General features: G+C 38.0%; 2 protein-coding genes across 19 annotated transcripts; both read right to left on the bottom strand.

The window, feature by feature from the left end:
• Window positions 1-53,646: 53,646 nt before the first annotated feature.
• Window positions 53,647-63,629, bottom strand: AAR2 (AAR2 splicing factor). 4 transcript variants are annotated; one of them, XM_087929113.1, is made up of 5 exons: window positions 63,537-63,620; window positions 63,318-63,500; window positions 61,178-61,974; window positions 58,682-58,911; window positions 53,647-54,635 (listed from the first exon to the last, which is right to left on the bottom strand). In XM_087929113.1, the coding sequence occupies exons 3-5, from the start codon at window positions 61,932-61,934 to the stop codon at window positions 54,468-54,470; spliced, it is 1,155 nt and encodes a 384-aa protein (XP_087785239.1). In that variant the 5' UTR covers window positions 61,935-61,974; window positions 63,318-63,500; window positions 63,537-63,620; the 3' UTR covers window positions 53,647-54,467. The 4 variants fall into 4 exon arrangements, with proteins under 4 accessions (XP_087785239.1, XP_087785237.1, XP_026553401.1 ...); XM_087929111.1 differs by having other exon boundaries at window positions 63,373-63,500; XM_026697616.2 differs by having other exon boundaries at window positions 63,373-63,629.
• Window positions 63,630-68,572: 4,943 nt separating this feature from the next.
• On the bottom strand, window positions 68,573-265,625 carry EPB41L1 (erythrocyte membrane protein band 4.1 like 1). 15 transcript variants are annotated; one of them, XM_087929097.1, is made up of 27 exons: window positions 265,446-265,625; window positions 264,901-265,003; window positions 246,337-246,392; window positions 137,981-138,183; window positions 122,039-122,203; window positions 111,671-111,775; window positions 111,531-111,573; window positions 109,855-109,930; window positions 108,558-108,776; window positions 108,287-108,374; window positions 105,771-105,923; window positions 104,066-104,163; window positions 99,955-100,130; window positions 97,189-97,325; window positions 95,849-95,884; window positions 93,679-93,870; window positions 89,899-89,997; window positions 80,377-83,124; window positions 79,666-79,773; window positions 78,119-78,505; window positions 77,044-77,130; window positions 76,384-76,464; window positions 75,575-75,628; window positions 74,369-74,464; window positions 73,415-73,495; window positions 72,074-72,190; window positions 68,573-71,444 (listed from the first exon to the last, which is right to left on the bottom strand). In XM_087929097.1, the coding sequence occupies exons 4-27, from the start codon at window positions 138,167-138,169 to the stop codon at window positions 71,436-71,438; spliced, it is 5,544 nt and encodes a 1,847-aa protein (XP_087785223.1). In that variant the 5' UTR covers window positions 138,170-138,183; window positions 246,337-246,392; window positions 264,901-265,003; window positions 265,446-265,625; the 3' UTR covers window positions 68,573-71,435. The 15 variants fall into 15 exon arrangements, with proteins under 15 accessions (XP_087785223.1, XP_087785227.1, XP_087785228.1 ...); XM_087929101.1 differs by lacking the exon at window positions 265,446-265,625 and adding an exon at window positions 225,105-225,192 and having other exon boundaries at window positions 264,901-265,415; XM_087929102.1 differs by lacking the exons at window positions 264,901-265,003; window positions 265,446-265,625 and adding exons at window positions 225,105-225,192; window positions 262,617-262,851.
• Window positions 265,626-288,358: the final 22,733 nt, after the last annotated feature.

Raw genomic sequence — 288,358 nt, 5'->3', positions numbered from 1 at the left:
TCCCATAGAATATGACATAAATTGGGATTTAGGTTCTTCAAATGGCATATGCACCAAATTTGCACATGTTGAATACTGCTTATTTAAATGAACATAATTTTTTGTGTAAAATCTTTGTTACTATAATTTGCATGGATGCAACATGGAAAGTTTTTTTAGAGATCAGATTTCAGTCAAATCACCTTATATAGTAATTTCCTTAGTTGCTAAACAATAATAGAAAGGAAATAAAGAGAATAGGTTAAATTTTTTCTCCATAATACTTACAGAATAACAGAGCTTTTTTAACTTTTGGAGGCAAGTCATTCCACTGATTCATTGTTCTGTGAGAAAGTTTCTCCTTAGTTCTAAGTTGGTTCTCTCCTTGATTAATTTCCGTCTGTTGCTTCTTGTCCTGCCTTCAGCTGCTTTGGAGAATAGATTTAACCCTTCTCTTCTCTGTGGCAACCCTTTAGATATTGGAACACTGCTATCATGTTATCATATCACTTTGTTCAAGGAGGTCAAACCTATAAAGTACTTGAGATTTTAAAAAATGTGTATGCAATGTGCTACGGAGAAGAAAAGATGCATGTCATAACCCAGAAGGATGTTAATTATTTTTATTTTTTGTTTCACTATTGGTGGAATTTTCTACAAAAAGAGACATCTGGCTTGTTGTCTCTTAGAATTTCCCACAGAAGTATCTTCTAGCTGTAGAATGCTGATTCAGTATTCACACAGGTCCTCTTACATTTCATTGCTCATCTTGGGAACAATCTCCTTGCTGGTTCTGGGAGCCAATCCAGTTCCAAACATTGGTGTTCCACTAGAAAACTGGTTTAATTGAATAATACTTTATTTATTGCTTCTGCTTTGCAGTTCATTTGGTCCTTAGAAACTGAGTTTGCCTCTGCTCAGGGGCTACCATCCATTAGATCTCACTCAAAATGCATTCATATTTGTTTTGCTGGTTTTAGTGAAGTATGTAGGTCCACATCTCTTAGCTATGCTTATTCCTTTTGAATGACTATAGCAAGGGTCTTCAAACTTGGCAAGTTTAAGACTTGTTGACTTCAACTCCCAGAATTCCTGAGTTCACATGACTGGAGAAGGAGTTCTGAGAGTTGAAGTCCACAATTCTTAAAGCTGTCAAGTTTGAAGACTCCTTAGTCTTAATTTTGGGTGATCCTACCTTTTGTTCTACATGCCTTCACTGTAACCTGCTAATAAAAGAAACTAATTATCCAGGCTGCAATCAGCTAGTGCTTTTACCTTGCAGGTCTGTAATTAGTATGCTTTATTGACAGGAGCATATTTCCATTTCTCTTTCCCTTCCCTTTTAAGAATGTATCCCTCTCTTAAGTAAATTATTTACAGCTGGTTTAGATTTTCCATCCAGTAAGTGTGGAGAAATGTGGGTCACTATCTGGCACCTGTTATATTCACTGTGGGATTTTCAAAGTAAGGATCTAAGGAATGTTTTGCAAAGGAGAGGGGGCTTTAGCCAGATTCTCCTCTGTAAGATCAATTTGTTGGGTAGAAATCATGTAAACCTCATAAATGCATAGATGCTATAATGTAACATTTGAATTCTTTCAGTCCAAGAAAAATAAGCTGGAGTGTAGTTTCCTTTCTAAATATCAGTAGATTCCTTCCTGAAACATTGCTAAACATTGGGGCCTGGGTAATTTCATATGTCTCCTGAATTCAATTCTAGGTGAAGGATTTGAACTCCATAAAGAGATCTGTGATGCTTAATCTGAAGACTATCAAACAGGATGAAACCAAAGACATACCACCTCCTGATGGCGTTATGAGTAAAAACTAAACACCACACAGGACATACACCATTTGAAAATGAAATCCTCTCCTTAAGTGGTGGAGGAGTGGAAGTAGTGTAAACCTTCATACATGAGAGCATACAATAATGTAGCACCTGTATCTCCCTGGTCTGAAAGCTTAAGAAAGCAAAGTTGCATTGACTATATTACCTTCTCTAAGGTCAAAATTTGTCTCCAATGTCAGGTAACAAAACCAAAAAATCCTATTTGCACTGGGATGTTGTCTAGAAGATCAAAGAATTATATTCCAGATGTTCTTAAACTTTTCAAAGAAAAAGTTGCGACAGTAGTTTAGTTTAAAAGATGTTGCATTCAATTACTTTTTTTCATTGGGCAGAAAAATACACATTTAATTGACAAAAAGGGTATATTGCATCCATTCTTTTTTAAAAATACCAATCATCCAAACATTATATTTGTTTAGAGAATACAGAAAAGTTTACTTGTGCTGCATATCTGACCAGACTAGGGAAGGCTCTGCCAAAGTGACTTTTATCAAGATAATCTTGCCAAAGTATAATTTCTTACATTTCAATGCCCTTTACACATTCCAATTCATCCTAAAATAGATACTGGGATATCTGACAACCCTGAAACAATATAGATTCTAAAAGTTGAATAATTATTATTCTCATAGCAATGAAATTTGGCAGCAGATGTCAAAGGTGACACTTTGCAAGTCCTTAAAATAACTTCATCTAATCAGATTGTTTCCTTCCCCCACCCCAAGAAAAAAATTATTTTCATACTGACATTTTTATGTAACATTCTAATGAGCTCAAAATAGTTGCAGTACTCATGTGCCAAAGTAACTGGATCAATTAATAGAGTGTGGGTTTTTTTAACCTTATCATTAAATGAAGGATATAATTCATATTGGCAGCAACACGGGCAAATGCTCACAATTCAGCTCACAATTCAGCATGTATGAATGAATATCTTTGGCCTATTAATTGATTCAGTGGCAGGGTACAACTGCAGTTGATGTCTTCTTTGGGTTCTTTTTATATCATCTTGGCACCTACTTTTAATTCAAAAAGGATGACTAAGAGCTTTGCATTAGCCTCACTCCCCCAAATTGGCATTTTATCATGATATATAATTGCCATGCTGGCATTATAGCAACTATATCATGGAGCATGAATATAAATCTATGGTATATTATACGTTACATTTGCAAGATGTAACTATGAGACGAGCAAGAGTTAATTAGACGGAAAGGTAAGAATTGTCTTGTTCACCACAAATGTATATTTTAATCATATGTGGTTTGTAACCCAAACAATGCAAAGTGTTTAGATGGAGTACAAACCATATGACTTCCTTGGTTAGAACAGAACATAGAACATTCTTAGAGTTGGAAGGGACCTTGGAGGTCTTCAAGTCCAACCCTCTGCCAGAACAAGATCGCCTATAATATTTCAGACAAAAAAGAAGAAGAAAGAAAGTGAAGCAGGAAAAGCTTATTTGTGTGATCAAGAATAAAGAGGATGACTTATGACAGCAACCAACAAGTTTCACACCAGAAAAACCAATGAACTGATTAAGGACATTCAGCAGATCACTTAAGGGACATTCCTGTCAAGCTTGGCATTTCACAGGAATATGTGGATCATGTTATTGGAGTTCTTCAATATCAGAAGGTTGTGCAAGATGGATCCCTCACATGCTGTCAGCTCCACCAGGTAGATCAGAGCAAGAAATCAACTTACAATTGATTTGATCAGTTCTGCTACTTGTATTGAGATTGGAAGAGTCACAGTATCTTGCAAGTCTGATTGTGCAATACACACTGTGGGCACTTTCTTGTAGTTCAGTGAATTAGAGAGGCATCTGTCTAAGCTGCTTCTGAATGAAAACCACTGTTCTGGGTTTTTAAAAATGTTTCAGCCACTTTTACCTAGGCAATGGATCCCACATATTTCCATCAAGTTAGCCTCTCAGTCTCTAAGCCTGCTTATGGCAGAAGGAAAGATTTGAAATTGGTTGGCAAGTGTTGCCCTGCTTGCGACAATGAAGGTGAGGTATTTATTTACCACATTGTGAGAGCTCCTCCTTTTGATCCAGCATCTGAGCATCAGTCAATGGAATATCATCATGAAGCTTACCTAAACCTAGTGTTAGTTTTGGGAGATAGTAGTTTTATGGAAATCCTCCAGATGGACACCATTATGAGAGAACTACATTGCAATACACAAACTTCATAAATAGAATTAAATAGAGTCTGGAGGGACAAGAAGAAAATTTTATTGCAACATAGCTATATTAAGCTTCATACCTCACAAGCCACTGAGGAGGCAATTACAAAGTTGGATAAGTCTTGCCCCATCTCCCAGACTGGGCATCATACAATTTCTGCTTTTTTCTAAGAATAAAGCTTTTCATGCCCATGTTTAACTCAACTGAAGCTGTGGAAAAGCTGTGGAAAATCATATTAGGATATGACTGAAGAAAGAGTTATTTTATGACAGCTTTAAGAAACTTGTCCGATATTGGCAGTCACAAGTAGAGGTTGTTTCAATAATTATTTTCCTGTTTCATTTTTTATTACATATCTATTTAAATTTAAACTATGGATGCAGAGGCATTACGTTTCTCTCCAAGTCATCAATTAAATCTTTAAAGTCAGCATCCAGAAATTTTCCCCCTAGCTGTTTTAGAAAGACATTCAGTGAAAAAGCACAATGGTGATTCCAAAGTGTCTATGTTTGAATATGACTATAGAAACAAAAGACATTATTGTATGCTATTCCAGTATTGGTCTAAGCTCTGTCATTTGTTTGTTATGGATTAGTATGCTATTTGATACATATGAAGCAATTTATTAACTATGATTTATGTTTTAAAGAATGTATGAACTCTATAACAATGTTTGTTCCTAAGCCTCTGGGAAGACTGTCCTGTTGGTCTGTGGCTAATTTTTTAAATAACAAGATAGCTCACCAGAATATCACTGAAAAGTTTGTCAAGGCTAACCAGCATTCAGTAACTTTGTTTGGAGAATAATATCACTTATCTTATACATTTTTTTTCTAAAACTCTAAGCTGCATACAGCATTTTTTTGTAACATTTTCCCTCATTAGTCAGGCTTCTCATATGGTACACTTGTGAAGTGTTTCAACAACACAATTATTATGCAGAGTGGCATAATCATGGCACTAAAATTACTCAAGGGAAAGAAAAATTATGACCTTGTCCTACACCTAAAAACCACTATTCCCTTAAAAAAAGTTAATGAGCTTAATAGGAGCAAAAAAGAAAAAAGAAACGAAGTAGAAACAAAATTAATAATGAGTCTTTTTATTAGAACAATGGTTAACTTTTTACTTCTTTAACAAGCCACTGAAGCAAAATAAATGAAATCAAAGCAAAATAATAAGGATAACCTCAAATGCAGCCTTCTCAACTCAGCCTTTGGAATGATGGCTGGGGGTTCTTGGATTTCAAGTCTTTTGGAAGACATCCATTAGGAAGGATTGCCCCACAACAGTAAATGTGTTGCAGAGGTGCTAAACCAGGGGTCCCCAGCTATGCTGGCTGGAGAATTCTGGGAGTTGAAGTCCACAAGTTTTAAAGTTGCCAAGTTTGGAGACCTCTGTAATAGACCATAGGACAGATGTCATTAGAAAGATTTCATCTATTTCTAGATTCAGAGCAGGGGTGAAATTCAACCACTTTGGGAGAGGTGGTAGGGATGATTTGAATCAGTTAACAAATCGCCCCTGCTTGCTATTACTATTATACCAAACCATGCCCATAGCCACGCCTACAGAGCCAGTAGGGGAACATTTTTAATTTCACCCCTGATTCAGAGATAATGTTAGTTTTGAATCATAGACACCTAATAGAACAAGAAGCGTTTTTGGAGGTCAGATTCAAAAAATCAAACCCAAACATATCAGAAACAGATACAAAATGACTATTGTAAAGGAAAAGATAGCTTCCTGTCCAGGAAGACCCAATGACAAAGCTAGTGGACAGAATCATTAATTAGTTAATTCTGTATGCTGTCATAACACTTAGACACACAGTAGCTTACAACAATATCAATGCCCTATAAAACATCCATGATAAAATAAAAAAATATCCAATAACATAACAATACAATTTGATGAATAGAACCAAATTATTTCATCCTATAGTCATCTTTGATACAACAGTTCTGCTCTGGGATCAATGTCTTGCTGTCCATTCAGGCATGGTCTCATGCATTATTCATGCTTGCAAATAAATTGATAATTGTAGAATGGCTTTTTATTAAGTTGATCATTAGCCATGTATTTATTTGATTGAATGATTTATTGGTTCAATTTTGCCATTAATTTTGTCTCCCTATAGTCCAGATATTGTTCCAACACTACCTGACCCCAGGTGCCTCTTAAGAACTTGAGATGTAGACCTACAATTCCACCGATAATATTTCAACAGCAAACCTACATTTTCTATTGCTCCCGTGTGATGAAGATGAAACAAAAATTGTAAAAAAAAGTGAGTTAAAATGATACCAATTTTATTTTGTGTTTGGACTAACAAAAGTCTTTTCTGAAGCTGGATGGAGATAATTATTTTGCACAGGATTAGGCTGGGTTAACCATTAATATTGATGATCAATAAATTATGAAGTCTGCCTTCCCTGGGAAAGCTCACAGCAGCACTCTGCATTGTTACTCTCATCAGTCTTCTTCTTTTCTCACACAATCAATGGCCATATGTCTAAATGTTCCATCTTGTTAAGAAAACAAACCCAAAGCCAAAATACAAACAACATCTTGTGGGTGGGAGACTGAGTCCCTCTTGTGAATCTGAATGAAGCAGGAAATGAGGGAATGGGAAATGAATTCAGGATTTAGATGCTGTGTTTCAGCTCTAACCAACAGTTTTGGAGGCAGCAGCCAAAGCAGTGATGGGTCAGCCTGTATGGCAAGATCTACTCTGCAACAAGAGGAAGGGGAAAAAACATACAAGTGAGCTGGCTTTGTATGCAGTTTTCTTTGTAAAAATAATACTCCAAAGGGTAGTATATTGCTTTAGAAAAGCAGTACCCAGAAAAATACAGCTTAACAAGATCATAGTTCCCTGGCACCAATGCTATTTAAAGGACTAGACAGGATTCCCAAAATAAGAGGGAATCCAAGCACCAGTTGCTAAGGAAGATAGGCAGAAGGGTGACTGCCTAGGACAACCACGGCTAGATGAGAACAAAGTGTTCAGATTTTTATAACTCTTTGGAGTCATCCAATGGTTGTCTAGATATTTGCAGCCTATTTTTATTATAATGAGATTATTGCCTTCCTATCCAGTTTGTGGGTTCCAATCTGGATCTGCTTTGCTGCATTGGAAACAGAATCTGGGCTAGATTAGTCTTGTATGGTCCAGTAGAATCACCATGTTTTCTTGAACTCCTTGTCAGCTGGAGCTCCTGAAGTCAGACAAGTTCATAGCCTGGATATTCCATTCTTATGGGGTGGGGTGTGTGTGTAGCCTAACAAGACATGAACTGTAGCTTTTAAAATATTTTTGATGGTCTCCTGGGTGTTTCTTGTCCTCTTGGATGGTGATATTTCCTAACATAAGGGGACGAAATGAAAATATCTTCAACATTGTAAGGTGGTTTTTGTTTTGTTTTTTGGAAAGGCTAAGATTGAAATTAAGCAGCAATGGTGTCTCACTCTTTCTGTGTTCTCTCTGTTTTTCTCTCACACATAAACACATACGTCCACTGTTGTGTTGTTGTTATTTACTTATTCACCTCACTTCTGATTCTCCTGATCTGAGGAATGTCATTTCCTCAGGATTCAGTCAGCCACTGCCTCTTTGATTTTTTTAATGGTCCTGTTTCTGTCATCAGAAGTGGTATCTACCCATCTTGTCTTCTGTTAAAATTTTCAATTTAGCCAGGCTGAATGCTTTTCCTTGGCAGCCACATACCCAGATCAGAAGAGACTTGTCCTCTATAGTGAGAGTAATAAAGCTAGCCACCCACGGAGTGCCAAGTTCTAGAAATTCTCTTGCATTCTTAGACTTTGCTTGATGTAAAATGTTTCCCATTTCCTGTTTAAAATTATGGCTAAACTGGTCTCTGTGATGTGAAATTAAAGCATTTTCATCACTTATATATAGCAGCTTGGCATTCTGACGTATTAGTCATCAACAGAAATATAGAAATATGCTTAGTTTACAAATTATTGAAAAAAGGCAAAAAAGGTCAAAGGAAGGAGCAAATATCGTACAGTTATTTACCAATACCCGGATATGCAACAACCAGCACCCAATATGTAGAAATGATTGAAAGGAAACAATAGCCAGACAACATCAGATTGCTGTCATACCCCTGTCAGAGCCTGAATCTGTGGAGGAGGATGAGGCAGAGCTGGGGCAATGGAGATCGAGGGGGTGGCTTCATTGGCTATGGAGAAATGTGGAGAGGAGCAGGCCAAGGCAACCCAGGAACCCTCAGGATTGGGATGGCGAGTTAGCAAGCAATGGGGGCAGGATGACCTAGAGAGGGCAAGCAGTGGATATGAGGAGTGAAGGAACTCAGGTGATGAGCAAGGACTGTCCCCTCCTGATCCCTGAGCATGGAGAGTGGAGAGAAGGTAGGAACAGCACAGGCTGACCTGATGACTTGGGAGGCAAGTGTCTTGCACCTCTTCACAAGCCACACCTGAGGACTGAGAATTAGGGAGACTCTATGGGAAGGGGCATTTGTCAGGAACAAACACTGAACTGGTAGAGTTGGGGGTGCTGGTACAGATATTTGGAGTTTGCAGGACTGCTTGCTTTTTCCTTACTTCATGGACTCAGTGCCTTGTCTCTTACTTTGTGGACTCATTGTTTGTTCCTTGGTTTGTGGACTCATTGTTTGTTCCTTTTTTTGTGGACTCCTTTCCCTGTTCCTTTGCTTTGCTGGACTGGGAGCAGCCAGAGGCTGCCATGTGTGTGTGTGCATGCTTTGCTCTGGGACTTGCCAAGAACATGGGAGTGTTTGCAGGGGAATTTGGAGCATTAATGAGGAGTTTGAACTCTCAGTCGGCTGTGTGACCTTTGTGTCTTGTCCTGGATAATCACACTGCTGGACCAAAATACTACATAAAAGCACCCAGTAACCTACATTTCCTCCATGCACTAATGATGTCATTTGTGATATTCACCACTATTATAGAAAAAACTCTGAAGTCTGCAAAAGGTAGTTCCAACAATCTCATGTAGTTCTGAGCCTCTCCATTTATTAAAATAGTGAGTACTGTTAAACCCCACATTTCTTTTTCTTTCTTTCTTTTGATCCTTTAATCCAGTGGTTCCCAAACTTTTTCAATCCACCACCCCCTTGGTGCTACAAACTCATCTTCCTTGCCCCCCACCCGGGGGTGGGGTCACGTGACTGGGTAGGCGTGGCTTGCTGGTCATGTGACTGGGTGGGCATGGCTTGCTGGTCATGTGACTGGCTGGCATGGCTTGCTGGCTAGGCATGGCTTGCTGGTCACATGACCGGGTAGGTGTGGTTTGGTGGCCATGTGACTGGTAAAAAAGTGGTCCTCACTTAATAGCCGGTTGTTTTGCAAGTATTCTAATTTATGACTGGCCTCCCAAAGATACTTGACCTGTTTTTGGAGTTTTGACAGCCATGCACACACATGCACACATACTCCCTTCTAACCCTGCTGGAGCAGGTCATTGGACTAGAATCGGCAAAGCATCTCTGATTAGATTCTAGTAGTGAATAAAATCTAATCAGAGATGCTTTGCCGATTCTTGTTGATTTGTTTTCTTTGTACCTCTTTATTTTATGTTGCTGATTGCATTGACATGTGTGTCCCTTCTTGTGCACAACCCAGAAGTTTTTGTGATTCTTTGCAGCAAAAATTACTGACTTCTGGCTTTGCTCTACTTTTCAAACATGCCGCCACTGCAGCGTTCTCGGTGCCAGCCCTGCAGGTTCACCACATTGAGCCCACTGCACTGGAGGGACCTGCCCAAGCAAGTCAAGTCAATGGTGTGAGCCTGAGAGAGGGAAAGAGAGAGAGAGAGAGAAGAGAGAGAGGGAGAGAGGGAGAAGGAAGAAAAGAGAGAGAGAAGGGAAAGAAAGAAAAAGGGACAAAGAAAGAGTGGGGGAAGGAAGGAAGGGACAGAAAGAAAAAGAAATAAAGAAGGAGGGAGGAGAAAGATAATGAGATATCTATTCTAGTCCAATCACCTGCTCCAACAGGGTTAGAAGGGAGTGTGTGTGTGTGTGTGTGTGTGTGTGTGTGTGTTCTTCTTGTAATTTACAGTACATTTTGGTTTTGCCTTCTTCAGAATTGGCACTGTTAATACATTGGGGAAAAGTAATTTTTAGGGTGGAAATCTCTCTCTCTTTCTCCCCCTCCCTCCCTCCCTCCCAGACTGGCTTTGCTCTACTTTCCCACTTTGAACATGGAGGAGAGAGAGAGAGGGAGAGGGAGAGGGAGGGAGGGAAGGAGAGAGAGAGAGAGAGAGAGGCAGGCAGGCAGACAGACAGATAGACAGATAGATAGATCTATATTGGTAGATAGGTAAGTAGGTAGGTAGGTAGACAGAAAGGCATAAAAATTGCCTTCTTCAGAATTGGCACTGTTAATACATTGGGGTAAAATAGTTTTTAGGGTGGAAATCTCTTTCTCTCTCTCTCCCCCACCCTCCCTCCCTCCCAGACTGGCTTTGCTCTACTTTCCTGTTTCGGACATGGATGGATGGAGAGAGAAAGAGAGAGAGAGAGAGATGATAGATAGATAGATAGATAGATAGATAGATAGATAGATAGATAGTGTTGTAGAGCGGCGGAGGAACGAGGCTGAGCCAGAGTGAACGTTAAAGGCTTTATTGCAAGAATAAAGGGTTGCCACGTCTGCCTTCTAACTTGGCAGGTTAGCTGGTGGCAACGGGGCTGACACTGCTCGACAGCCGCCTTTTATGGCCGGCTGTCAAATGGTGTCAGCCAATGGGAGCGGCTGGTGCTCCTGCTCAAACAGCGGACCTGGTTGGGAACTCCAACCGGTCCCAAAGACATAACACTCCTTACCCCCAGCCGGGAGCATGCATAGTCCTTCAGGTAGGTTGGTTGTCTGCGCTGGCGGCAGGAACGACATAGTCCGGGCAAGCTGCTGGCTGGAGTCAAGTCCTCGCCCTCAGGAAGCGTCTCGGTGGTTGTTGAGGAGCGGGCTCGGTCGGGTGGGGCGCTCTGCGAATTAGGTAAACCCCCCTGTTCGGGCTGACCTTGGTGAGTCGCTTGGTCCGGACGGCAGACAGGTTCGCTTGGTTGTTGGCTCGGGGTCCCTTGTTGGTAGACTGGGTCCTCCAGCGAACTCTCTTGGTCAATGGGGTAGATCGGGTCCTGCAGGGAGCTTCCATCTGGGTAGACCGGTTCTGGCAGGGAGCCCTCGGTGCTAGGAGATTGGGCTGGGTTGGCATCAGCTGTGCTTCTCCATCGCCTTCTGAGCTGGTCCACGTGTCTACGCCACAGGCGTCCATCTTCCAGGAGGACTCTGTAGGATCTAGGACCTGTGACTGACACCACTTGACCAGGTACCCACAGAGGGTCCCCTGCATAATTTCTGGCGTACACCAGGTCATGCAGGGCAAAGTCCCTGACCAAACTGTCAGATCCTATAGGAGTGTCAGGGCAGTAGTGGGGGTGCAACCTGTCCAGGGTGGTCCTAAGGCATCTCCCCATCAAGAGCTCTGCTGGGGATTTATTTGTAGTGGTGCAAGGCGTTGTATGCTGGCTCAGGAGGTAACGGGACAGTTTGGAGTGCCAGTTTTCCTGGCCAAACCTGGCAAGTGCCTCTTTTGGTGAAAAGGGGCTGTAAGGATGTGTCTGATGCCCAAGTTGGCAACGTACATACTAAACTCACAAGACGTAAACTGGGGGCCATTGTCAGACACCAGCGTATCAGGGAGCCCATGGGTGACGAAGAAACGGGTCAGAGCCTTAACAATTGCTTGAGTGGATGTTGAAGGTAATAGGGCCAAGTCTATCCATTTGGAATAAGAGTCTACTACAACCAAGAAGGTCCTTCCATGTACTGGTCCAGCCAGGTCGATGTGCAGGCGAGACCAAGGACCCCTAGCACTTTCCCACTTGGTAGGCGTGGCTGCTGGTGGGGCAGCCCTGGTTTCTTGTCAAGGTTGGCATGAGCTTACCCAGTTGGAGATTTGGGCATCCATGCCGGGCCACCACATGTAGCTGCGGGCCAGAGCCTTCATCCTTATGATGCCCGGGTGGCCCTCGTGAAGTACCTTTAGGATGGGTACCCGAAGGGTGGCTGGGATGACTACTCTTGTTCCCCACAACAGACATCCTTGTAGCTTCGACAATTCCTGCTTACGGGTTTTGAAAGGAGCAAAGTCAGAAGTGTATTGTGTTTCAGGCCACCCCCTTCCCACCCAGTCCATGACTTGGGCAATTATTCTGTCTTTTTTTGAGTGCGCAGCAATGTCCTCGGCTGTAACCAGCAATTTCAGTTCATTAACTTCAAAGATGGCATGAACGGGTGCTGGGTCTTCGACTGGGACTGGTAGGGGGCAGCGACTAAGGGCATCAGCGTGACTCAAGTTTTTTCCAGGGCGATGCACCAACTTGAATGAGTAAGCGGCCAGGAACAAAGTCCACCTGGTCATTCTAGGTGATAGTACCTGTGGGGTTTGCTTATCCCCTGATAAAAGCCCCAGGAGTGGTTTATGGTCAGTTATAAGTTCAAAATGGTGCCCAAACAAAAATTCATGAAACTTTTTTACTGCAGCTACTGCAGCCAAGGCCTCCTTATCTATTTGGCTGTAGTTCCTTTCTGCAGTAGAGAAGGTTCTAGAGAAGAAGGCAATTGGTGCCTCAGAACCGTTGGGAAGCCTGTGGCTCAGAACAGCCCCAATCCCAAAGGGGGATGCATCAGCAGCTAGGACCAGGGGGAGTCGTTGATTATATTGGATTAAAACTGCATCAGATGTGAGTAAGGATTTGACTGACTTGAAAGCATGGGCTTCTTTGGGTCCCCAATGCCAGGGGGATTCTTTGTCTAACAGTCTGTGTAAGGGTTCAGCAATAGATGCTTTGTGCGGAAGAAATGAAGCGTAAAAGTTTAGTAGCCCTAGAAAGGCTTGGAGCTCCGTCTTGTTAGTTGGAGTGGGTGCCTCATGGATAGCCTTTACTTTGGATTCGACTGGGTGAATGCCAGAGGCATCTATCCTATACCCCAGAAAGTCCACTTGCCTAGTGGCAATGGCGCACTTCTCCCTTTTAAGTTTGAGGCCATGCTGCCTAAACTTCTCTAGGACTGCTCTGACCCTTTGTATGAGCTGAGGTCTGTCAACTGCTGAGACTAAAATGTCATCGAAATAAGGGACAACCCCCGGGAGACCTTGGAGAATCCTTTCCATGAGGGATTGGAATATACCCGGGGCCACGCCGAATTGGAGGCGTTTACACTTGAACGCCCCTCTATGTGTGACTATGGTTTGTAATTCAGCTGTCTGATCATCAACAGGGAACTGTTGGTATGCCTGGGACATATCTAATTTGGCAAAGATGGTGCCGGGCTCAAAGGTGTGTAACAGGTGTTGAATAACAGGGACAGGGTCGGCGCTGACCTGCAGATAACGGTTGAGGGTGGTTTTATAGTCTGCGCAGATTCTTATGCTGCCATCTTTCTTGAGTGGGGTGACTATGGGGGTCTCCCATTTGGCAAAGTCAGTTGGCTCTAACACCCCTTGCTTCAGTAACTTATCTAATTCTAAATCTAACTTAGGACGGATGGCAAAGGGCACTCTGCGTGGCTTAAGGCGAAGGGGAATTGCCTGGGGGTCCACAGTTAAGGAGATGGGGGTGCCAGAATAGCAGCCCAGCTCGCTGCTAAAAACATCAGAGTAGTCTGAGAATAGGGCGTCTACGTCAGAGGTTGAGACAGCATGGATCCCCGTTACACTAAGGCCGAGAGAAGGGAACCAATCTAGTCCCAACAGACTGGGGAGGGCACCATTAACAACCACCAAGGGCAAATGGCCTTTAAAACCTTGGAACTGAACTAAAAACTTGCCTTTCCCGAGGACAGGGATGTTCTTGCCTTGGTAGTCCTGCAGTGTCAGGTGGCATTTCTGCAGCTTCTTCTTTGAGAATCTGGGATGAATCTTCTTTAGGGTTTCCCAGGAGATGATCGAAAGTGCAGATCCTGTGTCTACCTCCATTCTGCAAGGCTTACCTTCTAAAGAAACAAAAATACTGATTTTATTAGGAGTCTTGGAAGTATAGTTCGCGTGGTAGCAAGTATAGCAGTCCTCCACTTGCCTTTGGAAATTAGCAGGTGGTGGAGGTCTCTGAGGGAGGTTTCGCCTTGCTTGGCAGACTCTGGCTAGGTGGCCTTTCTTCTGACAATTTAGACAGGTGGCATTCCTAAACCTGCAGGATGCCCTAGAGTGGGAACCCCCGCAAGCTAGGCAAATGGGAGGTTGCTTGTGGGTGAAACTGTTTCTCTGCCCCGCTCCTTCCTGTGAGGGCTTTTGTTGCCTAAGGCGGTTAATGTCTGTTGAGTCTATTCGAGGGAAACTTCCTCTGAATGAATAGTGGAGCTGCTGGGTTTTAAAGGAGTTCCTTGAATCTCAGCTGCTGATTGGGCAGAGAGTTCAGCAGCTTGGGCTTCTTCTACGGCTAAAGCTAGGGTTAAATCCTTTTTGGCTAGCAAGCGCCTTTGAAGCCTAAGGTCTCTAACCCCACAGACAATCTGGTCTAATAACATGTCCTCTAGGTAGTCTCTAAAACCACACTGTAAGGCAGCTGTCCTCAGAGCTGCCATATACTCATTAATTGATTCCCCCTCAGCCTGCCTTCTAGTTCTGAAGGCATATCTCCTGGCTATCTGGGATGGTTTAGGTGAGTAGTGGTTGGAGAGGATCTCTTGGAGTTCATCCCAAGGTATGCTCCTGATAGCGCGAGGGGCAACTAGTGCTGTAGCGGTGTCAAAACCGCAGCCCCACAGTAGCTGAGGAAGAAGGATTTTTTTGTGTGTTCAGCAGCATCAGTTAGACCAATAGCGTCGAGGAAGTAGCTGAAATGATTTTTATATGAATCCCACGTTTCCTCGGTAGGCTTGAAGGGTGGAAATGTCGGATTGGCATTCATTTTTTTGAGGCGGCAGTGCCTGTCACCGTAGTCGTTGTGATTCAAAAATTCGCGCTCTTAGAAGAACGTTTGCGGCTGCGCCTATCAGGCGGTGTCTGTCTCCTGGCTGAGGGGCTTTTTTCGAGTTTCGCGCTCTCTTGTCAGCGCCGGCGGCTGCAGCTTCAGCGCCCGTGGCTTCGCTCTTAGTGGCTACAGCTCTTCTGAATCGCACGTCTGGCAGCCTCCGATCGCATCCCGCCCTCGTCGCCAGTGTTGTAGAGCGGCGGAGGAACGAGGCTGAGCCAGAGTGAATGTTAAAGGCTTTATTGCAAGAATAAAGGGTTGCCGCGTCTGCCTTCTAACTTGGCAGGTTAGCTGGTGGCAACGGGGCTGACACTGCTCGACAGCTGCCTTTTATGGCCGGCTGTCAAACGGTGTCAGTCAATGGGAGCGGCTGGTGCTCCCGCTCAAACAGCGGACCTGGTTGGGAACTCCAACCGGTCCCAAAGACATAATAGATAGATAGATAGATAGATAGATAGATAGATAGATAGATAGATAGATAGATAGATAGATAGGCAGGCAGGCAGGCAGGCAGGCAGGCAGACCTTTTTGGATGAATGTATGGATAGGTAGGTCGAACGATCGATCTATATTGGTAGATCAGTAGGTAGAGAGGTAAGTAGACAGAAAGAGAGGCAGGCAGGTAGGTTGGTAGGCAGGAAGGCAGGCAGACGGACAAACAGACCTTTTGGATGGTTGGATGGATGGATGGATGGATGGATGGATGGGCGGGCAGGCAGGCAGGCAGACAAACAGAATGTGACAGCAGCAACACTTTGGGAAAGTAGAACAAAGTCAGAGTGGGAATTGAAGTCCGCACAAGAGGCTAAGGTTGAGAAACACAGGCTGATATATCAACCCAGCCATTTTGGTTAGAGTTTAGCATGCTGTTTGATTCCAGCTTAGTCAATAAACAATGGCTAAGATTTTCCTGCTCCTTAATGCAGCTGCCCCTCTGCCCCTTCTCCAGTCCCCTGCCCCAGTTCTTTCTTTGGCATCCAATTTTGCAATGCTCCACCCGGGAGGAGGAAGGAGTGCAGAAGCATCCCAGACCGGCAGAGGCGGAGGGAATGATCACTTGGAAAGTAAGCAAGCAAGCAAACAAGCAAGCAAGCGCAGGGCTCAGTTGGAAGAACCGGGCTGCAGAGGGAGGCTAGATTCTAGGTCTGCGCTGGCCACGTAGAGCCGAACTGAACCAAGCCACATGACTTGGAGAGCTGCAGCTGCACCTACCTGCATCCTGGGTGCAAGCCTGGCTGGCTGGAGAGACAGAGACCAGGCACTCCCTTGTTCTCCTTTGGAGAAGGGTGCACTAATGCTGGACCATCCACCCCTTCCACTGTGCGCCTTGGGAAGGTTTTGCTTTTGGGCCTTCTGGTGAGCCTCCGCTGCTTCCACCAGAGAGGGCAGCCTGCAAGCTAAGGTGCCCCCTTTCCATCACTTCCCACCTCTCCCACCCCCAGGCTTGGCAAGGTTCACCGCATGTGGGTTCTGCATTCGAGGCACCGGCTACGGAGCGATGAAACAGTCAATGGGCTGGGTGGCCAGCAGTCAGAGAGCCTATGGGGCCGGCACCTCAAATGCCCCCCCTGCTGCCTCTTAACACCCCCCTGCCAGCCCCCTTGCCTCTTAGCACCCCCCTAAAGCAACCCGCCCAGGGGGTGGTATCACCCACTTTGGGAACCACTGCTTTAATCCCTTGCTTCAGGGTGGAGTCAGGGTGGTTGAGTGGAGCTGAGCATTTACTGGTCGGATGCCTTTCCTGAGACCTATGTAGAGTTCGCAACAGGTATTTTGTTTTTGCGCCTTGATAGAGAAATGCCTGCCACTGCCTAGGATTCAACTCTCAGCCTTCCAAGTGGGAGGCAAGCATCCTCACCTCTAGGTCATGATGCTGTGCTTTTCTTATTGCACAATTATACCCTATATATATGGATAAAGTGGTCTCGTGTTGAAAGGATGAAATAAACAGAATTTAGTTTTTTATTTTCCCAAATAGATATCTAACCTAATTTATACAAAAGGAGAACTAATGAAAACCAGACTGCACCTTTACAATCCCATCAAGAAATTAAGAATTTAAGTAGGTAGATTTAACTCAATTATGATTTGCTGTTGAGACTCAGTACTTCATTGATGGAGCATCGTTCTTGACTGGAACAATGTCAGTCTCCCCAAAGAGTCTAGCTTTCCCTTATTCCCCATTTTCTATTAAACCAACTGTGAAAAATAGAAGGCAAACTTGTTTATCAATTTACAGATAATTTTTTTACAGATAATCAGAGTTGGAAGGGACCTTGTAGGACATCTAGTCCAACCCCCTGCCCAAGCAGGAGACCCTACACCATTTCTGACAAATGGCAATCCAATCTCTTCTTGAAAGTCTCAAATGATGGTGCTCCCACAACTTCCGAGGGCAAGCTGTTCCATTGGTTGATTGCTCTCACTGTCAGAAAGTTTCTCCTCATTTCCAGGTTAAATCACTCCTTGTTCAGTTTCCATCCATTATTCCTTGTCTGACCTTCGGGTGCTTTAGAAAATAGTAGCTTGACCCCTTCCTCTCTGTGGCAGCTCGTCAAATATTGGAACACTGCTGTCATGTCTCCCCTAGTCCTTCTCTTCAGTAGACTAGCCATATAATGAGGTCCAATCATCTTCTCTGTGTTGAAGATGTACAGAAACCTAATTCAAGGATGTAATAAGTAAATAAGTTAGCTGGGTTACTGTTGGGTATAACAATGATACACCAACTAAGTTTGGGTGAATAAATATATAAACCAAGGTTTGGGTGTTTGTAACTTGTAGCTTTAAGCACCAAACTGCTTGTAATTAACTAATTAAGGGTGCGGTTACAAACGGCAATAAAAGGCAGTAAGAGAAACGTAATCTCTCTGCTTGATCTCTGCTTGATCTCTGCTTGATTTCTGCTTGCTACTGTTTGTTTGCTACTATTTGCTATAACTGTTTGAATACCTGAACGAAAGGACTACTTCATTGATGTGCTGATATCCTGTGAATACTCAGCATTGTCTTCAAAAGGAAAGGTATCAGAGGAGAAGATATCTTTACAAGCAGATAAGGATATAGAACTGACTAGTACATGGACTAAGTTACTGAATGGATATATTTGTGAATGACATATGGACTGATTGACAATGTTTAAACTCGAATTGGATTAAACAACTATTTAAACTACAAACAGTGTTTGTTATCAGTGTGTGTAAACCCTAGGGCCCTTCCTCTCTCATTTGGCTGCCTGGCTTGACTGCTGCTGCACATTCTGTTTTTTGGGGGTTTGTCCCCAAACACTAACAGTTACCTATATTGGTTTTATTTGGATGACTTTGTGAATATTGCCTTGTTTTTCCCTGTACTTTTCTTTTTCCAATAAATTTCTGTTTAAATCTATATATTGGGTTGTATTGATTTTAGAAGGAACATGTTTAGCATGTTTCTTGTTAAAACATTCCCCATATGCAAACTGGCTCAGTTTCATAGCTATCCACTGTATTTCAGTTACATTTCATGTTTCTGGGCTTTGGGACAGAAGGCCCAAGCATCCACTTTCTTTATTCCTAGAATTGGTCAAAAGGTAGAAAGGCTTTGAAAGCTCAAACTGGATCAGACTGAAAATGTCAAGAGATTCAGCCTAGTGTTAATTATCATTTTCTGAGACACCCTTGGAAAAAAAAAATCTGCCAAGAGATTTTATATTATCGCCCAATTTATAATGCTTTGTAAAACAGGGAATTAAAATATTCAATGCTTCCTCCTGAAAAAAAATAAGGCAATCCAGCTGATTTAAAATAAGCATTATTAGGAAGAAAATCAAACTCTTCCTTTTATTTACTTTCTTTATCCATAAAGATTTTTTTTCCTTGTGAGAACTTTCACTCCATTTCTCAGGTGAAAATGTTACTTAAAAGCAGAAGAGTAGGTTTCAGAGAGAATACAAAACTTCTTAAATTACTGGGGCACTTTGTGTCTGTCTTGTTATCAAGAAACTTTTTTAAAAAAAATTATCTACAGCATTTGTACAATAAATGCAACCCAGGAATAGTGACACCACATCTTCTTCACTGCACAAGGCCAACAGTCCTATAGCTTATTTTTCACTCATGTCCATTGCAAGCTCAGGTCAAGTTCTGTGTTGTAAACTGAAGTTGGGAATACCTAATTTCCCCTTGCAGAAAAGAAAGTATGGAAGATGTATCAAAGTGGTTTCTTGTATCACAAATGAAGCCAAGGAATGTCCTTCATCCTTTTCTGCTTCAACCCTGTCAGTCAATTATTTCCCCAGCCAAGCCCTCAGATGCACTCTGTAGGCTCCTCTAAGAGGTTGGTAATGGAAAATTTACAATGCTAGTTAAAAACCTGAAAATTATCATTCTTAAAGCTGTTAGAGAGATGCTTTTAGGTGAGTCATTTCTCCCATTTCATTTCCTATTTGCATGGTTGTCAAACCCGAAGGCCAGTTGATGCAGCCAGCTCTATTCCCCACCCAGATAGCCTACTCATTTGCAGGAGATGGAAGCATTTGCATCAGATTGTATGTGTTTGCCAGCTTAAAGATGCAGCTACTATGTCCTGGGAGTAATTTTTATGACAGGGTCATCTGAGGCATATCATCTGCTACGATATGTGCATATTAATCTCAAATCCTTAATTCTGTAAGGTATAATATAAAGGAGTTAAGATTAGGGTCAGAGCCAGTTCATGCAGTAATTCAAGTGTTGGTTTTGACTGGCATGTCTCAGGATCAAATAGGTCTGCCATATCTGGAGGAGACTGTTATGCATAAGCTAAGGGTTTGCCAACTATTATCCTACTTGGCTTTATTATTCGTATGTGTGTTAATTTTAATTTTGGGGTAAATAATAGAATATAAAAATGTGAATGTAATTTAAAGTTATATACTGAAATGCTGGTGTTTATCTATATATGAAGAACAATGGACTTACAAAGCAGAGGCCCTAACAAAGAAAATTACCTTTCTGCAATAGAAAGAGAATGCTTCCCAAATTTACAATTTTGGGCATGCATTTATTCCTGCTTCTTATGACCTGCTTCTTTATCCCCTTAATGGAAAGATCTGTCATTGTTATTATCTGTAAGCAAGATGTAATAGTTTCCTTAAAACTGCTTTTTAAAATGATTTTTTTTCTTTTTTATTCTGCTGCTTGTTTTTCGTGTTTCTTTTTTTCCTTGCTTTCTATATATCAAAATAACATTTTTAAAAAAATGTAAAAAAACCCCTCACATATTCATAACTGATAACTGGATAACTATTAGATGGCTGTTGTCTAGCGGTCACCTATATTTATATAACAACCCTAAGTCCTAATTCAAGAGACCAGTTTGGTATAGAGTATCAGGCAAGAAATCAAAAGGGTGTGAGTTCTAGTTTTGCCTTAGGCAGAAAGCCAGCTGGGTTATATTGGTCTCCTCATTTTCTTTCAGCCCTAGGAAAGGAGCCATGGAAAACTATGGTACATCTGAAAAACCTTACCAAGAAAACTGCAGGGATTTGTGCAAGCAGTCTGCAAGAATTGGACATGATTGAACAGAAGAAAAAAGTCCTTAATCACAGATGTCACTAAGTGACACAGAGCCAGTCACTTCAGAGAAAAGACAAGATATACACAATATAAATTCACTCACAGTACACAAAAAGAAACTAAACAAACCAGCCACTAACTGAGCAGCACAGCTGAGTTCACAGAACATGACAGTGTATCTACATATAGTTATCAAGAGCAACTTACACTTTATTAAACGATGCCTATAGCTGACGTCAAAATGTCAACGTCTGAAAAATATTCTGAACATCAAAAAAAATCTTCAGCCTATTGAAATACAAGCTTTAGCTTTCAGTTAGAAAAGTCTGATAAAGAAATGTTAGCACTGAAACTGCTGGTATGAAACAAAAAAAATCAATAAGGACCAAGAAGCTAGGCTCTGCTTGATTATTTTTTAAAACAGCTTCCAAGTTAAACTGTTACAGAAATTTGGACATCCTAATCATCTCACTGAGAAAGGTACATTAGGAAAGTATTTCAGGACTTTCTGTTCCGAAAAAGAAGAAATAAAGAATACAATTTGAAGTTTCTGTGCTCTGTGAGACTACAACATCGGTTAGGCTTAATTACAAGGGTTGTAGGAACCTGAGACTACCACCCAAGGCTAAAAACAACTTTTCAAAAGAGTTATGGGGAGAAAAGGAAAGAAAATCCCATGTGGTGTGGTGAGACAGGAAACAATTGCTGATCTTTTGGCCTTAGACACCTTGCTATGGGAGCCCAATCAATGTCTTTCAGTGTGCCCAATTTCAAGTCTAGAAGTGTTGTCTCATCAGACTTCAAAGAAGAAGAAGAGGGAAACTTTAGCTCTCCTTTACATTGTCACCGTGAACTGTCTTCTATTCTATTACTCTACATAAACTTTTCATTGCAGCTAGTTGATGGATTCCCTTTTATTCTCTTCCTATATTTCTGTTTGAGTCCTTTTTCTTCATGTGTCATGTCTTCCAGACAGAAAGAACTGTTTCTAGTTGATACTTCTAAATCTTTTCATGGACTTTTTTTTTTGGCTGAAAAGCAAGGTAAACAACATTTTAAATGAGTAAGTCAAATAATATTTCTGGATTTCCAGCTTTATCAACATCACTTGTGCCTTTTCCACAGCAATGAAAAACGGAGATGCTATTTTAAAACTGTCAATAGGCTAAAACCTGCTTCTGCTGGAGTTGTGAATTTGTGTCTAAGAAAAGAATTCAGACTGATGCGTGACATCAGGTTTAATTACATATTAAATAATGATGGCTAATTTGCCAATGATGGGATTGACATGCCAAGAACTGCAGATATCTGAAGAGAAATGATGCTCTAGTAAGGGCATGGTACTGAGAAAAATGCTGAGGTAGTGATGCTAATCTCCTGGTATGCTGTATTTAAAGTAATCAGAAGGTCAAAGTAGGGCTGTGGGAACGCAATGCAGTTGAGAACTGCTGTCATACAATAAAGGACCTTTTGAACAGCTCTGAGTCGGAAAATGCTTTTCACATTAAACTTTTCATCTTGCCATCTGTACAGATGGTCCTTTTACATGGCTGCTGGAAGGAAAACAGAATGTGTATGCTAGGAAGAAAGCTATTTATGTAAGAAGTGTAGGTGGGACAATATTATTTTTTTCTCTTGCAGGAGATTCTGTTCTTTACAGACGCATTTTTAAAAGTGTTGGAATTAATGTCCCTGTAATCCTTCTCTACCTCACCCTACCTCCCATTTTGTCAAAGCTGAATAGATTAACACTGTGCTGAAATCTGCCTTGTGATCTCTGAAAAGATTTCTTCCTCTGCAAAAGAGGTTTCTTTTTCTTTTTTAGCTGAGATTTTATCTTGGTGTTGTTTTCAAGTGTACTCTATTGTTGGTAGTGGCAGAAGGTGCAGTTGACGGTGATGGTGTTTTCAATAGTAACTCTTTTCTTTGCTCTGAAATGTCTCTGAATATTTGTACTTCCCACTGAGAACATTTCCCTCAAATTTCTTCCCTGGGGATTTCATTGAGTTTGCATTAATTTAATTGAAGTGTGGGGAGCCAGAGAGGCTGCAGATTGTTAGCAAGATGATTGTCCCATGGTAGATAAGAAGTTCAGACCCACTCTCTTCCGGCCATTTTGAAACTAATTGCAAGAATACAATAGAATTTTCTCCATAATTTGCTTCTCTGAAACAATTTTGAGAACAATTTCCAAGAATAATAATTTTTATGCAACCCTAGAAAAGATGAAGTTGTCTTATCAGAGTCCTCATCCAAGAATAAATAATTTGAGGTCCCAGAATAGTGATCTTTTTCTGCAGCCCATGGAAGTTCCTCCAATAACAGCATCACATTCTAAATACAATTATTCTAAATGATCTATGGTATGGCTTCCTATCGTCCAGCAACACAAAAAGTTGCCATGTAAACCCCAACATAGGTTTTAAAAGGAAACCTCCTTTGAGACTAGCTTAGCTCCTAGTTGTCTTGGCAACCATATAGAAATGTTTTGTCACTGTCTTTTTAGGATATTTTTTAAAATTTCCCTGTCTAGTCTATTGCCTTGACATTTCCTGGTGGCCTCTTATCTGAAATAATTAGGTAACTCAACTAGGTCTTCTCATGCACCAGGGCAAAATGGGCTTATTGTTGCTTAAAAAACAATACATCACCACCCCATCCCACCATTAAAAAATCCAGAAAAAAAGAGAGAAAAGTTAAGCCTCTCCTTCTGCACGTCATCCTTCTGTTCACTGTCAACATCACCCTATTCATTGTGGTTCATTAAAGTTTTATTTCAAAAACTGTAAATATAAGCTTTGGCCACAAAAATGTTGCCCTAAGTAAATGTAGAGAAGCAATTTGATCAGCTGCCAACCAACTTTCCAAAAATATATTGAGATTTAAAATCATAGGATAATATTAATAAACCCCCAAAATTGAAAACTTAATGCTGAAATTAAGCAACAATTCCAATATTAGTACAAGTGATTCATTTTTACAGTTAATTTAATTGCCAAGGAAACACCAAACACAATTCCTAGGGAAATGAATGAAATAGCTTGAGAGTGGTGTACAGTGCATTTCCTTATGTCAGGTAGATGGGCCTGTGATAGTGGGAATTTCTTCAGAAGTTTTATTGATCTTTGAATATAGGTATCACATACTCTGCATTCTAGCTTGCAACTTCTGCACCCTTTAAGGATGTTAAGTATAGGAAGTTGCAGTAGTCAAAATGGGGTGTGTCCGAGACATCTTGCAGCATATTCTGACCAGCTCAGGAAGCTTTTGGCTCACACATTTGTCATAATTGAGAAAGTCCTCCATATCACAAATACTACCTATGAGTCCAGTGTCAACTGACCATCTAGAAATGCTCTTAGATGACAGATCTGCTCTTTCGGGTAACTGTAGTTCTGTCCAAATCAGGCAGAACCTCAGTGACTAGGTGTTAGTGGCTGGGGACAAACCCCCAAACAGAATGTGCAGCAGCAGTCAAGCCAGGCAGCCAAATGAGAGAGGAAGGGCCCTAGAGTTTACACACACTGATGACAAAAACACTGTTTGTAGTTTAAATAGTTGTTTAATCCAATTAGAGTTTAAACATTGTCAATCAGTCCATATGTCATTCACAAATATATCCATTCAGTAACTTAGTCCATTTACAAGTCAGTTCTAAATCCTTATCTTCTTGTAAAGATATCTTCTCCTCTGATACCTTTCCTTTTGAAGACAACGCTGAGTATTCACAGGATATCAGCACATCGATGAAATAGTCCTTTCGTTCAGGTATTCAAACAGTTGTAGCAAACAGTAGCAAACTAAACAGTAGCAAGCTGATAACAAGCAGAGAGAGAGATTACGTTTCTCTTACTGCCTTTTATTGCCGTTTGTAACCGCACCCTTAATTAGTTAATTACAAGCAGTTTTGTGCTTAAAGCTACAAGTTACAAACTCCCAAACCTTGGTTTATATATTTATTCACCCAAACTTAGTTGGTGTATCAATGTTATACCCAACATTCTCCCCTTTTGGGTGATATAAATATATAATACCCTTACAATCTAAAACCATACTTTATACAACTCTCTTGGTGCTTTATGGCACCTTGGGCTTTAGTAAAGTTATCAGCTATATTGTCCTCCGACATGCAGTACTCCAGCTGTATCATTTTACTCTTTACAGATTGTCTAACGTTTAAATATCTTAAATCTGTATGCTTGCTCCTGGTTTTTACTGCAATATTTGTGGCCATTTGAATTGCTGCCTGATTATCTTTATGTACAATTATAGGATAATTTACAGTTAACCCCATGTCATTCATCATCTGCTTATACATGATTAATTCAGTACATAATAACGACAAACAGGAGAATTCTGCTTCCATAGTAGACAAACTTATATGCTGTTGTCTTATTGACTTCCAACCTATTAATGTTTTACCCAGCATTATGGCTGTTCCCGAAGTCGACTTTCTTGTGTCTCTTTCTGATGCAAAACTAGCATCTGCATAAGCACTTAGTATTAGATCACCTTTTGGTTCTAGATACAGTGCATGGTGTAATGTTCCTTTAAGATATCTCAAAATTCTCTTTAATGCTTTCCAATGACATTGTAGTGGATCATTATTATGTTGCGCCAGTTGATTAACACCATAAGCTATATCTGGCCTTGACCAATTGCTAATGTATGATAAGCTACCAATCAAAGATTGATATATTACCTTATCAAACTTGGGACTTTGAGCATCCATTTTGCAAATATCCTGACTCATTGGAGTCTTTGCAGTCTTACAAAGTTCCATCTTATAATCTATTAGCAATTTAGATATCTTATCCTCCTGAGATATCTTAAAACCTTTCTGTGTTTTCAGTATATTCAAACCTAGATATTTCTTTATCTCCCTAATTGCTTGATTTTTATTTTCTTAGCTAATGATGCTATTATTTTATTGGCTTCATCATTAGTTTCTGTAATCAAAGCAATATCATCTGTAAATAATAGTAATAATGATATTTTCCCATTTGTCTCCCTTTTAAATAGACATGGATCGGCTAAACCAGCTTTAAACCCTATATTGTTTAGTTCCTTTACAATATACTGGTTCCATTCATAGCCTGATTGTTTAAGACCATAGAGGCTCTTTTTTAACAACCAATAATCATTATTATTTTCACCTTTAAATCCAATAGGTTTTTTCATGTATACAGTATGTCTTAGTGGAGCGTGCAAGTAAGCAGTTTCTACATCTAGATGGTTGACTATATATTTCTTGCTTGCTGCCCACACTAAAGCTGCCCTTAATGTTGCTGCTTTAAGGCTAGGTGCAAATACCTCATCATAGTCATTGGCATTTTGCCTAAAACCTTGGGCTACTAATCGTGCCTTATGGATTATATTACCATCTTTTTCAGTCTTTATCTTAAAAATCCATTTGCAGCCAATGGGTTTTATATCAAGAGGTAATCTCGCATTTTCATATACTTTCATATCCTTTAAGGATTTCAATTCCCTATTCATTGCTGCATACCAACTTTCCTTATCTTTAGTAGGATACATTTTATTTCATCTACAGTATATGGAACTTTATTAATCTGGCACACTGTGTTAGCCCTGGTATCTATCAGGCGGTCTAGATATTCGCAGTAGTTCTTCTGGGAATTACAGGGCTTGTAAGGAGGACTTTTTGAATTACTACCTGTTCATGTTCCTCAGCTTGCTCAGCTATTGGTACTATTTCTTCCTTTATGGCTCTATCTCTGCCTGTATTTCTCTCTTTACTTTATTCTTAAAGTTACAGGGATAATTAATGGGATTTCTATAGATTCAATAATTACTTTATTGTTATCCTGTTCTAACTTATCCCATCCTACGTGTTCTAGAAATTGAGCATTGGCACTGCATAACACCTTAGATGTGCCTTTCTCCCAAAATCTATATGCCCTATGGTTTGCTTGGTAACCAACGAAGAATAATTGTTTAGCTCTGTGTTGCCCTTTACGCCTGAGTTGTGCAGGGATATGCACCCATGCTGGTGCACCAAATGTGTGCAGGTAACTCAGATCAGGCTTCCTGCCATGCCACATGGTGAATGGTATTTCACCAGTAGTTGTGTTACAACGTTGTTCAATATGTTATTAGCACACATTGTGGCCTCCCCCACAAAGAATCAGGTAATCCAGAATCAGTTAACATTGTTCTAACCATTGCCTGTAGTGTTTGGCCTCTTCTCTCAATAAATGCGTTGTGTTGTGGTCTGTATAGTGCAGATTTCTTGTGCTCTATTCCAGCTACCTTTATCTATTCTGGAATTTGCTGTTAACAAATTCTCGCACTATTATCTGTCACTAGGGTTATCAATTGCCATTTAGTCTTTCTTTCTGCAAATTTTAACCAGTCGAAGAAATGTTGATATGTTTCAGTTTTGCTTTTCATTAGGTAGCAAAACCCATATCTAGAATAATGGTCCATAATGCTCAGTATATATCGAGCACCCCCATACTGGGTTTCTTTTGGACCTATAATGTCTGCAAATACTACTTCTAAAGGTTCTTTAGTTTTGAAACCATTTAGCCTATTTGCAGGCAATATTTTACTCTTATCTTCACAGCAGACATTACAACGCAAAATATTTATCACACGGTTTTAACCTTATTCCATCAGATAACTCTACTGTACGCTTTAGCATTTTAAAATTTACATGCCCTAAAACGCCTATGCAATAAATGGATACATTCATTATGAGGCTTTATATTGTTAAATACAGTCTGTGCCTCCTTTCTTACTATCATGTAATACATACAATGTTCCATTTAAAGCTGCAGTTACCCTATTGTTATCTTTTTCAATTATGCAATTATTATCCTTAAATGTAATTACATAACCTAGTTTGTCTAATACCCTTACAGAAAGCAAGTTCACCTTTAACTGTGGTACATACAACATTTTTATATCCTGGTTTAAGCATGGACAGTATGCAATACCTTCTCCTTGGCCTTGAGGTTCCAGCCATTAGCAAGTGATATATGTTGAGAGCTTGTAGACATTTTTATAAAAAAATTTCTTATCTCTCGTGATGCAGTGGGATGCACCGCTGTCCACCACCCATAAATCATTCTTCACATCACAGTTGCTAAACGTGGCTAGTTCAAAGGATTTCTTTGGCTTTTTTACATTCTGGCATTTTTCTTTTCTGCAGAATCTTGCCAAATGTCCTTCTGCCTCCACAATTAAAACACCTTTTAATTGTGTATGCCGTCGAAGATAAATTCTCTTCTTCCGGGTGCTGTAATTTACTTAGTTGGTTTCTTTCAAGCTTTGAAGATAATTTCTCTTCTTTATTAGATTTATCTTCTCTCAGCTGGTCACGTTCACACCTTCTTCTGGCTTCTTCTAATAGCCTGCCGGTAATCTCGGTTAATGATAAACTATCTTTTGGCAATACTTCTAAAGCAGTCACATAATCATCATAACTTGGATCTAATGAAGACAGTATGATGTATACTTGTTGCAACTCATTAAATATAAGCTCTTTTCTTGTAATTCCTGAAAAATGCTCTTCATACAATTTAAATGAGTTAACATGTCTCCATTCTTCTGAAGATGTGTTCGAAATAGTTTGCATGTAAGATATATATGAGCTCCTACACTGTCCCGAATGTATATCTTCCTGAGGTTCTCCCAGCAGTTCGCAGCGTTTTCCTTTCCACGGATATGGATAAGTTGCTGGTCAGAGAGAGACAGTCCTATGATGCATAAAGCCTGCTCATTCTTTCGTTTATAGTCTTGTATCTTTTTGTCATCCTCTTCAACATTAGGATCTAAGTTAGTCACATCTGGTGGATTTGTTATTATGTCCCACAAACCTTCTCTTCGTAGAAGTAAACTACATTTCATTGACCATGAAACATAGTTTGTTCCATCTAGTCTGGATATCATGGACAGATTTGGCAAATTTACTTGTGTCATTGCTCTTCAGGTAAACAACTATTTAAAAATCAATGAAAAAACAGTTTGTTTTTACAGTAATGTGCAACTCACACCAACTCTCACTGCTATATCATGGTTAGTTAGACTGTGCTCACTGGGCCCATAACCAATGTTAGTGGTTGGGGACAAACCCCCAAACAGAATGTGCAGCAGCAGTCAAGCCAGGCAGCCAAATGAGAGAGGAAGGGCCCTAGAGTTTACACACACTGATGACAAAAACACTGTTTGTAGTTTAAATAGTTGTTTAATCCAATTAGAGTTTAAACATTGTCAATCAGTCCATATGTCATTCACAAATATATCCATTCAGTAACTTAGTCCATTTACAAGTCAGTTCTAAATCCTTATCTTCTTGTAAAGATATCTTCTCCTCTGATACCTTTCCTTTTGAAGACAACGCTGAGTATTCACAGGATATCAGCACATCGATGAAATAGTCCTTTCGTTCAGGTATTCAAACAGTTGTAGCAAACAGTAGCAAACTAAACAGTAGCAAGCTGATAACAAGCAGAGAGAGAGATTACGTTTCTCTTACTGCCTTTTATTGCCGTTTGTAACCGCACCCTTAATTAGTTAATTACAAGCAGTTTTGTGCTTAAAGCTACAAGTTACAAACTCCCAAACCTTGGTTTATATATTTATTCACCCAAACTTAGTTGGTGTATCAATGTTATACCCAACACTAGGTACACTTTTCTATTTGTCTACATCACTTGTATTGTTTATTAATTTCAGTTCAGCTTCTTATCTCCCATCTAGCTCCTTATCAACCTTAAACAACATTCAAAGGTATCAAATGTTTCCTTAGACAGTTATGAGAAAGAGAGTATCAATAATATTGCTGAGCACCACATTCCAATGCTCCAAAATAGGAACAAACATTTTGTCCAGGAACTATTCAGGGATGGACCAGCTGATTCAGGGTAGTCCATTCTTGAATCAAAATAATCCATTTGTGCTGTTTGGCTCAATACATGGAAAAGAAACACAGCTGCTTTGCTCCATGCATAGTCAGAAACATCTGGGGGGATGGGGAGCAGAGAAACTATCAAATTCATTGATAACTGAAGGGAGGAGAGGGGAGAAGGAGGGAGGGGCTGGGAAAATTAGGATTGGTGGACTGGTACTGTGTTGTTCCAGGACATTAGCAATTATGACAGAAGAGAGAGTTGAAAGGAACTAGAAAGACTGCAATGACTGATGGAATATACCATGCTGGGGACTGTCAAAAAAACTTCAATGATCTGGGGTATACAACCAAGCATTTTTCCCATTTCACACATGGCCCTCTTCCTTAGAAAATCATTCCTGGCAACTTTCTTAGGTCAGGACTGTAATTTGTCCCCTGCTATAGGTGACATCACAGGTTGAAATAGCCCTCTCCTCCTCACCTCCTCCATTTTTCAATAATTACTTTTTTTTTTTTCCTGAGGCTCCTTTACTTTCATTACTAGATTATTCCAGTGCATTTGTAATTTCAGTTGTATTTAGTAATGTCATGAACATAGCACAGGTTCATTCAATTTTAAATTGAACTTTAAAATTGATCCACTTCCAATGCAGCTTCCCTTAATATATATTCTGTATATAGATTGAATAAATTAGGAGAGAGTATAGCTTTTTCATACTCTTTTGTTAACCTGAAGTCAATTTATTTCACCATGTTCTGCCCATACTGTGATTTCCTAACCTGTGTACAGATTTCACATGAAGATAATGAGATATTCTGGAAGTCCCCTTTTCCTAAGGACATTCTACAGGTTAACATGATTATGGAAAAGACCTTTCTATAATCAAATTAACATATATAAAATTAGTTTTAATATTCTTTGATCTATTTCTATTTCTTTAATCTATTTCTGCCTTGTAAGGCTGACACATTCTCTAGATTTTCTGGCATAGTTTTTACCCAAATTTCAGCACTGCATTTTCAGATCCTTTAAGAGAACCATTGAAATGAAGTATTCTACGTGACTGAACTTCAGTATCTCCTCTGGTTGCAGGCAGGACATAGTATCCGACAAGTTGCCTTAAGGTGGTTAAAAGGTCTTCAAACAGCTCAGTAGCTTTTATTTATTTCTTTGATTTATAGATTGATTGATTGATTGGACAGTTCTGTCATCTAACTTAGGCAAGTAACTCTACCAAAGTACTAAAGATTTTCCTGTCCAGTTGTGTTCAACTCTAGGGCAAGGTGCTCATGTTCATTTCTTGGCCAAAGGAACCAGCGTTGTCCAAAGACATTTTCTGTGGTCATGTGGCCAGCATAGCTATGGCACATGAAACACTGTTACTTTCCCATCAAAGTGGTACCTATTAATCTACTTATATGTGCAAGTTTTTGAACTGCTAGGTGCCAAAGCTGCAAGCTAAACATAAAATTAGTGTTTGTGTCTACTGGTTTTAACTGATATGTATCTACATGGTTTGGCCTCAAAATTCTCATAGAACCCATTCTCCATTCTATCCAATACACTCATCCTAAGAAAAACTTGTGACACTTATCCCTTTGGTGAGTGAAAAGCTGAGCTTAATCAGGTGACAATGGTTTCTGCTATGGACTCAGTGCTGTGGCATTCTCTTCCTCTAGAAATTAGACTTGATCCTTCAGTGACTGCTTCCTACAAGTTGTTAAAAGACAAGCTCACCCAAGGAACTTTGCTGGTTAATCAGATGACCAACAGCTCCTGTAGTGATAGTCTGGGTATTTTAGAAATGGTAAATTTTAATTGTTTTCCAATTGTTATCATACTGGATTTTAAACCTAATTTAAATTTATTTAATTAACTTTAATTGATTATCATTGGAGTTTTATGTTTTTTGTTTACTAGAATATGCTGGGAATCTTTGGGAAATATGACAGTATTCATAAATAAATAAACATATGAACTAGTTCAAAAAATAACTTTGTTGAGGTGATGCAACCTGACATGGAAACTCCAGCTGTGTTTTATATTATCACAACTTCTCCATGTGCAATTAAGTAATCAGATGCATGGGTGAAGGTGAATAATGTAAAGGCCCCAAGTCTCCTGTATTAGTGCTTATCTTTATAAATAGTTTTCCATGCTTCAAAATGAGATACAGAAAAGATCATGACATTCTTATTCATTTTAAAATCCATAAATTAAAAATAAATTTCCTCCTTCTGAAGGCTAACCTTGCTTAGGAAGTCAACATGTCTACACAATTCCTTTTTTTTTTTTTTTTTTGCAGCATAATCTTCTTAAATTAATTTGCTATGCACATTTTAAGAATAAGTAACAGTGGGCGGCTTAGAAGCATTTACTAGCAGGGAAAAAAGCGTCAGAGCAATAAAGGAAACTATTTTTGAGACAGAAATCCTCCTCCAACACTTACTACATCAGCAGAGGTGTAAGAATCAGGACTAAATAAAGTGCAGGAGTCAACTCCTACAATAATAAGTCAAATCTTGTTTGCAAATGATGTTTGTTTTCAAATCATATAAGTACAATAGGTTTGAAGCTCAATTGATGAAGTCTTTCACTAAATAATTTGAAACATTTCTCCATTTTGTCAGCCAATTATGACTGGCTCACTGCAGGACTCCAACAGTACTGATCAATCATGTTTCAAGTCATTTCTCTCCTTGGACAATAAACACATCAGCTCTTTGCTCCTTTTCCTAAGGTTCAGTAGACCACTCCTAAAATCAGATACCAGACCTTTTCACACCCAGTCACTGTCTACCTAAACAAGATTCATGGAAATGCCAAGTCAATCATCCTACTCTCCCATCACCATAAGACTGTAATATGTGAAGGCATCTACAAGAAAGAAAGGCTTATTTATAACTGTAATCTCCAATCACAGGTACTTTTTAATCATATCTAACTGTCTCAAAGGTGCTTTTTCAAAAGGCAACTGGAATTTGTTGCCAAAGTCAGTTGCCTTTTGAAAAACCACTTTTGGGACAACCATAACCTCGATGACTGAGAATCTCCATAGAGATCATAGTCAGATGATGAATGAGAACCTTTAAAAAGTGTGCCTTTCTGAATTTTGCTTTTTAATTTGGCATCATTGTTTCCTTATCTGGAAATATGTCTCACTGAGTAAAAAAACAATTCCTTTAATGTTTCTGCCTCTTCCATTCTTTGACCCTGACTGAAGACTTAGAATGCCCTGAATTGAGTACTGCCTACTTATCTCGGGAGGTGTTGTAGGCTGGCAAGAGCAAAAGGGATCATGGAAGGAGAAGAAACACCAGCAAAGTCTAAAATTAAATTCTATGTCTATCAGATTTGGTCTATCAAATCATTTACATAATAGCTTGTGGCAATCTTCAAAGAAAGATACCAAACACAGACAAAAATGATATTTCTTTTCCCCCTAGAAATATAGACAGTAATAGAAAAAATACAAAACATGTAGCTGGAGAATATTTTTATTAGACCAACCAAATGCTACTGTGAGTAGGCAAGGTTTGAGGTTCTGCAGAATTCTTTATCAGAATAAGAAACAAAGAAAAAACAGCAAATGGAAGAAACAAAAAAATTCCCCATCTTACAGTATTTATAACGTAGTGTTTGGATATAGTTGGATATTTAAAAGCTTACATTTCTGAGTACCCTTTTCTTTCTATCCAAACAGCATAGGGCAAAGAAGAATGGGGTGGATAAGTTTTGCTGGCTGAGGGCCACATTTAAGTTTTGAGTGGCATTTCAAGGGCCACTTTAGTGATATCTTCAAAAGCATAGGGAAAGCAAGAACAAATTTTAATTTACTAGCTGGTTATTTTCCAGGTATGTACGGATAATTTTGTTCTCCAATCATGAAAAGCTGCAATTCCACTTTTGGGGTCTCCAGGGATCACATCCAAGGCTTTTCAGAGAGAGGTTAGTAGTTTCTGTTATGTATTAGCATACTTACCTGTGATTGGTCAGTCCACGACGGCAGAAAATTCGAAGAGCCATCACTGGCCACAGCCGCGAGCAGCCCAACTGTAAAAGGTCTGCCGTGGTTTCTTCGGCAAGCAGTCCTAGATAGAAATAAAGATGACTGGTTACTACGCTGGCTTCCTGAGTCTCATTCCCACAATCTAACACTGGCAACAAAGGTGGGATATTGAGACAAAGGGAACCAGTGAGCATGTGGGGACTGAGGAACACCAGTGACTCATCGAGACAAGATGGCCGAAAACAACAGGCCACATGCACCGTTTGATCCAACAACCGAAGACTGGGTACATTGGCCGATTTCTCATGTTCCTCGAAGGGAGTGACCTCAATAACATCTCAGAACACAGAACGAGAGCCATCTTCCTTACAAATTGTGGTCCTGCTGTATTCAAAATGGCCAAAGTGTTAGCGGCACCCACCAACATGAAAACGATGGCATGGCTGGACCTGGAGAGAACACTGAGGGCTCACTACACACCAACCATATCCTGTCTCATCAAACGACACGAATTTTATCAATGCAATCAAAACGAAGGCGAGAGCATCGGCGATTTCATTGCAACCCTGAGGGACGTGCGAATTCCTAAATATGGATGAGGCCATGAGAGATCAAGTGGTCTTGGGACTGAGAGATCTTACATTACAAGGCTGATTATTAACAAAACCCAAAATAACACTCAAAGAAGCAATAGAAGAGGCCACCACAGCAGAAGCAACACAGAAATCGGCGGCCGCCATGCAGAAAATGAATAAAGTGCCACTGGAAACCCCCCAAAACACCACCACAACCCCCAATGAGTACATCGAGTCCACATCAGAAGATGAAGGGGTAAATCAACTCCATTCAGAACATAGCAGAAGGGGCCAAAACAGAAAAAGGAAAGAATTTCATTGTGCCAGTTGTGAGGGGAACCATCCACATTCCAAGTGCCATTTTTTATTGCTAGGGCCTGCCGAGCAAGGAAAAGCTACATCCCTAGACAAAGGTGGAACAACCCTCTCCCCCGAAAGAGAGAAAAACAAACAGGGAGCTGCCAACGGAAGAGATGAAACACACCAGATTTTGACCATCGGACATGTAAACACGACAAACGCCCAGAAAGTACATGTCCGGGTCACCATAGAAGGCCAGCCTTCTGGAAGTGACTCAGGCTCATACTTATCAATGGTATCATGGGACACCATAAAAAGACTGATACCAGACATAAGCCAGGAAGGACTCAAAAGACAAACACTAACGCTGAAAGACTACCAGGGGAACAAAATCCCCATAGTAGGCACTAGACAATTCAAAGTAACATTCAAAAAATACACCAGAATCCTCCCACTAACCATAGTCAACCGAAATCAACCTAGCCTATTGGGACTCAAATGGTTTGCACCATTGGGAATCGAAGTCACAGGAATAAATAGCATCACTGAGACAGATTGGGAAGACAACCTGATAGAAGAATTCCGAGACATGTTCAACAGAGAGCTGGGCAAGTACTGGGGGTCCCAAATTTCCTTTAACCTAAACCCAACCATAACCCCTATAAGATTAAATGTGAAGTGGGTTCCATTCGCACTTAAACCAAAGATCAACGAGCAATTGGATAAATTCATTGCACAAGGGGTCCTAGAGCCAATTGACCACGCAAAGTGGGAAACCCCAATTGTCATGCCAATTAAACCAGATGGGTCTGTGCGCATCTGTGGTGACTATAAAGTAACCCTTAACCATGTGCTCCAACAAAGCGCATACCCTGTCCCAGTGGTACAGCATCTATTACATTCCCTTGGTGGGGGGGAATCTTTGTGAAACTAGACCTCACATAGGCCTACCAACAATTACCAGTTGACCCCAAAACAGCAGAAGCACAGATGATCATAACACACAAGGGGGCATTCAAATGTAACAGACTACAATTTGGCATCAGCGTTGCCCCAGGGGTGTTCCGGAGCTTAATGGAATGCCTATTGCAAGGGATAAAAGGGGTGGTGCCTTATTTTTATGATGTCCTCGTATCAGCCAAGGACAAAGAACAATTGCGTGGTCGCCTAAGGGAAGTCCTAAGTAAATTCAAGGAGGCGGGACTAAAAGTGAAAAAGGAGAAGTGCCAATTAGCCACCAGCAAGGTTTAATTCCTAGGATATCTTATAGACAGTGAAGGAATTCACCCCACAGAGAAAAAAGTCAGATCAATCAAGGAAGCCCTCAGACCTGTGAATAAAACTGATCTGCAAGCCTTCTTAGGACTCATTAACTTTTATAATATATTCCTACCACAGAAAGCAACTATTGTGGAACCACTACACAGGTTGCTTGACAAGAAAGCAACCTGGGCATGGGGGCAACAGGAAGAAACGGCATTCCAGGAAATAAAAACCTTGATCACATCAAACCGCGTACTAATACAATACAGTAGATCACTCCCAGTAATCCTAACCTGCGATGCATCACCTTTCAGCATCGGCGCTATCCTCAGCAACGTATTACCCTATGGGAAAGAAGCACCCATAGCATTCTACTCAAAAACTCTGTCAAAGCCAGAATGGAACTACAGCCAACTAAACAAAGAGGCATTGGCTGCTGTCACCGGGATCAAGCGGTTCCACGAGTATATCTATAGGAGGAACTTCACCCTAGTCACAGATCACAAGCCACTCCTGGGCATCATCGCAGGAAACAAAGTTACACCAAACATACTGTCACCCTGGATGACGAGATGGTCGGAATTCTTGGCTGCCTACAACTAAAAATTAACATACAGACCTGGAAAGGACATAAATCATGCAGATGCACTTAGCCGTTGCCCCCTACCTGACATAGAAGAAGACCCAGCACCAATCTCATTGACCCTCCAAATAGAGACAGTAGAAAACCTACCAATAACAGCAGCCAACATCGCTAGGGAGACAACTAGAGACAAAACCCTGGCACAATTTTTAAATTGGGTAGGAAAAGGATGGCCAGAAACTGAGATAGATGAGAACATCAAGCCATTCTGGAACAGACAAACAGAACTCTCACTGCTAAAAGGGAGTGTATTATGGGGGGATTGGGTGGTAATACTGGACGTTTTAAGGGAAAGCATACTAGAAATGTTAAATGAAGGACACCCGGGTATTGTAAAAATGAAATCCCTGGCAAGGAGTTATGTGTGGTAGCCAGGAATGGATAAAGAAATAGGGGACTGGGTAGTAATGTGTAAATGCTGCCAGGAATCTAGGCCAACACCCCTCACAGCACCAAAACACAAATGGGAAACACCAAGGGGACCATGGTCAAGATTACACATTGATTTCACCGACCCAACCAAAGGACACACATTTCTAATAGTCGTAGATGCTTACTCCAAATGGCTAAAAGTAAGCATCATGCACTCCACCACAAAAGAAGCCGTCATTAGACAGCTCAGGAAACTTTTTGCAACACACAGGTTGCCAGATTTAATTGAATCCGACAATGGGCCACAATTCACGGCAACACCATTCAAGGGATTTTTAGCACAACATGGGATAAGGCATGCACTAACAGCACCGGGACACCCGTTGATGAACAGATGAGTGGAACTCATGGTACGTTACACTAAGGAAACATTACAAAGGCTAGGGCCCGGGGACACACAAGCAAAGTTAGATAAACTACTAAGCATACAGCACATAACACCCAGTGCCACAACGAATAAAAGCCCAGCCAAATTACTAATGGGGAGGAAACTGAGATCACACTTGGACAGACTACACCCCACATACAACCCCGAAAAACCAGTAGACTCCTCAAGTAGATGCCGCACATTTCAAACAGGGGACCCAGTATACGCAAAAAAAAACTTATGGGGGAACTATTGTGGATACCGGTGAAAGTGACTCAAATAACCAGACCCAGTTCCTACAAGGTAGACACCACGGATGGTAGGAGCTGGAAGAGACATACAGACCAGCTCAGATCTAGAGTTACGAGGGGTGACACAGACCGACACACGGAAAAGGGGTGAGACTCCTCACACAAACATAACACAACCAGGGAAGATGGGGGAGACTCCTCAAACAGACAAAACACAGAGAGGGAAGGGGAGACCTTCCACGAGCAAGTAAAACAACAGAACAAACGCTGACTAATAAAAATACACAACCTCCACTAATAACAATAGCCCCGGTTGGAAAAGGCGGGTACGTACCTGAGACCAGAGAAGAAGGCAGCATGGGGAGACAAGAGGAGGTCCAGGACGATAGCGTGAAAGCAGCCCCTGGCGGGAGCAGCCTGATTGATTCAACCAGCCAGGAGATTCCTGGCAGGAGCGGCATGGCCGATGCAACCTTCCAGAAGGTTCCAAGAAGGAGGACGGGAGGAACAACAGATCCGTCCAAACAGTCCAGAGACGAACCTGTGACTGAGCTGCGCAAGTCCAGTCGCAACCATAAAAGCCCCACCTACCTACGTGATTACATACGGTAGGCAAGGCTGGGATTGGTTAGACTGAACCAGGTGGGGAGGGGTGTTATGTATTAGCATACTTACCTGTGATTGGTCAGTCCGTGATGGCAGGAAATTCGAAGAGCCGACACTGGCCACAGCCACGAGCAGCCCGACTGTAAAAGGGCTGCCGCGGTTTCTTTGGCGAGCAGTCCTAGATAGAAATAAAGATGACTGGTTACTATGCTGGCTTCCTGAGTCTCATTCCCACGATCTAACAGTTTCCTTTTCAAGTGAGCCATTTCCTGATTATGTATTATTAGTTAGCCATTCCTCCATTTTCCTGAAAAACATGCAGTGTTAAGGTGATATTTAAAATAATCAATGATCTCCCTAAAATGTTCTGCTGCCTGTATATGATTGATTATTGTGCCTGATGCATCTGGCCTAATTAGAACTAGCTCATCAGTTATTTCTCCTTGCAACCTATCTCTGTCCCCTTTCTTTCAGGATATCACTTGGGAAAACACTGAAAAAAGTAAGTTGGGGGTTTAGAGAGAAGAATAATATTCTATTTCCAAGCTGTCTTCTTCATGCTTTGTCTCATATTTCAAGGTCAAACTAATCTTCTGATATCTTAGCAAGCTAGTAAGAGATCTTATTCTTTTTTTCTATTTTGTACTTGCTGCTCAACTTCAGTATTTCATGTGCTTCTTGACTATTTAAGTCTTACTCTGTTTTCTCCTCCAAAAAAGACAGATAATTATATTGCAGGACTGACACTCTGCAAACCTGTCAAGTGTCACAGACATGACCTCCACCTGAAGGCCACCTTCTCTCGAAAGATCATCCATCATTTTCAGAACTATGTGCAAAATCTATCCACTAACATTCCAGGGTGGGCTGTGACTGTTCAAGACAGCTGGATTTAAGTCTTGCTCTGACAATCTGCAGACTGAAAGCAACACGGGGGCACAGGGGTGACAGACAGTTCTCTATTTCTCTTTCAGTAGGTACATTTACTTTAGTAAGTACATTTACTCAGCCTATTTCTGCTTTCGAAAAACCACTCTCCAGTTTCAAATGAATACATACAAAATATTTTTAAAGAGGTAAAAAAAAACAAGATTAGTAAGAGAACATGCAAAATCTTAAATGCACATTGATTTACCTGATTTCCCTATATATTCTGGATAGCTTCCAAAACCTAAAATAATAGCAATAAAATTATAACATTTTAATGAATTAATCACAGGACTTTGCACATGTAGAACCAAAAGAGATGCACTTTATTTTCCAACATTAATAAGACAAGCACAAGGAAGATAAAAAAAATTGTAGTAATGAATTCAGCCAATACAAAGTCATCAAAGGAAAGAAAGTCAGAAACTTTAATATAAAGATTAAAGAACAGTCACACAGAGCACTTAAGCTTGATAGTCTAAAAAAGGATTGCTGAATTTCCTTGAACAGAATTGTAAATAGTGGCTCATAAACTAGAAATCTTAATAAAAGATTTATCAGTGTACAAGGACAAAACAAGTTCAGGCAGTCATAATTTAATGGTATGGGATGGTTTGTTGCAGTTAAACTGGGACAAAGTTTAGCTATTTTCACATAGTGCTTCACTTCCTGTGTTCTGCAGAAACCAAGCATTCTATATTTTTCCATAGTTAAAAAAAGATTGTTTAGCCTTTTTGGAAAATAACAGAGAAATAGCCATGGTCTGCTAGGATATTTTTTATTCTACTTTTTCATAATATTTGTCTTATATTCATCAGTATTTGGCACCTAGCAGTTCATGTTACCCTTGGATATTAGTACCCATCAGTGGTGGGATTCAAAATTTTTTACTACCAGTTCTGTGGGCGTGGCTTGGTGGGCATGGCAGGGGAAGGATACTGTAAAATCTCCAGTCAGAGGTGGGATTTATGCTGGTTCTCCGAACTACTCAAAATTTCCGCTACCAGTTCTTCAGAACTGGTCAGAACCTGCTGAATACCACCTCTGGAAGCCATGGATCTGACTTTTAAACACTCTATCACACAAATATTTTCTGAATATTTATATGAATTCTGAATATATTAAATCCTTGGATATGCACGAAGTTTTTTTCACATTTTGGCATATGTTTAGCCTTTCAGTACAGAAAGAGAAATGGTATTACTCAGTCATTTTCAATGTTTCATTTTTTTTATATTTATTTCTTGTTATGAGTAACAAGTTCTTTCCTTCCTAAGTGAATTTATAACCTTTTCAGCAGGTTGCAGCAGGACCCAGCTGGGACATGCAGTATCAAAATGGAAGTTGACAGGAGCAAAATTACTTCCAGCAAAACCTATCTCGCATTTGTGTCTCACTTCTGAATTTTTGATAAACAGTTATTCTTCCACTCTCTCAGCCCTGAAAAGGTGCTTTAGCAAGGGCTTCCTATTAATTACATTAAATAAAGAAGGGTGTTGCATTGGGGGAAGGCAAGATTTAGTGCTATTGGTGTGATAACAACACAGGATGATGAATTTTCAGGAAGGCATCTGTGAACCAACCAGATAGACTTCTAAGAGGGCATTAAAGAAGCCAAGCAGCTTAAACAGAAGGATGTGCTGCCACCTGCCAAAACTTCTTTGTCACTGCACTCAGGGAGATAATCCCTGAATCACAGTCCTTTCCTCAGAAGTTACAAAATAGGCATCAAAACTTCATAGGAAGTACTTATTGATAAGATTGATCAGGAGAGGAGCTGCTGCATTACTGCAACTTTCCAATGCGTTTGTCCATTACTTTCAGCTGCTTTCGATTTGGTATTCTCCTGTGATTACAATTTGTGAAATTCTCCCAGTTAGACTGCACTAATGTTTTTGTTTCTTTATTTTCTATTACATATTATATATAACAAAAGAAAGAAGTCAGAATGAGAGAAAAAACTGATAGAACCATCCATATTTAAGAACCACATAAAAACGGTCTTATACTATACCTATATATTCATACTATGCAATTATTAATTTCCATAATTAAAAACCTTTTTTTTTTTTAAAAAAAAGATGGCAACAGTGGCTGCATGTATTTGTAGATGGTACTCCGAAGTGTTGTGCAGAGAGGGTTTTGAAGAATTTAGATTGTAGAAATTGGTATGTGGAAGTGGAAGAGTGTGTAGAGGGCAAGGCAAGAAAGGGACAAACTTGATAAACTAACTGTGAGGCTGGAATTTGTTGAAGAAATTGAGAGGTGAAGAAACTGATAGGCCAAGAGCTAGTAGAATGAAATGGTCAGAAAGTGACAGTTGGAAGACAATGGCCACAGCAAATGGAGCTGAGCTGGGCGTCCAGGAGCGAGGAGTGTCAGAGGAGTAATACCTCCTTAAAAAACCTTGGTCCAGCTGGTCCAGCTGGTAGCATCTTGTAAGGGCCCCTTTCCAGGATTACAGGAGAAGATGGTTAACAGTTTTGAAGGCAGAAGAGAGCTTTATGCCCCAATGGCAGATAAAATGGTAGAACTATCTTTTAGGAGAAGGGAAACTCTGATTTCAAACCTCCACTGCCTTGTGGCTATATCTATTATTGGAAAAGGTTTCAGGAGTCAACCTCGAAGCAAAATCTGGAGCTAGAGTCCTGGAAGCAGTTCGTGACTGTGTATTTACATTCTGGTACCTCCTGCGACACAGCTGGAACAAATCATATCGCTCTGCCATTCCACTAGAGTATAGGGTGGGCACTTACTTTTTACAATGCATAAATATTGTATGTACTATTATGGCCTTTTGAGCATGGCATTTCAAAGCTTTAGCTAAATCCTCCAATTTCATTTTTAAGGTACCTGAATGAAATTAAGACAGTCTAGGAGTAACTATCCCAATGTACAACAGGAAGCTGAATTTTCCAAGAAATTACTGTGATGTGCTTTGGCGCTCAGGTTTACTTTATTTCTTTTGCTCTTTATCAACTACCTAAAAGAGATACTCACAAAAGATAAGCTTAGTTTTTATCCCTATATATGACTGGTAGCAACTCCATTTTTTCCTCTTTTCCACTGATGCCCAAACACTGAACACTCAATGTGTGGTATCAGTAGCAGATGCAATATCATCTAATAAGCAGATTTTTTTTTTTCAATTTTGACAAGAGCAATGCCTGGGACTGGGACTATATAATTTGTTCTGGATGGATGTCCTGTTCCCTTTGAAATACACATTCAGAGAATATTGCTTGGTTCTTTGGTGTCCCAGCAAACCTAGGTGGCAGCTAAGCATTTAGAAATTGCACCTTCTGAAAATATGAGTGCATGACACAGATCTTCTTATAGTAGTCTTATGATAATTGCACTGTCTACCTCTCTCTGTATCAGGTATCATGGTAGATAAGAGCCTCTGGCTGGTCTTGTCTGATCTCAAACTAAGCAGAATCAGGGTAATTGGTGCCTGATAATAAGTTTACCAGGAAATTCTATAGCCTCAGAGGCATGCATAAACAAACATTTCAGTGATAAACCATTACCTCATAGTTTCAAGTTAACTATATAGATGTGACAAACTAAATTCAAGGCATTATTTACCTTTTGTAGTACTTTCATTGGCTAATATCTGAAGAATTATGTGAAGTTGCTTATAATCAATGTTGTTCATATGAGATTCTCCTTTATCTCACATCACTAAAAAGGGATAGTGAAAATATGAGACTTCTCTGCCCCCATTATGGAACTTCTGAAGATAGTGCTTGGTGTTCAGTGGATGGTAAAACCTTCTCTGATTTGTCCACTATTTAATAATTGTCAAGAAGGGGCTCATTCCAATTTTAATATATTGTTGGTCTGAACTTCTCATTAAGTTTTCATTGCTTGACTATGCAACAGCAGTCTTGATTGCAAGGTTTTTTTTGTGTTTTTTTTTTGGAATCACCAAGAAAGTTGGGTGGTATACTGAAAATCTGATTTTTTTAAAAAGGGGAAAACTAATTAGAATAAAATGCACTCCTGTTGTAACAATAGTTGGTCATGCTGCTACTAACAAGAAACACTCTGGACTTTCCTGAATTAAATTTCAGTTTCATTCCAGTTTCATTTAGTGTAGATTAGCCACTGGTTTTCACTTGTTGGGTGAGAGACACATTTTTCATTGAGTCAAGTCATAGCTTTCATTTCAAAGAATTTGATTGGGAGAAATTTTGTAGATAACCCTGTGTTATGTCCTGAGGACTCAAGAAGTTCTCACTCAGGTCCACTCACTTATGTGGGCGTTCTTTCCCCCATTCCCATTGGTTGGCTCTCCCCAGCAGCCAGCTATAAAAGCAGGCTGCGGGGTCCAACCTCTTGCTGATTGCTGCGAGCCAGTTCTAGGCATGGCAAGCACGGTCAGCCCTTTATTGTAAAATAAAGTATTGTTGCACTCATGCTCTGGTCCAGCCTCTCATTGCTCAAACTTAACACTGGCGACGAGGGTGGGATGGCTACCAGAAGCACCGTGCAACCGCTGAGTCACTAGCCTCCGATCAGCAACCCAGAGAGTGATCGGCTGGCGATAAGGAAACGCTGATCCGTAGCCTCCGATCAGCAACCCAGAGAGAGTGATCGCTGGCGAGAAGAAAACGCTGACCCGCGCCCAGAAAGAGCGGTCAGCCCTCAAAACGAGCGATCAAGGAGAGCAAGCGCTAATCCGCAGCCAGAGAAAGCGGTCTGATTCAAAAGTTAGAAGCGTCTGTAGCCGCTTGTTAGCCCTGCTACGGGAAAAGTGAAGCACTGCGAGCCGCAGCCGCTCTGCATTGGCGCGAAATTCAAACGGGTGTCATTTGAATTTCAGACCAGTTAGCAACACAGCACAGCGCTGTAGGAAGTCACTACGCCTACTTTTTTGCGCGAATCAAGACACCTCCAACGGTTAGCAGTAAACGTGATAACCCAGAGAGAGAGAAGGAGAGGTTAGCAGAAAACCCTCCAGAGCTGATATCACTAATACCCACGAGCGCTCGTAGTCCCAGAGAGATTTTTTCTACAGGTAGCCCAGCTGTCTAGCACCATGAGTTCCAACCCAGCATTCCCGCATTTAAACCAGACGAAGAGAAGTGGGAGTCGATAAGAACTGCTTCAATCATTACATAGATGCGGCTCGGCCTGGCAGACGCTGGAGAACACCGGAAAAATCCTATTTCCTCATCTACTGCGGAGCCACCGCTTATGATACCGCCGCGCCCTCGTAGCGCCTAGAGAATTGAAAAAACGCCCCGTGGTCCGGAGTTGCTGGAGATCCTCACTAACCACTACGCCCCAGACCTTCACAAATCGCCAGGAGGTTCACGTTCCGTATGAGGAAGCAGTCCAGTAAGGAGACAATCAACCAGTATATGGCCGCCCTCCGAACAGCAGCCCTGCACTGCGGGTTTGGAACATACCTGGAGGACATGCTCCTCGACCAATTAGTTTGTGGGGTCAAGGATCTCAACCTGCAGAGGCGCCTACTAGCAAAAAGGACCTCAACCTAGCGCAAGCAGTCGAGGAGGCCCTAGCAGCCGAGCTAGCAACAAACTCAGCCACCAAATTCAGGGCCCAAGTGCCAAACCAGCATCGTTCCCGCTCATTCCGAAGAGGTGGAAGCGGAGGGAAACCCAAAACGATGAAGACAACGTCCACCGCCTCACCAACGACAGACGGTCGCAGGTAGGGGCCAGACAGGAACACACCGGTCCACCCAAGCACATCACGTTGTGCCTAGCCTGTGGGGATCACATCAGAGGGCCACCTGCAGGTTTAAAGGAGCCATTTGCAACAACTGTCATAAGAAGGGGCACATCGCGAGAGTTTGCCAAGCCCCCAAAGCGCTGCACGCAGACCCCGTCCTCGAACTCGGGACCACAGAGGCAAGTATTAAACTGTCGCACAGACCACCTTGCCAGGCGTACTTGCCACTCTGTTAGTAAATTTCTCTCTCTCTTCCCTAGAAGGTAAACCGTGCCACATGGAGGTTGACACAGGGTCAGCGCTCTCAATAATCTCGTGGAACACCCTCAAGAGACTCCACCCCAGCCTATCTACTACCCGCTTCAGAGATGCCAGTACCGTCTGAAGGACTACCAGGGGAAGGCCATTCCTGTGATCGGCAGAGGCAAGTTTTTTGTCAGTTTTAGAACTTTTAAAGGCCACCTACCTCTAGTGGTAGTTAACGGCAATCTACCAACCTTATTGGGGCTCGATTGGTTTCCCCACCTCGGCCTAGGGTTAACAGGAGTCCATGCTGTCTCAACCTCAGACACTGACTCCTTGTTCGCTGACTACGCAGATGTGTTCAGCGAAGAGCTGGGGTGTTATAATGGAACCCCCATCTCATTCACTGTTGACCCCAGGCGGTCCCAATCAGATTAAAACCACGCAGGGTTCCATTTGCCATTAGACCAAAACTAGACGCCGAATTGGATAAACTACTAAAACAAGGGGTCATTGAGCCAACAGATTTCGCCAAGTGGGAGACGCCCATTGTCACACCCCTTAAAAAGACGGTAGCCTGAGAATTTGCTCGGACTACAAGACAACAATTAATAAATATCTACAAGTCAGCGCCTACCCTGTGCCCGTCATTCAGCACTTATTGCACACATTCGAGCCGGGCAGCATTTTTGCTAAATTGGACATGTCTCAAGCGTATCAGCAGTTCCTGTTGATAAACAAACAGCAGAACTCCAGACCATCGTTACTCACAGGGGTGCATTCCGATGTAAGCGTCTCCAATTTGGCGTAAGTGTTGCCCCGGGTATTTTTCAATCCTCATGGAGCGGATTTTACAGGGCCTCCCTGGTGTAGTACCCTACTTGACGACATCTTGGTCTCGGCCAGGGACAGACCCCAACTCTTCCAGAGAGTACGAGCAGTGTTAGAGAGGTTCAGACAGCATGGCCTCAAGTTAAAAAAAGAAAAAATGCGCCATTGCCACTAGACAGGTGGACTTTCTGGGTTATAAAATTGACGCCTCTGGCATTCATCCCCTGAGTCCAAAGTCAGGGCAATCCACGAAGCTCCCACGCCCACTTCCAAACGGAGCTACAAGCCTTCCTAGGGCTGCTGAACTTTTATGCATCCTTCTTACCCCATAAAGCCTCAGTAGCGAACCCTCCACAGATTACTAGACAAAAAGTCACCGTGGCACTGGGGGCACAAAGAGGACCAGGCGTTTAACGGCGCTCAAATCACTACTTACGTCAGAGGCGGTGCTCATCCAATTCGACCCCAACCTTCCGCTAGTACTGGCAGCAGATGCATCACCATTTGGAATTGGGGCGGTCCTTAGTCATAGACTTCCCAATGGCTCCGAGGCCCCCATCGCCTTTTTCTCCAGGACACTCTCGCCACGGAGCGAAATTACAGTCAAATAGACAAAGAAGCCCTAGCAGCTGTTGCAGCCGTGAAAAGTTTCACGAATTCCTTTTGGACACTTTTTCGAACTGGTCACCGACCATAAGCCCCTCCTGGGCCTACTGGCCGGCGACAAACAGACACCCCAAGTCCTCTCCCCTAGAATGACTAGGTGGACACTTTTTCTAGCGGCCTACTCATACAAACTTACCCACCGCCCGGGCAAAACTCTTTCCCACGCCGATGCTCTCAGTCGCTGCCCCCTACCCGCGCCGGCTGAAGACCCAGCTCCGGTCAACGCCATTTTCGAAATCACCCAGTTGGACCTGCCCATCAACGCCCTTGACATCGCCACTAAAACCAAAGCAGACCAAACGCTTGCCCAGGTGCTCGACTGGGTAAGGAGGGGGTGGCCGGGTGGCAACGTTGATAACAAATTTGCACCCTTTAAGACGCGCATGCAGGAGCTGTCCAGTTTGCAGGGTTGTCTACTGTGGGGCACTCGAGTGGTCATTCCGACCTCGCTGCGTACCCGAGTCCTGGAGGCGTTGCACGAGGGACACCCTGGCATTGTGAGAATGAAGGCATTAGCACGCAGCTACGTGTGGTGGCCAGGCCTAGACGAGGACATTGTCAATTGGGTAAGTTCCTGCAGCATTTGCCAGGAATCCCATCCTGCTCCCCCCATCGCCACCCCTACCAGATGGGAGAACGCCAGCGCCCCTTGGTCTAGAATACATATCGATCTGGCCGGCCCCGTGCATGGGAAAATGTTCCTAGTGGTCGTGGACGCTTATTCCAAGTGGATAGACGTGGCACAGCTATCCACGACCACCACACTAGCAATCACCAACGCGTTAACACGCCTGTTTGTTACGCATGGACTACCCGACTCCTTGGTCTCAGATAATGGCCCTCAGTTCGCATCCGTAGAATTCAGCCGTTTTGCAGCCAACCTAGGCATTCGCCACATTTTCACAGCCCCATTTCACCCGGCGAGTAATGGGTTGGCTGAACGGGCCGTCCGGACCACCAAAGAGGCCCTCGCCAGGTTTGGCAAAGATGACTGTCACCACAAACTCTCACGGTTCCTGATGAGCCAGCACTCAACCCCTGTGCAGTCACCAATAAGTCCCCAGCGGAACTTCTGATGGGCCGACGCCTGAGGACTGTATTGGATAGACTGCACCCACAATACTGCCTGACTCTCCCTCGCTTCTACTGGGGGTTAGACATTTTGTGTTACAGGAGCCAGTCTTCGCAAGAAATTTTGCTGGGGACCCACTTTGGATCCCAGGCGAGATCGCCTCTGTCACCGGGCCGAGATCGTATAGGGTCAGACTGGAGGATGGTCGCGTCTGGAGGAGACACATAGACCAGCTTAGAAGGCGCCTCAGCACCCTTGCCAACAAGAATCCTGAGTCGCCAGCCGAGAGGGGCCGCCTCACCGCCTCCCAGCATCATCACCCCACGCCCAGTGCACCAGCAGTCGCTCCGTCACCCTGAGCAACAGCCCAAGAATGGACCAGCCAACCAGCCCACGGGGCTCGACCCCAGAGCCACCCGGTGCCTCCGAGGATGCCCAACCAGAGGACACCAGCCAGATCACCGCCACAGATTGAACCAACGGCGCATGCCCGAGCGCCCCCGGACGCCACACAGCCCCGCACCTCAAAGACAGCAGCCACGGGGAAGGGGGTCCTGAGGACTCAGTTCACCGGCCCCCTTATGGGCTTTTCCCCATTCCCATTGGTTGGCCCCCACGCCACTAAAACAGGCTCGGGTCCAACCTCTTTGATGCTCAGCCCTACGGCCCGGCAGCCCTTGTAAAAAGTATTGTGCACCATGCCTCAATCACCCTGCATAACATATACTTTCTCATCTCCGTCTGCTAATTGGTGGAATGTATATATTGCCTTTAAGAAAAATGTAGGTCATCTATATTTTAATGAGATGCACAGACAGCACTGATATCATTAAAATGGCAGAATGAATAACTTTATCCTTGAAGGAAGGAAAAGTATCATGATAGTCACTTATAAAAATAAGTGAATTTGCCATTTCACTAACACTTCCTTCCTTCTTATATTTTCAGTTCCCATTAGAAATGCTTTCCTTTCCTTCGATTTCTATTGCAATTGTTCAGTTTCTCCATAACCACCATCTTGCCCATAGAGAATACATTATAAAGAGAAAAAAGTAACTGACACACTTTCTTGGACAATTGCAAAAACTCAGGAGACACCTCATTATGAAAATTCATCTTCCTTGTTGAATAAAGTAAACGAAAAGCTCTTAGGGAATTTTATGCCATAAAGGAGCTAGACTTGAGAAAAATGAACCAGATAAACAAATGAATCTTTTTAATCAGAACTCTTTCTGTCAGCGTAATTCATGTTGAGCACCCTAAGGGACGCCTAGGAAGGAAATAAACCCATTCAAATTCAGATGTTAGAATCTACCATCAAGGAGTATTAAAAGGTTCCCCACACTGGATTGAAAAAAAAAAATGTTGTAAATCTCACTAACAATGTTTGAAAAACCATTTTCTATATTCTAAATGCCAATTTAATTTGAATCTAAGCATGAGGTGGAAAGTGGGGGGGCGGGAGGGTTTAAGGTCTTTCTATTAAGAAAAAAACACTTTCTGAACCAGCAGAGAAACCATAATATGAGACTAGGTCATTAGCTGTGTTCACATACCACATTAAACATGTTTTGTTTTACTCCTTAGGAAGCCACAGTGGGTTCATTCTAAGTGCTAACTCATCAACCAAGATTTGCAAATTGCAATGGCTGGTTTCATCGATCATGTTAATCCAGGCCCAAACACAGCACATAATAGCTTAATGTGATGTGTGCATGCAGAAACCAGTGATATCTTGAGATAAATCACTTGTTAGACTATGTCTGAATTTTCTACATGATTGCCTGCCTCCATTATTTCAGAGAAGAATGTTTCCATGTTAGTCATGCCAAAGAGACTGGAAGGGGACTGGAAGGGACTGGAAGGGCAGGACCTTTTTTTGCAAGTCTTCCATATCTTTGGCAAAACTGCACCATAGTATTTCTAATGAGATTAGAGATTAAGAATCCATATAGTAATGTTCCTCTTCTGCAAAAGAATATTTTCTCTAGTGGAAGAAAATATAAAGCTTAGGGTTGAACTGTGGAGTCCATGAGCCAGATTGCTTGCAAACAATTCCTTACCTAACTAGGTAGCATCACTGTAAGCAAGTGTGGAGTTTGCTGTACTATATAACCTATACAGTAGTTTATCCTCCTGGTTTTGATGATGCAGTTTTCTCCTTGGTAGTCCCTTGATTATTGTTTTCTGCCAGTTTTTCTGGTGTTTATCCCTGCTTATCTAGGTGTTGATTACTGGAAAGATATGTTTGGATCTTTTTATCCTTAGCATTTTTCTTGCCTGTTTTTAATGATATGTAAATATGATTTAGCTGTCTGTTGCTGGCTGATTTGTGAGAATTCCTAGCATTTGAGGATTTGGCTTGGTCTAAGATACTCAGTTTCCCAATTGAAACAATGGTTGAGTCTGTCCATCTGTTGTGAGATTAAGGAATTTTCACATCTTCTGTTAGTTGGTGCTCATAGATGCGTTCTGCTAGTCTTCTGCCTCTTTGTCCTACATAACGGCTGTTACAGTTCTTACACTCTATGTTGTAGACAGCTTCTGTATTCTGTTATTGGGTTGCTAGTTATGGTTTGTTTAAGATGCTTTGAAGAATATAGTGAGCCAATTAAAATAGGAGCACAGAGATCCATAATAATTGCTCAGTCCAGAGAATGTACACACTGGATCCTGTTACAAAATCATATTTTGCTATCAGGCTTGAGATTGTGGCAATTTTGAATAACAAAATACAATTGTTTGTATTTATAGAACACCCACCTCTACTAATCTGAAAACTGGAACACTTTTTAAGCATTGCTTGAAAATGGTGTTTCCTTATTTGGAAAAAAAACACCAAATACCCACCACTCTATTGCCAGTCCTTCGGTGCTTAAAATAGTTGCAGGAATATATTTTTTAAAAATATGTGTGTTTAAATTGGCCTATTGAAAAAGCTGTCACATTCAGATAAAAGTTGGAGGGCACTCATAAATTACCTCTCCATCTGAGGCATCTTTGCTTTTTCCTTTGCTTAACTAAAGAAATTTCAGAGATGTCAGCCACCAAGTCAGCTTGCCGGGAGATGTCAGTGACACATTCAAGCACAGGCTCTTTGTTTCCAGCCCTCAGGGGACCACAAAGCCCTTCAAGGTGAAGTTGATGAACGCCACTGGAAGCTGGAGATAAGCTCCACTGGGAAGCCAGCCTTCTCAGCCCCAGTACCTGAATAGTAATACCTTGTGAAGCGACCTATTTTTGCAATCTCCAGAACCATGTTGCTGGTCTTTGCAGCTCATCTTTATGCAAAAATCACCTCAGTAAGTGGTTAATCATATTGTCCCTAGTGGGGCCATGAAGAGAAATAAGTAACAGAAGACATCCATTTGGGAATTTAAATGTATTCACTTACCAGGATGACCAAAAAATATTCCTGTTTAAAATATTCCCCCCCAAAATGATTTGATATGACTTATTTAGCAAGTTATTAATGAGGATTCAGTGCTTATATTCTCTTATACAATGTTGTATGTTCACACATGACTAATAAAGTTAGGTAAAAAAACCTAGCAGATAAGATTTGTATAATACATTAAACTGGGTTTGCTGTTTTGCAGTTTGATATATCATGCAAATCCATCTCATGTATTTATGGCTCAGTGAAGTTTATAACCTTCCAAACAGATGTATTTTCGTTGTCAAATTTACTGCAGTGAATGAACATTTATTTGTGTCATATTATTTTGGCTTAGTTTATCCTAAAACATGTTTTGTAAATGAAAAATACACAGGAAAGAATAAAACTAATTTTATTGCCTAAGTGGCTGAAGAAAAGAAATGTTAATTTACAAATACTACAATAAAACAGGATTAACCAGAACTATGTGAGATATTTACACTTCTGGTATCATGAGAACTGTGACCAAACACATCTAGAAATACCAAGTTTAAAATAATTTTCTTCACTCTCTTGGTATTTATATCAGATTATACATAGTACTTCTATGAAACAAACAGAACAATAAACGATCTTGAGTTCTTCTTAATTAAAACTCCAGTTTAATCTAGTATAATATGAATCTATCATTTATGATTTCTGTAATCAAAATGAAAGTATAAATCATGTGAGGGCCTCATAGTGGCTAAGTGATATTGTAAAACCCAAATTGTATTTGACAGAAAGACCCAACTGATTGGAAAATGAATAAGATAAATATTTTAAAAATATTTTATTTTCCCCTTCTCAGTTATTTAGACATCACCTAATTTTGAAAAAAGCAGCTTTGTGTTAAAAAAAGAATTTACCACCTGAAATTTATTAAATGAAAAATAAATGTCTTTTTTAAGAAAGGAGGTGAGAATAATATGAAAAAGATTTGGCCAATTTTAAAAATAACATTTTATTCTGAGAGAATATATGGAAAATAAGACAGGAAAAATTATAAAATTATTCTATATTAAAAATACTTTTCATTTATGCTTCATTTCCTTTCATGACCCACCATCTAAACAGCAGAGAGATAAATCAATTATTAAAAGTAGCTATATTTTAAAAATTGCATGAGAAGAGGAATCATGGGGAATATTTCCACTGCTCAGGCACTTTATCTGAAGGGAGGGAGGGAGGGAGGAAGGAACCAGTCAACTAAGGTTCTTTTAGAAGTTTAGTATAGACTATATTTGCCTTAAATTGGGGTAGGATTCTTATCATAATGTGTATTGGTGTATACTTAGAAATTAGTGCATCATTGCCTTGCACTCCAAGAGCTTCTCTGGTGAACAGGATATTATTAATAAGAACTTAGTACTGCCAGCATTTCATTTTTTTTCTCTGTTGCCAATTTCTATCCCAAGATATACATCTGGAAGGTTGTGAAGAATGAGATCAGGGGAGAACACTCTCCTAAGGGCCACTTGGAAAACACATGACTTGCTCAAAAGGGAAGACGGATAAAACAAAGTTGCAAAACTGCTACAAGAGTTAAACGCAACAAGGCCACTGGCTTTCTGGAAGTGCTCAATAAACTCTAGGCTAAGCTATAGTGCTCAAATGCTAGTTGTAGGGAAGAATAGAATAGAAAATAGAATAGAATAGAACAGAACAGAACAGAATAGAACAGAACACTTTATTGGCCAAGTGTGAATGGACACACAAGGAAAATGTCTTGGTGTAAATATTATCAGTATACATAAAGAAAAGGTACATTAAGAATCAAGAATCATAACGTACAACACTTAATGATAGTCATAGGGTACAATCAACAATCAAATCATACTAGGAAACAGTCAAGTGGGAGGGGATGGGTGATAAGGAGTGGTGAGAAGATTAACAGTAATAGTAGTGTACACTTTGTAAATAGTTGAACAGTGTTGAGGGAATTATTTGTTTAGCAGAGTGATGGCTTTCGGGGAAAAACTGTTCTTGTGTCTAGTTGTTCTGGTGTGCAGTGCTCTATAGTGTCATTTTGAGGGAAAGAGTTGAAACAGATTGTGTCTGGGATGTGAGGGGTCTGTAAATATTTTCACAGCCCTCTTTTTGACTCGTGCAGTATACAGGTCCTCAATTGAAGGAAGGTGGATAGTAATTGTTTTTTCTGCAGTTCTAATTATCCTCTGAAGTCTGTGTCTGTCCTGTTGGGTTGGCGAACCAAACCAGACAGTTATAGAGGTGCAGATGATAGGCTCAATAATTCCTCTGTAGAACTGGATCACCAGCTCCTTGGGCAGTTTGAGCTTTCTGAGTTGGCGCAGAAAGAATATTCTTTGTTGTGCTTTTCTGATGATGTTTTTGATATTAGGTGTCCATTTTAGGTCATGTGATATCGAACCTAGAAATTTGAAGGTCTCTACTGTTGATACTGTGTTGTCTAGTATGGTAAGAGGTGGTAGTATAGGAGGGTTCCTTCTAAAGTCTACCACCATTTCTACGGTTTTGAGTGTGTTCAGTTCCAGATTGTTCCGGTTACACCACGAGGCAAGTTGTAGAACTGTCTGTATGCAGATTCATCGTTGTCTCGAATGAGACCAATCACTGTTGTTTCATCAGCAAACTTCAGTATTTTAACAGATGGATTGTTTGAGATGCAGTCATTGGTATATAGGGAGAAGAGGAGATAGCACACAGCGGGGGGCTGTGCTGATTGTACAGGTATTTAAAGAGACTTTAAAGACTTTAAAGGTTGTAATAATGGTAAATGGTATTTTATCCCAATCATAGCACTATCAGTAATGACTAAACCTCACAGTCGCTTCAATAGTGAAATGAGTAAAATATAAATTTAATAAAATAAATAACCAAAGCATAAGCCCACACCTTTGGAAAGTTCATATAAAGAAGACATTGGGGAGAATTCATAGACAAACTGATATAGGCAGTTTTATTGTGTTGAACAGTAATGCAAGTTATTTTGTTACATAGGCATACCAACCCTTGAAGGAGCCTTATAGCCTGAAAAGAAATGAGTGAGCTAAATCTTCACATAGTAAGGAACATTTGAAAAATTTAACAGCATCCTGCACTCCAGAGAAAACATTACAAGATAACAGGCCCTATGCTTGCTTCAGGCTATTTTATAACATTTGTGAAGTAACAGCAGAAAGCAGCCTGTCCTGAGAGGACATTCTAAAAAGAAGGGAGAACATTCAGTGTAGCTTTCTAGAAACAGCTTAGACAGAATATTGTCAAAGCTAAAACACAATTTTTTTTCTTTCAATTCATGGTAACTCACTTTGCATTTTTATAATTTTAAAAGGGTAAGAAAAACTAGGAGTAGATGAAATAAAACTGATGGAATGGGAAGAACTCTAATGCAGCCTAAAGTTCCACCACAAAATAAAATCAATGAAAACAATTATTACTGCACTAACTCAAACAGTAGCACTTGATGTTTCCTTCTTCAATATTGCTCAAAACACGTTACAGTATTCATTTTTGCAGTGAAATAAGCAACTTTGTTCAATACCCAAGACTCAAGAACAATGTGGGAATAAATTCATTTGGTGGACAGACTAGGCACAGTCTTGTCTACTTTTTCTACAAGGAAAAGAATTCTTGCTGCACCATCTTGCTGTTCTGTATGTACAAAAAGAAGCAAAATATCATGAATATGTTTCCTAGCTGAAACGTATGGTACAACTGGAAAATTATAGTAATAAAAAAAGAGAGTCATGTTCAGTCCACAAATGTTCCTTCTGGTAGTTCAACAACTATGGGGGCACAGTCCTCTGGTTCAGCCTCAAAGTCCCACTTGAATTTCTTGGTTAGGTGGGCTTTAAATCTTTCTGCTTTCTTCCTCAGAGTTCTGTCAACAGCTGGATTACAAGTGTAAGAGAAGAACACCTAAAAATATATTACACATCAATTAATACAACATTTTAGAATAGACTAGACAGCCCTATAACCCCCCATTGGGTCATCCTTTAAGAGAAAGATAATTCAGGCTAATGTGACCAGACTGAACATTACATTTTAGGCTGATCATATTTTTTTAGTCCAATGCTGAATGATCCTGCAACCATCTAAAAAGAATATATATTATTAATAGAAAAATAACTGTAACAGCAAACCATAACTGTGAGCAGGTTGCCAAGTGTCTGAATCGCACTCACACAACTGTGGGGACTTTGTGATGGCCTCAACTTCAAAGATTGGTTGTAAGACCCCCTTATTAAGTGAGGTCAAAACTTTGAACGGTGCCGAAATGTAATCTAAGAATTATTTGAAAGAGAATGCTGTAAAAGTGGGAATAACTGAAAGATGCAATATAATGTGGATATGAAAAACAGAGAGTGGCAAACAATATAGAGAGAGACAAAGGAAAAGGTATGATTAAGAGGCTATTCAGAGCAGATCTGATGTAAAGAACAATACAGGCAATGTATGCAACACATGGCTTCTAGAATTATTTCCAACGCTTTAACAGAAGCCTTTCTCTGGGTCATGGGTTCAGAATGAAGCAGTTCTGCAGCATGCTACACCACGGCTCAATTGCTTCTCCCAAAGCACTTGCACTGGAAGAAAACAAAAATCTGGATTATTTTTTTTTGTTCTGCAGCTCCCAGCCAGATCTGACCCATTTTCTGTTTTTCCTTCATTAAAGAACATGAGAAGGATTCATATTATTCATATTATTCAAATTATATTAAGCCTATATGTTTAAAAGCTACTGTCTTTGTAAGGGAATGTAGATGTATTTTTTACACAAATCCATTAACTTTTTATTTATATTTATATTTGACCCATCATTAAAGTTTAAAAATTCAATCTCCTAATTTCTTTGCTATTGTTCTAAATTTGTTAAATATAATGATTTCCAAGGCAACAGATTGATAGCTACGGTAAAATCAAACAGTTCTATTGTAGGCTCAAGTAAGGTTGAAAGAATCTAAACAAAGATTCCCAAACTTTTGGCATCGTGTCCCATTTTATTTTTCACACATTCACGTCTCCTCTTCTGAATGTCTGTTAAGACCACCTGCCATTTGTACACGCATAAAAGTACACATTGGGCCTTGGCCCTGCACTCTAAAGATCTGCTATCAATCCTCACTGCCCACCTGCCAATCTTCAGAACATCTTCCTTGGTATCAGCCCATCCACACAAAAGTTCCCATTGCCAATCTGCAAATACAGGTGGTCCTTGGCTTACGACCACAATTGTGTCCAAAATTTATGTTGCTAAGCAAGACATTTGTTAAGTGAGTTTTGCCCTATTTTATGACCTTCCTTGCCACAGTTGTTAAGTGAATGATAGCAATTCAATTAGTTACACAGTTGTTAAAGTGAATCTGGCTTCCCTTCTGACTTTGCTTGTCAGAAGGCTGCAAAAGGTGGTCAAATAGCCCGAGGACACTGCAACCGTTATGATTATGAGTCAGTTGCCAACTGTTTGAATTCTGATCATGTGACCATGGGGATTCTGGAATGCTTCTAAGTGTGAAAAATGATCATAATTCACTTTTTTCAATGATGTAACTTTGAACAGTCACCAAATGAACTGTTTTAAGTTGAGGACTACTTACATATGAAGTGCTCCACTTTTTCCTTCCCATTAACCTGCCCGCCTCAACCAGTTTTTCAATCCATTAGATCTTCATTTGACATATTTTACTTTTATAATTTTTCTACAGAATTCAGATCCTTGAGCTTTCTGTTAGATTTTTTTTTTTTCATGCCTCTCTAGTGGGGAACAAATAACCTTTATTGAAATAGATGGGAAAACGTATCTAAAAGGATTAGCCAATAGTTGAAAAATAAGAAAACAAATTCCCCTCTATCCCCTAAACAAATAAGTTTATTCAGGTCAATAAGCAGTTTGCAGGCCGCTGAGTTTCCAAAAGTTCTTCATTAAACATGATACATACAAAGGAAATAGGTGAATGGAACAGATATACATGGCTTAATGGCTTTCTTGAAATCTGTTAATTGCCATTTGCTGACAAAAACTCTTTCTTATAACAGCCATAAAAGAGCTAAGAAATACCTTTTTCATCTATCTAGTTAAAAAAAAAAATTCTGGCTTCAATGTTGTAATGAAACAACCTGCATTTATGCAGCTTCATTGAATTTCAATTTGTTAAGAAGACTGTTGTGTGTGCAGAAAATACAAAAAACTATCCATGGTTAGGATATTGGCTTCTTTGCATACAAGGTGACTTTCTGTTCCTTTTTTGTCTACTTTCTACCCTCAAAAAGGATTAGGTCTAAATGACTAGAAATTCTCTACATTTTGGAACTTGACAAAATTAACTATGTTTATGCTTCAGGTTTACTGGAAAACTGTGTGCCATATAACTTTATTCCACGTTAATTTCTAAGATAAAGTTTCTCATATAGAAGCTTAGTTCATCTTGTAACTTTTTAATGGCTTTGAGAAGCTATCCTAAAATATGAAAAAAAAAACCTATAAGCAAAGGAATAATTAATTTCCTTTCTAAAAACATCTGAGCAAAAATTAGGCAGATTTTAGAAAAAAATGTCTCATAGAAGAAATGTTAGCGTGATTGAGGTTGCTGGCAATCTCACAATTTCACAAGCAATTGTATCAACAGAAAACGTAGCAAATTTTAAAATGATAAAAGATATCCATGTACAGAGTATTTTCATATCATTCTGACAATATGTCCTATATTGTCAGAATATGAAAATACTAATACTAATGCCTATAAATTCTTGTCTGTTTCATGTCCACATACTAATATAAAGACTAATGGTATAGTTTCTAAACAGTTTTATAATAGCCTTCCCCAATCTGAGTGCCCCCCAGATGTATAGACCAAATTTCAAAATGTTTAATGAAGTAATTATTGATGAATTCTGTGAACTGAAGTTCAGTCTCCAAATTGGGGAGGAATGTACAGATTAATCAGAGATATGGGAGCATATCTAAACTTTTCAGCAAAAGATGAAAATGCTAAGTAAGACTCAGACTTAAATCCTCCCACGGTGCTTCTGATTAAATTGCTGTTTTAACAGAGTCTATTATTAAGGTCAAAACTAGATACAACAGCAATCAGTCACTTATTGTCAGATGTGACAAAAACATCCGTTATTTCAAATAATAAGAGATGAATGATTCTATTAATAATAATAAGTGGAGAATGAATTTGTTGCAGGATCATCTATATTGAGAATAACCCAAGAACAATGTTACATCTAATTCTATTTCAAGATTAAATTTTTAACTTTATTTTGCTTGGGATATGTTAAGTTTGATTTTGCTTTAAAGAAACACTTTAAAACACTTTTCCTAAAGCTAAATATTCATATATTATTAGAGTTATCATGTAGTCCTATAGTATATTTTAGTGTAGTTACTTAAAACAAAATATTTTTCTTCCAATGGTTCTCTTTTAAAAGAGTAAGATTTCCTTACTATGCCCATCACCACCACTTACTTATAACATATGTACAGGTAGTCCTCAACTTACGATCATTATTGAGCCCCAAATTTTTGTTGTTAAGTGAGATATGCTAAGTGAGTTTTGCCCCATTTTAGGACTTCTCTTGCTACAGTTGTTAAGTGAATCACTGCAGGCTGACAAGTTAGTAACCTGATAGTTAAGTAAATCTGGCTTCCCCATTGACTTTGCTTGTCAAAAGGTCACAAAAGGGGATCACAAGACCCAGGGACACGGCAAAGGTCATCAATACAAAAACCAATTGCCAAGCATCTGAATTTTGATCACATGAACATGGGGATGCTGCAAAGATTGTAACTATGAAAAGCGGTCATCAGTCACATGTTTCAGTGCCGTTGTAACTTTGAACTGTCACTAAATGAACTGTTGTAAATTGAGGACTACCTGTACGTGGTACATTATCCCATGATTGGGCAAATTTCCCATGGCTGCTGCTGCAAACTGTTCAAGATGAAATTCTCTTACCTGCAAAGTGTTTGTTAAAAAGTTGTCTTGGGAGACTATGTCTACAAAGAAATCAGCTGGGATTTCACTGAGCTGATGGTACAGGATAGAAATGAGATTGCTGAACACGGCTTGATGTTTCACTATGGCCTCCTCTGACCTGCACAGGAGATTCAGGAGTTTTTTCCAGTGCTCAAATGCATCATACACATTCCCAATTAGGAAGCAGATGAAGGCGAACTGTAGCTCCCCTAGAAAAGTCCCACCAAGAAAATGTAAAAAATACAGAATAACTTTAGCTTTAATCCTGTTGCATGGTTGCTTTATTTATTTAACATATTATTAAGTATATGATAGTATCTCCTAACCATCCTCACTTAGAATCAGTTGGTGTTGTGATTAAAACCCAGATTAGAAAAAGGTAGACCATCTTAGGCACAAAACCACCTGGATGACTTTGGGAGCAATTATTTTCTTTCGGCACCAGGAGGAAAGCAAATAATTTGTTCAGGCAGTGGCTTGAAAGCACTTGAAGGCACCAAAACAAAATCAAAAGAAAACCCCATCACTCTGGCCTGAGATCTCGAACTAGATTGGGAAGTAGCAAAATTGTATGGCCTAGGCCAGGGGTGTTAAATTCACAGCATCATGTGACGTTTCAGGACATTTTTCTTCTTCACTAAACCGGGTATGGATGTGGCCAGTGCATGACCCATCCAGCTCGCAGGTCACAAGTTTGACAGCCCTGGCCTAGGTATATACTAGTATAAAACAGAGCCCCACTTAGTAATCAGGTGTTCTGAAGTAACAGCATTTTCCAAACAGCACACAGTATTTGTCTAACCTCAAATTATCACAAGTACATTATACTTGGATAGCTAGAAGTTTGAGCTGATATATCAGTGTAACCTTAAAGACACAGGGACAAACATGGGTGTATGGGTACCGATGATTTTTTTTCAGTAGTGTAACTTCATCCAGCAATGAATGAACATAACCCACAGGATCTCTTAGATTCAAATTCCCATCCACATGGTCTCCCACTCAGTTTATCCATTCTTCTGAAATGTGTAGATTTTTACTTACATATAGATACCGTTCAATTAAGTGACCTATCCTCAACTTATGTTCATTCTTCTGGAGAATCAAGTGGCATTAAAAATAGAAATAATTAAAAAAAAAAGGGTATATAGATAGTCCTCAGCTTATGATCACAATTGAGCCCAAAATGTTGGTTGCTAAATGAGACAGTTAAGTGAGCTTTGGCAATTTTACCATTTTTTAAACCACAGTTAAGTGAATCACGCCAGCTGTTCATTTAGTAACACAGTTAAGGGAATTCGCCGTCTCCATTGACTTTGTCAAAAGATCGCTGAACGTGATGACATGACCATGGGGATGCTGCAGTGGTCATAAGTGTGAAAAATGGTCATAAATCACTTTTTTCAATGCTACCGAGTGAACACTCTAAATGAATGGTTGTAAGTCAATGACTACCTCTAGTATAGATTCATTTAGAGAAAATGTTTTTGCAGCATACCTAAACAATACTGTGATGACTTGCAGCTTTCTTTACACCATAAGGTGTCTTTGAATACTATTCTATTCTAGGTAAGTATAATGATCCATGGATGCCATTTCATCCAGTGCTAAATAATGCAAATAACAAGCCTGGAAGAGCAGAATCAAAGACAGAGGGACAGGAATTTCTTCAATTCTGCAGTTTCATCAGAAGATAAGAACAGGAGAGACATCTACTGTTTGGTATCTTTGACTGCTCACAGAATGGGTACAGCTGACTAACCTTCTCGACAAAGGGAAAATTATACTTGATCATGAAGTGATTTTTGGAGACAAACATATAATTGTAAAATCAAATTAAATGATTTTTTACTGCACAAGTGTTTTACTTTAGTAAAAATTAGTAAGAAGTGCCAAGTCACTTAAACCAAATAATCTTGACTGGGTCAAAATTTATTTGCTTTTGTTGTTGGTTCACTTATAGGGTATTTATACAAGCCAACATTCTTAGAATACATATTTGACCATATGCATACTTTTTTTAATTAGAGTGAAAATTTGCTACAAAAGTATGTTGAAAAGCTGTACTGCTATGAAAGAATGCCAGAGAATTGCCATTAAATACTGAGTGTTGTGTTGTTTTAACACAAGGGGTCACTAATACTGCACATGAGAATTTATTAACTGTTTTAATTCATTTATCTCAATTGCTCAGTCATTTAATAGTAATAGTTAATTTGCAAAGCTGGGAGAAAATGTATCATTACAGCTATATGATCTTATGGGCTGGCTTCATAATTCATATCCTAAAATACAAAAATGGCAATAAAGTTTCTATATTCACTAACAGGATTGTTTTTGCAAAATTCATTTGTAAAAGTTTGCTTATCAAAGTTACAAGACAATCCTGAGTGTATCTAAAGTATAATACATCTACTGATGTAAAAAAAAAATGCAGACAATAAAAAACAGATCTGAGAAGGCATATTTACCTACCAAGCACATCCTGGGAATTGCTGGCATAGTGTTGATTAATCACTGTTTCCAGAGCATAGCTGAGATCCATACTGTGCTTGGTAACTTCCTCGGGTGTCGCACCTTCAGGATACAGTTGCTTAGGTATTTTTGTGAATCTGATCTCAGTGCCAGGCTTCAGTTGCATTTTAGGAAGCCGGGCCAGTCCTTCTGCATAACTTTTGCATTCTGTGTCATACTGGGGTAGATTCTGTTCAATTCGATCTTGAGTATATTTTCCAGGCAGAACAGGCAGCACTTCAGAAAAGGCGCAAATCTGTCCATTTTCAGGCTGCAACTTTTGCATCACAAATTCATTAATAAAATTAGTGAGGGAAACCCATTTTTTAAGGGTGTTATATGGGTATGGACCCAGAAATTTGTCCATCTCTTTGAGATTGATTCTCATGGCTTCAGACTCATTTTCAGAAGCTGGGGTGAGGTCTACTTCTTCTCTTTGTTTGTCCCAGTGTAATATCTTTAAATCACGTTGTTGCAAGTTTAAGAAGAAACCAGTACGAGGGCCACTTTCTTTTCTATTGTTTTTGTCAACACTGCTGTAATGAAAAAAATGAATGCCTGGTGGTATCATCTTGACTCCACAGAACTTGGGACCAACTTGCCAACTGTTGTAGTCAATGCCAAACTCAGTTCCTTCTGGCATTTTCAAAATTATAACTGTAGCACCTTCAAAAAAAAGTTGTTTGGCCAGAGCTTGGTCCATCTGCATTTCTGCCATATCAGCTGTTCCTTTGGTTATACAACTTCTTACTCAAAGCCTAGTAGAGGCAAACAAATATTTGAATACATTTTGATACTACATGAGCCAGTGTTACTATAGCAAGAACACTATTTTTAGACATTGGGCTGCAATGCTTTCCTCACAATTTATCCAAGTAACTTCTACATTTTTTGCTCACTTTTTTTGAAATAGCAAACATCACTACTGCCATCTGGTGAATATGATGAGTCAGGTCTCAACTTTCTCATATTTGAAGCAAACATTCCCTTATGACTGTATGACAATACTAGCTACCTTCTACTATCTCCAATACCATCTCACTAGATGGAAAAGATTTGGTTAATATATTGCCAAGACAGTAAGAACAATTTGGCACTGCATGGCCAAACTACCAAACCTTCATTCTAAGCTCTGAAACAAGACAAAGAAATACAAAGTTCTGCAGGCCTCCACTCTTCCTGTCTCAAAATAGTCAAGCGACAGTCATATTGGAAAAGGGAGAGAGGTGGGAGATGCTTCCTTTAATTTTGCTTAATTACAGACAATAAATTAGATGGGAATGTCACTCAAAATCCTGGGTTTCCAAATCAAAGCCAGCCATTAATGGCAGACATAATATCCAAAATTTTAGAAAATTTGCCATTATAAAATCCTACATAGTTTTGTGATGGCAGAAATGATAGTGTCTGAAGACTTAAAACAGATAATGTTCTTCCAGACAACATCAAGCAAATGATTAAAAATAAGATTCAAAGTTCTCATTTAATAACCATTATTCTTTTTTGTTTCTATTATTGATAAATAAAATAAAGAGCAATGCCAGAACACACAGTAACAGGGGGACCAAAATGAAAATAATATATTCTAAAACAGAAAGGAAGAAAGGTACCTCTTTGTAAAGTCCTAATTGGGAGTGTGTGCTAAAGGTTACCTATAGACTGAAATGGCTAATTAAATCTTCAGTATAGGCATATCTAATAAATAATTTTAAAATCAAAACGATCGGGTTATGTTCCGGAATGTAAAAGGCCTTCTGAGAGTCCTATTCTCCTTTCCATATTAACAAGGCACATAAAAACTTTTAGGACTTACTTATCCCAGAAGAATCCCTCTACACACACACACCCATCATCTAACCAAAAATCAGTACACGAAAGCCCGTAGTCGGGGGAGAAATGTACATTTTACACTAGTTAATGTCAGATACAAATATTAGCTAGACATGGATCCTTAGTGACATTAAACATAGCAGGCTAGCTATGGAGAGAGTTTAGGACAATCTGCATCATGCCTTCTGAAAATAGCTTTGCGCCAATTAACAACGGCACCCTAAGCAGATATTCGGTACATCTCCGAATCTCCGTGCCAAGAGAAAGGCACCTGCTTCTTCTTATGGTTTTCACACAAATATCAACTGAGAAAGGTGAAGCCCCACCTGGGAAGGGCGATCCCGCGGAGACGAGAAAGCAATAAAGAGCCCCCGCCGGCTGAACGCAAAAGGCGGGCGGGATCAAAAACCAGAAGAAGCGAAGTAGGAGCTATCAGAAGAGGCCCGCTTCCCACCTACAACAAAATCGGCATAGTGCCGGCTGATCTAACGCCATGCCCAACCAACCGGTCCCGGCAAAACATTCCCGGCGCCAGAATTTAGGATTTAGAGACAACTTCCGTCGAGACGCTGATGACGAGCCTGACAATTGGAGTACTTCCGGTTTGCTAAAAAAAGCTTTCCGTGTCGTCCCTGTGGCTGCACTTTAAAGCGTTCCGCTCCTCGAGTTGGTGATAATGTTTGAGGGTGGTTTTTTCCCCATGTGCATTTTGATAATTGTGATAGTAGTACTTCTAGTGGTCACTAGTGGAAGAAGTTTTAGGCGGAAGGGCTGTTTGAATGGGTGGGCTTCACATTTTTAACACCCTCTTGCTCACGTTAGGGCCAATACACAATTCTGCAGAAAAGGTGGGTGATGGTCAATGCCCATTCAGATTTATTCAATTGATTTTTAAAAAACGTTAGCTACATAAATACGCTAATTTTAACTCAGTAATGTAAAAGTGATAGCATGTATTTGAATTGGTTTCAGTGCCATAGGTTTATTTTCTTTTTATTCCATATTTGCATCAGATATTTTATCCCAGCTTTATTATTTTGAAACAGGATTTTTAAACAATGGGATGAGGGAACCGAACAGAGCACACCACAAGAATATAATACATAGGTGAATCTGGTACAAAGAGTCTACCTTTACTCTTAGTAACTGAAGTGGAGACATGATAGCAGTGTTCCAATATCTCAGGGCTGCCAAAGAAGAGGGAGTCAAGCTATTCTCCAAAGCACCTGAGGGTACGACAAGAAGCAGAAACTAATCAAGGAGAGAAGCAACTGAGAACTAAGGAGAAATTTCCTGACAATTAGAACAATTAATCAGTGGAACAACTTGCCTCCAGAAGTTGTGAATGCTCCAACACTGGAAGTTTTTTTTAAAAAGATGTTGGATAACAATTTGTCTGAAGTGGTGTAGGGTTTCCTGCCTAGGCAGGGGGTTGGACTAGAAGACCTCCAAGGTCCCTTCCAACTCTGTTATTCTAAGTGCAAAAATAGAGGGAGTTTGAGAGTGGCCTCTGGATAGCCACCCTACTTGCTTCCTACATTTTATGCATGGTTGTAAGTGCCCTAGCTGTTTTAGATGTTGACTTGGGGGGTGAATATTGTTTGGTCCTCCAAGTATCTTATTTCCTATCCTTATATAAAGCATTGCAATCACACAGCATTCCTGATGACAGGATTGGAATGATATATTCATATCAAAACACATAACAGGACAGGCAAATGGGAATCATGGTGCAGAGTTGAGCATAAGCAACAGAAGACAAAGCCAAGATAAGAAGAGGAGAACATGAAAGTAGGAGCTGAAAGGTTACAGGTTTATTGGAATAGTACAAACCTATAGAGAAGGAAGAGAGAGTGTAGTGAATTAAAACACTGGAAGTTTGTCTAGTGTAAATTGTATTTACATTTACATTTTCTGTAATTTCCAACATTCATCAAGTCGGAGTTCATAATCATTATGTACTTTGTGGATTAAAAAAAGATGGTGCAGAGTATAGTAGCTATTGTCCCTAAAGTATAATATTGAAAGGAAGGAAGCTGTTGTGGAATATAAACAAGTGGAGGAACTGAGTTTAGATTTAGGAGTTGTTTAGGTTTTTTGACAGTAGTCTTTGAAGTTGTTGGAATAGGATGTTGGAGTAGAGGAAACAAGCCAATGTTAGGAAAATTGGTATCCAAGCTGGATATTAGGAAAGAGAGAGAAAAGAAAATAGACTGTGGGAAGCTGATTTACCATGGCTTAGAGAAATGGAGAAGGCGTTTAATCCAAAGTCTGCAGAATCTGACTCCCTGAAGAATGATTTAGTGAGATAGCAGTTGACTGAGTAGTATCCATGGCCATTGGAAATCTTCGTTGGAGGAGGCTAGGTTATTTTGGGAGATGCTTGTTCCCAATTGTTTCTACCCATTCCAGCCAATCCAGCAGAAGAGGCATGTTGTGAACCCCATCAATTAAGGAATGTCCTCTGGCAGGACTTAGAAAGCAAGCCTTTTCTGTTTTGGCACTTTCTCTTTGGAATTTCAATGTCTTGGAGATTAGGTTGGCCCTTTTGCAAGGCTCAGAAGACATAGTTGTTTTTCTGAGCATAAGGTTGGATTGACAGAGCCCTGCTGTTTGGTTTTACTTGTCATTAGCCAAAGTTAATCATGATGGTGAGATGGGCAGTCATATAAATTGAAAAATATAAATAAATCTGGTCCCCTAAACAACATGACAACCACCATTAGTAAGACCATGGCTAAGAGGGACAGAAACAGAATACTTAGTAGCATTAAGCAGCGCTGTCTGGAGGTCTGAATCTTTGGGTAAGATATTCAGGTTTCTTAGTGATACTTATAACTGAATGGGAAAGTAAGGCTGAATATGAGCTTCTTTGGTATTGCTGCTGGGAAATAGAACCAGTATCTGACTAGGTCCATTGATAACATTGTGGACCCAAAGTTTAAAGGCTTGAAATGATGCCAGATCATGGCAACCTGCCAGCATGAAAACTCATTGGGAACTTTAGCCAATGACTGGTTCCTGGGCTATTGTACTCCTAGTAGAACTGATAGCAGGTCAGAAATGGGAGAGTTGACTTGCACTGGAAGCTGAAGTTTGCCTTCATTTATAGGGACAGAATGTGTGTGTGTGTGTGTGTGTGTGTAGTGCATTACTTATCAGCAAAACTTCTTTTGTCTAAGTAGGGTTTGAGTGGTGATTGATTTTTGATGTTGAAGCCAGAATGAGCGACTTTGCTGTTTCTCTAATTCTGGGATGGTTACGTTGTTGTAGTACTTGCCAGTATAATTTAGTCTGTGTAAGTTTTGACTGAAGGGGAGGAATATAGTTATGGTCCAGTAATAAGGGTTGAGGGAGATATAGCTGTAAATTATTTTAAGGAAGGGGGAAACCAGTAAGTTGTTAATATTAACAGTGATGATAAGATCTGTAATCTGTTGATAATAATTGACAAGTCTGTATCTCATACATACAGATACTAATCATCTCTATGATTTGATGGTAGAAGAGCACCAGAAAATGGTGAATATTATTGAGTGAATATTATTGGGTGATGGTGACGGTCATTATCTGCCATCTGCCCTCCCAGGTTTCAAGTGCTTCAGGAGTCTCTACATCCTGATCAGAGGAAGGGTAATTAAAGCACCCACTTCTATTCCCTGTGACTCTGCTCCAAGATAATGGAATGTGAATGGAAATACTGCATATTAAGTTGGACAGTAGGGACAAGCTGGATATTCTATTGTAATGGTTATCCTGATGCCCATGAGAATCACTCCCTAAACTGTTGATTTGGTCTAGATGCTGATATTAGAGTTCTTTCATAATTTGGCTCTGGGTGATTTCAATTTCCAGGCTGTCAGGAGTGATTTGAACAAAGCTTGGAGTTCTCTGTAGTAATAATGAGCTTGCCCCAAATAACGTAAGACCTTTGGGGCAGTTTTGTTGAATTCCTGATCACCTGTCAACTGAAGATAATCAGTGTGTTTGCTTCCAGGCTGCCTCTCCTAATCAGCCAATCTTGGTTGGTTCCTTGGTTTATCAAGAACATCTAGGAGATGAAGTAGCAGAAGGTATGCCTGGCATGCACTAAAAAAAAATAAAAAGTGAATTTCACCCAAGACAGGTGTGAACTCAAGCTTAAAACCTACATTTTGGTGATAAGGGAATGAAATCTTACTTATATTCCCTAACTACACTGGCAGATTGCTATAGAGCAAGGGTCTTCAAACTTGGCAAGTTTAAGACTTGTGGACTTCAACTCCCAGAATTCCTGAGCTAACGTGACTGGTGAAGGAATTCTAGGAGTTGAAGTCCACAAGTCTTAAAGCTGTCAAGGATGAAGACTCCTGCTATAGAGCAACCCTGTTTAGAGTAGTCAGCTTTCTTTAGGGAGAAGATATAGAACTTTTGACTTATTGTAGTGACACAGAAGTCATTATTTTTATACTTATATTCATGTTTCTAGATCAGGGATCTCCAACCTTGGCAACTTTAAGACTTGTGGACTTCAACTCCCAGAATTCCGCAGCCAGCAAAGCAAGGAAGGCTGAGGAATTCTGGGAGTTGAAGTCCACAAGTCTTAAAGTTGCTAAGGTTGGAGACCCCTGTTCTAGATCATCCATCTCCCTCAAGAAGGGGCTCTGCAAACAAACTTGGGATTCTTTCTAGTTGATGGACTTTGATAAAGTGCACTAGGATTTGTTGTCTGCCCCTCCTGACCTCATTGGAAAGACAGAAGGAGTTAGAGAGATTGGATCTGGTAACCGACATCTCACTTTGAAAGGGGAAGTAACCAGCAACTTTGAAAGAGACTATGATGTCCCACATCTTATCTTTCCCTACAATGGCAATGCATCATATAAGAAACAGATTATTTATTCGGGACACTTATCTGAACATGGAATGGAGATGGCATTGGTTGCTGTTGTAGATTATTGTAACTTGGTATAGGGTAGTGTCCATCCTAGTCATTTTGGGCCACTCAGGGGTCGTGGTGCTCATCAGCCAATAGGTTGTTCAGTTGAGGGCTGTTATAGGATTCCTCTAATTCCAGGCCATTTCCGCTGTTTAATATTGATATGAAACTGTTGGAGGAGGTAATTTGTTGGTTCAGTGTATTGTATTAACACTCTTTCATCCTTTATCTGGAGGTTGTATTTGGATGAGATGAAAGGGACTGAACACAAACAAAACAGCTGTTTATTACTTAAGGTTCCTTTGCATCTCTGGTGTCATCTATCAATGGAGTGACATTGGCCCTAAGAGAGGAATCCCATGACTGAGAATTTCTCCTGTTCTCACAGTACCGGAAAAGCTAATAAAAGTCAATAGGTTGTGGGGAGGGCTATCTTCACTTGTACACCTGTTGTGACCCAGCCTCACAATAATTCAACATTTCATCATCTTCATGTAGTACTTGACTTACAACCAATTGCTCAAAGACCATTTGAAATTCTGACAGGCCCAGCATAAAGGGTCTGATTTCTCTCTTTCCTAAGAGAAAAGCCACCATGAGCCACAAAATGAGTGAGCATCAGATACATTTATTTCACTTTTATTGAATACAAGAACAGTGAGCACACACGCATACATCACCAAGCACTGAAAGAGGATATGATCGAAAAGGATGGGACAAAAATTGAAATGGGTGGAGGGGTCAGAAGGACAGAAGAATTAATGAATGAATGACAGCATTTCAGTTGGTTAAGGTGCTTCTCAAATTAAAAAATAATTATGAATCTTTTTAATTCATGCAGTTGCAGGCCAGTTTTAGAATCAAGTTGCGGGATTTGTTGCAAACAAGCAGTTCTGTTGACCATCTCTTTCAATGGAAAGACCCCTTCACCCAAAGAAAGAAAAGAGTGACCAACTTTATCAGATGGCAGCAGAAGGTGTAAGAAACCATGATCTTAAAAGTGTGCATGGCTTCAACTTTACCACAAATTTTATATATATATATCTCAATATAGATATCTATATATAAGCCACATCTTGCTAGGTAAACAAAAAGCTAGTTTTTGTTAATGGCTACCCATCAGTCATGCTGTGGGAGAAATCCAAATCTACTGTAGCTTTCCTTTACGGTACTTGACAAGAGTTAAATTCTGGTCTTTTATAAATGGGTTTTGAAGCAATTTGTTTCCACAGGTTTTAGTGGCAGACTCATGTATACCAATTCATATAGAAGAAGCAATAGGATGTACTTTATATATACCTAATTTCTGAGCTTTGTTTTAAAATTAAAAATGAAATTTTTGTGGGGAAAATTCCTTTTTTTGTAACGTTGAGTACATGATAATGTCATCAAGATTTTTGTTCTGTTTTTGAAATCAGCAGAACAAGATTTTTGTTTTCTACATATTTTATGAGTTTCTAAATTTTTTGGTGTTTTGGTTTTAGGGCATCACATATTCCAAAAGAATAAAAGGAAACAAAAAATCCTCAAAAAATCTAAAGGAGAAAATCGCTTGGATACATGAAAATTAGAAATGACTCTTACAGCATAAAGTTTACATCTATGCTTTCAGTGTTTAATTAGGACATTCCTACATGCCAGAAACATCCAATTTTAAGGAGCCATACTAACAGCCAATGGCCCAGTGTCTCCCACAATGGCAAACAATTTATGATATAAGATACATCCATGTTACTCCAATGATTTCCCATTTTTATTTATATTTCCAATTAGAGATAAAAGATGTCATTATCAGATTCACAAATGTAAAAGGAAAAGTATAAACTTTCATTTAGATTTGTCTCATTTGTTTCTGCTTTAATTACTCTTGAGGTAATGAAAAGTGGTAAAGGACAATGTCTAGGTTTCATTAATGGCAAAGCAGTTTTATTAATAATATCCTTACTCCCAAGCAGTATTTGCTTTTAGTAGTTTGGTTTTCTAAGCTTCACAACTTACTGTGGCAGATGAATGCATCTTTAAGAAACCCATGAATAAATCCTGTTCTGATATAGAATCATATTTAAAGAAGGCAGAGGTGCTCTTTCTCCCTGATGGATATGGTCTCCAAAATTTAAATCTGACAAAATGAAACTGCACTGGAGTAGGACAGGACAGTCTCTTTGGCAGATTCTGACTTGCATGGATCAGAAATGAGCCACGTAGGTTTGGAACCAAACTTTCAAATTTTGAAAAACTGACATGGCAAATACAGTTACTTTGCCCTAAATAAACACTTTGATCTGAAAGACTGCTAAATAAAAGGCCTTGAACAATGAAGCAATCTGACCTCATTCTGTGTGGTGACTTTGTACTCCTCCTAAGCCTGGAGGATGAAGAGACACTGTTAATTGGCACATTTGAGGCATTCTAATTGGGCTGGAGTAACACTGATCTGTTTTGTTGTCTTTGACTCCTTTCATACTGTTGTTTGTCTTAACCAGTGACAATCACAATTGTGTCACCAAATTCAAGTGAGAGACAGCTTCCTCAAAATTCCTTTTTTTTTTTCCTATTCTTAGTTTCATGGGATACTGGCATAATCTAAACGTCTTGTAATACATTAACCATTATCAATCGAATAATAACGTGAAAATGTCATTGTCACACTTAGCACTGTTTGTTTTAATATCATTCCCCACCCTCCCCAGTTATATATAATATCCATAACTTAAAAGCACATCAATATGAAATCTCTACAGGCTGCATTTTGTTTGGTGAGAAATCATATACATATCATTTTCCTTTGCTTTAAGTGAAATAAAGTCATAATTATCTTCAGCAGAATAAGACATTAGATGAGAAGAGGAAACATTTAAAAAAAAAGGAAGGACCAATTGGGGAAAATAAAAGAATCCAATGATGAAGCAACAAAAGTAGCATGGCGTGAAAATAAAGGATGATCACTGCACATCCCAAATTATAAAATAATAAACAGAAATTATACAAGTGAATGGATTTTAATTCTTTCCTATCAGGGAATCATTTTGTAATTCTGCTTGTTTTGCTAGTTGATTTCTTGCTTTGTTGCAAAGCATTTTTGCTTTTCCATTCAGTGTGCAACAAATGAATTATGTGTTCTTTAAATGTAACATGCACAATGGTGGTTTATTGTATTATTAATATTATTACCATCATGATTTTTTTAGATCAGTTCAGTCAATTCTTCAATTTATTTGAAGAGGTGGTTGGTTTTGCTTGTTGCTGATGTTGCTGTTTTATTCATCTCCAGCATATAGCAGCAGTGCAAGGATGCATTTTGTTTCCTGTATATATAATATATAATATATTTGCTATTCCTTTTTATTTAATATTTTGTCTCTCAACATTATTCTTGCAGCCAGGACGTTCTATGTCTCAGTGAGGAATCCAGCATAAAGGCCCCTTCTTTACTTCAGTTAAAATAGATGCCAACTTCTAGAAATACAAAGGTCAAGATTCCTATACAAGAAGGAAAATAAGCACATAAATCAGTAAATACGTCTATCCTTTATCAATATAATACTACAAGCTTGTTTGACTTTTGCAATTTAATATTTTATAACAGCTTCAGCTATTTTAACAAGACTATATTGTATAACGTATGAAGTTCTTGCATATTATAGAGCATCCTAGAATCTATTTTGGGATGTTCCTCCATTAGTACAGAGTACCATTTACTCTAATTGCTTTACTGTGTGAAGCCCATAGAAAACATCAGTATGGCAATTCATCCATTAGGACCAGTGTTTCCAAGCAAAAACTTCTGGTCCGCATTGAAAATGGCAAGGTTCTTAGCCAATTCTCATTCTTTTGCATTAACTCATGCTTATCCCTAGTTATAAACCTGAGTCAAGATATGGCACAGCTCACAAATTTAACTTACTACAATCAAGATAATTCTTCAAAACAAATAGCATCAGCCACATATAGTTTTGTTTAATTAGCCATTTTTGAGAGAGCTCACTATTATCTCACTAGAAGGGATACTCATTTTGAAAACTACAATTTTTGTATATCAGTTACTATTTTACAATGATTTGGCTTGTAAGAATCCTATTTCTCCACGCTTTCACCACATTTATACCCACCTGAGGCTTCTTGTCCTTTTCTTCTGGAGATGGGTCTGTTTCTCTATATACTACAGCTTTGGTTACCAGCATATCAGGATGCTGCAATTTTGCCTCCTTGATGGCTAAAGCCAAAGCCTACGGAAAGAAAACAATTCACATTCAGTACTATTTCACTTACATCATTGGAGGCCAACCTTTGGCTCATGAGTAGTCTAATTTCTGGGTTTTGCGAGTTTTCTTCCTCAAATTTTGGTAAATCTTTTAAATTTGGCTAAGGCAGAAGAAGAAACAAATGTTTCTTGGCAATTTTAAAAATGCATTTTTAAAAAGCCTATGGGTTTTAATCTAGGCATACCCATTTTTTTTCCTTTCACGATGCCCACATTCCTTCTGGCCCCCAAATCATTCTACAGTTCCAAATGCAGCTTCAGTCCTCCCCAAATGTGTACATTTAAGAACAAGTGGAAATAATTTAAATAAAGAATAAGTAAAGTAACACAAATTTATATCTATGAATGTCAAAAGCACTATCTCTTTCACATGGATATTCCTAACTATCAATAAGCACAGCTTTACATTGTACTGCAGTTTATACTGCAGCTCACAGAGCCCAATATTTCCCCCCTCTCTTTCATGATATTGTGAATTAGGTCTACATACCATAAGTATATCTAAATTATGCAAATATATTTATACTGTTATCTCTGTGTCTATGTGACTAGAACTGGAGGAAATAGTAGTTCTCTTAAAGTATTTGCATGCATATGTAAAAGCTGGAATATGGGATACAAGATCTGAACTTTCACATGTTCAAGCAGAAGAGTGCTGAATCTTGTTATAATAAACATCCCCGAATGTGCAGAGAGCTATGTGTTTGCATAAAAGCATGATCAATACAACATCAGTTCTTCAAGATAAATGTACGTTAGATATGGTAAAGGGCAAGAGAAATTTTTAGATGAATACCTGAGCAGGCATGAGCAAGGGAAGATTTGGGGATTGTGATCTTCCTAACCATTGTGTATCAAGGTTGCATGCAATAACTGTCAGGAATTCAATGCACACACAGGAATTCTAGGACTTGACCTGATTATCCAAATTTCCATTTATTTATTTTTTGCAGTTATAGAAAAAAACTAAATAAGCTAAAACAGCTTCTACCATACTAAAGACTCCAATAACAGATGGGCATATTGCTGGATTTCAGTTCAGCAGTTAGAGGCCTCTTTCTCAAGCTTCTTATGGCCACCATATACAGCTTTCTCCCTTCCTGCCTTCCTATCTTGAACCATGACACCTCCGTAAATAAAAAGGAAAAGTGTTTTGTTCAACTTCCTAACTAAAAGCTTCCATTCATACTTGGTCTTGATCCACATCTTCATCTCCCGTTATGATGATTCGCTTTTCTATTCTGGTTTCAGAAAATCCTCCTTTCACAGTCTGGAATAAAGAAGAAAATAAATACTTAGCATTATATTGTAAATCTCATGTCTAAAACTGTTTTGAATGATAGCTTTTGCTTTACTGGGGCACCAGAACTAAGCTTTGGTTAGTCATGGTTTGTTGAAAATCAACAATTGGCTACTTCAGGCAACATACTGTGGCATTAAAAATTACAATGCCTAACAAGATAGATTATGATTTTAGACTGAAATGTATGACAATTATTATTTGCAAGTAAAAAAATAAGCTACATTTAATTATAGGAGAGTATTAGATAACTTGTGACCCACTGGCTCATCCTTTTAAAGACATTTCCTTAACCTAAACAGAAAAAACAGAATGACGAAAACAACAAAAATTGAAACAAAGCCAAGAACAACTTTTAATTTCCTGCTGGCAGCCAGTGGTAGGAGTGCTCTACTCAGCCTCTGAAGGGCTAGGGTAGGAGTTGTCTGCCCAATCTCCAATAGCCAATGGAGCAGCCAGCCTACCCAGTCTCAGAGGACTATGGGTGGGTCAGTCTACTGAATCACAAGGTAGAGGCCCAGCAGCATGAAAGCACTGAAGTCATCATCAACTTGCCAAATTTCAATCCCAAGGAAATAGTGGATACTGGATTTTGGACATACTCTGTAAAATAGCCCATTTGAGATACATTGGTTCAAAAACTGTTGCCCTATGATGCCCAGTTTTGCCCTATTAAAGGTTACAGACACACAAATTTTAATAATATATAGATAGATGTGATGTTTAGAGAGGTACAATGTGCCTCTTATCTAGAATAAATATTTTCCCAGTTCCTTCACGGGAAGTGTGGTGTAAGTGGGCACTGGAATAAGCTGATATTCTGTGCTCTTTCATTGATCTTACCTTGGTAACATGGGTCGTTGTGGAGGTGGAGAGGGTTTCTGCAGTGGCACCAAAAAGGCTGGTGAAGGCTTCTTTGCCAACAGCACCACTGGTAATCTATAAACATGTGCAAAACATGATCCACATCAACAGATTTACAGTTCCTCCAAAACAGAAGTTATAGGCATGGGTTTAAGCTATGAACCCTGATACTTGGCTTTTTCTAAGACAGTTGTGAAGAGAAAGTTTATATTGCTCCAAAGAAGATCATAATCAAATTTTTGAGGGCTAATAAATTGGACCTCTTACAGACTGTTTACTTTAAATCAACTTAGTTCCGAGAAATTTGTTTTTGAAAATTTTGCAAAATCAAACAATCATCTTAACAATGTATTCAGCTTAAGCATTTCTTATTTGACCCAGGTACAATTGCAGTTTCTGAAGTTCTACAGCACTTAGAAGTTTTGAAACAATTGCCTACATCTTCTAAGGCAGTAATTATCCTTTATAAGGAATTGAAAAAAGCAGCAAAATTGATATTACTTATTTACATGTGCTTTGAAATACAGCTTGACTATCCTTCTCTGGTAAATCATTGGGGAGGGGAGATGTGGATTAAACTGCCAATTTATCCAGTTGTTTCATGTAAATGTTAAATAGGAGTGGACAAAGAGATGAGATGTCAGGTACTTCATATAGAAGGGACCTTGATTTAGACTTCATTCCTGCTACCAATACTGACTGGAACAACTATAGAAAGGGAGTAATTATTGCAAAACAGTGCCTCCCCTCCAAACTCCTAAACCTGTCCAGAAGGAAACCAAAACTGTTGATATCAAAAACTGAGACATACAGGAAGGACACCCCGCATTCTGGTCCCTCCAAAGATCATGCACAAGTATGACTAATACCACTTCAGTGCCATAACCCAGCCTGAATCTTGACTGAAAAGTATCACGATAAGGGTCCCAGGAAAAGGTCCAGAATCACATTAGTCACACTTAATGGTATCTGAATAATAATAATATGTTATTTCCTATGTACTTAATCATTCCAGGCTGAAATGTGAATGTTCCTACTACAGTTATGTATTCTTTCAGGTCCAGTGAAGAATTATCTATCAGATCTACTATTTCTGTTTCAGATTCTTTTGTGTCTTGTAATTTTATTACTGATTTAGGAAACAAGGATGGGACAGTTCCTCAGAAAATATGAACAATGACTTACTGGAGAAATGGATCGAAGGTCTGCAGTGCCTTTTGTAGGTTTGGTACTGTGATCCTGGAAAAAAAAAATTTACACTGCAGCTTATGTTTATGGATCTAATCAGACAAGGGAGGATAGATGCTCAAAGACATAAGGAAAAACCGTAAGTTTCATCCACTAATTTGTTCTGGGAAATAAAAATACTTATTCTAAAGTATAATCTACTGTATCCTGAAAGCCAACAGGTGAGCAAATGTATCATTAGGTGGGATTTAGGGTTTGTAATTCCTAACATTTTAATATTACTCAAAAGATTTAAGGAGTTCCCAACATGTTTTGCATCTCTTATGTGATTATAGTCAAACTAGGAATAATCCAGTGCTCATTTTTTAATTAACACATATCTCATATATTTTATGTCACACTTTAGCAAAAGAATTTGGACTCACTCAAATCCCTTAAGGGCCTATGTGAGAGATGGCCAGAGTTGTCAAACACCTAGAGTCATCTCTTATGAATATAAGGACCCCAGTCAAGATTAACTGAAAGGGGAAGGAACTGGAAAAAGAGCACGATCTTTCATTTTTGCCTCCCCTTTGTTATTAAATATCAGCCAAGAATGATGGTGGCTACAAGTGGCCAAGAGAGTTGGAAAAGGACTAAGTGCAGAAAGTCTCCAAATGGAATTGAGATGCAGTTGAAGTGATTGCTGATAGCAAAGATAAACAAGAGAGTCCCACATCCACCCAGGATCACAGAGGCTCTCAACTGAGAATGCTGCAATGCTGACAAATGGCCAGGCACTAATGAGTTCCATGTGAATAACTTACTGAGGTTGTAGATATAGTTTCTGGGCTGACAGTGTGGAAAGTGGTTACTGCCTCTTTTCCATCAGTAGTGGTACCATCAACCTGAAAAATGAAACAGTAAAAATCAACAAAAGTACAGCTGTTAAATGCACATTCCATTTAATTCTACACAAATTAACAAAATATATTCATATAAGATAGTAAATTACTTCAATTTAGTCTCCTATTCATATAATATTTTAAAACTTGATTATAGATTGAACATTTCATGTCTCAGACATGCATTTAGAAACAACAACAAACTGTGAGTATATCACTAGAATACATAAATTATTTTTCCACTAGCAATTTCTTCCCCAACCCCCCAAAAACTTTAACCTTAAACTGTCTATTGTTGACCTCACCCCTTTCCTAAGAGGTCTGTAGGGGGTGTGCATAAGTGCACTAACGTGCCTACCATCCCTCTCCTAATGTTTCTTTTTATTTGTATCCATTTCATGTATCATGAAATGGATCATGTCTATACTTATAATACCTGTTATCTAATACTTGCTTGACAAATAAATAAATAAAATAAATAAAATTTTAGTGGGCTGTTTTTCCTATGGATTTATGAAACACATTTGTGCTTCGTTTAAAGCAGAAATTTATATGTGCAATAAAGTAATAATTGTAAGTTACCTGTGTAATTTCTGTTGTACCAATTCTGTGTTGCACAGAGCTGTCTGCTTCCACTTTCTTTACCATTTCTGATTTCAGATTGAAGGACTATCAAAGAGATTTTAAAAAAGGACGACAATCCAAATATTATTAATTAAAGACAGATATGGCTGTTTTGTGAACAGTCCTTTTCCTGTCCAAAAATGTGCATTTTTAATTCTTATTTTGTCAAATATCATGGTTAATAAATTAATTCTTGCCTATTTAAGCTCAAGAATATTATCTCAGAGCACATATTTGATAATAAAAGACTGACTGAAAGTGTATAAACTATATCATATGTTATTTCTATAAAGATTATAATCTGGAAAAATGGAATTAAAATTCAAATTGGCAAGAAAGCAAAGAACTCCAACGATTTGTTGTTGAGAGAATAATTTTTGAATCCTGTTTTTGAATATAATCTATTCATTTTAAATGCAATTTCACTAACTATGATAACAAAGACTAAGTCAGTTTTGCTCTTATAAATCCATGGCATTTGCCTAAATTTAGAATTTTACATTGTTTCCCCTTTACGTTTTCTTCCATTTTTGACCTTTGTTTTAATCAATTTGGAAAGACAATTATTTTAACAGTACAGTATCTGCTTTTTGATTTAGAGAATCAGAGTAGCCAATTGTCATTTGATTTAACTATGATGCTCATTTTTAGTTACATTATGTGTAAATACCAAGCATATTTAATACACATATTATTTGTTGAATTCATGCAACAAAGAGAATACACAAATACAATACACCCAATACAATGGAGCAGCCAGGCAAATGCAGTGGGTTAAAGTGTGATGTAACTTCATGATTAAAGGAATTACAAATGCCCTCAAGAGGACAAACATGCATTTGAACGTCAGAAACAATCATGCAGACAAGACAGTCACATTTATGAAGGTAAAATGTTTTAAAGGGCTATTAAGAAGTGGGCATGTTCTTCCAAATATGAGATGGACACCTGATCAAGCGGTGCAAATGCCAAGACAGACATTACTGAAATGAAGACATTTAGACACATCTGTGTATTATGTCTTCTTTTGTACCTCTTCTGGGGTTACATGATAAACCTTTTCTTCATCCATTGCATCACCATCTTCCTTGGGAGCTGGTCTGTCAGATTCCTCAGTAGAAATCTGACCTTCTGCTTCTCCCTCACTCTTTTCCTTATCAAGCTCAGGGAGACTCCGTGAAAAATCTTCAAAGGCTGCACTTTGGTAGTCACCAATGACAGTGAAGTCCACCTCAGCCTCAAGGCTGGAAGTTGAGCTGACAGTAATGCTGGAGCACTTGCGCTCGATGGCCAAATGGTTGTCTTTCAGGAAGACCGAGTCTCTCTCCTGGTCCTGGTCTTCATCCCCGGTATCACTTTCAGGAGCCCTGTGCCGAGGCAGCTTAGATTTCTCCTCTGTGCCCTCCCTCAATCCCGCTCTCTGAATGAGACAAAAGGAAGGAAAGAAGCTAAGGCTCTAAGCACTGAATGGCAGATGGTAGCTATCAGAAGCAATGAACAGGGAAAGAAACAGTGAAAAGAAGTATCAAATAAAGGGTGTCAAACACATCCCAAAAATGATCACCAAAACTCGTCTCACAGCAAATTCTCTACAGGGACGAGGCAAGGTTAAAAAAGATTGTTTTGTTCTACTTACAAAATTGCCAGGAAAGAAATAAAATCGTGATTTTGAAAATATCAATCCAGATAAATGATTGGATATTTTATACGAAGAAGAGGTGTGTGCAAAAGAGCAAACGTTGTAAGATGTTTAAAAAAGAAACTCAGATGCTCACTGGTTGTTAGGAGAGAGTAGAAAACATTCAAAAGGAGGGGGAAAGAAGTAATAGGAAAAAAATGTTTAAACAAAGAAGGTGAAATCTTTGCACATATTGCAGGAAAAAGCATTTGTCAATTTCACTGAGATCAAGTCAACATGATTTTTTCTCTGGGCCTTTATTATTTATACCTCACTTTAGTTTTTACAAGGGCTATCTGTCCCAAAACAACATAACATTTGGATGAAAAAGGCTTGTGTTGTTGAGTGGCTCTCATCTTGTGGCTGAGAAGCCATCTGAGGAAGCATGTTTTTGTGTTCTCCTAGCAGGATTTTAATCAGTGTAATTGACAAGAAAAATCAGAACAAAAGAAATGTCTCTTAGCTCTTCTTTGAGGGCTACACATATACCTCTCAACTGCATTACAGTTTTTACTCAGTCTGGCCCAATGGTTGTTTTTCAGCATAATATTAAAATATCATAGAATTATTTACTCACAGAAAAATCTGTTAGGTCCTAAGCCAAAAGTAATTTAAATCAATGAATAGGAGCCCTACTGAAATAAATATTACCTTTTGTCCAGATTCTGGCATGTTCAGAGGTATGAGAAAAGGTAATTGAAACACAGATAGGAATATATTTATATATATTTATATATACAAGAATCAAATATATCTACATAAATAAATATATATAATTATACAAGTATATATATATAGCAGCTCAATAAGCAAGGAGAAGGGGTGGTGGTGCATGGCTCACCATCACTTAGGTTGAGCTTTTACACCACAAACACAAGCAGTTAGTAAAACAGCACTGAGACCTGAAGGGCCACTGGAGGAGCAGCCTTTAAACTCTCTTCTTTTGGAAAGGCTTTTACTGATAGGCCTGACAAATCCTTTTCTTCCCAAGTTGGTTCTTGAAATTTGCTCTAGATTAGAGAAAAGGGATTAGTTTTATGAAGCAGAAAGGAGTTTGACTATTGCTTTACTGGACCAATGTGAAGCTCTTTGGTCTGTCAGCCAGCCACTAGCTTGTTAAGAGCAGAAAGAGAAGGAAAGTTCACAAGCCAAGCCAGAAAGGGGATCAACATTAAAAAGATGCAAAGAGGAAGAAGCTGGAAGCATGAGAATGTGGCTGCTAGGGGTATGCATGGGGGTATGATTAAGGTATAAAGCTCTAGACATGTCATCCCCTCCCATCCTACCATTCAGCAATTCCATTCATAGTACTCTTGCCTAGTTTCAAGTTAGCAGCTGACATTCTCTAGGTAGCCAAATCTTTAGACGTTTTCTCCCTTTCTCTCCCTCTCTCTCACACACAGAAACACTTCAAAAGCTGATGAGCTGCCTGGGCCAGGAGGTTTGCATTCAGTAACTGAGCCAGGTCACACACACATACAGAAAGGACAAGGGATGCAAGCAGCAGTTTTCAGTCAATGGCCATGTTTAAAGCCATGGCACATGATGCATAAAGACGTGTCACACAACATGCTTTATGAACTTTCCAGTGGGACAGTTCATGTGGGAGTTACCACAGCTTCTGCCAAAGTGATTTCACAGCCAGAATCAGGAGAAGCCAGTTCAGCTTCTCTTTCTCCTTCTTGCTCAGATCCAAGGGAAATATCTTCCTTCCAAGATGACAGCTGAGATGGTTCTCCCTCACTTGTTCCTTGATTTTCAGCTTGGTAGACTGTGTCTGATGTTTCTCCAGGGTGTTTTGTTTTGCCATCTGAAGGTTGCAAAGCCACTATTAATTTGGCACAGTTGTTTTCTAAAAATGTATCTTTGTGTAGTTCTAGTTTTGATGAATCTTTTGGTATCTCACTGCCTGGACAACTATCATGGAACCCTGTTAAGGCAACATCTGGTTCATCAGAAAGTAAGCTGTACATTTCACCTTGTTCAAACATCCTAATTTTAGAAGCTATGGAGTTTTCTTTATTTGTTGCACTTTTATGCTCAACGAAACCCTTTGCACTCTCTGTGGATGAATCTGCATCCTTATGCTTTTGAGATGAAGCTGTACTATACTCTATGACCTTGAGTTGTTCCAGATTGGGTTTTTGTTTATTATGTGTAGTTTGCACAGGTTTCGGGTCCTGCTTTATAGCATGAGGAGGTTGTGAACATTCTTTGTTCCATTCAGGTGACCCAGTCTTAACAGACTGTGTAGTGTCAAGTTCTTCTTTTAAAAAAAAATGACCTTCCAATTCTGAAGGTTTAGAACCAACTACAGAGGCAGACTTTAATATTTTATCCCTAGATGGCTGCTTCGAGCCAGAGGTTGTACCCTGAATTACTTCATCTAGATTTAAAACGATATCCTCTGACTTTGCAGTATTATCTCTGGTCAGCTCATCCATTTCACAGAGCTTATCTTTAGCTAAGTCCTTCCATTCTGAAATATTATTCTTAGCCACCTTTTCTAATTTTGGGAGTTCAGCCGATTCTTGGAATTTATATTTAGCCATTCCATTTAATTCATGAGGCTTGTTTCTGTCATGCTCTGACATATTACGTGAATTTGATGGTTTATTTTTAGTTGAATCTTCTGACAGGGTAGACTTATCTTTTACTATCTGATCCTGTTCACTAGAATTAACGGAGGCTCCACTTTCCATTTGTTGTTTGTTTATGGCTGAACTGTTCAATTCAATACTTTCATTTTTGGCTAATAGCTCTGAGTCAGGAAGTTCATCTTTGGTGGAAACTTCAGATCTAATATATTTATTTTGGACTAGTTCCTGACCTTCTGGTAATTTGTCCTGAAGAGGCCAGCTTGAATCATGAGTCTTTTCTTGGGCTGATTTTTTGGTTTTTGCATCTTGTGATGTATGTGAATCTCTAGCTGAAATTTTTGTAGAAGAGAAAAGCTGGTGTTGCGAGGAATTCATGGTGGAGTCCATACATTCTTTGGCTTCCATTTGAAGAAGTATTTGAGTAGCTTCCATTTCTTCTAACTTATTTCTTTTGCTTTGATTTTCTGAAGTTTTTTCGTTGCTTTGGTTTTCTGAAATTTTTGATATCATGCTCTGTGTTCCTATGGCAGTATCAGCCTCCTTCTTATCATATTCTTTTTTCCCTTCTGGAAGACTGCTGTTATATGTTTCATCAACTCCTTTTTTATGCTCGTAAGAAGGATAAGCTGTTGCCTCTTTTGTGGAGGGTCCAGATTGTAACTGAGGCACTGATAATGGGATTATGGAATCCCTTTCATAGGCTTCATCTGTCGAAGAATATGCACTGCATTCCTGATCATCTTTGATTCCATACTCATTTGACTCTACAGGAAGACCTTCCCCTGGAATTGATGAATGAACTTCTTTTTCATTGGAAGATTGCTTAACAGAAAGTATGTTTTTGTCATCTGCAGTCTCGGACTGCTCTGACTGAAGAATTGTTTTGCTGATGTCTAACATTTCTTCACAATATGTGGGTAAGGGGAATGGAAGCACATTTTCTCCCTCTTTTTTTTCTATAACTGGGGCAAGACTAATGCAATTCTGTTCTTCTATTTGGTTTTCTTGCTTCGTTTCAAAGGCACAATTCTTTTTTTGGTCAAGTATTTCCTTGGTCTCATTTTTTGTTTCATCTGTTTCTTCAGAACCCAAATAGATAATCCGTTCAGCAGCAGAAGATGCTGTCTTATCACTTAGTTTCACCTTAGTTTTAACTGAGTCAGAATCTGAGGTATCCTGAAGAACTTTTTCTGATAATTTCAAAGAAGTCCTATGTTCGCTTATTATAATTCTGTTTTCTTTTTTTGGAGACTCTGGATGAAAAGAGGCACATATTGGTCCGTCTTTAGATTGGAGCAGGCCAGTATGTTGCATATTTTCAGTGGAGGCTAGCACCACATCTTTTATTTTGTCTTTTTGTTCTTCTTTCTTCTCAGGTTCACAAGAACCAAATAGTGCTGTCTCTATTTTATTGCTTTTCTCTTCTCTTTCCCCACTAAGGTTTTCTGTCTCAGAAGATTTCTTTCTGTAATCTTTCTCATTCTTATCATCATCCCATAATGATTCAAAATCTTCTGGACTGGCTATCATTTTGGCTTTTCTGTGAACTTTTATTTTGCTTTCCTCATTTCCTTTCACCTCTTGCTTTGTCGCTGCCTTGGTTACCCTTACTGCAGTGGGCTCTTTTGAGAAGTCCAAATCTGTTTGCTTTCCTGAGGCACCTGCACTTGATTCTTCCTTCTGGGTCTTAATAATTTGTTTTAGTGCTAGCTCTTCCAGCCCAGAAGTTCCTCTTTCTATAATTACCCAATGCTCTGAACCCTGCATTGTAATTGGAGCAAGAAAAATTAGCATTAAACATAAATTACTCAAATAGATGATAATTAAATAGATAACAAAGATCCTGATACAACATCCATGCACTATTGTACAGGAAATGACTACATAAATCTTTCCTTTATCAACTTGATGTTGACATCCCAAAGCTGAGATCAATTGAGAATTAAATTTTAACAGGTACATTCTCTCCTTTTCTAGTCGCCAACATCTGAAAATAAGCCTAACATCACTGTTAACAGTATAATTTGATTATTGTAATTTAAAACAAGCATTTTTGACCAGTTGTGCACTGATATTTTGAATTAAATGATCTCAGAGTACTCTGGTAAGTTTTCTGGATACATGTTTTTAATGAGAAATGAAGAAGAGTCAGGTTTTGGAAATGAACAACAGTACTTTTATAGCTGCTTTGCATTCTGTTGAAGCTGTATATGGTTTCAAATTATTTGATTGTCTAAGAGATACATAGGAGTTTTTGAAAGGAGGTTTTTAATTATAAGTATGCTTACAGCAGAATTTTCTAATTATATATGTGTGAGTGTGTATGTGTGTTTTGTGTGTGTTTTGTGTGTGTGTGTGTGTTTTCTTAAGTTTTCGTGGGTACTTACATGTTGGTATTCAGCTTTGTTCGGGTATCTTCCCACATCATCATAGTTGTGCTTTTAAAGTTGTAGCAATGTTTCAGCAAAATCTCATCTGCCATCATCAGGCTTCTGTATTGTGTTCATCTGTAAGTCAGACTTTCACTGAAACAGCTGTGAAAGTCTGACTCACAGACAAATACAATACAGAAGCCTGATGATGGCAGATGAGATTCTGCCGAAACGTTGCTACAACTTTAAAAGCACAACTATAATGACATGGGGAAATAACCAAACAAAGCTGAATGCCATATATATATATAAATATATATATCTCTCTCTGTGTGTGTGTGTGTATACACACACACACACACACACACACACTTATGCATCCACTTCCAATAGTATGATATACCCAAATGCTGTAAATCGATTATAGTTTAATTATTTGAATATCAAAGTTTGAATATAGTAGAGAATCATTAATATTTAGCATCAATTTAATTATAACAGTTTCTTTTTTACACTGTTACTTTAATATGAACACCAAGTCTTTTTATATGCATATCCTAATCTTATTTGGAGTGGCACTAGATTTGGCTCATAAATAACAGAAAATAAATAAAAATATAAAATAACTGGAATAGGTTAATTATATTTAAGTTAAGCCCCATTTAAATTATATACTGAGTAAACAGATCTACTTAAAGTATAACAGTCATCTGATGTGTTTCTGGATTTCTCCAGAGGCTTCTTTGTACATTGTTTTCAAAGCAACTGTGCAAACCTACAGGAAATTATCAGATCAAAGAGAATCCCTTTAATCTACTGAATAAAAAGCAAAATTTTAAAATGAAAACATTTTGAAAAATTGCACTAAAATAAGCAAATAAAATGGAAGATGGTATTTTGCAAAACTAAAATTATATACAGTATCACAATTAGAGCTTCACATGATATTCCACTTCACTGAGAAAATCTGAATAAAATCAAATTATACCAAGTAAATTTATATCCAAACCAGTTCAGTTCAGGGGAAAAAAAGACTGGTTTAGAATTAGGAAGACAAAATTAAGAAAGAAAGTAAAAACTATATACCTATCCTTTTTTGCTTAAGAAACTAAAGCGTACATCATACCAGTAAGAAGCCTGGAATATTTAACATGAAAGAAACAGTGCCAATCTGCTTGGATCAATGTTTCTCAACCTCTGCAACTTCAAACTTGATAGCTTTAAGACTTGTGGACTTCAACTCCCAGAATTCCTCCTCCAGTCATGTTAACCCAAGAATTCTGGGAGTTGAAGTCCACAAGTCTTAAACTTGCCAAGTTTGAAGACTCTTGGCTTAAATAATAATGATGTTTAGTTAATGGATGCTTTATTTAGACCCATTACCACCATAGCACACTCAGCTAAAACTAAATCATCTCTATGTAACAAACGTGTAAAGAGCAAATACTGAGAATAATGGTAGAAGAACGAAGAATAACAGAGAATTAGATTGTTACTCTTATGTACTTCATTTTATAATGATAATACTAGCATGCATTCTTTACTAGTTAAAATATTTTTATCTGCTTAAAAATGTTATTGATGATTAATACGTAAGATGAAAACTGCAATAATATGATCTTGTAGGCAGCATCACAAATGCCTATATTTTGCAAATCTTCCAACTGTAATTCTAATGTCATGTGCTATGCTGAGATATATAACGGACAGCCCAACAGGTACATTATATTACAATTCATTACTGCAAGGAAAGCTTGGCACTCTCATGATTTCATCTGTTAGACACTACTTCTAATATTTATATTAATATTCCTCTAATACTATTTTTAATAATCCTAATCCTAAAACTTCTCCTGATTCTAGTTTCTTTTGCTTCTCTAGAACAATCACAAATAATTGCACATTATGATTCCATAATCCTAATAATTATGATTCCATAATCCTAAGTAGCCACCTATATTTGGCTATGCAGCTATTGTTAATTTTTTTGGCAAAGCAACTTCCTGCCAACTTCCCACAATCAAAATCAGCAGGGAAACTGGCAGGAAGTTGCAAGCCCCAAGTTGGGCAGGCAGAAAAGTGGCTGCTGCCCAGCGGGGGAGGAGGTGAGGGAGTGATTGGGAAGGTCAGGGAAGGTGTGTGGGAGTGTGTGAGAATCACAGCGCAAGTCAGGAAGGGTGGATGAGACATGCGGCACAGATCAGAGAGGATGCACAAGAATGTGCAAGTGGCTGATGTGGTGCTGAAGACTTACCTCAGTCACTTGCAACCTTTCCTGCCAGCTGCCCCATTGACTTTCTGGGGAAGCCATGATGAAAGAATTCAAATAGCAATCATATGAGTCCCCGTTGCTGTTGTTAACCAAATTCCACACTCGTTAGGTGAGACAACTTCCTGCTGGTTTCCCACAACCAAAGTCACTTGGGGAAGCCAGCAGGCAAATAAGTGGCAGCTGATGGGTGAGAGAAGGTGAAAGGGCGTGTGTAAGAGGCTTGGTGCAAGTTGGGGAAGGGGCACAAGAGTTCAAAGGAGTGCATGAGAAGTACAGTATAGGTCAGGAATGGTGCACAGGGTATGCAAGTGAGGTGGCCAGCATGGTGAGGCAGGGGAGACTTACCCCAGTGACTTCTGACCCTCCCTTTCAGCTTTCCCATTGGCTTTCTGATGAAGCTGACAAGGAAGGTTGCAAATAGTGATCACATGATCCTGGGGTACTGAAACTAGTTGTAAGTGCGAACTGGTTGCCAAGTTCCCAGATCATGATCATGTGACCACAGGGATACTGAGATAGCTGGAATTCCAAAGACTGGTCTTAACCACCATTCGTTCAACATCATCATAACTTTGAATGTTGCTGAACGAATGGGCCTAGGTTGAGGATCTCCTGCAATTAAAAACAAAGTGAATTTAGAGTAAACAGAGTACTTCCTGGACTTGTTACATGGATATGCCCAAATATGAAGTTCATATGAGAATCTGATAAATTATATTACTTGATTTTTACATTTTTAAACATGCATAAGAAGCTACAAATATTACAGAATGATATACTGAGCTATAAAAATATTATATAAAATATTATCTAATTTTTAAATTCAATTTTGCTTTGCATTATAGCATTTTAGATTAGGCACAAATTAATCTACAGGTAGCCCTCAACGTACGACCACAATGGAGCCCAAAATTTCTATTGCTAAGCATGACAGTTTTTAAGTAAGTTTTGCCCAATTTTACAACCTTTCTTGCCAGAGTTGTAAAGAGAATCACTGCAGATGTTAAGTTAGTAGCAAGGTTGTTGAGTGAATCTGGCTTCCCCAACCCATTGACTTTGTCTTTGTCAGAAAGTCGCAAAGGTGGGGGGGGTCAAATAACCTTGGGACGCTGCAACTAACATAAATATGAATCAGTTGCCAAGCGTCTGAATTTTGATCAAGTGACCATGGGGATGATGCAATGGTCATAATTTTGTGAATTGGTCATAAGTCACTTTCTTCAGTGCTGTTGTAAACTTGAAACAGGCACTAAACAAGTAGTTGTAAATTGAGGATTACCTGTATTTCTATTTGGAGCATGTTTGTACAAATAAGACTATGCAATTATTCTGTGTAAAACCATCCCAAACTTGCATATTTATATACATGTTTTTATATCATTAAATGTTCAGATCTATAATTCGCTACTACATAACCACTGCACCATCTAAACACTGCAAAAATTATTTAAAAACTAAATTATTATCCAAACATTAAATTGATATGTGTGGCCAAGAAATTTCACACAATAATTAATATACATTCCTATCTCTCAGTTGATAGGGATATAACCGTTATTTTCTTCCATATCTCATAACTTTGAGAAAAAACCTTTATACAGATATGTTACTTATCTTTGTTCATACAGAGAAATAAGCTGAGTTATATAATTAAACAGTGTATGTAACTGAAATTGACAGTTGTCTTGGGTGAAAGTAGTTAATCAGTCCTAGTAAATTCTAATTAAATAACAGCATTTATATTGGCAGTTCTAAATGATAGTTTGAATTATTGTTGTCTTAATGTACATGCTTAGCTACAATTATGATTTATGAACCACAATCACCAAGTTCAGAAAATATGCTAAGTTAAAACAAAGCACATTCTGACATAATGTGTAAAAACCAAATCAATATCAATGTGCTGTGAAATTTGGTAGGTACTAATTGTTTGAAGGACAGGTTTAATAACAATGACCAGTTTCTTTTCATTTTGGCTTAGTATGATTGAGAATCACTGTAATTTGTGATAGAAGTTCAACAAATCTTGATTTAGCAATGTTTTTGAACAAAACAGATTAAAGCAGTTTAACTGCTTAGTAGTCCATAATGTACTGTAGCTGTTGATTCCACTTCTCTGTAATCCAACTTTTGACCACAGTGATGTTATTAAAGCTCAATTTGTTTCTTTGAGAGGTGTGGGGGGAGGGACATCTCTATGCCATAAACCACAATCAGAACTCACAAAAATTGTCAATTGCTTACTTTCAATTCTAAGATAGGATGCGATGCTTACAATAGCAGACAGGGAACTAGTTTTCATTATGCTGCTTTTGGAAGTAATTACTGGACCAGACCAGACCACCATATTTCAAAATGTGTGCCATAATGTAACTGCCATGCCACATTTGACAACAGGGGAAATGAAAGAATCTTCTATCTACTCTATATTCCTGTACTTCTTTTTAAGTCTATGCACCAAAATTTTAACCACATCTCTTATTTTTTTTATAACCTACTTGGGTTATAAAAGTGAATGGGACAATATCTATCTGGAAATATAAGATTTAGCTTTCTTTTGCTAATAGGACAATTCAGAAAACAGAACAGCCTTGCTGTATTGCAGTAAGGCTGTTCACTGCCTCTGCCACCAGATGTCTCAGATTTTATTTGTCTGAATACAACACCACTATAGATATAACACCTCTGTGGTTAAGGATATGAAAAACAAACTGACCAAAATGGATGTCTCCTTGAATGAAAAAAGGTCACAATGTTTGCATGCTTGAAATACTCAAGTGTTTCTAAAGCATTTGTTATATTAATACTTTTGTATTTGGTAGCGTTGGCCAAATTTGAAATAATATTTTATTTCATTTCAGTGCTCTGCAGAATAATTTCCTTTGTTGTGCAGGCTTATACATATCCACAAAGAGCTGCTGTATTCCTTAAAACATATTGGGTATCCTTTTGAATGAAATGCACATGCCATAGCTTTTAATTGTGTCCAGAGATCATCAGTGTGGCAAAAGTTCCTCAGAATTCAGATAATATTTGATAAACCTACACTCACAACTTTTTTCAAAGCAAACTAATCTAGCCTTGCTGAATTAGGTTTTAGTCCTATATTCTATCACAGTGGCCAATCAGATGCCTCTACAGAACCTGCAGGAAGGAAATGGAGGCATACACCTCTCCTTTAGTTTCCCTTCAACTGATATTTGCAGACGTTATGCTATAGACATTATGCTATCCACAATTGAGAAATTAGAAATAGCAAAAAACAGGTCCACATAATTTGTAGAGCTCATTACGGATTCTTGTATCTCCATTAACTGGGAAATGAACACAGAACAGTATCACCTTATCTTTCACTGAAGCACATTTTTTTGCCATTTTCAAATACTGGTGAGCTTTCCCGAAACACTGACATCAAATCATTTGGAGATTTAAAACTTCCCATGCTGAATATAATATTTTGTAATAATTCATAACTTTTCTAGCATTCCTAGTAGCTTAGAAACAATAAGATTTTCTTATTTCAGATAAATTCTAAATGAACCCCTGATTCAATGAACTTGGCTCATCAGGTTGATAAACTTGATGATTGATCAACTGCCATGAACAGCACAAGCTTGAACGACAGTAAAAACTGAATCCTATGGACTTCTAAGAGCTCAGCCCTCAGTAAGTGTGAGCAATATAATAGCCTACATCAGGGGTGTCAAACTCCCAGCCTTTGGGCTGGATGTGTTAAGCGTTGGCCACGCCCACACCCAGTTTAGCAAAGGGGGGGGGAGTCCAATACATCATGTGAGTTTGACACCCCTGGCCTACATCTACTTCTAGGAAAGGAAACAAAAAGAGAAGCAGATATAGAAAAGAGAGAGAAATTGAAAGAGTGGTGATAACCTCAGGAGAAGAAACAAGGCTTTTCTGTATAAAAGATTCCATGATTAAGGCAGCTCCATGTTCAGATGACAGATCCTCTGGAGAATCCTCTTCTGACATCTACTTCAGCAGGAGAAACCCAAGACCCCCCAGGCAGAGATAGAGACAGAGAAAAGAGACAAGGGAGACACAGAAAAAGAAGCAGTAAATAAAGTATGGAGAATCACTCTATTTCCTGTGCATTTATTCTGACCTAATCCTTTATCTAACTTTTTAGGAAAGGATTCTTTCTTTCAACTTCCATCTTGCCTCTGACAGCAATACAGGTAGTCCTTGACTTACAATCCATTTTTTTTAGTGACCATTCAAAGTTACAGTGGCACTAAAAAACATGAGTTACAAACCAATCCTCATGCATTCCCAGTCACGTGGTCAAAATTTGGTTGCTTGGAATCCAGTATGCAATTACAATGGTTGCAGCATCCTGGGGACATTGGTAGTCATTTATGATCTTTCTAGCCAGCTTCTGGCAAGCAAAGTCAATCAGAAAAGCCAGACTTGCTTAAAGATCAGATGATTAACTTAAGAACGGCAGAAATTTACTTAACAACCATAGTAAAAAAGATCGTAAAATTGGGTGACTCCCTTACAACCACCTTGCTTAACAACCCAAATTCTAGTGTCAGATGTGGTCATAAGTCAAGGACTACCTTTATTAATCAAGTGGCAGCTGCTGAATTCCGCTATTCCATTTTCTCTTTCTACTGGAACACTTCAACACAAGCCCATCAAAGCTATCCAGAATTTTCATCTTGATTTCATACCAATATCTTTGCTCTACTTTTTTTTTATATGAATGCTTTCCCAATTAAGAGTTGAATCCACAGGACCAGCCATAATACTGCAGTTGAGTTATATGTCTGCTAATATCACTTTCAAAATACCTTGCCTGCTGATGAAGGTCTATCTGCTTCCCAACCTTTCATTTGGAAAAAAAATAATTCATGAAATGAAACCTGGAGACTTGCTATATTTCTTTGAGGACAAAAGATCAGGCAAATGCATCAATGACTTGTGCAGCTTGCTTCACTAGTTAGGATTTTGTGCTTCCAACTTTGCTGAGCTCAAGTTTAATCTATGTTTCACCAGAAGAAACCCCAACAACTTGCCCATTACTATATGTAGGGATTATAAAATGCTTTATGTCTACTCATGAAGACCAAGAAATACCCAAGAACAGAGGTCATCTCCTATGGTTAAACAAAAGTCACTGGTTTATAAAATATTAACTTGTTCACTAAACTATAAGACATTTTCATTTAAAAGCAGAGTGTTTGATAAATATGTGATTTTCTGCAAAGTTAGCCTGCATTTTTAAGTTATGGTTGTAGAAATTATTTCTGGCTGTGTTGAAGGAAAGGACAGTAGAATCTTCTTCCAGCTTTCTTAATTTAATCTGAATATCCCATAATACAGTAAGCCTGTACTTGACTGGCTTTGGTTACAATGAAGAAAATTCTTGTAAATGGAGAAACACTACCTTCAGTATAATTGTCAAAATCATAGGGTTCATGCCAAAATCTTGAAGGCCGACTACTACTATGTGTTTATGACTGTATTTTATAGTATTATATGCACTGGAGTATTTTTTATCAAGATTAGGATCCAAATGAAGCTAAATATATATTCCGCAATAAGAAGTTTCTAAGAAATTCTTTACACTCCATTTGAGCTTTGCTGTTAAGATATATTTTCACACTTAGCTATATAAGTTGTGTGGGAAAGAGAGTGTATCTACTATTAAATAAATTCTGGATTCCCTTTTTGCTAGCTTACTTTCACTTCCTGATGCATTCCAACTAGGATATGGACTGAGAGGCAATAGAGATACGTTTTAAGAATCTGTTTACTACCTTTAAGTAATTGGGCCAACTCATTATAACAATGCAAATTACTTTTCCTGGCACAAATTTCTGTATGACGACACATGAACATAATTTAAAAATTTCCCATGCAAAAGATAATGAAACTTTACTTTCAAAACAATTCTTCTGAAAAATTAGTCTTAACAGAGTTCAGTCTTTTCACTCACTGCTTTATAGACACTCAACTATCTTGGATAAATCTGCATACAACAGCTTTTTGTACATGGAAATTACTACATATATTTCTTACATGACAATGATTCACTGTGGGAAACGTACTTGAAAAAACGTTTGGCTTATGCATTATTCTAACCTTATAGGCCACATTGCCATGATTCACATGGTAAATGGCTTTCATATTTATGGAAGTCTAATACTGTAATATCCATGTATCTGTAATATGTCAGCCTACGATCATTTATATTTGCTAACCTATTCGTGGCATTCTCATTTGTGATATAGGCTTATTAGTTGTTAGGAATGTAAGTCACCTAAGAGGTGGGTTGGAAAATATATAAACCAGGATAGACATTTTAACACTGTCTCTTTAAGGGAATGCTAAAATTGTAATTGGGTGTGGTTCCTCAAACGACCATCAGATAGAGCCAGAAACTTGGGTCATTCTGTTCTGTTGTTGCTGAGAGTGTGTTCCTGCATTTCCCTATTGACTGTTACTGATCATCATTATTCTTGGATTTGATGCAAGTCTGTTACTGAACTGTTTATGATACTGGATATTCGATTATCCCTGGACTGAAAACTGACTGCTTTAATCGTGAATGACTTGGACTGTTTGTTGAACTTTGCTTAACCATTTACTGGAAGTAAAAACCTACATTTTACTATACAGTGTATCTGTGTGCTGGTTGTGTGTTATTCTTCACCACTCTTACTATGTCTCCCTGTGTGCACTCATTCTCCTAACGAGGAATTACCTCAACAGTTGTATTACCAAAATGTAATGTTATATGTCTGCTTTATTCAATATTTTACCTTTCAATTTAAGCTTTGCCTGCAAGGTCTTAAATTTTGAAAAATCTTTTATGGAAATTGTATAATTCCTAAAATAGGCAATAAATGATGTTATCTATATGTCAAGTAAGGGACACACACATACAAAATTTGATTTATGAGCATATATATGTTCCTAGGACCTTCTATCTGCTTGCCTTTAAAGAAAAGAATGATGAGGTAAATTGTTATAATGCGCAAACTGAAATGCTATTTGTCCTCTTGATTAGAAGATCAGCCCAGGATAGTTGAGAGTTGAACACAAACATCTAATCAAAGCTTGGCAATCTTCAAGCCATTATTGTAATGCACAGCTTTACTTTCTCTAGTTCAATATGAATATTCATATTAAAGCCAGTACTTAGAGAAATGTCCATAACTTCATAATTATTGGAATAAACAAGAAAGGATCTTGTAGAGACAGCAGAGGTGATACAGAAAAAAAGCTTCCTTGTCAAAATATTATGGAATGTTTACCTAAATCTGACAATATTACAATTTTAAAGCATCAGAAGACAGAGCCCTTGCAAAGTAAATAATCAAGAGATGTAATGCAGCACAGTTTGATAATACAGACAGGAGAAAAGCAAAAACATCAACAGTCACCTTCTCCAATATCATTTTTCTCAGATGTGTGGACTATAACCCACACACTGTCTGGAAATGATGGCAGTTCTACTTTCAATACATTTGGAAGGCAGGAAATTGAGGAAGGCAGTAGTAAGGATGGTTTTATTGGGCCACTAGTTAGATTAATTCTTCTAAGTGGTAGAAGAATCAAGTAAATAAATATAAATAGCAAAATTGGGTAACTCCAATATACATCATGAATAATTTTATATCATTAGAATAACAGCAAACAAACCTCATTGGCCTTCTCAGGGGTCCCTTTTGGCGTCTCATCTTCATGTTTGGGTGAAGAAGAAGCAGGTGAGGAAGGCAGCCTTCTATCCCGGTCTCTGTGCACAAGCTTGCTATTGGGTTCCTTCAGGGTCCGTTTCAATTCATTAATGCTGGCCTGGTGCTTTAGCAAAACATCTTCTGGTTTGTCTAAAAACTTTTGGATGGAGAGGGGAAGGTAACAACTAAGGTGAGGGTTAGAGGAAGGAACATGAGTGGAGTGAGATGCTTGTGAGATGGGAGCTTCAGAGTATTTAGAATTGGAGGCCTTATGGCCTAGAAAGTAAAGGCTCCACATAATAGACAATGTAAATCATTCAGCCACAATTTTGGTTTCAGTTCCCATCCTCCCTTGGCCAAGGAGGAATTGAGTTCACTAAGGTTGCTATCTAATCCATTGGGAGGCAAGAAGATTGGAGAAGACTGGCTTAGAAGGATCGAACTATTGATTGTTTTGATTGTTCAGGATCAAAAAGCTGCCTCTTAAGTTATATAGGCTTCTACTATTCTTTCTTATCTAGACATGAGATTCTAGAGTGTCTGTGAAGCCTGGATTCCATAATTCCAGAATTAGCAACTCATGGACCAGGAAACAAACAGAGGGAAGCCAGTGTTAAAACGGTCTCCTATAGTAGTTTGTACCTACATTTCTGAAGGAATGAAAAAAAAATTGAAGATGGGCCAAAATAAACTGCAAAACAAGAAAAAGAGTTCCAAATATAGGATACATGTTCATTGAGCATAAAGTTGGGTTTATACTCATAAACTCATAACAGTTTTCACTGTGGCTAAGTTTTCACTTTCTTGGACAATGCAAGCTAATTAGAAAAGAGGAAATATTCACATAATAATTCCCATCCATTATGTCTAATTCCCCTCACTCTAGACCAGGGCTGTCTAATACACGGCCCGCAGGCTGGATGCGTCTTGCACTGACCACGCCCAGTTTAGCAAAGGGTAGGGAAGTGCCAATATGTCATGTGAAGCTGCTACGATGCTGTGAGTTCGACACCCCTGTTCTAGACCAAGAGTAAGGGGAACTTCACAAGACATTGAGAAACAAGGAGTGCATATCTCTGAAGCAGTTTGCCAATTGTCCCTTCACATAATGCTGATGATGTAAATAAGGACTGTACAGGGTTGCAATAAAACATGCAAAATTACTGATGAGAAAATATGGAGGGAATAACCGGCGCTGAACTTCAGGTGCCTGGAGAATATCTATATGTCAGAAGCCTGTGGAACAGCCAGACTAATAATGAGAAATAGACATCTAGCATAGTAAACTCAGTTTGTAAATAAATTTCTTTATCCTGATTGGAGCTTGAATTTTGTTACTACTCAAATTTGCTAAAATAAAAACAAAAACTTTTATATGTAATTCAAAGGAATTTAAACTAATTATCAATTCTGCTATAAAAACAAATAAAAAATTCCCAAACTTTGATCTGCTTGGTGGGAGCCATCTGTAGGTCATAAGCTTCGTAGGACATTATAAACATACACATTGCTACATGGAAGATATTTTGACTGGTTTGGGGGAAATACAGTGCTCCATTTTTCAAATAATCTAACAATTACATTCATAGCCTCATAAGACTGAACATTAAAAAGGGGAAATGAACAATAAAAGCAACCTTTTGATGTTGCTTTGTATATCTTGGCACTTTAGCCAATGATTAAATCTAGATCCCATTTTTAGTTCTGGCTTAAAGCTTTGAACATTCTGACCTGCAATTCAGTTATGTAAATTTGTGTCAAGGCTATGTCTGCATCTTCAGAAAGTATCTCCTTCCTGAAAATATCAGGGCCGGGATGGTGGGAAGGGAAGGATCAGGGATAATGGAATGCCATGAAAAAGCAAAAGAATCAGTTGGATGACAAAATAGTTATGATTTTCTAGCAAGCAAGTAGCTGAAGAACTGTAGCTTCTTGCTCACATGACAAGATGAAGGGAAAATGCTGACTTAATGGGGTACAAGATGCAGTCTGTGTATCAAGGGGAAGATTCCCTCATTTCCACCCTGTTCTGCATCTTGCATCCCATTAGAAAGGGCCACATACAATGTTGGCATTTCTTAAAAGATGAAAACTAGGAATGCATTGATGAAAAACTAAAACATTCCAGAGAATACCTCCTGTTTGTGCCTTGGGGTGGTTTCTTGATCCGGCTGGTAGCAAAAAGAGGCAGGAGGGAGGATAAATCAGTTAAGGGAACTCCTATAATAGGCTACAAGATTGCCACAATTTTAATTCAGGTATCAATAAAATAATAAATCTTTGATGCCGCACACTTTCTATAAGAGGTTGTCACCATCTTTCTAGATATAGGAAACCACTGCATCAATTGTATAGCATTGTATTAATCCATGTAGCCCTCGTACCCTGCTTGATTTGTAATATGCATTTTGAATGAAATCTGCCGGCACGCATACAAAAAAAGTCATTTCTTCATAAAGGTTTTACAGAATCAGAAGGACAGGACTTTGGCTGCTCAAGAAGACACAACTGCAATGATTCAGCAGACATGAGCTCTGTTCTTTACATGTCTGTAAATGCTGTTTATTTGTCCCTGGCATTGTCAAAGACAGTGGCTCTGGACAAGAATGGGGTTAACATCCAGATACAGGTTAGATATTAAAGCAATAGGACCCTAGAAGAATCCAACTTGAGAGAAAGGACGATACTGCCTTTTCCAGAAAGGCTCTTTGGAAGACAAACTTGTCAAGACACTGTTACTTAATAAAAAAAGCCTCCATGATCACCACAGTATCTGCAATGGAGCAGTGCAGCGTCCTGGTTTATCCTTCTGCCTACAGTGAAGAAAATCAGCAAAATTCAGCTTTAAAAGCCCAAATTGGATGAATATCTCTAATCGTGGAGAAACTATGCTTCTAACCACTGAGCCCTTGTGGCCCAGTGGTTAGAATTACAAGCTAGCTCTGCCCTAAGTCTGGAGTTCAATCCTAATGGTGCTTGAGATGGACTCAGCCTTCCCCAGATTGTTGGGGACAATACGCTGATCCTGTAAACTGCTTAGAGAGGGTTATAAGGCACTGTGAAGTGGTATAAAAGTCTAAGTGCTATTGTTACATTTCTAAAACAGTTACTGACACACTGGGCAAATGTTTCCTGTGTCATATCAGGAAATAAAAGGCCAGTCTTCAGATTTCAGGATGACTGGTTTCCCCAAGGAACAAGATTCCAAAGATAACAGCAGTTTAACAATGGAAGTTACAGTTTGGAAATTCATACCGGAAGCTGAACAGTATGATGACAAGTGCATGATAAACTGCCAGTGAGAACTTGTTATAAAGACTGAGAAGTATTCTAATAAATAAAAGATAGGAAAAATATTAATAATATTACCGTCGCTTTCGACAATATTTTTGGTATCTAGGAAGCTAAGATGTTTGCATATCAAGTGTAGAATCCACCCTCCAAATGCAGATCAAGTATAACGTAGGTGTTGTACCTTTAACTCCTTGATTTTTGTTGGAGTAGTCACCTCTTCATCTTCAGATCTTGTCCTCCCCCTATACCTGTCGTCTTCTCTCTTGTCTGACTCTGCTCCATCATGATTCTCACTCACTGAAGCTGGGCGGGAGAATTCTGCATAGGAGAGACAAAGAGAGAGAGGAAGAGAGAGAGCAGCCCTATTTTGTCCCATTGACTTTAGCTGAATACAACAAAAATATTATTTCCAATCTGTCTAAATGCCCCTGTGTTCAAGAATTCCTGTGTTCAACAATTCAAAAGCTATTTTGGGGACATGCTTTAGAGGTGTACAACATGCAGTGCCATAAAACCAACTTCTAACAGTCAAATTTTAGTTTGATTCTTGCTTGCATGCCTTAGATTTCTTAGGATTGAATTCCTTGATAATCCTAAAATGTTTCTATTTACAGTATCTATCTGTATAACAATTGATTTGCACATTATTTAAATCATCCAAATGGGAATGCTTCACAAGTGGTGGATAGAAGCTAGAAGTATGGCCTACTTCCTACTATATCCCTTATATTTTATGGATACAACTCTTTTCTATACAGGTAGTTCTCGACTTACAACCAAAATGGGGACCAGAGTTTCAATTGCTAATGATGCAGTCATTATGTGACCAGACCAATTTCACAACCATTTTACTGTAGTCATTAACCAGGTAATGTGGTTAAGTGAATTACATGGTCTTTAAGTGAATCTGGCTTCCACAATTGACTTTTCTTGTTGAAAGCTGGCTGTGAATATCGCAAATTGGGACCATGTGACTACAAAATGCTGCAACTGTAACAAATGCAAAATGGTTATTAAATACCCAAATTGCAATCAGATGGCTGCAGAGGTAGTGCAACAGCCATAGCTTTGAGGATGAATAGTTGTAAATTGAGGAATTAAGAAGAATATTTTGCAAAAGATAATTCCATTTATCATGAACAAGATTCACTATTTCACACTGATAATACTATTTTAGATGCAATAACAAATGCTCAGAATAAATGTTGTTTTTTAGCCTTTAAATTGAAATACATCCACAGTTAGGTGTTTAATTCTTCTGAAGATGTTGGCAACTCAACAGAAATCGGAATTCCACCTTTAGTTGATTTTTCAGTGTAAGAGAACAATGTAATAAGAACATCCAATTGCTAAGAGGAGAAAACTGGTGATTCAGGGCTCCTTATGCCTCTTTTTCATATCTTGACAGCACTAAAAAGATGGTGCCCCATGATGCTTGCCTACTAAGGACAATGAGGTCACTTTCATTAAGCATGGGATACACAGTTGTTAATCAATCATGGCTATACAAAAGGATAGAGGAGATCAGGTCATTTGTGGAATAGCTTCAATCTTCTCTCAGCTTTCACATTTGTTAATCTTCAAAGAAAAGAACCTGGAGTTGCTTTAGAGAATGTAATTTATAGACAGGGAAACTCTTTCACCTACTTATAGGAAGGGAGCCTTTCCCTGTCCAGAAAATTGTGAATAGAATTGTACCATTCTGGAGAAGGAGAATGCCTTTTAGCTTCTCTCTTGGGTTTTCTTTATTGGAAGAGTTGTGAACCTCAACATCGACCACATAATGAAAAAACTATGCTGATGAGAAGTTTTATGGGAAACTATATCTAGTAGCTGCTCTGTATCATCTCTTGCAATTGATGTCTAATCACTGTTGGCAGGCTGATTGCCCAAAAGAGAAACCATCCGTTAATCAATATCTGCATCTTTTTTCTATCTAGAATCAAAGAGAGTGTATACATCTTAGTGAGCTAACTGCACTGGGGGTTTGGAGCAAAAATCCCAAGGGAGCATATTTCTAAAGCCTGGAAACTATTTGTTAACTTTCAATTGCCTCCTTGTGCTGGCAAAGGAGAGCAGGTCTCAATCAGATAATTAATTATGGATAAGCCATAGCTTGACACTGCATTCATCTCTACAAGAAAAGCAACACTCTAGAATTGCTACCATATTTTCCTTCATGTAAAATTGAATTTACTATTGCTTTTTAGACTTCTGTAAGAGTCAAGCAACTTATAAATCTAATCAATAATTAAATAAAACATCCACATCTGCTTATCCCAGGTCCCTGGGAAGAGCTCAATAGGTGGCCAAAATGCCAAATCCAGTCTGAACATCTGGCTGAGAATAATTCATGCATTCAGATCCATACAGTCATTTGCTCTGCTTCACTAGCAAGAATGTCAACAATATAATTTGAACCAAATAAATACATAAAATAATAGGGAAATGTTTTGCCATTTCCTTCTTCCCAGATACTTTTCTGGCACTCCAGTCTGGTTTATAGTCTTAGAATTTCTTATGAAAATTCCCATCCAAATACCAAGGAGGTTCAGTTTTCCTTGGTCAAAATAAGCCAAAATCTACTAGATAATGCCTTTTGCAATCCATTCATGCTTCCCCTATATATCAGGGGTCTTCAAACTTGGCAAGTTTAAGACTTGTGGACTTCAACTCCCAGAATTCCTCCCCCAATCATGTTAGCTCAGGAATTCTGGGAGTTGAAGTCCACAAGTTTGAAGATCATTGCTATAGATCAACTAAAGAATCCTTCCACAGCCCTCTGGAGAAAAATGTTCTATATCTTACCAGCAAAACATAATATTCTGATATTAGACCTCAGCCTCCCACCCACCCACCCCCAATACTTGGTTCCATCCTTTGAACAAAGCCTTCCCATACCCACCAGGGAACCAATCTCCCTCCCCCTCCCCAATTTGCAGCATACCTCCATCGAGGCTGCGAGACATGGTGTACCGTTTGCTGGAGGAGCGTTCAAAGTAAGGGGCAGGACGATCAATCAAAGCGCTGGCTTGCCGGGTTTGAGCCTGTGTTCGCCCACTGTAGCGGAATTTGGAGCCCATTACTAGGAAGCCTTTTGGAGGAGGCTCGGGTGACACCAGCCTGCAGAAAGAAAACTGTAATGGGTAAGGATCCGTAACCTTTGAAGTTGTAAAATACTTTTGAAATTTTCATAGTATGCTGTATGTGGCCTCACCAGATGGTTGCCATGAAAAAGGGCTTGCCTGTGGACTCATGGCTACATTAGTTGGGTAGGGTAGGGTAGGGTAGGGTAGGGTAGGGTAGGGTAGAGTAGAATAGAATAGAATAGAATAGAATAGAATAGAATAGAATAGAATAGAATAGAAGCTGGAAGGGACCTTGGAGGTCTTCTAGTCTAGCCCCTGCTCAAGCAGGAGAACCTATACCATTTCAGATAAGTGACTGTCTAGTAGTCTCTTCTTAAAAATCTCCGCCTTGCAAAGATTTGATCTCCTTTTAAACAGACTGAGATGATAGACATCTAGTTTGTGTTACAAAATGCAGGAAAGAGAAACATTGCTTTTAAATGTTCCAAGAAGTTGGGGCAAAAAAGCTGCACACTTTTCCTGTGGGTCAGTTTTATAAGTCTTCCAGTTCCTATCATGATTATTGCAGTCTGATTTGATGCAATCTAAAATTCTACTCCTATTAATTTCTCTACAAAGTCTAAAAAGCTCTTATGCCTCAAGGCAGTATAGCTACACTATGTCAGCTTCCTAGATCTCTATGATTCATTTTAAAAACCTGTGACTCCTTATCTCACTGATCTAATGGGCTTTCCACTCTCTAGAGCAGCTTATAACATTTGTATGTATACGGAAAATTATACATAACAGACCCTCTTCTTTCAATTTCTTTGAAAATCTATGGCCAAATGGTATGCAACATTGAAAATTCTTACTATCCCATATAAAGGATTTTTTAACCCAACTACTATGTCACCTACAGATACAGGGCAAACATGCAAAATAACAAGAAAGTTTATCTCAGACTAAGCAAATTTTCTGTTTCAGAATCAGAATTTTATCAAGAGAATAGTAATAAAGACTATTTGAAAAAAAGAAAAAGAAACTGCTGAAGTAGCAGTAGCTTAGTAAATCAAACTCCATGCCTAAAGACCAAACTTTTAAGCAAGGAGTTATCTAGCTTTTTCCCTTCTTTTCATAATCATTTTATTAAAATTTACAATGGAAAGATAAAAGACTAATACAAACTAAGAAAAATATAAAAAAAAGAAAGAAAAGCAGAGATAGAAAAAAAAAAAGAAAAAAGATACATAAAAGACGACTCCCCACTTCCTCTAAACAAGTCTAAACAACTTCAGTAACTTAATGCCTTTTCTAGTATTTCAATTAAGAAAGTAAAATCTCTTCTTTGCTCATTAATAGTTCAATTGTAAAAACCCATCACTCAGTCCTAATCAGCTACCGTCTATTAAGCACTACTAGAAATAGTAGCCTACATATACATACATACATACAGAGAGAAAGAGAGACTTCAAATAAATTATTTTTATAAACCAACATTACTAGAAATAAAGCAAAAGAAATGTATCCCCATATATAAACAGATCTTTAAAATTTTGTCATTGAGTCCTGATCAAAAAGAAATTCCATTAATAGCTACCAGGAACCACAATATATATATTTTAATCCTGGTCAAATAAATTCACTTTACATTCTTTTTGTTTACTTTTAAAAAGCTTGATCTTTAATCCCATCAAATAAAGTTCCATAAGTTATTTCCTATCATTTTCTCTTTGTTTTCTTTCCTTTCCAGCTTCAGTAATTTAGCACATTGCCTTTGTAAATCCAAAGTAAGAAAAACTTTCCAAATCATTCTTCTGATTTATTATTTGTATGTCCTCTTTTGTTATTAAGACATCGGCTAGTTCAAATGTATGTTTATCATGGTATCCTTTTCCATATAAACTCTTGTACTCTGGCACTTTTACATCTATTTTCATATCCATATTGAAATATCCATTTTACCTAGCAAAATCTATTCCTCTTCCATAGCCTCAGTTATATCCTTCTTCATAGTATCAAACAACATTGCAAGTAAATTGTGAGTATATTGTTCCCAAGCAACCTTAATTTCTTCCAGAGTCAAATAATATTGCTCTACTGAATTTAATGGGCATCTTCTCTTTTAATTGCAATATTTAGTTCTCTTTGGTTCCCTCAAGTCAATCTTCAAAGTCCCCTTTTATTTGTTTATTTTCCAATCAACAAAACTTTCTCACAGGAGGATTCCTTACAGTTAATTTTAAAATCTTAACATATTCTTTTATATAAAGTTAAATATCCCATAGGAAATATTCCTTCAAATCCATTTAGTCCTTTAACTTGCCAAAATCAACATTCTCATCCCCCTTTTGCTATTGTTCAAAAAGTTAGTTTTTCTTTTTAATCCTTAAAGTTACATAAAATTTCCTTCATCTAGAATAGAAGGAAACTCTCTTGGCACGATGAACATTGTTCTCAGGGGCTGTTAAGAACCAGAAAATCATTAGTAATCAACTTTCTAAAGTATTTAAGAGAGTAGGTAGGACAATTCAATGTCCATTTGAAGATGCCAAACCACAACTTAGGCAGGGTGATTTCTCCCTCTCTTCGTCAAGCTCTCAAACCCTTTGGAGATCACAATTTTACAATTTCTTTGCAGAGGGGCTCTGAATGGAGCAAAGATATAGATAATCCTAGCACTCTTTTTGATCTGGAGAGATGTTCCAAGAAGCTGATCCATTCACTGGTTCCTCTTTTCCTCATGGCCATTTGTTCTGCTCTTGTAGTGCCATCTTCAAACCATTCAATTAGTAAACTTAATTATCATCTAAGTTATTCATTTGACCAGCATACTAAATAACTGTATGAGCCACACAAGACAAATATAAAGTCTGTAATATTTTTAAAGTAGCAAACTGGACTTAGTTCAATAAAGGGTGCTTTGAAAACAAATAGTTTATACTCATTTCTCCCAAATGCCCTTTTTTTTTTCCCCTAGAAAGGGATGTGGAACAAAGGCCACATTTGCACATATCTCTCATTTGAACCCTTTGTATTGGTTGTGTATGCTGACATCTGCTGACACAGCTCTTTGGGGGAAGATAATTTATATTTCTATAAATATATCCACTGTTGTAGGTTGTACTAATATGATAGCATCTGCTTCCAAACATCTGTTATTTTATCAACACAAATATGGAGTTTGTATAAAGCCCTGGGGGGAAGTTTTAAAAATTAGATTCAAAATCTTAAAACTACTCTATATGCCAAGCAGGATCGTGACACATCATGCAATAAAGATTATGTGCCATCAGATTGTTTTCAACTGTGACCTCATAGATGCAATTAAAAAAGAGTCTCCTTCATAGATATATCCACACAGGGTTTCCTTTCTTTTAGCAAAAACATAGAAATGGTTTATCATTAACTTCTTCTAGGATGTTTTTTCAACTTTCCAGTCTAGCCAACAGCCCTGCTATTCACTGAAGATCTTTCATCTTATCTGATCTGATCCTGCTTAATTCCTGAACCAAGTTAATGCCAACCAGGTATTACCACCTGCTAAAAAACAGAATAACACAGCTGAAAAGTAAAATATGTAATTATAGGAGAGACAGGGCCTTAAGTCTGCATAAAGATGAAGGGGATAACTCTTAATACTTTGCGACATTGCTCTTAAAATAATTAAGTTTAAGAGGACATTATCAAATCTAGTCCAATTATACAGTCATTTGTTTGCACCACACATAATATCTCTATATGTTTGCTGCCCAATTACAACACTGATAAAATGAAAAAAATAATACTGAATATGTTGTAATGTGTCTGGTTGAAAATTTTCTTGGTGGGAATATTCATCTGTTTAAAGGAGCTGAAAGGAGCTTCCATGGGGATCTAATACAGGGATGTCCTAGAAAGGATTTGAAGTTCCAAACTCACATTTCTCAGTCTTATTTGTAACATTTCACTATAGACTCTCAACTCTTTCTTAATTTCCCATTTTCTCACCTGAAAAAAGTATGATGTTCAATGCAAACTTTCCAGAGTCTCTTAGCTGAGCGATGGTTGGGCAGCTTGAAACCAATGGTACTCTCAAACTGCTCATACTGAAAACACAAGGGGGGGGGACGAGAATTGTCAGTCAACCACAAACTGTGCCACAAGGAATACCATGAGGCTCTCTGTGCTTCTCCACATGCATTCCTTTGTCCATGTGCTTTCTTTTTGTCTCCAAGATGGGAGGAAAGCATTTAATTACCTAAATCACTGTCCTAAATGCAGTACTTCTGCAGAGAACTGGGCAAATTTGCTGTCAAAACAGGGGTAGAGGCTGCAGTACCCAGCAAACAATGGAATCAAGGAGACTGACAGTGGTAGGTACAGACAGTGGATACAGGGAAAAAGTAAAATGATCAATAAAGTAGTCTAGTTTTCCCAGAGTAGACAAATAAAATGAAGACAAGAGCTCTCAGGTCCTTATTTTCCTTTAAAGGAGTGGGAGAAACAAGCCTTCACAATTATAATGGCCCAAGACGGTACAAAGGTAGCTTCACAAATGAAAGGTGGCTTCTTTTAAGTCCCCAAAGGACAACAGGCTGATCAGTTTCTCTCTTTAGGATTCTTGTTCCTCCCTACAACTCTTTCGGTTCTTTTGCTTCCTAGGGAATGGAGTTTTGAACATGACAAGCTTTATAAATAATTATATAACTGACCTAATTTCTTGCAAACTACTGACAAATGTTTCTCCAATGGGAATATCAATCTCAAGGAAGACCCACTGGCTATTCCCACCACTACAAAAGCCATTATTTGCTAGGCATTCAGTCTTTCTGGCAGCCACCATGGAAATAGTTGTAGAGGCACAGAGCAAGCCCAGCAACTGAATGAGAAGAACAGTTCTACTGCAGGCCAATCAGAGTCTGGGGGTAGGTGCTGCTTCCAGATGAATCGTAATGTTTGCTGGAGAAGGAACAGGAAGGTGTTACTATGCTTTCTAGTAGAAATTCTCATGTCCATATAATCACCTTAATCAGGCTTTAGCTTGCATTAGTAGCAGGCTGTTATTGAGATAGAGGCTTCCTTGGAAGGATTTACCCTCTAAAAAGTGAGCATCTCAGCACCAGGGCAAGGATAGTGTGTAGATGAGCTTTCTGAAGTACAGACATCCTCATATGGTTTTAGTCTACATATGATCACTTGTTACTACTTTTTTGAGGTTAATTACTCAATATAACGTAAATCACAAAAGTGGCAGGCACTGTTCCAAACACAACTGACACAAGAATCTTTTCTTCATAATGATAATCTTCACAATGAATTCAAAAGGAAGGGAAGAAAGAAAGCTCCTTAATCTCTACCAGGAAAGTAAATATTACAAAAAGAAAAAGAATTCAGAGCAACTTTTATAGAATTTTTCCGTCCTATGTTTGGAATAAATTAAGAGGGAAAAAAATCCTTTAAAATCCTTTAGATTAATTTTTCATTCTATACTATGCTTAAAAAAAACCAGAGGCATATGCAATGACACCCAAAACAAATACTTCCTATTGAGCCAATTTGAAATCTGCTGACACATGATTTTAAAAAAATCATTCAAATGATCTACATTATTTTTATTTCTTATTTAATGGAAAAATGCTAAATATGTCCTCTCTATCCTTTATACTCTCTCTTTTTAAAAATCTTTCTTCTTTTTCTTTGTGAAAATGCTTACCTCACCAGGTCGAATTTTGATGTAGAAGTTACTTCTTTTGTATGAAATCTTGAGGATCTTGGGCCAGGCAAAACGGTTTATTCTCAGCCTGTCCCTATATATGAGAAGGCCATTGGCACAAACACCCAGCATGATGTCAATGCCTTCTGAATCCTGGGCAAAAAAAGGAAAACATTAATACATAGAAATCTGCCAGTACAAAATCTGTTCCGGACTAGCAGGCTCGAAACCTGCAAACCTGATTGGCCCGCTGATAGCCGATCATGATTGGTCGCCATAGACTGATGCGATTGGCCAGTAAACGGGCTGCCACGATTGGCCCTGCCAAGAGCGGCAAACTCAAATCGCCTTCATTGGCTGCCTAGCCGCAGCCAGCCCTATATAAGGGGCTGCTGCGGCTGGGATTAGTTGCTCAGATCTGAAGTCACTAATAAAGAGCTGTTGTTGCTATCTGAGTCTTGCCTCCGTTCTTGAACCATCCTCCCAGATCTAACAAAATCTTTTTAAACAGACAAGAAACCAAGGTTAATACATCTAAGGGGCAAGGACCCTTAAATACCAAGACATTTCCCACTTAAATACTAAGTAGGCCGCTGTTTACCCCCACACCTGTTAGGATTATCATGTATTTAAAAACTAGAGGAAGAAAATACTAGCTGATCCTTTAAAAGTTTAAGAGCTACGGATTGTACCAAGACCTCCTGGAAAAAAAAAAAAAACAGGGATACCTCAGGTAGGAAATATGTTTCCCTGGAATAGGGCATTAAATTGATTGACATACATTTTTTTTATAATTTCCAGTGCTTGCAGCTTCATGTGGCTACTTCTATTCATTTCCAGACATAGTTGCACAGTTCCATTAACTCCAATACTCCACTAAAGCAGGTTTCCCACCATGGTTTTTTTCCCCCCAAGTGTGTATAAATCTCAAACCATCCACGAAGGAACAAGGAAAGGACATATAGGTTCTAAAACCTTGTCTTTTATTAATATTAAAAACAATTTTCTTGTGCTAGGAAAAGCAAGAGCTCATGACACAAGTCCATCAATCATTGCTGCTCCTCATCTATAGTACTTGAGGTATTCTGGCTTGTATCCTAATTCTATACATAGAATTCAGTGAATTGGGCAAAGACTATTAAAACTGGTGCAGAATGTAAGCAGACATGCATTCATAATTGTGGATCAGGGATGGAACACTTTCTCTTTTAGCAGTTTTTCCATTTCTTTTAACTTAATAGAGAAGGGGTGTCAAACTGGATTTCTTCAAGGGCCAGATCAACATTGTCGTTCTCCTCTGCAGGCTGGCAGCGGGGGGGCAGGGGACAGGGTGGGAGTTCGGGGGAGGGTGGCACGGATGCTTCTGCAGCACCCTGCCAGCCAAAATGGAGCCTGTGCCTTGTTTTTGCCTTCCATGGCTCCTGCAGCACTCTGCCAGCTGAAAACAAGAGCATGTGGCCTGTTTTGGGGCCATTTTCAGCCCATTTTTGGCCTGTTTTGGACCTGTTTTTTGGCCCATTTTTCAGCCCCTTTTCAGCCAGCAGAATGCTGCAGAAGGCCATGGAGGGTTAAAACAAGGTGTGTGGGGGGCACACGTGGCCTGTTTTAGCTGCCAGAGGTACTGCGGGCTGGTCCCTTGATATTTCCAGGCCAGCCCTGCAGATTGGATTTAAGTACCCCATGGGCCGGATCCAGCCTGTGGGCCTTGAGTTTGATACCCCTTTGATAATAACATTTTGCCTTGAGTTTGACACCCCTGTGATAATAACATTTTGATAAACATTTGTGCTCCAACTTTTAACTCTTCTGCTACTTGTGCTACCTGTCCATTAAAGAATAAAAGTCATCCAACAATCATTGTGCTAAAATAACAGTGTGGAGGACAGGCTTTATATTTTTTCAATAATTATATATGCTGTCAGTCATTAATGGGAAATGGCTTCAAAATTAACTTCTTTGTTGTGGAGCAAAAAGTAAGGGAATAATGCAGTAACTAATACAGAAAGAAAAGGGGAAAATCTAAGGAACAGAGAGGATAGGAAGTATAAAATATGCAAAAAATAAATGAATAGATTTCATAATGGGACTTTTTCAAATAAAGGATAACATGTTTCTAGATTTCTCTTTAAATCTTTCATTAAACAAAATTCCACTTTTCAGTCCATTCTTACTGAAAATATTCCACAGCATAGTTGCAAAATACCATCTTTTTAAAACTCAACTGAATTTAAATTTAAATTTCTAAATTTTTGTCTCTAGATATCAAAATAGCTATTTCTATGATAGCAACTATATAATTTAATTTTAAATGAACTAATGTCTTCTGCAGAATTTGTCAGAAGACAAAGTAATATTTTATGTTTAAGCATAGTATCTCAAATGAAAGAACACATAAGTTTAAGTGAGTGCCACATAGTTTAAGCAAGTCTTTAAAAAGGAGTAACTATTGCCTCAGAATAATCCAGGATTTCTCTCACTTAAATGCCCTCAAAACTCTACCTTTTTACTAAGAATACCTTAGCATGATGCAAGTCAACTCCATACATTGAAAGTTTCTTGGCATTCTCCAGGAAGTGAATCTCTGCCTCGCCAGGTGTCATACCCCTTTAGAAGAAAAATAAGACAGAAATGGAAGTAATAAAAAAAAGAAAATTACACACTTTGATGAGCAAAGGCTGACATTTGTATAAAAGGCTTTTTTATGATGAATATAGGAAAATATAGGTTATACAAATCTTTTCAAAAACTTGTTTGCTCTTGATATTAGCAGTAGTATTAGTTATTCACCGGTAAGTCTTATGTAGCTCCATTATACGCTCTTCCAATTCTCTGGTCTGATTTGGAGCAAAACGTAGTTCACCAACATAATTGCCAACATGTTCTTCAGTATCATAATCCCCCAGTTCAGCTTGTACAGCATAGGAGCCTAACAGTGCATGTGTTACAAAAGAACACGGTAGACGTCCACTGATAATATCTGCTCGAAGTTGCAGACACAAGTAATACCTAAGGAGAGGAAGAGGTCAGAAAGTTGAAATGTCCATAAGAAAAGCAAACAGCTAAGGGATGATCATGTATCCAGACAAGCCTGTTTAATTAGTAATCCACCATTAATTACAGCATGTCCATTTTACACAATAGTCTTCTGGGGAATCTGATAAACTCAGCAATTGCAATTCTAAATTTTAGTAACTTAAATTTGGGGATCTCTTGAAATGAGGGATAGTCAACAAAGCTCACCAGAAACTTGATGAACATCCAGTTTAATTAATCTCATGTGACTAAAAAACTGTACCATTTAAGTAAGGCCACAATATTTGGGTGATGGACTATTATTGTAACCTTAAACAAGGAAATACAGGGAATTAATGCTACAATGAAGGCTTTTTGCAAAACAAGTTACCTCCATTTGGCAGTCAAATAGGAAACAGCACCAAGGTATCCGACCCAAACTTTCCCTCCCCTTCAATGCCAAGAATGCAAATGATTATCAGGACAAGGAGCATAGTGGCTCCTATGGTTAGAATGCTGGGCTGATGATCGGCAGGCTTGTGTTTGAGACCCAGTTGCTGCCACAGGACAGGCTGAGTTCCTATCACTCGTTTCAGCTCTTCCTGACCCAGCACTTTGAATGCGGGAGACCACATAGATGGGTACTACTTAGGAGGGATATGAAAGGAACCCCCCAATGGGGTATCCCCCAGGCAACAATGTTGTCATTGGCTAGTCATTTCAACCTGGAAGTGCTTCAGTGCTCCCAACATGACTGGAGTAATATTATTAATTATTTATTATATATATTTTTTGCTTCTGGAAGAATGTTCCTTCTTTCCAATGGCCAATATTTGCAATAGGAATAACAGCCTGGGAAATTGTCATGCTATTTTATTTAGTTCTTGGAATACTTCTGAGTAAATAATGAGATACAGGAACATTTTACTGAACACAAATTGGCATGGAAGTTGTGTATTTCCAGCCTTTGAGATTTATTCCACACAGATAAAATAAACTATGACTTCATTAACTATTTTCTTTTTAAGAGAGTTGTGTAAGAATTGGCCAAGACAGATGCATTTTTACTTACCTTGTGATGTCCTCTGTGAGTTGGGCTGGATCTGGTGGATAAAATTTGACTGTGAAGGCAAAATTCCAGGGGCCACCTAAATAAGTGACAGAGAAAAAGAGAAGGAAAGAGAAAAATATTAGGGCATACGTTTAGGTGATGCATCTTTGATTGACTCTCTCACACATAGTTTTTATTTCTTTTTTTTAGTTGCCTCACATTCCCCTTTACTCTAAATCTCTAAGGGAACTATAAAGGACTTTAACAAGACACACTGCGCAGAATTACTGGAGATCCCTGCTTCCCTGGATCTTAATGGCTGAGGCAAACAGCAGGTGTACTTGCCTTTTAAGGTTTGCAATAGGCAAAAGAGTCTTTGCTGTGCAGAGAGACAGTCACTTTGGTGTTGCCATGGAAACAAGCTCAAATTCTCAAGAGAGCTTGCTGTTGGGGAAAGACCTCTAGCAACATCTCTTCAAGACACTGCATCATGAACCTATCCCGTAGCCAGTTATTTTAGAAGAAAAAGTCACTAAGAAGTATTTCACCAGCTCTTAAAATCTAAGATACAAACCTGAAACCCTCTTGCTCAAAGGTAACCCTCTTGCTCACACGTATCATTATTTGCTTTACCTTTGTGAAGCAAAACTGTGCTTCATAAAGTTTGTGTGACACAGCTGAGTCTCATGGATATTATTTTATGGAGTTGGTAGGAAAGAAACCCTGCCAATAGATTAGACAGAATAACTTTGGGGTCTTTTCCGTCTCTGACCATTACAAATGGAATCGCTAGGATTCAGAATGGTACCCATCTAGAATGGATACATCCTTCCCCTCTGATAAATTGAAAAAAGGGGATGGGACTGACAAGAATTCTGTGCTTTTTTTTAATGAGGTTGCTCTCAATCATCTCTGGGAAAATGATCTCTAAATGCAAAGAGAGCAGGGCTAGAAACTGAAAGCCAGAGACTCAAAGCTTCTCTCCTCAGGCAGAATAAATCTAGTTTTGTCAGTTATTCCAAATCTACCTGCCAGAAAATCGGTAATGGAGATTCATGTGAAATACATACAGAGGCCCAGAAACACCACATTCATTTGAATAGCCTATAGTAGTATATTTCAACAGCCAGTAAAATCATTGTAGTTCTGTACAGTATAGAGCATTTCAAATGAATGTTAATAATTTACACAGTGATCTTATTATGCAATGTGCTTTATATTAAGTTCTTGACTATATACTTTTGAATGATGGCTTCCAGATTGAGAAGCCCTAAATATTCATGCTTTGAACTATTCATTGAGAATCTGTTTCTTTATTTCTTTAGAACAAATTCTTTGTTTGTATGGGCACAAAGAAGGCAGCAAAAATTAAGAGCTATGTGAATTGCATTAACTTCTTTCCAAAGCTTATATAGCAACAGATGCAAAACAACCACCACCATCCCCTTTGACTGATCACGCAGTGAAGAACAGTAATACTTTCTAACAATACTTTGTTAGACTTTACAGAGCTTCACAGAACCAGAGAAAGTCTTATAAGGCCCACTATTTCCTTCCAAACTTTTAGTTAATATAAGATCTCTAGGAGCAGCTATGCTTACAAAGTAAGTTTTATTATATTAAGTTCTTGACTATATATTTTGAATGATGGCTTCCAGATTGAGAAGTCTTAAATATCCATGCTTTGAACTACTCACTGCGAATCTGTTTCTTTATTTCTTTAGAAGGATCCAGCCAATTCTGAAAAAGTATGAGAACACATTAAGAGGAAATCCTACATAACCACAACATCTGAAACAGACAAACCACAAACTTTATTTGAACCAGCCCAGCATACCTTCTGACTATCTGAATCGCAGAACGTGAGTCCAAAATAATCCTTCTCCAACAGGTTAAGGTGCTCACAGACCAGGTCAAAGAGTACTTGACCCCGACCATGTTTCTGTATGGACACAAACAAGGCAGCAAAAATTAAGAGCTATGTGAATTGCATTAAAATCCTTTCCAAAGTTTATATAGCAACAGATGCAAAACAGCTGCCCTTTGACTGATCACGCAGTGAAGAACAGAACCAGAGTTGCACAGAACCAGAGAAAGTCTTATAAGGCCCACTATTTCCATCCAAATTTTTAGTTAATATAAAATTTCTAGGAGTAGCTATGCTTACAAAACAAGGTTTATTAAAATGTTGCATACACATGTACAAACTTGAACATTTTTAACTTTGAAATGAATTGTTTAAAAATCCATCAGGCCTGATCCTATTTAGTTTCCAAGGTCGTATCCAAGCAAGCTCAGCCAACCCTGCCTTGTCTCAGGTAGCACTTCTACAAGAATTAACTGGAAAATTCCAAAGATGTGGGTTAAATTAAGAACAAGAAAGCAGTAATGAAAAGCTACTTCAATAACACTGCCAAAAACCTCTAAGAATCAAGTTCAACTCAAGTGCATCTTTGCCTTGTTACAGAGATACATATTCTTTATCTGACATTGATCAAAATATAGACATGTAATTCCAAGATTATTTTCCTGTAACTGTCCCACTTGGAAGTCAAATTGACATACTCTGAGGATAGTAACACCATGACCCAAAGTTTGAACTACTAATATGATTCTATGTCACAACATGTCAGCATGTAGGGTCTGAGAATGAAAACTAATGGCTACATCATCAAGAACCAAAAGCAATTAACACTTCACAAAAACACTTCCATTATATAAAGAACCTTCTTATTAACCTGTGCAAAAAAAGGTACTGAATCTGTTTAGGCATTTAACATGAATCTTTTTTTTTCTTTTTAAATTAAAAGGAGATTTAGGAGATCAAATGACTGTGAACAAGACAGTCAAACTGGTAACAAATAATTATGTTTTCTAAGTTGCCTCTTCCCATGAAGTTTGCTATGCTGCCTCATCATTGGTGTCGATTGTTCTTGAGAGGGATGAGAGGAGAACACCAAGAATTTATGCCAAAAGTATGTACTTCCAGCAGGATCATCTAAGGCAGGGGTGTCCAACCTTTCACCTTCCCTGGGCCACATTAGAAGATGAAAATTTGGTTTGGGCCGCACATAAAATAAAATAACAGTAACAATACCCGATCATCCCAAAAAACCATAGAAAACATAGTTAACATATTAAATTTATTTGGAAATGAAGTTAGTGAGATGTTTTTATTATTTATTATTAATTATTTATTAAAAATTATTTATTTGTTATCATGGTTTTTTATCACAGTTTTTTTATCACAGTTTATTTTCCGGCCAAATTTTGCGGAGGGGGGGGGGGAGAAAGCAGCGGCAGCGGTGGGGGTGGTGGGGGCAGAAGTGGCGGCGGTGCCGGCGGCGCCAACAGCAAGAGGTGGTGCTCTGACGGCGCCCACCTTTTCTCTTGCTGCTTGGCCTGGCGCTCGCCTCGCCCTGCCTCGTGCCTGCCTCTCCTCCTCCTTCTCGCTGGCTCTGGCACGATGGTTGGGGTGGGCACTGGGCCGCATTACGAGGCAACCTGGGCCGCATGCGGCCCGTGGGCCGCGGGTTGGACAAGCCTGATCTAAGGCATAAAGGTCATCCTAGTTGTCCTGCTGAAGGAAGCAGACAATTATATTGGGCAGCAAAGATATAAGAAGTTGCTGAAGGAGGAGGAAGATCACTTTACAGCAGTGACAACAGCAGAAGAATCATTTCAAACTGCAGTGCAATGGTAAATTATACCTGCATTTTATCAAAAAAATATATGCATGTATAGAGGGCATTCAACATGTGACAGAGTAAGAGTAAAGCTTCTTTTGAATTCCTAATGATGTTTATGATATGGCTAAATATGCCAATATTAGTTTCTGATGTGGCTCTGCAGGAACTAAAATCTGAAGCTGCAGGGGAAAATGGAACTATATTTAGACTAAATTAATGGCAAAAGGTATAACAAAACAACTATAGAACTGATAATGAAGGCACTGAAGTAAATTAAAGGAATCATCCCTCAAGAAATACACTGTATACTAATACTTAGTAAGGTAGCAATGAAAGTCTTGGAAAAGATATAGTTTAGAAGCCACAGATGTCTATATCTACAAGATCAGGACTGTTCCAGCAATGGTTTTCCCTGTGACAGTGTATGGAATTGAAAGATAGGTGGACTATTGACACTTTTGATTAAGGTCATTTTTGAACTTTGATGCTGGGGAAAACTCCAAGTATCATAGGTAGCCAATAAAACAAATAAATGGATCATAGACCAAATCAATCCAGTTTTCTCATCTGAGGCATAAATGACCTAATTCAAATTATGACATTTGGGAGACATTAGGAAGAGATTTAGTACTCGTGAGAAATCTATAATGCTGGGGGAAAAATAGAAGGCAAGAGAAGAGAATGACCAGCAGAAATTGAATTAATCTAACAGAAATAATAATCCATCTTGGTAGGCATCCTTATTTGGTAAATCTTTTATTTAAAAAAATTAATTAAAAAAACTTATTTGGTAAATCTTGGTAAAGTAAGAATAGCAAAGCTAAGCAGACCTCAGCAAGTGTTCATCAATGGGTAAATAACAACCAGTTTTCAGAAAATGGTAATTAATGTTATGCCTTCTTTCAGGCTCACATCTCTGGCTTTGAAGGTCTTTTAACAATCTATTCCAGGCCATCCCTCCACCCACTTCTTTTGCTTAAAGGGAACTTTCATCTCTATAACATTCAGTTCCTCTGCAATAAGTCAAGCCTCTCAGAATCTCGCTGTTCAAGATGTCAGCTAAAGAGCCTGACTGCAGAAGCACTGAGATCAAAGGCCCAGCGAGGCTCAGATCCTTTTAACTTTCCTCCCAGTCCCTTAATGTTTTGTTCTTTATTTAGTTATTTGTACAAATTGTACAAAAGCAACTTCCAATCCATATTCAACAGATGCCAATAACTTTTTTAAAAAAGCATGGCACCCAAAGATAGGGAGGTGTTTATAACACTGAACTCCGAAAATCCTATTTAAACAAAGATACGCCTATATCTTTACTTATCAAAAGGCTCTGTTGTATGTCCTTATTTAGTACAAGATAGGCAATACAATATCATTGGGGAAGATTCTGGATATTTGATAAGACAGAATCATCTGAACGTATACAGGTATCAATTTGGGGGTTGAACCAATATAATGAGCATTAACATGGCATGATAACAGTATTCCAGTATTTGAGGGGCCAAATTATTTTCCAATGCACCAGAGAGCAGGACAAGACACAATGGATGGAAACTAATCAAACAGAGAAGAAACTTAGAATTAAGAAGAAACTTCCTAATAGTGAGGACAATTAACCAGTTGAACAGCTTGCCTTCAAAATTTGTGGCCGCTCCATCACTGGATGCTTTTAAGAAGAGATTGGACAATCACTTATCCAAACTGGCACAGGTCCATGATGGCAAACCTATGGCACGCATGCCGGAAGTGGCAGAGACACTTCTGCCGGCATGCAAGAGGTCACCCGGAAAAGCCCCACTGTGCATGCATGCATGCCCCCCGCCAGCCAGCTGATTGTTGGGTATCTACCGTGCATGCGTGGGGGGAGTCATGTGCGTGGGAGACATGTGTGCATGCGCAGAGGAATGGGACATGCGGGGGCTTGCGTACGCATGCACTGAAACCTGCAGTGTAAGGGGGGTCACGCACACATGCGCAGAAACACATAGTGAATACACAGGGGGCAGGGGGAGTCATGTGTACATTGCATCATGGGTGCGCGTGCGCACTTTTGTCACGCAACATGGAAAAGATTCGCCATCATGGGTATAGGTTCTCCTGCTTGAACAGGGAGTGGACCTCCAAGGTCCCTTCCAGCTCATTGTATTCTATTCTAACATCATCTTTTCATATATAACTTTTTATTAAAGTTTAAACATTCAAATATAAAAAAATAATGCGAACTAAGAAAAATTAAAAAGTTAAAAAATGGAAAAGTGCTGATAAAAAAGGGGAGAGAAAAATAGAAAAGGGATATATAAAAATGACTTCTCCCTTCATCAACACAAGTACAAATGATTCCTAACTAAAGGGAAATCTCTTCTTTCCATATTCCATCTCTTATCTATAAACATCATAAAGCCTCATAATTCAATCTTAATCAGCAAAAGTCTGTTAAAAGCTACTAGAAGTAACAATGCATTTTTATCTTAATCAAAGAAATCAGCTTCACAATCCTTTACTTTTAACACAGTAACTTATTACTTTCTCTAAAAATAGAACAAAAAATTTCTTCTTCCCTCATCTTATAAACAAATCTTTAAAGCCTCATTATTCAAGAAAAATCCTGAGCTATCAGAAGCAAGGAATTTATTAAAAATCTTAATCTTTAATCCCTTCAAAATACTGACTCATAAATTAATTTCTTTTCATTTTCTCTTTGCCTCATCTTAGAAACTCTTTTCCACGTTTAACATATACTAGAAATAATAATACATATATTTAACAGAAAATCTCATATTTTACCTACATATAAATATTTAAAGCTGATCATTTTGGTCAGCAAAAGCCCATTAAGAGCTAGCCTTCCTTCCTTCCTTCCTTCCTTTTTCTTTCTTTCTTTTTCTTTCTTTCTATGCATGAATGATCAACTAAATCAACATCTGTTGCTATTTGTTTGTTTATTATTACATTTATTTGCCACTCGTCTCACCACGAGAAGATTCTGGGCAGCTTACACTAACTTTATATTCCTTCTTTTTGCTTTTAAAAATCTTGATGTTTATTTCTTTAAAACATTGTCCCAAAGCCAATTTCTTTTCATTCCCACTTTCTTTTTTCAGGAATTCCTTCTTAAATATAGCACATCTCTTTTCTCAGTCCAAGGTTATCCAAGTTGGTCTTCTCATTCATTATTTGTATGTCCCTTTGAATTATTAAAAAATCAGTTGGCTCATTTCTATGTCCTATGAAACATCTTTTTCCATATCATACTTTTATCATGTCATTTTTAAATCCATGTCTGATTCTCAGTTGTATCTTCTATCTCTTCTTTTAAACTCACTTCATGGTAGCAGGCAAGAAAAGTTTCTGAGTTCATTGTTGCCAAATACCCTTGAATTTGTCTAAAGTTAAAATACTTTTCTGTATTGGTAGGTTTTTTTCTCCTAATTATAATTTTTAGCTCTTTCTTGCTGCCTCTAGTGTCCAGCCTTCAAAGTCTCTCTTATCATACTTTCCTCAAACCACATTTTTCAACCAGGGAATTTCTCCATACTTAGATTCAAAACTGCACATATTTTTAATAGGTTTTTAAACAGTCCACAAAAAGAATTCTAATAATTAGTTTCAAAATCTTATTCCAATATCTGGCCTCTTCTTCTATTTAAAACTTTCCAAAATTAAGATTCTAATCACCCCTTTGCTGTTTATTTCTGAGTAAAAAAACGGTTAAGTTCTTAAATTTGTATGAAATCTTTTTCACTATGAATTGAAAGAGAATCACCTGGTTTGATGAAACGTTTTGTTCTGGAGGTTCTTAATTTCTAAAAGGCAGTTAACAGGCCATTTCTAAAAGTGATTAGGAAGGGAAGTGGGGAAACCCAATATCCATTTGCAAACCACAGCTTGGCCAAAGCTGACTTTCCCTAGCTCCCAGAGCTATAAAGTCCACCAGAGACTATTGTTTTATAATTCCCTCATGGGGAGAATCTTTATGGATCACTTGTGGCTGATCCCCTTTATCCGGAGAGGACTTTTTGAGGCTCTGATCCATTTTCTGGCTCCTCATTCTGACAGTCATTGACTTTACAAAAAATGTAGCTTCTTCAATTTGTAATTGTTGTCCCAGAAGTCAAATATTGGCAAGATCTAAAACTCAAAAAAAATGCCTGTAAAATTCAAATTTACCATGTTTAGGCAACCCAACTCTTTCATTGGCAGATCGTAATGGAGATTTTATATCTTCTGTTTTTGCAAAAAGAAACGGGCTGTCTTTTGAAACAAGACAGTGATTCCATACATTACATGAGAAATCATTAAAACTAACAACAGTAGAACTAGAAATAAAAACTATTTCTCATTCCTTTTTTTTCTAATTTGGTTTGTCAGTTGCTTACAGGATAATAGTTATAAGTAAAAACATAGTTATGAATACATGGATACATATAAGAAAAATAAAAGAAACAATAGGAAAAGGGACGGTAGGCACGTTGGTATGCACGCCCCCTACAGACCTCTTAGGAAAGAGGTGAGGCCAATAGCAGAAAGTCTAAGGTTACAGTTTTTGGGGTTTGGGGAAGAAACCACAGAGTCAGGTAGAGTATTACAGACATTGATCACTCTGTTCCTTCAAACCTATCAACTGAAAAAGCTTATTCAACTGCTTGAAGGTCTCTGTTTATGGGCCTTCCACACAGTAAATTGCAATAGGGAACAGTTTCACATGGCAGCTGCCACTATGAGATTAAGCAGTTTCTTTCACCCCCACATAGACACTGCGTTCTACAAGTATAGAAAAACAGGCTAACCTACAATTCCAGATATAATGTATACATGCTGATGTCCACAATCCCGGTTGGTTTTTTCCTATCATTTGTTCTTTCTTTCTTTCTTTCTTTCTTTCTTTCTTTCTTTCTTTCTTTCTTTCTTTCTTTCTTTCTTTCTTTCTTTCTTTCTTTTTCTTTCTTTCAATGGGGAACATGCAATATTTCTACTTCCATATGTCCTGTACTAAATTAAGCACCAAGGAAGGCTCCTAAAAGAATGCCTTGTTAGCACTGTCTAATATGGAAGAATGTGCACAAATGTCAAAATTAATCATCCTGATTTAAGGAACACAGAGAAGATGGCAGCTTTGGTAGTAGCATGAGGAATGAAATCAGACAGATTCCCTTACTTAAGAGACTGAACCTTGTAGAATAGGGTAACTTGAGATCATGCCTTCCAATGGTGTTGCACAACTTAGAACATAAACTATCCTAACCCTTTTTTCTGGTCCGTTGTGCCAATTCTACCTTTCCTTCTCTCTACTCTTTCTTACTGAACATCTTATGGCATGTGTTATGTGTTATGGCATTCTACATGTGTCTCTGAAAGGCATCCTTCCAGAGTGTCTCAATAGCTGCATTTCTGAACAAGGTCATTAATTAATACATTTATCAAAACCTGATAATTTCACTGAAGGGAAATTCTGGCAGTATATTCTGTATTTAGACTTGATGCACACTAGAAAGTACTTAATTGAAAAAAGCCATTTCTGGATTTTTCAGCAACAAAAGGTGGCAATATCAACATTTGTACATAGTTAATGTCACAATCTGCAAAAGAAGAAACTCAGTGACATGTTTCTGTAATTTCAAGCATCTATCCATCTTCTCTCACGCAGAAACATTTCCATTGGGCTTCTACTTCCATGCTACGTAAACCTCCAGTCTGAAGCAATTGAACTCTTGCAATGTCATGGTTTGATATCTCAACAGCATTATTAAATAGACATCTAGAGCAACTGGGAATTAGGCAGTATATACATGTAAGAAATTAATAGATAGTATAATTTATTTTTGCTTTACCTGTTTATAGATTTACTAAGCAAACAAAACCATAGAATCTTTTGGAGATGTACTGATTCAAAGACTTCCAATTCTGCTATTATAAGCAGCTGTCATGCCCTTGTTGGAGTCCAATCTGAGGGGGAGATTGAGCAGCTGACAGGGAGTGGGAGTGTGGATCCAGTGACTGTGGAAGAAACGGGGGAAGGGCACAGTCCAGTTGGGCATTTAGAGGAAGACCCAGGGCCATCCCCTCTTCATCCTAGGGCACACAGGGAAGAATGGAGAAGGGAGCAAAGTGGCTTACAGGAGAGGAAAGGGCCTTGATCCCCTTCATGGGCTGCAGCTGGGAAGACTGTTTAAAAGGGCAAACTGTGCATGGCAAAGTTGCTGGAAGCAAAGCGTGCATTATCTTTGTTAAGGCTTATCTGGATTTAGGCGTCCTCCCAACTATGGGTGCTGGATTATCTTTTGGAATTCTGCAATTTATCATCCTGGCCTGTCATGTTAATTACTTCAGCGTGGTTTGTGTTGGTTTTTTATTTCTAATTATCTTTACTTTGGGTTCAGACTGCATTTCTTCCCTTTGTAGACTTTTTTTGGAAGAGTTTGATCTCCAGCCGAGGATAACTGGACATTGGGGGCCAAGTTGGAGGCATTAAAGGGAATTTATCTACTTTGGTGACTTTGTTATTTTTGTGCCACGCCCCGGGTCATCACAGCAACTTCTAACACAATGTATATCAGATTTTATCATCTCATGTATTAGTTCAGCCTTTCCTATTCATAGCACATTCCAGATGCATGGACTTTAAACTCAAGAATTTTTAAGCCACTAGTCACACTAACTGGGGAGTTCTAGAAGTGCATACAAGATACCCTTGTTGAGAAAGGTTGTACAAGAACTCATTGCAAAATATGGAGCCTGAAAGTTTCCCTCTTCCTTCCTAATCCAGGTTCATCTGAAAAATTGCAACAAGAAAAGTCTCCAGCTGCTGACAACCTTCAGATATGAGCTGTGCAATTCTTGTACATATTTATTTTATACTGCTCTTCAAGAATTACTGAGAGAATCAGGTAATCTTAATCTATATCCACAGAAAGCAATCTTTTTCAGAATTTCTTTATTCAAGATTTATTGAAAAAGAATAATGTGATGTTCCAGAAATATCAGCAGCTGGACAGAAGAGATTGCTCTTTTAACTGGTAACAGAAGAATGTCCAGCAGATTAGAATCTAACTTCTCTCTGGCTCTAAACATACCATCACATTTCTTTTGAACTGTCTGGATTTTTCCACTTTTTATAGTCTTGCCAATGATGAGAAATAAAAACAAAACACAGAAGAAAAAAACTAAACAAAAATGTTCCTGTTAAAAAAAGTATGTGTGCATTTCAGAGCTAAATCTGAATATCATTTTACAATTTGAGCATAATAGTCACAACTCAACATACAAGTAACTTCCCTAATAGGAAAATTTATCTGTGACTTCAAATAAGTTGTAATGCCATCAATAGCTATATGTAATCATTCAGGAAGGGTCTTGGCCAAATCACCATGGCCAACTCAATACAGCCAAGTCACCACAGCCAACTCATCGCAGGACAATTTGCCATGGGACAATTCAACGCTGTATTAATCATTTCATTCAGATACTTTATTATTGCTGATCACATTTTCATCAAAATTATTGCAACTCATGTATTTCTGGATTGATTTTATTTTATTATTATTATTATTAGCCATAGTTCCATTGAAATTAATTTAATTTTTGTATTTGTCCTGCAGTGAGTTGTCCCACAGCAAGTTGGCCATGATGAGTTGGCTGCAGTGAGCTGGCTATGGTGAGTTATTTCATTCCATTCAGGAAACTGCAGTGAGGATTGGAAGTATCTCCTAAAAATAGGAATAAAACTGCTTCCCACTGTTGTAGACCCTGTGGAGTCTGGACAATCAATATGCATGTTCTCCCTCCTATCCTTTCCCTGCATTACAGACTGTGACCTATCCATTTTTAAAAGAAGTGAGAAAAGACTTTCCAATGTATGACATATTCTTTCCTGCAGCGGAGGGTAAGTATCAAGAATTTTCAACTATTTGCCCCTTTTTTCTTCATCATCTAAGAAATACATATTGCCTATTCACCATATAGGAAACAATGGTTCTAACATCTATGGAAATATGAACCACTACCTGATGAACTTTTACTTTGTAGAAAAGTGGATTTATCTATAGATAATGAAGGGCTAATCATGCCAACCAAGCTTTGTAAATTTTTATAAATATTAAAATATTATTCACTTGATAATATTCAATCTTCTTGACTGAATGCTGCAAATACTGTTCCTTTTCTTTAGGAATCTCTTTAAAAATAATACAAGCACACACACTTATTGCCTACAATTCATTCTTTCAAACTATACAAATAGCAGATTGCCTTAAAAAAATGTATGAGTCACTCACACCTGCTTTCCATGTGCATCCATAGATAGAGTTAAGCATGCAGAGTTAAGCATGCAAGAGCCTTGGGCAAAGTTGAAAGTATTATCTGTTTTAATACACTGATCTATGACTATTTTTAAAAAATATTCTTGACTTTAGCAGGTATGCTTTCCATAGAGCTACTCCGTTTTTATATCGTATTTAGTGGGAAAACCAAATAAATATATGGGTGGAAATAAAAAAGTCAAGTGGTACAGCCCTTGTGCTCACCTCCACTTCACACTCATACTCTGAGGCGTCCAGGAGAGTCACTCTGCAGATGGCACTCTTGAACTTTTTTGTGATTTTCTGAGGAGATTTTTGGGCCTTGCTGGGGGTAGTCTTCTCAGATAACCCATCTGCTTCACTGTAGTCTTTTTCATCCATGTCCACAGCCTAAAAAATAAAGGTAGAATCAAAGAATATAAGTGGTGTAAAGCAACAAGGTAACTATCTAGTGTAATTCCCTGTTCAGCGCAAGAATCAGCTACTACAGCATCACAGTGTAAGACATGCATTTGTATGCATCGCTCCTTTACGACACTCCTGGTTTTGCTCATTCATTCTATTCACTAAACTAGGTTGACATTTTATTTGAAAAACTTTCTCAATAGCTATCCAATTGCCATTACTTGGAAGATAGAGTCTAGACCACAGTCTCTTTATAATACACTGAAGATACACTAGGATCATAGTTTTTAGGGTTTGTCCATATAATGAAATGTATGTTGTGCTTTCTTCTGTTCTCTAACTTTACAGTAGAACTACCAGAAACTGATGCCAATTACATTGACTGAATTATATTCACTTATAAAATGACTCCATTATATATGAAAGATTTGTCAGAAGATAAAGTTCCAACCAGTTGGTAGGAAAAAGTACATGACTGAAGACCTGACATGAAGTACAAGTCTTATTTGAGATCACCACTGTGTTGAGTTTCTATAGCATGCTATTGGCTCTTCTGACCAGGACTTTTGATGCATTTACATTTCATTCATTCTTATTTTTCATTCAGATCATAATGCTTTATGAAGAAGAGTACCATGTTTTGCTGGGGAAACAAAAAATTGCCTCAAAACTTTTTAGTCAGTGGTATAGGCAGTCTGTCATGCCCCTGGTGGAGATTGACTCTGAGGGAGAGGAGGAACAGCCAACAGGGAGTGGAAGTGTAGCTCCGGAGGTTGTGGAGGAGGCTGGGAAAGGGCAGAGGCCAGCTGAGCAGTCAGAGGAGGACCCAGGCTCATCCCCTCTCCATCCTAGGGCACGCAGGGAGGAGAGGATAAGGGAGAGATGTGGTCTTCTTGGAAGGAGAGGGCCTTGATCCTCTGCATGGGCTGACAACTAAATAAGAGGACGGACTTGCTTACGGGCAAACGCTGGAAACAAAGTGTGGAAATATCTCTAGTTTATGGTTCCTCTCTGAGTTTGGCGTCCTTCCCAGTGTGTGTTCTGCTTCTGTGGATGTCCTCCAGCCCTTATCTTGCCTGGTTTGTGTTGCTTTTTTCCTCCTTCTTGTAACTGTTTGTGTGGGAGGTTTTTGTCTTTCATCAAGGATATTCAAAGCTTGGAAGCAAAGTGAAGGAATAAAAGGGGCTTCACCTGTTTTCTGTGACTGTGTTTATTTTGGATCCCACCTTGGGTCATCACACAATCTTCATCTTGTAACCATTCATTTAGTGACTGCTTGAAATTATAACAGCACTGAAAAATGGGAAATGGTTTTCATATTTACGATTGCTGCAGCATCCCCATGGTCATGTGATCAAAATTTGGGCACTGGCAACTGGCATATATTAATAACATGTGATCACAATTTGTAACCTTCCCAGCTGGCTTCCAGCAAGCAAAGTTAAAGGGGAAACCCAGGTTCACCTAATGAACATGTGATTCACTTAACAACAGCAGTGATTCACTTAACTGGGCCAAAAAAAGTTGTAAAATGAGTTACAAATTTGGGGCTCAATTGCGGTCGTAAGTCAAGAACTACCTGTATATTTATTCAGAACATTTCTATCAAGCAGGATTGGGCTTGATTAGTACCTGGGCTGGAAGATTACCAGGAAATGCGAAAAACTGAAAAACATTTTCTATATGAACATGATGGGGGAGGGGTATATGCACTTATACACAAAACTGTATTAGGCTTGCTTTATGTGTATAGATTATGCCATCCAGCTTTGTGTAGCACAATTCATTCTTGCCCTCCTAATGTATTCAGTGCTGCAACTTTAATTTTGACTAATTTTAGTTCTACGCTACCGATCAACTGAATTTTATTCTGAAACATATTATAGGGGAAAATAAAAGGGGAAAAATGAGCAATTATCTCTCGAATGAAAATCCAATAACTCCTAAAAGCAGATTTGTTAAGATTTGTCAAGCACAAGACCATTGCAAAATGCTGACAGGCTGGTGCTATGAAGTGATTTATGGAAAATAGAAAGTTTTGCTTTTAGTCTATTATACCCTGAACCTAGCTAGCATCATATTTAACCAATGCATGGGCTTTTAATATAAAAACAGTAGATGCATACCGTATGATAGTGGCCTGTGAAAAGCATTTATATTTCAGGACTTATCTATATTCTGTAGCTAGAAAGTGGGCTCATTAAAAGAGTCAACTGTTAAGTTTGCTGATCCAAAGATGGACGCTAACTTGGGTTTCGCTAAAAGTATAAAAAACTTGTCATGTGATCTACTCCCTCACCTAGAGGTGCATGCTAAACAAGGTTCTCTCTCCCAAGAAGTCTTGGATACAAAGCACACAAGTTTTAACTGTTACCTACAGCGGCATCAGATTACCTTACAAATTTTAAACAACCAAATGAATAAAGGGAAGTGGAGATATAGAAATGCGGCTATTCTTTCCTCTAGCCAGCTTCTTTGCTGTGAAAGGCAGCTGGTAGATTTGCAGAGGGTGGAATGGCTTCCCTCCAGAGGGCCTTTTAAATGTATTTTGTTGACTTTTAAACAATCCAATTCCTTCCTCAGTGAATTTGGAATTTTTCCTACTCGTGTGTTTACTAAGGAGGGTATTAGTCCTTTAATAACTCATATTGGCAAGAAGAGCACTGCTTTCTGCAAGCCTAATTGCAATGTTAACTCTAAGGATGTTATCTCTCCCGCACCCTTGAGAAGTGGCAACTTGAAAAATCAACCTCCGATCCGGAAGCGTACTGAGATACTGGAGTCAAGTCTGATTAATTCTTTTTGTACTTTGCCACAGCTAGAACAAGCGGGCATCATTAAAAGATTGACCTAAAGGATCTCTTAGAAGTCACACATAAAGCTGCAAAACTTCCCATAGAATTTGCTATCCGGGTTGCAGATGTTATTAATGCTCTTTCTGAGAATTTTGATGAAATTCCTCTTCATATAGATGCTGCAAATAATAACTCTGTAAAAGAGGTGTACAGGCAAGAAGAAAGGAGTGGTTGCTCAATTACTGTGGAACAACAAATAGAACAACTAATAGAAGATGACCTTGGACTAGGTGTTGAACTGCGTCATAAGGAGGTTCCCACCTGCTTGTTGCTACTCCCTTTGGTCTCGGACACTATCTCACTGGGCCAACCTACAATGATATCTTTGCAACAGGTTGTTGGCCCTCAGAAGCATTTGGAGTCTGTTTACCAATTTGGCAGTAGTGAAGGCAAACACCTAACAAACCAGTGTGTATTTTTGACTCTGAGGGAATCTTGGATAATATTACTCCTGTGGAATGACTGGAAAATGTTAGTATCAGGAGTCCTGGTTTGAGCTTCTTCAGCAACAGACCGAAACCTCGTCTCTGCGAGGCTTCGATCCATGCTTGCCTCTGGAACGCCCCAAGCCGGCTGGCTTCGGGGCTAAGCCACACCGTAGAGGTGGTGAAGAGGGGGGAGACTGCCTGCAGGGTTGACGAGAGCTGCATCTCTCCTCCCCAGCTGGACATTACTCCCTTTCCTGAAGGCTGTTGCAGCGGTGGTCAGAAATGGCCACCACAAAGAAGAACTCAACTGGAAAAGAATGTGCAGGAGGAAGATAAGAGGAGAAAGTTTTGGTTGACTGGGTCAAACAGCAAAAGCAACAAATAAGGTACCCTGGAATTGAAACTATTAAAAAACAATAACATTGTTCCCTAAGAAGATTTTTAAGCTGCGAAGGAGAGAGAATAGGGAAAGATTTGTTTTTTTTTCTCCTTTTCCTATACTGGCAGCTAAGAGACTTAAGTAAGAAATTGGAAAAAAATCCACTTTGACATCAATAGGCATTTAATGCTGAAAATAAAAAGTCAAAGGGATAATAAAGATTTCTGGATAATTAAAAGCTTTTGAAAATAGGAAAGGAGAGAGGAAGAATAAAAGGGCAGGATCTGGAATGGAGGAGACTGCTTGGAATTAAAAAAGAACTTATAGCACAATCTCAACAAGATTTCCAAAAGATACATTGTAACTGAAATATCGCAACAAAAACCCCAGGAAGAGAAAGTCGAAAAAGAAATAAGAAGATATAACTCAGGACTATCTGGATTACTTGATGATTTCTGGATTCTTAGTTATTGTTTTGAATGACTAAAATCAATCGGGTGGTTGTTTAAAACTTTTTTAAATGGCTCCACTTTTAGAAGAACTGAAAATGGAACTTACAAAGTACAAAGAAGATGCACAAGAAGGGAGAGGTTCTTTTGGCTTCGTATTTCAGTTTTTAGAAATGGAGATTTGGAATTATGAGAAACAACAAGAAACGCCTGCAGAACAAGAAGATTGTGACAAAGAAGAAGACATCTTTAATGAACAAGTAATCTTAGATGGGGGGAAAAAAGGAAAGGGGGGGGGGGAAGAGAATGGAAAGTTTAAGATTGGGAAAAACAACTCCCCCCCAAAATAGTGAAAAATAAGTATAAAATCAGAAAGCAACAGAAGAGGGAAATGCAGAAGAGACAATTAGAAATAGAGAAGGGGATAAAAGGGGGAGGGAGAAGATGAGAGGGAAGAAAGAAAGGAAAAGAAGTCATAAAGGACAGAAACAAAATACAGAGAAACAGGGCCTATTTAGAGATAATGGGTGAAAATGTAATGGAAAAAGGGATTCTGCAAAGGTACATAAGATAGTATGGTTATATTAGAAACAGAAATAATTTTAGAAAATATGAAACAATGCATGATTAAAATGTCTGATAAAATAGCTATCATAATTCAGTGGAATGCTTGTCAATAAATAAATCTAATAAAAGGTATATTTAATGATTTATAAAACATATGTGAAGAGAAATAAGGCAAAAATTAATTATGGAGATTATATGTGTTTTTAAGGAAGTATGATATTTAATTGAAAAGAAGTGTTAAAGATGTTAAGATTTTAATTATTATTAATGATAGAACTGAACTGGAATGGAATGAGGGTTTATAATTACATATATTTACAATCTTTTTTTTTAAAGAATATAGTGTGTATTATAAGAATGTACCAAGCAGAATTTGATTGGAAGTTATGTATTATGTATTATATTGAAGGTCATAACCTTAAGGTATATATTGAATTTTAAATAAGAGTTGAATTGATGTAATTAAAAGATATAAAGGTGTCATACTCCAATTAGTAACTACAGGAGAAAACTTGTTTAATGAGAAAAGATAATATGAAATTGAAACAGAACAGAGAAAAGTATAAATATAATGATTTGAATTGAGATAAGATAATCAAATTAAAATCGAGAAAATCAAAAGAGGGGGAAAAAACTATATAGAAAATGTAAAATAGTATAAAATATGGAATAGAATACAAAAAGGAGCATGAAATTGAGTTTTGTGTCTGTATAAAGAAGTTCAACCTGGGACCATGCTTTTTTCAAAAATGATGTTTTACTTGTATTTTGTATGTGTGAAAACCCAAATAAAACTTTATTTAAAAAAAGAAAAAGAAAATGTTAGTGTCCCTCTCAATGCTCACATTAATTCCCTCCCTATAATGACAAATGACAAGCAAGTAGATTATTTTCACCTATTGTCCTGGAATATTGCTGGCTGGAAAGCAAGAGCCATGGATGGTGACTTGGAGGATTTCCTAATAAACTTTGATCTTATAGCCCTTCAGGAGACCTGGCTGGCCACGGATGAAGAACAGATCCATCTGCCTGGCTTTGATTTGTGGTCTATTCCTGCAGTTAAATCTAAGACTAAAGGAAGGGCCTCTGGAGGATTGTCAATTTTAGCCAAAGCAGAGTTGGGCTGGCAAGCCCAGAAGCTCAGTTTTGGTGATGTTTCTGCTTCTCATTTAATTGCCAAGTTCTTCTATGGATTGATATTGCTGAATATATATATCCCTCCTCGCTCCTCCCCTTATTACACACCTAATATCTGGGCAAATTTGGAAGAGACAGTTATAAAATTAAATGTCCAACATCCTAATGTTACTATAGTTTTGGCAGTTTTGGCATTTTTTTAATGCCAGGGTAGGGGCATCTTTACATAACTTTGTTTATTCTGGTGTTATTCCTGTGGGTTATTTACTATCTATTCCCCCCTGGCATTCCAGTGATTACAAAAGAAATATTGCAGGTACACAATTGGTTTCTATGACTTATAACTGTAATCTTTATATTATAGGAGGTAAGGACTGTGGTTTTATATATCCTTTTACTTATCACTCAAGTAATTCCAGTAGCGTTCTAGATTATATATGTGTTTCAAGAGATAAGCTTGAGAGGTTCGCAGATATACAAGTCCACGTGAGGGAAGGTAGTGATCACCAACCAATTTCAGTTTTATTTCAAGGCAGTTCAGATATACGGAGAAACTCATCTTGTGGCAAAAGGTTTTTCGCAAACCTGGAAGTGAGACAGGATAGAAAACTCAAATGGGCCAAAGTTGATACTGTGGCATTATGTATTTTTTTTGGATTCTGTACAACCTCAGATCTGGAGAAGCTTAATTTCTCATTCATCTTCAGGCTCAGATAATATTATGGCCCATTATGACTATCTATGTCATTCATTGAAGAAATTTCTTACTGTCAAACTTCCAATAAGAAACCGCCAACAAGTTGGAGTTAGCTGGTTTGATTCTGACTGTTCGCATAGTAGAAAATATTTGAAAGCTGCAATGCGTAGGGTTCAGCCATGTCCCACCTCAAAAAAACTATAGCAACATGTTGAAAATTAGGTGTGATTATAAGAAATTGATAGCATCAAAGAAGGCTTCCTTTAGAACTAAATCATGGTCAGACTTGGAAATTTGGGCAAAAGGGTCAAATTCAGCTTTCTTTTGGAATGTGTCTCAGGTATATTGAAGGAATGTAAATTTTACTTTGATATCCCCATTTCTGCTTCAACCTGGGAGAATTTTTATTCTAATCTTCTTTTTAAACCCAATCAGGATTCCATGCATACCCAAAGCAATGATTTATTAACTTTAGAAAATCTCCCTATCTGGCCCCCTGTTTCTATTTCAGAAATTAAATCCATTATTTGATCATTAAAAGCTAATAAGGCAGCTGGTGAAGATTTTTTGCCCCCGGAATTATTTAAGACTTATATGTACTGGTGGGCGCCTTTGTTAGCAGGGCTATTTACTTTTATAAACAATACTGGCCACATACCTGTGGGTTGAGAAGTGGCCATTATTGTTCCCTTACATAAAAAAGGAGACAGAGGCAATCCAAATAATTACAGACCAATAAGCCTAACTGGAATTGTTGCTAAAATGTATGCAAAGCATTTGTTGGGCAAAATTGAAATCTGGGTTATGGAGAATAATCTTTGGGCGGAGGAACAAGCAGGCTTTAGACCAGAGTGATCTACCATAGATAATTGTTTCACATTATATCATTTGGTAACAAGGTATTTAAAAATTATTCACTGCATTTATTGATCTAAGTGCGGCTTTTGATTCGTTAAACAGAAATATCTTGTGGAGGAAACTGGCGGACCTGAACATGGAGCTCAGATTCCTTTTTCTGGTTAGGGCCCTTTACTGAAACACCCATGTGAAAATTAATACTGGCGTAAATAGAGCCCTGTTTAAGAGCATACCTACCAATATTGGCGTAAGACAAGCTGCATTTTAGCCCCAATGCTTTTCAATCTCTATGTCAATGATTTACCAGGATTCCTGCATGCAGTAGATTTGCATATGCCAAAGATTCTTGATAAATTTATTAGTACCCTTTTATACGCCGATGACATGGTAATAATGGCTCATTCACAAATAGGCCTGAGGAGACTGTTGCATAAGCTGAATACCTATTGTACTTTGAATTTCTTAAATATTAATAAAAGCAAATCCAAAGTGTTGGTTTTCAGCACAAAAAGTAGGAAATATAATTGGCAGATTAATGGGGAGTCAATCAAACAAGTAAATTCTTACACCTACTTAGGAGTGGTCTTTACTAATACAGGATTTTTGTTTAACCAATTTAAAAGTAGTGCATTAAGAGCTGAGATAAGCACCAAAAGATTATATAAATTATTTAACCATAATTACCCAGGCACTTTGACCCCTATGTTGAAAGTATTTAGGGCAAAAATAGTTCCAATGCTGACATATGGTGCAGAACTGTTGGGTTTAAATAAAGCCTCCCCACTTGAACAAACACAGACCCGCTTTTTAAGACACTTATTGGGGACTGATAAGAACACTTCTGCTTCAGCAGTCAGAGCAGAATTGGGTATCCACTCCTTACATAGCCACTTAATAATTAAAACATTTACATATTGGCTAAAGATACAATCAATGGATTCGGATAGACTTCCCAAACTATGCCTAACTGAACTGTTAAATAACTTCCAATTTAACTCCTGGGCCAGTCAACTCCACAGAGCCATCTTAAGACATGGGTTTTTCTACCCAATTTTTATTGACAAGGGTTTCCCAGGCAAGGGAAATTTTTAAATAGAGAGTCTTGGATATTAGTGCCCAGACTGACATGGAACTATTGGCAAAAAACAGGTCTATAAGGTGGTTGGCTAAGAATAAAAACATCTTCCAACCTGAAAAATACCTTTCAATGGGTATGCTACAATTACAGAGAAAAGCCTATACCAGAGCCAGATTTGAGTTACTGGATTCCATGTCCAGACATGGGCGCTTCCACCATGTACCATACCACAAGAGAACCTGCTTATGTGGTTCATCTGCCATTGAAGATATTTCCCACATCTTGTTCAACTGCCAAATATATGCCCCCATTAGGCTTCAATATTTATCATTTCTACGGGAAAGAACAGCCCATTGGGAATCAAACCATAGATTGTTATATATCCTCTGGGCCTCTAATGTACACATCATCCGTAGGACTGCTAAGTTTATAATCAAGGCAGCGAGCCTAAGAACCCAATATATTGAACAAATTGGTGTATCCTGCAAGGTGATCTATTATCTGATTTTTGACTCCCTGGTTTTCCACATATGTTTTTATTACTGTATTCTTATATATCTAACTTATCTGTATTTTGTCTTGTTATATATTTATGTTATGTTACTGATAAGGTCTTATGACTATACTTACTTACCACTTTTATCTTGCAAGAACGATTTTATTTCTGAGTTCAAGGATGGTGCACTATTTGATTAGCCTTCCCTCGGAGTCCTCACAGCTTGGTCAGAGGGATTCCTCTTCCATGGTTAATATTTTACTTTAAACATTATATGAAGATACTCTTCTGATATCCTGATCATCCTTTTTCTTTACTATACTGTATCATACAGAAACTCAGGATTCTTGGATCCTTTCTTTTTCTTTTCTTATTGCTTGGCTCTACTTTGCAAATCGCTATTGGCTTGCATTGAGTCATTGACAATGATATGCTTTAGTGGACTTATTTCTATTTTGGCCATGAAAAATAAATTGTGGCAGAATGCTGTCTTGTCTGGTACATACCAAGGTGTATATTTTCCCACATTTTGGAATAAATACCCTTATGATGGCATCCTACAATAATCTCACCATGTACCCAGATTATTTACCTCCTGCTTTTTAAAAAGAATATAGACTATACTGAAAACACGTTAAAACTTGTTTTGTTACTACCAGAGTAATTATTTGTCCCTTATTCATAGCAGGGAGAGGACATCTATGGCTCTTCAGGTGGAGTTGGATTCTAACTATGTAACCTAAAGCCATCTTTATCTATTGGCCCTGATGGATGATGTGCCTACTTCTTGAAAAAGCTTTCCATTGACCTGGCCGAACCTCTATGCACAATCTATAAGGTATCTTTCAGAACCCTTATTTCAGAACCAGCTCCTTGCGCAACTTATGGTCATTAGCCATAGTCATACCTATTTTTAAAAAGAGAGACCCTAATCTAGTAGAAAATTACAGACCAATCTTACTGTGTTGTGTCACCTGTAAAGTCATGGAATCAATTATTAACCAATCCATCACCCTCCACTTAGAAACAAACAACTTGCTTTCTAACAAGCAGTTTGGTTTCAGGAAAAATTTGTCCTGTAATCTGCAACTCCTACACTGCAGAAACATTTGGACCACACATCTTGACCAGGGTAAAGCAATAGATGCAACTTACATAGACTTCTGCAAAGCCTTTGATTCAGTGGTGCCTGACAAACTACTGTTGAAACTAAGTTCTTATGGCATCTCTGGATCCCTGCACAAGTGGATAGCCACGTTCCTGTCAAACAGGCAACTAATAGTGAAAATAGGGAGGGCCTTATCAAATCTGGCACCAGTTAACAGTGGTGTCCCCCAAGGCAGCATTTTAGGACCCACATTCTTTCTGCTTTACATCAACGACCTAAGCGATCATATTAAAAGCATCTATGTCCTCTTTGCCAATGACATAAAACTATTTAACACCACTGACATTACTGCTGCCCTACAAAGCGACCTTGACTATGTGTCAGTATGGTTGTGTAATTGGCAACTCCAGATTTCAACTAATAAATGCTCTGTCCTACACATTGGCAATAAAAATCAGAATACCAAATACAAGTTGGGTAGAAATGATCTCGTAGACAACCCTTATTCTGTCAAGGACCTAGGAGTACTCATCTCAAATGATCTAAGCTCCAGGGTTCACTGTAACTGCATTGCAAAAAAGACATTAAGAGTTGTTAACCTTATTTTGTGAAGCTTCTTCTCCGGTAACATTGAACTGCTAACTAGGGCATACAAAACCTTTGCCAGACCAATTCTCGAATACAGCTCATCCACCTGGAACCCACACTGTATATTGGACATTAACATGATTGAGTGGGTCCAAAAGTATTTCTCGAGAAGAGTACTCCACTCCTCTACTCACAATAGTATTCCCTATGCCTCCAAGGCTTGAAATTTTGGGCTTGGACAATCTTGAACTGCACTGCCTGCAGACCAATCTAAGCATCGTTCAGAATATTGTCTGCTATAACATCTTGCCCGTCAATAACTTCTTCAGCTTCAATCACAATAATACACGGGCAAACAACCGTTACAAACTCAAAGTGAACCGCTCCAAACTAGATTGCAGAAAATATGACTTCAGCAACAGAGTGGTACCCGATTCTGTTGTTACACCCTCAACCTCTCACAGCTTCAATCTCAAACTGTCTATTGTGGACCTCACCCCATTCTTAAGAGGTCCTTAAAGGGGGCATGCATAAGCACACCAGCGTGCCTACCATCCCTGTCTTACTGTCCCCATTGATCTGTATTTACTTTCTTTGTTCATGTTTATGTTCATACCTATACTTGTTATCTTGTACGTGTTTGACAAATAAATAAACAAATAAATAAATAAATAAATAGTCACCAGGCCCAGTTCAGAGGGTCAACAAGGGTCTGCCTATGATTTTTAATGTAGTTAATTTTTGTATTCATTATTTTGTGGTGACAATTTTTTAATGCAAATTTTGACACTGACTGAAATTTGACTATCCAGGATCTTCAGAAATAGATGACATAGAAATCAAGCAAGCAAGACAGACAGACCTAAGATTAGAATACACAGGTCATATCACTTGCAGTAGATCAGTAAGGTTTACTAACTCCCAGCCTTTTAACAGTAACAACATATGATTTTCATGGCATAGGGCTCTGTTGTCTTCAAGACTGCCAATCTCCAATTGTTTCTACCCACCTTAGACATGTGGGCTGAGTGGATAGACTCCAGGTCCCCTCAACTAACTTCTCATTGTGTGTGTGTGTGTGTGTCCTGTCATGTTTTATTACTTTTTTTTTAGTCTATGTTGTCACATTTTATGTTTTTAAAACACATAACATTTTACATGTTTGTTTTTTGTAAGTCACCCAGAATGTATTGGAGTAGACAGTGATAACAAATGCAATAAATAATACTGATTAACTTTAAAAATTAGAATTTCAGAAGCAGATTATTGCACAAAACAACTGGATACTCCGTTCACCTCTGGTAATGAAAATAAAAATTCCCAGGCTCACAATATACTTAGAAACTAATCTAATGTAGAGGAACCAATTATTGTTCACAAATAGACCATTTTAAGAAAAAATTCAACTCACTTAAGAAAGCTGGCTCTCTGAAATTATTTTAATAAACATAGCACTAACAAAATTGGACAAGATATTAATGCATATCAATATAGCCAACTTCAACCAAACATCAACCAGATGGTTTAGCTATTTGTTAAATGTTTGGCTTTCACTTTGATAAATAGAGTAGTAAGCAATTAAAGACAGCTAAGAGGACAAAAAAGGTTGATCTTGAATAGCATATAGTTGATGGATCTAAGTAGAGATACTGTAGATGTGACATCTTGAAATAATAACTCCCAGTTTTCTTTAAACTGGTGTTTAAAGAAAACTGAATAAAGCAAAGTCATTGCTGGGACATTTAAGAACTTCATGGCTTATCACTCTCAATTCTATACTTTTATTTGGAAAGATATCTGTGAAATTAGAACCAAGAAGAAATAAACAAAAGTATCCTTAGTCCAACATGGTTCTGAGCATAATTCAGCAACCAAACAAACCAACTGCTACAATTTTAGCAAAGCAAGAAGTTTTTAGAAAGGCCAGAATCAGTTCACATCATTCCTATGCATAGATGACCTTTAACACAGCATCTATATAAAGCAAAAACTGTTTAACTTTTACCTTATTCAATTAACAAAACTTCCCAACCAATTTTCCACAAGAGAAGCTGCATAAGGACTTTATTTAGACAAGCCAAAACACCCTGCAGCAACCCGGAAGAGTAGAAAAAGGAAATAGAGCATCTATATACAATATATTCCAACAAAATGGTTATTCATGCAGCTTTATCAAAAAGTCCCTAACTACTCAACCCAATGTGGCACAACCAACACAAACCCTAAAAAGAATTATACTGCCATACATCAAGAATAATTCAGAAACCACCAACAGACTACTATAACCATATGGAATCAGCATAGCAAGCCAACTAAGGCCCTTCAGAACATCCTAAGCCAATGGTGGCTAACCTTTTTTGTCTCCTATGCTGAAAATTGTGCATGTGTTCAAGCACTCGCACTCTCATGCCAGCACCCAGAAGGCAATGAGCGTGCTTCCCTCACACCCCCTGTGCATGTGCGTGTGACCCCCCCATGCATGCTGCATGTCTCTGCGCATGCACCTACATCTCCCGCACACACACCGCCCCTTGTGCATGCACGCTAGATACCCAACAATTAGCTGTCGGGCAGGCAGCGCGTGCACATGCGCAGTGGGGCTCTTCTGGGTGACTTCTCATAGGCTGGCAGAAGTGGCTCTACGTGTCACTTCCAGCAAGCGTGCCATAGGTTTGCCATCACGGTCCTAAGCAAACCAAAAGACCCAACAACCCCAGAAGAAATAACATGAGTTATCTACAACATACAATGTAAGAGACTGCAACAACCACTATGTAGGACAAACAGGCAGAAGACTGACAGAGTCTATCCACTAACACCAACTAGCAGACAGAAGACATGATGATTTTTTTTAGACAGATTTAACCATAATTTCAATAGTGTGGCCATCCTAAACCAAGCCAAGTCCAAAAATGCCAGGGAATTTCTAGAAGCCTGGCACTCTGACAAATCAGCCATCAATAAACACATAGACATTAACAACATCTTATAGACTATATAAAAGAGACTATCACCCAGCCCAAAAACAAACAAAAAGACCCAACCTCCTCTCCACCAGCAATCAGCACCCAGATCAGCATAGATTAATTCTAAGGTTAACATTAGACCAACAATAAAGAAAACAATATCCCAATCAAGAAACTGCCAAAGGAGCCAACAGCAAACAGCCCAATCAAAGAATCCCTAAGAGAACACCCACCAATACTGACAGACAACCCAGTAGACTAGAATATAAACTGATAACAAACACACTTCTTACTACCACTGTTGATGCTACCTAGTTTGGGTAATAAAATATCTGCAAGAAAACAAGCAAGCTGAGAGAGCATCAAGGACTCTTAATGTGACACACCTTTTCAGATCCTACCTTTTCTTTTTTTTGCATTGGAAGTGAGAGAGATAATTAAGATTCACTCTGCATACACTAAAAGAAATTAGTAACAGTAGCACTTAGACCTATATACCCCTTCATGGTGCTTTACAGCCCTATTTAAAGGGTTTACAGAGTCAACATATTAACCCCAACAATCTGGGTCCTCATTTTACCAATCTCAGAAGGATGGAAGATTGAGTCAAGCTTGAGCCAGTCAGGATTAAACTGCTGGCAATCAGCAGAATTAGCCTGCAATTCTGCATTCTAACCAATGTGCCACCACGGCTCTTACCATTATCATTATAATTAACATGATCACAAGCTGAAATCTTGACACTAAAAACTGCGCCTGGGATAAATTTTGACAATTTCCGATTCCTTTACGCCCTGACACTTTCCTGGGCATAGCCCACTCCTAATTCTGATCTGGAGACATTGTTATAGGCTCCTGACTTCTCATTAGCATCCACAAACATATTTAAAATATTGTATTAATTGTTTGCTTAACAATTAAGAGCTTAGGATGCAGTTCTCAGCCTTCCAGGAAATACACTGCTTGTGTGATATATAAAAGACATTATAAGAGGTAATAAAGGTAGAAAACTGGCATTGCATCAACTCTGCATGGGGGAAAGTGGGAATGCAAAAGTAGCATTTACCTAGTTCAGGGATGGGCAACTAGGTTAACTTTATGACCTGTAGACTTCACTTCCAGAATTCCTGAGCCAGCAGGATCACATGACATCTTTTTGCTATCATGCTCAGAGGTGGAACAGACACCTGCAGATACATTATTCCCAGGTGAACAATATAGGCTATGTTTATGTAAGCTTAAATCCTAGCAATTAAACAAAATGATTACCTTACTTTCACATCATTTTAAAACTCCCTGGCATGTTATTGTTTCCTTAGTTTTTAACTGCATTTTCGTTTTTATGCTATTTTATGCTTTGAATGTTCTACTGCAAAAAAAAAAAAAATTACCAATTACCCCAAAAATGGTAAAGCAAGAAATGCCACAATTTTAGCCTACATCTAAATTGTGCAGGCTGTCATGAAAATCTTCTCCTATAAAGACAAAATGTAGCATTTGGCCATTAATATATAAGAAAAATCAAGATTTCTTTATAACGTTGATCCTATGGTATTTAACAGAAACATTATCAAATTATCTACCTGTTTATCACATCATAAACAGAACTGGGTATATCTTACGAGCCTACAGTATTGGCTTGTTCGTTTATAAATCATATTTATATGTCTGCCAATCTCACAGAATGTGACTCTGGGAAGCATACAATAAAACAGTAAAACAGCAATATTAAAATAGAATGTTATTAAAACTATTGAAGTTATTATTAAAAAGGCTAAGTGACAGTGTTAGATATTATGAACAATAAAGCTACCTCAAGTGACCCTGAGGATTCAGCCAGGTTAGTTTCCTTTAGGTTTAACCAGCTTTCAGTGTTCAGTTGTAGTTTCTAATAAAAGACAGTTGTAAGAGAGCACAGAAAGTCAATGCAGGCCTGTTTCTGTGCACAAAAATTAGATGCATTGAATACATTTTGTTATAGAAAGTGAAAGCTGTAGTTACTGCTAAACTCCAGCAAATAAATGAGAGCCCAATTCTGCATATGCTCAAAAGCACAGTTTTGTTTTTAATGAGGTCATTTATAAAATGGCTGAGTTTCAGCCTTGAAAATATCTTCTAAGCCTTTGTGAGAGTACTTTCAGCAACAGTAAACTCACCCGCTCCCCATGTTTAGCATCACTGAGGGCTCCTGGTTTCTCATTATCGTCAGCCTCCTGATTGTGTACTGTGTTGGTGGAGCTACCATTCACTGTATTTGGCCCAGTTGCTGCTGCCTCCAGCTGCTGCTGGGGACTTCCTTCTTGAGCATTCTTCACCTCCGAATCTGGGCCCGTCTCTGTCATCATTGTTACTGATTATTCTGCATTTGCAAAGGGAAGATGAAATACATGAGGATGGGATTAAATGGGATTAGAATAAGTTTTTTCCTCTCAACCTCTAGGGCATACACCTGTGCCTCCAGGAGCCATCGTGCACAAAAAAATTATATAGAGAGTATTCTCTTTTCATAGTTAATCAATCCAACACCTGGATATTTCAATCTCAAGAACCCATTCTGCAGATGCCGCATAGGGATGGGAATTGTTGCAATAAAACATTCCTTCAGGCTACAGACTGATATCCACATTTATTATTGCTAAATCTCTGCTTTGATTGAAACTGAAAGGCAAGACTATCTAAAGAACATTATTTTAAATAAAACGCTAAGTTTCCAAAAACATGAGATTTTTACAGGTACATATGAGTGGAGTGCATGGGGAATTCTGAAATGAATATTACCAGAGGATTTTTGAAAATGGTCCAGGGACTACACAACACACTGAGGTGCAGACTGCTGAACATCTTTTAATGTAGAACAAGACTACATCTTAGCTTTCCCTCCACGACAATTTTGCCTATGTTTACTGACCTAGAATTGGAGCTAATACTTTTTTTATATAATTGTTCTTGGAATAGCCTTGTGAAGGAGGTTGTTCAGGATGTGGCTTTCCCAAAATCCCCTCACGTAAAATTCCTGTTTTTCAACAATAAGAGCATCCCAGAGCCAAGTAGTTGCCCGATCAAGGTGTAGTATTTTATAGGAATTTTTCTTTTCTTACACTTAAATCTGACATGCTGAAATCTTGCTACCACAAATAGTTATGAATTCCAATAGTCTCTTAATGTGAAAAGGCAAACTTCCCAAATTAGGTTCCCTCCAGAAATGTTTCACTACAACTGCCATAATCTTCAGTCAGCACTAGACAGGTTCAGGTAGAGCAGGAAAAATGTACACAAAAATATAGTTGTGTTCTACAAAGCCAGATCTTTCTCTTTGTGCTTTATGAACTACAGCATCATATGGAAGCCATGTATCAAACAAGCACCAGACCTACAGCTTTGTTGCATGCAACACTAATCTCTCCACCCACAAAATCAAATATATTCCATATGGGTATTAGAATGCAAAAAAAAAAAAAAAAAGCACTGATTGCTGAGCTCTGACTGCTAATCTGTCCCTTCTATACATTTTTGTTTGGCTTAACAAGATGCCTAATGCATCTGCACATAAGGGTACAAATGAAGCACTACAGCTTGCACCAAACCAATTACTTCCTCCAAATAACTAGATATTGCTGACTGGTGCCGGCTGAAAATGTCCATCCAACGCAATAGTTCAGACAACACAGCAGATCTCACAGCTTGCATAAGCTTTTGACAATAAAAACAAGGCATAATGAGAGTTTTTCTTCTACAGATGTCTCCTTTGTCTGGCAGACACTCCCATGCCCGTGTTAGTGCAATCTTTCTTTGAAGCTCATGTTAAATCTTCTGGTCTTTCTCCCTATAACTGAGTCCAGCAGAAGATGAAAGACAACTGCTGTTTATTCCAAGGGTCCCCGACCCTCAGGCTGCAGGCCACTACCAGGCTGCAACTGCTTCAAAACCAGGCTGTGTGAGCGATGGGTACGTGCATGCACATAAAGCTCCACTCATGTGAGCTGTAGACCCTTACGCTCACCCACGAAGCTCCACTCATGCGAATGGAGGACGCTTGTGCATGAAGCATCACTAATGCATATGAAGCTCCATTCACGTGAGTCCAAATGCCCTTTGCTCAAGTACCTTCCGCTCACATGAGTGGAGCTCATGCGCAAACGCAAGTGCCTTCACTCATGTGTGAAGCTGCATTTGCACCAGCACTAGTGCCCTCCATCTACACGAGTGATGCTTCATAACCAAGCATCCACTGCTTACGTGTGAAGCTCCATTCACCTGAGTGGATGGTGAGTGGAGGGTGTTCGTGCCCATTACTCATACCAATGGAGCTGTGTGCACGCTTGTGTGCCTGCCACTCATCTGTCCCCCCCCTCCCCCAACCAGATCAGACTGCCAATGTGGAAAGGTTGGGGACTACTGGTTTATGCCAGCTTGGATTCTTCAGTTTGGCTGAAATGTTTTAAAAAGTAAAGTTTAATCTGTTTAGAGAAAGCTTTTAAATACTGAAGTCACTCAATACACATTTTGGAAGTAGAAAGAATATTCCACTCTAGTGAGACTAAGTAGAAGAGAAAAAGAGACAGGAGAGACTATTGGCCAGCTGAGAAGCTGCTACTAGCCACAATTTCACATCCCTAACCCCAGTTCTATTATGGTGTCGTTCCCACCAAACAAATGATAAATTTTCAGATATTGAAGAAGTCTCAGTCCAGAATTATTTTGGTTTAAAGTTAAAAACTGGAAAACTTCTCTGAAAGAAATTCTTTTCTCTACAATATACAGCCACATTTCTGACTGAGTTCTAATCCACACAGCAAATTCCAGTCCATACAGAGCTAATGTTCTTGTTAATGTCTTACATAAACCATCATATTATCTGAATCATGCCTTAAAGTTATATGCGCAAACACTCCTTGAAAAAGAAGGGTAAAAACGAATTCATGCTTCAAACTAGAAAAAGAATCTTTTCCAAGTTTTTTTCTTTTTTAACATATGTGGTCATTTCAATGTTTTATCTTCTTTCAAACAGAATACAAAGATAAATATGATAAAGGTGACATTTGGGGAAGCAACGGTGAAGAGAAAACAGCTCTGCTCAGAGAGAAGCCAATGACACAATGGCCCAAGAAGCCAGCATATGGATCCACTTCTTGGAATTCCCCAGACAGGAAGAGGACACCGGATTGTCCACAAGCACTCCAGAGAGCAGCTTCCTGTGAGAAGACCATAAGACAACTATCTCGGGTAGGTTTTAGAACTCTGAGAACCAAAGTCTTGTAACTACAGGTTTTTTAAAAGAAAAGTGCCCTCCAAATAAACTGATGTATGGTCAACTCTTAAGAAAACTTCATCAAGTAAAGCTCAATTCTTGATGAATTCACGGCCATGAATTATGAAGTTTTCTCAGCAGCAATATGATTTGTCCATGCCTTCGTCTGAGATGTTTTTCACTTCTCAATCTAGCTGGAATGCAATACATCTGTGCGGTACTTGGTTGAGGAAGACACTGGGATAGGCGATGTTATTCTCTTTCAGCTACTATGATGGGTAATCTTTCAGATATTTACAGTACATAGATAGCTTTCACCAATTCTTTAAATGAGAAATACAAGTAGCAAGATGAGGACTAATAGATACTGCTTAAAAATCACATCCACAGAGCACTGGGGTTCTGACATGTGGAACTCCATGTTTTTCAACAGTTTAAAGGGTCGGACTCAGCATAACATTTGTCTATGGACCCAAGTATATAATTTTAAACAAACATGCAAAGCTGAATTCCTGACATCTGGCTTCTTGGCAAGTGATTCCCTATACACCCCTAAAAAGCATTAAAATGCTGCCATTTCCTCTCTTTGGCTAGTCCTCCAAAACAGGTTGCTGTACCCTGTGGGAAAAGTCCACAGGAAGTGCAGAGAAAGAATTCTGGAGAAACATTTGCAATTTACCATTTATTTATTTGATGTCTATAGCTGCCCATCTCAACAAGGAATTCTGATTTTAGTTAATTAACGACAAGAAAATGTGCCCTCTTAAAACCAAAACACTTTGGTCAGGGACTATTTTTGCTGTAAGATTTCATAGAGTGAAACCACCATGGTTCCTTTACCACAGCAAGTTTTATACACAGCATGCGTTAATTTCACCTAAAATGAGCTTTCTGATGATCCTGTGCAATATTCTAGTTTCATGCTTCAAAACAGCAGTGCAAACATTTCTGAAGGCTGGCTTTCTGCCTAAGGCGTGCCAAGTTGTAATGCAAAGATTATTCCTCTACTTTGAAATTGCTTGTTGAACTAGGGAAGAGCATCTTTCTTCCCTCTTTCATTACAGCCCACCACTTTCCATCTTTCTGCTTTTTTTCCTGACTATTATGATATAGAAAGAGATAGGAAGAATGGATATCATGCCCATTAGCATCAGAATAAACCATGTAGGACTCCATCAGATTGAACTGGAGGAGGAGAAATGGAAAAAAAGGAAGAAAAGAAAAAAAACAAGTTGAAGAAACTGCATGTGTTGTGTCTTTTGACTCACTGAGAGTGATAGATTTAAAGAGTAATTTTGTGGAGTTGTTAGCTGACAGCTTTCTGTTTATTTATCTCAACCCTCAAAAATTTTGTAATGGCTTTCAGAACAATAAAACCTATACAAAAAGAAAGACTACAAGAAGAATTATGGCTGGAATAAAAGAGAAAAATATATAAAGCACTGCACTGCGTACAACTCCATGTAGGTTTTGTCTATATGAAGGGAAACCAACCACTTGGTAATTTCTCAAAGGAAAGATGTTTATATGTAACAACATTTGTATGTAATCTTTCAAAACAAGACCCTTCTAAGTAGCTTAAAGCAAGCCAAAGCATGCTAAATTTTTGCAAAGGGAACCTCAGGATTCCACATCAAAATAATGAAAGCACCTCTGTAACACCAAGACACAAATAAATCTTCTTTTCTACATACATGCAATATCATAATGCATGTACAATACAAGTGCACTTGCTTCACAGCAGCACAATACAACTTTCACCATTTGCCCCCTTGCCCAGCTCTTCCAAGAAAGAGCACCGATTCCTGAAATTTCCACCAGTATTTCAAATACCACAAGATTAACCCTGAGCAATTGGGATTTCTACAATGTGATATAATATTGCTGCAGACTTCAAAAGTAACTCACACCTCTGTATACTTCCTGATATTATTCTGACTGAACAAACATTTCTGCATTTGCATTTCTACATAGGTTTTTAGCTTTTTAATTTTAGCCCTTTAAAGGTCCAGATCCATCTCTCCCCTTTTTAAGAGTAACAGAGGGAACAGAATGGTTGTCTAATTTTCTCTTTTCAGGGTCCATTTGGGTATATATATACTGTGGCCTTCCTCTTGCCAAAACTCAGGTTTCTAAAGTTTAATTATATGCTTTAATTAAAAAAATGAAGCCAATATTTGGTGAAGTAGCACCAGGTTTTAATTCCACACCCTTCCTTTTGGAAGAACTTAAGTTAGGATCATGAAGGAGAGCATAGATGCTATTATGATAGCAGGTCACAACTTTTATCTCTGCCTGAAGCATTCAAGACAACATGCAGAATTTGTTCCCAGTGCCTGTCTTGCTATCAGCTCATGTCATATACTTAATTACTTGGAGTTTAATGAAGAAATGCAGAATTCACCAAAAGTTTAGTGAGGAAATACAGAATTCCACATAGAATTTTTGCATGGATCTTTCCACTCCCCTGATTCACATAAAGTGCTAATTATGAATGGAACACAATGATATTGACAAACACAGCCTATACCACCAGCATGTGCCCTGATAGCAATACAATTCAACATGGCTCAGATTGTAAACGTAGAGTCAAGTTTTTTTCCCCTTAAGAAACTTCAGCTATCTATACCTTGCCCGACATTTTTGAGTCTCTAAAAAAGAAACAGACTGCCTTCAGGTCTTAGTATTGGCTTTGAGCAGTGTCCTCATTTTGCTAGAGCTGCTGGGAGAATAAACACTACAAACTCCATAAAAAAAGAGTCAAAATTATAGGCTGATGGCAGTTCACTGTACTATGGTTAATTAGTATTCATAAGAAATGAAACCAATGACTAGTTAGTTACAAGGCTTCAAGACGTCTCCAACCAACTGACTCTGAGCTGCATACTGCTCCCTAATACATATTTGGGATTTAAGCCACCTAAAGCAGGGCTATCAAACTCCCGGCCCACAGGCCGGATGTGCCATGCTCTAGCCACACCCATGCCTGGTTTAGTGAAGGGGGAAAAAGTCTCAATATGTCACATGATGCCGCTGTGACGACGTGAGGTTGACACCCTTGACCTAGAGGCTCTCTAATCAGTGACATGGGTGCTACTTAAAGTTAATTAATAAATAAAACTGGAATGGAAATAGAACATTATTACATATGAACAGGTGTTTGAAAATCAGAAACATAAAACTTCTCAAAATTTTGAGGCTACAGAAAAAAATAGAGGAAAATGGGGAAAAATCAATAACTATTTTCTTACAGTAAGAAAATAAAATGTGATCTTTACGTATCATGATTGTTTCATGAAACTATATTATTTACTGGTATTTTAATCATAAATTTAACATTTTAAAGGATATTACAAATGGAGTAAAAAGTAAATGGAAGAACTTTAATATACCAAGTATTTCTAAACTTCTGTTTCCCAAACCATCCACATAATAGTAAAACAGAATTAGTCTTAGTCTCCTTAACATGTTCACATGTTCACAGGATTGAGGAAAAGAAAAAAGAAAAGCTGTGATATATAAATTTTGCTTTTGGACATTAGTTTAAGTAAAATCAATATTATTTGCCTAGTACCATTATCAGCAGTGTCATCTTCATCTGCAATTTCTGATCATTGACACAGAAATATTCCTGGGTTTGAGACAAGCTTCTCTATTCTTTCACGTATCTGTCCTCAATAAAAATATTTCTATTACAACTTAGGAAAAATATTTTGGATAGTATTGGATAGCAATATAGGACCATTTGAGCACTGAGTAGTCTTTAAAAATATATTTGGAGTTTCTTCTTATTCTTTTTTCCCCAAGTTTTTCTAGCTTTACCAGGATTTTTTTTCCTGAATTTTTCCACTTCCAACTTACAAATAAACAACTATATATGTTTCCTTAATATCTTTACATGTTTATAGTGTCAACCCTGAAGCTGATCTGACTGAAGCCATTTTGACTCTTCAGCGTTGCCACAATGGAGCTGAGGCATAAAGAAGGGGGAATAGAAACAGCTGGGGCTTTGTAGCCAAAACAAAATACTTTCTCTTGGGAACCAAGGACATTCTCATACCTAGTCAGAGAAAGGAGGAGTGATGTTACGTGGCAACCAGACTGCACCTCTATTGGACCATGTGACTGATTGTTTAGGGAAAGGGAAAACCAAGGGGACCTTCAGAGTCAGTTTTCACCAGATCTGTGCCAATATGATATATCCAACAAAACTATTCTTTGAGGAATCTATCTGCCTTGGAGTTTTGTTTGCTATGGGTGTATCACTTGGAACTCTGACATATAGATCCCAGAATAGTTAGCAATCAAGTTCTTCACTATATTAACTATGAAATCAGGAATTTGAATAATAGAAGGACTGGCCAATTTCTATCAACTCTAAGTTATTGTTAGACAAATGAAATTTACAAAGGAGTAAGACTGGGGAAGATGCAGTTTAATCCAAAAATCTGCACATGTATTTGGATAGTTTACAAAAGTGTAATTATGGCATCTGAACTGACTAGAAACATATTTGGTGAGTTGTTGCATAAGGTATATATGCAACAACTATCTCGGAAAGCCAAACTGGTCTTATGAAGTAAACATTAAAGTTAATCTAGAACAGACTTGGGCCTTGTATGGCCTGTGGGCCATATCCGGTCCACAGGCAGTCCCAGTCTGGCCCACAGTGTCATTGGCAGGGAGAAGAGCGTTAGCAGTATCAGCGGTGGGGCAGCTTGGTGGTGGCAATGTCAGGAGGCAGCTCCCAGCCCTCCTGGAGATTCTAATTAGATGAGACGATTTTAAGAAAGCTTTCATTCGTCTGTATTAAACCTCAGGCATTTGTATAAAAAAACCATGGTGCATGATGCAGCAACTGAAGCATGCAATCTGTGTTCATACAACAGTCACAAACTAGCCAACACATTTTAGCCCATTAACTAACCAATGACATTTAGTGTATTATACATACGAAACAAATCTATAGTATACACGTACTTTTATATAAGCTAAAGTATAGCATTTAGGTTTCCTTTTTCAGTTGAAATCTTGCATCTCTAGTTTACCTCCAACAATGTAAGGCTTTAGAACTGAGCTTCTAAATCATAAGGATATTGACATTCACAGCTATAATTCTTTTAAAATTAAAGGATTATACCTGTGAATGTTAATATCCTTATGATTTATGTATCATGTTTTGGTTTCCTTTTTGTTGAAATGTACAGTACATGAGAGTGGAACTGGCAAATGCCTTGCATCTCTTGGCATCTTCTCTCTTGTAACATTTGAGTGTAGGTGAGCTGATTGGCAGCAGAATCTTCCCTCATTCATCAACCAAGAGCAAAAGGTTAAACGTAACAGGCAACTGCAAAGTGATCAATTTTCTTGGAGATATATCATTCAATCAACTTTGAAGGTCATATTATCTTATTTGTATGTCCTTTCTTGAAAAAAAAAACCAGACAGATCCCTTCATCTCTGACTCTCTTGATCAGAGGCCAAAGCTTCTGTAGTATCTCTTTTTACTATTCTTTCTACAGACTATATACTATATACTCAAACTCATCTTTCCCTCCCAAACTTCTCCCAAAGCTGTGTTTTTCAAAATTCTGTGACTTGGTCTTAGACCATAAATAAATGAATAAATTATAAAATAAGTTACTAGGGTCTGTTTTAAGAAAGTTGAGGAATTTAATCCAGACTCAGAGGTCTGACTAAAATATATGTAGTAACTAGCTCAATGTTTTCTAATGAGATATCTTTATAGGAAAATTGATTCTAATAGATGCTCTCTCAAAGTAGAAAGACATGCATAGTTCAATTTCAGAAAGCAATCTACAACACACTTCAACAGATGTTTTCCTATACAATTGCTAGTATTATTGGTCATAGTTAATGCACAAGATTTCACAAGTCATCAATGTTTTGAGCAAAAATAGAACCAAACATACTCAAACAGCATTTTCCCGCCTGGCATGAAATTATCTGGCAGAGAGAACAGGTCAGGCCTTCAAAGGTTGTTTAAGGAAAACGAATTGAGGAGATTTATAGATTAAATTGACTCACTTCCTGTTGAAACACAAAACCATTACACAAACCACCACCAGCATCAAAGAAAGATAGATTAAAACTAATCTGGATTTAATGTATCCAAACATAAGAATGAAGAACTAACAATACAGACTTAGCAAAAGCACATTATAACTCTAATGCAAAAAAGAAAGGACTGAAAATGGATAATCCAGTCTATGCCAATTTTTCAGATTCAACCAACTTAGGTTCAAAATTTGGTTTCAAAAACCAATAGAATCTTCTCTTTTAACATGGGACTCGATGATGGCTCATTAGACAGGTAACATCAGCACACTGACTTCAAGCTATCAAAGCATTTGCAGAAAGGAGTAAGATCTCATTAGAACCAGAATCAAATCAAGAGACTCAGAATTTAGAATCCAGCCATCTGCACCTTCACATTTCATTTTTATTCAGTTGTATTTCTTAGAGAAAGTGATAAATTGAAATACAAAATGATTTATTAGATTATAGTTAAAACAAAATAAGTTACTGTTTCTGGTAGTTCTTAATAAACTTTTGCTAATAAGGATTGAATGATGAGTTTTTATAATTTGACTATTGATAAGGGATGAGATACAGGAAGTAGATATTTCTTTTTTTAAAAAATGAAGCTGTTTATATTTTAGCTCTGCATTTCTCTTTTTATTGTTTTCTTGGCATTAGCTTTTAAATTTTGTATTTGTAAATTCAAAGAGGGTTACTGACAGCAAGAGAAAGGAAGAAGTCCTAGTTGAGTTAGAAAATTGACAGGAAGAATATAGTACAGGAAAACTATTGATCTAAATGCTATATATTCCCGAAGACTTCCCACCCCAAGTCTATGACAATTTGCCATTGCCATCTCGCCACGGGACAACTCAACATGGCCAGCTCACTGCAGGAAAATTTGCTGCAGGGCAAGAAATACACTAATATAAAAAGAAGTGGTGGAATAGAATTATTAAAGAACAGGTGTAAAAAGAGGGACAAAATGAAATGTGAATGACAAAAACTAAAATATTTTCAAATTTTATTTTAAATAATTAAATTGAATTGTTAAATTGTCCAGTGAGTTGTCCCATAGCGAGTTGGCCATGGTGAGTTGGCGAATTAGCTGTGGAGAATTGGCCACGGCAAGATGGCCGTGAGTTGGCTGTGGCGAGTTGTCCCATTCTGTCCCTTCGAACCCCAGATTCCTGTGAAATTTTTATTGTTTGTTTTCTGATAAACAATTCCTGGTTTGAGCTTATGAGAATGAATGGGTGTTTCCATGAGAAAGACAAACCTCTATAGGCTGGTATGGATTAGTGCCTTTTAGCAAATTTTTGCAGTTCTACTAAGTCTTTGTGGACCTAAATACAGCTCATCTGTGCAAGTCCTCAAGTTCCCATACACATTTTTGTTCAAATGGTCGACAACCAGTCTATCTTGACATTTTTATTTCTGCTGTGTCACCAATCTCATTGAGCTTCTATTTTTTCATCTCTAGGTCCCTGAACACCTCAAATGTATATTTAATGAATTATGTTTTTCTTAGGCACAAAATATTAAAGATTTCTCAAAACAAGGAGATTTTATCTACAAGAATAGCAGAGTTAAAATTAAAAAATAAAAATTGCTCCACCTAAGGCTCTATAGCAAAAAAATGTTGCCATATATTAGGATTTCTCTGTATTGAGTTGGTGTCCTAATTTCTCATAAAGAGCTTGTCCTACCAGTTATCTATTAAGAAACTAACTGGAAAAAACTGCACTAAAACTGGCAGGGCAAATTATTGCATATGAACAAGTAGCAAACTCCACACTTGCTTGCACTGACAACATTAGTTAGTAGTAATGAAACATCTGCAAACAAAAAAACCAAGCACAGAAAACACTAATACTCCATAATTCACTATTTCATCTGTCCTTGAAGACCTAATCTTTCTTTTCTGTTTTCCTTGGCTCTGCAGCTCTTGATTTTTTTTCCCCTTTAAGTGAAATTAAGAGTACATAATCAGATCAGAACTTTTCTACTGATCAAAACAAGGCACTATAACTAAAAGCAAGTTTTACAGCTGCTTTCTTTAATGAATCAAGCAGCCAAAGTAACCAAACAACAATACAAGATCACAGGCATACTTAACCAATAATGATAACAATGACTCAGTACACTACAGATAACCTCTTATTTAAAAAATCCCCATTTTGATGATCTTATTTATCCAAAAGTAAAAATAAAATACAATATGGTAAATACAGTAAATAAAGCTAAGCATGAAGTGACATCGCTGTATAGAGTCTACCGGATCATTTCTGCAGGTGGCAACAAATGATGTAAGGACAGACACTGAGTAATGAATCACATCTAGATATTATGAGCCAAGAAAGAACGATATAATAGCAGCTACTTGGTTTGTTAAATCACTCCTCTTAGAAATGAATCCACATTCTAGGCAAACATTGTTTTCTAGTGATCAGATTCAAGGCTACACTTTAACCTGAGTTTTAGCTGGAGAATTGGTTAAAAGAAGGGGATTCAAATTTTTAAACAACCAGTTCTGTGGGTGTGGCTTAGTTGGTGGGTTTGACTTGGTGGTCATGTGACTGGGTGGGTGTGGCCAACTCAACATCACTCACATCGAGGGCTGCTTCTCCTCACCTGGCCTCTCGTGACCGTGGGAATGCTGCAACGGTCATAAATGTGAAAAACGGTCATAAGTCACTTTTTTTAGTGCCATTGTAACTTTGAATGGTCACTAAATGAACTGTTGTAAGTCAAGATTCTTTGCTTGCAAAACGCTGCCCTAAATACTAATCATTAGATTAAAAAGACCTGCAAGCCAGAGTTACAAATCAGGCAGAGTGCCAGAGCACCTTGAGGAATTAAAATAGTTAAAATGCAATAATAACTATCAACAGCCAACTCTTGCTCATAAAGTGAAACCCTTTAGCAGAGAGGTCATTTAAGCTCTCCAGAAAGAGCACACCCAGGAGAAGCAATCCTTAGATCCATTTGCACCACTGGTGAGACACCAACTGGTCTCATTCACCTCACAAGATATCCTCAGGAAATCATCCAGAATGTCAGCTGGTGCTCCATTCAAAATCCAAGAAAGAAACACTTAGACTCCAATAATTAGAGAAAATATATCTTTTATTGGAAATCAAGTGGCAGCATCAAAGGAATTCTGAATCTGAGGAATTGAGCGCGAAAATCACATATACAAAGTGATGGCAACATTCCCACCCACAATAGTTCAAACTGTCCATCCAATTAAAGTTGTATGTAATGTCATGTGGGCATCTTCAGGTGGTGATGCAGGCATCTTTCCGTTGACCTTGGCTATTTTGATAAAGAGGTGCGCTTGCGCATAGCACAAGAAAGAAGCATAAACAAGAAACTTTCCCCCCCCAAAACTTACAGTAATTTTAAAAACCTCCAGATCACTTCTCACAATTATTTCAACCCTCCTCCTCCCCCACCCCCGTTACTTATGACAGCCAAAAGATACAAAGGAAAGAAATCGTGAAGGCTGACACAGATTTAAGGAAAGGTTACATGCCCCCCAGAAAGGCAGTAAAAAAAATCAGTGCCAAGCTTGCATCCTGCCTCTTGGAAGTACACCCCAAAGGACAGTTCCAGATACCACTAAAGCAGTGAAGGAAGACCCCACCCTCCCCAGATAGAAAAAGAAACCATGAGGCAGGAAAAAATTCAAACACAATAGAAAGAATTAAATCACAACAGTAGCTGTTGCTTGTTAAACCAATTACCAGAACAAATAGACACAGGAACTAGCCAGATTTCTCAACCCAGTTTATTTTCAGGAACAGAGATTAACCTTTATCCTTCCAAACAAAGCTGAATAGGGAAAATTATCCCATCAATAGACATAGGATTAAACATAACCAAAGACAGAATTAAACTTCACCAAAAACCAGTTTTAGACCAAAACTCAGAAAGGGTATGTAAACCTCCGTTTGAATGTCAATCTTTCTAGCTAGCCAAGAAGCCTTGCCGAATGCTACTCATCTTGGTTCCTTGTCATTAAAAGCTTCTTTCCCACACCTCTGCTTCATTATTCAATTATTTCTTCAAAGTGCTAACTCCAACAGGGGACTATTTCCTCCCAACAGCAGTGTAAAAAGCTTAAAACAACCCTTCCCCTTTAAGAAACTCAAGCTGTCAGGTTTCCAAGTGAAATGGCTACACATATGTCAATTTCATGTTCCACACAAGCAAAGTATCAGCAAAGGAGAGAAAAAAAACTCCAGAGAAGCTCCAGAAACAGGAAGTCCAGTCCTGCCAAGAATGTAATAAGGGTTAATGGAGAGGCAATTTCTATAAGCAACACCAATGTTTCCTTCCTGCCTTCCTTACAGGATTGGACCAGTAAAATGGGGGAAAAAAAGGAGATTTTTTTCTAACAACTGGTTCTCTGAACTGCTTAGAATGTTAACAACCGGTTCTAGCGAATAGGTGCAAACCGGTAGAATCCCACCCCTGGTTAAAAGCTTGCAAGTCTACATAAACTACAGTGCAGACTCCCACTTACATGCTAGTTATTCAAACCATATTCTTAAAATTCTTTAACTGCTGTTAGTCTCCCAGAGCCAGTACAATGAGATCAGCTGCCATATGAATGGAATGAAATGACAAAATACAGCTAACTGTAGAAATTGACAGCTACAGAAAATAGTAATAATGTCCAACTTTTTCCAACCTAAGGTACATACTGTATACGTTTTGAGAAGTGGGGACCAATTTCTAATGCAAAAAGATATATTCATAATATTTTTGCTGGATCTAACAAAAGTTTATTATTTTAACTATTTCTAAAACACAAGTTGATACAATTTTATTACTTGATCTCTAAGAATGGTTTAAAATTTAGTTGGGTGTCAACTATACACACCATAAAACAAAGTACATGGAATGAGGTTAGCAGCAGGCTTTCTTAAGTGGTAACTACCATGTCTTGGAACATAATGTATATCCTAGGACATAGTTTTGATTTCAACCTTCCTTGCATTTTGCAAAGCTTTCAACACCACAATGTTCAAGCATGCCTTTGAATTGGAATGACTGTAAGTGACCATTTTTAAATTATCGTAGTGTTATAAGTATACCATGTTATTTACATTCAGATTTTATATAGGTGTAAACAATCCAATTGGGCTGGGTTCCAAATACAGTTAAATAAATACATGCATAAATGCTTTGTGTCATGACTTTAGCAAAGGCAATAAATGCCCATGCAACCAGCAGACAAAGTGCAGGTGTGATGAAGGCAGAGGTGCTGGGCAGGAGAACACACATGTTGGAAGAAGTTTGATCAAAATGCAGTGAGAAGGGAGAAACAATGGGAGGCACAACGAAAGTTGGAACAGAGCAACTAAGCAGAGCATTTGAAGCAAGGCTTGTGAAGACCTCAGGAAGCTTGTCAGGACAGATGGTAGCAGACAGGTATGGGGAGATAACAGAAAAGGGGATTGGGGAACGGGGATGGGGGAAGAGTATATGTGTGCATGGCAGCTTACTAGAGGCTGAAGAGAAGATGTAATCCGAGTCGAACAGTCCATAATCAGAAAATCACAATGTCTTGAAAAGTAGAGAGGGATGAGCCAAGACTTGGTCAGGAACGTGCTAAGATCGAAAATGTAGCAGGAGTCAACAGCAAGAATACACAAAGCCAGATATTGAAGTTGCTTCCAGAAACAGAAGGCAATCCTTGCCTAGTTTAAACTCTCAGCTTTGCAAGAGTAGGAAAAAGTCCTTTCCTTGCTCAGCTGTTGCCAATAATGAGGCACCCGTCTTGCTTGTAAAGTTAGCGTCTTACTACTTGCTCACAAGGAGCTTTTGTTTGATGAGGTGCAGGATTTTCAGGCTGAAGGGGTTTGCTCATGTTGGCTAACTAAGGATTAGTCCCAGATGAGGAGGGACCTAAGAGGGTGTCAGCATTTGATGCAGTGGCTGTTGAATTAGTGGAAACAGTGCCCAGTGGGACCTGTCTGCCTGTGTCTTGGAGCCTTACTCTGGGGCCATGACAAAATGAGACTTAACATACTTAAACGTGCAATGGGTACCAGTGCCCTCTGGTCCGCATTTATGTTTATTTTCCCTTTCCCATTGTTTTCATTTTATTTAATTACTTTTATAAGTATTTATTAGAATTTTCAAGAAGAAATTAATATAACACAAATTCAAATAAGGTCTAAAAGAATATTGAAAAACACATAATAAAGATAATAATAAAATTAAGTAATAAAATAGAGGCAGGTAGCCCCCTCCCCCAAAAAAATCTACTGATTTCGGTCTCCACTGAGCAAAGTTTAAACATAACATAGTCATTGAATAATAAGTAAAATAGGGAAAAATCAGGGCTTTTGTTCCATTTGTCTCAAACAATAAGTTACTTAATGTTATAGTGACTCTTGAATATTGTTTATATCAATCCAGATATAGCTTTGGACCACTTCTAAAAGGCCTGCCCCTTCCACAAACATGATACAACCATAAAGAATTAAGATCCATTCTGAAATTTATATTAATCAGCTGACATGATAGCATACTCAAAATTCATAGTTACTATGGTTCTTTGTTGTTTTGAATTCTACGAATTTCTGAAATTGATCATTAGCCTTTTATTAAATGTACTGTATATAATTCATTACTAGTCTATATCAATCATTTAATGCTTTATTAACAATAAAGGCTGAACAATTTGTAATTATTTGCAGTAGAAACTTTAATCTTGGTAAAATATTTTTATCAATGTAATTATTCAGAGCCAAGACAGAATTAATTTCTTCATTCTAAAAATATATGTATTTACAGATTAGTGAGTAATAATTAAATAAATCTTTGATTTTTGTAAGAACAAAGTCTAAATATTTTATTTTGCATCAATAAAACACTTGCTTTTCAGCATCCTCTGTCAAGTTTTGTAACATCATCTGAGAGTGGTGGGTTGTTTTTGTTTTTTTGTGATTCAGTAGTTTGACAATAAACTGGATTGGTCCTGCATTTCTTGCATGTGTCTTTCAGGTATCTGAATGTTCTTTCTATGAACATACTGGAAATTCATTATTAATAAGAAAAAAGTTCCTCTGTCCTCATATCTTCTATTCCCACCTAGAAGTGGAGTGAAGATATCAGAACTATTATTCTGTGCATTTATTAATCAAAAACATATAAACACTGTTTTACTATTTCATTATCTGTCAACTCTGTTAACTCTCCAAACAGATCTTTTTTTAATTGACACAGCACTGACTTGCCTTTGTATATGAAATTTTTAAGTTCTTTCTTTGGAGTTTTCAACCAATTTAAATACTAAAATGTGTATCTTATTTTTTCTGATGAATGTTGTTTGCCATTCTGTCAAACAATCATCCCAACAAGGAAAACATGTTAAAATCTCCAGTAAAGCCTCAACCTTCAAAATATTGCACATTCTCTGTATGTGTCCAATTCTTTACAATTTACTTTTTTGCTACACTGGTTGAGTATACTCAGTGTCAATCAGTATTTCAGTGATTTACCAACCAATAACTCTGAAATCATAATTGCAAATAAAGCCCTTTAATATTTTACATTGCAATAAAGCTTGTTTCAGTTCAAAGGGCAGATATTGTGGAGCGATATTATTCCATTCATGACTGCAAAATGTGTCTCTATTCAAGAATGGTGAAAGCAGGCGAAGTCTCAAAATGCAAACATGTTCATTAGGCTAAGTAAGGATGAAATATTCTGGAACAGGAGATACTGGCTAGACAAGTATGGACAGGTGGTGTCCTGGAAAAAGCAGCAGTGGCTCAATCAAAAAAGAAACATCCAAAAATAATTAGGAGACAGAACAGCACAACCATCAGAGAGTATTGTCCTTTCTTTCTCTCAAGTGCTTTCCTACTTCAACATTTGTAAAAAGGATTCATAGTCTGTGTATTTCAAAGGGGGTGGGGAGTCACGATATGTCATATGATGACGTTATGCTATGAGTTTGACACCCCTGGACTAGATTCACCTACTTTCATCTCTCAGTAAAATATCTGAATCATTTGGGAAGATGACACTATACAGGTGTCAAACTCATCATCACGGCAGCGTCACGTGACATATCATTATTTTTTTTCCCCATTCGGTTAACTGTGCATGGGTGTGGCCAGCACATGATCAAATAGAGATCTGGAGCTCTATGAAACAGGTTCACAGACTTCATGTGATTCTGGGTTTTACGCTGCTCACTCTTGCAGTGAAGGATTACAGACAGTGTAGCTGCAAAATAGATTTATCTAGAGGCACACAGCTAATCAGACTTCTTCACAACTTCATGTAAGACTATAAGGAGTACATTTATTGTTTCTGGGTTGAGCCCTCCTCGCTGATGAACCATAGACGACGATCGTCCGCGGCTAAGGCCCGTGCTCTTTCATCGGAGAGCCCCAATCCTTGTGATTAGGGGCTGGAGCTGCCTCAGAGGGGCAGTGGAGAAAGGGGAAGCCACCAGCCAGGTTGAGGGGAGCTGCATCTCCCCTCTGGGCTTGGCAATTTCCCCCCCGAAGACTGAAGTGCTGGTCTAAAATGGCCACCCTGAAGAGGAGGACTCAGATGGACTAAGTTTGTGCAGGAGTGAAGAAAGAGGTGGATAGCATGAGAGCCAGGATGATGGAGCGCAACAACTAAATAAAAGTTACCACAGGTTAACGAAATAAGAATTTATAAGAAAGAAAAGAAAGTGGTGGAAATACAAAGGTAAAAAAAGGAAAAATAAAAATAACTTTGACAGCTGAATGTGGCTTCGAGCTGGGAAAGGAAGAAGCCAGAACAAGATACTTAACTAAATTGGATTAAAATATTTTGGCAATAAGGCATAAATTAAAGCTGGACTTAAGAGTGTTGGCGGGGGTATACAAATTGGAGATTTGATTGTATTGGAATATTGAGGCTCCAAAAGCCCTGAATAATAAAACAGGGGAAAAAGGTGAAGTCTTTGCATAACGGAGAGTGCCACCTAGAGGACAAAAATTTAAATTTAAAAAGAAAAAGATCTTGTTTCTCTATGAACTTGATTTGATACAATGTAAATGAAATTTTGAAACAACAAAACAAGAAAGTGAAAGCTGAACTAGAATAAAAGAAAAAGTAAGAAAAGACTGACTGTGGGACTAATTGGTGAATCTAGAAAGCCTGAAGAAGAAAGAGGAAAAATAAATGCTTTTGTGGATTTTAATGATTATAAGATATAAGAGTGTGCAATGATGATATCTCTTCGAGAACTAAAAATGGAACTAAAAATATGAAAGAATCACTACAGGAAAGAGGTGAATTGCTCTATTTTAAAAGCTATGGAAATGGCGATTGAAGAACATGAAGAAAGAACTTCAGAGAAGGAGGAGTTACTTCGGGGAGAAGCTATCTTAAATAGACAATTAACACAAAGAACACCACAAAGAAGAGGGGGAAAGGGGGAGGTTAAACATTTGAGATTCAAGAAGGTAACTAAAAAGGGGAATACCTGTGAAATTAGGAAAGGTAGAAAGAAACAGAAGAAAAGGGGAGAGGAAGATAGAAAGAGGGAGAGGGATACAAACTGGAGGGAGAAAAGATATGGGAAAATAAAGGGGAAGAGAAGAATGAGAAACAGGAGCAGGAAATAAAGAAATATGGGAATTGTAAAACAATGAAAAGAGACTATCTGTTTAGAAGACATAGAGATAATGGTTAATGAATTAAAAAGGGGGATTCCACATGGAGATGAGGGGTAATAAGAATGTATTTGCAATTACAAAATATTTAGAAAATAGGGAAATATAGACCAGTAAGAGGAGGGATGGACACTGATATTCTTTAGTAGGTGAAGGCATATTTTCATTCTTATCTTTAAAAGAAATATTAATGTTTAAAAATAAATTGAAATAATTGAAATGAACTGAGAGGATGTTTAGATTGAGACTAATATCAGAGACCAGGAATAATTTGTTTGTTCTTTTCTTCTGTAAAAGTTGGAATGGAAAAGGTAATAGAATTAAGTTAAAATTGGATAAGATAGGAAGTTGAATGTAAAAATGAATATATAACCATGTCATATTTGCATGTAAAAGTGGTAACTCAGAATTATGTTGTCCACTGAAAAGAGCTTTTTAATTCATGTGAAAAACCGAATAAAACTTGTTTTTTTAAAAAAAGGAGTACATTTATTATTACTTTTTGGTTTATTAGATATAAATGTCAAGAACCTTCTGTCCCACTGCAAAACTCTATAATTAAAATAACACTGCACTTTATTAATTCCATACTAAAACTCAAAGGAACAGTGCTAGAACTGAATATCTAGCACAATCATTAACATGCGGAATAGAATTAAACACTCTCTTAAAAAGTCAAGAATAATGAAGCCAAGTAACTTAAACTACTATATAAAAAGCTTATAGGGCTTTTGTTGTTTGTCAGTCTAGGCACCTCATAGACAGATATCAAAGACAGGACAAATTGATCCACTATAGCCATATATACCAAGTAACATATACTATGTATGTAGATATGTACATATACTCTATAAAATAAACTTTGAGAGGCATCAAAGTGTAGGTACAAAAGGATTATGAGTATCCAAAAAAATCTAAAGAAGACTGAAATGGCATGAATAGCTTTCCCCTGACACCTCAAAATAGCAGGTTGGCTGAGAGAACCAGTGAGATTTGCCTAATAATATGTCCTTCCAAATTTTTATTCTCCTTTGTCTCTGTACCATAAATACCTGTGAAGTCCATTAGCTAAGCTGGTACTTTCCCATACTGACATTCTACTATTCAGGATTGTTGTCCATTCCATTATCCATAGCAAGCAATTTGCTTTATGATACAGTTTAATATTTGGAAGGGCAAGACCACCTCTGTCTTTTGAATTTTGCAAAAAAATTAACTTCTGGTCTTTTCTCACTCCATATGTATGTATTGACAATTGTTTGCCATTCCTGCAAAGTTCTGAAATTGTAATTTACACCATTTGGAACAAATAATTTATCTTGAACAATATTTTCATTTTAATACTTGCATTGATCCTAACCAAGATGGCTTTAAATTCCTCCACTTTTCAAGATCTCTTGCCATAAATTGACATTGTTATTTTTATGTATTTCATTGATTGTTACATGTCAAAGGCAGACCAAGATATTTCACTAAGTGGATACACAGTCAGATTCTTCCTGCAAAAAAATTAGCTTCTCATTACACTGCATTTCTTGTAATTATTTTTGGTTTCTGGACATTGATTTTATATCCAGAAAAGTCTCCAAAACTATTAACTTTGAGCAACTGTCTTCTGTCTTATTGTGGTTCTGTGATGATTAATATCATAGTACATCATTGCATAACATCTAAATTTATATCCCTCTCCATGGATTTGGAGACCTGAATTTGTTTATCACTCCAACCTTTCCTGTCCATATTTCTAGATCAATGATGAATAAATAAAGGAGAGAGTGAACAATCTTGCCTTTTACTGATTTAAAAATCTGCAGAGTGAGCTCCATTTGCTTTCTTACCATTGATATATGTTTTTGACCTAACTTTTCTTGGAATTCTTCTTTGCGATTTATTTTATTCAGTATGGTCAGCAAGAACTGACACTGCAAACTTTGGAAGTTATTTTATGGTCAGAAAGATTAGTGCAGCTTTCTTCTTTTTTGTTTATATGTTCTATCATATTGATTATGAACTTAACTGTTGTTCTTGATATTTCTCTTTCAAGCCTGTTTGATCAATATATATTATATCTGAAACACATTTTTGAATCAATCAGCTAGCATTGTTGTAAACATTTTGCAACGTACATTCAGCAGGGAAATTTATCTATATGATTAACCAAACAGAGTTATGTATGTGTCCTCCCATGCTGCCATTGTTTTCTTTAGTTTCACTCATCATATTCATCAATGGTTCCAGCAGTTCCTCTTCAAGTTCTTTGCAATATGTAATTGTCTAAGAAACGAATAAAAGCATGAAAAATAATCAAATTAGGAAAAGCTCGAGATCCAGATAGATCATGTTTTTCCTAATTTGGTTATTTTTAATGTTTTTATTTGTTTCTTAGACAATTATTAATGTATTTAATACTTGCCTCACTGTATTTCATACCAAACTGCAATATATTAATTCATAGCACCTTCAATATTAATCTTAGAACATAATCCTTTAAAAAAAACCTGTCACGTCATCTATTGTTTCAGTTGCTTCTGGAATGTAACAATTTGGATCATTGCTGATATTGCCTGTTTGTTTTTTTTAAAATGATGAGCAACCCATTTCTTTTTTAAACAGTGGAGTAATTTACACAAAATAGGAAGCCATAATGTGTCGATTATAAACCACAATATATTACATTGGCCGAAAATCAAACAAGCACCATATTAGGATTCAGATATCTGTGAGAATCTAACTTTCAGAATACATTTACAAACCAACTGCCAATAAAAACTAAGGTGCATTGCAGTAGGCAATGACTTTTATGCAAAACATGTATGTAAATGCTTGTAATGATTCTGTGGGCATATACTGTACAATCAAATTTTGCTATGTTAAATTTAGACATTTTAAAAATACTTTCAAAATGGGACAATTAAAATAAATAAGCAGGAACACATTTTCTTAATATTTTATGTTCACACCTAAGATTTCTTGCTTTATGTCTGGAAAAGAGAGATATACAGAATTTAGCTGATTCTGAGAACAAGGAATGTTATAAAAATGCTTAATGGATACAATACAGAGCCTTGCCTCCAAGAGTTAAAATAACTCCATATCATCTTTGAAACAATGACTCTGCAATCAACTCTCTTCATATTGTATTGTATTACATTCTTGACTTTATTTACCTTGACATTTCATACTAAAACCATATGATACTTATTCCTTAAGGATACTGATGTTAGTCTTTGCAATAAAAAACAATTCAATATAGAGAAAGCAAGCGGTGGCTTTATAAACATTATGGGTGCTACTTCATATGAAACATGACTCTGATCTGAGGTTGAAAACAGCATTGTTGTAACAGGTATTTTTTTCTTTGTCAACCTGCAGTGAGATAGATACAGGATCACTTGTCCCATATTGTGATCTCCTCAGGCTGCACTCAACACCAATGAAGAGATAGAACAAGAAGAGGAAAATCTGAATAATGACATCTTATAGAGGCAAAGTCCCACCCCACTGCCTATAACAGGCAAAGTTGTAATACCCAAACTCCCATCAAGAGAAATATCAAAACTAGTTTGCCAAGATCAAGGGAAGGGTCATTAGGGAAAGGCAACAGCCTTCTGCTAATTTTTTGCAACTGCATCTATAAAATATGCCAAGTCATTAACATTTGTATGAAAGGATGAATATGGAGTCCGTCCACCACTGGAAGGGAAGTAGAATTTCTGGAGTAATGGAAAAAAATGTAAATGTAAATTTTCTACAACCTCCCTTGCCCGCAAAAAAAAAAAAAAAAAAAAACAAAGTGCATGCAGAATTTAAGTTAATTTACATTATTTTATTCTCAATCTTTTAAACTGCTTTTACTACCAACCAATCATACCTATTGAATTTATTAAGCAATTCTATGCATACTTGTGAAAATGTAAGCGTCTTAGGGAAGCTTATTCCTCAAATCACAGAAGACAAATAATTTCAGTGCAATTGTATACATGCTTATTCAGAAGGAAATCCTATTGAGCTAAAAGAGAACTAAACCCCAAGAAAGTATATATACAATTGCAGCCCTAGTTCCCTTAGTTCCCAAGCAATTGGAAAGAAATAGAACAAAATTTTCATGCCTTGCTAGTATCAGTACATATATCATAATTTTTGCCAGGAAAAAATTCAAATATTCAAATATTGAAAATAAAAATTGTAAATATTTGTGATAAGCAAATTGTATTGTATGAATTGCAGGAAAAATAATCTCATACAGTCACCATATTAAGACATTAGCTACATCTCTGCTTCTTTACTTAAAAATTAAGTAAAACTTTCCTTATTAAGCACATGATCACTCCCAAAAGTTTAATTTTTTTAATTGGTAACCTAAACTTCCCAGTCCACCATATATCTTAGCTCAATTGATGGACTTTACAATTTTATAGAACCATCTTGCTTTTTCTTTGCTGGTCCTTCAAATTTGCAGATAAAACCATTTTATTACATAAATACTTTTTTATTGTATTTACATGGCTTTAGGCAGGGGTGGGCTACTGATATGGGTTCCTCCGGGTTCAGGCAGACCCATTGCTAACGTTATAGCTGGTTCGGTGAACCGCCAAAACCCACCCCTGGCTGGCCCCGCCCACACTGCCCCTCCCACACTGCCTCTCCCAGGAGTCTCCATGTGGCCCATTTTGGATGGAACCCGCACGGAGTCTCGGGGAGAGGGAAAAACAAGCCTCCTGGAGCTCTGGAAGTCTGGAAATGGGCTCATTTCCGGCCTCCGGAGGCCCTCCAGAGCCTGGGGGAGGCAGTTTTCACTAAGCAATTTCTGAATCGACACCAATAGTCCCTCCCAAGGGGAAAAAAAAGTATGAAATTGTGAGCAATCAAAGCCAGAATTAGGAAAACTTCCTAATACACTTCAATAGTTGACTATTCAGAAGAATGATAGAAAGTGTATCCATTCAGCAGTAAAGGGCTAAAAAGCACACTTGTATCTTTTTCAATAGATTATTTTGTGGAGAGTGATAATCTCTTTCCAAATTTAAACTAGCCTACTCACTGTTTACATTGCAAAATTCTAGTTCAGATGGAGAGTAAGAGTTTTTGTTATGATTAGCAAGTAGAGAATTAAGTATCACTCTATTTCACATATATACACTCTCTGCCCAACATCTTTTGATTTAGAGGACTCGGTGGGAAATCCATGCATTTTCCAAGACAAATAAAAATTCATTTCTTTAGAAAAAGATCCTCCCTCAAAAGGAATGACTATGTTTTTCACACGAATAGCCTAAAATATCAGGATTATTAGTTCCAAAGGAAGAAGATATATCGGAGTACAACTGGAATTATTTCTGAGCATTAAATCCAGATAATGCTGTTCTTCCTATTCCTTTCACACATTCAGCTGCCTTCCTTCCTTCTCTCAAACTAATTGTCTTCCAGTGAAGGTGCAAAGCAAAATAGTGGAATATACTGTAGTTGTGCCGTTTCACTTAGAATTTAGCAGTCCCAAGTATAATTGCACTTTTGGATTTTTTTTTCCATTTAAGAAATGTTTGTAACATATATCCTGTTAGAGAAGCAAAAGCTTCAAAAGGTCTTAAAACAAGCAGTTCCTGTAGTAAATCCCTACATTGTCAACTATCCTAATTACACTTACCTATACACTGCTTGGAATAACAGAGATACAAGTCTATCACTATTATTGAAACCTTGGCTGTGATTACTTATTTGTCATAGCAGATGAACTTCAACATTCATCAGAAAGTTTCTACAAATAATAGGCTTGTACAAATAGAGCTATTTCTATGATTTTATTTACAATAAAGTAATATTATACAATTGGCATAGTAGTTGGGGTGGTGCCACACTATATCAAGAAACTTGATTAACAGCTGATGGTCTATAAAGAGTCTCAAAACACAGAGGTTTTAGGCATACCTATCTGCTGATTGGCTTTACTGGCATGTTTATAACAAAGGCCATGTGTATAGCAGTCAACAAATTCATTAAAATATTCCTTGTTATTATGGTACTAGTTCTAGTCCCGTTCAGCATGTTTCCTTGTGTGAGAGATTATGACAAAATGTAGCACCCAATACTTGATGCCTATCTATAATTAAAATCTTGGAGAAGACAGCAAAATGTGACAAAGAAAAAGAACATGGAGTGATCTAATATAGGCTCCAAGCCTTTAATCTGTGAAGCAGACTATCTTAAGGACCATTTAGAATGAGGATAAAGTTGGTGCCCTTCCCAACTCTCAGTCAATGCTCTTTCATGCTTATTTCAAGGAGCCAGGGTCAAGTAGAATGTAAAAATCAAAGGAAAGTTAATTTTCATAAGCTCAAGGCTCTGGGTGCTTCCATGCTATGGTTCCCCCTCCTATTAACTAAAAGAAACAGCCGATTTCTCTCCTCCCTCGCCCCATCTGCCTGCCTTACTGTGCAGACTCCATCCTTCCCATTTTGCAAGTGCCAAGTTGGGCCTTCCTTGTTGTGGTTAGGCTGTCTCTTGCTCTCTCCAGCCATGGCCATGATTGTCTTTCATTAATAATGTGTGCCTGGTTTTTATCAACTCCCATTGCTCCAACTTTAGCTCATAATACATTACAGTACAGAGAGTATTATCACTGACAGCTGGCCCTGACAAGATGGGGAGTTATAAAATACTGAAAACTCTCCTCACAGCTTTCTTCTGCAAACACAGGGATCAGGCTGTGTGCTATTCCAGCTCTTTGCTTCATTATTTATATTAAAATAAAGGCACTGTTGGCCCAAATGGAGATGAAGCCTGACAGAGCTTTACAAACAGAGAAGGAACGTGGACAGAAGGAGTCTTTCTATGCATACTCATGTCTCCACAAGTGTATTAACCTCTCACAAGAAATGTATTGTAACATGGTCTGTTAAGGTGTCACAATTTCCTATTATTACTGCAATAAACTACCATGGCTACTTCTCCAGATTACTTACACACATAAAAGGGAAATGGGCAATCTATCACTTGTGGTATAAATTTGTATTTACCGGTAAATACATAGGCTGTATCCCAGGGGTGGGCTGTTGGGGGTTGGCAAGGGTTTGGGAGAGCCCCTAGCTAAGATTCTGTGCAGTTCAGAGAACCCCCAAATCCCACTCCTGGCTGACCCCGCCCACCTCACCTCTCTCAGGAGTCCCCACGCAGCCCAGAGGGGAGGGTGAAAAATGGGCCTCCCAGATGTTTGGGCCCATTTCCGCCCTCCAGATGGCTGTTTTCACCCTCCGGGAGGCTCGAAAAAAGCCTCCAGAGCACACAGGGAGGGCAAAAACACCCCCCCACCGTGGTGCAGGAGGCCGACTAGGCTATGCCCACCATGGCCACCCACCCAGCAACTGGGAAGAGAACCCATTGCTAAAAATTTTGAAGCCCACCTCTGCTGCATCCTATATCTGCTTAGAAATATGCAGACATTATTACATGTGGGTTGACTACCTTGTACAGCAACCATTCACAGTTATGGAGGTAATGAAAAGAAATGTTGTGGCCAATCCACATATTTATAACCTGTGCAAGTTGTACAGCAAAGAAAGCTATAATAAGTAAGCATACTAACCATTTCATTTAGTGACTGCTTTGCTTAAGATCAAGTTGCCAGTTCCAACTATGATCACTAAGTGGGGACACCTACTATATAGATGAGGGCTGTCAAACTCATGGCACAGATATGTCATGCACTGCACATGCCCACATCCAGTTTAGTGAAGGGGGGAAGTCATGATACATCACATGACGCCGCTGTGACAACACGAGTTTGACACTCCTGATATAGACTGTATTAGCCTTTAGTGAATCTAGGTGAAATCATGAAAATCTTCTAGTTTTGGTCTTGTTTGAGGGAGGCAATAGATGGTTTTTCAGAAGAAGAAAACAGGGCACCCACTTTGGTTAACATCCATGTGATCCAAGTTAACAATTATACATACACCTATGAGTACATATGTAGTAAATATCCAGATACACATAACCTTCTATCACTCTATTCTCTTTTGGGGTGAGCTTCATACTACATATAAATCACATTAGTTTAACTCTACAGCACTCCCCTTAAAAATTATTTCACTTTCTTAATGTGACAGTTAAGTCTGCTTAGTACTCATGCTCTCATTCAAATCAGATTCACATGAGCACAATACAGTTAATCTAAAGGGCCACTTCTTTCCAAAGTGCCTCTTTCCAGAGTGTAAGCATCTCTGCAAAGAGTTGGTTCTAGTGTAACAGGGAGGTCAGAAATTGCCTGCCTTTGTCCTACAGCATTGAGAAAACAGTTGACATCATTAGGGACTTTTCCATCATTTCCTTTTCTACTATAGAAGTCATACCCAAACATCAAGCCCTAACATCAATTCTACACACTCTAAACCTTCTAAAAAACATTCCAAAGACCATTTTGTAAAACTTTGAACTAAAGCTCTTGAGAAAGGATGCTTTTGCTTAAGACAAATTTTTACAAAATGGTCTTTGGAAGCAATCATGTCCTCTGGAATGCTCAATGTGGCTGTTTCAAATGCCTTCCCATATCATCTCTTTTGCTGGCAATGTAAGGGGATGTTGTCTATTCAACTAGTACACCCTTCCAGAGGAGGTGTCTGCTTTAATGCTTCAAGGAAGAAGCCTGTTGCTTTGCAAAATAATTTGTTAATTGTTTTCTACAGTGCTGTGGAACATTCAGCAACATAACTATTCTCACTCTTCAATGAGAGCAAGAAAGCCTCCCTAAATTCAATCTAGATTCACTTCTGATTATTTAATGTCACAGTTAAAATAAGATGCATTCAATGACTGTGGATGTACAACTAATGAAAGATTGAGTTCAACATTAATTGATACCTGGTTAATTCTGATCAAAGATTCAGGACTCTCCTAACTTTCATGTTAAAAAATAACCCCAAAATATACACTGCTAGAGAAAATTTAGCTTTCTGTAAAAATTTCTGCACTACCACCAATAGTCTACTTGCTTGCCAATCATTAAATCAGCTGAAGTATTCCTGGCACAGTATTCAATTACTGAATAAAGGGCTTTTGGGGTCAGCTGGGGATAAAGTATGAATGAGCATTTCTTCTCTGAACCATAAGTATCAAAGACATAAGTTTAAGTTTATATAACACTAACTGCAATTCACATATAGAAATTGCCCCCAAATTTCTCTTTCTGACTACTTTATTATCTTGACTTTAATTGAGAGTTGAATTCATTCTCTGTCTCCTTTTCTCCCTCCCTCCACTTGGAACAGAGTTGAAGGAAATGAGCTTCACTGAGGAATTAGTATTCTTACCCTGGCCCCATTTCTTGGTTGATCTTTTGTTCTAAAGCAGCAGTTGCCAACCGGTGAGCCGCAGCCCACTGGTGGGCCGTGAGAAAATTTTGGTGGGCCACAGAGAAATCTCACCCCCAGAGCACCCCCACAAAGCAATTAATCCAGGCTGTGCAGAAACACAAGTCTGCGCCACCCACATGGCCCGCGGGAACCCTCCCCGCCCACTCACTCCTTACCCAGTAAACTTGCCTGCTAAATTGCTATTTTTCCTTTTTCCGACCATCATCTGTTCTGCTGTTCTAGATAGTTTTTAGATCTTCGGCTCAGCACAGCCGAACCTCCCTTAGGACTGAATGTTTGCTTGCAAGCAAATTCAGTGCAGATCCACGGCAAGCAAATTTGAGAGACTGAGCTAGCTGATGGCAGATAGATAGATCACTGAATGATTCTGTGAGCAACTCAATCTACCTGCTTTGCCTGATTTTGGGCAAAAGTTGCTCTTTTTTATAAAAAATTCAATATTTATATACATATTTATAATATTTACATACAAGCCATGCCCAGACAATCACATGACCAAGCCACACCCACAAATTAGGGCATGCCCACAGAACCAGTTAGTGGTCCCTGGAATCTAAAATTATGAATTTGGTGGTCCCTGAGGTCCAAAAGGTTGGCGACCCCTGTTCTAAAGAATAAGTTTTTCTTTGCATTTTGAGATTATTGTAGCCTAACAATAATCAAAAAAGCATAATTTCTGCCACAATGTTGAGTATCTACCTCCTTCAATATATCCAAGTGTATCTCAAGGTTTTATGGTGAAGCCAATGCTTTTTTGATAGTTACAAAGAAGGTGCTTCTAGAAGTTTGGAAGGCAAGTTCTTATTTATATTAATTTGAGAAAATCAGTACAACTAACCATCTTAAATATCTAACTCTAGATGGTGAACAAAAAGTATGCAGGTAGTCCTCGACTTGTGACCATAATTGAGCCCAAAATTTCTGTTGCTAAGTGTGACATTTGTTCAGTGAGTTCTGCCCCATTTTATGATTTTTCTTGACAACAGTTGTTAATTAAGTCACTGCAATTGTTAAGTTAGTAACCCAGTTGTTAAGTGAATTTGGCTTCCCCATTGACTTTGCTTGTCAGAAGGTGACAAAAGGCAATCACTAGATCCCGGGACATTGCAACCATCATACATCTGAACCAGTTGCCAAGTGTTTGACTTTTGATCATGTGACCATGAGAATGTCACAAAGATCGTAAGTGTAAATAATGGTCCTAAGTCACTTTTTTCAGTGTTGTTAACTTCAAATGGTCACTAAGTCAAGGACTTTTGATATAAAATCTAAACCAATTAAAGAAATACAATATAAGAAAAAAACCAAATAACCTGGACATCATATAGAAATTCCGTGAAACACACTTATATATTGGGCTTCTCTAGTATCTGTGCCCTAACATTGGGGAAGGGGGAAGCCAACTTTTAACAGCCTTTCAGAAGACGATGAGGGTCCATGTTATTCAAATCTCTGGGAGAGGGGAAATCTGTTCTGTTCTGTTGTTTTCTTCAAACGTGTGTAAGCATGCCGAGAAAATCTTTTTCCTTCAAGTTTTCTAGAAAGCAGCAGTGTAAAGGGCATTGTTTAATTTCCAAAATATAGACAGGACCATAGAAACTTGCTATATGTTAAGTTCACATATTATCCTAAACCATGGTTTGACTTGTTTGGTTTTGGTTAAGGATCTTCTTTGCAATGTAGGTCCTCAATAACACATGGACCCAGATAGCTATCTAGTCAGTGACCCTCCAGTAGCTAAAGTAAGATTTTTTTTCCCAATTCTGAGCCTGGAATGTTCTGCCTGCAAAATGCATCCTTGATATATCACTGATCCACAGCCTTCCCCCGGTAGGTGATCATATGAAAACAGATGAGAAATTGTTATATCCTCATTGGGTTGCTTGATCTCTAATGAGCCTCTCAATTTAGTTAAATAAAAACAGATTAATATAAAGCTTTCATTTCATTTTTCTTATACTCATTTTATATCATTATTTTCTCCTTCATGCTTTACAGTCAATAAAACTTCACAATTGTGCACCGTTGCATCTTCAGTACTTTAAAGCAGAATCTTATACCTTTCTGGGTTCTATTCTTCAGATTGTAGTCTTCAGTATTTTAAAACACTACCTTCTACTTTTCCAGGTTCTATTGATATAAGGATAATAACAATGCATTAGATTAAATGTCATGCCTAACAACAATCATACACAATGTTTAAAGTACTTCAGTAGTATTTTGCTGTCTCTTGCCCTGAGCAACTGAGCAATTACACTGATTGTTTAGAAAGAGCACATCCATTCTTCAATTTTCCCTAAAATAAAAAAGGTCCAACTTCAGCATACATTCTTAATTGCATTACTATATGCCAAGAGTCTTTCACTTAGCTAGAAAGGATACTGGAGGACAGAATGAAATATTAATGTCCCTGGGTTATTCAGAAATCAAATTCCATAGGAAATGTGAATTAGGCATTACCATAATCCCTTCTCACTGCAATAAACCCTTTTCACTGATAAACATGATCATGCTGGAATGCAAACAATCCTGTGTTCATAGATTTGCCTGCTGCAAAAATTGTCTACAGGGTTTTGGGGGGGTTTTGGTTCTTTGCTTCTACTGGAAATCTAATCTCTTCAGCATCCTCTTAGATTCAAAAATCAGATCATCGCTACATCCAGAAGATATTCTGAAGTTAAAGTCACATCATCAAAAAAGCAAATGCACTGTACTCGGGTGAACTCTTCTACTTGTGTTATTTCCAATGATATATTTGTTTCCATCATGAATTCACAAGGCAAACTCACTATCTCTGAGTTTTTTATCCAAATCTGCTATTTAAATTAAACTTTCAATAACACTACCAAAACTTAACGTTCTTTATGATTATTTTGTATGCCATTCAGCTATCTCCAGATCATAGGCAAAAGCATTTAGAATTATACCACATTTTACATATATAATCTCAGTAAATCTTGCCACCATTCAAAGCTATTATTTTTTTATATTGCAAAAAAATATGGAGCAGAAAGAGATTTGGTAAGGCCAGAGTTCAACTAGTTGTCACAGCTTGAATTCTTAATGAGAGCAAAACATTTTTTGTACGTGGTATGATGCAAAGCACATTTCTGTGAATATTTTGTCCTCTTTTGGATTTCCTGAATTTAGCTTTACTTGTGTCTTGCTGCTACTATCTTGCAGAGTTATGTGAAACAAAGAATTAGGCTGTTTTCAATAGACATTTAGCTATTTTCAATACTGTCAAATCATCTGATCCTAAGGCAGCAAAGCAAAGTTTTGGCACTATGATCTCTACTTCCAGGCATTGGAATGAGGTTTATTGTGGAATGCAATGTTTGGTTTCTGACAAATGTAATTATGTCCATCTACAGCCTGAAAGTTTCCACAGTTGACTCATTTGTCCATAGAACATTCCTCCATAAATTTTTGGCAACCTTCAGCCTTGCTGCTCTTTTATGAATCATTCTCACCTAGAACTTCATTGATGATGACATCATGCCTTAGCTTAAGTAAAGGAGGCCTACAGAACTCTAGAAGTGGTTCTAAGATTTCAGGTGAATTCAGAGAGATTTTTATTTTATTTTTTTGCCGTACAAGTGGTCTTCCACTGATGACCACAATTGAGCCCAAAATTTCAGTTGTGTTAAGGTAGTCGTTAAATAAGTTTTTCCCCATTTTACGACCTCTTTGCCACAGTTGTTAAACAAATCACTGCAGCTAAGTGAATCATTAAGCACATCAGGTTTCTCCCATTGTCAAAAGCCAGCTGGGAAGGTTATAAATGATGATCTTATGATCTCAGGACTGTGCAACAGTCCATAAATATATGCCAGTTGCCAATTGCCCAAATTTTGATCCTGTGATGATGGAAATGCTGCAACAGTCAGAAGTGTGAAAAACAGTCATGCCACTTTTTTCAATGCCTATATGAATAGTTACAAGGTGAGGGTTATCTGTGCCAATTTTGACAGGATGCCTAGTTTTGGAAGATTCACTCTTGTCCCAAATAGTCTCCATTTCAAGAGTAAATCCCTTACTGTGGATTGATAGAGGCCCAATGCTTGGATGACCCCTCATCCATGATATTTATTATAATAGAGCCTTATAATACACTCCACATATCCCTCCAATAGGCCAGTGATATACACTTGTTGGGAATAATTGTTTAACCAGCTCTGTACTCATCTAAAGATAGCTTAGTGGAACCAATGGAGGAGGAAGGAGACCGGGTTGATTTTTCATGATACACTCTTGCTAAACCCAAGATGATTTCTGTCAAGCAATTCATTTTCTAAATGCTCACAAATGATCTGTTTAACAATGTTTTAGAGTTTTACCTAAATCTTTTTTTCTCTCCTTTTTAAAAGACATCAACTTTAGTAAAATAAATATTTTACTACTCTATAATTCACTTGTTGATTTAAGCCAATAGAAAATTGCTACATCACTACTTTGTGGATATACCTGAGCACAATGACAACTCTAGAAAATACTGAACTATTTTAATCCTGATCCCTTTAAAAAAAAAAAAACTTCTCACACAGACACAAATTGAATGCATTCCATTCAAGAAGAGTTTTTCATTCAAGTTTCTATCCTTTCCACTTGCCTTCCAAACATCTCCTTGAGTTATTATGGCAAGTATTTATATTGCTCTATTGTTTGACATTTATTAAAAAGTGAAATATCCTTGAACCCTCGGAGGACTGACATCTTGTGAACAGGCTTTATGTGAACTTCCAGCTTAACCTACTGACTGTTTCCTTTTCCAATTCAGTAGGAAGCAAAAAGACAACACACTAAAATAAATATGATCCACTGGTCCCTTGACAATACAAGAACATGGAACTGCCAACATGAGCTGCCAACTCATTGTCAGCCTTTATGACAAAGGATATTATTTCATGGCAAATTGCCCTAACTAGTCATCTTATATGCATCCACAAAAAAAGTCCTGAAGCATAATAGTTGGATTGCCTGAATCAACTATTTAACTTCTGAAAGTAGGCTAAGTATTTCATATTTTTTTAAAAATAAATTAGGCCATTAGTGCTAGCAGAAAAGAGGAAGAAATGAGGGAGAACTCCCTCATATCTGCCAACTCTTGCCACTTACTTGGCAGTCTTGATTGCAGAGGCTTATCCTGACTTAAAACCTCAACTTATGAAGTCAAGGTTGTTGAATACTCCCTACAAATAGTAGGGAGTAAAACAGAACAGTGGCCCCACATGGTTGTAGTTTCATGGCAGGAGCCACAAGACAGCAGGATGGGTAGGGCTGGATGGCCAAGCAGAGCAGTAGGCTGCAATTTCTGAAAAGGGACAAGGGCAGCCAACTAGAGAGATAGATGCAAACACCTATGTACTCAAAAATCACTTGGACAGGATCCCCATTTGGAACTTGGAAATTATGCGAGCAAAAGATTATGGTGAAGAAGAGAAAGACAAAAAAACAAAAGCCCAGAAGCTCTATTATCTATAGGGTGGTACTACTTTGATTCTTCTTTCTTCTTTGGCACAATAGAGAATTTAGGGTATCAAGTCATTGATGTTTTCTCCCTTGGCTTGTGCACGTCGCTGGATGGAGGAGAAGAACTGCAGGCTTCAACTTTTGTCTTTCACCTTTGCAGAAGATCAGGTACTATGCTATGAGTAGTCAATAAGATATTGTATATAGGCATACTCCTCCATTCCATATATATATCTATGTATTTCTTAGGAGAAGGCCTCTTTGTGATTAAGCTGTCAATTTGAGAGCAGAATGGGAATAGCAGATGGGGGGGGATTTGATTTTGAAGCAACAAAAGGCATCATACAATCATGGATTTGGGCAGTTGTAGGTGGCTTTTGGTTGGATCATAACATATTAAGTTATCAAGCTTCAGTCACACTGTTTTTAGAATCTAGAATAACAACGAATGGCAACAATAGTCAGTGACAAGTTCAGAACTTCTGCTTCAGATCCCTTTGTTTTTAAAAAACATAGTTGTTGGTTTGAACTTCAGAAACATGGGTCCCCTATTGCTTTGGCTTCAATGAAAGATGGGCTCTGTCCCTTTAGGTCTTGAGAGCCAGGGGAAAAAGAGGGCAAAAACAAATAACAAAGCATTTTTAGTTTTGTCCCAATGGAACAAAAATGCATTTGAGATATTCAAGTAGAACGTTCTGAATGGGGCTGGTTTATTTTCAGCTAGGAAAGCTTTTCATTTTTTTTTCTAAATGCTTTATTTTTGAACTTCCAAAGTGTGCTTATTTATCTTTCATGCATCAAAGGTGTAGTTTGGACTCCACCAAGGCTTGCTACCTTTATACTTCAGATGAAGATGCTTTGAACTTTCAATTGATCTAGTTTAATGTAGGCAAGAACACAGTAGTGACAAGTTTCAAAAGAAGAGGGGAGGCTGATATCTGAGCTATAGATTTTTAACAATTCACACTAGTTCCAGAGCACTTATACTTCCAAAACCTGCTGCAGAATCTATAGAAGCAGAATGAGAAGTTATTGATGGTTGGTGGAAAATTATCTAACTGCCCCATGGTTCAATAGAAGGGCAGACTACAAACTAAAGTGGCAAATGGGAACAAATACAGTAAGAGGCAGCAACAATAGTTTTGGACTCGGACTTCAATACCCTTGGTTGTTTAAGCACTTTCAACTTGACTTCTGTCTCTGTTATGAATAAAACTGGATCAAATCCAGAAAGTACCGTACTACAGCCATATTTTTGGCCCTTGCCCCATATCCAGTACTTTATCATAAAAACCTGTAGATGCATACTAAAAGTGAAAGAAGAGTCATCTTTCAGTGCAGAATACACAGAGAGAGAAAACAAAAAACAGAGACAGAGACAGCTAATAAAGCAGTGAAGTGTGTGTGATTAGGATGTTTTATCTTGCAAGACAATTAAGAAAAGATTGAGAAGGGTCATCTGAGACAACAGTGAATGGGCCTTCACTAAGCTCTCTTATATCTGAGGTAAAACCTGAATCAGCAGCTTTCACCACTTTTTATTCATTATTTTACTCTTTTTAATGCAGAGATCTATCTCCTTCTTTATTTTGTTATCCAGTCTCACTCACTCATTTATCCAGGTCAGGTTTGAGGTTGTACTTAGATGGCCAAAAAGGCCCCTTTCAATTCTATTATTCTGTGATCATTTAATATAAATAATCTTTTTAGAATGACAAGTAATCTGTGTGGATCCCACTAAATAAGCAAACACCTTCAAAAACATGAAAGAGCTCTAAATAATCACATAACAGAGTGCTCTTCCAGCTTAGCAAAACTGCTAATTTTGCAGATTCAGAAAACATTTAAAAAGAAACAAAAATAGGGGATGAACTAATTCCTGAGCCATTATGCAGAATTAAGCATTATACAGTACCCGTGTTTCATTGTTGACATAATGGAGTTATCCACCCATATATTAATTAAGGGCACCAACAACTCAGCAAATCCAAACTCTGAATAACAGAAAGAAAACTTACAGTCTGCCATGAGAACATGACTGAATATTTAGGAATACTGCATTTTCACAGGAAGCTAAGAATAGTTTTGCAAGTCTGATGTCCCTGTACAAAACAATAATCCTTGAAAAAAAATATAGAAATCTCAACATATTTCAGATTATTTGGGTTGGGATTCCAATTGTTTTTTATTAGAAATATACTTCTGCCTCTCAATCATAGCCCATAAGAAGACTGATTAAAACCTCCAATCTTCTATGGCTATCTTTGGAAGACCCATTACACTACTCTAAGATGAATAACAGAATAACAGAGTAAGAGATGGAAGATACCTTGAAGGTCTTCTAACCCTACAACCTGCTTAAGGAGAAGACCCTAGACCATTTCAGACAAATGTCCATCCAATTTCTTCTTAAAAACGTCTGATGATGAAGCACCCACAACTTCTGAAGGCAAGCTGTTCCACTAATTAATTACTCTGTCAGGAAATTACCTATTTCCGAGGTTGGATCTCTCCTTGATCTTTCCATCTATTGCTTCTTGTACTGTCGTCAGGTGCTTTGGAGAATAGGTACGTTGTGGCAGCCCCTCAAATATTGGAAGACTACTATCATGTCACCCCTAGTTCTTTTCTTCATAAGACTAGACAAACCCAATTCCCGCAACTGTTCTTCATCTGTTTTGGCCTCCAGTCCCCTAATCATTTGTTGCTTTTCTTTGCACTCTTCAGAATCTCAACATCTCATCATTTTTATATCATAGCGAATAGTTTAGGTAGTTTGGGGTTCACCATGTTGTGCTGTGATAAACCTTATCATAGCACAGTAAAGCTATGATAAGGTTTATATATTTATTCAGCTGTCATATATTCAGTGAAACTAGGTTTAAGTTTTAAGTTGTTTTGGAAAGCTAGCCTACCTATCAAACTGCTGATAAAAAGCATTCTAGGCCAAAGATGGTAACCTCTACTACAACTTCTTCACATAGGGTCTTCTAGATGTGTTTGCTCTTGGGGACCATTCCCTAGGTTGTACTGAGGGGTGGGATTCTACAGGTTTGCATCTATTCACTAGAACCGGTTATTAACATTCTAAGCACTTTGGAGAACCGGTTGTTAGAAGAAATTACTGGCCTAATCCTGTAAGGAAGGCAGGAAGGAAACATTCTGGTGTTGCTTACAGAAACTGCCTCTCTGTTAACCCTTATTACATTCTTGGCAGGACTAGACTTCCTGTCTCTGGAACGTCTCTGGATTTTTTTCCCCCTCCTTTGCTGGTACTTTGCTTGTGTGGAGTGACCATTCAAAGTTACAATGGCACTGAAAAAAAGTGACTTATGACCATTTTTCACACTTACAACTGTTGCAGCATCCCCACAGTCACGAGAGGCCAGGTGAGGAAATGTGTGCCTCAATGTGAGTGATATTGAGTTGGCCACACCCAGCCAATAACATGACTACCAAGCCATGTCCACCCAGTCACATGACCACCACCTAAGCCACACCTACCACCTAAGCCACGCCCACAGAACTGGTTGTTAAAAATTTGAATACCACTCTGGCTGTACTGCTGAACAAAACAGATGTTACCACTGAAGCTTCCTTAAAACTATGTTTGTTCTTTCCTCCATTCCTGGAATAAAGCTGTCTCAGAAGCCTGGAATTCATGTAATTTTACTTTGCAACAGATTTTTCTAATCTTGAATCCACTGGAGATGTTGGAACTGCAACATTCTCTGGGGAGCTGTATTTCTAAATAATGTGGAAGGTTGCAAAGCTCAGCCACCCAGAATCACTTGGTGGTGAGATAAACAGCATATAAATTTAATGAATTAATAAATAAAATAAACTTCATTAGGAATATCTACTGTACAGTTTGGTGTAGTGGTTAAGGGCTAGCCTAGAAACCAATAGACTGTGAGTTCTAATCCTACCTTAACATGAAAGCTGGCTGGGCAACTTTGGGCCAGTCACACTCTCAGCCCAACTTACCTCACAGGGTTGTTGTGGAGAAAATAGGAAGAGGAACAGGCTCCTATGATTTATCAACAAACTATGGAGAAACTAACTAGAAGAGGAAGTGACCTGCCCAAATATACTGTACTAGACCATAATATATTTTATTTTATTTTGATTTGCCATGTTGTATAAACCCAGCCTTTCTACTCTAAACTATGGTTTATGACTTAGCATTTTGTACAAATTAAGCTAATTGTGGTTAACTCAATAAATCATCAAAAAGCAAGCAATAATACAGTATGATACGTGAGCCAAGTCAATGAGGACTATATAAATACAACTTTTCACTCTGTTCCTCTTGACTCAAGTCTATCCGCCCATTTAGGCTAGGGCAACATAGGATACCTGTTGGCTGTGGTAAGGAGAACAAGTGAGGCAAAAGACTGACAGAGAAATTGATTTTAAAAAGATGTTTCTCATCCCTCCTCGTAACTGAGGCATTTGTCAAATGGAACAGGCTCCATTTCTTCAGGGGAGGGGGGACTGGAGAGAGAGAGAAAGCCCTAGGCTAAACAATGCAAGGAAATGCCAAAAACCTTTGACAGAGTGCCCAAGCTGCAGAGGACCCAAGCTCCTGCCCTTTTAAAACTTAAAACCTGACAGGCACAGCTCTAGATGGAGGTTTAAGAAAAACTGCACTTGCTGTTAACCTCTCCAAAACAATTTATCCCACTATCTTGTTCTAGCCAAAAGGCTTCTCTGCCCGCCATCAAGAAACAAATAATTAATATTACCCTTAATATTGCATTTGATCTTCCTGGATACAGTATAAAGATCACCTAATTCCTGATCAAAGGGTTTTTTTTTTTTGTCTGTATTAAAAGACTGCCAGGGTAGGAGATATTTCCCTTGTATTTAATCATTCCTGCAATAATGTTACACAGATAAGAACCTCCCGAAACCATTTTGCTCACCTCTACTTCCCGCACTGTGGCTATTAAAAGGTTAGGGGCACTTTTCAAGGAAAAGGTTTCCAATTATTGAAATAGCCTAGAAAGAAGCCATGAAGTCTCTACAGAGACTTCACAGGAATGCCACCTAAGAAGGGTGGATGGTCCTTCTCTATTCTAACCCTCAATAAACTTCTCAAAACACAGCAATGATCATTCTGCATTACGACACTGCTCCAGAGCAACTTTTCACAACCCAACATGTTTTAAAGAGGATTTGACTACATCTCCCAGACAGCATGCTAGCTAGGAATTCTGGGAGATGTAATTACTTCTTTGGACAATGCTCAGTTTCAGAAGACTGCTTTAAAATGGGATTATATTTAATCCAGAGCATTGAGTAAAATGAGCCCTTTCTGAATTACCTAGCTTTTCAAGAGAACATTTCCTAACAGCAAAGGCAAGTTCTGTAGACAAAGTACAGAGAAGAAAAAAATGCAAGGGGTCTTTCATGAATCCCAAAATTCCATGCTTTAAACTCTTCCCCTATAGACTTTCTACATATAACACTTTAAAGGATTCATCTTCTTTCACCTGGACTATTAAATAACTTAAACAGTGGAGAGATTAAGAAAACAGCTGCAAAATTTCAGTACACCTAACTGTCATTGCCACAAAAATAACATAGCATTTTAATTCCACTGCTGGCATAAGAAACCAGACGCGCAGACTGCAGCATCCTCTTTAAACAACAGAGCAGAAAAGTACATCCATCTCTTCCTTCCTGCCTTTGGTGCAGTGAAAACTTAGGGAACTACATTTTATTGGCTCGAGGCTATAGAGATACAGATAGCAGTTTTGGAAACTAACAGACTAGATCTTATTACTTTTTAGACAATGCTAATGTTCTGCTAATAAACAACAAGGCTAAAACCTCTGAGGAATGCTTGGCTCACAAGCCAAAGGAAACAAACCAGCTAGTATTTCTCATCTCCCTCCTTGGCTAAGCCAGCCCTACCTTTGTGAGTGCTCCCCATCTCTGCTGTGTCACTGCTCTGGACTGGGCTGGTGCTGTTTGTACAATGGCGTTTCTTTCTGCAGAGCAACCTCTCCACCAACTTTTAACACCCCCCACGCATTGATTGATGCATACTGCAGTCGCTGCAAACCTTGTAGCCCACAGCTGGAGGGGGTGGAGTGGGGAGTCTAGGATCGTCTCCCATGCTGCCTAGCAGAACCTCAATGATAGAGTTGTCTGCCTCTCCATGACTCACTCTCCCTTCCCCCTCCCGCTCCGTCCCTGAAGGATTTCCCTTTTTCACACAAATCTAGCAGATGGCTTTAGACTAACAGCAGGAATGCTTGTTAGGCATCCAGTGGTATTCATTCAGCCTACCCTATCCCTCTCCCCTTCAAATAACATATCTTAGTCCTCCTTAGCTGTAAACATCAGGCTCATTTCAAAAAAGCCTCCAATGAACAAAACAGCCCTGTGTTTTCCTTCTCCTATATGCAGCATAATGCTGCAAACACAATAAGGGAAAGTGCCTGAATGTTTGCTTTCCAGGCCTCTAAAGAGGCCCCATGCCTCTGTTAATGTTTGGTTTTGTTTGTCACACTCCTATTTATTACTTCAATCTAATGAACAAGCAAGTTTTCAGACCTCCTTAGCACGTGCCACTGCACAGTGTTGGTAAGAACGAAGTGGGAGTAAAAGAGGGAAGGAAGAAAGGCAGTTAACACACGTGGCGAAAACTATTGAGTACAAAAGAAGATCATTTATCTTAAGAAAGGTCATCGTTGTTATTGAAGTGATTAGATGAACTCAGCTAAACTCAGAGGGGCTACAAGTTCCTCTGTGGAAGCTTAATAGAGGATCTGAAATCATCTGCCAAATCATATCACACCCTTCATTAGTATCCTGTATATTGAATTTCCATGCAACAAGTATTTCATAGCAGAGATTGTGTTACTATTAGATACAGTCCCTATTCACAATTCATTACTGCAGAATCCAATAAAACAAATGTCTAAACCAGATGAAACACAGAGCTAAAAAGTGAACTTGGCTCTATTAGCACTATTACATCCAGAAAAAGTCAGCTAGATATTATGATCAAACCATCTCATCATTGGTTTGCTGATTTAATTTTCTTACTAAAGTCTCTAAGTTTAATAAATGGGAACAACTAGCATGGATATTTGTTCACTGGCTCCAAACTTGTTTCTGGCCGCACTTGAGGATCCAACATCTCTAAATCCCTATGTGGTTTGAGACAAGCACATTTTTGGCAACTAGATGTGTGGACAATGATATAATTAATAGGCTTTTGGCTTATTTGGGAGTGAGGAAATGTGTGGGTGCATTATTTCCCTCCAAGTTTTTACACATCAAAAATCATAACTTTCCTTTGTTCCAAAATTTAATAAGAAACTGCAACATTATAATTTGGCAGTTTCTTTCTCAAAATTCAGTAGGTAAACTGTGGAGGCAGGGGGGGAAATGGACATTCACAGAGCATCTACAGCCTGTACTTTTATTTTTGCACAATCAGCCGAGTGAGATCAGTTACAGTATTTTGTGAAGGAGGTAGCATGTCCACTGTGTGACAAAGGAAAAAGAAGATATGATGATGCAAGTTAGTACTAAAAGCTTTTACCTTAAATATATTGGGGAAAATTTGCTATAACTCAGTTTTTCTTAAGCACAGAAATTCATAGGCAAGTGAGAAAAGAAATTGGGAAAGTGAATTATGAAGAAACTGTGGATTTGCTACTTCAGTTTTTACCAACCTGACATACTTCCAGAATTCATAAGCAGCCATGCTAATAGGGAATTGTAAGAGTTTTGATCCCAATACTCGTGAAGGATACAAGTTCAATGAGTTTTAATTAGCTAAATATTTTCAGAAGTCCTGATATCTGGTCATTTACCTGAAGAATTACTACTAGCTCAAACAAAAAAGACTGGCTAATAAAAAACCTTGGCTCCTTTCTGAAAAGCAGATTATTACAAAATATAATAATTAGAAGGAACATTTGAGATCAGTAAATCCAACTCTCTGCCCAGTTCAGGAGCCCACTATTATCACCAGAAGATTATTATGGAGAATCCATTTAAACACCCCTGATGAGGAGAATCTACTACTGCTGACCAGTTTTTACTATCAGAAACTAGGGAAAGAAATTGTTCTTGAGAGAACAATTCCACAACTTGGGAGCAAACTAAATTTCACTCTCTAATATGTCTAATAAACGGGTTTGGGAAGTAACAGTATCTTTAAAAGCACTTCCTGTAAATTGATCTTACTATCCAAATGACTTCCAATTGCAGTGTCTAGATTGCTACTTAGAACTTTAATACTGTAGTTAAACCATCATCTTAAAAATACTGTAAAAGCAGTAAGCACTTGGTAAGTTGGAGACAAACTGCTTTGTTTAACTTAGAGGATTATGTCTTCCAAGCCACTGTAATATATGAAGTGTGGTTTATGTGATAGGACGTTGTGAGTGAATGCAGCCATTATGGCTTTTAAAACAAACCAGGTCTTAGAATATTTGGTGACTGCAAACAATCAAGTTATACAACTAGAGTCACTAAGAGACTTTGTTAGGCAAAACTGTAATGAAATCACTATCTCAATCTATTTACTATTCACAGAAACTAGATATTAAATTCTCACTAGTTCCCCATCCAAACAAAAATATGTTTTGCCAAAAGATGTACTGTTACTTGTTTAATTTAATATAAAAGTTTAAGCCAGAGGAGGGGGAGGGGGGAAGGCTAGATTTGCCTTCTTTTATGCAGTAAGCTACAACTGCAGATATCATACACCATTACCAATCCCAATTTACTGCTACTGTTAGATTCAGTCAATATCACTAAGCCAAAACCTAACAAGCCACACTGTGGCTTATAACAATGTATAAACTATACCAGTAGATAGACAGAAATCTGAAAATGCTCACACAAGAATTATTTTAGACCTTTCACTATCTCACTCTGTTTATGTTTACATGGGCACAATAAAATGACCAGCAAAATCGACATACACAACATGTAACTGACATCTACAGCTAGTCCTTGACTTACAACCAAAATTGGGAATAGAATTTCAGTCATTAAGCAATGCAGCCATTAAGTGTGACTGGACCCAATTTTATGAGCATTTTCAATGCAATCTTAAGTGACTCCCTGTGATCATTAAGTTAATCACATTAAGTAAATCTGGATTCCCCAACTGACTTTGCTTGTCATTGAAAGCTGGCTTGGTCAGTCACAAATTGCAATCATGTGACAAGACACCACAACCATCATAAATATGAGCAGCTGTCAAGCACCTGAATTGCAATCATGTGATCACAGGGATGCTGTAACGGTCGTTACCTTTGAAGATGGGTCATAAATCACTTTTCCTGAAGCCAATGCAACTTTGAAATAATGAAACAATCATAGTTAAATGAACAATCAGTAATTAAGGTCTACCTTTATTCATAGATTTTTTAACAGGGTGAGAAGAAAATATTTAAAACAACCCCGGATAGGACAAATCTCTGTTTCAATTTGCTGTATAGATTGTGTCTTGAGCATCCACAGAAATTTGCACAATATATTAAATTCTATTTTTATCCCCCTTCTGTGCATATTACAAAATCTGTAACTGATATACAAGTAAGGACCATGACATCTATTCCTACTTCTCCTGAAAGCAGAAAATAATTCCCTCTAGATTTTCCTGTTCCTCCTTGGTATTTTGCATCTGGACTGACTATACAATTTCCAAAGATAACAAATAACAGAGTTGGAGGTACCCTGTAGGCCATCTAGTCCAACCTCATGTCCAAGCAGGAGACCCTACATTATTTTTGAAAGGTGGAAGTCCAGTCTCTAATTGAAGCTTCCAGTGGTAAAGCTCCCACAACTTCTGAAGGCAAGCTGTTCCATTGTAGATCCAGATTTCCCACTGATTTCCATATATGAGTTCCTCTGACCTCCAGTCACTGATTTTTTCAGTCCTAACCCAACAGAGCAGACAAAAACAACCTCTTTATGAAGCTTGCTTTGTAATCAGAAATGGCTATGTGCTCTGGCCACAAAAAGAAGCATTCAGTGGGTTGCCAGCAAAGCTCTCATGTTCATTATCACCTTTTTGGCTGGTGTTATGCTAAGCAGAGATACTGTTCATTTATGCTTTCACACATAATGCTAACAGTGGACATTCTATTATGGCTGTACACACTTTGACTTTTTTCAAATTTCCATATGAAAGTGAAAAAATGTTGCTGCTTTGAAAGCCACATTAACTATTGATTGGGTTCCTTACGCAAAGCAGCAGCATCTTTTTTCAGGCTCGCATATTTGTCTGAATTGTATACATTTAATATCAAAGGATTGCAATTTTGCAAGGTCCCAGAGGGGTCCAATTTTGCAAAGTCCAAAAAATCATGTAGGAAGCAGTCAAAACCCTGTCATATATTTCAACCATCAAAAGATATGCTGAGCAAGATATGCAAATAGGGGAATTTGGATCAATGAATATTTTTAAAAAGATAACAACGTGTAACAAATATCTGTAGTCCACTGTTCTTAAAGCATCAAGGAAGCTGAATGGAGGGGAAATGCAGAATCAACTTTTGTTTCCTCAAAAGCATTCTTATGAAAAGGAAGATGATGTGTCTGGTCCATGAATAATTTTCTAATATTCTATGTTATCCCATGGCATGAAAGATAAGAATATTTTGCTCAGCTGAGCAAAGCAATAGTTTGTTGCTATTGCTATATCGCTTTCTATGAAATTGCAGAGATAGTGTTGAGTAAAGGAAGAAGGTCTGCCCAGCAATATTTCAGCAGGACAGGAAGCCATAGTCCAGCCAGAACTTGCCAAAACAGACTGGCTCTAAGACAGGAAAGGAGTAAGATAAGGCCATAAACTCTTTTTTCAAAGTCTCAACTTTTTTTTAAAATGGGGTGACCAAAACTGGATGCAGTATTCCAGATGTGGTCTTACTAAGGATTTATAAAGTGGTCACTAATACTTCACATGATCTTGATTCTGTTTATACAACCAAGGATCATATTAGAGCTGTGGAGATGTAATGGTTAGTATGAAGTACTGTAGGCTACTTCTGCTGACTGCTGGCTGCCAGCAGTTCAATTCTCATCAGCTCAAAGTTGATTCAGCCTTCCATCCCTCTGAGATGTTTCTTCCTGTGACATTCCATTGAAATGAAATTAGACATTTAACAAATTGAATAGAAAAGGGACGGATGCTTTTGAAATTTGGTTAGGAGAAGATTCTTGAGAATACCATGCATAAAAAACAAACAAATTATTATACAGCAAACCAATCCAAGTTCAGTATGGTCTTTGGACTGGAAGTATCCAATTCCAGATCACTTCAATTTGCTGATGCCTAAAACCCAAAAGATTTTCAGCTCTTCCTCAGCAGCCGGTTAAAACTATCCAACCTAAAGGATATTCATTTCCCTTAAACCTCACCTCTGAATAGAGCAGATTAAGTTAAGAGCAGGATTTTACTGAATCTAGTTTTTACTGAATCTCCTTGTGCCTACAAGATTTTCCATCCAAAGACCTACAAGAATTTATTTTTGTAGAATTTTATTTTCTAAGATTTTGTGCCTGTGCTCTTGTTTTAAATGCAACATTTATTGTTGCATATGGAATGCATTAAATAATTTACACGGAATTACATTGTTAAATGTTTACATGTTAAATTATGCATGCTCCTTTTTTTTTTACTCACAGAGCTGTTGTTCTTCCCCCCAGTACTATCTACCCCAACTAAAAAATACAAGTGCAATATTGAAATACAATATTTCCCCCGTTCCTGTTCTTGTTCTTTTTAATATCAGGATTGAGTAATATTTTGATGACCAAGAAATAAATGGTACTGGGGTAGGGTGCATATCAAGAACCACATGAATGCAACAAAAAATGAAATTGGCAGTGACATAAGCCTGAATAAAGCTGGAACTTTTTTTCCTGGGTTTATGGAGAGGAGAAATTGCTGGACTGCTTTATTTTCTAAACTACATTAAGCTCTAATTTGGCACTTACATTTCAGTTTCATTTATTTCCCCCAAATGGCAGAAAACTGCGACACCAGTTTAGTTTGATAATGTTCCAGAGGGTACTTCAAGAGCTTTAAAATAGGAGGAATGGCTGTTATATCAAGCCCCAGGGCTACAAGTTGACTATTTTAACTGGAAATTGAATTTGGGACTTTCCATGTAGAAAAATGCTGTGTCACTGCAGAATATTTTTTAACAAATCTGGTCAATCTGACAAGTTGAAAAGATGAAGAATCCACCATGGCTGATTCATACTTATTAAAATAAGCCAGCATTTTTTAAAATGTGGGCTGCAGTTCCCAGGAAGGTCAAACTCAGTTGATGGAGAAACAGTTCCAGAAACTGTCCTCCACACAAATGCTGAGCAGATTTAATGATTTGACATAGAAGGATGTTGAATCCAAAGAAACCCAACCAGATGGGATTCAAAAAAATTTACTACCTCTGTGGGCACTGCTTGGTGGGCATGGTTTGGTGGACATGGTTTGGTGGGCATGGCAGGGGAAGGTTACTGCAAAATCCCCATTCCCTCTCCATCCCACTAACATGCTTTCCAGCTCTGTTCTCCTGTTCAGGGCAACAAAAGAGGACCCACCTGGGACTCAGGAGGCCGAGAATAGATGGGGGCGGGGCCAGTCAGAGGTGGTATTTCAAACTACTCAAAATTTCTGCTACCGGTTCTCCAGAACTGGTCAGTACCTGCTGAATACCACCTCTGAACCCAACTATTTCATTAGTTTTGCAAATACCCCAGATCTGTCTGTCTTTCTTTCTCTCTCTCCTCTCTCTCTGTATCTATTTATTTAATCTTTTAACACACTTAGTTTGCCTTTCAAAGGAGAAGTAGTCAGTCCTGAAGTTCTGATCATTTGAAGTGGCATTTGCTTTAAGAGGGACTTATGATGAAGGAAGAAGAAAGAGGGAAGGGAAAGGAGATGGCTAAGAAAGAACTCCAAAAGCAATTTGGAGACTGCCAATGTTTTGCAAGCAGAAGAAGTTTAGAGATGCTCATTTAAGGTAGAAAAACACTTTTGTCTTTTTTATTCCTGACTTTGGTGGAACAAGAGCTCCTGCCTTCAAAATTATACCCAAATTTCAGCAATTATGTAAACATTAGCAAGCTCATCCTTCCCATTAAAAGTTGGATTGTTTTGGTTCATCTACTTGCAATGAAGTGGTTTTACTTCATAGAGTAGCTGAAAGGTTCTCTCATGTTTTATTTGATAGATTAAAGTTTTTTTTAAGGAGTAGTAATGTATTTCTTACCCACCATAACGATGAGCCATTGATAATATGGATATTAAATTATCCTTGTAATTTTTCTTCACAAAATTGTTTTAATGCTTGTGAGTTTCTTTAAAAGCATCATGGTACACAAAAAAGCACATATTGTTCATGTCATATCCTTCTATCACAAGGGTGACATCAATTAAAATCTTTATCAAAATATGGATTCTAAAAGCAGTGTAATATTGAAAATAAAGAAAGGCTGAGGAAATCAAACAAGAAAATCAAGATTAAAGCAAAGATGCATACTTTGCTTGCTTGTTTTTAAGTTAGAACAGCATAACTACTGCATAGCCAATGACAAAAGACTGTGGAAGTTATAGTCTTACTTAGGGGTGTCTAACTGGCAGCCTGCAGGCCAGATGCGTCATGCACTGGCCACACCCACCCCAGCTGTCACCTGACAGCAATGGGATGCAGCGACACTCCTGCTCTAAATTATCAGGAAGACACATATCCATGATGCACAAGGAAACATAGTAAAACTGCAGCAATTGTGCAATAAGGTATGCAAAACAACAAGACTGATGTTTGGATTTATGATATGGGAATTCTGGCATTTGTTTTATAAAATATGAACTTTCCATCCACAACTGGTGATACTTTTTTTTTTTAACTTCCTGTACTCTTCAGACAAATTCTTTCTTGCATTCCTTGCTGGCCTACATTCCCTAGTGTTACCTAAATCAGGCTACTTTTTTTGATGTAAGGCAGACTCCATTTTCTATTTTTCTAAAACAAAAAAGCAGAAAGAGAAAAGAAATACATATGCTTCTTAGGGGAGTTCTTTCTGTTAATAAATTACAAAGATGTGCAGAGACGAAGACATAAATCACATCAGACTTATTAATGCAGAAAACTTAAAATGTTTTTTTTAAAAAAAAAACTGGAAAAAAACATGGACATCTTAAAATTTGCATTAATGTAATTACCATATGCAGATAAAGCTGGGACCATCAATTATACTAAACTATCCACTATCCAACAGCTTTCTTCATTACTTTGAAACTTGCCAGTTTTCAAGATTATATATAAAAACAACAAGGAGAAGTGTTGCTCTCAGGAATATTTTGTAGGATCAAAGCAGACAAACCCTGTATTTTATTCTGCTTTTGGGGTAGAAATAAATCAGTATTTCTCTCTGTAATTTCAGGGTGTCCAAAGTTTCTCTGACAGGGACATACAGAAGGCCAATCAAGCTGGAGGGAAGACAAAAAATTGGAAATGAAGAAAAAAATTCAAGGCAATACATAATATAATCACCAGTTGCTCAACAAGGCAATGGGATTAGCACTGGATAACTGATGGGACAATTAAGATCAGCTTGGTCTAGTAGTTAAAGCACAGGCTAGAAAACAGGAGACTATGAGTTCAAGTCCCACCTTAGTTATGAAAGATGGCTTGTTGACTCTCAGTCCAATCTACCTCACAGAGTTGTGAAAATAAGAGAAAGGTATGTGGAATATGTTTACCAGGCTGAGTTATTTGTAAAAATAAAGAGAGGGTATAAACAAGTCAAAGAAGTTTGAAGAAATTTTGTGCTCTGAGGATGTGGAAAAACTGGACAGATAAGAGAACAGAAATATCAAGGTCATTGATGTTCAGTAGATTGGTAGGAATAGGAAGACTGGGCTGGTTTTCTAATAGCTCTAATTATAAACTCAACATCCCAGAGGGACAAAGACCTCAAAGCTGAGTTAGGCACTCCCAATGACTTGGCAATCTACATCACAAACAAGCTGCCTAAGAAGGAATGTACAGTATTCTGTCAAATGCATTTTTTTTCTCGGATTTGATTGCTGTCTGGAATCAAAAGGCTCAGGGGAAATGAATATTTTCCATACCTAAAGCAGCAAAAGGTTATCCATTTTTTTAGTATATTAACCTCTGTCAAACTTGGGAAAATCATTTAAAAAGTTTTCATGGTTAGCTTTGCAAGGGTTGAATGGGTCATGTTCCAGCTTAGCTGGGTGCCTAAAGCATTAGAAATGTAAACATTACACTGAGTAGTAGCAATCCATAAGTCATGTGTCATTCCTAGTTTTTCTTATTCCCAACAATCTCCTAAGCAGTGTTGTCCAATCTGTTGCCCTCTGTATGTAATTTGACTAAGACCTCTAAAATTCCCAAACATTAAATTCTAGGCCTAAATATCTATAAAGCACCCAGACTAGAGGCTATTCTAAGTAATAAATAGTAATTTATAAACTACAATTCCTGGATTTATACAACATACAATGTCACAAATTATGTTGCAGTTTAGTCCAATGAAGAAATCAACCTTAAGTGTTTTCAACCCTTAAAGTTTGTAGCCACATATTCCAATGAATTATTTATTAATTCTCCTTTAAAAAATTCACTCCAACTTCAAAGACCATTGAAGATCTCAACCATTCAGATAGTGTGCTTACTGATTTACTAATTCCCAGATGCTCTTACTTACTGCATATTTTATTCATGCTGTCTTCTAAATATTCACCAGAGTCCTGGATAACTAGCTTTACCTATTTGTTATTTGATTGCCCAGCTAGGAACAGTGGAATTGTATTCATCTGATAGTTGCTTGGACTATTAGTATTGGTTTCATTATCCAAAGCATCACCTAGCAACTGAATGGCAGATTTGCACTGGGCTCCATAACAAACACCATTTTTAAACTAACCTACCCCAACTTCTTCCAGACTTGTTGGCGTTCCAGTTGCCAGATGTTCCAGCCAACATACTGGGAATTCTGACAGTTATAGTCTCAACATATCTGAAGGATCATGGGGGAAATTACTGATAACTATAGCTCTAAGGCAGAACTCCACCATTTGGTTCTCTAGCATCAGGTACTCTGGCTTTTAGCAAATGATTCTGCCTAAGTTTCCCATCTGGAAAGGGAGATAATAGAGCTGCTAGGAGGGAAAACATAGCTGGCAAAGAAATTGCAAATTCACATAAAAATTGTTCCATAAAAAATGAGAATTTAGCACTACTTATCATTCTAAACCACACACATCATGTGCTTCCAAAAGGCCCCCAGAATTGCTTTGTACAGAGACAATATATTTGCCTTAGTAAAATCTCCTAGTAAACAATATCTATGTGCTATCCACAGCAGGCTGGCAAAACCATATGCCATATCAAGCTGAGCTGCAAATGAAGTATTTGCTTGGGTGTCATTAAAGTAAGATAGGCATGGTCCAGCATGATATTTGAAGTTCAGCTCTTATTAGTTGCCACATATTTGAATATATGTGTGTCAGGTAATCACACTGACATTGGTCTGCTGTAGCAAACCTTTCAAGTATTCCATGCATTATTTCACACTGAATTGAACTGGCTTCTCTCCAAGGGGATTCTGAAATCTCTGAGCAAGGGTATCTGAATTATCTCTGCTGAACCTCAACATGTTCTGAAATACTTGTGACAATGAAACCACCCCAATTTTGCTGTTGAATGGTTTTCTTAAATTAGAGCTGCTACCAATGAAGAGCCAATGAAGGTGGAAAGAATTGGGTTCAAAATTAAGCATCTTAAGAACTAACCTTGACAAAAATGTTATTTATATCTCTCTTCTTGTTCCCTAGATATGTCAAAATGGTTGCTCAATAGTTTTATTGTGCCCTTAAACCTTTATAGGCTCTGCTATAGTCCATCATTTAGACTCCATGTAACAATTAGCCATTGCTTTTCAAGCTTTGTAACAAAGATAGAAGCTTCATTGTGGCCTACAACAGGGCTGTCAAACTTGCAGCCCACGGGCCAGATGTGTCACATGCTGGCCACGCCTACGCCCAGTTTAGCAAAGGGGGAAAAAGTCCCAATACATCATGTAACGATGCCATGATGACATGAGTTTGACACTCCCGGCCTACAGCATATCTCAATATCAAAATCCTACACAGGAATCTTGGCTAAAATAGAATTAGTTTACATTCAAAGTTCTGCCTGAAACACTCTAAATCAAAGCCCAGCAACAGGATGCTTCAACCAACCAACCTAAGGCTGCCTAGTACATCATTGCCAGACTTGAATAGATAGCATAAGAATCACTTTAACAGGAGGTGCCTAAAAATGTCAAACTCCTGAACTTGCTGTTCTATTGGGGGAGTTTTTTGACTTGGTAAAATATACTATTATTTCAGAGTTTTGTAACAGCAAGTTACAAAAAAAGTTTTATATTTCTATGAATCAAAATAAGGAATCTTTTTGCACTTACACTGTATTCATGTGGTTGTCAAAGTCCTTAAAAATTCATAGGAGGTGGCCAGGATGGTATCTGTAGTCTGGCAAGAGGAACACTTCATACTGTATATGCATTGTAAAAAGCTGACTTTTTGTCAGTAGGATGCATTACTTGAGATTCTAAAATAGTGGTTACAATGCCTTTGTCCTTGGTGGGTTTAAATTAAACAGGTTTTAAATGTTTTAAGTAATTAAATAGGAAAAATTTTTAATGTTTATTATGAGACTGCATGTAGTCCTCCACTTATGATCACAATTGGGACCAGAATTTGCACTATTAAACAAGGCCGTTATTAAGAGTCACAGCCAATTTTATGCTCTTTTTTCACGTGGTTCCTAAGTGAATCATCACTGCAGTTAAGTGATTCACATGTTTAGCAAACCCAGCTGCTCTCATTGATTTTGCTGATCAGAAGCCAGCCAGGAAGATCACAAATGGCTATCATATGACCCCAGGATACTCCAACTATTTCAAGTACATTCCAGTTGTCATGTGCCCAAATTTTGACATTTGACTATGGCAGGGGTGTCAAACTCACAATGTCATGTTGCCATCACGTGACATATCACGGCTAATTTTTCCCCTTCACTAAAATGGGGGGTGGACATGGCCAGCACGTGACATATCTGGTAGGCGTGATTTTGACATCCCTGAACTATGAAGATGCTGCAACGATTATGATGATCAGCTGAAAGTCATTTTTTTCAGAGTCATTATAACTTCAAAAGATCACTACACAAATGGTTGTAACTTGAGGATTCCTGTATCCTGTACTGTATCTCAGGGATATCAAACTCGCAGCCCGCAGGTCAGATGCATCCCATGCTGGCCACACCCACGCCCAGTTTAGCGAAGGGGAAAAATGCCATAATATATCGTGTGAAGACTCCATGACAATGTAAGTTTGACACCCCTGTAGTATCTTCATGAATGGAACTACATTGTTGAAGAATTCTGCCCGAGTCATTATATTATTGTTGTTGCTATTATTATTGTTATGTCCTTAAGACTAACCAAGGTTTCCAACCAGGTCCGTTCCTACTGCGGGGGCGTTTGCAGCTCCCATTGGCTGGCTCCCTTCGACAGCCGGCTATAAAAGCCGGCTGCAAGGCTGAGCCAGCTGCTGTTCGCTGAGCATGTCTGCCTGTTAGCCTGCAGACGCGACAGCCCTTTATTCTGTTGAATAAAGCCATTCCGTGTTAATGCTCTGGTCTAGCCTCTCATTATTCGATCTATAACACTGGCGACGAGGGTGGGATCGGCTAACCAGAAGCATTCAATTGAGCTGAAAGTCACGATCGGCAACTGAACCGCAGCCGCGTAGCAGAGAGCTCGGTCAGTTCGCTTGTTGATTAAGTGAAAGTGAAGCGTCTGTAGCCCGCTACAAAGCTACAGAGAGCGAAAAAGTCAGGCGCTGAAAGCTACAGCCGCCCCGCTCAGAAAAGAGCGCGAAATTTGAATCTCTGTCAGTTGCATCTGCCAACGCTCTCCGGGAGCGCGAGATTCAAATTGCTGATAGTCACGGCATTACAGCAATAGCCTCTAACGCTCACAAGAGCATTAATTCAAGAGCTGAAGTCATTGAGCTAGATGAGACGCTGTAGCCACAGCCGTCTACGCTCACGATAGCGCATATTGGGCCACGTATACCCAGAGAGAGAGATCAGTCTACCCAAGACTGAGGCGCCATTATGAACACTAACCCAGCATTCCCGCCTTTTAAGCCGAACGAAGAGAAGTGGGACTCTTACAGAAGCCGCTTCAATCACTATATTGATGCCATCGGTCTGGCTGATGCAGCGGAACACCGGATAAAATCATATTTCCTCAGCTACTGCAGGGCTGCAGTCTTCGATACCGCAACAGCCCTTTTTGCACCTCGAGAAATCAAGAGCGTTCCATGGGCAGAGCTGCTGGAAACACTTTCTAATCATTACTCCCCTAAGCCATCTCAGATCGCGAGGCGCTTCGCTTTTCGAATGAGGAAACAAGCTGAGGGGGAGTCCATCAATCAATACATGGCCGCCCTGAGGACAGCAGCTCTCCACTGTGAGTTCAAAAATTACTTAGATGACATGTTGCTTGACCAACTCGTCTGCGGGGTCAAGGATTTGAGACTCCAGAGGCGTTTGCTGGCCAGAAAAGACCTCAACCTCTCCCAAGCCGGTGAGAAAGCCTTAGCAGCAGAGCTAGCATTCCAGTCAGCCGCTGAGATCCAGGGCACCATACCCAAACCCAGTGCTACCACCGTTCACTCCGAGGAGGTGGTGAGTGAGGACGACCCTACCGAACACTCGGATGTTCATCGTCTCAAGCCATCGAGGCAGCCACAGGTAGGGGCAAGGCAGGATAACAGCAACGCACCCAAGCACATTCTTTTGTGCCTATCCTGCGGAGGTTCCCATTCACAGGCAACTTGCAGGTTCAGAAGCACTACCTGCAACAACTGCCACAAGAAAGGCCATATCGCCAGGGCCTGTCAAGCAACACACAGCACTCCACAAAGGTCATCTTTTTATTCTCCTCCTAGGTCCCAAAGGCAAGTAGAAAGCTGTTACACTTGCTATCACGCTAACCACACTTTTCATACCACTAATAAAATCACACTTTCTATCCATTTAGAAGGTAAACCTTGCCGCATGGAAGTGGACACGGGGTCAGCGCTCTCAATCATCTCGTGGGGCACGCTCAAGAAAATCCAACCCAGCCTATCAAAGAACCAACTTCAAAAGTGCCATCTCACCTTGAGGGATTACCAAGGGAAGAACATCCCAGTACTCGGAAAAGGCAAGTTTCTCGTTAAATTCAAAACCTTCAAAGGGCATTTGCCTTTAGTGGTTGTTGACGGTACCCTCCCTAGTCTTTTGGGGTTGGATTGGTTCCCCTATCCCGGCCTTAGTATAATGGGTGTCCATGCTGTCTCAGCTTCTGATATCGACTCCATATTTTCTGACTACTCTGATGTATTTAGCAGTGAATTAGGCTGTTACAATGGCACACCCATTTCCTTCTCTGTAGACCCCCAAGCAGTTCCCGTCCGTTTAAAGCCACGTAGAGTACCCTTTGCTATACGCCCTAAGCTGGACGCGGAGCTAGACAAATTACTCAAGCAAGGGGTAATTGAACCCATGGATTTTGCTAAATGGGAGACCCCTATTGTCACGCCTCTCAAAAAAGATGGCAGTCTAAGAATTTGTTCAGACTATAAGACCACAATTAACCGCTACCTACAGGTTAGCGCTTACCCAGTTCCGGTCATTCAGCACCTACTTCACACATTCGAACCTGGCACCATTTTCGCCAAATTGGATATGTCACAAGCATATCAGCAGTTCCCTGTTGACAGTCAAACAGCCGATCTACAAACTATCGTGACTCACAGGGGGGCATTCAGGTGCAAGCGTCTCCAATTTGGCGTTAGTGTCGCCCCAGGTATCTTCCAGTCACTAATGGAACGAATTCTCCAGGGCCTCCCTGGCGTGGTACCGTATTTCGATGACATATTGGTCTCAGCCAGGGACAGACCCCAACTATTCCAAAGAGTCAGAGCGGTATTAGACAGGTTCAGGCAGCATGGCCTCAAACTAAAAAGGGAGAAGTGTGCCATCGCCACTAAGCAGGTGGACTTTCTGGGGTATAGAATAGACGCCTCTGGCATCCACCCACTGGAATCGAAAGTCAAAGCTATACACGAGGCTCCCACTCCGTCTACAAAATCAGAGCTACAAGCCTTCTTGGGTTTATTAAATTTCTACGCGTCATTCCTACCCCACAAAGCCACAGTAGCTGAACCCTTGCACAGACTTCTAGACAACAAGGCACCATTGCACTGGGGACCGAAAGAAGATTATGCTTTCAAAGCTGTCAAATCTCTGCTTACCTCAGACGCAGTATTAATACAATTTGACTAACGCCTCCCTTTAGTCTTGGCAGCAGATGCATCCCCTTTTGGGATTGGAGCTGTCTTAAGCCACAGACTGCCCAACGGCTCCGAGGCACCAATCGCTTTCTTTTCCAGAACCTTTTCATCTACAGAGCGTAATTACAGTCAAATTGATAAGGAGGCCCTAGCCGCAGTTGCTGCGGTAAAAAAATTTCACGAATTCCTTTTTGGCCACAATTTCGAACTCGTCACAGATCATAAACCACTTCTGGGACTTTTGTCCGGGGACAAACAAACCCCCCAAGTACTATCACCCAGGATGATGAGATGGACTTTGTTCCTGGCGGCATACTCCTACAAACTCGTCCACCACCTGGGAAAAAATCTTAGCCATGCCGACGCCCTCAGCCACTGCCCTCTGCCTGCACCCGTTGAGGACCCCGCCCCGGTCCATGCCATTTTTGACGTTAGCGAACCCAACCTACCTGTCACCGCTAGCGACATCGCCTCTCACTCCAGGAAGGACAGAACAATCGCCCAGGTCCTGGACTGGGTAAGGAGGGGGTGGCCGGTCACTAACTTTGCAACCGAATTCACTCCTTTTAAGACTCGCCAACAGGAGCTTTCTAGTTTACAGGGTTGCCTGCTGTGGGGTACCAGAGTCGTCATCCCAACCATGCTGCGAACGGCCGTCCTAAAAGCATTGCACGAGGGCCACCCGGGCATCGTCCGGATGAAAGCGTTGGCTCGTAGCTACGTCTGGTGGCCCGGCATGGACGACGAGATCGTCAAGTGGGTAAGCTCTTGTCGCCCCTGCCAGGAATCCAGACCATCACCGCCAATCACCACACCCACTAAGTGGGAAAGCGCCAACGCACCTTGGTCATGGCTGCATATTGACTTGGCCGGACCAATGCACGGCAAGACTTTCTTGGTGGTCGTGGATTCGTATTCGAAATGGATTGAGGTGACCCTCCTACCCACGACCACCACCCAGGCGGTTGTCAAAGCCCTGACCCGTCTATTCGTGACACACGGCCTACCAGATACCCTGGTGTCGGACAATGGACCACAATTTGCGTCGGCAGAATTCAGCAGGTACGTCACCAACCTGGGTATCAGGCACATCCTCACGGCTCCTTTTCACCCTGCCAGCAACGGGTTGGCGGAGAGAGCCGTTAGGTCAACGAAAGAGGCGTTAGCCAGGTTCAACCAGGAAGACTGGCATTCGAGACTCTCCCGTTTCCTTCTAAGCCAACACACGACCCCCTGTATGGTCACAAACAAATCACCAGTAGAACTCCTAATGGGTAGACGCCTCAGAACTGTGTTAGACAGGCTACACCCCCACTACTGCCCTGATGCTCCCCTAGGTTCTGACAGTTTGGTCAGGGATTTTGTTTTGCAGGACCCAGTGTTCACTAGGAACTACGCCGGAGATCCATTGTGGGTACCAGGGAAGATCATCGCCGTCACCGGTCTGAGATCTTATCGGGTCCAATTGGAGGACGGACGCGTTTGGCGCAGACACCTGGACCAGATAAGGCGGCGTCGGAGCATTCTCACCAACGTAGATTCAGGGACTCCGGTGAATCTCCAACCACCGTCCCAGAACCCAAGCGGCGATCTTCAGAGAAACCTGTCACCACCACCCGAACTGAGGGAGCGAGCAACAGACCGAGTCTGCCCACCAGACTTCCCTTCACCGCCGACCAACAAAGCCTCCGGGTTGGGGGACAGAGACTTTGAGGCGATCCAACCCGGTGGCAGCGACCTTGCACTGGAGCCCATCCGGTTTCCAGAACCTGACTGCCCTACAATCCCAGCCAGTCCAGGTTCCCCGAACTCTGTGCCACACTGTGACTCACCGGGGCCCCGTCGCTCTGGGCGCCAACACAAACCACCAGCGTATCTGAAAGACTATACATGTTCGCATCTGGGGGGAAGGGGTGTTATGTCCTTAAGACTAACCAAGGTTTCCAACCAGGTCCGTTCCTACTGCGGGGGCGTTTGCAGCTCCCATTGGCTGGCTCCCAAAGCCGGCTGCAAGGCTGAGCCAGCTGCTGTTCACTGAGCATGTCTGCCTGTTAGCCTGCAGACGCGACAGCCCTTTATTCTGTTGAATAAAGCCATTCCGTGTTAATGCTCTGGTCTAGCCTCTCATTATTCGATCTATAACAATTATCACCAATGCTGCTATTCCATAAGTTCCGTTCTTCAAAATTCAAAACCCTAAGTAGCTTATCTAGGCAGCTTGAAGCAAAAAGTTCTCTCTTTAGTTCAAGGCAACTTTTGAATCAAAATGACTGAAAACCCTTGACAAACATGCTGTACTAATGCAAACTAGGGAACAAATGAATCTGTGCACATGGACCTCTGCTGACAGCAATCATAATTGAAAACATCTGTCTTCTCCAAAAGGCAGGAAAAAATATGGCCCAGGTTGTGTGTGTGTGTGTGTGTGTGCGCGCATACACACCCACATATGCAAGTCACTAAAAATTGATATCTGAAGGAAAGAGTCTAGCAATTGTTCCAGACACGGAAATGCTAGAAACTGTCTCTTCCTCCCTTCTCCCCTTTGATCTTTCCTTCCGGATTAATGTTTCTAGCCACACAGATGGCTCAGAACATTTCCCAGGTGTGCAACAGGTTTAGCAGAAATCCCAATTCTTCTATCAAGCCAATGATATGCCTGCTCTTGATCCTTCTTTCTGATACTATGTCAATATATACTGGAAATACAAAAAGATAGACTGAGTATCATAAAAACCAATAGAAGATAAAATTCTCAGAGTTATGTGTAGTCCATTACAGAGGATATTAAGTATGAGAGGCTTAATCCTGGGTAAATCCTGGGTAAATTTATTTTCCTCTCTCCCTTTCATCTAGTTTCTACTTCCCCATATCCCTCTTGTTTTGAAACTGAGCAGCATGTAAAAATGAATGTGAAATAGGAAGAAAAAATAATTGCTGTAGTCAGGGTAAATCTGGACCATCTCTATTCCCAACATTATATAGATATAGATTATATTTTAAAAAGACAAAATCACCCTTAAAAAGGTTAGAGATTTGTGCCTTGGATTACTAATATGCTATATTCCACAACTACTGAAGAAGAAGAGATTCAGCAACATTAAAGGAAAGCAATATAGCATCTTTGAAAGAATACCAAGTAGAGGCTAAAATGAAACACACAAAGAGAGGCAGACAAAGTTCACTTCCATTGAGTTGAATAGCTTATTTTTGAAAGCCTGTATCCTCCATTATTCTCCAAGCTATTGAAAATTAACTGCTCTGGCTTTGCAGAGTTGCTTTATAACATGCTCAGAATCACTCTGTTATATGTGAACAAAGTTTTGGATACATGTCTTTGAAGTTGCAATGTCCACTTACAACTTCAATGAGGCCATCATGAAATTACAGGAATATACTATATGTTTAATTCAGCCCTCCTTCTCTCCTTACTTCTGCCTCTCATACATACCCTCTAAGAAGTGCCAAACTGCAGCTTTCTACCTAGTACAGATTAAGTAACTGCAATGGAATTGCTTGGAAAATTTTCCAAGGATCTTTTAACTCAGCAAATGTTACCAGTGTGTTCTGTTCTATTTTCTTACAAGCTTCTGAGCATTTCTGAAGTCTAAATTGGCCTTTTTTTTTTTTTACATAGTTCAAATTTGTATGCGGCCCAAGAGTAAAGAAACTGGGAACCATATTTCTGCTGACTCTTTTATAATGGAATTATAACTGCCTAGTATTTCAAGAACATTTAGTCAAATCAGTTCTGTTTCCACTATTCTTTATAATTTATATTCTCTCTTTACAGTTGGAAAAAATGTAATTGAGAAGAAAAACCACAATTTTATATCTAATACTGGTATAAATTGAGCCTGTCAAATGGTCGCACTGTGTAAAAGTTTAGACTTATTCACCCCTTGTTATTTTAGTTTAACTGTTATTAAAGTTAAACCAATTTCAGCAGAGATAGTGGGTCAATCATTAGTAACTGGTTTAAACATGCTTAGGATAAACTTATGTCCATCAATGATAAAAAAAATTAATTAAAAAACAAAAGATGGAGCACTATCAGTTTTCTATGTTTCTAAATTAACTGTTTTTAATTGGTTTTAGCAGTTGAATGTTCTGGTTGTTAGTTGTGTTTTAATTGTGTACACTACCCAGAGTCATATGAAAGTAAGATGGACAGCCATTTAAAATCAATTTAAAAACAATTCCTTAGAGCAAAATATGTTTCCTTAAAAAGAACACTCTCACTCATTCACTCACTCTCTCCCCCTCCCTCCCACTCTGTGTGTGTGTGTGTATGTATGTAACACTCACATACCAGTTTAAGCCTTACAAATCTTATTAAATGTCTTCAAACTGATCATCCTAGTAATAATTCCTCATCACTAGCCTTTCTCAATCTATAATTGTTGTAAGCCATCTTGAGTGTTCATGCAAACAGAAAAGTGAATGCGAGTCTAATAATATAAATAAATGTTAGATTTTTATTTAATTTATTTTGACATTATATTATTATATTATTTATTTTACTTATTTAGAAATTCTTACAATCTCTAAATATTTGGTGGGATCAGTTTAGATAACATCGCTTCAAGCTTTCTGTTGATTACCGAAACAGCTATAAAGATAGGTAAAATACTTTATAATGTAACACTCATTGAAATGAGTCAGAAATGGATTTGACTTATTAATGGCTTCAGGAATTGTTCCAGAGTTTCAACAATAAACTAAGCTAAGATTTTATTTTGTGTTTTACTGATTAAACTACATTTGGCTGAATTCACACATTTGAAATACAGACTATTCCAAATCTCAAAGAAGCAAACCACATGGCTTAGCTCATTTTTTGAATGTAGTGTCTGAGACGCCTGGGATCAGAATATTCATGTGAACACTTCACACATACTTTCTTCTCATTTTATTTTTTTCATTGTTTATTGTCCACAGATGTTAGTAGTCTATAATTGGGAGTGGGATTTAATTTAATTTCACCGGATCTTATTGGTTTATTGTCTAGAATGAAATTTATTGGGCAATCTAATAATTTCTGACAGTAAGTAATATTTTGATGGAGTCTAATAAAATTGTCCCTACTGCTCTTTTTTAAAAAAAATAGGTTGCCTATTACATTTGCAGGGAAAAAACTATGATGTTCTTTTATTCTAAGAATAAAGCCTAAAATCTATTTTGCATTTAGCTCGGAAACAAAGGAATGCATAATGCATTTTTTTTCAAATGTAGAAACAGCTACAGGAAGAGGAATTATAATTATTAGGATTACAAGAGACAGGGATACAGTATAGTAATCGCTATCTCAGCTAAAAAAAAACTTTCTCTGAATCAGCTTTTTGGCAGCCTCTCTCATTCTCCAATGCAACAGCAGCTTCAGAGAGCTCATCTTCATTAGGGAGAAAAGAGTTCAACATATGCATTATCCATGCTATTTCATTTTTTTAATGTGTATATTAAATAGATGAGCACATTTGAGGTCACATCCAGTTCAGCATTTGCAAAACTGCATTTCTTATTAAAGAAAAAACAGCTATGCTGATCCATTAAATCCAGAATCCACTGCTGGGAAATAATCTTTATAAAGATCTACTATCTGTTACAGAGTTGTAACAGATTAAGATGATCTATAAATCTCATAAAAGACCGAACTAACTGAATTGGCACAAAAATCATGCAAGATTTTGGGTTTACCATCCAAGCAGGTAATTTAAAAAATATAGCAAATGTGGGGAAGAGTGCTCAGAGTTCAAATGTTCAGAATTAGGACATGCAATATAGGCCTTGAGGTTCATAATTTAGTCTTGATCTGAATTATGCAGATTTCTATGAGGGTGGAGTTGACTAGATGTTGCTTTCAAATTGCACTTAGCATAGTAAGACCAAGTTGCATTAACTAACCTCTATATTTCAAACAATGTGACATTGGCTGTAATTATCTCTTGCCTTGGATGAAATATGCATATTTTCAGCTAAGCAAGCTTCAGAAGGGCAATGTGACAGGCTTTTTAAATTGTATCTGTTTTTTTCAATCCCATTTTACAATTTACTGTATAGTATATTCTGTTTTATTGGTCTCTATCCTTTACTTGACCCTTAGGATAAAGTCCCCTCTTGTCTGTTTTCTTTCTTTAAATTACTCTGACTGTGTGTGATTGATTGATGTGGGGAACAGATATTGATGTTTTGCAACACTATCCAAATAAGCTCCAAAAACAGTTTAAAACTTATTACTGCAGCTCTCCTCCTCCTCCTCAACACTGTAGTGCTTTGAATTGATATAGAGAACATTGCAATGAGGCTGTATGGCTGATATTTGCTGTGAGAAGTACTACAATTCAGAAATGCCCATGTTTCAATTATCAGTGGTTTGGGATCCTGTACATTCTACAGCAAAATAGCTCTCCCACAGGAGCAAGTCAGAGAGCAATCCCCTAAGTGGTGATTCAGAATCAATTTGATAGCATATTGAGGTCTTGCAGGTGGTTTAGAAAGATCTAAAAAATAAGATCTTACCTCCTGTTTATTTGGGAATCACAGTGAGTAGAAAAAAGCACCGATCTATGTACCTCAGCTTATGCCATATCTAGAACAAAGTAAAGTTTCAGTACAAGTAGTAGAAGATCTGAAATCTGGAAAGAGACATAGCAATATAATCCATTTGGTTAAGTGCCAAAAACAACTAAGATTAACATAGACAAATTGGAGAGTTGGGTGGCTGAACTTATTACACAAACTTAAGATTTCAGAAGACTACTGGACATTAACACTGTTGTGATGACCTGGAGTTTAACACAAATGTAACAAAATCAAAAACATAAATAAATGTCCTTTAATGCCTCCAACTTGGCCTCACTGTTCAACAATTCTCAGTTGGAGATAAAACGTACTCAAAAATAGTCTTCAAAAGAAAGCAATACAGTCCGAACTTACTGAGCAGATAGAGGTGAAATAAAAAAACAAACTACAATGACAAAATTTCCACAAGGGACCAGGATAAGTAATTACCAAATTCAAGGCACAGTCTGTTGGAAGGACACCAACCAAGATAACTTCAATCCAAAATAAAACACACTTTGCTTCTGGCAATGCTGTGTTGTAATCATCTCTCTTATATACTGTACTAGTCTCCCCAGCTGCAACCAATGAGAAGGATCATGGCTGCTTCCTCTCTCATAAGCCGTTTCCTTCTCCATTCCTCCCTGCATGCCCTAGGATGCAGAGGGGATGGGCCTGGTTCTTCCTCTGACTGCCCAGCTGGCCTCTGCCCTTCCCCAGCCTCCTCCACCACCTCCGGAGCTACACCTCCACTCCCTGTCGGCTGTTCCTCCTCTCCCTCAGAGTCCGACTCTACCAAGGGCATGACAACTGTCCATTACATCTTATAGAATAATGAAAGAAACAGAAATAAATAGGCTCCTTGTCTGGACATTTTATAATTTAAATGGGATACAATAGAAAAGAGAGAGAGAGAGAAAACATAAGACTATCACAAAGACAGTAGCTGAATTTACAAAGACTTCAGTTGTGAGCTCTGCACATTTCCACTGACTTTCTTTGGGAATCTCATCTCTTTCTCATAAAATTTCAATTCCCAGAATGCTTTACAAAGAGGACCCAAGTGATGCACCTGTAATGCAGGGGTGGGCTTCAAAAATGTTAGCAACCGGTTCTCTGCCCAGTTGCTGGGTGGGTGTGGCCATGGTGGGTGTGGGCTAGTCAGCCTCCTGCACCACAGGGGGGAGCATTTTCACCCTCTCCACACTCAGGAGGCTTTCCTCAAGTCTCCAGGAGGATGAAAATGGCCTCCCCAGGCACTGAAGGCCCTCTGGGCCTGTTTTTCACCCTCCCCGAGCCTCCACACAGGCCCTGTACTTACCTGGGATCCAAAATGGGCCACATGGGGACTCCTGGGAGGGGTGGGGCAAGGCAGGGCCACCCAGGGGTGAGATTTGCTGGTTCGCTGAACTGGCCATAAATTTAGCTACTGGTTAGGTACAGGTTTGCCCAAACTGGAGAGAACCGCTAGCAGCCCACCCCTGCTGTAATGTTAATAAGCCTCTGATAGATCAGTTCTGCAGTAAGAATGATTTCCATCAACCTTACTTACCAAGAACTGACTGAAAGCAAAAAACTTGCTCTATTTTTTATAAGACTCCAGACTTCATTTTATGCACTACTTAATAAAGTATTTCCCTACTCCCTCTCTCTTTTAATTCAAATATTATAGTATATCCAATAAAACAACATCTTTTAGTGGACTGAAACTTTTAATAAAGTCAAACAACTTAGAAGCAGAATTATGTAAAATCATAATTCATGTTGGAAGTATTCAACATCCCTCCAAAGTAAGACATCCAAGCTATATATGTGATAAATGAGCCAGCTGTCTCTCCAATGAGCCACACCTAAAAAGTTGAATCAAATATTTTCAAGATTATAAATAGAATTTGCTGACAATGCTTAACAGACTCATATACATACAGATCCAGCCATGCATAATAGTAGTGTATAGAATATGTTTATAGATCTGTTGTGTTCGGAAACATCGCCTGTAGGAAGGCATCTTTGGAATCACTCTGCATTAACAATTAAGACAAATGCCAGAGTTCACTGATTTTCACACCTTACATTCCATTGTTTTTAAGGAAGTTTTTTTTTCCTATTTTCCTTTTAACTTAGCACTTAGAAGGAAAGCAAGAAAGTGGAACAACAGCCTTCTGTTCAAAAGAATCCTTTTAGATTCTAGTGTATATTATTTTTTATATGCATCTTCTTTGATTTTAAAGATAAAAATTACTGCCGCTATTTTGTTCTTTACTTGTCAACTGAGCACTTCCCCTGTTCAGGTGATGGAACTATATGACAACAAACAAAGAACACCTGAACAGGGGGAGTGTTCAGCTGACAAGAACAAAATAGCTGCAGTCATTTTTATCTTTAATATCACAGAAGATGCATCTAAGGGTCAATTACTGTCCTCAAAGTTGAGTCAGTCCTCTCCAATTTTATATGACCCATGGAAGGCCAAAATAGATATACATCTTAACAAAGCTAGAGAGGTATTTGGAAGTGACTTTAGAATATCTGGAATCAAATATACAAACTGACTCCAAGTATTTTAATATCACAGAAATTTTTCCTTCTCTTTCATAGATTTATAATATGTATTATGACACCATGTAGACCTAGGGCCCGGGATTAGACATCATTTTTTAAACTGAATTTGCATTTATGTTTCACCTTTTTTATTCATTAGCAAATTTATATGGTTGCTCATCTCACTAAACGTAATTCTGGCAATGTACAGCTAACAACTAAGACAATGTAACATAAATAAAAAGCAAACTGTGGGAGAATAACAAGCATCTAAGGCAAGGAATAGTCAACCTTTTATACCTAACGCCCATTTTTGTACCTCTGTTAGTAGTAAAATTTTCTAACCACTCACTGGTTCCATAGTAATGGTGATTTATAAAGTAAGGGACAAAACCCCTACCTCCCACCATGAAAGCTGGAACGCCCACTAGTGGGCAGTAGGGACCAGGTTGACTACTACTGATCTAAGCCAATACAAACATTTCACACAGGAGCTCAGGCATATGTGGGATTCCATATTTTATCCCAATAACAACACTGGAAAATAAATTGGATTGAGAGAAAGTCACCTTCTTAACATTATCATTAAGACATCAATCTGGATCTTTCGGGTCCTATTTTAATAATATATCCTTTTCAGAAAACTGAATTATCCTTTCATGAACAAGAAGTCTTAATTAAATGGTTTGTGTGTAATTCATAAACCATGATTAACTAACTACAATGGCTGATGTACATATTACACTAAGTCATAATAGTTTGTTTTTATCCTAACATGAAAAAATGATATAACTCTAGAGTTCAAATACTGTACGAAATCATGGTTTTCTTATAAGAATGGTTTTGTTGTGGTTCGCCGCCAGCCTGTGCAGACGGCAGCGGAATCGGACAGTGAGGAAGAATGGGGACCAGTCTGGGAGTCTGGAGAGGACTCGGATGAGGGTCCTGTGTCCAATGCAGAGATGGGGCCAGGACCATCTGTGAGTGGGGTGTTGACTCCGAAGCCTCCGGAGTCTGGCAGCAGCGAGGCTGACAAACAAGGGGACCCTGTTCCCAGTGTGCGCAGAGCTACTAGAAGGCAAGAGCAGCTGAGACGAAAGGGGTGACTCAGGAGTAAGGCTTGGAGGTGACTGCCCCTCCCATAAGGTATAAAGGACAGGCAAAGGTGAAGAAGTCATTCATTCTGTTCTGATTAATCTTTGAAGCTCTTTGTGGACTTTGTACTTTGGTTGGTTTTGTATAATTCATTTGGCACTCTAGTTGTTGGCAGCAATTCAAAGGAAAGAAAGGTGGGTGCTTATCTCGAAGGGACTGTTTGGGACTCATTACAGGCTGAGAATGAACATAATTCCCAGTGTTGAAATAAAACAAGAGTTGTTTTAAATAAGCATGTGCTTAATTACAGTCTCCGGAAGCCTTGGTCAGAACAGGTTTGCTGGATAGGTCACCATGACTAGGTTCACCTAATATCCTATGACCAAACCAAACACACAAGTACATATGTGCATATAATTATTGTCAGAAAACACTGTAATTTCTAGTATCTATGAAATTCTATAGTATATTCCCCTGAGGGTATCACCAATGCAATTTCATTATTTGAGGATTTCTAAATGCTGATGAATAGTTGCTCTGTGGGTTACTTCTCTTCAGCTAGCCAGGTTCCCTTCCATAAGAATTCCATTTTCCTGCATCTCGAGCTCAGACTGCACCTGATCACCTATAGGTTCACTTTCACTCTCTAACAAGTTTCCCCTCTACAAATTTATTTGTACATCATCAGAGACTGCAATTTCCCCAAGGCATGGTTGCAGCTGCTGACATCACTTCAGGAGCAAAGCTACAGCTAGTGGTCTTCTAGCTTGGCAAGCCAATTTTGGCCATATAAAAATGCAAAGGGCAAAGACATGCAAAGACCACAAGCTTCTTCGCTTACATAAATGCACTTAGTGTAGATGTTTGAAGCTAATGGTCTAACAATTAACTGACATGCGTTACATGTGTTTTTAGGTAATTAATTATTTGTAGCATGTCAGCAGCCGCTGGCGCCTGACATCTGCTATGCATCATGTGAGAACAAAGCAGTTAGCAGACATACAATCTTGCAGAAACCATTCATCTACAATACTACAGACTGACAAAGAACTTCCTTTATTTAATTTGTAAGGCACTGCATTGGAATACTATACTGAAGCTGGATGGAAAGGCTTTTTCAAATTTTCTATCAAAGTGGTGGGCAGAGAAACGGAGTGGATGATTTTTCAGAATTTCCCTTGTGGAAGGAAAAGACTGCCACCAATGTTATCAGAAGATGACTTCCCTTTAGTCTTGACCTAGTCTTGTTACTGAAAAAACATCAATAGAGTGAATTTCCTCATGTTTCCTGGGAATAACTGAAATATTATTGGCCACAGTTAGGCCAACTTCAGGATTGACAATTTTACTATGCCAAGCTGGGAAATTATGAAGGACCCCTTAACCATCTCATATATAAATGCAAAAAATCCAGCTTTTCGTAAGAATTTTTTCTTGAAAGTGTTTCTAAAGTAATTATATTCATGAATGGTGAGAATTGGTAGGAAAAATACATAATCTATCCTTTGCAGAAAAATATTTAGACAACCATTTCTATCTATCTAAAATTCTTGCTGTCATTACCATTACCATTAACTGGGTGAAATTGCGCATCATAAGGCAATAATTTTTGAACCAAGGTACCTCAAATGAGCTAATGTACACAATGTAACCAAAACTTGGGACTCCTGAAGGAATGAAATTTGGGGAAGTTGTGGCTGCTTCAGACTCTTGCTGTAGTTGGTGTGCTGCTGGGGTCATGATATGGTCATTTTGAATATTTCATGACAATTTCCTTGACAGATTCAATTCCTCCCTCCTTCCCTCATCCAGCAGCAAGGAATTGACTCCTCAAGTGGCTCTTTAAAAAGCAACAACTTGAAGGTCCATGAAGAAAACCCTGGATATTTTTGTTGCACATGTATCTACTGTATATTTCATCTTTGTTCAGAAATTCAAGGCATGTACACAGTGATCTATCTTCCTATATTTCTTCATAATAACTCTGTGAGGTAGCTTGGACTGAAAGTCAAGTGAGCTACTGTGGCTACAAATGGAGTAGAAACTGAGTCTCTTTGGTATTAGTCAAATACCTTAGCCGCTATATCTTGCCACCCTGTTTCATTTTTCAAATAATTCCTGTTCTGAAACTGAGTGTGGACCACCCCTTTCTTCAGCCTCTGGAGATCAGGTAGATTGGTCCTGCCCTCAGGAGGTCACATAATCCTATTTTAAAACTGTCTCTGATAGTTTCCTACAACTCAGTGGGGAAGGCAGTAGGGATTCTAAACTGTTCTGAGGTGAGGACAGCAACATACAACACTGTGATAAAATAAATTAAATTACATTGAATGCATGATTATGCTACATGGAAAGAGAAGAGGGGACATTATGGTCCAGAGATAACACCATGTTTTGGGGATCTGGCAAGGAGGAGGAGAGATGAAGAAATTGAAGATAAAGGTGCTACACATCTTTAGAATCACAAGGAAAGGAATGAGGAGTCAAGAAAACATGGATCAGGAAAGAGATCACTTGGCAAATATGTGACAAACACTAATTACTGTGAGAGTTCCTTAACTCTCTTAACTTAAATACCTGCCTTCCACAATAATACATAAACAGAGAAAGAGTGAGACAAAATATACAATTATTTCTATTGCTGTTGGTGTCAGAGCCAAAGAAAATTAGAAAAGATGAGAATGGCAATGCAGCATGGAGGCAATTCTAACCAATCTAGAGAGAAAGAAATTACTGTATCCGACAATCTAGAATTTGGGCAACAGAGTTTTTTTTAATCTCTGTATGAGAATTCACATCAGCCTTCCATATAGTAAGCTCTACCAATCATTCTATGAATGAACTTGGCTTCCACTGTAAAAAAAGCAAGACTCCACTTTCTCCAGGGTGATTTATACATTTACAGGCATTCTAATACTATATGTATCATGTGTAGAATTTTGAAAAATACATTTAAAGTTCCAATAAAATAACCTATGTCGAGTTATGTGATCTACTTGTGGTATGTAAACTACCAGCTGAAAACCATGTTTCTGTTTTTCTTTCCAGCACACTTTTTCTCAGAACCAGATAAAAGAGAAAGAGGAGGGGTTGGAATTAACACAGTATGGAAACAGTAGAGCTGGTCTAACAACATTTGTGACCCATTAGCTAGAAAATCTAAAGATACTGCATTTGGCAAAAATTACTGTTGTCTTTATAATCTGTCAGTGCAATTCATAGTTTTACTGTGATATAATTACAGCTATCAACCTTCATAAAAAAAGAAAAAACAGGATAAAGTTGCAATTCATCATTGTCGTCATGGTCATTATTTTAGCGATTGTCTATTTACTGCGAGATGAAGGCCTCTTCCACATGTTTCCAACCAATATGGTCCTGGGCTTTCTTTTGCCAATTGGGCCTGCAATACTTGCTGATGTTGTTGATCCATCTTGTTTAGGTCTCTTTTGTGGATGCCTTTTATCAAATGGGATCCATTCTAACGTGTTTCCCTGAAAATAAGTCCCAGTCTTAGAGGGGTTTTTTTGCTCCAAAAGATGCATTAGGGCTTATTTTCACGGAAACATGATTGATCAGCACGGCTGGGTGCCCATCCCCTGGCACGCACACAAGAGGCAGTGAGCTCATGGGGGCCAATGGTGTCCAACAGCAGCTGCAGCACACCAGCCCTTTCTCAGTGCACTCTGGGGCTGCGCAGCCCATGCAGCAGATGGAGGCAGAGGTATGGGATGATCCCAATGCAGTGCAGGTGATCCTGACACACCATGTGGGCCACAGGCAAGCTGAGAGACAAATGGGATGGAGTGGGCAGCCTCTTCCACACTTGCATTATGGTTTTATTTATATTTTTTAAAATTACATATACTTCTGTTGTGTTTTATTCAACTCTTGGTTACTTAGCTTATATAGATGATTAAAATGTTAAATCCATTTTGTATCAAATTTGCATCAAAATGTAGTTTAATTAAGGCCTTAAAACTGAGGGACTGGGAAGGTATATACCAATGTAGTTATTAACATTATTTTATTTATCCAAACTGTAAATTTCCAACATGAAAATATAGGAGCATTTAATTGGATACTCCCCATATTTTATAGTTCTTGCAAAAGACTGAGGAACATTGCCTTAAACCAGGGGTGTCAAACTCACACAGTCATAGCGGCATCACAATGTATTGACATGTTTTCCCCTTCACTAAACCAGGTATGGGCGTGGCCAGCGCATGATGCATCCAGGCTGCAGGCCGGGAGTTTGAGAGCCCTGCCTTAAACATTAGCATTAGAGTGAAATAGTACAAGGTGAAATTGTTTATTTCACAATTGTGCTCTTCTAGTTTCTCTAGTGTTGTCATAAAGACAGTCCTAAAGTTCTCTGTCATTCCTTTTTGAACAGTTTTTGTATGTTTAGGTTTCTCCAGAACAATGGTTAGGATAGTACAGTAATTAAAATATTGGAGAGATCCACATTCTGGAGAGATCCACATTCAAGTTCTCTATTAGGACATAAGTTACTGGGAGATAGTGACCAACATTTAACTATCTTTCAGACCAAGATTATTTAGGTTGTGTGAATAAATCAGATGGTTGCTATGTATGTATCCTTAAATTCAGAAAAACAAGAAGAGGTGTCATACTAAAAAAAATGACATCCTGGGAAATTGCTGGTAGAAGAAATAGTAAATAAGCAGAATTCATAATGTGTTCTGAGCATCCAAAGTGAGCTACTAAACCCCAAAACACAAAGTCAAAGAAGAAGATATAATTTCCACTGACTGTAATGATATACAAATACCCATCAAGATTTCTGACATTGTAGTAAATGCCAGAAAGCCGTATATGGAAGCAACTCCTAATTATACCTTAGCAGGTATTGGTTCTGAAACTAAGTCATTTCCCTTCTTCAGTGACTGAGTTCAAACATATGGTTTGCAAACTTTAGTTTGATGAATAAGCTGCAATTGGCTGATTCTGGCAGTACAATGAACCAAAAGCAATGTTTTAGAAACAATTATGGCTGGGTCCATGACTATAAACCTAAAGCTAATAAACTTCATTATGACTAAATATGATATTTGAACCATTAATCAAAATGGGTTTTTGTTGGATTTCTGGTGTGGCATCTTCCTCACTGAAGGACTGGAGACTATGATCGTGTGTGGCTTCAATCCATGCTCTCTCATCGGAGGGCCCCAAGCATCTGCTTTGAGGGCCAGAACCACCCTGTAAGGGTGCTAAAGAAGGAGGAGACCACCAAATGGGTCGAGGGGAGCTGCATCTCCCCTCCCTGGCTAGGCATACTTCCCTCTGAAGACAGGCTGTAGTAGTGGTTAAATACGGCCACCCTGAAGAGGAAGAGCTAACTGGGACAAAGATTGTGCTGGAACAGTAAAGAAGAGGACAGCGTGAAAACCGGGCTAACCAGGCACAATTATCTGGACATAAAGGTACCCCAGAATTCAGAGTCTAAGAAATTTTTAAGAAAGATAGTAAAAGCAGTGACCAGAGGAAGTGGGGGGAGAAATTGACAGCTGAAAGTGTCTTTGAACTTTGAAAGGAGGAAGCCAGAAGAAAATACCTGTTCAAATTGGATAAATATATGATTTTGGCACTAAATAGGCATAATTAAAGCTGAACTTGAACCTGTCAAAAAAACTAGTAACTGATATTTGGACTTACTGGATCTTTGAAATTTAAAACCCCTAAATAGAGAAGAGAAAGCGGCGGGGAGGGCAGAATTTGGATATAACAGAGAATGCCACCCAGTGGTAAGGGAAAAATTTTGTGACTTTAAAAAAAATGCCTAAATGGCTCTTTTAAAAGTGGAATTTGATACAAAATAAGAGCAACTTTGTTACAATAAAATAAAAACCCTGGAAAGTGGAAATACAGAACATCAAAATAAAAGAAAGAAGTGAGGGGTGGAGCTGGCGTCACGACAATACGACGTGCGATCTTGAAGGTCTGAGATCACCGCCGATATCTTTGGTCCTGAATGGTCCAAACAGACCTAAACCATCCTGAAGAGACAGGGATGTAAAGAGCGCATCCTGTTGATCCCAGAGATATCACAAAGTCCCTGGTAGATCCAGGAGAAGCTCCTTTTGCCAATGGCAAAGAGGCAGCTATTAAAGCTGCTGAAGTTGGGACAGCTCCAAAACAGAAGATAATGGAAACAGAAAGTGTGCCAGTTTGGTGAGAATTTTTTCTTTACTTTAAGATTTGAAAGGACACCTAAGGAAAAGAAAAAATCTGTAAAATCTTAGGCAGAAGTGATTAAGCGCTGATTTTAAACAGGAAGTCAAATTGTTTTGTTTTTTGCTGGACTCTTCATATATGATTTTTTTACTTTGAACTGGACTGGTCTTTTTTTCCCAATTTTTTCTTTTTTGTCTCTTCTCCTTTATGTCTTTATAATATTTTAGGCTAAAGATTCCCTTTTGGCTGTTTTTTCAAAATCCTTTTTCCTTTTTAATTAATTTTTATTATATTTTGTTTGGAAAAGGAGGGGGAAAGTGAAAGCAGAGGAAACTTTGTAACAGGGCCAACTAGAGGCTTAGAACTATTGTTTCTCTTTTTTTTTTTTTTCTCTTGACCAGACAAAGCTGAGAAAGAATTCAGACTTCTTTTCAAGGACTTTGAGCTTGTCTGATAAGATAGAGGGAAGAGCATGGGAGAGTATTATTGCAGGTGCTCTTCTGGGTTTCTATCAGTAGCTGGAGTCTGGTGTTGAAGTTTGCAGAAAAAAAGACGATAAGACTCTAGAGAAGAGAGCTATAAAACTTAACAAAAGCCTTGGATAACTAAATAGGTGCAGTGTGTTCTTTTTCTCTTTTTTAAGCTGGGCTATTCCTTACTTTAATAAACCCCCTCCTTATCAGCTTATTATTTGTAATAGTCATTTGGAACTTTGGCCTTTTGGAACTTGCTTTTGTTTTTCTTTTTGCTTTTGGAGCCTAATTTTTACTTTTGCATTTCATTTTAAAGGACAAGTTTTAGTATTAATGTTGTTTTTTTTAAGGGAGTAGTCCTTTTTCTTTTTTCTCTCACCCTCTCCTGCATTTTTTATTTACTTTCCATATTGTTTTTTTTTTGTGGCTTCCTTTTTTTTTTTTTGTATACTTTCACATACCTGAGACTTTTTAATTGGATTAAGGTGTTGAAGAACCTAAAGAATTTCTTTTTTTTCTTCTTTAGTTTTTTACTTTTTATTTTTCTGCCTCCTACAAGATTTAACATTTTTTCCTTTTTTTGTTTATGGTTTTTTTCTTCCTTTTTTGAGTTTTTACTGCTATTTAACTAATCGATTGGATTAAGGTATACAAGAACCTGAAGAATTTTTTTTTATCTTGCTTCTTTTTTTCCACTATTTTTACTTGGAATTAACAATTGGTTATTTCACAAGTGGATTAATGTTTAGAAGAACCTGAAGATTTTGAATCATTTGAAATGAGCAGGAAACTAACAGTGGCTGGTTCTTCAATTCCTACTTCTTCCTCTTCACCATCTGGAGCACAACGCTCAATACAGATGATGTTATAACAAGAAAAAGAACAGGAAAAGGTGACACTGCAGATGATAATGCAAGGAATTCAAAGCATACAAGCAAGAACAGAGAATATTGAAAAGAGAATAGAAAAAACTGAAGAAAAGGTGGAGACTATTCAACAAATGATGATGAAGTATGTTGAGAGAGTCCAAAAAATTAAACGATAAACAAAGAGATAAGAAGATTGGAGATACTGATGGCAGATTAACTGTGGTTGAACAAGATAAAAGTGGGATGCTGAGATGGATAAATCAAAATTTTATCTCAGATTCCAAAATACAGAGGAAGAAAAGGGACAAAACTTAGTTGAGATAATGATAGAAATCTTGGCTGAAGCTCTGGAAATAACCAAAGAGAAGATGATGGATGGAATAGATTAGGTTTTTTGAGTCTTCATAAGATATGCAATGAGAAATAGCCTACCAAGAGAAGTTCACATCAGATTTACAAAGAAAGCCATTAAAACACAAATATTGCAGGTGGCAAGAGAGAAACATTGAAATATAAAGATAAGGAGATTGTGGTCCTGAAACAAGTACCCAGAAGAGTGAGAGAGATGAGAAGAGAATACCAATTCCTGACTAAAATTCTACTTTAAAAAGAGGTGAATTATAGATGGTTGATTCCAAAAGGTTTAATGTTCACATGGCAAGAACAGAGATACAGAATTGACTCAATTGAGAAAGCTGAATTAGTTTATATAGAATACTTTGGAGGGAAAGAGGAGGAGACAGAAAAAGAAATGTCACTAACTGAATTCCAAGAGGACTGCCAAATAGCGACTGAAAACGAAGAAGGTACAGCAGGCAGAAAGGTGGAAGCTAAAGAACAACGTGAACCAAGATCTACAAGAACTGCCAAACCTACCTATAAAGTATAACCATGGAAGAGAAAAAACTGATTACAATTAACATAAATGGACTTAATTCAGCTGTTAAAAGAAGAAAAACTTTCCACAAATTAGAGAAATTAAAATTTGATATAATCCGCCTACAAGAAGTACATATTAAAAAGCAACATGAACAACTGTTGATACAGCCAAAGTTAGGGAAAATATTTACTTCTTTGACACAATGCAAGAAAAGAGGAGTGGTTTTATACATTAAAGATATTATCCCAGCAAAATTGATCCATACGAATGATGATGGAAGATTATTAATGGTGGAAATAATGGACAATAATATGAAAACACTCCTGATTGCAATTTATGCCCCGAATGACAATCAAGAAGAATTTTATAGAAAATTACATATGAAAATAATTGAACTGGACTATGCTAATATAGTTATGATGGGAGACTTTAATGGAATTGTAGACAATAAATTGGACTATACAACACAGAAAACAACAAAGCAAAACAGAAAGACTCTCCCTAAATCCTTTTTTAAAATGACAGTTGAAATAAATTTAAAAGATGCATGGAGAGAAAGAAATGCTAAGACTAAACAATACACCTTCTATTCAAACAGACATTTATCATGGTCCAGAATAGATATGATATGGATGTCAACAAAATTGTTTGCTAATATCCAAGAAATAAATATTGAAACAAGTACTTGGGCAGATCATAATCCAATCACAATTAAATGGAAAGGACAAAGAAGAAGATCTAGATGGACGTTAAATAACACTATACTAAAAGAAAAAAAATTTATACAGAGGATGGAGAAAGAACTGGCTTTTTTCTTTAAAGAGAATAAAAAAGACACATCAATGTAGAATGTATGGGATACAATGAAGGCATATACCAGAGGCTTGATAATAGACTATACAAGGAAAGAAAATACCATGAAAAGACTAGCTTCTAAGACATTAGAGGATTATAAAGGACTTGAAAAAGAGTTACAGAAAATGCCACATATAAAGGACATTAAGTTAAAAATGGATATAATTAAACATAAAATGGGATTAATGAAAAAAGAAGAATTAGCACAGAAAATCAGAGGTACAAAACAGAACTATTTTGAAGATGCAAATAAACCAGGTAGATGGTTAGCATATAAACTGAGAAAGGAGAAAGAATCAAGGAAAATATCGCAATTAATAGATGATCAAGGCCAAGTTTCTTATGGAAGTAAAGAGAAGAAGAAAATTATACGAGATTATTATGGGAAACTATATACACAAGAGAATATTGATGATAAAAGAGTTAAACTTACAGAATGCTAAGAATGCCCCAGATACCTAAAGAGATTGAAATAATGTTAGAAAGCAATATAACGATGATGGAGTTAACTAAAGCACTTAAGAAGCAAAACAATGGAAAGGCACCAGGCCCAGATGGACTTCCAGCAGAATTTTACAAAACACTACAAGAATTGTTGAATCTTCCATTGCTAGAACTTATGAAGTTATGTTAAAGAAGAAGATACCTAAATCATGGTCATAAGCTTATATTACACTTGTCCCAAAAGAGGAGGCCAACACATTACAAATCAAGAATTACAGACCTATTTCCCTACTAAACGGAGGTTATAAAATTTTTGCTTCAATATTGGCAGAAAGACTTAAAAAATACCAAAATAATTTTATTCACCCTGATCAAAATGGATTTCTGTCAAAGAGACAAATTAAAGACAATATGAGAGTAATCTTGGACACTTTGGAATACTATGAGGTACACCCTGAAAAACAAATGGCTTTGATATTCTTAGATGCACAGAACGCATTTGACAATGTGAATTGGCAATTTATTTTTATTACAGCTGGAACAGATGGGCTTTGGTAAAAAAAAATTATCCAAGCAATAGAAGCTATATATCATAACCAAACGGCAAAGGTAATGATAGAGGGAGATTTGACGGACTCTATTGATATAAGAAAAGGAACAAGACAAGGGTGCCCACTGTCACCTTTGTTGTTTGGAAGTGCTAAACAGAAATATTAGAGAAGAAAGGGATATAAAAGGGATAAAAATTAAAAAGGAAGAATTTAAATTGCAAGCACTTGCAGATGATCTGGTTTTCATTTTAGAAGACTCACTAGAAACAGCATTAAAATTGATAGAAAAGATAGAGGTATATGGGAAGGTGGCTGGTTTGAAAATAAATAAAGACAAAACAAAGATTTTGACAAAGAATATGTTATTAAGACAAAAGGAAGAACTGGCAGATGTTTTGAAAATCCAGGTCACAAATAAGATCAAGTACTTGGGGATACACTTGACAGCAAGATGTAGAACACTAAAAGAGAATAACTATATTAAACTCAAGCAGCAGATAGCGCTAGATTTGGCGAAATGGGAAAATTTACAACTGTCATTAATAGGGAAAATATCAACAATCAAGATGAATATATTACCCAGAATTTTATATTTTTTTCCAAACAATTCTAATTAGGCTTGGAAAAGATTATTCTGAAGACTTAAATAAAATTGTGTTGAAATATATATGGCAAGGTAAGAAAGCGAGAATAAAATTAAAACTTTTGCAAGATGCTAGAATAAGAGGAGGGTTTGGTTTACCTAATTGGGAGTTGTACTACCAAGCTACAAATTTGTTGTTGGGTTAAGGAATGGTTAACATTAAGAAACGCTAGTTTGTTGACATTAGAAGGACATGATCTGTTGTTGGGGTAGCATGCTTTTTTATGGTATAAAGAAACTAAAACACGGGGGTATTTTAGAAGACACTATATACGGGAGTCTCTGTGGTTGAACTAGGAGAAGACTAAAAGGCAATGTTATTTGAAAATTCCAGTCTGGCTATTGACTATTGAAGCATTTCCTTATCCTATAATATACAAAAAGGAACAAACAGTTAGATATGGTGAAATATTGAATGAAAACGGTGAACTTAAATCTATGCAAAAACTAGAGGAACAAGGTATAAAGATGAATTGGTTTTCATATGCACAAATACATTCTAGGTATGATAAAGATTCTAAAACAGAAGGTTTCTATGATAAATTGACTGATTTAGATAAGATTTTGACAGGTATTGATGAAAAGGTGATTGAAAAATTGTATGGATATTTATTAGAAATTAAAGTAGAAGAACAACAAGTCAAAGAAACTATGATTGCTTGAGGGAAGAATTTTGGATATGGGATTGATCTAGAGAAATGGCAAAAATTGTGGTCTCAAAATTATAAAATGACAATGTCAACAGCATATGAAGAAAATTTGTATAAGATATTTTACAGGCAGCATTTCCCCCCAACAAGAATAGCAAGAATGTTCAAGAACAAATCTGAAAAATGTCATCAGATACCTGGCTCATATTACCATATGTGGTGGACATGTGCGGATACCAAAAAATATTGGATTAAAATCCACACATGGTTGGAAAAAATGGCAAAAAAGCATGTAGACTTGAAACCAGAGATATTTTTATTGGGAAGTTTACCTGAAATATACAGTAAAGAATTGAAATATATGATTGTAAATGTATTAACAGCGGCTAGGATCGTATTTGCTAAAAACTGGAAAAATGAGAAAATACCAACACTGGAGGAAGTTATTAAGAAAATATTGGAATGTGCTGAAATGAGTAGATTGACATTTGAAATCAGAGAACAAGAAGATAAACAATTTTATAAAATTTGGGATCTATTCCATCAATGGTTAGACAATAAAACATAGTAATGAAATGCGTAGATTTTTAGAACATAATGAATATATAAAGATGTATTGTTTAAATTATATCTACAAAATAATTATAGGATAGATTTGAGATGATGATATGAACTGTCATAAAACAAATTAAGTAAAATATGGATTATCTTGTAAAACATGAATGAATAATAATATAGTCAAATGATTAACAATATTAATGTATTTAGGAATATTTGATTGACAATACAAGAATATATACAATGTAATTGTAAGTGAAGACTATGAAGTGGAAGCACAAAACAATTTGTAAACCAACCAACACACTGTATGTATATATATATATGGAAGATGGCTTGATGTTTCTATGTTGTGTTTGTCTAAGTTTGTCTTAAAAACAATAAAACTTAAAAGAGAAAAGAAAAGAAAGAAGTGTGAAGAAATTACTCTGGGACTTTTTGGTGATCTTGGCATAAACTTAAATTTATGGATCTTGGACTGTTAGATGAATCTGGGAAAAACTTAAAGATGAGTTAATAAAAGCTGATCATTGGAAATAAGTATCAAAGGTGCTGGTCGAATTAAATTACTGGAAAATCGGTTTGGACTTAAAGAGTTACGAAAGAGATGTGAAGAAGTGTCTAAAAATGGCAGAACTTAATCCCTTTTAAATGGAATTAAAAATGGAACTAAGAAACATAAAAGAAATGTTACATGAAAGAGGTGAGTCATGCTGTCTTGCCTTACAATAATCAGAAATGGTGATTCTGGAGTATGAAGAACAACAAGGAGTGCCAGAAGGGGAAGAGTTGTTTAAAGAAGAGGCCATCTGCAACGAACAATTGGAGCAATGAATATTAAAGTGAAGGGGGGAAAGAATGGGAATTAAAACTTGGAGATTAGAGGAGGCAATTAAAAAGGGGAACATTTTGAAAGCCAAACAAAGTAAAAGGAAAGAAGCAGAAAAGGGAATTACAGAGGAAAGCTTTAAAGAGGGAGGGGGATACAAATTGGAGCAAGAAAAGGAGGGAAAGAATGAAGAAAAAAGAAAGAAAAAGAACCAGGAAGTAAAGAGATATGTAAATCGAACAAAAATGAAAAGAAACTGTTTATTTAAAAGACATAGAGATAATGGATAGATAAGGATTAAGAAAGCGGATTCTGCAAGGTAATGTGGTGTATTAAAAATGTATTTGAAGTAATAAATTACTTAGAAGGTAAAAAATATAGACTTTTAAAATGAAAAGATTGGAACCGATGTCTTCTTGTTATTAGAATACTTGTTTGTTAAAGTATACATAGAGATAAATGGAATAAATGTGAAAAAGAGAAACTATGATAAGTGTTCTATATTTAATGAATTTAAGAATACATTGAAATGAACTCTGAGGATTGTTGTAAAAAGATTAACATCAGTTTCTATGATTAATTGAATAGATTAATTTAATTGAAATTATTAATGATTTGATGTAAGGGGAAAGTGCCATGGGGAATCTGGCCTAAAATGCATGTGTTACGTATTAATTTTTTTAGGTGATAATTAAAACATCAATTATTATTGGGAATTAAAGAGGAGTTAATTAAATGATGTATAAGGTAAAGGGGTGGTACACTCAAATTAGTAATTGTGGGGGGGGGATTTTGAATTGTTTGAATTGGGATGGAATTTTTGAAATGATGAAATAAGAATATGCAATGAAATTGCAAACCTGACAGATAAAAGTATAAAGTATAATAAATATGAAGATATGATAATTATTTAAAGTAAAAAGAAATAGATTAAGAAATGAATAGAAAAATATAAAATAAGTCTGAGAAAAGTATTTGAGAAAATTTATAGAAAATGTGTAATGTAATGATAGGATATGAAACCAAATGTGAAAGATGAGTATGTAACCAAGGTCATGTTTGTATGGAAATGTGAAAACCTGGAATCATGCTGTTCAGTAAAAAAAGATGTTTATGAAATGTGGAAAAAAAAACTTTTTACAAAAAAAAAATGGATTTTTGTTATTGCTCATTTTAAATTTTGGGCTGGCTTGGCTTTAGAACTGAGTCCCCCACATATCAGAGAGCAAACTGGTTTAGACAATTATAAAAAGAAATCTGAAAAAGGAATGAATATGGATTGTGTTCATATAGATAGAATGTTTACCTACCATTTAATAACGATGAACTGACTGACAATTGCTACTATATAAAGTTTAAACTCTTGGTGGAATATGATGGTTTACAGGACACACAAAGGCATGTGTGTTGTTTTGCTTTGGCTTGGTCATTATGGTTTGTAAGCCATGCTTTGTAAGTTAAATGCATTGTGTGAGCCCAACCAGAGACATGCATAGTAGTAAGACTGATTACGTTGCTCCTTATATCAACTAAAAAGACCCCAGACAGATACATAAAATCTTCATTAAATTCTAAAGGCTCTCCCACTCAACATATCACCCCAAAGCTCAAATAGTATACATTCCAGTGTTTTCTTCTCCTTTGTTTTGTTCTTAAAACTGTCTCATTTCACTCTCACCAGTCACATTCCCTCTTTGGTCTATCTATTGCTGAAATGGCACAGTACTGTCCCCCAAAGGTTGCCTATCTTCATATGTGTTGTGTGTACATGTAGAATTTTAAAAATGATTTTTTATTAAATCAAGTCAAGCTTTTAGTTTGACCTGCTGAATTTTTAAAATTATTTTCAGTAAAGTTGTCCTCAATTAAGCAAATATACATTTAAATTCCAAATCCTCTTAACTCCTATGCTGCTAAGCTTTGGAATAATTTAATGTTCATCATTTAAAAAGAACCTCCTAGGATTAGGATTGCCTGTCTACATTCTTGGAAACACTAACATTTCCTTAACATTTGGTGCGTTACCTTCTTAAGGGCAACATAACCCAATTCTAAAGGTATCTTTGCTGAGATTTTTCATAACAAGTGTTCCAGAGACAAGGCTGGCAGTACTGTTCACATTTTAGTGTGATATTATTTCTCTAAGGGCCACTCTGAGTTCTAGCCTCAAGAGAAAGTTAAGTTTTATAATAGTTCAGAATTCTCAGTAAATAATGATCATTGGTGTAAACACATCTGATTGTCTATATGTCCTCAGTAAAGATACTTTAGCATTTTTAAAGCATAAACTGTTTAGAAATAGGAAGACAAACTAGATTCACATTCCATTAAATCATTGTTTTATTAACTCTTTTTATATGAAAAAGCGACCTAACCTACTGTTACATCATGGTCTGAAAACTGATCTCATTGAGTTCATATACCACATTAAGTTAAGAAGTCATGATATACAAATTCAACAATAGAGAAAGACCTCCATGATGTATTTTGGGGAGGCCTCCATATTTATGCCACATCTCCAACCTACCCAGATCAGGTGATCATAAATTTCACACCTTAAATCTTTTTTAAAAAAAACTCTACTCTTGCATATCTCTAAGAAATATATCCATTGAGTTAAGGTCATTTACTAATCAGGAAGACACAATACCCTGGTATGCAAATAGCTGTAGAGGTTCCTGACAATAAGCAGCCTCTACATTTCCCAGTTGCTTAGCAACCATGCTTCCCCTAGGACATTTACCTCATCTTTTGTATAGCCCCCAGATTTCATTCACCTGATGTGAGCAGAGTTGGTTTACTAGAATACTATCAGCTTCTCTGCTTAATACCTTATCAGTAGACCCAGTCAATTTCTAGTTTCACCCAGTTCACATGAGAAGAACATGTCTCTGGCTGCACTCACATATCACATTTAAACCATACATGTGGTTTGCTTATAAATCATAATGACCAAGCTACAAACCATAATGACCAAGCTAAAGCCAAACAATGCATGGGTTTTAAGTGTGACCATCATATTAAATCAAGAATGTGTCATTTATGTCTCTGTGGGAACTATAGAAAACTAAAGGTAATCCCTAGGATGAAGTTTATGTGAAAACATGATAGGGTTTATTGTGACTTGACAAGTGATACGCCAATAGACAGTGTATTTTGTTAATTATAGTTAGTGGATTAGCATGTTGTAAGAATACAGCCAAATGTGACTATGTCAACACTATCAGCTCAGGCTTTCTCTAAAACAGATGGCATAACCGTACCTGGCTCCTTTTCTTAGTATGATGAGTAATTTTTAAATCCAAAGATCCAAACACCCAAACATCAAATGCATTTGTTTTGTGAAGTTGGCTTTGGGAAATAACTCAATTTTAGTTACTGTATCCATCTATAATGAGATATAATACTGAACTCTCTTAACAGTATTCTGCCTGAGATAATATGCACTCTCAAAACAAATTATCACAGCTACACTAAAAGGAATTTCAAAGAAGTGTATATACCACTCATGAGACTCATTGCATTGGATGCAATTTACTCCCAGGTAAGAATGTGTAGGTAATGGCTTCCCCAAGAGACACAAAAGATTGCATTTTATGGAGTTTTCAATAGATTTCTTGCCATTTCAATTTTCAAACTCTTCTAGGTGGGATGGTTGAACCTACCATTCATTACCTATTACCATGAGCACGCCTATCTCTTGCCTCTAATAAGAGTTTCCAAAGGATAGATATATTAACTTATTACAGGAAAATCCAAAAAGAGTTCTTGAATCTCTTAAATTCTATAAAATTACTGCATGAAGTCAGGTAAAATACATGGAGTATTATCCCAAGAAAAGAGTACCTATAAATTTTAATTAGAGGTGAGGGAAGGAATAATGAAAGGTAGAAGAAATTTAGAAATGTAGACATTGCAATAGTCAGAAAACAGTTCCTGAGTGTGATATACAGGTAGTCTTTGACATATGATCACAATTGGTATCAAAATTTCCATTCCATAAGCAATATGGTTGTTAAATAAGGAATGCTGTTTTACTATTTTTGCCACTGTTAAGGAATCATTGTGTTTGTTAAGCGAATCATTGCAGCTCTTAAGTGAATCCAGCATTCCCTATTGACTTTGCTTGTCAGAAACTCTCTGGGAAGCTTGCAAATGCTGATCATGTGACTGTGGGAATGCTGCAGTGGTCATAAGTGTGAGAACTAGTCCTAAGTCATTGTTCTTAGTGCCACTGTACCTTTGAATAGTTGTTAAACAAATGATTGTAAGTCAAAGACCTCTAAAAGATTTTATTTATTTATTTATTTTATCAATATATATAGATCTCTGTTGTGGTTCACCAGCAGCAGGTGAGAGAGAGCAGCTCGGAGAGCGAGGACTCAGATGAGGGGCCTGAGTGTGATGAAGAGATGGGGCCAGAGCCATCAGGGAGTGGAATGCTGCCTTTGGAGATTGTGGAAGCTGGCAGCAGTGATAAAGAGGTCCCTGAGGAGCCTGTGCCCAGTGTGCGTGCGTGCAGGGCTGCTTGAAGGAAAGAGCAGCTGCAGCAGCATGGGCAACTCAGGAGTAAGGTTGCAAGGTAATGACTCCTCCCTTAGGAGATAAAAGCCAGCTGAGAAACCGGAGTTCTTTGCAGAAAGCAAAGGAGTTCCTGCACTCAAGCCTTGTGGACATTTGGAGTATCTTGGTTGGTGTTTGGAGACTCTATGTGTTTGAAATATTTCTTAGTAACTTTATCTAGTATTCTTGGAAGCCTTGCACAACCTTGGCATGGCTCATTCTTATCAAAGACAATTAGTTTGAAACAGACTTTTAACCGTGAAGGAATGGAATTGGTAAAGAATCATTAAAAAGTTTTGCTGTTACCTCTGTTTTGTGCTTGTTTCCTTGGAACAAGGTTTGGGTCAAGAACAATCTCACAACCAAATATCATATTTTCCTTTTCAGGTAAAACCTTTCCTTTTAACAATTTTTGGGAAATATCCTGTATTATTCCATCCGAGTCTCTAAATTATATATATCTCCCATTTCTAAGAAAGTTAACAAAATATTATAGCAATAGCACTTAGACTTATATACTGCTTCATACTGCTTTTTACAGCCTTCTCCAGGTGGTTTACAGAGTTAGCAGATTGCTCCCAAAAATTTGGGTCCTCTTTTACCCATCTCAGAAGGATGGAAGGCTGAGTCAACTTTGAGCCTGGTGAGATTCGATCTGCCAAATTGCAGGCAGCTGGCAGTCAGCAGAAGTAGTCTGCAGTACTGCAGTCTAACCACTGCACCATCAGAACCACTTTATCTGGAAGAAGCACTATTTGATCTACCTTCTATTCTGGCTCTGGTCTATAGTACATTCTTAGTGGCCCAGGGAATAAACTTTATTCAAAGTTCAATGAGAAAGAACAACATAAAAAAACAAAATGAGACAGTAAGAAGACCATAATGACTCTTTAAAAGGGATTCAGGGGTTCAGGGATTTAGCTTTCTTTTTCACCATTGTCTTTTCATTTTATTTTGATGACCGAACAGTTAGCAGCACTTAATCAAACTTGGCTGACCTTGAAAAAGCTGTGTAGTTTCATATCTAGTTAATGTTTGAGCTAAAAACCACAAAAATATCTCAGGGGTGTGGACTGAACTGAAAAATCAAGACAATAAATCTTTCAGAAGAAGGCAATGGCAAACTGTTTTCATACCGTTGCCAAGAAAGCTGCTCGAATGTGGCCATATAGCCATCAAGCATGACTCAAGGGAAGTGGAATTTTCATTTGCTAGGATTTCATGTAATTATCACCAACGTAATTAATAAAATATGAAGCCATTGGGAGAAACCATCTAGCCTTGGAATTAGATGTCATCAACATGCAGCAATCAAGTCTGTGTTCTGTTAATTAAGAAACTGGGAATAATGATCTTCATCATGTATGCCTGAAAAATAGTAACTAAGACTGGGAGGGAAGGTTAGCAGCCAAGCCATATACACTAAGATGAGATGATAAGCTGTTTTGTATCACCTTATCTGAAGAAGCATTTTAGGTAACTTTATAAGATTTATTTGGCTGTCTGTTTTAAGCAACTCTGGGCTGGCTTATAACAACACTAAAACCAATAAATAAAGCAATCCTAAAACAGTAAAAGCAGTAAAATAATAAAACAAAAGCCCTAAACCTTAATCATCCCCTTTGGATATTCCAAGCAGGCTCAGTTACCCACTTTCCATGCCTTCTATTCATTCAATCACAGTACTTCAGTAAAAAGCCCGGGTTAAGGGTCTTTTGAAAAGCGAGAAGGGTTGAGCCTCTTGAATTGTTGGTGGTGTTCCATAAGGTAGGGGCAGCCACAGAACAGGCAGCTTCTGGGGTTCTACTAGTTTGACAAGATTTCAGGGAGCAAATCTGGAGCAAGCCCACCCTATCTGATCTAGGGGAACAGGCAGTTATTCTTAGGGAGAGGCAGTCTTGCAAATAATCAATGTCATAGGGCTTTAAAAGTGATAAATTCCCTCCTGTACCATCTTCTTCCTCACCTTCCCCTATCTGGATCCCGCTCCCACCTCCAGCCTCCCATCCCCATGGCCCTAAAAACTATCCATGTTCAACCTGAACAATCTAGACCAACAGGTTTTGCTTAAGTTCTGGCATACACTCAGCACCTCCACTCAAGCAAGCCTTAAACTTTTAAGTATATAAATGTGATAGAGTGCATATTATTTTGCCCCATGTTGGTTGAATTGGTTGAATCCAATAAAGTAATGTCCAGCTATGAATTTTGGATTTGTCTTTCTCTTACAAGGATAGATACAATAAATCAGGGCACAGGTACAACTACATAGGTAATTGAACATCTTGCCACTTTCTAATTTAAGATCTTTATTTGTTTAAACAATTTACTCCAATGCTATAGAAATATAGCATTTTTCCCAATACTATATTCTGCAAAGCTTTTAGTTAATGTCTAAAGGCCATACAGTGACACAGAAACTATTAGCATGGGGTTGTTGTTATTGTTGTTTTGCATAACTCATTGTTTTTGTTATTAAAATGTGTTTGCGGGGTGGGGGAGTCGAAAAAATACTTGTTGTAGTCTAACCTTGATTATAAAATATAATTTAAATAATATATGCACATTTCCCTGAAATACAAAATAGTTTCATCCTTCTCTCCCTCCTTATTGTCCTAATAGCTGTTTCTCTTTCAGCTAGTTAATGTGGCTGAACGTATTAAGAGTTACAACTATTCTCAAATACATGCAATCATCTCCACTGTAAAATTAAAACAATATTCAAATATGTATATGTTTTTGTGGGATTTTTTTTAAATGAAATTGCTTGTGAGCAGCTCATTCACATATTTTGTATTAGGAACTGGTAAAAGACAAGTTATTGCAAAGACTATACAGAGACAAGTTTTCTATTGTGTGTATAGAGAAATGAGAGAAATGATTTCTCAGATAAAAAATAAGTGTTGTAAATACACAATTGTTTTTTTTTCCTTATTATCAGCAAAATGTTCTTCCTACTTTCTTGATTTCCCCCCCCCCCCAGAATCTACCATTCAACGTTTAATCTATGACAGATTGACCCACCCTGATGTCATCCAGATGTGTTTTCTTTCAATTCCCTAGCCAGAGTTGAAATCTGCTACACTTTGACTTATTTTTCCCCCCAAATCCCCCCTGTCCCCACTCCACATACACCCACACTAGCAAGCAGTGGGAACTTAAAATTGTATGTTCTACATTTTTTCACTTTCGGTGTTGGAAACAAATGTCTCTTAACAAACATAGTCTAAAACTTTAAAAGCCAATTTGGAAGGAAGGAAAAAGAGATCTAGGGGCCAATTCACTAGGAACTTTTCTTAGCTAAATGCAGATTTTTTTTTCACTTATTCAAAACCTACAATGGCTGCTTACCACTGGCAACAGCAGATAGGTAAATAAATATTTGTATCATTATTTTTCATTATACTTACACATTTCTAAAAAGCAAAACTGTCCAGCAGCAATCTCAAGATCTCTCCAAATTGCATGTTATTCTAAACAATGGAAATCAGTTCATAATTCAGACTTTTATAAATAGAGAAGTAAGATACACATTGCCTTTGGCCATTTTTACCACAAATGCCTCTTTTTTTCATGGTCTACAGGAGTCCTAGAACAAGCCATAAAATAACAAATTCATATTTTCAGCACCTGCTAAAAGTTGTGTATTTTACCCTGTAATAAATGTACCAGAAAATATCTTAATAGTGCAGATGGTATTTTTTTAAAAAAAGAATGAACACTTAATCTGAAGAAAATGAAAAAGAGTATAGGCAGATATTGTTAATAAAATATCAAACTATTAACTTCAAACCATGTACATACCAACACTTTTAAGCTTTGTTTATCTTTTGTTTTTAAATTCAATCTTATTTTCAGCTTCCTAACATCCTCCCCTGTCGATAAGGTACTGATTCATTATACTCCATTCATTAATTTTGTAAGAACTGGACCAAACAGGGTTTTTCAAAATTGCAACCCAATGCTGGTAGATTGATTTTCTTTAACGAACAATACAATCCATACCCCTTGAGGCTGTTCCCACAAAGCTTCCCTTTGTTTTATTAAATCGATTTGCAGCAAAAACCCAGAGACTGGTATATGTTCGTGCACAGTAGATTTCCCGTTCATTAACCTTTACAATAGCAATTACTTTTATTTTATATCAGAAGCAAAAAGAAACGAATACAAGGCAAGATATTTTTATTTATTTCTTGATTAAACTTAAAAACCATTCAGTCGGTCTTTCATATAAATGCTGGCTTATGGTATGTCCTATCTGAAAGACCACTGGGAATTATAATTTAGCAACAGTGGAAAATTCTTTAGCAAGATTAATAGTCCTTACCACTGGGTTGTAACCTGCACCAGATGTCCTCATCACCTCAGCCAGTACCATTTTGGTGGTCATAACATCCTGGATGGAATGAGGCCAACTGTTTTGCCAGTGTGAAAGAGTTGGGAGAAGAGAATATTTAAGAATATTTAAAAACTCAAGACTCTAAAATGAGTTGACTGGATGCCTATTTTACCCTTAACCCAACAAATTCTCCCAATATAATACAATAATTTTAGCTACACCCCATTCCATTCACTCCCCATCCATTTAAATTGCCAGGCTCTGCAACATACAGAATTACTAATTTACTAAATCAAAATCAAGCAAAGTTTTTGATTTAGAACTGTTTTCTACGAAAATCTAACCCAGTCTTAGCTTTACCTTCAGATAGTTTCTCTTTGAGTTAGCAATTGGCAATTGAAGTTAAACTATTCTAAGGTAAATTATAAGCATTTCATAAAATTAGAGCCACATTGTTAGTGGGAGTAAAATCTAGTTTTTAAGGCAGCAAATGATGCAAAACACTGATATGTGAAAATAGGTTTATCTAACTGGTTTAAATCACAAAATAGATCTGTTTTTTTTTAATCATATTTTTTATATATGAACCAATCCATTATGGCTTATTCTGTAAATGCCATCTGGATTAATCAGGTACCTTTATCTGAGAATATATGCTGACATTATCTCAAACCATCAGACATAAAACACACTTTCCAAACTAGAAAATCCATCAGCTACAATGGTATAACATTCCCATGATAGCCGAGAATCCTAAAGTTTGTAGTCTTGAAAAATCTGAAATGCAATACAGCAACCTTCCCCTGCCTGCCCTGAGATATTGATAATACCAGAAGTTGAAGACTTCCCCTTTGAAGCTGTCCAATTTGGGGAAGGCTGATAGAATACTGGTCATAGACTCTGCATGACATAAACCTCCCACGTAGATATAAAATTCAAGAAAAGTTCTTAAGTAAGCCAAATCCATTCCTTAGAATAGAGCTGGTTAATGGGAAACCTGTAGTTATACCCAGCTCTAGGTTTCATTTGGAAGAAGAGCAAGATTAAAACATAACATGTTTACATAAATTCTACAAACACTCTACTGCCCCGCCCCAAATGCTCTCTCTACTAGTATTAATATTTAACAGATCTCCAGCAATTTGTTCTCTTAAATGATGTCCCTAAAGACCACATTAGAGGAAAGAAGCTGCCCTCCTTTTCAAATTAATTGAGAAAAATTAATGTAGCATTGTTCTAGTTGCATGTAGCAGATTGAAGTTGTATACAAAGAAATGGATGCCTGGAATTCAGATATTAAGAAATGCAGCATGACTTGGCTGGCTATTTTTATCTAGCCCAATGCTATAGAATGAAATGCTTCACAATTCTAGATGAATGTTAATTGAACTTAGTACCCCTATCATAGAGAGAAGATGTTATCTTGCTTTATAATTGAGGAACACAGCTGTAGAAAAATAACTATCTGTCACAGAATGCAATTCCAGCCTGTGGCAAAAGAGCTCTCCCTCTCATCCTTTCTAGCATTCACAGCTGGATTATACTGGCCTATGCAGAATGGAGAATGAATTCACACAAAATGGTTTTTGTTCTTCCCGCCCAACTTTCCTTGAGTATGTTCTCCTGTGGACAAAAGCAGCATGAAAACCAGGCAATTACAAATATGGTTAGCAGCAACTTGAAGAAGGAAGGATTCCCTTAATATCACAGTTGTAGAAAATCATGTTCCCAATTATTATAATAAGCTAATTCACATGTACGTTTACCACTACAAATAATTGCTTTTAAAACATATTCTACATATTGAGTCTGCATTTTTCAAAAAATATCCTTTACCACAAGTAGGCTCAATATCATTAAGAGTTGCTGAATTTGTTAGAGGGAGTTAGCTTACAAACAAAACATTATAATAGCCCTTCTCCCCACCTCTTTCTTAACAGAGTTTTAGACTCTCAGAAAGATTCCATGTAAGTTATTTGATGCCTCATTTCCTCTGCAGAGAGGATGGAGGAAATGTTAGCAGAAAAAGTACTAATGGTGTATTGGAATGGCAACTTTCATAAATTCCATTCTAGCTGTAAATTCCAGATACTGCATTACCCAACATATGTAGAGGAGAGGAGATTTGGAAGAGAGAGTTGTCCAAGGTTGAAGTGAGCTTTGTGCTATCATCTTCTTACAAACATAATTAAAGTTATTAGTCCTGAATCACTGAACCACACTGAGCAAAGCTGACACAGTGAAGCATTAAAAAAATCAGATCAAGTAAAAACATCATTCTGATTGAATTCCGATATCATATTAAGCCTGAGTTACATTTTTAAGCCATTTAGTTTTCACTTGGTCTGGATGTGGGAACTCAGAAACTCCGCTTGGTAAAACATGATTTATGGTTTACTGTGCTGCATGATCACAGCCAAATTAAGTTTGTTCAGTAGAGTGGTTATAACAAATGATGTATGATTTTCTAGCCCCAGGCATCTGGTATATACTGCAAGGATAAAACATGTGCAAAAATGTCATGACACAAACCACAGCCTTTCATATTTGCATGATGCACATCTTGTCACTTATGCTTACGCCCCTTGCCACAGACATCATCACAAAATGGTAAATAAATGGGCTTCTGCATATTTAATAGCATTAGGACTGAAAAAGATTAGAAAGAAAATCATGGGTGAAATACTGAGGGTCAGGAACAGGTCTAGTTCCTTGTTTACAAATGTCCTTTGTATATTGAAGAAAGAGCTCATGTATTTTGTGATGCAAACATGTTTAAAGCAACTGTCCTCCCCTTTCATGGGGAAAATCTAGGAGCTGACAAGAACTTGATGCCACATAATCAATCTACCCGTCCCCTTAGTCACTCTCTGAATACAGGGACTTCAGTTGCCAGATTTCTCCAGCCAAATTGAGAACCGAGACAGTTGAAATCCACACAGCTGGAAGATGGAAAGACTGGGAAAAGGTTTACTCATAGTTTGTTTAAGATTTGAATATAAACTGATTGCGCCTATATAAAACCTGAATGAGAGATCTTAGCCTTACACCCCAATTCTTACTCAGGCTGGGGCTAGAATTTTTAAGCTGTGCTATCTCAGCAAAGACAATTAGATGCTGTATGACTGAAAATTCCAGAAAGATAGTTTCAAAGTCCCTTTGGCAGTGCAGATGTTATGCCTAGAGATAATAATGAGTAAAAATTTAATCCAAATGTTGCAGTCAATTTTTTTTTTATTCTAATGGCTGGTTTTTAAAAATATTAAACCGGTACAGGAAAACTAGTACTGGCAACCTGTGGGTATTATTAATTTACATCTAGAAACCAAAATACACATAAAAGATACAACAAATCAGAAAAGTAGTCCAAGATGAAAAAAAAATAAGCAAAAGAACAAGAAGAAGACTCCATGATTGCCTGTCCCGAGGTTTGTTGTTCTTGTTATTCTCTCAGACCTTCAATAACTTCCTGAACAACAAACAGATGTCCTGGAGATATAAAACTCTGCATCAGAGTATATCATTCCCAAAATATTCTTCTCTTATAGTATGCAGTATAAACCTTTATTGTGTATGTTCCTTTTGTTTTTCTTTTTTCATTAATAACTGGAATTATTAGCAGGAAGTGAGGCTGCTTTAGAATAAACACTGGAAGAAATGATGACAACCAGCTGTTACACCTAACTCAACTTTCAAAAATTTCTAAGACTTTAGTAGCAACGTATACCACCGGAGGAGCAGATAATAAGCAGCAAGGGGAGGACTTTTAAGAATGTGAACTAAAAAGTGTTATCTGGTTAAAATGATACCTCTTTGATGAATTCGAATTCAAGTTAATGCATTTTTGCTTCAATTACCCGGCCAGCAACTGAATAAATTTATAAACTTTATTTTTACATAAAGATATGTACGTAAAGTTATTGTAGTGATCAAAACATACAACATATACAAGTAGTCCTCAACGTACAACAGTTCATTTAGTGACTCTTTAAGTTACAAGGGCACTGAAAAGAGTGACTTATGACTGTTTTTCACACTGATGACCATTGCAGAATCCCTAGGATCACATGATCAAAATTCAGATGCTTGGCAACTGACTCGTATTTATGTCAGTTGCAGTGTCCCTGGGTCATGTGATCCTCTTTTGCGACCTTCTGACTAGCAAAGTCAATAGGAAAGCAAGATTCACTTAACAACTGTGTTACTAACTTAACAACTGCAGTGATTCACCTAACAACTATGGCAAGAAAGTCATAAAATGGGGCAAAACTTACTTAACAAATATTTCACTTAGTAACAGAAATTCTGAGCTCAATTTTGGTCATAAGTCAAGGACTACCTGTATTATTTTTGTTGTTTGAAATATAATATCTTAAGGCTCTTTTTGAGTTGTGGGATAACTATTCTAAAGTCACGCTTCGCTTTCAAGTAGAAGTAATCTCTTCCATTTTATCCACAATTTTAGATTCCCACTAGCTCAAAGCAAGTCTACAAATAATTTTAAAAGTATTTTATCAAAAGATTACACTCATTCCATTTGCCAGCATATGTGAGCTGGGAATGTCAAATGAGCTGCATTAATATAAAATGATAAATTGGAAAACATAAACAAAAAACGTGGAAAAAATTGGAAAACATATGTCAAAAGAAAACAGCATAACCCCCAAGATACCACTCTCTCTCATTTTTGCCTGAGATATGTGCCAAGCTCTTCCCTGCCTTTTGGTTTAAAAAAATTGAAAAGTGACATGCTTCAAAGCAAAGCACCTCTCAAATCATCTTTATCCCAGAATGCATTTTGAACCCATTTTGGCTGAGCTATGTAATTTTTTTTCTTTTCTTTTTTTTTGTAACCAGCCATGCAAACAGCCATTTTGAAAATGGCTAATTATTGTCACCCACTTCAAACTCTCAAAATTACAAATGCACCTCATGGGAAATAGTTACTTCTACTTGATACTCTATTTTCTGAAAATAACTAAGTTGATTAAGAAGTGGGACACCAGACACAGAAATCAATTCAGAAAAGTAAAATATTTTCACCCTTCCTTGAAATATATACTGTACTAGAAGTTTAATCTCTAAAGGTTTGTAATCACAAACATTCCTATTCAGCATGTAATTCAATATGTACAGTAATGAGGCAGCTAGGCATCATTTTTAAAGAGGAACTTAATTAAAATTGTAACTCCCAAGGAGCTGAGACAGTTACCTCTGATTAAACGGGTGGCACATAAATTTAATAATTAAACAAAATTTAAATCCTACTGAATTTATTTAAAACTATAGTTTGGGTGGGGAATAGAGGTAAATCTGCTTTTCTCCCTTCATATATTAGTATGAAATTGTTTTCATTGTGTATGGCTTTATTTCCTTGTCTTACAAAAGCAATTACCTTTGCTCACATCAATTAGTGAAGATACTGTTTTTATAAAATTATGTTTTATTTCAGAAATAGGCAATTGGAAAAAGGGTTACCCTGGAGTGTTTCTAAAAAGGCTTTTAGGAAACTTTCATCAAAGAAATCTCTTATGGGAGGCCGTACAGTGAACATTTATAGGTGGTGAGATTTCACATACATGTGTCACCACAGGTTCTTGAGAAGAAGCCACTGGAGCTCAAGTGATATGATCAAGTTTCAGGTCAGAAAAATGACCATAGTGCCAAGGAACTTCATTAGAGCAGGGATGGGGGAAATGTGGCCTTCTTAAATGTTGCAGAATTAGCTTTTATTACTATTAGTCATGTCAGCTGGAACTGCTGAGAGTACTTGCAATTCAGCAAATCTGGACCGCCACAGGCCCTGCCTAATATGTCTATACATCTCTGGCAGATGTCCAATGGGGCAAAGCGGCCAATTGATTAATAAGCCTTGAGCTTGGTCATGGGAGAAACCCAATATAATTTTCTTCCTCTCACCCTACCATTTGAGATGTGGAAAAGTTCTTTCTCGCTCAGCAGAAGATTATACATTAATCATAAATCTCTGACAAAAAGGGCAAGGAAAAAGAAAGGGAGGGACTGTGAGGAAAAACGGGTTGCCATAATCCTATTACAGATTCAGTGCAGCTTATTCTGCAAAGACCACTTTGCTGCTGCTAATAAAGCACAGTTGTCTGGGTTTCCAAGGCAACCAAGGCTCTTCATGTATTAGGAACTGCTATTGGCTTTTCTCTCCCCACTCTCTTTTTTATTTAAGAGTTAAGTCCCTTCTGCTCTGAGTTTGCCAGCATGGAGTTAGGTAACAAAATGAACCTGGTTATTGCCATCAACAGATAATACTGGTGGTTTAAAAAAAATGTAGCCAGGCTTTATTCATTCAAAGCATTTTGCAGCCCTGCCCATCAAAAGGGTTCATACAGGCTAAGATGATATCTGACACTGTTGCTTTAAGACAGTTCTACACCACTTTCTGCAGCCTTTAATACTGCGTGCATCTGATAAGGTGAGGTTGCCTTGCTGTTTCTCAGTGGTTTTTTTTAACTGTTTGATTCTCCTTGTGACAGAAAATGATAGACTCTTCAGGTAGTCCTTAACTTACTATCACAATTGGGCCCAAAATTTATGTTGCTAATTGAGAAATTTGTTAAAAGAGGTTTGCCCCATTTTACAACCTATCTTGCCACAGTTGTTAAGTGAATAGTTGCAACTGTTAAATTAGTAACACAGTTTGTTGAGTCTGGTTTACCCATTGACTTTGCTTGTCAGAAGGTTGCAAAATGGAATAATCTGACCTGAGATATTGCAACCATCATAAATATAAGTCAGTTGCCAAGCATTTGAATTTTGATCAACTGACCATGGGGATGGTCTCTTTATTTTCAAAGCTTCTAGAACAGTTCTGAGTTTCACCTTATGGCTGAATCACACGTGTGATAGTAATTTGTATGGATCAAATTTTGGAAGATGAAGATGTAATGACATTTAAAAACAAGGTAAAGCTCTCCATCTTAAATTTATCACTCTATATGAAATTTCTATTGAGCCAATCATCTAAATTTGAAAGATAGAAGTAGGGATTAGTTTCTATAATATATAAAAGGACCTTACATATTTGTTTAATACTACCTTTCATCTCTGCTTTGGTAGTGACTATTCAATTCAGAATAAAGCATGTCATTTGGAAAGAGGTGAAGGATTCAAACACCTGTCTATCCTGTTTCTGGCTGAGATTAGATTTGCTCATCTTGAAATTAAAAAAAAACTTTATCAAGCCAATTTTGGGGTATCATAGCCCACATTATTATAACAGATAACAGGTAATCAGAGTTGGAAAGGACCTTGTAGGTCATCTAGTCCAACCCCCACCCAAGGGGGAGACCTTACACCATTTCTGACAAATGGCTGTCCAATCTCTTCTTGAAAGTCTCAAGTGATGACGCTCCCACAACTTATGGCAAAGGTTGATTCTACCAACAATATTATCACTCTTCATGAGCTCAACCTTGTAGCAGCTATGTAATGAGAATAATGGATAGAGTACACTATCTAATTCTAGTTGCTCTTACAACAGGTATCTTAGTTATTCTGCACAAATAAATAATGTGCAGCAGAGTAGTTGCAATTGATTGCAGTTCTGAAGCATCCAACAGAAAAAGTTGCTATAGTTCAGAAAAACAGAACATGTTTTTCAGAGAGAAGATACAAGGACCCACAAGTGGCATTACCAGGTAAGATTATAAATACATCTTGCCTGAAAACTAAAGAGCTGTTGCTGGTTGGCTGTTATGGCTAAAGAGACAAATAGTCTGATCCAATATAAGGCAGCTTATTTCCTTCTTAGGATACATTAAAAGATCCAGGGTGATGCTGTATTTATTGAAATTGCTGATATCTTTTTTCCTGGCCCTATTTCTTATTTTTTATCACAGATTCCTCTCTTTTAAACAGACTGGCTAATGCTTTAAGAAAAATTGCAAATGTAATCTCTTTTTGCACCCATCCACCATCTCTTCACCATGTTGAGGTGACTGTCATCGTCATTTGCTCCATGAATACTATTCATTGAAAAAAAGAACAAGCATTGGAGCTTCTACTTCCCGTGTTAACTGCAGTGCCAGAAAATCCCTGATCCTTATATAGATGTGTTTACCTTCCTGCTTTCCATCTTTCTTTCATCTCTCAAATCTTCATCTCTATGAGGTTTTCATCAAGGATGTCAGATTATGTACCATTTAGACAGTTTGATGGCCATTGATAATTGCCAGCTCTGAAGCAAAAATATTGCTGCACTTAGCATGGAATGGCAAGCCAATTCAAAATGAGACAGCTCAGGAGCAATAAATGCAAGATATAAACCTGCTGTGTATTAAGTACAATCTGCCAGAAAGAAGGGGAGAAACTCATTCCAGATCTCAGCATTACATTTATTGAGCAAAATGAAATACAGAAGGTGACTGACACTATATTGCTAGTGCCATCTCTATAGATCAGTGTTTTTCAACCTTGCAACTTGAAGATGTGCAGGCCAGGGAATTCTGGGAGTTGAAGTCCACACATGCCAAGCTGCCAAGGTTGAGAAACACTGCCACAGATCAAAATTTATACACAAATATTGTTCCACAAGTGCAATGGGTCTTTTTAGCACAACAGTCTTTGTGGTGTCTCATGCTAATTGCTACAATATATGGTATAGTGGCACAGTTAGGGCTGATTTTTATACCTGAAATCCAAGTCCTCAAAACTCAGATAGCATTGGATAATGGGAACACCCACAGGTCAGGTCAGCATCAGCAATTTATCCCAAGATAGTCATATTTCTCACTAGTTAAGAATATATTGATAGCTGCCTTAAAGGGAAACCAAGGTACCTAGCAGAACCACTGATAGCCTAGGAAGTATTCTGCCAAAGTGATTGGATTGAGATGTGAAATGTATTTGGAAGATAGAAGAGATTATTATTCCTCTAAAACCAAACAAAGCTAATTATTTCAGGTTTTTCTGTTCTGAAGAGAGATACAGTGATTGCAATTCCTAAGATGTTTAGAAACCATAAGAATATATATTGCAATCTAGTCACTGTTTCTAAACTCTGCAGTAACTAATTTGCATGTGTGATTTTGGCTTTGTTATAATTTTTTCCTGGAATACAAACAAGTTATTCTAGTGACGAAAACTCTTTTCATAATACTAAAGCATAATTTAGTGTAGGTTAGGCAACCTGCAACCCAATTTTAAGGAAAGAATCCAAATATTTGCAAGAGCAGTATTTCTTTTTGTGGCATACAGAACAGAGGAAAAGAGTCTACAAACAGAAATGAAATACATAAGAATGGATTCCCTTACAACATAGAGGCTTTCTGATCTGGTCTTGCCCATAGTTTGCTTCAATTCCACCCAATAGATCCATGGCTCTCAGAAAATGCAGCTCTCAACTAAAATGTGTTCAAACCCTGATATAGAGCTATGTGGATAGGAGCAGAGCAGTGGTTCAGGCTTTTGAACTTTAACCTTCCATGTAGCTGAGAAGACAACTTCACCAAAATTAGTTTTCAGTTTTTAGAATTCTTGGCTTGTTATTTATGAACCAGGAAAATATTTACAATTCTATGAACCAGCTACCCATAATTGAAGCTTTTTTATTATAAGCTATGTCTCCTCAGGTATTCTATTCAATAACTTTGCACTAAATCAGTCTACCCAGCTAGAACTCAATGATCTGGACTGTGCACAAAGCTAAAGAAATGAAAGCCGATATTTTAACAGTGAAGTATAGCAAAATTAGACTTATTTTCTGCCTCTCAATGCCAGGTTGATTTTTTTAAAGTTCTTGTCAGGGATATATTCCAGTGAGAAAAATAGCATGAAAATGGCAAAGCATAGTTTACACAGCCAGCATGTAAACTATGTCTTTGGTTACTTTCTGACGAGAAAACATGTGTTGCCATGTTCTACTCCTATCCTACTGCATATTATCAGACACTTCCACTCTCAATCTGAATCTGTTTCCTAGAAAAACAATAAATTTACATTATTTTCAGAAATGTAGTCAAAAATGATGCTGGAAATAATACTTCTAAAGAAATATGCCCAATTTATCTCTCCATTTTTTTAAAAAATGGACCTCCTGATTGTTTGCGCCAAAGTCTTGTAAATTTCCCAGATGCATGTTAACATGTAAGTATCATGTACAATAAAAGTTGTGGTAAAACTATAGTCGTACATATATACAAAGAGATCAACAATTTATCAACAACTACATTCTCAGACAATAGGTTTTATTTCAAATCAGTGCTAGTATTCTTGAGTATAAATGACATAGTTTATAAATAGTTAAAGATGCTGAATTTGCCAGCTGGAAAGCAGATAGCTCAGGTTCAAGACCTGAGTGCCGCATGAGGGTTGAGCTACCGTTATATACTCCAGCTCCTACAAACCTAGCAGTTTGAACACATGCTAACGGGAGTAGATAAATAGGTACCGCTTTGGTGGGAAGGTAACAATGTTCCGTGCATCTTGGTGTATGCTGACCTCATGAACATGGAAATATCTTTGGACAATGCTGGTTCCCTTGGCTAAGAAATTGAAATGAGCACCGCCCTCTAGAGTTGGACAAAACCTTTACCTTTTACAGCAGGGGTCTCAAACTCGCGGCCCATGGGCCAATTGTGGCCCGCAGGATGATATCCTGTGGCCCCCACCGTGATATGAAAGTATAATATTAGTGCGGCCCGCAGGGGGAATGGACCTCTGAAGGAAGTCCTGCCTGCCGTTCCTCGTCATGGCTGACATTTGGGCCCGGCAAGTCCAAGCAGCCAGCACATAGAACAGGGTGGTGCCAGATGTTGGAGAAGCAGAGCAGAGCCGGAGATCATTAGCCTCCCCCAACTGGCCAGCTGCTCTCTTCCTTCTCTGCCTGTTTGTTCTGTATGGCCAAGGAGGAGGAGACCAGCTGGCTGGTTGGGGGAAGCTTTCTGTGCCGAAAGAGGCAGCTACTAATCTCCGGCTTTGCTCCGCTTCTCCAATGGTCCGGCTTCCCCTCTTGATCCTCACAGTTGCCCTGAGCTGGTGCGGTTCTTTACTTGGGCAGCCAGACACCCGCAGCAGCAACAGGCAGTTCCGCCCAGGCTCCGCTCAGGTGTCCAGCTGGGGCTGTCAGGAGTTGCTACCACCGGCGCAACTCCGCGTGACTCCAGTCCCGCGTTGCCTTGGGAAGGGAAAGGCAAAACCAGGAGCCGCTGACAAGTAGAAGCCGAGCGGAAATGACGTCTGCAGTGCGGCCCAGCCTCACCCAGACTCTGCCTCCAGTGGCCCCCAGGTAAATTGAGTTTGAGACCCCTGTTTTACAGTATCAACATTGAGTTGAACTTGAAGTTTGACTGTATGCTAATCTGTTTTCATTATGTTCTCACCAACTTATCCCCAACTTATCCCATTATTTGATCAACAGTGATCCAGTTAAGGAGAAAGGGAAAAATGAATTAAGCCCACACTGTTACAGATACGGAGATTTAAATATTTTCCTATGCAGTCTTCCTAAACTAACCCGTTTTCCTTCAGTTGTTATTTATCCACTGTGAAAATCGGCTTTCCATAGAAGAGCAGAGAATAATTTACATTAGGAAGGTAGGTAATTCTAGTCTTAATGCAAGTTGTATAAAAGAAGAGCAAAGAACAAGACATATCAAAGAAGAGAAGTAGCAGGGATCAGTGTCCCATCTCATTAGCTCATCCAATTTGTCTGTAGGAGTAGAAACTCACTCAACAGCATAATTTATCTTGATGTATTCAAGAACCCATAGAAAATATCTCATATACACGAGGGGGGAAATTAAAGAAAATATCTGCAGCATAGAACATATCATTAAACAATTAAAATAGGTGGGAATCAAATGGAATTAAAATGAAACTTAAAGAAACTGAATATACTTCATTCCCAACAATTATTCTTATGCTTTACTTTGAAAGAGGAAAAATCCTAGAAGTGGACAATATAAGTATTCAGATATAAATAATGTGTATTTGCCACCAAGTGTTTATATTGTTAAGTCCCACTCCCAGCACATTTACCCCAACGCAAACTACCTATCATGAACCAAAAACCACTGTCAAAATAGAAATATACCGTGAAGAAAACATTAACCATAAAGTATATAAAAGCTACAGAAAGAGAAATGCTAAGAAAAGGTATTAATTTATATATTTATTATGACTTTGAATCACCCAATAGCTATAATGTGCAATATAGTTCTAAACATACATAACTCAAGTAGAAATAGATAATACAAAAGATATGATACATACAGAGGAGCTGGCTGTAATCTGAACATTGGTCAGCTGTGTGGCACAACTACAGAAAAGGCAATTTATATTCGGTTGCATCATGAAAGATATAATTTGCAAATCATGGACATAAACTTCCTCCCGTATTTTTCACTTGTGAGAGCCTATAGTACATTGATTATGGTGTCCAGTTCTGGGCACCACATTTCAAGAACTCAGGAAAATTGGGAGAGGTTCAAAAGGATGAGGAGTATGACTAGAGAACTAGAAATTAAACCCTGTGGAGATTTAGCCTTGAAAAGAAGAGAACATGACCATGGTCTTCAAATACCTGAAAGAATGCCACAAAGGAAAAGGTAAAGAGCTGTCATCTATGGCAGAGAACATTGAATGATGATTTTAACAACAGAAAGGAAAATTGTGACTGTGTGTTAGAAAACTCTTCCTAAATATAAGAGCAGTTTGACAATGGAACCAATTATCAAGCAAGATATAAGGCTCCCTTTCAGTGGATGTGGTTAGTCAAAGGGTAGACAGTTGCCTGTCAGGGAGTTTTAATTTGGTCTCCTGCACTGATCCTTAAAGGCCTTGATGGCTCCTTTCAGTTATGATTCTATGAATAAGGGCATAGTAAGGACATCAATGCAACAAAATAAATGCAACTAAAATAGTACAGGTACCTCTTTAAATAATGGACTAATAAGGAGAGGTCTTCTTCTAGTACAGGTAATCCTTGCTTGCAACAGTTCATTTAGTGACCATTCTAAGTTACAACAGCTCCAAAAAAAGTTACATATGACAGTTTTTTTCACACTTATGACCATTGCAGCATCCCTATGGTCACATGATCAAAATTCAAATGCTTGACAATGGTTCATGTTTAAGATGGCTGCAGTGTCTTGGGGTCATGTGATCAGCTTTTGCAACCTTCTGATAAAGCAAAGTCAATGGGGAATTCAAATTCACTTAACAACCATGTTACTAACTTAACAAATGCAATGATTCACTTAGCAACCGTGGCAGGAAAAGTTGTAAAATGGGGCAAACTCACTTAACAAATATTTCACTTAGCGACATAAATTTTGGGTTCAATTGTGGTCGTAACTCGAGGACTACCTGCACAAAATGGATTATTAGAGATGCCATTAAGTAACACTGTTTTGGTCACCATCAGTGAAAATGTCCTCTCTCTTCTATGTGCAAGTCACTTTATTTTATGACAATAATGTTCCCCAAACTGTCACCTCCAAAATATGTTATACCTATGACTCACTGAGCCTAGCCAAAGACTGAAAGTTTTCTATTAAATTCTCCACAGGTTTCACAAATGAAAAATCCTTCCAAAATATGTATTGGAAACATCAACAGCTTCAAAAGAGTCTAGAGTTTAATTCCATTACCAGAGAGTCAGTTTCAATGGCTTCTCAAAATTCTGAGCATTTATAAAAAGCAGACATCCCAGAATGAATGAGCACCATGTTTACCACTATGTCAAATGAGCATATTCTGTTAAACTAGATGCCACAACAATAGATTTGGACAGCACCCCAAAGCATTCAAAGTGTATGTATCAGTTCTGAACATCAGGAAAGTAAGAAAGGGCTGTGTTTGTTATAAAATTCTGAAGATGCCATTAGGAAAGAAAGAAAGACTGCCATTGCTGTTCAAGTCAGCCAAAGGAATAGTTGGTGCTATATGTGATGCTTGTTTCTTCGGGGAACTGATTTGTACTTAGTGATAACATTTCTTAGCCACATTTCCTATTTATTTTGAGAATGAAATGGAGAAGCTGTTAAATGCTATGTGCAGCATTAAACAACCAACCAGCTGTTGTAAATAAATGAAGAATTATATTGTTTATAATAACATTTTTTTAAAAAGCTAGTGGAGAGAAAAATTGGTTCCTTTAGTCTAGGGGTTAAAGTAGATTAAAGAAGCTGTTACGAAGCTACATATTTTGTAACTTGGACATCAGAATGATATGAAACTTAAGCAGGGTCGGCACTTGTGACCTGGAACCACATGGGGTCTCCACGTTCTCTTTTATGGTCCACTGGACCCTCACCTGTCCTTCCCACAAACAATTGCTGAAAAGTGATGGCATAATTTAATTCAATGTAATATGGGAAGCAGATGAAAACTACAGTGTAAACCTTAAGATACAACTATCACATATGCACAAGTGACAAGCCTATTTTTCCTAAAATCCCAGTGCTGTTCCTGTGAATAAAAATATTATGTGTGACATTTAGCTCACCTATTTTAAGGTTAAAGAAATCCCAAGAAATCAAATAGTTTTCAAATACCAGTCAATGCTTAGCATAGGGAAACAAAATAAGTAAATACAATTAAAAGCATCTGTATAAAGTATTTTTGTGTACTAACATTTAGTCACTTGCAACTTTCACAGGAACTGAACTCATCCAAATAAATGACAGCCAATCATCACATTGGCAATATAGTGGCAACAATAGATTAAGTCCACAGAAAATGAATAAAAACACAGCATTTCCCTATGCTGCAAATAAAAACTAAAAAACATTCAAACTTTGAAGCTAAGGGCTTAGGAAAAAGGACTTTAATTTATATGTGAATGTGGCAGTAGCAGATAAAGAAGAAGCTGTGAAAACAAAATTGTTTTGGTATCTGATTGAAGAATAGAAAAAATGGATGGGAGAGCTATTGTGTATAGACTTTCTTCATACCCTTGACTGCAGGAATGGATTTTTTTTTTCAATGTAACCCATTAAAATTATTATTTCACTTGAGATCAAGGAAAAGAAGACTGCATTGATTGAGAAGTGCATTCATCTACAGATACCATCAGTCAATTACAATTTTAGAAATATTAAAGATTCATTGATATGCAGTGGACAGTGGCTTAATACATAAGATGAAGTTGAAAAATGATTGCCATGGGATTTATTTTGTTAAAAAAAAAACACTAAGAAACCCAAGATGAATACATTATTTTAAGACAGTTTTTCAAAACTTGAAAATTCAGCCAGTAGAAACTACCAAGGATAATAAGAAAAAAAAGAACAACAAATTGAAAACTAAAACAAGAGAATTGCATTTTAGTGTCCCTTTTCAAAGATTTGGAAAAAATATGTGAATATACCACTCAGGTTTTTCCAATTTTTGGAAGTGTTTAGACCATGAACCCAACTAGATTGTGTTGCCACAATTACTACAGCATCCATCATCCTGGCATTCTGTAATCCTGCTTTATTTCATTGGTGGAGACTAACCAGTAGGCAACAATGTTAAATCTGTGAAAAATGCAAGCTCAAAAGAGATAACTTGTTATAGCTCCAAAATTGTATTACGCATCCTGACGCTGAGAATAAAATAGTAAAACCTTAGAATTGGAGAGGCAGTTTCCTGGTTTAGTCATTTCCCTTAACATTGTTCTACATCAAAGCCATCTTTTTGTATCCTATCCAACTGAACAGAGCTCACTGTTATCCTTTGGCTAGATTAACACACTGTGATAAGCCATTATTTGTGTAAAAATAATCTATAAAATAATTGGTCATGACTGATTCTGCACTTTATGCATGAATCCAATTTTGTCTCAGTTATCTATCATCTTTCCCCCAATGTTATTGGAATCAATAGCTCTTTCTCCTTTACCCGAGAGAAGCTTCCCTTCTAGAGAGACAAACAGAAAAATAACTAGTCTAAGAACTAAACTGAATTGTACTTAAGTTTCCATCATGCCATTTATTTGTAAAGCAACACTAAAGGTGTATGGAACTTCAGCCTGAATTCCCATGGAGCTATCCAAGGTGCTACAGAGAACTTGAAAAAAATAAGTCTTGATGGCTATTAATCAACAATAAACCACTATGGAAATAATGTAAATCTCAGATATAATGCAGATCATGGCAACAAATCAAAGCTAATATACAAAGATATTAGTGAAGAGTATGTAAAAAAATATATTGTGATGCTATAAGTTGTTAGACATTAACCTGTTAACATGCTGCATATGGATTTACTGAGTAAGTCAGACAAATCAATCAATCACATTTGTTCATACACAATTAAATTATTCCCCCTCCCAAAAAAGTACACAGGTAAGCAGCAACTGACACTCCATTACAATATCTTCCAAGAACTAGAGAATGTATCTTTTCTTTTATGTACACCGAGACAAATTTTATGTGCACCAAGACAAATTCCTTATGTGTCCAATCACACTTGGCCAATAAAGAATTATATTCTATTCTATTTTTAGCCCACATGCACTGTGCATAGTATAGCCTGGTAAAATTTGAAGTACATTAAATTATTTCAAAGTAAATTTCTTACAAGAGGCTTGTTAAAGCTTTGGAATTTTATGAGATGGAACAAAGAAAACATGTAAAGAACTCAAGTTCTAAAGTATTATTTGATCAAACTGTTAAAAATAAAAGAAAGCTGGTTTATTTGATCAAGGTTAAAATAGATAATGTTTAGTAACCCTTAATTGAATTTTGCTGAAACAATGAGGCCTTAAGAATTTGTTTATAGGAGATGTAATATGGGAAGAAATGATTGTTTATTGCATATTAAGAGAAGAGTTCATATCCATTATGGTGAAGAGTGAAGTCAATTCTTTACATATTTCTTTTCTTTTTCTTTACTACTGTATATTATTTTTCATGCTTTTTTCTTTTTTTCTTTTAAGTTTGTATTAATTTTTAAAATTAATTAAAAACTAATTTCTGATTTAGTCTGAAGCTAAATAATTAAATATGGTCATTCCAAATGCCTAGTTCTACCACCAGGATATTTTGTATACAACAGCAAATTAAAATGTAATCAAGAATATGTGTTAGCAACACACTGCACCATTAAATCACTAAAAACCTACCCTTCCAAGAATTAAATCCAAATCCAGTCCAATAATAAAAAAAAATCAATATCCTTCTACCAACACACAATAAGTCTCTATAATTTATCTCGGTATAAACAAAACCAAAAAAGAGTACAGATACAAACTGTTTACCAACTGCCTTATTCAGCAACCATTCTAAGTTACAAAAGTGCTGACAGTGTTGTGACCAATGCCTGCATTTAATGAACTTCCCAGAATCCCTCACTCACATAATTGCCATTCAGTACCTGTTGTCCTGTACCTGACCTATTGTTTCCCTGCCCCCTTGGAGAGTGGAGTGTTTGGGGAGGAGAAGATAACGAGAGTAAGTAAGCACAGGATGAGGAATAGTGGAAGCTGGGAGTTTTAAGTGTGCTACCCAATCCCCACTGTGTTATTTTCTTGTAATCTTTTCTTCTTCAATCATTCTGAGGAGGTTGGATTGCCCCCCCCCATTTGTTTATGCATTCTCTCTGCTCTGCAGGGAGAGGGGGGGGAATCTCTTCTGTGTCTGACCCATTATTTTTTCTCCTGCCCCCTCCCCTGAGTAGAGAGATTGGAGAAAAAGTGATTACAAGAGATTATGTGGATACACACAATGGAGAATACATGAGGATTTCTGTTCCACACTCCTTTCAATGTGTATTCCCTATTGTGTACTCACTTACTCTCTTGCAATCCCTTCCTCATCAATGAATATATATCAAACGTTAATTCTCTTCTTGCTAATTAACTCAGTGCTGGGGTAAGCATTCCAAAAGTTGGCAGGGAGGGCAGGGGAAAGAGAGCACATGACATTCATGATCATGTGTTTTCCCACCTAGCTGCCATTTCACCAAATGACAGAGCTATCTCAATTATGGTCATTAAACAAGAACTACATTTAACAGAGGCCTGGTTAATTATACCCAACTTAATGCCGGGTAACAAAATAAAAATCCAGACATTAATGAAATATTAGTGAAATAGCACTAATAGAAAATAACAAAGGGAAACAAAAATTACCACATATTAGATGCAGGAAAAAAACTTTGCAATTTGTATTTAGACAAATACTAAGATGCAAAATAAAATAAAATATCTCACAAAAACAATAAAAGCTACATAATATAAGATATTAATTAGTATAGAAGACAATCAATACACTATCAATAGATCCAGCACAGCAGATGAAACATGCTGATAAACAAAGAGAAACAAAATACTAAATACAAATAACACCAACAATATGCCCTGACATTAGAGCAATACAAAATGACTGCATTGTTTTCTCCAAAAGATACTAGCTAACAACATCTCCTTATCAACTATATACCTATGTTCACCCCTGTAGGATTACATTAGTATACCAAGTTTACTGATTACTTAATTAGTATACCAAGATTACTAATTTTAATTTCTTCTTCTAGTCAAAATCTTCAATAACATCAAAAAAAAGAAGTCTCATACCATTTGATAATTAACACAAGCAGAAAGATTTTATTGTTTGCTTTCTGTAACCCACTGTTTTAATTTTTATGAACCCCCCTGGAATCTCATTTATTCAGTTTGTATACCACACAACTCCTCACCACTACGTTGAAGCAAATGACAGGTTTGGAGATACACTTTATGTTTAAGCCTGGCATTTGCTTTGCAGTACTGTTTTCTTATTTGTTTTTTCAAAAAGAAGTAGAAATACTGTAGACATCTTTGCAAAAGCCAGTTGGCATATATTTACCCCTAGGAAATGGAGACTGAAGATTTAATCCACTATGTAAACACAGCCATTGCAAAATAAAACATTAATATCAATTTGTTTTTGTTTTTAAAAAAAGCAATCACAGGCAAAGGTCAGAAAGAACTTCCACTAGCTGAACATTAGCAGAAAATAATAAGGGTTTATTATTTTAAATAACTATTTAAAGACTTTAGAGACAAGTCACTATCTCACTACGGTTTGTCAAAATTGACAACAAATCTTCTGAGATCTGCTATCCCTGTGCTTTTTAGAGCAGGACACTTATGCGGGGTTTAAAGGTAGGAGTGGTAAGCATCTGACAAGCCAACATTTCTTAATCCCATTTTTACAGTCTGTCCCCCCAATGCCCTATCTAATCTCCCTGGAACCCAAAGCTTCCAATTTCCATTCTTGCCCTTGAGGCAGAGGGAAAGGCTTTTCTCCTTCTTGTGATATCACCTCATTCAATAACCTTCTAGAATATCAGAAAATAAATCTTAGGCTCCCAACCAGGATATATTGCTCAGTGTAACACATGATGATTAGCCTATATATTTAACAAAGGGAAATGGAAGATGGCCTGAAATTTACCTCTCATTCTTCCTAGCTCTCTTCAGCTGCTGAACGTAAGCACAGCATTTAAATGTAAGGAACTGTAGGCAAAGATTAGAGGATGGAACTCCAGGAGAAGAAGTGATAGCAAGAAATGGCATGGCTCTAGCTTCAATCATCTTCAGTACCAGAGACAAATGTGGGTCAATGTAGAAAAATGAGAAAGATTAATGCTATTCCTTCATTTCAGTTCTGTCCATCTTTTTTCCCCCAGAGGGCATGATAACATCATTATCATAACAAGTGGGGATGGAAAAAAAGAATCACCAAGACTTGCATAATACAAGGTAAATTCAGTGAAATTGCCAAGCAGAAATTGCTCATACAAATGTACAAGCCAAGCTGTTCAGGGAGAAAAATTGACAGCCCCTCAGGCACATGTTTGAATTTTATCTTCATCCATGCTAGAGACCTATTTACAATTCTCCCAAGAAATAGATTCCTTACTAAACCCAAGAATATTTATTTTCCTTGACAAGACCGGAGCCACTGCTTCACCTTCAGAAAGCAGGTGCTTTTCCTGCTGCAGAGAGTGGCATAAACCCATCAAACATGAGATAATTTTGCCAGTTTTCTTTCACTTGAAATGAAATCCTGATGGATGATAGCCTCATCAGCTAAGCAGCCCTCACAAAGCACCAGAACTTTAGTAGAACGCCACTGTCTACATATCACTTGGGAGGTTCAATATAAAACAATAATGGTTTTATATAACAATTATAACTGGACAAAGCACTAAAGGGATGTTTTATTTTGACAACATTTTATCAGAAGCACCTTTTTGAAATTTCCAAGCAAAGTCCTCCTGCTTCTACAGAGTCAAGAGAAGCTGCCATTTTGATGCTTTCATAACCTCTTCTATCATTTTGTTTTTTTGAGCTACAAAAAATACTAGAAGTGGCTTATATGTATATGCAATGCATTGTAGAAACCTCTCTCTACTGGAAATGATGGAGGAGAATCCTGGAGCAATACAGTGTCTTGATGAGGCAAATATTTGAGGCTCAATGCCTCTATGTCTCAATGCCTCAATGGACTGGACATCATCCATGTTCACCACACACAGGTGTAATAATACGGTGGCCATGTATGATACAACATCACAATTTTTCCCTGTTGCAAATTTAATAAATATGTTCACCAATCCACATGCAATTATGGACAATTACTACCTAAGATCAAAGTACTTTTAATTAACAGGCCAATATCTTCATCATACCTAAAATATATTAAGTATTCAAAATGATTCAACAATTTGAATCACTGCTTCCAGTCAAACTGACAGGTCAAATCAAACCAATAATGTAAACTGAGCTAATTTAACATCTCAAATCAAATCTTGGATAATTGACACATAAATAATAAAAACTACAAGATGTGGACACCTAACTACTGTCATTCTGAGGCATACTATCTTCACACCAAGCACATCTGCAAAGCAGAGTTTTATTTTTATAGTAGAACTAAAGACCAGATTCTTCAGTCAACAACTGCTGCCTTTAACTATAGTTGCAATAGCTTCCTTGACCCAAATATCTTCATTTTGATAAAACTAAACAGAGATATCTTAGCAAAAACTATCACAACGCCCACAAAATATAATTATGTTCACTCTGGAGATAAAATAAACTGTTCTTTGGTGGTTTCTAAAATTATCTTACAATGCTTAAGAAAAACCTTATCAGATTATGAAATAGTAGCTAAAATTTTAAAACATGCTAAGGAAAGATTGGACATTTTGTTGTTAGTGATATTCCATTCCAAAAAAATGAAATTCAATTAAAGGATAATTAAATACTTACTCAGTCTCCAGTTAATGTCCTGGATTGTGTATCTCTATTCAGATGCTTGGTGGACACTAAAAGAAAGAAAATAAGAGAAAAAATAGAGGATGTTTAGTAACATTCTTAAAAACAATAGAATTGTGTTTTCTCTAGATGTTGCTATAGTTAACATGCCTGCCTCCTATTTGTTAAAGATAAATCACATCCAGTATGTGAGTTCGTGTGACTCGAGTATTTTTTATGATCTGTTAACTATGACTTCCAAAATGTGGTTTCCACACTTTTTTTTTTTTAAGGAATCCTGGAATCATACAAAAGATTCCCCATTAACACACCTTGGAGTTTTGGTGGTGCCAATGCTCAAAACCACTTCAGTAGGAAATTATAATGTAACACGAAAATAGGATTAACTGAGTTGTATTGTCTCAAAAATGCTTTCTTCCCTTCAAAGAGAAACCACTATCCCACTTCACTTACATGTATGGTGTGGCAAACCACTTTACGTCATTCCATTCACTATGGCTCTTAATTGTAGCACCAGCTAGCAAAAGCACAACCATCCCTGATGTAGAGAACCTAGAATATGTATCTGTCCTTAGTCATCCCAAGATATTCTTTACCTGATATATAAATCATGTGTATATATACAAACATGTAAAATATGTATAACAGATCTTTCATCCCCTGATAATTCTACCCACTTTGTCAGCTGCATGCATAACATAGTTTAAAAGGTATTATTTTCATCTATCCATTAATTTATTATCATGTTCAAATATGACCAATATCCAAAGCATTTTATGGAGGAAACACTAATGCAACACTAATGTGACACAAGGACATTCATAACAGTATAATGCTTAAACATTAGCAATCTCCTATTTACTACAGCTTATTATACTTATTGTTATCAGAATTGTAAGTAGAATACCTCTGCATTGCGTAAAGGCACTATCAGAATTGAGTCTGGCATAAACAATCATCTTTCAACATATGAGAACTTTTCTAGGCTGGACAACAAACAGTATACCACACATTCCAATTTTATGTTCAGGTGTTACCTTCTCATTATGTATATAACTGCATTACTTTTGCCAAGTATTCCCTAAGGAGATGCTGGAAAGCAACATTTGACCTCTTGTGGGCATTGCAGATTACAATGCAGAAGCCACAAATAATGCTGCAAAAAATGGCTGTAAATTAGGCACAGTCACATGATGACCTGCTTAACAACCATTGTGACTTATGGCTATAATTGTGGGCTCAATTATGGTCAAATGCCAAGGACTACCTGTAATTTGCATCATTTTCATTGACTATCTCTCATTGATTATATCTCTCAGTAACATACCTGATGATTCTCTTTGCTACTATCCTACAATATCACAACTGTTTTTCCATTCATCCAACATTCACTACATGCTACTGTCGGTCCAATGTACCTAATGTGTATTCTTAGAAAAGAACAAACACTGGTAATTGCTACAGATAGTGTACACCGGAATGTGTAATGAAGAATGTCCACATGAACGTTTGGAAAAATGAATGCAAAGGTCACCTTAATAGCTGTTTTACAGCATTATACAGAGGTTTCTATACACAGAAAGCAGCTAAATCTATCACATACTTTTTTTAAAAATTTCAAAATGCTACATTGCTTATTTACTCTGCCTTAATTTTGCTAGCCATGGGGAGTGGCAAAAATGTTCCACTGGACATACTTATCATCTCAGTTCTTAATAAACTGTTTACTAAGCAAAGAATATGTGTATGCAATGTAAAAAGTAAACAGAGAACAGTAATTTGATGTTGTCCCAGTGTTATGGATTAAATCTGCTTTACCTCTTTGCTAGCAGAGCAAGTGGGCAGGTATTCAGGGCACTTTAAAGCAAAATGTTTAGTGCTTCACAAACCTTTAAGAATAACAGAATAGCAGAGTTGGAAGGGACCTTGGAGGTCTTGGAGGAACCTTCCCTGTTCAGGCAGGAAACACTATACCATTTCTGACATCAGAAAAACCTCTAGTGTTGGAAGACCCACAACTTCCACAGGCAAGTCATTCCACTGATTACTGGTTCTAATTGTTCAATTTTTTGACCCAACTACCTCTTTTGGGGTCTTGAATAATTTTATTACTCTACAAAAAAAAAAAAAAAAACAGAACTGACCCAAGACTTGTTTTACACAATTATCTCTGCAATAGCAATCCCAAACTGGATTCTTGATTCTACAAACAAGCAGTTGCTCCATTATCACAAGGATACAGTAAGCCTAAATTACCTCCCAGTTTAAGAAACACCGGTCTGGAGGATGGCTTTAAAAACACATTTTAAGTAGAAAAATACAAAGCAAAACTTGTGCCCGGTATCAAATTCTTCACTTGTGCAGAATTTCAGAGCATGCTCCTCTTAAAAGAGTGGTAGAAAGGAAAACAAAAAAATAAAATAAAGGTTGTATCTAACACTAGCAAGGAGGCAGGTAGTACAGTGCAAGTCATTATCTGATTGGCAAGCCCAGCAAGTCCTGATATTCCAGTTCTCCTGAGTCTCTCTACAAGCAAAGCCTGCCAACTCTATTCTAAAAACATAGCAACCTACATACAAAGACAAGTAAATACATCATTAAAATAGTTTTTCAGCTGTGCAGCAAGCCACAGAATACCTAAGTACAATGCATCAACCACAGCACTCCCTTAGTATAATATTTACAGGGAAATCAGGAATAGAAATGACAGTTAAACAGGTCATATATCCGAGAAAATATCTTCATATCTGTGTGAGAGTCCTTTGTCATATTTTCCTTTGCTTTCCTCTGCTGCTGGGGCTATCACTTTCTTGAGATCTCTGCTGTTTTTGTATTTTGCTGTTATGCTATTTTGAGGATATTGCCAGAAAAGTACTGATAAATCACAGTGAATAAAATAGTTCCAACTTTCTTTCCTGATCAGATTTTACTCAAGCCAATGCTATTCGGCCAAGAGATTATGGGAGTTCAATATATCTGTAAGGGTTCGAGTTGAAAAAGACTTCTATAAATCCATAATCCTTGCCCTGATTAAAATTACGTCTAGCAGTTTTCAACTCAGGAAAGGTCTTGCATACTCAAATAGTGTCTGTGTTCTGCAAAATCTGGAGGACAATAGGTAAAAGTAAAGGAAAAATTCTTTGCTGCCATTTAGTGGTTGTTTGATTTATGCAGTCTACATGTTCATTTAAAAAAATACTTAAAATTTACCTAAAAGTTTACTTCTTGACCGATTTGTTTCAATTCCTAAATATGCAGAAGCTTCGCAGCTGAAGCAGCCTTTTCTCTTCTGAAAACAGCCCACAGCAATGCTAGAAAACATCCTTCTTCTAATGATCATGAATTACCTGCTTATTCCACTTTTTAACAAGACATAAGCAAAGAGCCTCTCTACAAGTGCTGAAATTTGAAAATACGTTGCACAAGTAATTGTTTCACGAGCTATTTTTGTTTACATGTTCAGATATGCTCCAATTATCTTATGTTTCACTCATTAAAAATAATTCAATAAACTCAACTCAAAAGGCATCATGCATCCAAATTCCTGGGCTAAACTTTTGTGATTAAATACCAGATTTCATTGCAAATGTCTTTTTTCCCTAATAATTTATTCAAATGGTTTGGGAGTAATTTTCTCTAGTTGTTCCCAAATAATTTTAAGATAGAAACTTAAATACGAATACTTTCTAGTATTTAAACAAGGAGTAATCCACACAGGAAGAAGGAGCAATCATCACAGTGTGAACCAATATAGCAACCAATCATAAGAAATATATAAGGCACTTCCTTAATGTAGCTATAAAACTGTAAATATTCTAGGATATAATTACAATCAGGACATATTCTTCCTCTTTGCCTTATGGTCCTTCATCAACTGAATTCAGCAAGAGAAAGCTCCAAATTCTTTTTCCTTGGAGCAAGAATGTCAATCAGTAGAGCCTTTTTGGTTGAATCATCAATGTTGAAGATAACACAACCTCCATGACCAAAGATGTTTACCAGGTACAGGCACTATTAATATGACATCATTTCTTAAAATAAAATGTCAAATGTTCCTTGAATCTCTTGTTTCATAACAAGAGATTGATCTGACTTACACGGATTGTTACCTTAGATTAATACTGTTTGATTAATGCTTTAACTCCATTTTGAGGTTGTCCTTGCTACAACTAATTATCACTGAAAAGATAAATGTTCTTCCATCGCAAGGAAGACAACTATCCACCCTGTATCAGCTTTTCCAAGTTTCATTGCTTTGAAGGAGAATGATTAAGCAACTCTTGAAGTTGGAAAAACATGATGAAAGGTTACTCCCACTAATTACAATCACAACAGAGCTATCAGTCCAGCAATTTTTTTCTCTATACCCACAACTAAGCTGCATATCATTATAAAATGAGTCCTTAGTATAATAAAGAAGATAAGTCACTAATTTCCAGAGAGATTTTAGTACCCTGTGATCATAAATTTATGGAAAACAACTCTGGCATTTAAGAATGCTTTATTACAAACCAGAAATAATTAGAGGAATTATCTGGAAAAGCTTTGATTTTTTTTTCTACCATGGTCCTGATTTTGAATGTATGGAAGGCAACTGGAATCTTTATTAATTATACTAAAATTAGCTTGAAATTTAAATCCCACATTATTGATTTAATTGCCACTGGACCCGAAATGAGTTCCCAAATTTGGGAGGGGGGGGTCTCAAAACAACATTTTACCAGATGTTGAAATGTCACAAATTTAGCTTTTGTGTTAAACACACATAATTTCATATATGTCTTTAATGTATAACTTAACCTAATCACCATCTAAAATCACACTATCCAAATGGCCAAGGCAGTAGGAGGCCTATCCATTTTCTAAGTAAATAATAAACTCAAATGTTGGAAGCACAAAAATTCCTTTATTATTTATTCAAAATTTTGTACTCTTGAGGACAAATAGACCCAACAAATGGCAAGACATAACTGCTCTTATCCAGATATGGAAGCTAAGAAAGGCCAGGCCAAGTAAGAATTTGGATGGATCAAGTGCCCTATTGGAGATCAACTATGGGGGAGAGTACCTATTGAAAGATGAAAGTTTGGAGAAGATAGAAAGTCACCTGATCTTTGTGCTATCCATTCCCTCACTAATATCCAGCTCTTTAAGGAAAGGAAGCATTAAAGAAAAAATGATAAAAGCAAAGAGACACCTAAGTATAAGCCATGAGAAATAACCATTTAAATTTGTATAAACTTGCTGCATGAGCTGGTTTTTCTTGCCTTTCAGCCCCTTGAATATTTGTGCCTGAAGTAATAGGACAAGCCCAGAAAGCAAAGCAAAGGAAGATTTTCTTTCAACTGCAGGTGAAATACCCTGAAATATTACCCCATTGCCAGCCCCATCCACCAGAGAAGAAGGTATATGACAGCATCATTGTTTTTCAGTGGAATTTTCCCAAGAGCAAACCTTGTAGCTGATGTTGAAATACAGCATTAGTTCTCTATGGTCAGGATAGCATCACTGGGGATAGTGGGCAGAGGAGATTGAAGGGAGAGACAGGAAAATGGACCAATTCCTCCTTTCATCTTTCTTCAGAATTCTTGTCTGTTTGTTTTTTGTTCATTTGTTTCTCACCTTATTCTGTAGGAAATTAATCAGGAATTTCCCAACGGCAAGGAGGTTCTCCGCCTATTAGCATGGAAAGGATTCAGCCACCAGGCAATAAAATATACAGAGATTTAAAGTTTTGGCAACTTTAAGATATATGGACTTCAACTCCCAGAAGCTGGCTGGAGAATTCTAGAAGTTAAAGTTGACATATTTTAAAATTGTCAAGATTGAGAAACACTGGATTAGAGGATGTCGATTCTTCCCAAGATGCCATTGAAACTGGGCCTATTACAAGAACACACACTGACTGTAGGCTGCAATTCTTTACCACAAGCAAGCAAGAAGGAAACAGCTATTCTTGTCAAAGGGGATATTTTTTATATATCCAAACTCAGGACTGGATACAACAGTACATTTTTAAAAATATGTGCTTCTGATATTTTTCCTAAACAGCACTTTTTTTCTTTCATGGATAACCCGAACTACAGTAGCCATTCTTTATTGTCTAAATCACAATTTGCTGAATTCACACAGTAAAACAAAGTACCTACATAATGGCTTAGCACTCTCTGTTTTCCCTTGTGTAAAACAAACTTGTTTAAGATTCCCATAAATATGCAGTTGGAAAAAGAATCATTCATTTGGGATACAGATTTTTTTTTTCCTCTTTGCATGTCTAAAGTACAACTTTCAGACTTGTGGACTTCAATTCCCAGAACTCTCCAGCAAGAGACCCCTACTCTAGTTCAACCACATCTAAGCAAGTGTGTCTGCCATGAGATCTAAGGAGAATCTGAGTGGTTTTATTTTTATGATTACTTATCTATTTAATTATTAAATGTGTATAGCTACTCAACTCAAGCTCATGAATCTAGACAGGTAACAATATTTTAAAATAAAATAAAAACTATGTAACAAAATTATACTAACATAAAGAGTCCCCCCCCCGTGCCCCCCGCCCCTCCAAAATACAGGATATGCCACACATCTGGACTCCCAGGCTCAACCACAAAACCTGGTCTTCAAGAAGTCTGATCTATGGTGACATTATTTCATGGAAGATGGACACCAGTACCAAAAAGGCCGTTCTCTGTCCTGCCAGTTGACTTTCTCTAACAAATGGGACCTGGCACGTGCTCCTCTTGCTTACTCTAACAGGACTTACAACTGGGAAGAGATGGTTCTGCAAGTAACCTGGTCCAAACAATGAAGAACTTTAAAGGTAATAGCTAGTACCCTGAAATGAACCTGAAAGTACACTTGCAACCAATGCAGCTTGAAGAGTAGAGGTATCACATGTGCCAAACAAAGGCACCCATAACTACTTGTGCAAATTCATTATTTCCTCTTGCTGTATGTCAAAGATATGACATACAATAGTCCTGAACTTACAACCATTCATTCAGCAACCATTTGATATTACAACAGTGCTTAAAAAGTGACTTATGACTAATCCTCTCACAATCATCGCAGCATCCCTGCAGTCACATGGTTAAAATTTAGACTCTTGGCAGTGGCATGAAACCTAAGGCCATCTGATCACCATTCGCAATCTTCCCAGCGGGGCTTCCACCTGCAAAGTCAATGGGGGAAACCAGATTCACTTAATGACGACACTTAATCATCATGATTTGCTTAACAACCATGGCAAAAATTGGGCAAGACCATCTCACTTTACAAGGGAAGTTCCACTCTAAGTTGTGGCTTTAAGTCAAGGACTAGCTGTAGCCTCAGAGGTATGTGAAGAAAATGGCTCTGCCTATCAGTCTTCTTATCTCATTAGACTGGGTGAACAAGTGTCTCTTTCATCACTGTATACCTGCAATTAACCCCACATCTGATTATCTTCCAGAGCTATTATGTTCAGCAGACAGCTCCCTTTGGTAACAGCCAAGATTTTCTGCCACAGAATGACTAATGACATTAATTGTCTAGATTCACACATCTCATGAAACAATGGATTGTGTTACCCACAATTTTCTGAAAAAAGTCCCAGTGGCTGAATTCATATAATATGGTAGGCAAAAACCAAGCAAAAGACATTGATAGACTTGGCATAACATATGAATGTAGTCACTAAGAAATCAGAGACAAATCAAGCGGTCCAACTGACCAGTAAATTAAAGTATCCCAGATATTTGACAGTATCCTACATCAGCTCCTCCAATTCACCAGCAATCTTTACTCTCATGCACCTAGAGCTTATAACAGCACAGTGAAGAATCAAAAAATGTTTTTGACATATAAAAGAGAAAAGAAGCAAGAAAATCAGAAGAAGATACAACACCAGCGAAAGTAAGAGATCAAAGTCAAGTCTCACCCTCTAAGTGTTTGTTCTTGCACACATCCTGTATTAGAAGCACTCAAATGGAAAATAGCTGAAAATCCTGTCCACTTTCTTTCTCCATAAAGTTAATCTAATTGTAACCCAGCAAGTTAGAGAGCCAGTTTGGTGTAGTCGTTAGAAACCAGCAGACTGGGTTCTAGTCCCTCTCCTTGGGCAGAAAACCAGTTGGGTGACCATAAGCCATTCAATCTCTCTGAGCCCTAGGCAAGCAGTGGCAAACCACTTTTGAAATACTGCCAAGGAAACTGTAAAGACTTGTCCAAGCAGTCACCAGGTGTCAACACTGACTTGAAAGCGTTTGCGCGCACACACAATACCACCAAACTGTACACAGCTATTAATCCAGCTATGCATTATAGCAATCCATGGGCTTGGACTTCCTGGTTTTGCTGTTTGTCTTGGAATTGCAATCTAAGAGGGGTCTGAGTTAAGCCCTGGAGAAAATACTCCAGAAATGTTTGAAGTTAGACTCTGCAGGCTAATGTTTGGACAATATAAAGCACAGTTAGAGATGGAAACTGCAAACATCATTCCTGACTAGATCAGCAATTCCATCTTTTTTGGGAGGTAGAATAGTGATTTTCAAAATATAAATCAGACAGTGAAAATATTGTTCAGCATATCGTATCATTTTATTTTGATTTGATAGCAAGCATTTAGTGTTTTGATGACAGATTTATCAACACTACCAACTATAGCATGAAAGAGAAATGAATGGGAGAATGATTTTTGAATAAATCTAGCAGTGAAAACATGCTTTGATATTCTCTTTCTATTATAGAGGCACACAAACTACCTGCAATCAAGTAACAGATTAAGAGATTAATCCAAAATGGACAAGGCAACAATTCAGATTCTTCATTTAGTATTTCTTCACAAATCCTAAGATTTTTAGCACATTTAGGCAGCTTAATCCCAAAATGTTTTCACACAGGCTCCTTACAGAGCCAGTAAGGCTTATTTTTGTTATTTGTCATAGTGGTTATGCAGGTTTTTTTATTAAAATCTGTCTGCTCAAGAACTATTCCAGATACATCTAAATAGTTTAGCTTCTTGACTCATGTGGCAAAAATACCACCACTCCAGAATTTATCTGACTCTTTAAAAAAAAAAGAACCCCAACACTGAACCCTTCTGTAACTATGCATTTTTAATCAATTCTAAACATGGCTGAATTCTATGCTACTACTAACAGTGTTCCCTGAGATTTTCATCATAATGGGGATCCAGTTCACCATAATTCAGAATTACGACTTGCTATAAACAAATAGCCCCCATTGCTGCTTCACATCAATCTGGCATCTTCTGCCACTGGAACAATTAAATTCACTCAACCTAGTCACAAAATGTGGCAATCAGAATCTCAACGATGATTAGATGGTTCCATTTGGTACCACCTAATGTAGCGGTGTGTCAAACTGCTGGCCTGCGGGCTGGATGCGCCACAGGCTGGCCACGCCCACGTCCGATTTAGGGAAAAGGAAAAAAATCCCAATATGTCACGTGATGATGCTGTAACAACGCAAGTTTGACACCCCTGACTTAATGCAATAAAGGAGGACAATTCACTGTAGCATTTCCTCTTATTGCCCAGAAATAAATCCAGCTACTGTATCACTATTGCCTTTTTCAACTGGATACAATAGGGTTTATACTACATCAGCCATGTACTGATGTATACACTACAGCATTATTCCATGCTGAAATGCCAACATACGAAGTCTTTTTGAATCCTAGAAAGTAGAACAACAAATTCGGACAGCCCATAAGCACAAAAATCCAACAATACGTATAACACCTGTTCTGATCTCTTGCCAGCAGAAAGGGCAGAACTTCCCACTTTAAAATGAGATTGTAAGGCTTGAGTACCCTTCATAAAATAATAGACTATTAAATTCAACCCCTTCAAAGCAAGAATCTAAATTTAAACTTTTTCTAGCAATGTATATCCTGATTCACCAAATCCAGGGATGGGGAGAAAAAAATGAAAATGTGCCTACATCCAGAATGCCCAGATTTCTTCTCAGGTTTTTCAGTACTGATAGCACCTCCTTCCATTAGAAATAATAGCAAATTGATGGTACATCTAATTAGAGCACTTTAATTGCTTCCATTGCTCATTCAGGTCCATGGTCACCCCCAAGAATAGAATCAGAATTTGCAAAGCTGTCCTTTCAACAACAGCATCTATCATTCTTCCTCTTTACTACCACCCCTGCAAATTATTGAATTTTAGGCTTGAAATAATGGAGAGGGGGGATGAGGAGCCTAGTGTTATATTTCCCCACCTCTATCTTCAGAATTTGCATCCCACCACCAGATCCAGCTGCTTTCCACAAACAGCAGATGTAACTGGATTCCCATCTGGCTGTATCTATATGAGCCAGTAATGTTTTTCACAGGCATTAACTGCAAGACATATTCTGAGAGATTGCACTGAAAAATATACATGGGAGGGATGTTCCCCTCCTCCATACCCAAACTTTTAATGAAATCGCTCTGTTCACACACACACACACACACACACACAGTAGTGGAATTCAAATTTTTTTACTACTGGCGTGGCTTGGTGAGTTTGGCAGGGGAAGGATACTGTAAAATCTCCAGTCAGAGGTCTCCAGAACTGGTCAGAACCTGCTGAATACCACCTGTGAAACACACACACACACACATACACACACAAGTCCTTTCAGAATCCTGCCGAAGAAAAGGGGAGGTGGGGAACCAAAGCTAAAAATATCCACTGAAAGGTGTTACATTAGAAGCAGAGAGATCATAAGGCAGAACTGGTCATGAATTCATTATGAACTCCTAATGAAGCTTTCCACACACAAAAAATGAAGCTAATGGTAGGGAAGGAGGAAAAGAGAGGGAAAAAGATGAAGAAAAAGCTTTTTTCTTTCCTCATGGAAAGATCCATCCACATCCTCACCTCATGCACAGCAGACATGTATGCCCAGCATTTTTCATCTTATGTGTGACAGAAACAAACTTACAACAAGCCCCTCAGTACCAAAGTGTTTATCAGGCATTATACCCCAGCCGTTTTTCTCCGGTTTATGTTTAATCTAAAGTTAAATAAATGGGGAAACTACAATGTTGCAAAACATTAGACTCAAGCATAATCTGTATTTGTAGTGATGCTTCCATTTTTTGCCCTATCTCATCCACAATATATCTGAGATTTCTTTAAAAATAAGTCAGCATCTCCATACTGCTCGGAAGTGTGTACCTTATACAAAAATAACTAAAGTAGTTCTCGACTTACAACCAATCATTTAACATTCATGTGTGGTTACAATGGACTTCAAAAAAAGCTACTTATAACCCTTGAATAAAGTTATTACTGCTGCACCCTCCATGGTCACATGATTGCATTTCAGGAACTTGGCAAATTGTGTTTATGACTGTTTCTGTGGTCATGTGATCACAATTTGCAACATTTTTTACTGCTTTCCAGCCAGTAATTTCAAATGGTCACTAAAGAAATGGTTGGTTGTAAGTCAAGGGCTACACTCAAGAATTGTGCAATATATTGTAAAACTATATAGTTTCTCTTTAAACAATCCTGGGTAGACTACGAACATGTTTAAGCAGTCCAGGCAAAGGTCTATGAGTATTTACTTTGTTTTTCTGACTTATTCATGCATAAACTGTTTCCAGGTGCTTTCATAGAGAATATCTTGAAAAACCACATGGTAAAGAAAGGATCCAGATGTTTTTGCTATCCAAAAGGACTTCCATGCTTCTTACCATGCAGAAATTCAAACAAATGCTTGGAAACATTACAGGGCAGTCTTCAACATACATCCACAATTGGGCCCCAAATTTCTGTTGTTTAGTGAGACATCTATGAAGTGAGTTTTGCCCAATTTTACAACCTTTGTTGCCACAGTTGTTAAGTGAATCACTGCACATGATAAGTTAGTAACACATTGTTAAGTGAATGGCTTTCAAAATTGATGTTGCTTGTTAAAAGGTTGCAAAAGGTGATCACATCACCTTGGGAGGCAGCCACCAATTTCTAAGCATCTGAATTTTGATCAAGTGATCATGGGGATGCTACGAAGGCCGTGTGAAAAATGGTCACCAGTCACTTTTTTCAGTGGCGTTGTAACTTTTGAATGGTCACTAAATGAACTGTAGTAAGTCAAGGACTACCTGTACTGAAGTACTGATTCATAAGATGAAACTTATCCTTGGTCTCTATGGGTATAAAAAGAGAGCAGACATAACCACCTTCTCCCTCCAATTCCCCATCAACATGCACACATATCCCTTCCAACCCTGTTTCTGCAAGCAAGCATTTATAAAGATTAACACTGGGAGAACATTGTTTGAGCAGCAGACTCTCTTTCTTCTGCTACACAATGGGAACCCACAGATGGACAGATCTGTGGCTGCTCCGCTAAGTCTAGCAGATGAATACAGTATTTGCACTTTCATATAATTTTTGTGCAGTGGCAAACTTTATAAGCAAGCCGTATCAGACAGGACAGTTCAGTAGGGGCGTTTTGTCTACTTCAAGGGTCCCCAAATTTGGCAATTTAAAGACTCGTGGACTTCAACTCCCAAAATTCCTCAGCCAGCTATGCTAGCTGGAGAATTCTGGGAGTTAAAGTCCACAAGTCTTAAATTTGCCAAGTTTGGAGACCTCTGGTCTTCTTTATTCTGATGTGAGCATTTCAAAAAATCACCCCAGAATGTGGGGTTCCAACAGCAATTCTTCATTTGCATAAAGGGAGCAATAACCGATATACAAACATAGTTTCTTTCACTAAGCAAAATTGAGAGGTCCTCACTGCGTATCAGAGTACACACAGGCTTCTGGATTTGGGGCAATATTGCTGAATTGAAAATGAATTTGCATCCTTAAAGAAGAAAGAAATATAACAACATCTAAAAGAAACATATAGTCTAGAGTTCTTCTTTAAAGTTACCGCACACCAAAGGATCCATTAGAGATATTCAAATACATGCCCAAATATAAAAATCCAACATTACCTCAGAGACAGAAAAATATTAACATTTTCATTTCACAAATAGTAAAAGGCAAAGGCAAGGTTAAATCGTACATCTTGCCAAATTCAAAGAAAGAGACCTCAAAGCCAATGCCTGTGGCACCATAACTTCCAACCCTCCAGCTGTGACACATCAAGAGATGTTTTCCAAAGGCTGGAATCAGAAGTACATCTGCAAATGACATTTATAGTTTAAAATAATGTGGAAGGAAAGAATACAAGGTAGCGGTCTCCTGCCAATGGATGGGACATGGCTAGCAATCTCAGCTTTAATCGGGGCAATAGAGTCTCACTGAAATTGATGGTGCAAAATTCTACTTTTTCATTAGGAGAAGTCTTGGGAAACACACCAAGGTCAACAGAGAGGTGCACAGAGATCACTGTTGTTCCACACAGTGGGGTGGGGAAATACTCTAATTCTCATCTCTTAGAATCAAGGCTTTATCAACCAGCAATTTATACAAACCAATACAGAAGCAGCCCGCAGAATACCCGGCATCAATCCACCCCTTCAAGATGTTTGCATACTCACTGCAGCAGTAATTATTGTGAATGTTTCATCCCTATTTATAGAATATGTCTGATTTAATGCCTCCATTACTATCCAAACTTGCTGTTAAAGCAATAAATGGAACCCAGCAATTGCAGGCAGAGCTGAGAAATATTTTGCTGCCATCAATAGTCCCACTGACAAAGAAGGCAAAAGGGAAGCACACGCACACTACATGGAAATATAAATCTCTGGGGAAGAGAAAGCACAAGTAGTGCTTACTGCAGCAGCTTCTATTCTTCATTCACAACAAAAGCAGTGAAGGCAACCAGGGACAGAATTCCATACATGAAACAGCTCTCCAAATGCCCCCCCCCTTTTTTTTTTTTTTGCAATGACCAGAACAAGGAAAAAAAAATGCATTGGGAAGATTTCTGAGAATCTAGGTGGTTTATATATTGAGTTTTAAAATAGATGTATTTGTATGTTGCCCAAAAACATTGCTATACAGGAATTAGGAGTGACAGGTAGGATACTCCAGATGTTTTGTACTACAGCTTCTATTGTTTCCACCCAATGCAGCTAACAAACCTGCTTATTAAGTACAGCAGAAGCTATATAGTCTGACATCTCAGCACCTACTGACTGGGGGAGGCTCTTTCAGAACAGGCCTGTATAATGAAAAACTACCACCAAGGTCTGTCTTTATCCAACAATACTAGGCTAAGAATCATACCTCAAACTAAAAGCAATGCACCTCCAGAGGTGTGTCTACAAACAAATACTCTGCCTCCAGATTACCAATGGCAAGTAGAAAAAAACAATAAAATGTCTACTTCTGAACCTGCAAACTATAACCAAATTGTATTCTTCACTCAGGCAGTTAATCTTTAGCTGTTCTAAAGACCAAAGAAGTTGTTGCTACAAAAAGAGTAACAATAAATCCTTCTTGCAAAGCAATATTAGTGTACACCATCTGAAGCAGAGAAGAGATGGGATAGTAACTATTAGATCTCAGAAAATGAAAAAAGGAAATGTGCCGTGTGATCAGTGTATTCAGTAATATCAAAGTCACGTTGGGCACCATTTACAAGTGAATGCATAACTCTTAATGAGATTGGCAATGCATATCTTTTTTTCTTTAAAAAAAGCCTTTTATAAGTCTTAAAATAAGCTCATGCACATGAAAGGAAAATGAGAAATCAAAGACAAAGCCAGCAAGTACATCAAAAGCAATCAAGCCACACCCAAATGCCCACTCAGATCAATAATAAAATTGCAAATTGTAGCAGTTCACAAATAAATGATGCTGAAACCCAATATATCACTCATATCTCTAAGAGGAAGTTTCCTACTTAGTTGGAAAAAGGAGACATTTTCCTACAGGCAAGACAGTGCATGAAAAAATAGTTTTGGGGCAGTTACCTGTAAAAAATGTCACAAAAACTCTGCTGCATATTTTTCATGTATGGTTGTATCTTTAATATGTAGCTATTAAGATGTGTTGTTTAGTACAAGTGTGCATAAGATTCCAGCCTAAATTAATAAAGGTGACATATTGTCTTCCAATTAGCCAGAACTCAGATATTTAAATCTGTATCTTTCTACTACAGAATCAAAACTAAGACCATCATATCCTTACATTAAAACAAACACACACACCTAGAGTGAAGATACTTTAATCATAATTAAACATAATCCATACACCTATAGCAAACAAAGTTGCAAAAAGCACGGAGTATGGAACTCGATAAAAAGGGAAGGTAACTAGTTAAAGAAATGGGATTTAAAAAGACATGCCTGCCTTTAATCTTTCATCGTATGCTGTAATAAATGTGGGTGAATGCTTAGAAAGTATACAGCAAGGAAAATGTTTTAAATGTATATTTCAATCCATATTATATAATAAAAAAAAACAAATGTTTTGTAAAAATAAATGTTAAAGGAGGAACTTCAGAGTATTTGCCTATGATAATCAAACATACATTTCTCAGGAATCCACAGAACTATCACCAGAATCCAGATTTTGATGTATGATTGTATTGAAGAAACCAACAGGAAAAAGAATATAAGGCAATTATGTTCTCAACATTACTCTCAATATTCTTTATTTAATCACTGATGCAAGCTAAACTTCTGAAAATCAGCAGGCCTTGTGTTAATGTGTTATGCTGAAACAAGGATCAAAGTACAACTTCAGTTCAGCAATAATACCACAGCTAATTTCCTGCACACATATATGCACATACATACCTAGCATATTAGCACTGATGATGTTATTTAGTTTGGATAATGAAACGTTTGCAAGAAAACAACCAAGCTCAGAGACACCCTAGAATTAATGTTTTCCTTTACTCTATTTACATGCTTTTCTTTACTCTTTTTACATAAACTTCAGGCATTCTAAAACACATCCACAATTCACAACTCATTTTCCACCTGGCCACTTTTCATGATAGCGAATGCCAGTGATGCAATTCCCTTGCTGATCTTTTGTAGGTTTCATTCATTCTTTCCTCTATATCATGAATTGCATCAATAAGAGGTATTTTTTAAAGAAACTTCTTGCACAATATCCATTAAAAAATAAAAAACATTTACAGGAGAAATAATTAAGAATACATTCACAAATACATGCTACAGAAAATTCTAATTTCTGTCTGAGGGCTCAGAGATTTAGGTCTCTCCAATAAAATAAATGGAGATCATCTAGAGTTCAATAAGCTCCTAGATACAAGATGGAGCCTCTGGTGCTTCAAACAGCAAAATGCAACAGGAAGGGAGGAAGGCATGAATTGCCATTTCCTAAGCAACTTACCATTTTCTTTCTTCCCACAGCACAAGCCTCAAAATGTGTTCTCTCCTGTAACACAGTGAGTAATCTACTAGAGCTCATCTGGTGGTATTGCCTTCATCAACTCACATATCAAAGCAAGATTTCCAACTGTATCTCTGCTTTATATGGAACAGAGGCTGAAGCAAAGGAGTCAGCAATTTTTTGTTTTAGTGGACAGGAGCTGGCACTTTTCCTGTCCTCTCTTCCTTCCGTAATTCTACAAAAATCAGAACCTTAAATATCACCAATAGACCCTGGCTTCTACATCACTAGAGCAAATCATTAAAAGAAATAATTCTATGCATATGTATAACGAGAAATATTAAGTACAATAGAATTTTTCTCACAAGGGTCCCTAGGATTTCAATTTAAGGCTGCAATCTTATTGAAAAGAACATGAATTCAACAGGGAATTACATCAGAATAAGCAATCTTAGGTTATCTTAATGTTACTCTAATCTTCATTAATCTTAAGTGTTCCTCCTTTATCCAAGCAAGCTTTTCCTTTAAGGATTTTACAACCAAAAGAGCCTCCCAGGGCTGTTAATATTTAACACACATTACAACCCGTGTTATAGCCAAGCTGTCAGAGGAGGGTGACCATTTAAAGGGACCACACAATTTCTCAGAATGAACCGTAGCTATCCATCAAAAAGTATACAAACGTCCAACTAAAAACATCCAACCTTAGAAAAAACGTGTTCGGTTCCAAAAATGGGATGATTAATCGAGAACGAGGCTGAAAGCTCTGGGACAGATCACAGCTGCCCACCACGACCGCCAAAGTGCCTGAAATTTGGGCGTGGCAGCCAGTTCACATCTCTTCCTCTCTCAGCTACAGAAAACGAGGAATTCGCTTCCAACGCTAATCAACCTGGAAGCCACCCGCCGCTCAACACCTGCCCGACTATCCCAAAACACAAGGAAGAGATACATACACAGCTATCCCGCCCAACGAGGTGGCCCCCGTGGAGCCGCCTCTCTTTTCTTCGGCTCAACGAAAAGCTGTAAGCTCACATCTTAGCAAAGTCAAGCCCTGGAGAAACCGCGGGACTCTTTTACAACCTTTTTCACGCATCAGCATCAAACCTCTCTCTCCTCATCGACTTCACGCTCTTGAGTTGTCAAGACCGGCCTCGCATCAAACACGGGAGAAAGGGAGGGTTTCTTTGGGGTTGGTTTTTTTTTTTCGTTTCTTTTTGAACAATGAAAATTGAGCACAGCTCCGCACCTTTCGAAGATTTGGAAAAGAAAAACTGTTGGGCAACCCCAGAGAAGATGCAGCTGCAGGAACAAGGCGCGATTTGCCCTCTGCACGACTTTCTGAGAGAAAACTCACTGAAGCCACCAAACAGCTGGCGCGCTTTCTCTCTCTCTCTCTCTCTGTCTCTCTCTCTCTCTCTTTCCAGGCCAATTTGCCTTTCGGCTACTCCAACCCCTGCCTAAAAAGCCTCCAGGTTTAGAGGCTAGAAAAACACGAATTCGAACCGGGAGGAGGAGAGAACGACAGCGTTTCGATTGTCAAGGAACCGGGACGGGGGAGGGGGCGGGGAGGAGAGAGAAGTTCAAGCAGACTTTAAAAACAAAAGGTACTAAGGATCAACAGGGCTCAAGCAAACACCTGAATTGTCTGGCCGCGATTCCCTTTCCCCCACCCCCACCCCCATTTCTAACAACCGGCAGCCAATGGAGGCCGGAGACGCGAGGGGAGCAAGAGCGCTGATTCGACGCCCGGAGGAAAGAAAGAAACACACCCCTCTCTCGGGGTAAAAGGGAGGAATATGCGGGGGGGGGGGCGCCGCGCAAGGCGAAGGCGAAGTGAGATGAAGAGCGGGAGGAATATCGGAATCGCGAACAATCGCAGGGAGAATCAAGAGGAGAACGACGTTGCGGGGGGGGGGAGGGAAGTGGGGGGCTGGAACGGAGAAGTCGGATTTCGGAAATGGGGAAGGGGAGGCGCGAGGCAGACCCCTCCCCCTTCTCCCGCGCCCCCCCTTCCCCGTCCCCGCGCAGCCTGCGAACGGCGAACTCCACCGAGAACCCTCCACGTGATCTCGCAGCCTTGCGAGCTCCGGCGAGACAGCGGCGCCGCACGGTTGGGGCGTCTACCGAGCTTAGCCCCGTCGGACGCGGTGGGAAGGCGGTCGAAGTGAGAGGAAAAGGGGGAAAAGCCCCAAGGCAGGAGGTGTCACGGGGAAGTGGGGGGGGGGGTTCCCTTCGGGTAGGGGGGATGAGAGGGGAGGAATCGACGCCATGCATGGCTAACCTTTTTTCCTCTTTCTGTTTTTGCCCCCTCCGGAGTCAAGACGTATCGCTGGCCGAGGAGAGGTTCATCTGGCGAGGACAATCAGAGGCTGCTCCCGAGCCTCCTTCCAATTAAAAAAAATAAATAAATTGCAAAAAGAAAATAAATGGAGGCGGGGTAGAACAATGCAGCGCCTTGCTTCCCTCGGGTTTTCCCCCCACACACACACGCACTCTGCTCTCTAGGCGTAAGGGGGCCAAAATAATAATCGTCCCCCTCCTCGGAAAGCGGTGGTGGGAAGGGGGGGAGAGCAAATAGTAATAAGCTGCAGCAGCAGGGAGTGAGCTGGTAGGCGGGAGGGCTGGGAGCTCAGCGAGAGAGGCACGTCATGAGCAGCAGAACCAGCCTCCGAGGGAGAGGAGGAGGAGGAGGCGGGGGTGGTAGGAAAAGAAAAGGACCATCTATGAAACGAAACAGCCACTATGCGAGCTGCAACCGCCAGGCTCTAACGTGGTAGTGAGCCGCCTCCGTCAAGTAAGTCGCAGACAATCCCGGAGCAGCCCCACCTGTTTACAAACGAAGGGCATCCGAAGCTGCTCTGCCCAGCCCTTTCAGGTGGGATCCCAGGTGAAAAACAAGGAAGCGTCTGTCTATGCTGGGATCATAATTCGATTCCGGGCTAATCCGCATTGCTTCCTTTCGTAGTAGCCCTTTCTACCTTCCTCTCAGAGAGATGGAAAGCTTGTAACCCCGCCCATAGCAACGCCCGTCTCATTGTTCCGTAAACCAAGGTGAGTGCGAGGCCACGCCCCGAAATCACACACCGTCCTTGGCTGCTGAACTCAATGTTGGATGGGAGGGGTGGGGTTTTTTTGTTTTTGTTTTTAAAGGTGTTGCCAGCATGTGGGCGTCTCTCAACGTTGCACCTCTGAGGTTCTATTCGGTTAACTATCCGGTCATTGCTTTCATATGGCTTTTCTCAACACGTGAAAATCCCCTATCATACGTCTGTAGAAATTGTATGAAACCTCTTGGGTTGTTTCTCGTTTAAGGATATCCATTAGGACGACGTCCCTAATGTATGGAGATTGTGCCAGTTTAAACTCCACTGAAAGGGAATAGGTTTTCTTTCCAAAATGACAATTGCTGAAAGTTTACCAGAATAAAAAATGTGATCCTTGCAGCCATTCGAAGAATTTGCAGATGTAGATGTTATACTTTTTAAAATAGTTTGTGTTATGTCTGCTTAAAGGTAACACCATCCCTTATTCGGTTAGCAATAGTGATTAGTGGACATGAATATAAATGCATACTGAAACATTGCCAATACATTTCTTATCTTTCAAAATGGGTAGAAGCACATTCCAGGTTTAGAGATACAATAGGGGTGAAATGGGTGTTGTTTTTAAAGGGAGCTCAGTCTAGAAGGGGAAAGTATTTCACTCAGAAAATACAATCATATCATAGAAATGTCAGTGATCTCCATAGCATCCTTAGAAATGCTGGTAAAGAGCAAAGGCAACGGAAGAGTGTGGGCAACTGACAGCTGTGTGACAGAGCTATGGCCATGACATTAACTCAGGCCATGTTTATGTGACATACGCACTTATGATTAAATAAATCATGGTTTCTCCTTGGTTTTCCCACTTGTCTGGGATAACAATGACATGGGGAACTATGCAATAATCAAATAGACTGGATTTGCATAGCTAAAACATAATTTAGTTGTTTGTGTCCTGTGTGTCATGCAAACACAGTCTCTACCACAAAGGCAAAGAATTGGGTAACAGCCAGGAGCATGACCATGGAACACTCTTTGTCATACATGCATGGGGAAGGGGGGGGAGTCAAATTCTTCCTATAGGCGATGCTTCTTCACATCTTGCCCAAATGGAAGAGAAAAAAAGATAGCCTTGAGTTAGACTCTGCGGAACAGCCAGAAATAGCTTGGACGGCCATTAATTCAAATTCACATTGGATCTGAAACCATTTTCCTGTCTCAAAAAGATGAAAAGGAAAGGCATGCTTGGCCCCTATAAAAACAGATCTGAAATACTGCTTGGAATCAAAGTATTGCCTATGCCTATTCTCAGGTATAGATTGAGAAGGTCTACAACAACATGCAAGGAGCTTTGATCTTTAATCATCGAAGTCTCCAGTAGCCCACGGCTTGGAATACAAAGAAACTCTGCTCAAAGGATATAGTGAATGCTTTGCCTGTATAAGACACTTTGAATTTTCCCTTACTGCTGAGGAAGAGTACAGCATGTGTAGCTACAAGGTATTTACATAGCTTGAATCTATATTTACAACATAGGATTCCAATAGGCCTTCAAAACAGCCCTCATTTGTATACACTTATCAGAATGTTGTAATTTTGATTAGTGCTATGTTCTCTTGTCTATCTCCTGCCTTTATTTTATATAAATAACTCAAAGCCACAAACATGCATAGTACTGCTCTCTTCTCCTATTTTCCCCACAACAACCTCAGGTGGGTTGGGCTGAGTGAGCGACTGGCCCAAAATCAGCCAATCAGCTTTCATGCCTAAGGTAGGATTAGAACTCACAGCTTCATGGTTTCCAGGCTAGCATTTTAATCACTATGCCAACCCGGGTCTCTTTTGCATTAACTTGAATTCATTTTCATGTACGGCATTTTATTTTTCTTTCAAAGAAAACTTTCAGAGTGAACATATTTGTGTGTTTAAGAAACACTATTCAAGCATTTCATATAATAAGTTATATAGCAAACAATCTTAAACCCAACAAAAGAACATGCTAGAACTGCAGTGCCATGCTCTGATGAGGAAAAGATAGCCATGCATATGCAACATCATTACATATATTATAGTTGGCAAGTAATGCAACTGAGTTGAGGTCTCAATCTTCCTTTTGCCTCAGGCTCTTGGTAAACAGGTTGCAGTCAGTGCCACTGCTCTGGGGGGAATATTGTTAATGTTTCCAGCAACAAAAATTAGCTTCTGAAAGATGAGTTTAGAAAAATCTAGTTTCTGTATGAGAGTAATGTAAGGTATAAAGCTGAGAATTTTTCCTACCACTAAAGCTTCATGATTGACAACTGAAAAAGGGTTGCCAAGAACAAAATACAGGAAAGAAATGATAGGGTAATGCAGATTATTTTCAGAAAACAATATGCATGAATCATCAATCAAGAATTTTACTGGTTCACACAGAACCATAAATATGGATTGTTATGATCATAACCAACAACTTTTACATCTCTAAGTACAAATTATCAGTTATTTCAACATGGCGTGCTTAAGCAAATCATGATAGTGTCATCTTGTTAACCAAATCTTTTTTTCTATTGTTGTTTAGTTATACTTCAAATCAGCTGTGTACACTGGGCAAAACAGGCGGAGTTTTGTACATGTAGGCATATGGATAATGCTGCTTCATATCTGGCATTTAAGGATAGAAACTGAATCTTTCAACCAGTAAAATATGAAAATGTGATACCGCTAAGTCTGATTTGAAAAATGAATATTTAAAATGAATGACAGTTTGGTCCTGATCTGAAAGTTGGGTCTGGAGTTGACACTTATACTACAGCTTCTGACTTTATGTCTAACAAGGAACTATAAATTAACCAACCTGTACATTTTATATAAAGGTGAATGTAAAAGAAGGAGAACATTTGCAAATGTTAGATCTTAGTCCAAATTGAATTACAGTGGTACCTTGACACTCATCATTAAATTGGTTTCAGGAGATGCATTGAGTACCAAAAGTGATGAGTATCAAACAATTTTTTTCCCATAAGGAAAAATGTAATGAGTCACAAGGCAGTGGATACCAACACGTAAGTTCTAACTTGTGCATTAAGTACCAAACAAACGCTGAGTATCGGGAGAAAATTTTCACATCAAAATGAATTGAATACCAAATTCAATGAGTTTCAAAGTAGTTGGGCGCCAAGGTACCACTGTAGATTTATGAGACAAAATGGTTATATCTGAACTGAGCCATTATCTTTTTAGGAACACTATTGTTTTTTAAGAATACTTCTAAAAATGCAAACCATGGAGATTATCAATATATATCTTGAAAAGATACATGCATCAATGAATTGTGAAGGTTAGTTCTGCGTCCTGCAATATATAAAATGCACCTGTGCTCTGAGTCTATTGATTTAACCATTTTAAAAATGGGATCTATAAAGATACTTAATGAAAACCATCATTTCTACTGGCTAAACAATTTATTATTTGATAGAGCATCTTAAATATGTTTGTTGAGTAAAGCAGACAATGAATGGCAGCAAAGCATTAAATAACCTTTAATAAAGGAAGTCTGAATTAAAGCACAATTAAAAGCCATAATTTAAGTTCATCATCAGTGTATTTACTTACATAATTAATCTGATTATTATATAGCAATGACATGAATTTCATAGCTTGATAGGTAAGGTTTACATGTTTTTATCCCTAAATTATCTAAGGTTAGTGAATCAAGTATCATTTTTAACAAATAAATATAGAGGGAAATATTTGTCAATATGCAAAAAATACCCATAAATTCTCATCCAGCATTACATCAGTGCAACCATGTTTGCGCTAAATTACTGTTTTGTACTTCTCTTCATTGGTCACAATAATATGGAAGTTGTTTATCAGTAAGAAAATGGAAACAGGCTAAACCAGCGGTCACCAACCGATGGGCCATGAGAAAATTTTGGTGGGCCACAGAGAAATCTCATCCCCAGAGCACACCCCCAAAGCAATTAATCCAGGCTGCACAGAAACACAAGGCTGCACCACCCACGTGGCCTGCAGGAACCCTCTCCGCTCACTCACTCCTTACCCTGTAAACTTGCCTGCTAAATTCCTGTTTTTCTTTTTTCCAACCATCATCTGTTCTGCTGTGGGAGATTTTGCTGTGCCAGGAGATTTAGATTAGCTAGGAAGCAGGAAATGGTTGGATTTCTTCCTTTCTAGCTACTCTTTAGATCTTTGGCTCTGCTTTTAAGCACAGCCAAACCTCCCTTAGGACTGAAGGTTCTATTATTCAGTGCAGACTCACGACAAGAAAATTTGAGAGATGAGCTAGCCGATGGCAGGCAGATAGATCACTGAATGATTCTGTGAGCAACTCAATCTGCCTGCCTGCTTTGCATGATTTTGGGTAAAAGTTGCTGTTTTTTTAAATAAAAAAATCAATATTTACATACATGGTGTGTTGTGAGTTAATTTTGTGAGTTTGCTTGCAAGTAACTTTTATGAGTTTGCTTGCAAACAAATTTTATGTGACAGACTGAGCTAGTCGATGGCAGATAGATAGATTTCTGAATGAATCTGTGATTCTGTGAGCAACTCAATCTGCCTGCCTGCTTTGCCTGATTTTGAGTAAAAGTTGCTCTTATCTTATAAAAAATTCAATATTTATATAAATATTCATAATATTTACATACGAGCCATGCCCAGCCAGTCACATGCCACCAAGTCACACCCACAAATTAGGCCATGCCCACAGAACCAGTTAGTGGTCCCTGGGATTTAAAATTATGAGTTTGGTGGTCTCTGAGGCTCCCACATAGATAAAGATTTGTATTTTATTCCCACTGTTCAAATTTCCACATCAGTTCTCTGAGTGGTGAGAAATTCAGTATATTATGTAGGTTTGGTTTTGCTGAAAAGAGAGTTTCCATAAAACCAATGTTTATTTACACATACATGCAGTTGAAGTGTTAATTGGAAGCACCTTGTATTAACTTTCCAATCAATATCTCAACATTCAGGCTCCCAGATAAGATCTCTAAGGAGATGTGTCTATATTCAAAAATGTTGCTGCAGATCTCAGCCTTGATCTTCCAATTTCATTAGTACACAATGTGAGGATCTCACACCAAAAGAAAGGAACCAGAAGAAAATAATCTGATCCCTGAATAGCAAATTAAAATTATTTGAAAAGAATTTGCCTACTGAAAAATATTTATTTAATAAAATCAGAATCCTTGGCCAGAGACATCAAAATAATTCTCAGCAATCCAGAAAGAAGGTGTTCATCTTCCTTTCCCATTACATTCTCTATCCTCATTACAATATTTGGTGGTATTTGTTGTCATATAGTGTATACCAATGGGCAGACCTCCCTTCTTGACAAAATGTAGAATGATCTGAGCTTTTCTAAACAGTAGCTGAGAGAATTGCTGTAGAGGTGTCAAACCTGATTTCATTGAGGGCCACATCAGGGGTGTGTTTGACGTGGCCAGTTCGATATTACTCATGTTGAGGGTGCCTAAGCACTCTGCCAGTGAAAACAGGCTCCTGAGCTTCATTTTTGGCCACAACAGCCTCCTACAACCCTGTGCCAACAAAAACAGAGCTTGGGAGGGCAGCCCTCCCAAGCTCCGTTTTCACTGGCAAGGCACCGTGGGCCGGTCCTTCAATTGTCTCCAGGGCAGCCCTGTGGACCTTGAGTTGCTGTAGAGCAACAGTCAGAATTTGGCTAGTTGACGTAAATAAGTCAAGCACAAAAATGTTAGCAAGAAATTCCTTGACAATTCAGTCTCCCGTATACATAGGTGGCATCTTTGGACACATTGATACAGAATTTTGGAAGTAAAGGGTGATTATGTACTTATGAAAGAATGTATGTATCTCTTACTATAAATATTATCTTAATGAAATTCAACCTTCAGCTTGAATTAGCCTTGCATTGATAGTGAGGCAAGACCAACAATATGATTCTGTACATTATAGATTCGGTGCATTATTTAGAATTGTAGTCATAACGAGGAAAAAATATTGAAGAAAGTGATACCATAGTAATTGTCTACTACAGATAGTCCTCAGCTGACAAACATTTGTCTAGCAACCATTCAAAGTTATAATAGCACTGAAGAAATTGGTTTACATCTAGTCCTCACACTTACAATCGCTGCAGCATCCTACATGGTCACATGATCAAAATTCATGTGCTTGTTAACTGACATGAAATTATGTTTGTTGCAAGGTCCTGGTGTCAACCCTGAAGCTGATCTGGCCAGAGCCATCTTGGAGCTTCAGTGCTGCCACACTGGAGCTGAGGGATAGGGAGGGGGATTAGAGATAGCTGGGGTTGTGTGTGTGTTCAAAATAAAATGCTTTCTCTTGGGAACCAAAGATGTTCTCACACCTTACCAGAGGAAGGAGGAGTGATGTCACTAGACTAGCAGATGCTGCCTTGATTGGGCCATGTGACTGATTGTTTGGGGTTGAGAGAAAACCTTTTACTTTTAATTAGATGAAAACCAAGGGGCCCCTCAGAGTCGGTTTTCACCAGATATGTGCCAATATGATATTACCAATAAAGCTATTCTTTGAGGAATCCACCTGCCTGGGAGTTTTTGCTTGCAATGGATCTATTACTTGGAACCCTGGGGAAATGGGGGAATCTTGATTCGCTTAACGATTGCATTGGGGTAGGATTCAACTGGTATTATTACTAGTTCAGTAAGAGTGTGTTTTGTACATGTGCACTTCGTGCTGTGCGCGCATATACAGCATTTGCAAAAAAATATCAGCTGTGCTGCCCGGACAGCTAACAAGAGCTGCACACAGGTGCACACCATTTGAAAATCCTCTTCTTTCCTGCTTTGTCAATCTCAGCTGTGCTGTGCAAAGCAACTGAGGTTGAAAAGCAGGAAATAAAGGACAGCCAAGAGCCCGGGGGGGCAGTGGGGGGGCAAACAGATGACCAAAAGATAATGGCAGTGAACCCATTCGTTGTCTGCTGCTCTTCAGAGCTACCAGTTCTATAGAACTGGGACGAACTGGGAGCATCCCACCCCTAGACTGCATGATTCACTTAACTACAGTGATTCACTTAACAGCAGTGACAAAAAAAGGTTGTAAAATTAGGCATAACTCACTTAACCATCACCTTTCTTAGCAACAGAAATTCTGACCCCCTGGTTGTAAATGGAGGACTACCTCTATCTGGATAATTTTCTGTCTATTTATCTTTAAAGACCATTCACATTTCTGGTTACAAAAAAGAAAGTTAAAAATTCAGATGTCGTTGCTTTGGGTGTTCTTGACTTTTTAAATGTTGGAATTATAACCTTATTATAAAAGAATAATATAGCTACTGTGTTGCTACTTGGTTTTATATAATACCATATGTTAACCCTTTTAAAAGAAATGTTTATATATCAATTTTTAAAAAACATTTTAAGGGTGTATCTGTTTACATGCCCAGACAGAAACCTTGAATGCCAAATTCTAAAAATAAAAGGCTGGAGGGTTGTTTTTATTTAAAACCTGAAATGTGGACAGAACTGGTTAGTAGTTAGTTTCATTATTGTTTTCAATTAATCAAAAAAAAATCAATAGATAAAGTCTACAATATCTATTTTCTGCAGTAACATTACAGTAACAGTAACATTATGTAGGTAAAATATACAATGGAGAAGCCTTGTCAGAAAAATATCAATTCTTTAGAGCAGAACATTAGAGGGAAACCAAACATAGAAATTAAATATTAACTGGCACTATAAACTCTCCTTGCAGTCCAATAGCCTGTTATTTACTTTGATCTTAAAGTCTTGCACAATAGTGCCAAGCATTTTTAAATATTACAGTGCTCCATTTGAAAATATTGAATGAAAAGGTGCTTAGCAGAACCTGGAAACCACATTATAAAGGATAGTGTGAATTGTTATTATAAACAAAAAAGGCAAGTTACTGTTTCTCTTAAGTAATTCCCAGACTAGGCTTGGTGGTCATGTGATTGGGTGGACATGGCTTGGTAGTCATGTTATTGGCTGGGTATGGCCAGCTCAATATCACTCACATCGAGGCACGCATCTCCTCGCCTGGCCTCTCATGACTGTGGGGATGCTGCAATAGTCGTAAGTGTGAAAAATGGTCATAAGACACTTTTTTCAGTGCCATTGTAACTTTGAATGGTCACTCCACACAAGCAAAGTACCAGCAAAGGAGGGTGAAAAAAATTTCCAGAGAAGTTCCTGAGACAGAAAGTCTAGTCCTGCCAAGAATGTAATAAGGGTAAACAGAGAGGCAGTTTCTGTAAGCAACACCAGAATGTTTCCTTCCTGCCTCCTTACAGGATTAGGCCAGTAATTTCATCTAACAACCGGTTCTTCAAACAGCTTAGAATGTTAACAACTGGTTCTAGTGAATAGGTGCAAACTGGTAGAATCCCACCCCTTCTTGAAGGAAAAAAACAACTTTGCAATGTAGCATACTGTTGCTACTTGCTGAAATGCAAGTAATAAAATCAGTTTTCTATCATTGCATTGAATTGATAGAAATCTGATTTACTACTTGCATTTGTACATTAGCTTGAGTCATAATGTCAAAATTACCCATCTGAAGCTGAAATAAGTATGCCTGGTGAGGAAGCATAACCCTGGAGAGAAAGGCATTTATTGTTACAAATATAATAATATAACAGCACTCTGTTTATGAGATGCAGTTTTCAACTTCACTTCAAGCTCACTATTTGTATTAGCCCCTATTTGTTTTGCATGGAAATATTTCCCAGGGTATTTTTTTAAAAAAAGAGTAAGAGAGGATGCTAGTCTATCAATGCAGAACAAGGCAAATTGTGAAGGACAATTATGGTAGTGGCTAGTATTCTTCTACCTTGAATAGCAAGGAAAACCTCTGTCACCTCACTGGTGTTGTAGCTTTTATAAGGCCAAGTCTTTGTGCCATATCTAAACAACCTCAGTCAGTACTGCAGCTGAAAACAATCAGAATAGAAGAGGAGTGCCTTTTCAATGCACAGCCAGACCTCTGTTTATGATAACACAGAACTTCAATAATAGAAAAGAAATAGAATCACTTTGAGATATAAAACCATAATCAGGAGGATAATATGTAAATGCAGGGTGAAATAGCTTCAATCAAAGCACTGTTGAGAAGCATTATGATAAAAGTTCTATAAACTGGCAAGAAGAACAAACGTAGCCATAGTGAGATTGCCCTTTATGTTATTCTTATTAAGTTTAAAGACATGACTCAATCCATCTTAGTCCAATATTCCTGTTGAAATTCTAGAAGACAATTGCCTACATTTTTGCCTTCTCCTGTAGAATATGAGCAGATTGCCTTTGACAAGCCAGTCAAAAAGCTGAAAGTTTGCCAAGGGCATCCCAAAGGGTACAACTAATTCTCAGCTAGTGTCTAATCTCAAAAACTGTTTCCCCACTCTGCCTTGGTCTTGGAAGAATAATAAGGGGGAAAAAAAACACCTCTCTGGATCAGTGAAGGCATTATGGACGATGGGACTAACTTGTGAGGCGGGGGGTGTCAGTGTTCTGGTATTTACTACCATATTCAAATACAAAACTGCTACATTATCACAAGATGCCTGCCCAAAAAGCAAAGGAGAGAAAACAAAAAAGAAGGTAAAAGACCAACTAAATGGCACACCCTTCCATACATTAAAAACATTTCAGAAGCAGTAGAACGCAGCTTCCGAGATCTGCACATGGGCATAGCATACTGCCCAGAGGCTATGATACAAGGACAAATTATGCATTGTAAAGGTTGTTTGGAGGTGGGAAATACTTCCCTTTTTTTTTCTAGAAAAAAACATTTATTTGACATACATTTAAATCAGACAAATCAATACATACATACATACATACATACATACATACATATATATGTGTGTGTGTGTGTGTATGTGTACATGTACATGTATATATATACATTTTACAGCGTATATTGAGCAATGGTTAATTTTTTTTCTTTATCTTTATCATTGACGTGATCTGCCTTGTTACAATAACTCCTTTGTTCTTTTAATGTTTTAATTTCTCTATATCGTTTATAATTAAATGCACGTCTTCTGTCATTTTCATAACTTATCCAAATATCAAATATTACTTTTTCTTTAATCAATCATACCAAATGTTCCATATTTCATAATAGTCACTATCTTGTTTATATTTTAACAATTTGGTTAGGCTATCCATCTCAGCACATTCATGTATTTTTTTAAGTATGATAAGTATGATAGATTTAAACATGGAGAAAAAATATCAATATTTAATTTTGCACATTATAACTGCGGCCAGAATTACCCACGCACAAAACTGGAAACTGTCTTTCATTCCTTCAGAGGATATGGGAAATACTTCTAATGTAATCTACTGGATCCCTTGCATAGATTGCCCCGTGATGTAGGACAAACAGGGAAGGAAGCTAATCACCAGATTGCAAGAACATAAGCGAGCAGTCAGATGAAGAGACCCGAACTCATTGGTAACCTCACATTGCAATGAACAAGGACACACATTTAAATTTACAGCAACTAAGCTGTACAGCCATGCAGGGACAAAGATAGCCAGCGAAATGATTGAAGTCTGGGAAATGGGCCCCTTGTCAGTTAACAGGAGTGCTGAATTACCACAAGCTTGTCAAATACTTAGGAGCCAAGGGCTTGGCAGCACAAGGAAATGACAGCCAATCACTAGCCATCAACACACCATCAGCCAATAGGAAGGTACTCTAGTCTATACCATGATTTATATACCATACTATATCATGGTTTATTTAACTGCAGTTTGTTGAATAAACCATAATCCATAGATTTACATATAGTGGTGATAAATCATGTTTATAAATAAAAATTGCAGGCTCTGAACACATTAAGCCAAAACAAAATAATCTATATTATAGCACAGTGACATGTGTGGATGCCATTTTATATTATTTGCCACCATTTTATACCTCTTGTGGTAATACATTCTTTCTTTCTTTAATATAATGAGGCTGAGCTCCTGCCAATGTGCTTTTAGGCATGTGACTAGGACAGTCTTTAAGGATATATCACTCAACATATATTGGCTGGGAATGATAAAAGTTTAAGTCCAATACATCCCCAAAATATATGAGTATCTGTGGTAAGGGAGAGCTGCAATTGATAAATCAAGCATTGTAATGTGATGCAACTTCCACTTCTTTTGTATATGGTTACAATGCAGCATGCATGTATATAAGCAAGAAAGCTTGCATTGTAACTTCATGATAATTTCAGGATGTATTTAAAACTGTTCTGTCTCTCCTGCAGGAGTTTAAAGATTAATATTGAAGCCAGAATGTTCCCTTTTAGGGTTAATGGACTAATAGTTAGTAAAAGTCATAGAAGATTATTGCATGTACAGAGATAGAAATATTTGATACTACTCACTATGGGTGAATGGTTGATGAAGATAGATTTTGCTGAAAATGTTTTACTGATTAAATCAACTTCTTTGATTAGAGAAAATACATAATCTACATTTATTGCTGACTAGAAACTTCCTCTGGATGTTTTGTATAAAAATGAAAAAAATTAACTTGTGATTTATAATTTTGATGGTTAGACAGACTAGATTACCAAAAAAAAAATGATATCACTTTAGAGAAAGGTTAAATATATTCTAGAGAAATACATAAAATTGTTTTTCAGTTTTATTCAAATTCTATAAAATATTCCTAAGAAAATATTCCTTTAGTTGTTTTGAATATCTGTGAATTTATGAAGAATAACATAGTAATAAACTGAAAACAGTAATATTTGGGCAATAGTGGAAAAGAAATAAATTTGAACCTTTGCTCTCAAGAAAAACTGATCCTTTAAAAACAGCAACTAATGACTAAAAATAGAGTAACTACCCTTAATCATCTAGTTAGAAATGATTGCTTGAAATGTTTGGAAGTTTTCAAGAAGAAGAAAAATCTGCCAAAAATAATTAAATTGCAGTATACCCATTTAAACCATTTGTTATGATTGCTTGGCTAAGACACATTGGCTCAATTGGTTCACCCTGTGGCTTTGAATGCGTTAGATAAACCTTTTCTAAGAAGCTAAAAAATCAGCAGTTCTGTTTTATTGACAATTTAAAGCACATACTAAAATAAATATCAACCATTTACAAATGGAATAGAGAACTGCAGTTTCCACAAATCACTTGATCCCAACCTTCAGGACATACTAAATATGTTTCTCAAGAAGCATTAACTGTTTTTCTTATGATCTTAAAGTGCAGGTTAATACATTAAACAATTCTTTTTCAGGTATATTGGCCTCCTTAATGGGTGCTCAAAAAAGATTAATTGTCAATCTTTTTTTTATAATAGAGACATAATAAATGTAAAGTCATGACAGTTCACATCCTTTGGTTCCTTGTTAGCTTTTATTGGATGGATAGTCTTATTTTTATAAACCAGGTATTGGAAATTAATATTTAAAGATGTTAGTATGTTTCTTAGTTATTTTCTAAACTGGAAATTGTCTATTTATAAAGGTATTTTGACCTACCGTGCTTAGTTTATTGCCAAAAAGAACCTTCATCTCTTCTGGTAAAGACACTTATGTACCATTTACCAAAAGTTAGCTTGATGATGCAATATGTCTCCCTATAAATAAAGTTAAAACACTGGACAATATGATTCCATGTGGTAAATATTCCATTCATTGTTTAAAAACTGAATTATAATTGTTTATTGTAATGCCTTTTTTATTTAATTTTGATTTAGCAATATGATTGAAAGAGAATTTGGAGATTTTCTAGTTCAAACCCCTGCTCAAGCAGGAGACCCAGAGGTGGTATTCAGCCAGTTCTGACAGGTTCTGGAGAACTGGTAGCGGAAATTTTGAGTAGTTCAGACAACCAGCAAATACCACCTCTGACTGGCCCCGCCCCCATCTATTCTCTGCCTCCCGAGTCCCAGCTGATCGGCTGCGTCTTCTTTTGTTGCCCTGCACAGGAGAACAGAACTGGAAAGCAGGTTAGTGGGGTGGGGAGGGAATGGGGATTTTACGGTATCCTTCCCCTGCCATGCCCACCAAGCCACACCACACCCACCAAGCCATGCCCACAGAACCAGTGGAAAAAAAATTTGAATACCACTACTGAGCAGACCCTGTATCAGTGGTGGCTAACCTTTTTGGGCTCCCGTGCCGATAATTGCACGCGCGCTTGCCAGAAGGCAATGCGCTCAAGACCCCCCATGCCTCCTGCACATGCACGCACCCCCACACATGCACTGTATGCTTCTGCACATGCGCAAGTGTCTCCTGCACATCGCCACACCCCTGCACATGTGCACCAGATACCCAACAATCAGCTGGCGGGTGGGCGGTGCACATGCATGCGCAGTACACTTTTCTGGGAGAGTGCTTATGTGCCGTCAGTAATGGCTCTGTGTGCCACTTCTGGCATGCATGCCATAGGTTCACCATCATGGCCCTATATCATTCTGGACAAATGGCTATCCAGAGTCTCCTTGAAAACCTCCAGTGATGAAGCACTCGCAATTGTATAATTTGCAGTTAGCTTTGATTTGTAGTTCTTAGAAACATTTTTTTAAAAAAATCTGTTTGAACTAGTTAGTAATTGAAAGGCAGGAATGCCAACCACTGTTTACTCTTGCAAACTCAGTGTTTCAAAGTGATTATCCATTGTGTATACCCAGGGGTGGGATTCTATTCGCTAGAACCGGTTGTTAACATTCTAAGCCAATAATATGACCACCAAGCCATGTCCACCCAATCATGACCACCAAACCACACCCACCACCTAAGCCACGCCCACAGAACCAGTTGTTAAAATTTTTGAATCTCACTCCTGTGTATACCCGTAATGGCGAACCTATGGCATGCGTGCCAGAAGTGGCACGCAGAGCCCTCTCTGTGGGCACGTGTGCCATCACCAGCTGCTCTTCTGGTTTCTGGAGTGCACATGTACACCAGCCAGCTGGTCTTTGTGGATGCCAGAGCACCGGAAAATGGCTCCCCCAAAGCCCCCCAAACAGGCTGTTTTTTAGGCCCTTTTTGGACCATTTTCAGGCTGTTTTTGGCCTGACGCTATCAAAAGCAATTCACACCTTTTTTTTCCTCTTTCTCTTCGCCGCTTAGATCCTTTCTTAAAGATTCTTTGAAATGTTAATCCTGGGGGTATCTTCCATTTGATTATATCATCCCATTCCTCCTGCTGTTCGCTTCTTTCTCTCTCTCCTGCACAATCTTATTCTAGTCTAATCTTCCCCTTCAGGGTGGCCATTTTAGACCACCGCTTCAGGTGTCTACAGGAGGGAGCAATTGCCAATCCAGAGAGGGGATTTGCGACTCCCTTCTACCCAGCTGATGGGCTCCCCTTCCTCTGCCACCCCTATGAGGTAGCTTCTGCCCTGAATCCAAAGGATTGGGGCTCTCCGGTGCTGAAGCACAAACCAAAGCCACGCACAATCGCAGTCAGCGGTCTGTCTTTGGGGAAGCTCAAAACAGGAAGGCATACACAGTTTTATCATCCCTTTACAGACTGTGTATGCACACACACACACTGAAAGCATATTTTTATGACTGCAAACCCTTGCCAGGACCATATGATTTTGGTGGTTTATAAATGAAATTAATACTTTGTTGACATTAGATTGTGTGCGTTTGTCTAATGATTAGTAAAACAATCTACTTAGTAGGTTGGTATGGGAATGGATGTACTGTTGTTTCAAAGGAAGGTTGACTTCCAAAACTATTGACCACTACATCAAGAAACTTCAAAAGCATTCAGTTCACCATAATTTACTACAATGAACATTTGTAGAATACTGAAATTGAGTTATAGAGAAATTTGTGTTATCCCAGAAAATCCCGTGTTGGATAGCACCTAAAATGTGAGAATTGCATTCTAGCAAAATTACATTTGATGATTTTCCTTGTTGAGCTGAATATTGGTCTGAAATGCTGGCCTAGTTAAAAAGTGGGAGGCAGGAGAGCAGACAATCTGTCCCTGCAGTGGGAAACTCAAATGCTCATAAAGACAGGGTTTCATCCACCCTGAGAAAATAAAAAAAAATGTAAATTAGTTTTTTGGGAGTGGCAGAGTTTAGAAATTTGCAGCACATTGTTGCTTATTTGTAGACAGGATTATGCAACTGACTATAATAAAAGAGAGAAGGAGAAATAGCATCCACATATTATTCACATGTTATAAACAAGCATAGATAGCTATTTTAAGTACATAGGAAGCACTTTTAATTCAAAGGCTTCCAAAATGTAGAAGGTTGTGGAGATATCAAGATCATTTGGGAAAGTTGATGAAGCTGAAAGCAAAGAAAAAACTTTTGACAATACTGAACTCCTAAAACCCATTATATGGTCACAGTCTTAAGATGAAATGTAGGAGCCATTTCTATGGTGAAACTGAGTGACTGGTTGGGAATTCTGATACATGTAATCAAATGAATCTTGGGATACCAGTTAGGGCAGGCTGCCATAATTGTATGCTGGTATTAAGGCAAGGTAACAGCCTCCTCTTCATGACCAACCCAGACAACGTACTTCATTTTCAATGTTTAGGGTTTAGGAATAGCCCACATTATTTTTATTGTATAGCCCCTCTTCTAGATCAAAGGTTTCCAAAATTCTGTGCCCTATAGAAATTGAGCTTGAAAAACTAACCACTGAAACCATTCTCCTGCAAAGCCCAATTCCAATTACAGAGCAGGAGGTCTGCTATATCCAACAATGATTTACTGCTCTAGCCCTCTGCTTTCAATCAACTTCTGCAGTGGATCTTTTGTTTCCCAGTCATACCAGGTATTACAGAATTGTTATAAACTATCTAGAGGCTGTTGACAGGATCAATGAATGAAAACTACATCTAACACAGAGATATTGACAGAAATACTCATCATCAGGAGGTCCTATTTGTCTGTACCTAACCTATTGCAGTTCTTAACATGCCTCTTCTTTAGAACCTCCGTCTTTAGGCATAGCTCTTTTTTAGTGGCATCTGCAGGTTAGAGGCTTTTATCAAAATGATGGAAGGAGCACTGTCCCATCACAATGCAAGTTCCACCCACCCCCTTTTGTATATGAGTGCAGCATCATGGTGTCTTTTCTCATTCTTCTGCAGCTTTGCACCAAAAGTAATTGAATGATTTACTGATTTAGAGAGGCTGCGGACTTCATGTCTATTGAGGGCAACAGATTTTTTTAAGAATATTTGGCTTTGTTTGTTCAAGATAGGAAGCAATCCTGTAACAGACTGTTTTCGTTCTGTAAGAAGAGACCCATTGTTTAACTTTTCCTAGTTGGAAAACAGAGGAAAGAGAAAGTAGTCATTAATCCCAACATAGATATATTATATATGCCTTGCAGCATGAAGCTGCCATAGTCAAAACAAAATCCAATCCAGGCTATCAAGTTTTTAGTGCTGCTCTACATGGCCTTGTAAATCTTGTTCTCCCTAAAGCTTTTTGATAAGTAGCCTTAACCTAATGCCATCAATGTGTGTTGAGCACCTTCCCAAATTCTAAGCCAAACACCATCCTGCTTGGGATCTCAATTCTTGAATCTCAACCTTAATATGAATAGAGGATATCAAGTTGGAAATGATTGCAACTATATTCTAACTCAGGGAGTGTCAAACTGGCAGCCCACGGGTCAGATGCGTCACACGTAGGCCACGCCCACCCTGGCTGCATAAAGGCAAAAAACATTGCAATACATCACGTGATGCAATTGAGTTTGACACCCATGTTCTAACTAGTCTCCCCATGTTGAGAGAGAGAGGGGTGATAATGCAATTCCAGTTAAATAAGATGAATACAATTTATTGTTTCTGAGCGTGCAAAGTATATTGAGCCATAGGTTGGTGTCATACAACTCATTAAGCCACATACATACAATAAAATTAATCAAGCTTAGCAAAGAGCTTAGACTTTTAATTGACCTTGCTAAACAAATGTGAGCATAGAATAAGAGAAGACCCTCTAAAATTGTTACTCTAACTCCAACTTAGATTATATACTCTAGCCTTTTTTAAAAAATGGAACTATTACCTTTTGTCTGAAGCCATGATTTAAGCTCTGTTTTCTTGTTCTCCATTATACATGTACACCCACTTATCACTTTTCTACAGATAACCATCCATTAGCCTGCTTGGAAATGAGGTGCAGAAAAACAAAGTACCCATTTCTTTAAAAAAAAATAAAAAAATAAAAATGCCATTGGAAAGACAGCTTGGAGTTCCGCTTATATTGATCTTAACAATAGCAATAGCACTTAGACTTATATACCACTTTATAGTGCTTTACAGCCCTCTGTAAGCAGTTTTTACAGAGTCAGCATATTGCCCCCAACAATCTGGGTCCTCATTTTACCCACCTCAGAAGGATGGAAGGCTGAGTCAACCTTGAGTCTGGTGAGATTTGATCTGCTAAATTGCAGGCAGCTGGCTGCAGCAGAAGTAGTTTGCAGTGCAGCACTCTAACCACTGCACCACCGAGGCTCTTATGTGGTCACTTGGTCAGTTGGTCATATGATCGGCTGGTCACATCCTGCGAAGGTATCCTAATAAAGAGATAGATAATGCCATCATTGGTTGCTCAATGGATCTAACTCCTTACGGGCTAGTAGCCTGATTTCAAATTGATATGTTTGTTGTTTGACTGATTTATTGAATACCAGACTTTGACAAATTCATGTGTGTGATGTGTGGTGGCATGACCAATGATTTTTGTTCCATCCCAGTCGAATTGGTGTTGCTCAGTGAGTCAATGTGAGTCAATCAGAGATTTGTGGTTGTGTTGGTTGACTGCTAATTGGTATTCATGGATTCTTGTCTTTAGTTGTCATCCTGTTTGCCTAATATAGACTTGGTGTTGCATTTGATCTTGTAGATTACATTTCTGTTTGTGAGCCCCATTCCCAGATAAATTTTAGATTATCAACTACATTTAAAAGACCTACATGAATCTGAAGCAAAAGCTAAGCTATCTTCATCATTTGTAAGCACCACTTTAACACTAGCACTACTGGTAGTTCTCGACTTATGACTGGCCACTTAGCAATCACTCAAAGTTATTATGGATCCCCAAAATGGTACTTCTGGTTAAGATTCAAATTTGGGGAGCTCAGCAACCAGCCCACATTTATGGACATCCAGTGGTCACATGATGACAATTTACAATAGATTTTTTTGCCTATTTCCTGAAAAAAAAAACATGTTCACATAACAACCATAGCATTTACTTAACAACCATGACAAAAAATGTCATAAAAATCAGACCAGTCATGTGATAGCCCACTTAATGAGTGACATAATTTATGACCATAATTTCAGGTTCAATTACTGTCCTAAGTTGAGAACTACCTCTAGATTGTGTGCATTTGAAGTAAAGCTGGAATAAGAGACAAACAATAGAAAGCATGGAAATGAAAGATTGTCTGGATATTATGTTTAGATTTTCTGACTCAGAACAAATAGTTCTTAGCATCAGCCATCCTCCTCTATATATAAAGTCTGTCTATGTTAATGATATATCACCACTGTAGTCACTGAATGGCTTTACTGGAGAAAGTCTTAGTGTCATGTAAAGGGCACACTTTTGCTTAGTAAAGAGTGGACAAAAGAAGGTATATTCTTTCCAGTCAGACTCCTTTTCCTTGACTGATTTCTGATTAGGCCATCAGCTAAACCAGATTTGAGTTAGTCTAAATTCTGACTTGATCTGAACAACCATTCATGTGCGGCTGCTCAAACAAGATTTGGACATTCTAGTCTAAAGAGTTATCCTTTTGAAAAGTAACAATTGCATTTAATTTTGGCTTCTCAGAAAGAATTAAAATTATTCATATGAATCCAATGCATTCCATTTTATGTCTATGGAGATCGTTAATTATCCAGTCATGGTTGTCCCACAAGTGTTTTTCCAAAAAGGAACTGGATAGCCTTGGTTTTTTTTCCCCTCTTGAAAACATTTCACTTCTCATCCAAGAAGAAGCTTTTTCATTTCTAACTGAATGGTAGGGAATAGAAGGGTTTATATTTTTCTCAGTCATCTGATTGTTAACACTCAGAAGATTGGTCATTAGCTCTCTGGGTCATTGAGGCCACTTGGGGGTTTATCTGTGCCTTCAGAGTCACTTGAATCAGAGTAGAAATAGGTGAATCAGAGTGTGAATAGGTGTGGAACCTTCTTGGAACTGCTGAAAGGACTGTTGTAAACAGGAGATAGGTGGTGTCATCTCTCTCCCCCTCTGTTGGGAGACAGCTGTTTAATTTTAACATAGATGGCCTCTTGAGGACCATTGGTTTGAAAGAGGGGTCAAAGAGTCCATCTACGTAAAAATTGAATAGCCCTCTTGCAATTATAGCTTTGATGATTAGACAGAATTGAAAGAAAAGAGACATAATAAAACATAATGAGACAAATAAGAGAGAGAAAATATAACACAAAATGTATTTATAGCTGTGACAAATATCAGAAGCTGCTTTTTGTATCTTTGTGTCTCATTTTTCTACTTTTATTTTCTTATGCACTTTTAACCTTTTCAGTTCTTTTTTTATTTTCTCTGTTCTAATTTAGTTTGTACTGGTTCTTATTGTTCTTAAAGGTTTTAATTAAAATTGCCGTGCTCAATATAGAATTTTTATACCAAGATATTTTCTTACAGATTTATCAGGAAAATATATATAGTTTTCTGCAAGATTTCTATAGACTCACAATGTTAAAATATACAGTATACGTTACGTTTGCATTCATATTATTGTATTGTTTCTTTCTTGGGAATAATGATTTAGTTTCTTCTGCCCTGTGCTCACCTCATAATAACTGACATGATGAAAAGACACAGCTTCAAGACAAGCAATTTAATTGTTCTGTCTTTACAACAAATATGCTTAGATGTACTGAATTGTACTGAGGACAAAAATCATTTGAAACATTTGCAGGAAACAATCAAGAGAACCGATTGACCCAGACAAGGAAAATATTCATCAAACAAAAGGCTGTTTGGCAAACAGTCTGGCTGTGTCTTCCCAATAATCAAAAAGAATTTCAAGAGAGAGAGAAAGACATATATTCTTCACATACATCAACAAAACAAGACATTCTGTATTTCACATTTTTATAGATGTTATGCTCATGAATATGTAAACAAGAAAATCAAAAGTGAATTTAGCCAATTATTGATGTTGTGCTATTAGGTAAAAACAAATCACTATGAAAGACTGATGTTTTTGCATATTACATGAAGAATAACTTTGTCTAAATGTTTATAAAAGGAGAATCACAAATAGTGAGACCAGTCCTGAGTGATGCAGCTGTTTACTTTAATGTAAATGAATGCAAATCAGAAGGTGGGAATGAATAATACACCCAAAGCTTTTAGGCTCTGTTGTTCTAATATTATTTCACATTCCTGTGACTAATGAGTATTAGGTAAAACCCTCTTTAGTGATTTAGCCTTAATTCCCGTAGTACCAAGCTCAAGGTTAGAGTAAATAGTTCGATTTGGAACTCTCTAGTTTTTCAATCAATTCTTCCATGTTTACTTAGAAAGAAAAAGGTCAAAGCGCTTCTCAATATTTTTATTAGTATTATTATTTATGGTGCTATCAACAATTTGCCTCAACAGCCCTTAAAACTTTTTATTCTCTTATCATTTCACAGCTGAAAATAGAGATGTGCTTTTAGCATTTATGTTCTCATTCCACACAACACTGACTGACATTCATTCATTCACTTTTATAGCCACTGATATCACCTTTGTAACACTGAATGGCTCACACAATTTTTAAAAAACCCAAATAACAGAACCAATAATCAATTTTTTTAAAAATCAGAAAAAACACAACAATCTCTTTAAAATCAAATTAGAAACACAATTAGAAACCTAAATTGCAACTGAGAAACAGAAAAAGCAGGCAAATGGAAGTCATGGATTAATCAATATAACAATCTTAAGGCCAGGAAAGCGATCCATTTTCTGTGGGGGAAGAGGGTAAATGTTCCAACGAGTGAATGCTGTGGCAGAAAAGGTGTCCCCCCCCCCTCTCTCTGTGTAAGTTGCATCCATATATTCTTCAATAACCAATTTTGCACTGATTTCCAAATCAATAAATGCTATGCATTTTAATTTTGTATTTATAATGGAAAATTGCTTTTTATTTAAGATTGTTCACCACCCAAAGCCACACTCAAAGGAGTTGCTATACAAATTCAATGAATGAGTGAGTGAATGAATGAATGAATTAATAAATGAATGACAAGAATGTCATTTTTTGACTAAAGATAAGCTAGACAAAAAAATCATAGGGTGTTGCCAAAATGATGTTCACTAGCACATGACACAGCAAGGAGTGCACCACATAGCACTATAAAAGATGAGACAGATTTACCTCCTGAGGCATTTAATATTTACTAAACTTCAAAAATGGACCTAGAAATCTGTTCTCAGTAGACTGACCAAATAATTAAACTGAATCAAGTAAAAAATTTGATAAAGTTTATCATTTCTGAAGTAAAGTAGAATTTTTCCAACATAGTTTCAACAGCCCAGTCAGCCAAGGCTTGGGACCAGCATACTATATATACAAATGATACTCACCAACCATGCTACTCATGTTAGAAGCCCAGCTAACTCAGCTTATTTCATTCAACTGCTAGTTAATATACATGCAGAATTATATATTTCCTCTACATCCTGGACAATCCCTGTTTGTATAATGTTTTTTCCAGATTCTAATGTAAAGACACAATTTATTCCTAATGTATTCACCTTCCATCACTGTTCCAACATTTGTTATTTGAAGAGGCATTTATCATGAGATTAAATTAGGAGATAGCTTTGTTCATTATGCCATGATTTGGGTCTGCATATTGTAATTATTAGAGGTTATATATGGCTTACCCATAAAGTTGGAAATTTTCTAATATAATAATAATAATAATAATAATAATAATAATAATAATAATAATAATAATAATGTTGCATTTTCTAATATCTTCTCAGTTAATTTCCCACAGGCCTCTTAGATGTTCATGCTTCACATTCCTATATTTGAAACAAAACACCTATTTGTGCCAAAGGTATATATTTCTTTTTTTGTAAAAGAAGCACTGGATTATGCAAACTCAATCCTAGTTTTCAAAATTATCACCATTGCCCAGTCATTTCTTGGTGCATATGAACTACAGTTGGGATAAAGAGTATTCCCATTGATCTTTTTTGTGGTCTTAACTGTTATCATCCTGATTCTGTGCAAAAAAAAGATTGTCCCGAGCCTTTCAGATGACTCACTATTATACAATACTTCTGCCATTTGCTATATTCCAAAATATTTTGTTTGTTTATATTTAGGTAATCCAGGTAATAGTGTATTCCACATAAACCAGGATTTATAATCCACGAGTCTTGATGGAGCAAAACACCTCCTGGTATCAACACCTTCTCTTGGCTTATACTATTTCATGGGTCTCTTTGATGATGCTATGTAATAAAAGATTTAAAACATGCAACTATTTCTCTGCTTGCTTAAATTCTTTCTTAGGAATTATAAAGCTGCTGGAGGGTCAAAATGTAAATTTGATGTTGCAAAAATAGGTTTACTCTTCCACAATCCATCTCCAGAATGTGATTAAATTATTAATTTCCTTCAAACAAAATGTAAGATTATTTTTTGTTCAAGAGCAGTTGCAGGATTTAATCAAAGAAAGCAAACAAAG

This window comes from Pseudonaja textilis, chromosome 3 (genome assembly GCF_049901715.1).
Source record: "Pseudonaja textilis isolate UNSWEBS1 chromosome 3, rPseTex1.2, whole genome shotgun sequence".
In the NCBI taxonomy this organism is placed as follows: domain Eukaryota; kingdom Metazoa; phylum Chordata; class Lepidosauria; order Squamata; family Elapidae; genus Pseudonaja; species Pseudonaja textilis.
Note: the sequence above shows the minus strand (reverse complement) of the source record. Positions and strands in the feature narration are given on the sequence as shown.

Coding starts and splice junctions, on each gene's coding strand:
- AAR2 (XM_026697616.2), bottom strand. CDS start 61,934: ATGGCAGAAATGCAGATGGACCAAGCTCTGGCCAAACAACTTTTTTTT. Junction 58,912..61,177: donor CAATTCCCAGGATGTGCTTG/GTAGGTAAATAT, acceptor GGACTTTTCTAG/GGGAGCTACAGTTCGCCTTC. Junction 54,636..58,681: donor TTTTAACAAACACTTTGCAG/GTAAGAGAATTT, acceptor ATATATTTTTAG/GTGTTCTTCTCTTACACTTG.
- EPB41L1 (XM_087929097.1), bottom strand. CDS start 138,169: ATGATGACAGAGACGGGCCCAGATTCGGAGGTGAAGAATGCTCAAGAA. Junction 122,204..137,980: donor ATGCTAAACATGGGGAGCGG/GTGAGTTTACTG, acceptor TTTATTTTTTAG/GCTGTGGACATGGATGAAAA. Junction 74,465..75,574: donor ACCTTCGATCCATTTCTCCA/GTAAGTCATTGT, acceptor ACATGTTTATAG/ATTACCAGTGGTGCTGTTGG.